Genomic DNA, 288,358 nt, shown 5'->3' on the forward strand with positions numbered 1-288,358 from the left:
AAGTTGCCTTCCATCAATCCATTCTCTTATGAATGAATGTAACCCGGACATTCATTCATAAGAGAATGTCAATATTTGTTCAACCAGAAATGTACTTAAACAGTTTTAAAAATGGCCACCTGTTGTGTTTGAATGTCTTTGTTTACTATTGTAATCCATCTACAAGCACTATTTGGCTTTTCCTCATGCTTGTTTAAAATCATCCTGTATGTAATATACACAGTTGGGTCCATAATTATTGGCATCCTTGATAAAGATATGCAAAAAAAAACTATTCTCTGGGTTCGAGCCCAGGCTCTGTTGCAGCCGGCCGCGACCGGGAGGCTCATGGAGCGACGCACAATTGGCCTAGGTCGTCCGGGTTAAGGAGGGTTTGACCGGCAGGGATATCCTTGTTTCATTGCGCACTAGCGACTCCTGTGGCGGGCCGGGCGCAGTGCATGCTGACCAGGTCGCTAGGTGTACTGTGTTTCCTCCGACACATTGGTGTGGCTGGCTTCCGGGTTGGATGTGCGCTGTGTTAAGAAGCAGTGCGGCTTGGTTGGGTTGTGTTTCAGAGGACGCATGGCTCTCGACCTTCGCCTCTCCCGAGTCCATGCGGGAGTTGTAGCGATGAGACAAGACAGTAACTACTACCAATTGGATACCACGAAATTGGGGAGAAATAGGGGGTAAAACATTTTTTATAAAAAAACATAAAAACTGTATTCTATAAATAATACAAATACTGAGCTATATTGTATGCAAACAAATGGGGTAATTATTGAGACCCCTGTTTTCAATACTCTAGCACCATCCCCTAGCGAGGATACCAATACTGAACCTTTTTCTAAAATGTTCTATGAGATTGGAGATCTTAGACCATTTCTCCATACAGATCTTAGACCATTCCTCCTTGATATCCTTTGTCTGCGCTTATGGACTGCCTTTTTCAATTCAAACCACAGGCTTTCAATGGGGTCCAGAGAATGCCAGGGGCCATTTCAAAATGTAGTTTTTTTTGGTCAATTAACAATTTCTTTGAGGAATTTGATTAGTGCTTGGGATTATTGGATTATTGGCTTGCTGGAAGATCTACTTGCGGCCAAGTGTCAGCCTCCTGGCAGAGGCAACCAGGTTTTGGGCTAAAATGTCCTGGTACTTGCGACATCGCAAATCTCCTATAAGGTGCCCTTGATCAGTGTACAAGAGGTAACCATACCTCTGGTGGATGGAGCCCTCAGACCCTTCAGAGGCTGTAACCACTTGCTATTATAGGCCAATATAATATCTTCCACAATCCAATGTGATAACCATTGACGAGAGAGGGGCCTCCCCTTGCAGAGGGCAGGCGTGTGGCTCCTTATCATGAGGGGAGAGGCTCACCTCATTTGCAACTCGACCTGTCTGTCTCTGACAGATGTGTGCAATTGGTTTTTCAAGCTTCTGATATTCAGGTGAATCCCACATGTGAGATATTGAAAGGAGTAATTGAAAGAGAACCCAGACTCAGCCACAGCGATTCATTATTTTACCCTGTGTGTGTGTAATAAGATTTGAAGCCAATCTAAGAACATGTGCACAGATGCACCCTGTATCACATTCCATCTCCACTGCTATTTTTAACCTGTTTTAGAGCGGGAGCCAGCGCAAACTTGTCAATGTGACTCACACGTCCCCACGAGCCCTCATTACAAAGCCCCTTCGTGGATAAATGACAGTTTTCTCAGAAGGCATTTCATGAATGATAAAACAGAATTATACATATATTGGGATAAAAAAAAAAACAGAAGTTTCTCCGCAGCCCCATACCTCCTCAATATAGGCCAATTATAAGACAATACTGTAGATACACCTGTTCCTGGAGAAATCACACTTCTCACATTGGATGATATAAACACACATGGCTTTGTGTAAATGACTGTTGACTGAGTGAAGAAGAGATTTTATACACAAATTAAATGAATAAGGCAGGAGTTGGTATTGATTGTCAGCAGGGCTGTTGCAACATGTGGGGTGTCGCGATAGCTCTGACTGCCGCCAATTAAATGTGAGCGCTGACTTTTGGCTGAGAGGAGCCTGTTGCCGTGGATACCTCTCTCTATCCTCCCCCCTATCTCTCTCTCTCTCTGAGTGCAGTGTCAATGGTCTTCTTGCAGCTGCTCTTTGTGTCTGAGGGGATGGAGGTACAGTAGGGTGTGGTTGTGGAGGAGGGCCCTGACAGAGAGGATCATGGTAGGTTGTCCTCTAGCACATGTAAAAGGACAGGAGTTTTCTATAAATCCTGGTTGAATATAGTTTGATCTGTGCTCCCATTAGAGCAGGCCAGGAAGTATTTAATCCCAGCAGAATGTTAGAAGTGTTACTGTATTGGAGCTTTTGTTTATTTAGTTATTTAATGCTCAGAAGATAAGGGGCGCCCCTGTGTGACCCTCCAGGCAGCAACTCCAGCTGCCAGCTCTGTTTGCATTGATCTCCCCCCCCCCCTCTTCACTGAGGAGATTTAGGCTCCCTCATTCTCTACCTCATTTTTCCACACAGCCAAAATAAATCCAGTGCCCACGCACAGAATTAGAGAAATGTGCAACGTTCGCTCATCCCTGTGGCACATTTAAACCTACAATCACCAGGGGTTCCTTGGCAAGCTTGTAGTAAAGTGCCCTTTTTTGTAGGATCAGCCTCCTGTTCTTCCCACACACCCCCAGCATGCCCAGACTTGCCTCTTCTCCAGCTCTCCCTCCAGCTTTCAGGGTTATGGCCTGTCTCCTGCTACTGTCCTCAGCTACTGTGGACAACAGTCTCCTGGCCCTCTCCTCTCCATGGCTGGCTAGATGGACAGCATCAGGGCATTGTGAGGAGCTGACAGTCAGGTTCTCTGTGAGTCAGCCAGCTGTATGGAGGAGAGGAGGAGGCAGCAACAGCACTGCCAGGTGCTCAGCAGCAGGCTGGATTAACACTGTTCTGCCTGCCAACAGAGAAGTCAGAAGAATAGATGCATCCTGACATTTAATCAATGAGAGGGATTTTCGTCAAATGTCTTAGGAATGTGAGGCAGTAGGAAGGGGGTGTTTTAGATAGGTGTGATGATACTGTCATCCTTGTCATTCTGATTGGGGATTATTCGGCCTCAGCACACTCTATGATATCTCTCTCATTTTGGGATGGAAATTCTGCATTATGTCTTTGTTTTGTAATCTCACAGGTTACCAAAATTAGAATAGAGTTTATGTTAAGTATATTGTGACAAAGTATTCTTCCTTAACTTGTTGCTTCACTCCGTTTGAGTACATGATCCTCGCCACCATCATCGCCAACTGTATCGTCCTGGCCCTGGAGCAGCACCTGCCTGGAGAGGACAAGACCCCCATGTCTAAGAGACTGGTGAGTAAACCATCTACCAATACACTGTGTCTTAAGTCAGTCATCATCAGTGGGGTTCTCCATCCATGCAGAAGCTTATTTCAAAAACACAATTTCCCTCCCAATTCCTTATTCATGAAATTTGGTATGTAATTGTAATCTGACATTTTCTCCAAAGATGGGAGAGAATTGGATAGTTGCAGCAAAACGAGAACACTCAATCTTGTTGTATGACTTTCGAGTACATTGTTAGCTTGGACATTAGTTGTATTTTATTTTTTATTGTAGTGTTTGTTGTTATTATTTGATTTGTTTTTGTTATTTTATATTATGTGTTGACTAAGATTGGGGATGGGGTGGTGTGCCAGGGGTATGTTTGGGATGGGGTAGGGCTCCAGGGGTATGTTTGGGATGGGGTGGTGTGCCAGGGGTATGTTTGGGATGGGGTAGGGCTCCAGGGGTATGTTTGGGATGGGGTAGGGTGCCAGGGGTATGTTTTGGATGGGGTAGGGCTCCAGAGGTATGTTTGGGATGGGGTAGGGTGCCAGGGGTATGTTTGGGATGGGGTAGGGCTCCAGGGGTATGCTTGGGATGGGGTAGGGCTCCAGGGGTATGTTTGGGATGGGGTAGGGTGCCAGGGGTATGTTTGGGATGGGGTAGGGCTCCAGGGGTATGTTTGGGATGGGGTGGTGTGCCAGGGGTATGTTTGGGATGGGGTAGGGCTCCAGGGGTATGTTTGGGATGGGGTAGGGTGCCAGGGGTATGTTTGGGATGGGGTAGGGCTCCAGAGGTATGTTTGGGATGGGGTAGGGTGCCAGGGGTATGTTTGGGATGGGGTAGGGCTCCAGGGGTATGCTTGGGATGGGGTAGGGCTCCAGGGGTATGTTTGGGATGGGGTAGGGTGCCAGGGGTATGTTTGGGATGGGGTAGGGCTCCAGGGGTATGTTTGGGATGGGGTAGGGCGCCAGGGGTATGCTTGGGATGGGGTAGGGCTCCAGGGGTATGTTTGGGATGGGGTGGGGTGCCAGGGGTATGTTTGGGATGGGGTAGGGCTCCAGAGGTATGTTTGGGATGGGGTAGGGTGCCAGGGGTATGTTTGGGATGGGGTAGGGCTCCAGGGGTATGCTTGGGATGGGGTAGGGTGCCAGGGGTATGTTTGGGATGGGGTAGGGCGCCAGGGGTATGCTTGGGATGGGGTAGGGCTCCAGGGGTATGTTTGGGATGGGGTAGGGTGCCAGGGGTATGTTTGGGATGGGGTAGGGCTCCAGAGGTATGTTTGGGATGGGGTAGGGCTCCAGGGGTATGCTTGGGATGGGGTAGGGCTCCAGGGGTATGTTTGGGATGGGGTAGGGTGCCAGGGGTATGTTTGGGATGGGGTAGGGCTCCAGAGGTATGTTTGGGATGGGGTAGGGTGCCAGGGGTATGTTTGGGATGGGGTAGGGCTCCAGGGGTATGTTTGGGATGGGGTAGGGCTCCAGGGCTATGTTTGGGATGGGGTAGGGTGCCAGGGGTATGTTTGGGATGGGGTAAGGCTCCAGAGGTATGTTTGGGATGGAGTAGGGCGCCAGGGGTATGTTTGGGATGGGGTAGGGCTGCAGGGGTATGTTTGGGATGGGGTAGGGTATATAATATATATATATATATATATATATATATATATATATATATATATATATATATATATACTGCTCAAAAAAATAAAGGGAACACTTAAACAACACAATGTAACTCCAAGTCAATCACACTTCTGTGAAATCAAACTGTCCACTTAGGAAGCAACACTGATTGACAATACATTTCACATGCTGTTGTGCAAATGGAATAGACAACAGGTGGAAATTATAGGCAATTAGCAAGACACCCCCAATAAAGGAGTGGTTCTGCAGGTGGGGACCACAGACAACTTCTCAGTTCCTATGCTTCCTGGCTGATGTTTTGGTCACTTTTGAATGCTGGCGGTGCTTTCACTCTAGTGGTAGCATGAGATGGAGTCTACAACCCACACAAGTGGCTCAGGTAGTGCAGCTCATCCAGGATGGCACATCAATGCGAGCTATGGCAAGAAGGTTTGCTGTGTCTGTCAGCGTAGTGTCCAGAGCATGGAGGCGCTACCAGGAGACAGGCCAGTACATCAGGAGACGTGGAGGAGGCCGTAGGGAGGGCAACAACCCAGCAGCAGGACCGCTACCTCCGCCTTTGTGCAAGGAGGAGCAGGAGGAGCACTGCCAGAGCCCTGCAAAATGACCTCCAGCAGGCCACAAATGTGCATGTGTCTGCTCAAACGGTCAGAAACAGACTCCATGAGGGTGGTATGAGGGCCCAACGTCCACAGGTGGGGGTTGTGCTTACAGCCCAACACCGTGCAGGACGTTTGGCATTTGCCAGAGAACACCAAGATTGGCAAATTCGCCACTGGAGCCCTGTGCTCTTCACAGATGAAAGCAGGTTCACACTGAGCACATGTGACAGACGTGACAGAGTCTGGAGACGCCGTGGAGAACGTTCTGCTGCCTGCAACATCCTCCAGCATGACCGGTTTGGCGGTGGGTCAGTCATGGTGTGGGGTGGCATTTCTTTGGGGGGGCCGCACAGCCCTCCATGTGCTCGCCAGAGGTAGCCTGACTGCCATTAGGTACCGAGATGAGATCCTCAGACCCCTTGTGAGACCATATGCTGGTGCAGTTGGCCCTGGGTTCCTCCTAATGCAAGACAATGCTAGACCTCATGTGGCTGGAGTGTGTCAGCAGTTCCTGCAAGAGGAAGGCATTGATGCTATGGACTGGCCCGCCCGTTCCCCAGACCTGAATCCAATTGAGCACATCTGGGAGATCATGTCTCGCTCCAGGCACGTGGAGGCCACACACACTACTGAGCCTCATTTTGACTTGTTTTAAGGACATTACATCAAAGTTGGATCAGCCTGTAGTGTGGTTTTCCACTTTAATTTTGAGTGTGACTCCAAATCCAGACCTCCATGGGTTGATAAATTGGATTTCCATTGATTATTTTTGTGTGATTTTGTTGTCAGCACATTCAACTATGTAAAGAAAAAAGTATTTAATAAGATTATTTATTTCATTCAGATCTAGGATGTGTTGTTTAAGTGTTCACTTTATTTTTTTGAGCAGTATATATATATATATACACACACAGTTGAAGTCGGAAGTTTATATACACTTTAGCCAAATACATTTAAACTCAGTTTTCACAATTCCTGACATTTAATCCTAGTAAAAGTTCCCTGTCTTAGGTCAGTTAGGATCACCACTTTATTTTAAGAATGTGAAACGTCAGAGTAATATTAGAGAGAATGATTTATTTAAGCTTTTATTTCTTTCATCACATTCCCAGTGGGTCAGAAGTTTACATACACTCAGTTAGTATTTGGTACCATTGCCTTTAAATTGTTTAACTTGGGTCAAACGTTAGCCTTCCACAAGCTTCCCACAATAAGTTGGGTGAATTTTGGCCCATTCCTCCTGACAGAGCTGATGTAACTGAGTCAGGTTTTTAGGCTTCCTTGCTCGCATACGCTTTTTCAGTTCTGCCCACAAATTTTCTATAGGATTGAGGTAAGGGCTTTGTGATGGCCACTCCAACACCTTGACTTTGTTGTCCTTAAGCCATTTTACCACAACTTTGGAAGTATGCTTGGGGTCATTGTCCATTTGGAAGACCCATTTGTGACCAAGCTTTAACTTCCTGACTGATGTCTTGAGATGTTGCTTCAATATATCCACATCATTTTCCCACCTCATGATGTCATCTATTTTGTGAGGTGCACCAGTCCCTCCTGCAGCAAACCACCCCCACAACATGATGCTGCCACCCCATGCTTCACGGTTGGGATGGTGTTATTCGGCTTGCAAGCCTCCCCGTTTTTCCTCCAAACATAACGATGGTCATTATGGCCAAACAGTTCTATTTTTGTTTCATCAGACCAGAGGACATTTCTCCAAAAAGTACGATCTTTGTCACTATGTGCAGTTGCAAACCGTAGTGTGGCTTTTTTATGGTGGTTATGGAGCAGTGGCTTCTTCCTTGCTGAGTAGCCTTTCAGGTTATGTCGATATAGGACTCATTTTACTGTGGATATAGATACTTTTGTACCTGTTTCCTCCAGCATCTTCACAAGGTCCTTTGCTGTTGTTCTGGGATTGGTTTGCACTTTTCGCACCAAAGTGCGTTCATCTCTAGGAGACAGAACACATCTCCTTCCTGAGCGGTATGATGGCTGCGTGGTCCCATGGTGTTTATACTTGCGTACTATTGGTTGTACAGATGAACGCGGTACCTTCAGGCATTTGGAAATTGCTCCCAAGGATGAACCAGACTTGTGGAGGTCTACAATTATTTTCTGAGGTCTTGGCTGATTTATTTTGATTTTCCAATGATGTCAAGCAGACGTTCTGAGTTTGAAGGTAGGCTTTGAAATACATCCACAGGTACACCTCCAATTGACTCAAATTATGTCAATTAGCCTATCAGAAGCTTCTAAAGCCATGACATCATTTTCTGGAATTTTCCAAGCTGTTTGAAGGCACAGTCATCTCGATGTATGTAAACTTCTGACCCACTAGAGTTACGATTCAAGAATTATAAGAGAAATATTCTGTTTGTAAACAATTGTTGGAAAAATGACTTGTGTCATGCACAAAGTAGATGTCTTAACCGACTTGCCAAAACTATAGTTTGTTAACAAGAAATTTGTGGAGTGGTTGAAAAACGAGTTTTAATGACTCCAACCTAAGTGTACGTAAACTTCTGACTTCAACTGTATATATATATATATATATATATATATACTTTTATGTATATGATCATGCTAATTGTACCTCTGTGAGCACATGAGAGTGCTTACCTGCCTGCTGAGAGAAAAATGTAATGAACCCTTTCTTGAGCACGTTTAAGAGTCTGAGAGAAGCCTTTGAAATGGGCAAAACAGAAAGGATTGGAAAATAATTGCTTGTTATGACCTGTAGTATATGGCTTCTTCAGGGGAATATCTCATTATTTTTGTATTTAATTTTCAACAGATTTAAGTGTTTTTCCATGAACCTAAATCGTGATAAATGCCCACACAAATACTGTTACTGCATATGCTTTATTCTTTAACCTTTCATGTTAACATGACCACTTTGTACTGTAATTGTATGATATGTCCATTTTCTATTCACAGGAAAAGACAGAGCCTTACTTCATTGGGATGTTCTGCTTTGAAGCTGGGATTAAAGTGGTGGCATTGGGATTTGTATTCCATAAAGGCTCCTACCTGAGAAACGGCTGGAACGTCATGGATTTCATTGTGGTTCTGAGTGGGTGAGTACAGTCAGTCAGTTGAAACAGTACAGGACTTTTAACTACTACTGCTGAATAACACCCTCCTGTTTTAACACCCTGTTCATGGCTGCTTGCTCAAATAAGACTGGTGTATTGCACTAGCCTAGTTCATTTGATTGATTTTTGAAAGGTTTTATTACAATCAAATCAAATCGTATTGGTCACATACACGTGTTTAGCAGATGTTATCGCGGGTGTAGCGAAATGCTTGTGTTTCTAGTTCTGAAAGTGCAGTAATATCTAACAAGTAATATCTAACAATTTCACAACCCAATACACACAAATCTAAGAATGAACTTCTTGCGGATCAAATCCCTTTAGCGGGATCGATTTGACAACAGCCAGTGAAAGTGCAGGGCGCCAAATTCAAAACAACAAAAATCTCATAATTAACATTCCTCAAACATACAAGTATTATACACCATTTTAAAGATAAGATTCTCGTTAATCCAACCACAGTGTCCGATTTCAAAAAGGCTTCACAGCGAAAGCACACCAAACGATGATGTTAGGTCAGCACCTAGTCACAAAAAAACATACAGCCATTTTCCAGCCGAAGAGAGGAGTCACAAAAACCAGAAATAGAGATAAAATGAATCACTAACCTTTGATGATCTTCATCAGATAGCACTCATAGGACTTCATGTTACACAATACATGTATGTTTTGTTTGATAAAGTTCATATTTATATCCAAAAATCTCAGTTTACATTGGCGTGTTATGTTCAGTAATGTTTTGCCTCCAAAACCCCGGTGATTTTGCAGAGAGCCACATCAATTTACAGAAATACTTATCATAAACTTTGATAAAAATATACAAGTGTTATGCACAGAATTGAAGATACACTTCTCCTTAACTTCTCAAGGGTAAGGGGCAGTATTTTGACGTCCGGTTGAAAGGCGTGCCCAAATTAAACTGCCTGCTACTCAGGCTCAGAAGGTAGATATGCATATTATTAGTAGATTTGGATAGAAAACACTCTGAAGTTTCTAAAACTGTTTGAATGATGTCTCAGGTTTTTGCCTGCCATATGAGTTCTGTTATACTCACCGACATCATTCAAACAGTTTTAGAAACTTCAGAGTGTTTTCTATCCAAATCTACTAATAATATGCATATCCTAGCTTCTGGGCCTGAGTAGCAGGCAGTTTACTCTGGGCACGCTTTTCATCCAGACGTGAAAATACTGCCCCCTAGCCCAAAGAGGTTTTAAGAATATATAAATATATGGACGAGCAAAGTTAGAGCGGCATAGACTAAGATACAGTAGAATAGTATAGAATACAATATATATGAGATGAGTAATGCAAAATATCTAAACATTATTAAAGTGACATTATTAAAGTGACTAGTGTTCCATTTATTAAAGTGGCCAGTGATTTCAAGTCTATGTATATAGGCAGCAGCCTCTAATGTGCTAGTGGTGGCTATTTAACAGTCTGAAAGTCTTGAGAAAAAGTTGTTTTTCAGTCTCTCGGTCCCAGCTTTGATGCACCTGTACTGACCTCGCCTTCTGGATGATAGCGGGGTGAACAGGCATTGGCTCAGGTGGTTGTTGTCCTTGATGATCTTTTTGGCCTTCCTGTGACATCGGGTGCTGTAGGTGTCCTCTATGGCAGGTAGTTTGCCCCCTCTGGAGAGCCCTGCGGTTGCGGGCGGCGCAGTTGCCGTACCATGCAGTGATACAGCCCGACAGGATGCTCTCAATTGTGCATCTGTAAAAGGTTGTGAGGGTTTTAGGTGCCAACATTATTGAATGTTTGTCAATGTTATTGGCATGTTTAATGGACTATTTCACATGTATCAGACTTCATCAGATGGATGGTTATCTATTGTTCATTTCCTGGAAGGAGTTAATTTAATTTCTGAGGCAAATATCATGGCACATCTTCTCAGTTCAGATGCCAAGAACAAAACACTGTCTGTGAAATAATCCAATCTTGCGGATGCACCGCTTTAGGGCTCTTTGTGCCTTTCACTAAAATAACACACAATAATTCAGGTCACCTTTAGGCTTTTACACACAATGGAAAGGAATACATTTTCCACTGTCTTGACTCCTGGAGCAAATGATTGCAGTGGAAAATGGAAAGGTTACTTGCAGATCTAAAAGGGGTGAGCAATTCTCTTGAGAGGCTTTAGGATGAAGACAGTTTATTTTCTTAACAGCACTGCCTGTTACATTTTAGTCATTTAGCAGATGTTCTTATCCAGGTCAATTAGGGTTAAGTGCCTTGCAGAATTTTCACCTAGTCAACTCGGGGATTCGAACCAGCGACCTTTCGGTTACTGGCCCAATGCGCTTAACTGCTAGGCTACTTTCCACCCCTGTTGACAACAGCAGGGCCAACTCTGGTTCAATACACACACATATGCACACAGATTAAATATTAATCCATTCCATAGTGCAAAAGTACAAAGGGTGGCAAGGTTCTTACAGAATTTTACATGATTCTCTGCGTTTCAATATTAATGAGTGCAGGCTTGCAGTGCTGAATAAGGCCCAGCTCTCTGCTGAAAGGAGGAGAGGAAAAGGAGGAGAGGAGAGAGGGATGGGGTGGGGTGGGAGAGGGGTGTCAGACTGTAGCTGTGGAGCTCATTTCTGTGGAGCCAGGCCCTGAAATTGTCTCCTCCCCCACAGTGCCCATCACCCCCAACCTCACCCATCATCTCTGGCTGTGTGTCATGACGTGTGTGTGGATGGTCATGTGTGGAGATGTTAGCCTTGTCAGATAATCCCAGCCAGGTGAGAGGGGGGTGGTCTGGCTGTAGCTACTATTCTTCTGCATTAATCACCACACCACAGCCCAAAGTAGAGATTTAATTAAAACACAGCAAGAAGCAGTGAATTAAAATGGATTGGTTTACACTGTTGACTTTCTCCGTAGACTCCATCTTATCTGGCCTGATTTTCCCCCTAAATGACCTGTCTTATCTAACTTTTGAGATACATGATTACCACTCTATTCAGACATTTGTCTTCTCACACTGTGTATATTGATACATTTTCCTCTTCAGGTTTTACATGACATTATTTTCAGTGATATGTGCCTGGTGAGTGCGTTTCAGTCTCTATCTTTGGCTGGCACTAAGGCAGCGCAAGTGTCAGACGCACGTTAGTTGTCAATTTCGCCATGTAGAAACTGGTGTTCTGCCATTTTCCACCCCTTGCACCAGGTTTGGCAATTTACCTGTCTAACATCAGCTCGCTTGCACTGAGGTGGGAGGGGTGGTAATATTTGAGGTGTGTCTTCAAAAACGAGTGCAAAGTGACGATTTCATGGATCACAAATTGTGAGATTTAAGACCAACGAAAAGCAGGTTTTAGCGGTAACGCAGATGGTAATGACATGGATTTGAGAACGGAAGCGCAACCTATGCAGCCCTTGTATTTAGAAACATAAGAAACTAATCACTGAAGCTTAATTAAAAGAATATGTTTAGGAGCTCCAACAGTGAGCGGACATCCCATTTCTATCATTATTTTAGCCAGCTGTCGTTATTATTTTGGACGTGCGTAAAACCCCCTCCATGTAGGCTACCTGTGTACACATGCCCATCATGAAACGAGTGATGAGTTGATGCCCGGTGGTGACCCTCGTAGTTAGAAACAGTTAAGTTATTTTCCTCTAACAATTTCTTGTTTAATTTGATTAAAAACCAAAACGTATTAAAATTATTCAATGTCCTTTGTTTATGGTGAGAAAATCCATCGCTCGCATGCAATGCAATTTAGGAGCCTTCTATTATTTATGGAGAAGTGTGAATGCGATCTGTAAGGTCCTTCCATGATGTTTATAAAAGATTATATTTGGGAACAGTATAACATAAAGTCGACATTCCCCCTTTATATTGGATCTTACTCCAGCTCCTGTGAAAAGTTTGGATCTGTGTAAAACCTTCCGTAGTCTATGTTGCCTTAATATTCTATGCCCAACGGGGAAAAATGATGGTGCCTTTAACGGTATTTAGATTTAGCCTATTCAAAAAAACAAGTTGTTGTTTTGTTTTTATTAGAATTTGATTCAAATGTTTCACTCTCTTTTTAAGCCTTATCAATAGGCTAGTGAATTGAATCTTGCTTTTTGACAATGTTTGGCATGTCAATGGCTCAGACATGGAAAACAAAATGTAATTTACAGCCCTTATATCAGTGTGAATGCTATGTTTAACAATATACTGTATTCCCATATCGAAGCAATGCAATTGCTTACAGTGTGGGCTCCAAACATGTTCAACATATTGAGCAATGATGGACAGGCCTACATACATGTTGTTATTTTGTTTGTGATAGACTAATTAAAAAACTAGCCTATAACGGATTAACATTCAAATTGGAGTAGATGACAATGCAATACATAATAGACCGTAAATACACAACTTGAAGCATGGAGCACGTTCTGATTGGTCATTGAGGGGTCAAGCCTTGACACCTACAACTTATTTATTAATCAAAACCCAGTCCTTTCACGCCACCGGCAGCTACTGTTTTCATAATTCCCGCTGTGAAAATAGCAAAAATATTTCTGACACAGCCCCGACCTACAATGTACCATTGTGTACGGGTTCTTAAAATTGAGCCCTTAACCCACTGAAGTTGATTGAAACTAATGTATATCAAAATCCATATTTTTAAGCTAGAGATGTCTGTATGGGCTGCGTCTCTATCCACTGCATCTGCCTATGTTGGCCTTCTGCATCTATGGTGGAAAGTGGCATAGCTACAGCGCTGTTTGTCAGACCAGGAGACATCATGAAAACGTCTGTAGCATCCGAACGGTTAGGTCTACAAACTAAGCAGTCCAAATTCAAAATTTTATCAAATCATTTTTCAATATCATTTTTGTTATACCTACAGGGTCCTAAAATTCTAAATCAAATAGATAAATGATCCATGGTATGACCATCTTAAAACAATTCCATATGTTATATTAGTATAACCCCCTATCCCAAAGGCTTAGACTTGTAGAGGTTAATGTCAAGCAATAGCAATGTAAATTGAATATAAAATGAATCATATCGTGTGAGGAAAAAACTGTCTGCTTATGAGATAATTTTGCTAATTCCAAATTGCTTGGCTTACCAGGCATACAGTATGGACTGACATTGGTAGAGGCCCAATGAAGTTGTTTTTATATCAATATCAAATCATTTCAGGGTAACAATTACTGTAAGTATCTTACTGTAATATATTTCCATTCAAATAGGCAAAATAGCTATTTAGCAAAAAACTATTTCTCAAAAAACAATGTTTCTCAAGCAAGAATTTTGCTAGGACTGTCTGGAAGTGGTCTGAGTGGGGAGAGAAACTGAAAACTAGCTGTTATTGGCAGAGCGTTTTGGAACTCCCTTTGTTATTAGTTTGTTAACCAATTTACCTCATGGTGATGTCACCATGGAAAGCTGAAACTCCTGCCCATGCAAACCTGCTGATTACGAGTCCTATGCAGATTGTATTTTCAACCAGCAACTATCAGGAAATATAACTGCTACAATTTTTTTCACACTTTTACAGTGTTAGTTTCATCAGCTATTGTACAATATTGTAACGTCCGTTGAAAGGATGGGACCAAGGTGCAGCGGAGAATGTATTCATCTTGACTTTTAATAGAAAGAATAAACACTTTACAAAATAAACAAAAAACGACTAGCAACAGTTCTGTCAGGTTATCAAGAACTAAACAGGAAAATAACTACCCACAAACCCCAACGGAAAAACAGGCTGCCTAGGTGTGGCTCCCAATCAGAGACAACAATAGACAGCTGTCCCTGATTGAGAACCACACCCGGCCAAAACAAACACATAGAAAAAGGGACATAGAATGCCCACCCAAATTACACCCTGACCAAACCTAAATAGAGACATAAAAAGGCTCTCTCAGGTCAGGGCGTGACAAATATGATATAAAGCACAGCATTTTGACTGCACTTCTTATTTAATGCAATGTTCAGAGGGGTTTTCTATTCCAGTTTAGATGACTGTATTTGGCAGTAATTTCTTACCTCACCTGTCAGTTACTGGCCCTTGCCAAATGATGTCAGCTTCTAGATGTATCAATCTAGCATTTCATATAATTGTATTACTCTTAGTGAACACTTTCCAGCACTGACAGCTAGACAGGTTGACAACTGTATCGTGTTTTCTCCACTTTGAACGTACAGAGAGATTTGAATGATTCATGGACCTGGATGGTAGAAGACATCTGCTTTCTGACTGATAGTAAATCAGAGCACATATCAACTCCCAGTCAAGCATGTGTGACATCAGGTCTGGCAGTCTGTTATCATGAATACAGCATGACCAGTATATTTCACATGAAACAGTCTATAGCATGACGACAGTATGCCCCAATCTCAGTTCATGTACAGCCCCCACTATGGGGGGACTTGATATAGTTTGGAGGTAAATCGCTTGTAGGTTTAATTTCATTCATTTTTAGTATAATTAAGTGAGGTTTAGATGCTTTTTTAAAAATTATTGTTCTGTCCACGGCAACCATAATATAATGCAATGAATCTCCCACTCGCGGTTGCTCTTTCTCACAGACACACAAACTTGCAATTCCGGCAGGGGTTTGCAACCTTATTAAGAAATGTGTGATTATGAGATTTGGTGGTAATAGTGGATGAGTCATCAGTATTCATTAGCTTTTAAAGAACAGACATGTGCAGACAGAGGTCAGAGGGAAAAGGAACTGTTTAAGGCAGGGATCATCAACTAGATTCAGCCACGGACCCAATTTCTTCTTGAATGGATGGTTGGGGGGCCGGAACATAATAAAACAAATATTTTTAGACTGCAAATGAACCGTAAGAAGCCTAAGCATATATAATATTTGACTAAAACATCATCATTTCAAACCTTGATTACATTTGGGAACATTGTCCTGCATAGGGTGCCATCTTGCAGATGGGGCGTTAAAATGGGTGTCCTGACTCTCTGTGGTCATTCAAAATCCCATGGCGCTTATTGTAAGAGTAGGGGTGTTCACCCCGGTGTCATGGCTAAATTCCAAACCTGGCCACATTTCATCATGGCAACCTAATCATCCCCCTCATTCCTAATTGGCATATATCACCTTTCCACCTGATAGCTGATGCGTGGTGAGCGTTTTGGCCCAAAAATGGTCACTGTGCATCACTGAGGTGTGTGCTACACATTTCCCCCTACTATGTAAAGCGGTCACATATGTCTCTCTATTATGCGTGGGAATACTTGGGAACAGATTTCCGAAATTAAAATCACTTGGAGTTGATTTCCTGGTGTTTTTACAGTCTTTTATGTCGAACAATAAAAAGACGATATATAAATAAAAGTACACATACAGTGAGGGAAAAAAGTATTTGATCCCCTGCTGATTTTGTACGTTTGCCCACTGACAAAGAAATGATCAGTCTATAATTTTAATGGTAGGTTTATTTGAACAGTGAGAGACAGAATAACAACAACAATCCAGAAAAACGCATGTCAAAAATGTTATAAATTGATTTGCATTTTAATGAGGGAAATAAGTATTTGACCCCCTCTCAATCAGAAAGATTTCTGGCTCCCAGGTGTCTTTTATACAGGTAACGAGCTGAGATTAGGAGGACACTCTTAAAGGGAGAGCTCCTAATCTCAGTTTGTTACCTGTATAAAAGACACCTGTCCACAGAAGCAATCAATCAATCAGATTCCAAACTCTCCACCATGGCCAAGACCAAAGAGCTCTCCAAGGATGTCAGGGACAAGATTGTAGACCTACACAAGGCTAGAATGGGCTACAAGACCATTGCCAAGCAGCTTGGTGAGAAGGTGACAACAGTTGGTGCAATTATTCGCAAATGGATGAAACACAAAAGAACTGTCAATCTCCCTCGGCCTGGGGCTTCATGCAAGATCTCACCTCGTGGAGTTGCAATGATCATGAGAACGGTGAGGAATCAGCCCAGAACTACACGGGAGAATCTTGTCAATGATCTCAAGGCAGCTGGGACCATAGTCACCAAGAAAACAATTGGTAACACACTACGCCGTGAAGGACTGAAATCCTGCAGCGCCCGCAAGGTCCCCCTGCTCAAGAAAGCACATATACATGCCCGTCTGAAGTTCGCCAATGAACATCTGAATGATTCAGAGGACAACTGGGTGAAAGTGTTGTGGTCAGATGAGACCAAAATGGAGCTCTTTGGCATCAACTGAACTCGCCGTGTTTGGAGGAGGAGGAATGCTGCCTATGACCCCAAGAACACCATCCCTACCGTCAAACATGGAGTTGGAAACATTATGCTTTCGGGGTGTTTTTCTGCTAAGGGGACAGGACAACTTCACCGCATCAAAGGGACGATGGATGGGGCCATGTACCGTCAAATCTTGGGTGAGAACCTCCCTCCCTCAGCCAGGGCATTGAAAATGGGTCGTGGATGGGTATTCCATCATGACAATGACCCAAAACACACGGCCAAGGCAACAAAGGAGTGGCTCAAGAAGAAGCACATTAAGGTCCTGGAGTGGCCTAGCCAGTCTCCAGACCTTAATCCCATAGAAAATCTGTGGAGGGAGCTGAAGGTTCGAGTTACCAAACGCCAGCCTCGAAACCTTAATGACTTGGAGAAGATCTGCAAAGAGGAGTGGGACAAAATCCCTCCTGAGATGTGTGCAAACCTGGTGGCCAACTACAAGAAACGTCTGACCTCTGATTGCCAACAAGGGTTTTGCCACCAAGTACTAAGTCATGTTTTGCAGAGGGGTCAAATACTTATTTCCCTCATTACAATGCAAATAATTCTATAACATTTTTGACATGCGTTTTTCTGGATTTTCTTTGTTGTTATTCTGTCTCTCACTGTTCAAATAAACCTATCATTAAAATTATAGACTGATTATTTCTTTGTCCGTGGGCAAACGTACAAAATCGGCAGGGGATCAAATACTTTTTTCCCTCACTGTATGTCTCTCTATTATGCGTGGGAATAATTGGGAACAGATTTCCAAAATTTAAATCACTAGGAGCTGATTTCCTGGTGTCTTTGCAGTCGTTTTTGTCCAACAATGAAAATTCAGTTGGGGAACCCTGGTTTAAGGGCTCAACAGTATATTTCTCTGCTATTAGGAGTAATGCTGTTCTCTGCTGTAATTGTATTCAACTATACTGTAAGTTAAGTGAAAGAGGAAGGGATTTTGTGTGTGCATGCATGTGTGAGCGATATCTCTGTACTTAAGTGTCTTGTGTGTTTGTGGACGCTTAAGGGGAGGCAAACACAGGAAGTAAGGATTACCAGTACACAATTATTTAAATTATACACTAGATGACTGATAGGGGGCACATTGTTGAAGCCCCCATACCTCCATCTTGGCACTCCCACACCAGTGTAAAAAAAAATGTCTGCATTCGTCTTTTATTATTTATTATTCCTTTTTCTCCCCGATTGGTAGTTACAATCTTATCTTATTGCTGCAACTCCCATTCAGACTCGGGAGAGGCGAAAGTCGTGAGCTGTGCGTCCTCCGAAACACAACTCAGCCAAGCCGCTCTGCTTCTTAACACAGTGTCTGCTTCACCCAGAAACACCAATGTGTCAGAGGAAGCACCATACACCTGGCAACCGTGTCAGCCGCCACAGGAGTCACTAGTGCACAATGGGACAAGAACATCCCTGCCGGCCAAACCCTCCTCTAACCCGGACGACGCTGGGCCAATTATTCTTTTTTCATCTACACACAATACCCCATAATGACAAAGTCAAAATATGTTTTTCGACATGTATTGAAAATGAAATACAGAAATATCTAATTTACAGTATTCACACCCCTGAGTCAATACATGTTAGAATCACTTTTGGCAGTGATTACAGCTGTGTCTTTCTGGGAAATCTCTAAGAGCTTTGCACGCCTGGATTGTACAATATTTTCACATTATTCTTTAAAAAATTATTCAAGCTCTGTCAAGTTGGTTGTTGATCATTGCTAGACAGTCATTTTCAAGTATTGACATAGATTTTCAAGCCGATTTAAGTCAAAACGGTAACTAGGACACTCAGGAACAGTCAATGTCATCTTGGTAAGGAACTCAGTGTATATTTGGCCTTGTGTTTTAGGTTATTGTCCTGCTGAAAGGTACATTTCTCTCCCAGTTTCTGTTGGAAAGCAGACTGAATTTTCCACTAGGATTTTGCCTGTGCTTAGCTCTATTCCGTTTCTTTTTACCCCCCCCAAAAAACTCCCTAGTCCTTGCCGATGACAAGCATACCCATAACATGATGCAGTCACCACCATGCTTGAAAATATGGAGAGTGGTACTCAGTAATGTGTTCTGTTGGATTTGCCCCAAACATAACGCTTTGTATTCCGGACATAAAGTTAACTGTTTTAAAGTCACCATTGGCCTCATGGTGGAATCCCTGAGTGTTTTCCTTCCTCTTCGGCAACTGAGTTAGCAAGGACACCTGTATCTTTGTAGTGACTGGGTGTATTGATACACCATCCAAAGTGTAATTAATAACTTTACCATGCTTTAAAAAAAAGTTGGACTCATATAAGAGGGCTCCTGAGTGGCGCAGCGATCTAAGGCATAACCTGTTCCAGAATAAACAGACAATACCATGTTTGTTTAAAACTCTTGTCGCAGCTTTTGTTCCTCTGTCTTCAGGGAGATTGTGACATGAATGATTTGGACCTGCTTCCCCTCTATCCGGCTATGTATCAGATGGCTTATGACAAACGCTGGGGACTGAGACATGTATATGGTAGAGCTTTCACAAGTGAAGAAATTCAATCCCTGGCTCCAGGCAAGATTTACAGCTGTGTCTGAAAGATGAGGAGAAGAGAGGACAGGACAGGAGAGGATAGGACTGGAGGATGTGACGGAGCGGTGCGGGGGTGTCCACACGGACAGGACAGACAAACAGCTGTCACAGCTAGCAGGCCCATTGTTCGTCCTGGGCTTTATATCCCAGCAGCTGTTTTTATACTCACTTGGCTAAGAGGGACAGGCTCCTAATGGGAGAGTTTCTTATTTTCCCTTCTCACAGCATCAGCAGAGAAACTGGCGCTGACAGAGCCGACTGAGCCATAATGAGGGAAGAGAAGTAAGGCTTTGGAGCCTGTGGTTAGCATCACATTTAGGGAGTGAGCAGGAGGAGTTCACAGGTGAGGGCTGACTGTGCTGTGACTGTGCTGCTGGTCTGGTCACAGCTCCCTGAAGGAGTGACTGTGTTAGTTAAGGCTCACACACATTACACCAAATGTGGATCTAGCATTCATCTGACGATTGTTCAGCACGCTGTGTTTTAGGGACCACAAGCTGTAGATGTCTGACTGCCGACATTTTTCACATATAAAATTGGTGCATAGTCGGTTCGCAAATGACGTTCAGAGGTGATAAGTACTCTCTGAGCCCTTAGATATTCAGTCTGCTCGTTCTCTTCACCAGGCATGTGATTGTGGTGCTGTGCTGATCTGTTCACACGCTATTATTATCTCAGGGCTGATGTTAAGAAGTGTGTTCTGTGACAACATGGCTCTGGAATGGGAACACACAGTACTGCTGCCCAGAGGCACCGCTTTACTGAACATAAGGGAGGATCTGACAAGCCCTGGCACTGTTGGTCTGTGATACAGGGAGATGATGCCAACAGACTCTGAGGTTTCACTTCGTGCTTTGGGACATCCAACTGGACACTTTTTCTGTCATGCACAATTCTCTATATTCTGGGCAATGCGCCTTGGATGCCATAGAGGAAACATATCAGCGACATGACAATAATGTCTCCTTTATGTAGTTTTTGTGTGGACTGTTTTCACTTCATTCATCAACATTATGAATTGCTTTAGAGTAGCCTGTAGAGGGATGTGCTTTATCTCTAATTTAGGATTCATTTAGTGAATGATAATCACATGGTCAAGTACCCACAGTGAGCACATGCTGCTCTGCTTCAAAGAGAGGCTGAGTGGGAGAGACACAGGGAGATATTTTATCTGTCTGATCTGGCCAACAAGAGCTGACTGAAAGGCTTTTGAAATCAGGTGAAAACAGTTGTGATATTTACAGGAGGCATTGTTACTTTGTAAAGGTTTGGTGAATTGACGTTGAAGTGACAGTTTGTTTTATTTGTGGTAAGGTCTGAGGTATGCCTCTTACAAAGACTTAAAATCAAATTAAATTGTATTTGTCACATGCGCCGAACACAACAGGTGTAGACTTTACAGTGAAATGCTTACTTACAAGCCCTTAACCAACAATGCAGTTTTAAGAAAATCCCTAAAAAAGTAAGCGATAAGAATAACAAATAATTAAAGATCAGTAGTAAATTACAATACCGGCGCTATATACAGTGGGTACCGGTACAGAGTCAATGTGCGGGGGGCACCAGTGTCGAGGTAATTGAGGTAATTATGTACATGTAGGTAGAGTTGTTAAAATGGCTATGCATAGATAATAACAGAGAGTAGCAGCAGTGAGGGGGGGGGGGGGGGGCAATGCAAATAGTCTGGAGAGCCATTTTATTAGCTGTTCAGGAGTTTTATGGCTTCGGGGTAGAATCTGTTTAGAAGCCTCGTGGACCTAGACTTTGCGCTCCTGTACTGCTTGCCGTGTGGTAGCGGAGAGAACAGTCTATGACTAGGGTGGCTGGAGACTTCGACAATTTTTAAGACCTTCCTCTGACACCGCCTGGTATAGAGGCCCTGTGATGTATTGGGCCGTACGCACTACCCTCTGTAGTGCCTTGCAGTCGGAGGCCGAGCAATTGCCGTACCAGGCAGTGATGCAACCCGTCAGGATGCTCTCGATGGTGCAGCTGTAAAACCTTTTGAGGATCTGAGGACCTATGTCAAATCTTTTCAGTCTCCTGAGGGGGAATAGGTTTTGTCGTGCCCTCTTCACGACTGTCTTGGTGTGCTTGGACCATGTTAGTTTGTTGGTGATGTGGACACCAAAGAACTTGAAACTCTCAACCTGCTCCACTACAGCCCTGTCGATGAGAATGGGGGCGTGCTCGGTCCTCCTTTTCCTGTAGTCCACAATCATCTCCTTTGTCTTGATCACGTTGAGGGAGAGGTTGTTGTCCTTGCAACCCCCGGTCAGGTGTCTGACCTCCTCCCTATAGGCTGTCTCATTGTTGTCGGTGATCAGGCCTACCACTCTTGTGTCATCAGCAAACTTAATGATGGTGTTGAAGTTGTGCCTGGCCGTGCAGTTATGAGTGAACAGGGAGTACAGGAGGGGACTGAGCACGCACCCCTGACAGTCCCCATGTTGAGGATCAGCGTGGTGGATGTGTTGTTACCTACCCTTTCCACCTGGGGGCGACCCGTCAGGAAGTCCAGGATCCAGTTGCAGAAGGAGGTGTTTAGTCCCAGGGTCCTTAGATTAGTGATGAGCATTGAGGGCACTATGGTGTTGAACACTGAGCTGTAGCCAATGAATAGCATTCTCACATAGGTGTTCCTTTTGTCCAGGTGGGAAAGGGAAGTGTGGAGTGCAATAGAGATTGCATCATCTGTGGATCTGTTGGTGCGGTATGCAAATTGGAGTGGGTCTAGGGTTTCTGGGATAATGGTGTTGATGTGAGCCATGACTAGCCTTTAAAAGCATTTCATGGCTACAGACGTGAGTACTACGGGTCGGTAGTCATTTAGGCAGGGTACCTTAGTGTTTTTTGGCACAGGGACTATGGTGGTCTGCTTGAAACATGTTGGTATTACAGACTCAGACAGGGGAAGGTTGAAAATGTCAGTGAAGACACTTGCCAGTTGGTCAGCGCATGCTCGGAGTACACGTCCTGGTAATCCGGCCTTGTGAATGTTGACCTGTTTAAAGGTATTACTCACATCGGCTGCGGAGAGCGTCATCACAGGGTCGTCCATAACAGCTGATCCTCTCATGCATGTTTCAGTGTTACTTGCCTCGAAGCGAGCATAGGAGTTATTTAGCTCATCTGGAAGGCTCGTGTCACTGGACAGCTCTCGGCTGTGCTTCCCTTTGTAGTCTGTAATAGTTTGCAAGCCCTGCCACATCCGATAAACGTCGGAGCCGGTGTAGTAAGATTCGATCTTAGTCCTGTATTGATGCTTTGCCTGTGTGATGGTTCGTCGGAGGGCATAGCTGGATTACTTATAAACTTCCGGGTTAGAGTCCCACTACTTGAAAACGGCAGCTCTATCCTCAGTGCGAATGTTGCCTGTAATCCATGGCTTCTGGTTGGGGTTTGTACGTACAGTCACTGTGGGGACGACGTCCTCGATGCACCTCTTGATAAAGCCAGTGACTGATGTGGTGTACTCCTCAATGCCATTGGAAGAATCCCGGAACATATTCCAGTCTGTCCTAGCAAAACAGTCCTGTAGTTTAGCATCTGCTTCATCTGACCACTTTTTTATAGACCGAGTCACTGGTGTTCCTGCTTTAATTTTTGCTTGGAAGCAGGAATCAAGAGGATAGAGTTACGGTCAGATTTGCCAAATGGAGGGAGAGCTCTGTACACGTCTCTGTGTGTGGAGTAAAGGTGGTATAGAATATTTTTCCCTCCCGTTGTCAAGGGTGCGTACTGGCGGCAGAGAAGTCAGACGCAGGAGAGCAAAACTGTGTTTCCAACGGCTAAGTTTAATTATCAAAACCCACCGGATACATAACAATAAAATACATGGGTACATAACCCGCCGCACACCAGAACATGACGTGCACAAGCATAGATAACAAACAATTACAGACAAGGACATGGGGGGGGGGGGGGCAGAGGGTTAAATACACAACATGTAATTGATGGAATTGGAACCAGGTGTGATGGAAGACAAAAGTGGATCTGTGATGGCTAGAAGGTCGTTGACGTCGACCGCCGAACGCCGCCCGAACAAGGAGAGGGACTGACTTCGGCGGAAGTCGTGACACCCGTTGCACATTTAACATGCTGAGACATTATTCAAGTTTTGAATTAAGGAGAGAGCATTCACTTCTCTAGGTCAGTTGTGTTCAGTAGAAGGGACAGAAAGGGATGCTTATCTGTACTGCTTCACTACATTACAGCATGGTACAAACAAGCCCCCTTACAGATATTTGACAATGATCTGAATATTAAAGGTCTCTGTTTCTGTCCCCTGCTCCTTGTCACCTTGCATTGTTTCAAAGTGGTAAGGACCTAAATCTGTTTATATCCTCAGACAGAAAGGTGAAGGCAGATTAACCACATACAGTATTTAATTATCCTCCTCTTGCCTTTTCCCAGTCTCTCTGTGGTCTCCTCTAAAGGCTGTAGTGCCCAAAACTACACTGAACAAAAATATAAACATAACATGTAAAGTGTTGGTCCCATGTTTCATGAGCAGAAATAAAATATCACAGACATTTTCCATACACACATAAAGCTTATTTCTCTCAAATGTTGTGCACAAATGTGTTTATATCCCTGTTTGTGAGCATTTCTCTTTTACCAAGATAATCTATCCAGTTGACAGGTGTGGCATATCAAGAAGCTGATTAAACAGCAAGATCATAACAGAGGTGCACCTTGTGCTGATGACAATAAAAGGCCACTCTAAAATGTGCAGTTTTGTCATGCAACACAATGCCACAGATGTCTCAAGTTTTGAGGGAGTGCGCAATTGGCATGCTGACTGCAGGAATGTCCACCAGAGCTGTTGCCAGAGAATTGAATGTTCATTTCTCTACCATAGAGATCAAGAGATGAATATCTTTATTTCCAGTCATGTGAAATCTATTGATAAGGGCTTAATTAATTTATTTTAGTTGACTTATTTCCTTATATGAACTGTACCACAGTAAAATCTTTGAAATTGTTGAATGTTGCATTTATATTTTTTATCAGTGTAGAATAGATATGACCAGTATATTGAATTTTAGCAACCTTTGTTTGCCCATCTGGTCTCAGTGGTCAACATATACTGAGTGTACAAAACATAAAGAACACCTGCTCTTCCCATGACAAATCAAATCAAACTTTATTTGTCACATGCGCCAAATACAACAAGTGTAGACCTTACCATGAAATGCTTACTTACAAGCCCTTAATCAACAGTGCAGTTCAAGAAGAGTTAAGAAAATATTTACCAAATAGACTAAAGTCAAAAATGATAATAAAAGATAACACAATAACAATAACGAGGCTATATACAGGGGGTACCGGTACTGAGTCTGTGTGCGGGGGTACAGGTTAGTTGAGGTAATTTGTACATGTAGGTAGGGGTGAAGTGACTATGCACAGATAATAGTCCCGTGTGGCTCAGTTGGTAGAGCATGGTCTTTGCAATGCCAGGGTTGTGGGTTTGATTCCCACGGGGGACCAGTATGGGGGGGAAAAAAAAGTGTATGAAATGTAATGCATTCACTACTGTAAGTCGCTCTGGATAAGAGCGTCTGCTAAATGACTAAAATGGAAATAGTCCAGTGGTGATTTTATTAATTGTTCAGCAGTCTTATGGCTTGGGCGTAGAAGCTGTTGAGGAGCCTTTTTGTCCTAGACTTGGCGCTCCGGTACCGCTTGCCGTGCTTGTGACTGGAGTCTCTGACAATTTGATGGGCTTTCCTCTGACACCGCCTATGATATAGGTCCTGGATGGCAGGAAGCTTGGCCCCAGTGATGTATTGGGCTATACGCACTACCCTCTTTAGCGCCTTACGGTCAGATGCCGAGCAGTTGCCATACCAGGCGGTGATGCAACCAGTCAGGATGCTCTCGATGGTGCATCTGTAGAAACTTTTTTGGATCTGGGGACCCATACCAAATCTTTTCAGTCTCCTGATGGGGAAAAGGTTTTGTCGTGTCCTCTTCACGACTGTCTTGGTACAGTATGTTTGGATCATGATAGTTTGTTGGTGGTGTGGACCCCAAGGAACTTGAAACTTTCGACCCGCTCCACTGCAGCCCCATCGATGTTAATGGTGGCCTGTTCAGCCCGCCTTTTCCTGTAGTCCACGATCAGCTCCTTTGTCTTGCTCACATTGAGGGAGAGGTTGTTGTCCTGGCACCACACTGCCAGTTCTCTGACCTCCTCCCTATAGGCCGTCTCATCGTTCTCTATGATCAGTCCTACCACTGTTGTGTCATCAGCAAACTTAATAATGGTGTTGGAGTCACTCTTAAAGGGAGTGCTCCTAAACGCAGCTTGTTACCTGTATAAAAGACACCTGTCCACAGAAGCAATCAATCAATCAATCAGATTCCAAACTCTCCACCATGGCCAAGACCAAAGAGCTCTCCAAGGATGTCAGGGACAAGATTGTAGACCTACACAAGGCTGGAATGGGCTACAAGACCATCACCAAGCAGCTTGGTGAGAAGGTGACAACATTTGGTGCGATTATTCGCAAATGGAAGAAACACAAAAGAACTGTCAATATCCCTTGGCCTGGGGCTCCATGCAAGATCTCACCTTGTGGAGTTGCAACGATCATGAGAATGGTGAGGAATCAGCCTCGAACTACGCGGGGGGATCTTGTCAATGATCACACATGGCCAAGGCAACAAAGGAGTGGCTCAAGAAGAAGCACATTCAGGTCCTGGAGTGGCCAGTCTCCAGACCTTAATCCTATAGAAAATCTGTGGAGGGAGCTGAAGGTTCAAGTTGCCAAACGTCAGCCTCGAAACCTTAATGACTTGGAGAAGATCTGCAAAGAGGAGTGGGACAAAATCCCTCCTGAGATGTGTGCAAACCTGGTGGCCAACTACAAGAAATGTCTGACCTCTGTGATTGCCAACAAGGGTTTTGCCACCAAGTACTAAGTCATGTTTTGCAGAGGGGTCAAATACTTATTTCCCTCATTAAAATGCAAATCAATTTATAACATTTTTGACATGCGTTTTTCTGTTTTTTTTGTTGTTATTCTGTCTCTCACTGTTCAAATAAACCTACCATTAAAATGATAGACTGATCATTTCTTTGTCAGTGGGCAAATGTAGAAAATCAGCAGGGGATCAAATACTTTTTTTCCCTCACTGTATGATCCCTTAATGATGTCACTTGTTAAATCCACTTCAATCAGCGTAGATGAAGACAGGTTAAGAAGGATTTGTAAGTCTTGAGACAATTGCGACATGAATGTGTGCCATTCAGAGGGGGAATGGGCAAACAAATTTAAGTTCCTTTGAACAGGGTGTAGTAATAGGTGCCAGGCACACCGGTTTGTGTCAAGACCCGCAACGCTGCTGGTCTTTTTCACGTTCAACAGTTTCCTGTGTGTCTCAAGAATGGTGCACCACCCAAAGGACATCCAGCCAACTTGACACAATGTGGGAAGCATTGGAATCAACATGGGCCAGCATCCCTGTGGAATGCTTAAGACGCCTTGTAGAGTCTATGGCCCAACGAATTCAGACTGTTCTGAGGGCAAAAAGGTGTGTGTTTGGTATTTTCAGTGTGTACTACTTAAAAAATATCCAGCCATGTAGTAAATGGTCCCCTTTTCTGTCCTCTGCTCTTTGTCACCTTGCATTGTTTCAAAGTGGTAATGACCTAAATCAGTTTATATCCTCAGAGATAAAGGTGAAGGCAGATTAACCACATACAGTATTGAATTATCATCCTCTTGCCTTTGCTCAGTCTCTCTGTGGTCTCCTCTAAAAGCTGTAGTGCCCTGAACTAGAATAGATATGACCAGTATATTGAATTTAAGCAACCCATCTGGTCTCAGTGGTCAAAATATACTGAGTGTACAAAACATTAAGGACACCTGCTTTGTTGCCCTGCTAGAGCTGCCCCAGTCAACTGTGCTGTTATTGTGAAGTGGAAACGTCTAAGAGCAATGGCTCAGCCTCTAAGTGGTAGGCCACACAAGCTCACAGAATGGGACCGCCGAGTGCTGAAGCTCGTAACACATAAAAATCGTCTGTCCTCGGTTGCAACTCTTACTACCGAGTTCCAAACTGTCTCTGGAAGCAATGTCAGCACAAGAACTGTTCGTCGGGAGCTTCATGAGATAGGTTTCCATGGCTGAGCAGCCGCACACAAGCCTAAAATCGTCATGCGCACTGCCGAGCGTTGGCTCGAGTGGTGTAAAGCTCGCCGCCATTGGGCTCTGGAGCAGCGGAAATGCGTTTTCTGGAATGATGATTCACGCTTCACCATCTGGCAGTTCGACGGAAGATTCTGGGTTTGGCGGATGACAGGAGAACACTACCTTCTCGAATTCATTGTGCCAACTGTAAAGTTGGGGCTGTTTTTCATGGTTCGGGCTAGGCCTCTTAGTTCCAGGGAAGGGAAATCTTAACCCTACATTCTAGACGATTCTGTACTTCCAACTTTGTGGCAACAGTTTGGGGGATACTTTTTCTTGTTTTTGCATGACAATGCCCCAGTGCACAAAGCGAGGTCCATACAGAAATGGGTTGTCAAGATCGGTGTGTAAGAACTTGACTGTCCTGCATAGAGCCCTGACATTAACCCCATCGAACACCTTTGGGATGAATTGGAACGCAGACTGCGAGCCAGGCCTAATCTCCCGACCTCACTAATGCTCTTGTGGCTGAATGGAAGCAAGTCCGCACAGCAATGTTCCAACATCTAGTGGAAAGCCTTTCCAGAAGATTGGAGGCTGTTATAGCAGCAAAGGGGGGACCAACTCCATATTAATACCCATGATTTTGAGCATCCACATACTTTTGGCAATGTAGTGTAGATTGACCAGGTGAAAGCTATGATCCCTTATTCGTGTCACTTGGTAAATCCACTTTAATCAGTGTAGATGAAGGGGGAGGAGACAGGTTAAAGAAGGATTTTTAAGCCTTGAAACAATTGCGACACGGATTGTGTAAGTGTGTGTTGTGTCTTTGGCATCATACATTTTTATAAAAAATACTCTGTAATTATTATCACGTGATTAAACTAACCACATCTAGACGTTCCGCTAGCGGAACACCTGCTCCAATATCCAATGATAGGCGTGGCGCGAATTACAAATTCCTCAAAAATACAAAAACTTCAATTTTTCAAACATATGACTATTTCACAGCCTTCTAAAGACAAGACTCTCCTTTATCTAACCACACTGTCCGATTTCAAAAAGGCTTTACAGCGAAAGCAAAACATTAGATTATGTCAGCAGAGTACCAAGCCAGAAATAATCAGACACCCATTTTTCAAGCTAGCATATAATGTCACAAAAAACAAAACCACAGCTAAATGCAGCACTAACCTTTGATGATCTTCATCAGATGACAACCCTAGGACATTATGTTATACAATGCATGCATGTTTTGTTCAATCAAGTTCATATTTATATCAAAAACCAGCTTTTTACATTAGCATGTGACGTTCAGAACTAGCATACCTCCCGCAAACATGCGGTGAATTTACTAAATTACTCACGATAAACGTTCACAAAAAACATAACAATTATTTTAAGAATTATAGATACAGAACTCCTCTATGCACTCGATATGTCCGATTTTAAAATAGCTTTTCGGTGAAAGCACATTTTGCAATATTCTCAGTAGATAGCCCAGCCATCACGGCTAGCCATTTAGACACCGACCAAGTTTAGCCCTGATCAAACTCCGATTTACTATTACAAAAGTTTCATTACCTTTGTTGTCTTCGTCAGAATGCACTCCCAGGACTGCTACTTCAATAACAAATGTTGGTTTGGTCCAAAATAATCCATCGTTATATCCGAATAGCGGCGTTTTGTTTGTGCGTTCCAGACACTATCCGAAATGGTAAAGAAGGGTCGCACGCATGGCGCAATTCGTGACAAAAAAATTCTAAATATTCCATTACCGTACTTCGAAGCATGTCAACCGCTGTTTAAAATCAATTTTTATGCCATTTTTCTCGTAGAAAAGCGATAATATTCCGACCGGGAATCTCCTTTTCGGCAAACAGAGGAAAAAATCACAAAGACGGGGGTGGGCAGGTCACGCGCCTAAGCCCACAGTCCCTTGATCGGCCACTTGAGAAAGGCGATAATGTGTTTCAGCCTGGGGCTGGGATGACGACATTCAGGTTTTTCCCGGGCTCTGAGCGCCTATGGACGACGTAGGAAGTGTCACGTTAGAGCAGAGATCCTTAGTAAAAGATAGAGATGGCAAAGAACTTCCAGAAATGGTCAGACAGGCCACTTCCTGTAAAGGAATCTCTCAGGTTTTGACCTGCCATTTGAGTTCTGTTATACTCACAGACACCATTCAAACAGTTTTAGAAACCTTAGGGTGTTTTCTATCCATATATAATAAGTATATGCATATTCTAGTTACTGGGTAGGATTAGTAACCAGATTAAATCGGGTACGTTTTTTATCCAGCCTTGAAAATACTGCCCCCTAGCCATAAGAGGTTAATCATGTAACTGTAATTAGCTAGGAAGTCGGGGCACCAAGGAAAATATTCAGATTACAAAGTTATAATTTTCCTAATATAACTTTCCGATATTTTAATATCTGATCAATTAGTCTTCCAATTAACCTCTATGGGCTAGGTGGGACGCAGGCGTCCCACCCGTGGTGCACTCCATCAACAGCAGGTGCATTTCAAGAGCGGCAAATTTGAATCCAAATAAATGTCAAAATTCAAATTTTTCAAACATACAACTATTTTACACCCTTTGAAAGATAAACATCTCCTTAATCTAACCACGTTTTACGATTTCAAAAAGGTTTTACGGCGAAAGCATAAATTTAGAGTATGTTAGGACAGTACATTTACAAGAGTTGTGTGTAATGTTTTTTCAATTCAAAGACAGGGTCACCAAAACCATAAAACCAGCTAAAATGATGCACTAACCTTTTACAATCTCCATCAGATGACACTCCTAGGACATTATGTTAGACAATGCATGCATTTTTAGTTCTATCAAGTTCATATTTATATCCAAAAACAGCGTTTTACTATGGCATTGATGTTGAGGAAATCGTTTCCCTCCAATAACCGGCAGTCAAGTCAACACCACAAATTAAATAATTAAAATTAGAAAACATTGGTCAAATATTATATTGTCATTTAAAGAATTATAGATTTACATCTCTTGAACGCAATCAACTTGCCAGATTTAAAAATAACCTTACTGGGAAATCACACTTTGCAATAATCTGAGCACTGCGCCCAGAAAAATACGCGTTGCGATACAGACTAGTCGTCATGTTGGGGAGATCTAAAATCGAAAATACTATGTAAATAATCCATTACCTTTGATTCTCTTCATCAGATGTCACTTCCAGGTATCACAGGTCCATAACGAATGTAGTTTTGTTCAAAAAAGCTCATCATTTATGTCCAAAAATCTCCGTCTTGTTAGCACATGATCTAAGCCCGCCGGACTTCACTTCATGAACGAGGGGAAAAAATATATTTACGTTCGTTCAAACATGTCAAACGTTGTATAGCATAAATCATTAGGGCCTTTTTTAACCAGAACATGAATAATATTCAAGGTGGACGAATGCATTCTCTTTTATAACGTATTGGAACGAGGGTACCCAACATGAACTCGCGCGCCAGGTGTCTAATGGGACATCATCGTTCCATGGCTCTTGTTCGGTCAGATCTCCCTCCAGAAGACTCAAAACACTTTGTAAAGGCTGGTGACATCTAGTGGAAGCAATAGCAAGTGCCAAAATATTCCTCAGCCCCTGTGTTTTTCAATGGCATAGGTTTAAAGGTAATACAACACATCAGGTATCCACTTCCTGTCAGAAAATGTCTCAGGGTTTTGCCTGCCAAATGAGTTCTGTTATACTCACAGACACCATTCAAACAGTTTTAGAAACTTTAGAGTGTTTTCTATCCATATATAATAAGTATATGCATATTCTAGTTACTGGGTAGGATTAGTAACCAGATTAAATCGGGTACATTTTTTTTATCCAGCCGTGCAAATACTGCCCCCTAGCCCTAACAGGTTAATGAATTATTCTTTATCTCACATTAGTCTCATTCCAAACGTCGTAAATTGTTGGTTATCTGCACGAACCCAGTCTTTACTATGAGTCATCCATACATCAATTTTCTTAAATCATTTATTTACTAACTAAATAATCACAGAAATGCACACAAACAAACAGTAGATATAGTTCCAAGGAAATGATAGCGGAGTTTCCCTTGTGGGATAAACCGGTATCGCGGCTTGGTGGACAAAAGGGAAGTGGGGGTCAACTGAGATAAAAGACACTACAAAGTGATAATTATAACAATTGAAATGCTAATCCTTTGCACATGAACGCTCAGTCATTTGGGAATAATTGCAATCAATATATACATTTACACTCAGTGTGTCGCCGTGATCTCTGTTGGAAAGTTTGTTTTTGTTGGAGAGTTTGTCCGCCCTGTCTCTCTCTCTGCCGTGGTTAGAATGGATAGTTCAGTAACATTCAGCAATGTGGTTATAGAATAGATGTTTCGGTGGTTGTCGGTCTTTGCGTTCAATGATACCGAATTCCTAGCTGCAGACTAGTAATTAGTATCAAAGATTTGTTCTTATACTGTCGGTTCAATAGTCTCAGAGTTTAACCACGCAATCGTCTGAAACCTTAGCCCTCTCGTGGTTATCGAGGTAAGCTGGTCTCTACTCAAACCTTAGCCCTCTCATAATTGAGAGAAGCATAGTCTATACTCAAACCTTAGCCCTCTCGGTAATCGAGGTAAGCTTGGTCTGCAGTGGAAAAACCCAGGTGGCGGTTTTATTCGGAAACGTAGAAAAGGGCTGTCCCATGATGCCAGGTCATGTCTGTGCTCCTGTGGGCGGGCCAATGACTTTGTGAAACTTTAAACAGAAATACAATTCTCTCACATTAACATCATTACATAGCATCACATCATTTCACAAATAGTTTCATCTTTACTCATTCATTTTATACAATAATTAGATGCAGACCTCATAACTGAGACTCTTGTATAAACAGGGTTATGGTAATGTGGCTGTATTGTCTCTCATGAGTTTCACAAAATTGTACCAAATGGACCAGTTCGTAGCTGGCTACTTCACCGACCATTTATACATTCTCCAGAACATGAATATTGTTCAGCTCTCAAGTTCTGTGAGGTGGAAGAAGTTCCTTTGTTCTCTCTATGAAAACTCACTCTCTCTATACTGTCTGGCCATGAGGAAGAATCTCCTGGAATTTATGACCTGCCTAACAGCAGCCTGGGTGTAGGAGAGAGAGAGGGGGGATGGTGCTTGCTGTACCCAAAGAGGGCAACGTCATGACATGTGCCATTCAGAGAGTGAATGGGCAAGACAAAATATTTAAGTTTCTTTCAACGGGGATGGTAGTCGGTGCCAGGCGCACCAGTTTGTGTCAAGAACTGCAACGCTGCTGGGTTTTTCACGCTCAACAGTTTCCAGTGTGTATCAAGAATGGTCCACCACCCAAAGGATATCCAGCCAACTTGACACAACTGTGGAAAGCATTGGATACAACATGGGCCAGCATCCCTGTGGAACACTTTTGACACCTTGTAGAGTCCATGCCCTGATGAATTGAGGCTGTTCTGAGGGCAAAAGGGGGGTGTGCAACTCAATATTACGAAGGTGTTCTTAATATTAGGAAGGTGTTCTTAATGTTTGGTATACTGAGTGTATACTACTTAAAATATCCAGCCATGTTGTAACTCAGATATTTATGCAAAAAAAATGTTTACATTCAAATGGCTCTCCTGTGAAGTCGTGACTTGTGACATACGCCTAGTTTCCTGAATTGGCAAAGAAATCTGTCAGTTTAAACTGGAGATGTGTTTTTTTGCATTGGATGCGTCTCAATCCACCACATCCGCCGATGTTGCACTTCCGCATCTGCAGTGAAAGGTGGCAGAGCTAGAGCGATGTTTATCAGACCATGAGACATCCTGAAAATTGGTCTTCTCACAAAATCGTCTGCAGCGTCCGAAGTGTCTTGGGACTCGACTGTAGTCGGGAACAGCCGATCTGCCAACTTCTGTCTGTAGCGTCGAACAGTTTGGGCTACACACTAATATGACTCCTGTCGTGACATGACTTTAACATTAATCTGAAGACTGTTATTTATCTAATTACCTAACTATGTTTAATTGTTACCCGATTAAATGAATAATGTAACAATTAACTCCTTAGGATCTGGGGCACCATGAGAGTGGTTCTTAAAGAGTTACCATATCCCAAATTAAACTCTAAAAGGTCTTTACCTATCACATCTATAAACAGTCAACATATTCATTATAAACTGGTATCATATCATCATTCTGAACAGTCGGAACCTCCTTGCATCTGCAAAAACCCGAGCCTTACTTATGATTCAGTACTACACAAATTGGTTTAATTATTTATTTATTAACAAATTAAATGGGAACACAGGATAAACATACACACTTTGCATCGGTTATTGACTGGAGACTTATTAAGCTAAAACAGGTCCCTGGCGGAATGATAACAACATGGCTGCTTGTTAAAGAAGAGATGGAGAGGGAGAGAGAGAGGGACAGAGACAGTTAACATTGGTACATTCAGAAACTACTCTCACTTACAGTAACCATACACTTTGCACACGAATTGCCACCCGCTTTGAGTAAGAAATGATGATTGTATTTACATGAAATGCCTGGGTTAGCTGGGATCTCTCGGGGAACAGGGCAGCCTTGGAAAGGGAGTTTGGAAAGAGGGCCTTTTCGCAGCACGCTTGTAAGGCTCTGATTGTCCGAAATGGTTATGATGAGTCTTCTTATCTTCTCCTTCTCTGTAGTTGTCCGGTATTTTTATTTATTATAATTGTTTTATTTCACCTTTATTTAACCAGGTAGGCCAGTTGAGAACAAGTTCTCATTTACAACTGCGACCTGGCCAAGATAAAGCAAAGCAGTGCGACACAAACAACAACACAACACATGGAATAAACAAACATACAGTCAATAACACAATAGAAAAAATCTATATACAGTGTGTGCAAATGAGGTAAGATTAGGTGTAAAAGGTGACTTGTCATATAGTCATGAACTACAGAGTTGACTTTCATTCCGTTTACTCTTGAAGATGCTTCTTTGAAGATAGGCTAGCCAGCGTATCGATGGTTCCCCAGTGGGGTGATGAGAGTAGCGTAATGCGATGGTTTGAGCAGAGTAACAGAATGGTCCTACTTAAATTTGCTTTCGAAGATACTTTACTTCGGACAGCTATTCAGCGTACCAGTGATTGTCCAGTTGGTGAGTTTAACATCTCTACCTCGTGTTGAGATTCAAAGTTCAAATCACTTTAAACATGCAGCTGCAGCTTCACATCTTTCTGGTCTGATGTGCTTTTTCTTAACCCATCATTTATACAGTTTGCTCAAAAGGGGCAGTTTCGGCAGGCTGGCATGCAAACTTCCTTTAGATTTTATTGGGGGGGCTATCTGTTGTTCCATGTAGTGAATTTGTTATTAGTAGAACCCCCTTCCTCCCCTCCCCCGGCTTAGACAGGGCTTCGACTCTTATGGGTTAAACCAAATATTTTTGCTCTGACCAATTGCATTAGTATAAAATAATAGAATTTCCAATTTTTTTTGAGCATTTAATATAGCGCAGTATTTGTATTATTTATTTTGTACAGTCTGTTTTGCTCATCTTTATCAAGGGTGCCAATAATTTAGGAGATGACTGTATTTTCTCTGTGGGTTATTTCATTTGTATCCAGCTGAAAGGGAAACCAGATGGCTGTACTGTAAATCTTTACTACGGTTTGTTTTCAATTTACCTCTTAATCAGACAAACAAAGACAGATGGTATCTGCCAAGGATAATTAACATCTATAGCATCACACATTATCTCTCTGTCATTTGATTCCCTGTGGTGTTTGTTTGTGGAAAAGCAATTTTACGGTAACTCCCTGTTGTCCCATTTCTTGTATAAATGTGTGCTGTTGTCATTGTTTTGGAGCCACAGTGTTTCACTGGGACAAAAGGTATTTACTGAAATGTACCCGCAGGGAGCATCAAATGGCCCGTTGTGGTGAAATTGCCTTTTCACTTCTGCAGGATGCCTTCTCTAACCCCTTTGAAGTTTATACGGAGCTAAACATTTTTAATTATTGGCTGTAGTATCTGTGACAAGCAACTAAATTGAACAAATTGATATCCAGGGTGTAAAGGAGTACTGTACATAGATGGGCTGTGTTTGGGGGACACTGAGATCAAATGGGCCAAGGCACATGGAGGTGGTACAGGTTCACTGCTGCTACACACACATCATCATGTCCTTTGATAGCTGCCCACTCCTGGACTGTCTGAAAGGACTGGCATCCCTGGGTGTAGATCAAGTTCCCACATGCTGGGTCAGTCAGAGCCTGAGACCCCATGCAATAAAATGTTTTCATTTTGCGGCAGCAGGTAGCCTAGTGGTTAGAGCAGGTAGCCTAGTGGTTAGAGCAGGTAGCCTAGTGGTTAGAGCAGGTAGCCTAGTGGTTAGAGCAGGTAGCCTAGTGGTTAGAGCAGGTAGCCTAGTGGTTAGAGCAGGTAGCCTAGTGGTTAGAGCAGGTAGCCTAGTGGTTAGAGCATTGGGCCAGTAATTGAGAGGTTCCTGGATGGAATCCCTGAGCCGATAAGGTACAAATCTGTCCTTCTGCCCCTGAACAAGGCAGTTAACCCACCTTTCCCCAGTAGACCGTCATTGTAAATAAGAATTTGTTCTTAACTGACTTGCCTAGTTTAATGAAGGTTAAATAAAAAAAAGTGGCATGGTGTTATCCCTGAAGTTGTATTATGCATTAGCTCTGGTCCAGGGGCAGTCTCAAGCAAAGGATCCAGGGGTGAGGCCAGGGCCGTAGTCTTTACCATCAGAGATGATGAAATGAAAGGCCCTTTGAAGTTTGCATGTGGTGGTTACGCACTGGAGGAAGAGTGTGCATTACCCCACCCTGCTGGGTAAGTATGGGTAAGAGTGCAAATGTAGCGTTGTAGGCTACGAAGTGATACGGTAACCTCTAGCGTAAGATGCCTGAGAATACAATTTGTTTCTGAGAAAACATGATTTCATCCTGGCATCCTGGTGTAACATAAACTGTTTTTCACAACAGATGGCTGCCAGAGAGAAAATGCTCATCCAGATAGATTCAGAACTGTTTAAGGTGCTTAGAAACTGTCATGTGTCAATGTTCTCTGACTATAAATACACAGGGTGATATCATTCACGTAACACATTGAATGGTATGTTATTTTGTGTTATAAAAGTTAACCTACATTCTGAGAATAGACAAATCTTTTCCACAAAACGAAGTGATGAATATGAAAGCAAGCGGATTACAAGATGTCTAGATGCACTTCTCCTTTATAAGGTACAAATATTGGTAATGAGCTCCTATGAAATCCCCAGTGAATCAATGCCCAAGGCTTAGCACAGTGTTTGGAAATAATCAGCAAGCTCCAGTTTACTAATATCAAATGGAGGTGCGATCCTTAACACTTTTGCATCTCTGTTGTCTAACTGTCCTTAGGTGTCTGTCACCAGCTGTCCGAATTGGGTGTGTGACAATTAGCTAAGTGTTTGCTCTTTAGCCAAGATGAATAATAGATCTGGTGAATGATTGATAAGACACAGCGTAAAGGGGCAGGGTTGATGAGAGACTATACAGTAGAGTACACATAGGCTGAAGAGCAGTAATTAACACACTATTGAATGTGGCCAACATATACACTGTCCACAGTACAGTAATGTTTAGCAATATTTGTTACTGGTCCATATGTGTTATTAGTGATTGGCTATGTCTTCGAGAGTCTTGGATTCCCCACCACCAAATCTGGTCACCACGATCACACAAAGTCTTGCCATGTGAGTCAGAAATAGGGTATTGTATTTTGGATATTGTCCTACAGTATTGAGGAATGATGTAGAGCTGTTTTTGTGACTAGTGTGGGCAGGGTGTTATCATGAGAACAGCCCAGGGTCAGGTTGACTGACTGACTGAGACAGACAGGGTTGTTGTCTCTGTTTCAGGCTATAAAGGGGCCCAGCAGCATGCTCCACACAGCGCACCATCATGGGCAAACACATAACGGGTGTCTTGTAGAAACAGTGACGGCATAAAGGTAGACCTTAGTTACAGCGATTTATCAAAAGCAAAGACGTCAATGATACAGCTGAACTCTCCATGTCCTCAAGATGAAAGTTGTCAGTTAGATAACTTCCTAACCTAGATTTGGCCTCGAAAAATGACAGCTGTCTATCATTTGACATAATGCTAATGACAGGTGTCAATCATGTCATGATATTGATAGCATTATGACTTATGTATTACAGATGAAGGATCTTCATTTGAGGACCCTGTTGCAGGATAACTTTTCTGAAATGCAGGAATTGTATAACTTGTAGTGTATTTCAGGTTTAAAAGGCTTCCGAAGTTTGTAATTTTCACTTTGAAATAGACTTGATTTTCACTTACAAAAAATGTATCAACCCCTATAAAAATGTAAATTAATTATAATCTCCATAATAATTCATATTTCATGTTGCTGCAGGATTATTTTCCTGCTGTAGCAAACTGGCTCAAATTAAAGGGATACGTCGGGATTTTGGCAATGAGGCCCATCATCTACAATACTTCTCCAGAGTCAGATTAATTTGTGGATACCATCTTTATGTCTCTGTGTCCAGTATGAAGGAAGTTAGAGGTAGTTTCGCGAGCCAATGCTAACTCGCGTTAGTGCAATGACTGAAAGTCTATAGGTATCTGCAGATACCCATAGACTTCCAGTCATTGCACTAACACTAGTTAGCGATTGTGCTAGCTCTAGTTAGCAACTTCCTTCAAACTGCCCTTGGAAAAATACAAATGGTATCCACAAGTTCATCTGACTCTGGGAAAGTAGATGAAGGGCCTCATTGCCAAAATCCCAAAGTATCCCTTTAAGATCCTACATCTGTACTTTTATGTCACTGTCATGTGAAGCATTAGGGTGGTTACTTGTCTATGGATTTACAGTTGTGTCACATCGTCGATACCAGCAGATAATTATCAGACATGGAGAAGTATAGGATCAGTAATGAGTGTGAATTCTGCAGCTGAGTGCCAAAGTGAACAGCTTTTTGTTTTCTGGCATGATGTAGTAAAGTCAGTGACAGTAGATTGTTCCCTGGCATGCAGTGAAACTGACAGTGGATTTGTCCTTACCCAGGCTTTGTGTTGCTGAGGTACTCCCACACTGCTCTGCTTTCTAGCACAAAGAAAGAGCCTCCATTCCTTCTGAAGCCTCCCACAGTGTCCTTACTCCTCACAGGGTTTTAACATGCCGCATTATGCTCCCAGGCTGACAACGTTTTAAAAAGCCAACGCTGTTGCCTCTGAATTTTGTTGTGTAAACTGTATTTGCTGAATGGAATACTGAATTGTAGAAATGTGCACCACCCACATAGATTTGCTCTTTATTTTATAATGCCTTCTGTTGAATGGGACTGGAAGGCTGTAACTATGTCTCATCGAGCTCATGTACCTAGCCTACACGTGCACCTGCCCAGTGGCCACTCTCTCTGTCCACTAATATAGACCAGACTAGAATACAGCTCACCTGGCTGGCTTCTCACAAATCACAAGGGTGTGTGCCTGAGCAGGAAGTCCATCAGCAGACTAAATGGGGATGACATTTTTAGCTCCTAGATCCCCCCGTCTCCATAACAACTAAAGAGCAGCCCAGATTTGGTAATGATTTGGAGAAGGGGAGGAGGCTCTGTCTGTTCTCAGCTCATCCCAGATGGAATAATATCATCTCTGTATGGACGTGCTATTTTAATAGCTCTTTCCAGTCTTAATTAAAATGGCTGACACCCCAGTGTCCTGACATCCTAGATGTGGCTAATCCTCACCAAAATATGGCTGTAGCTCTTCTTTTCAGACTATAATTGGATCTGTGCCATATTCAACATAATCTGTATTATGTCTGTGTGACACAGTTAATAGGAAATGACAAAATTGAGATATAGGCCTAACAATGGTTGAAAAAAGTGATCACTTCTATGTTTTATGAAGTCATATCAACTGCAGCTGCATCATCTGCAACACTGACGTGCTGTCAGATCTGGGCAAAGAGAGGGGAAGGGCAGAAATGAATGAGGTCAAAAGCAGTGAGAGGGGTGACCAGGGGTTGTCTATATCTCCTATTATGGTGTGGAGTGAATCGCACTGGAAGTGTGTAAGAGAGAAAGGGGGTGAGGTGAAAATAGGGGGCGGAGGCTCCGGTCCCCCCCCCCAAGTGTGCACAGCATAGTGCCACTATAACATAGAGGAGAGAAGGAGCGATGAAGGAGGAGAGGAGGGGCCAGGACACACCAGCCTCCTTTATGTCTATTTTACCTGCTGCACTGCATCTCCAATAAGTTGCTTCCTATTAGGAGGCGCATCAAAGAAAGGATAACATTTACATGTTATAATGAGCTGCTTCACATCTGTTCCAGGTACTAGCTGATGTTTACTTAGAGCCTGTGGACTGCACCATTTATCCGGGGGGTAGAGAAAGACATCTAACAGGCAATTTTTTTTTCTGAGCATGCGAGCGGGAAAGTATGCTCATGTGAGAGAGGGAACGCCCACTTACACAGACAGGAACCTTGTCTCTCTCTCTTCCTCGTACAAGCTGCAGTCTTCATTTCCTAAATAGAATTTGTCAGTGCCTTCCTCCTACACAGTGCAGACAGAAATAGGACTTGTTTTGTCCTGCATTCACTGCCTGGTGTACCAGTGAAACCAGGTTGCTTGAACCCTAGAAGCGCCTTCCCCTCCCTGCTGCTCCTGAACCTTTTGAGTGGGTCACATCTGTAATGGCTGGTCTCATTGTACTCCAGTCTGATGAGAAAATATAACTAATGTGGTTAGCTGCACACATGTGACAGATGACTCAGATGATAAGACCCAGAGATGAAGTGCTAGGATAGCTGCCGAGTGTTAACTTTAAACAGAGTAGGAGCAGAATTACACCTATGGACCATTTCACTGAAATATTGATCTGTCAATCATGTTTCTTGAATCTTGACCAATGCTATTTCATTGTTTTTAAGATTCAAGTATTACTCATTCATACATTTTTAAGATATAGAAGCTAATAGCCTAATATCCTTGGCTCCTTAGTGGCGCAGCGGTCTAAGACACTACATCTCAATGAAATAGATGTCACTACAGTCCATGGTTCGAATCCAGGCTGTATCACATCTGGCTGTGATTGGGAGTCCTGTAGGGCGGTGCACAATTTGAGTTTAATTAGAGACAAGAAGACTGTGTAATGATGAAGTGTCATGTTTATCTGGGAAACTGATGTAATGAATACTACAAGTACTTTATCTAGACGCACCAGTGCCAATTCATTACCCCCCCCACCCCCACCCCCACTATGGGATAGGTTCAGTCATGACAGGTCCTGGATCTACACACAGAAATGTATCATGCAATACCTGATCCAGACAAAGATAATGTTTCACATATTACATTCTCTTTGAAATATTAATGGGATATTAACGCTGTATAACTGATTTAATAATCATCTGTGTGTGTGTGTGTGTGTGTGTGTGCGTGCGCGCGCGCGTGCGTGTGCGTGCATGCAGGATTCTGGCCACAGCGGGAGCTCACATGAACATCCCAGTGGACCTGCGGACCCTGAGGGCCGTCCGTGTGCTCAGACCCCTCAAACTGGTCTCTGGAATCCCCAGTGAGTACACCACCAGATCACATGTACTGGATGGATGTCCATGGATCTGCTCTGTCTATATATACAGTATATATTTGGAATTCTGTACAGTATATCTATCTTTACTTGTTCTTCTGGCGATTGCAGTACCTCTGTCCAACCTCAATTTGGAGTCTGTAAAGTTCATCCCTAATGAGTTATTTTGTTGGCAGACCACAACAGAGTCAAACTGAAAACCACTCCTAAAATAAGGAACCGGGCAACAATGTCTTCGTGGAAGTGTTGTATTAGCCAAAGTGAGAGTGCTGACACTATCTGCTCTAAGTGGTTCCCACACTTCCCATCCATAATTGTTTGGAGCTGTGACTCATTGTTGGCACTGACGACACATGACGGTTGTCTCTCTATCTCTCTGTGTGTGACCAGGCCTGCAGATAGTCCTGAAATCCATCATGAAAGCCATGGTGCCGCTGCTCCAGATTGGCCTGTTGCTCTTCTTCGCCATTCTCATGTTTGCCATCATCGGCCTGGAGTTCTACAGCGGGAAGCTCCACAACACCTGTCTGCCCATGCCCAATATCCTAGGTAAGACAGAACATGCGTCCCAAATGGCCACCCTATTCCCTTTGTAGTGCACTACATTTTGACCAGGGAATATATAGGGACCATTTGGAACACTCTCAGACAGAGAGTGGGCTTTAGCGAGATCCCCTTATGTCTACAGTAATCCAGGGCACTCAATGTTCTGCATATCAATTTGGGTTGCTTCTGTAGCAGTTGGTGTCACTTTATATGAGGCTGAATCTGTTGTGTTCCATTTTTTTATACCTTTACTTTGCTTATAGCCTATGCTTGCATAATTAAACACTTAGCTTCATTGAATCTTTTTAAACACCTACATTAATATCGTGCTGAGGTGATCATTAACTCTGTTATATGTAAACATTTCGGGTACATCATCATAAACATTCTTCAAGCTGATCATTTCTCAGCAGGCTTATACTGCGTCTATACAATAAGCAGATTATTATTTTCTGCGAGGCATCCCTCAGCTGTAATGATAGGCCATACAAACGTCCTGTAATGGTTCACTGTTGTACTGAATGCTGGTCCGGCTGGTAATAGCTGGGTCATTCCACCAAATCGGTGCCTTGTTTTGGGAAGTGTAACTTCTGTCATAAACATTCTGTCATAAAGAGCACATGTTCAACTTCATTAAAAAAACTTTTTTCCCCCATCTCAAGAGGGTAAATAAAAAAATGACTTTAGTAATTGCCAATTAAGTGACAGATAAAGTAAGTGTTGACTGTAACAGTGTTGACTGTAACAGGGTTGACGATTTCTTCTTAAATCAGCCAAAAATCCCCTTATGACAGGGGGAATGGAAGCTTGTAGTACGCCACAGGGAGTGGCAATTGAATGCAAGCTTCACAACAAAATATGAAATTGTTAAAACATTTCTAGCCTGTCTGTGGGTAACAGGGTTGACGTGTTCTGCTCGACCCACTACGTTTTCCACCACAAAACACCAGAAAATGGCCAGAAAGAGTAGAACCAGCTCACCTGCTTTAACTCTATGATTTGACTAGTAGATGTTCAATGTTTCTCTAGATTTTTTTTTTTTTAAGGAATAGTCAAGATATTAAAAAGATAATTAAGTTCACATAACAGGGTTGACTTTAAAATGAGGGACATATGTAAATGAATCACTAATCATATGAAATTAATAATAATCTTCAGAAATGACTTTCTCTAAGCAACAAAATAGCTAGGGCTTTACAATGATGGTGGAACTTAAGTGGGTTAAAATCTTCCTAGAAGTGACACAGGGTTGACAGAGGGACATGTCACAATGCTGAATTTTGCACTTTAACAAGCCTTTATTCATATAAAAAAATGGATTTATTGAATTCTCCATGTGATCTATATTAAAGGGCAGTTCAATTAATATAACAGACTTTTAAAATTCAATATTGGTGCACAATTTCTACTTAAAATACACAAAAGGCACTCTTTTCTTGGAACGACCCAACTGTGTTACGCAACAGACCTGAAACACACAATACCATGCTTGGCTGCACCTGTAAGTGTAATCACAGCCACAATGACTGCCTATGTAATTAAACCCCACAATATAGCAGCTCAATACCTAGACTAATTATAAAGTCATATATGTTATTGCCTCGCTGCACGGATCACGTTATAGTTAAGTGGGTTACACAGTTCTATTTACAAAGATCTACATAAAGGGTTAACGCCTGAACGTAATTTGCTATTCAGGTAGTGTGGTCTTATAACAAGCTTACTGTGGGATATGTTCCTTCAGTTTTTCACATGACAGGGATTGAGTTGTCACAGATAGAGAAGATAATGAAATGAACTGTCCTCTCAAATGGGATTTTCGAATAGATTGTCCTCACCTGATGAATACATAAACTCATCTTTTGTTGAGGGTTCAATATCACTCATGGCTTGACTTGGTCACAAAATGTCCTCTGATGTTGACAGACTGTTTCAGTGGATTGCTACATTAAAGAGTTATATAATGCATTCTAGTATTCCTTTACTGCATTTCAAAGATATTAGATTTAATACAATATCTAACTGTATCTCAAAAAGAGTGCCACCAACTAGCGATGGATATAGGTACAATCGGCCTGGGCCTTTGGTTAGAAGGGTGAATGACCAGTAGGTACAATCGGCCTGGGCCCTTGGGTTAGAAGGGTGAATGACCAGTAGGAGACAGATGTACAAAACACACATGTATTACCACACAACAGGCAGACAGACAGACAGACAGACAGACAGACAGACAGACAGACAGACAGACAGACAGACAGACAGACAGACAGACAGACAGACAGACAGACAGACAGACAGACAGACAGACAGACAGACAGACACACACACACACACACACACACACACACACAGGAATATGAAGTGGATTGATGGACGAGGTGAAAGTGCTTGTGTTGTCATCCACACACTAACACATGGTTAGGAAGTCCAGGGTGGAGGATTTGTATTTTGTATTTATTATGGATCCCCATTAACTGTTGCCAAGGCAGCAGCTACTCTTCCTGTGGTCCTGCAAAATGAAGGCAGTTATACAATGTTAAAGATATGACAATACATTCATTACAGAATTCACAACACACTAAGTGTGAGCCCGCAGGCCCATACTCCACTACCACATATCTACAACACACAATCCATGTGTGCGTGTGTGTATAGTGCGTATGTTATCATCAAATCAAATGTATTTATATAGCCCTTCTTACATCAGCTGATATCTCAAAGTGCTGTACAGAAACCCAGCCTAAAACCTCAAACAGCAAGCAATGCAGGTGTAGAAGCACGGTGGCTAGGAAAAACTCCCTAGAAAGGACAAAACCTAGGAAGAAACCTAGAGAGGAACCAGGCTATGAGGGGTGGCCAGTCCACTTCTGGCTGTGCCGGGTGGAGATTATAACAGAACATGGCCAAGATGTTCATAAATGACCAGCATGATCAAATAATAATAATCACAGTAGTTGTCGAGGGTGCAACAGGTCAGCACCTCAGGAGTAAATGTCAGTTGGCTTTTCATAGCCGATCATTGAGAGTATCTCTACCGCTCCTGCTGTCTCTAGAGAGTTGAAAACAGCAGGTCTGGGACAGGTAGCAGGTCCGGTGAACAGGTCAGGGTTCCATAGCCGCAGGCAGAACAGTTGAAACTGGAGCAGCAGCACGGCCAGGTGGACTGGGGAGAGCAAGGAGTCATCATGCCATGTAGTTCTGAGGCATGGTCCTAGGGCTCAGGTCCTCCGAGAGAGAGAGAGAGAGAGAGAAAGAAAGAAAGAAAGAAAGAAAGAAAGAAAGAAAGAAAGAAAGAAAGAAAGAAAGAAAGAAAGAAAGAGAGAGAGAAAGAAAGAGAGAATTAGAGAGAGCATACTTAAATTCACACGGGACACCGGATAAGACAGGAGAAATGCTCCAGATATAACAGACTGACCCTAGCCCCCCGACACATAAACTACTGCAGCATAAATACTGGAAGCTGAGACAGGAGGGGTCAGGAGACACTGTGGCCCCATCCAATGATACCCCCGGACAGGGCCAAACAGGCAGGATATAACCCCACCCACTTTGCCAAAGCACAGCCCCCACACCACTAGAGGGATATCTTCAACCACCAACTTACCATCCTGAGACAAGGCCGAGTATAGCCCACAAAGATCTCCGCCACGGCACAACCCAAGGGGAGGCGCCCACCCAGACAGGAAGACCACGTCAGTGACTCAACCCACTCAAGTGACGCACCCCTCCTAGGAACGGCATGGAAGAGCACCAGTAAGCCAGTGACTCAGCCCCTGTAATAGGGTTAGAGGCAGAGAATCCCAGTGGAGAGAGGGGAACCGGCCAGGCAGAGACAGCAAGGGCGGGTCGTTGCTCCAGTGCCTTTCCGTTCTCCTTCACACTCCTGGGCCAGACTACACTCAATCATAGGACCTACTGAAGAGATGAGTCTTCAATAAAGACTTAAAGGTTGAGACAGAGTCTGCGTCTCTCACATGGGTAGGCAGACCATTCCATAAAAATGGAGCTCTATAGGAGAAAGCCCTGCCTCCAGCTGTTTGCTTAGAAATTCTAGGGACAATTAGGAGGCTTGCGTCTTGTGACCGTAGCGTACGTGTAGGTATGTACGGCAGGATCAAATCGGAAAGATAGGTAGGAGCAAGCCCATGTAATGCTTTGTAGGTTAGCAGTAAAACCTTGAAATCAGTCCTTGCCTTAACAGGAAGCTAGTGTAGGAAGGCTAGCACTGGAGTAATATGATCAAATTTTGGGGTTCTAGTCAGGATTCTAGCAGCAGTATATGTTATCATGTGTGTGTATGCATGTGTCTGTGCCTATGTTTGTGTTGCTTCACAGTCGCGCTGTTCCATAAGGTGTATTTCTATCCGTTTTTAAAATCTGATTCTACCGCTTGCATCAGTTACCTGATGTGGAATAGAGTTCCATGTAGTCATGGCTCTGTGTAGTACTGTGTGCCTCCCATAGTCTGTTCTGGACTTGGGGACTGTGAAGAGACCTCCGGTGGAATGTCTTGTGGGGTATGCATGGGTGTCTGAGCTGTGTGCTAGTTGTTTAAACAGACAGCTCAGTGCTTTCAACATATCAAAACCTCTCACAAATACAAGTAGTGATATTATTAATGTTTGCTCTCTGTGTACATCCAAGGGCCAGCCGTGCTGCCCTGTTCTGAGCCAACTGCAATTTTCCTAAGTCCCTCTTTGTGGCACCTGACCACACGACTGAACAGTAGTCCAGGTGCGACAAAACTAGAGCCTGTAGGACCTGCCTTGTTGATAGAACTGTTAAGAAGGTAGAGCAGCATTTTATTATGGACAGACTTCTCCCCAGCTTAACTACTATCATATCAATATGTTTTGACCATGACAGTTCACAATGCAGGGTTACTCCAAGCAGTTTAGTCATCTCAACTTTCTCAATTTCCACCTGATTTATTACAAGATTTCGTTCAGGTTTTGGGTTAAGTGAAAGAATTGTACCAAATACAATGCTTTTAGTTTTAGAAATATTTAGAACTAACTTATTCCTTGCCACCCATTCTGAAACTAACTGCAGCTCTTTTTTAAGTGTTGCAGTCATTTCAGTTGCTATAGTAGCTGACGTTTATAGTGTTAAGTAATCCGCATACATTAACACTGGCTTTACTAAAATCCAGTGGCATGTCATTAGTAAAGATTGAACAAAGTAAGGGGCCTAGACAACTGCCCTGGGGAATTCCTGTTTCTACCTGGATTATGTTGGAGAGGCTTCCATTAAAGAACACCCTCTGTGTTCTGTTAGACAGGTAACTCTTTATCCACAATATAGCAGGGGGTGTAAAGGCATAACACATAAGTTTTTCCAGCAGCAGATTATGATCGATAATGCCAAAAGCCGCACTGAAGTCTAACAAAACAGCCCCCACAATCTTTTTTGATCATCAATTTCTCTCAGCCAATCATCAGTAATTTGTGTAAGTGCTGTGCATGTTGAATGTCCTTCCCTATAAGCGTGCTGAAAGTCTGTCCAAAACTTTACTAAGGGTTGGTAACAGGCTGATTGGTCGGCTATTTGAGCCAGTAAAGGGGGCTTTACTATTCTTGGGTAGCAGAATGACTTTTGCTTCCCTCCAGACCTGAGGTCACACACTTTCTAGTAGGGTTAAATTGAAGATATGGCAAGTCCATCGCTCAGCACATATCAAAGCTACAGGCTAAGGTTAACCTCTTGGGGCACCCGTGGTGCACTCCATCAACAGCAGGTGCATTTCAAGAGCGGCAAATTTGAATCCAAATAAATGTCAAAATTCAAATTTTTCAAAAATACAACTATGTTACACCATTTGAAAGATAAACATCTCCTTAATCTAACCACGTTTTACGATTTCAAAAAGGTTTTACGGCGAAAGCATAAATTTAGAGTATGTTAGGACAGTACATTTACAAGAGTTGTGTGTAATGTTTTGTCAAGTCAAAGACAGGGTCACCAAAACCATAAAACCAGCTAAAATGATGCACTAACCTTTTACAATCTCCATCAGATGACACTCCTAGGACATTATGTTAGACAATGCATGCATTTTTAGTTCTATCAAGTTCATATTTATATACAAAAACAGCGTTTTACTATGGCATTGATGTTGAGGAAATCGTTTCCCTCCAATAACCGGCAGTCAAGTCAGCGTCAGAAATTAAATAATTAAAATTAGAAAACATTGGTAAAATATTATATTGTCATTTAAAGAATTATAGATTTACATCTCTTGAACGCAATCAACTTGCCAGATTTAAAAATAACCTTACTGGGAAATCACACTTTGCAATAATCTGAGCACTGCGCCCAGAAAAATACGCGTTGCGATACAGACTAGACGTCATGTTGGGGAGATCTAAAATCGAAAATACTATGTAAATAATCCATTACCTTTGATTCTCTTCATCAGATGTCACTTCCAGGTATCACAGGTCCATAACGAATGTAGTTTTGTTCAAAAAAGCTCATCATTTATGTCCAAAAATCTCCGTCTCGTTAGCACATGATGTAAGCCAGCCGGACATCTCGTCATGAACGAGGTGAAAAAATATATTTCCGTTCGTTCAAACATGTCAAACGTTGTATAGCATAAATCATTAGGGCCTTTTTTAACCAGAACATGAATAATATTCAAGGTGGACGAATGCATACTCTTTTATAACGTATTGGAACGAGGGTACCCAACATGAACTAGCGCGCCAGGTGTCTAATGGGACATCACCGTTCCATGGCTCTTGTTCGGTCAGATCTCCCTCCAGAAGACTCAAAACACTTTGTAAAGGCTGGTGACATCTAGTGGAAGCAATAGGAAGTGCCAAAATATTCCTAAACCCCTGTGTTTTTCAATGGGATAGGTTTAAAGTCAATACAACACATCAGGTATCCACTTCCTGTCAGAAAATGTCTCAGGGTTTTGCCTGCCAAATGAGTTCTGTTATACTCACAGACACCATTCAAACAGTTTTGGAAACTTTTGAGTGTTTTCTATCCATATATAATAAGTATATGCATATTCTAGTTACTGGGTAGGATTAGTAACCAGATTAAATCGGGTACATTTTTTTTATCCAGACGTGCAAATGCTGCCCCCTAGACCCAACAGGTTAAATCTTCTATCGTAAGGTTTCTTCTATCGTAATCACTCCTCTTTCACTCCAGCTGCCAAACTAACCCTGATTCAGATGACCATCCTACCCATGCTAGATTATGGAGACGTGATTTATAGATTGACAGGTAAGGGTGCTCTCAAGCGGCTAGATGTTCTTTACCATTCGGCCATCAGATTTGCCACCAATGCTCCTTATAGGACGCATCACTGCACTCTATACTCCTCTGTAAACTGGTCATCTCTGTATACCCGTCACAAGACCCACTGGTTGTTGCTTATTTATAAAACCCTCTTAGGCCTCACTCCCCCCTATCTGAGATATCTACTGCTGCCCTCATCCTCCACATACAACACCCGTTCTGCCAGTCACATTCTGTTAATGGTCCCCAAAACACCCACATCCCTGGATCGCTCCTCTTTTCAGTTCGCTGCAGCTAGCGACTGGAACGAGATGCAACAAACATGTAGTGTTGTGGTGTCTCTCTTGCCGTGATGTGTGTTTTGTCCTACTTTTTATTTTTTATTTTTAATCCCAGCCCCCGTCCCCGCAGGAGGCCTTTTGCCTTTTGGTAGGCCGTCATTGTAAATAAGAATTGGTTCTTAACTGACTTGCCAAGTTAAATAAAGGTTAAATAAAATAAATTAAAAAAATAAAAAATAGGTGTGGCAATATTGTCCGCTATTATCCTCAGTAATTTTCCATCCAGACCCCGGTGGCTTGTCATTGCTGATAGACAACAATACTTTTTTCACCTCTTCCACACTCACTTTACGGAATTCAAAATTACAATTCTTGTCTTTCATAATTTGGTCAGATATACTTGGATGTGTAGTGTCAGCATTTGTTGCTGGCATGCCATGCCTAAGTTTTCTAATCTTGCCAATGAAAAAATCATTAAAGTACTTCGCAAAGCGGTCGGTTTTGTAATGAATGAGCAATCTGATTCAATGAATGAGGGAGCTGAGTTGGCCTTTTTTCCCAAAATTTCATTGATGGCGCTCAAAAGCTTTTTACTATGTGTAATTTTACTTTATGTCATTTATCTTTGTTTCATAGTGTAGTTTCTTCTTTTTATTCAGTTTAGTCACATGATTTCTCAATTTGTGGTGCGTTTTCCAATCGGTTGTGCAGCCAGACTTATTTGCCATTCCTTTTGCCTCATCCCTCTCAATCATAAAATGTTTCAATTCCTCATCAATCCACAGGGATGTAACAGTTGTTAGTCATTTTCTTAATGGGTGCATGCTTATTAGTAACTGGGATAAGCAATTTCATAAATGTGTCAAGTGCAACGTCTGTTTGCTCCTCATTACCCACCACGGACCAACAAATATTCTTTACATCAACAACATAGGAATCACTACAAAACCTATTATATTATCTCTTATACACTATATTAGGCCCTAGATATGGCTACTATATTGTGATCACTACATCCGATGGATCTGGATACTGCTTTCAAGCACATTTCTGCAGCATTAGTAAAGATGTGATCAATACGTGTTGATGATTTCATTCCTGTGCTGTTTGTAACTACCATGGTTGGTTGACTGATAACCTGAACCAGGTTGCAGGTACTGGTTACAGTTTGAAGCTTTTTCTTGAGTGGGTAGCTTGATGAAAGCCAGTCAATATTTAAATCACCCAGAAAATATACCTCTCTGTTTATATCACATACATTATCAAGTATTTCACACATATTATCCAGATACTGACTGATAGCACTTGGTGGTCTATAGCAGCTTCCCACAATAATGGGCTTTAGGTGAGACAGATAAACCTGTACCATATTACTTCAACAGTATTTAACATGATATCCTCGCTAATCTTTACAGGAATGTGGTTCTGAATATAAACAGCAACACCTCCACTACTGGCATTTCTGTCTTTTCTGTAAATGTTATAACCTTGTATTGCTACAGCTGTATCATCAAATGTATTGTCTAAGTGAGTTTCAGAGATAGTCAGAATATGAATGTCATCTGTTACTAGCAAGTTATTCATTTCATGAACCTTGTTTCTTAAGCTACATATGTTAATGTGGGCTATTTTGAGGACTTTTCTGGGATGCCTGCTTGTTTTCATTGCTTTACTGGGAAGCTTAGCAGAAGTAGATATTCTCATGTTATTTATGTTAGTGCAGGGTAAGCTGCCCACAGTGGACTTCCTACTAGGGCACACAGCCTCAGTGCTAACATCATGAATCTGGTGCATACAGTAGACACATGATTGCTGCATACAATAGCTGTAGGATCAGCAGAAGCATTCAGAACGAAATAAATTAGGTTACTTACATTGTGTCTACCAACGCCCCTAGTATAATGTACATTTGCTAAAGCATTATGATGACTCCGTGACACAATGTTAGGGATTAACTGAGCTGGGCTTGGGTCATTGGTCAGGAAATATCCAGTATGAGTGGAGTTATGGTGGTGAGTTCTTGTGATCTGTCTCTCTGCACCTCTGTGTCCAACTAAAGCACATACTATGTTGGGGGTTTGAGATCCCCACCAGGTACAGCCTGTGATTGGCTGACTAAGTCACATGACTCTAGCCAGGGGAGAGTGTTCTGGAATCAAATCAAAAGTTTATTGGTTGCGTAAACAGATTTGCAGATTTTATCGCTGGTGCAGTGAAATGCTTGTGTTTCTAGCTCTAATAGTGCAGCTGTAGTGTAATGTTTCAGATGATGTCATCATAAAGGTTATGTGGGGACCTCACTGTACAAGGGGGCCTTAGTTACCTGACTATTAGCTTTAGAGAGTCAATTTATTATAATCACACATTGCACAAGTCAAATAGCATATTAATAACGTCATCTTTCAGGAAAGGACTTTTACACAGAGAGTTGCTATTGCTGCTCACTTCATTGATTGAGTCATGCATTACACTATAATCATCCTATTGTAGCACTTATTCATGCATCTCCAGTAGATGCGAGTCATTTCTCACAAGTGAGACATTTCTATAAAGTCATCCCATCTCTCATTGGAAAAACACGATTAGTTAGATTGATTTCTGGTTTGCATCCTTTTGTTAAATCTCCAGCCTAGCCTGCGGAGCATTTAATGGACTCTGACTCAATATGGTCATTATGAACCAGTTGAGGAAGTTCATTCTCTCTTGTCCCCCTGTCAGAGAATGAGACGGTGGACAAGTCTGAGTCAGAGTTCCCGTGTGGGGTAAGGAAGTGCCCTGACAAGTACACCTGCCATGACACCTGGATCGGCCCCAACGACGGCATCACCCAGTTTGACAACATCCTGTTTGCTGTGCTCACTGTCTTCCAGTGCATCACCATGGAGGGCTGGACCACCGTGCTCTACAACGTGAGTCACATCTATTTCTCTCTAACCATGGCCTGTCCTCTGACTGGGGAAAATAGGCCTATTATTTGACCTGGTTATGTCATCCTTTGATACAATGGTTTGATTTTGCCTTTGCTTGGTTGAATTGAATAAACCCTTTGCGTCATTGGGGACACAGACATTGTTGTACCTCTCCTTACCCTAGACACCTATTTTTACCAGTCATTACTTAAAACCTCTATGGGCTAGGTGGGACGCAGGCGTCCCACCCGTGGTGCACTCCATCAACAGCAGGTGCATTTCAAGAGCGGCAAATTTGAATCCAAATAAATGTCAAAATTCAAATTTTTCAAACATACAACTATTTTACACCCTTTGAAAGATAAACATCTCCTTAATCTAACCACGTTTTACGATTTCAAAAAGGTTTTACGGCGAAAGCATAAATTTAGAGTATGTTAGGACAGTACATTTACAAGAGTTGTGTGTAATGTTTTGTCAATTCAAAGACAGGGTCACCAAAACCATAAAACCAGCTAAAATGATGCACTAACCTTTTACAATCTCCATCAGATGACACTCCTAGGACATTATGTTAGACAATGCATGCATTTTTAGTTCTATCAAGTTCATATTTATATCCAAAAACAGCGTTTTACTATGGCATTGATGTTGAGGAAATCGTTTCCCTCCAATAACCGGCAGTCAAGTCAACACCACAAATTAAATAATTAAAATTAGAAAACATTGGTCAAATATTATATTGTCATTTAAAGAATTATAGATTTACATCTCTTGAACGCAATCAACTTGCCAGATTTAAAAATAACCTTACTGGGAAATCACACTTTGCAATAATCTGAGCACTGCGCCCAGAAAAATACGCGTTGCGATACAGACTAGTCGTCATGTTGGGGAGATCTAAAATCGAAAATACTATGTAAATAATCCATTACCTTTGATTCTCTTCATCAGATGTCACTTCCAGGTATCACAGGTCCATAACGAATGTAGTTTTGTTCAAAAAAGCTCATCATTTATGTCCAAAAATCTCCGTCTTGTTAGCACATGATCTAAGCCCGCCGGACTTCACTTCATGAACGAGGGGAAAAAATATATTTACGTTCGTTCAAACATGTCAAACGTTGTATAGCATAAATCATTAGGGCCTTTTTTAACCAGAACATGAATAATATTCAAGGTGGACGAATGCATTCTCTTTTATAACGTATTGGAACGAGGGTACCCAACATGAACTCCGCGCCAGGTGTCTAATGGGACATCATCGTTCCATGGCTCTTGTTCGGTCAGATCTCCCTCCAGAAGACTCAAAACACTTTGTAAAGGCTGGTGACATCTAGTGGAAGCAATAGGAAGTGCCAAAATATTCCTCAGCCCCTGTGTTTTTCAATGGCATAGGTTTAAAGGTAATACAACACATCAGGTATCCACTTCCTGTCAGAAAATGTCTCAGGGTTTTGCCTGCCAAATGAGTTCTGTTATACTCACAGACACCATTCAAACAGTTTTAGAAACTTTAGAGTGTTTTCTATCCATATATAATAAGTATATGCATATTCTAGTTACTGGGTAGGATTAGTAACCAGATTAAATCAGGTACATTTTTTTTATCCAGCCGTGCAAATACTGCCCCCTAGCCCTAACAGGTTAAACTGTCTGATATTTGCTGTGGGACGCACTCAAACATCCTTTTACAGCTGCTTCCCTGTTCTGTGTTTATGAACCCAATTGATTACACACTGTACTTGAGGAATCAAATGAATGAAGCATGACATATCGATACACACACACACAGCATATAGAGTAGGAGTGTGTCTGTGCCAAGAGAGTAGGGTAATTAAGTGCAGTGAATGGGCTGCAAAGTGAGATCAGGTCAATTATACTCTTAATCTCCCAGTCACCTGCCTCCACTGCCTCACTACTACCCTCTTCCCACTGACCCTCCTTATTTAATCACACTCAATTACATCCTAAACACATGGACATGATTTGGCTGAGCTGGGATGTTGCTGGCAGACATTTTAAGCTGCTACTATTCTTCGAGTTATCAGTTGCACTCTTTATGCCAGATTGGATGCATTCAGACTGAGAACAATAATCTGTGAATTATCATCAGGACAATAGTGAAATGGTGATAGCATTCAGAAAATAATTTTAAGTGTGTTGGGAGATACAGTACGCTGAGTGTACAAAACATTAGGAACACCTGCTCTTTCCATGACCTAGACTGACCTGGTGAAACCAGTTAAAAGCTATGATCCCTTATTAATGTCATTTGTTAAATCCTCTTCAATCAATATACATGAAGCGGAGGTGACAGGTTAAATTATTATTTGTAAGTCTTGAGACAATTGAGACATGGATTGTGTATGTCTGCCATTCAAAGTGTGAATGGGCAAGACAAAATATTTAACTGCCTTTGAACGTGGTATGGTAGTAGGTGCAAGGCACACTAGTTTGTGTCAAGAACTTTAACGCTGCTGGGTTTTTCACGCTCAACCGTTTCCCGTGTGTATCAAGAATGGTCCACCACCCAAAGGAAACCCTGCCAACTTGACACAACTGTGGGAAGTATTGGATTCAACATGGGCCAGCATCCCTATGGAATGCTTTCATCACCTTGTAGAGTCCATGCCCTGACAAATTGAGGCTGTTCTGAGGGCAAAACGGGTTGCAACTCCATAGTAGCAAGGTGTTCCTAATGTTTTGTACACTCAATGTACATTATATGTCACGCCCTGACCTGAGAGAGACGGTTTATTTCTCTATGTTGTTAGGTCAGGGTGTGGGGTGGGCATTCTATGGTTTATATTTCTATGTTTTGGCCAGGTATGGTTTCCAATCAGAGGCAACTGCCTATCGTTGTCTCTGATTGGGAACCATACTTAGGCAGCCCTTTTCCCTCCTTGAGTTGTGGGATCTTATTTTTGTTTTCTGTTTTACCTGACAGAACTGTGCGCTTTCGTTTCCATTGTTTATTATTTTGTTTTAAGTGTTCTGAGTAAAAATAAATATCAAGATGAACACTTACCACGCTGCACCTTGGTCCCCTCATTGCGACGGTCGTTACATTATACTGAGTGCAAATTATTTTGACTGAATCATCTGGAATTTCTGCTCCATGCAGCGGATGATTTCCGATTAGATTCGTGGAAGCTAGTATGAGACTTTCATTCCATTCTGCTTTTCTCTCTCAGATTATGCAAGCAACATGAAATTACTGAGATGATGTTGTTGACACTACAGAATATTGGGATGATTCTTGCATGTCTGATTGTTGCTTCACAACTTTTGATTTCCAATTCATTACACATTCTCTTGGGAATCTCCCTGATCTGAGGGATAAGAATACTATCCTATATACTGTTACTCTCCCCACCTGCTGCTGCCAGTTGTTCATATTACAGTATACAAAGCATAACACTGCCTCAATATTATACTGTACCTCGATTCATTAAATACAACATGTAAAGGGGCCAGTGGCTAGACTGGGAGGAGCAGTTGTATTAGCGTATCAAGGACCAGGTTAAGAGTTTACTCCTCCTGTTCTCCATACATACATCACATTCTGTTTGAGTGAGATGATGTCACCAAGCATTTTCCTCAGCACATCCCAGTACCAAACTACCAATACTGTACCTGGCTGGTGTTATGTTGCAGAAGGCAGTGTCTATTTCAGGAGGAGCGCAGACATATGGTGTAGTAATTCCCTGATCTGATCATGTGCCTGCCCAACTCAAACAAACTCAATCATGTTACCCTCTACCTCCCTCGGCCAGCTGAATCAATTGTCGTCATTAATGCCTCTTCCCCCACCTCATGCTAATATCACAGTGGAGTAGTTGTCACTGTGAATGTGAAAGGCAGCCTATTGAAACCTCTGATGCTCGTTAATGATGGTGATGCAAAACAATATAATAAAACTTCCAATCCATTCATGCCTAGGGCTATTAGTAACTGGACATCAGCAGGTGCCAATGTATGGTGAATACCTTCATTTAGAAATAAAAAAACACAACTATGTTGATAGTATAAACTAAAACTGTAACATTTTAAACAAGATAGCAAGAGCATTTTGTCAGCTTGTTCCTCATGATTTTCCTTTCAGAGCCAGAATCAATTAGCTGCCAATCCACGACTGTTGAAGTCCCCTGGCCTTGTGTTGGCAAAAGGACTCCGTTGCGGACACAAGGACATCATTTTATCAAAATGCTAATTTGATAATGAAAGTGCCTGGGGGTTTACTACACCGGAGAGCTTGCTTGCCATAGGCTATAGCTAGACAACCTCTGGAAACCACTGATCTCACCAGGGGAATCATGCAGTTACAATCATAGATACCCTGGGATTGAGATTCACAGAAATGTTACCTTAACACATCTTCAGTAAGGTAGTGGAAAATACATTTCATTGATTTTAATTAAAGATGTACTTTTCACTGCTTGACTACCAGTGTAGCACAGTTTATGGTTGGCCTACCCACAGAGCATAGATGCCAGGCCATACTTTCTGCTCGCTGCTTTCATGGTTCTTTATTTCACTTGATGGAAGCAGATTTAGTGCTGCCTTGATTGTATTATGTTGACTTACATTATGGTGAATGGAATTTATTATGGAGTGAAGAAAAACAGTGGAAGGAGAGAATGTGAGTGCTCTGGTTAAAAGGGCCCGCAGACTTTCTCTAATACTGTTTGCTGTTTCATATTCCTTTCTACAGGAACACACACCGTATGCACGTACTGTACACAGACACACACACTCAGTCAAACATACACGTGTACACAGACTCTTACTAATTCAGTAAGTCACTCACAAACAAACCATGCCACCCACTTCATTGCGTTCTGCTAAAACAAATTTGAGTACACATGCTTCTCTTTTCTATTGTTTTCATTGCCTTCTCTGATACAGAATCCAGTTACTGCCGTACCTGATCCACTCTCCCCTCTCATGTTGGCCCAGAGCTAATCAATACTATTTCTCTCTGTCTCTTATTGAACACAGATTAACTTGGTTTTCAGGTTCAGATTTTCCAGTATCTACACTATAGTCCTATATTGTGTTCCCGAAGTTCAGATTCAAATTACATTACGGTTTTTGACGAATCATGGACAAGGGAACATGTCACATGGCGGTAGAGAACAGAATAGGCTCCCTGGCCTCAGTAAGTAATAGAGAGATGTGTGTAACTGTGAGACTGGGGATGTGTGTTTGAACTCTGTTTCCTTCCTGTAGTCAGTCAGCTAGGCTTTGCCTAGCTCATGACTGTGGTACATCCTAATAGCTTGTTAAAAACTACCACTGTCTGAACGCTGCTATCTGACAAAGCCCTGAGCTCCCCAAGGTGTAGCAGCACGTAGACAAGGTGGACCACAGGTCAATGGAACAAAAGTCAGTATGTTTTACGCTGGCTTGAGTCAAGAGCTAGTCATAACCATGTTGACTTGTAAGCAATTGCTTGGGATCTTGGTAAAACCACCTTTAGATCATAATGAATAGAAGGGCAGGTTTCTTGTTTTTCACCACATACATGAATAGCGCCAGTAATTGAGAGAGCTGTTGGAGATGAGGAATGTTGACACCTGCAGCAACACCTCTGTCCTCTGGCACTCAGGGTGTGTGGAGGGTCTCTGTACTGTAGCCCACACTGTTCACATCTCCATAGGTAGCTCTGCACTGCCTCAACACCCGCCACAGGTTCCTTTCCCACGGCGTCCCATTCTTACTAATGGATAAATAATCTCTGACTGTAGGAAGGAACAGAGCCAGAGACATGCATGTCCATATAGGGCTAAATCCTGTCTTGAGAAAGGACTGTATAAATCATGCATTGTTGATGATGTCAAAACTTGATTTACACTCATAAATCTCAGGTGTGGAACAACAATGTGGGGCTCCATTTATTGGGTTGGGACAGTGCCGTCAGAAAGTATTCAAACCCCTTGACTTTTTCCACATTTTGTTGTGTTACAAAGTGGGATTCAAATTGATTTAATTATAATTTTTTGTAAACGATCTACACAAAATACTCTGTAATGTCAAAGTGGAAGAAAAAACTATTTTAAAACGTTTAGGAAAAATTAAACACTAATATATCTTGATTAGATAAGTATTCAACCCTGAGTCAATACATGTTAGAATCACCTTTGGCAGTGATTACTGGGTAAGTATTTCTGGGTAAGTCTCTAAGTGCTTTGCACATTTATTTCTTTATTTCTTTATTCTTCAAGCTCTGTCAAGTTAGTTGTTGATCATTGCTAGACAGCCATTTTCAAGTCTTGCCATATATTTCAAAGCTGATTTAAGTCCAAACTGTAACTAGGTCACTCTGGAACATTCAATTTCGTCTTGGTAAACCACTCCAGTGTATTTTTCAAATCAAATCAAATTTTATTTGACACGTGCCGAATACAACGGGTATTACATTACAGTGAAATGCTTAGTTACAAGCCCTTAATCAACAAGGCAGTTTTAAGAAAATACCTACTAAACAAAAATAAAAATAAATAAAAGTAACAAATAATTAATGAGCAGCATTAAAATAACAATAGCGAGTCTATATACAGGGGTAGCGGTACAGAGTCAATGTGCAGGGGCACCGGTTAGTCGAGGTAATTGAGGTAATATGTACATGTAGGAAGAGTTAAAGTGACTATGCATAGATAATAACAGAGAGTAGCAGCAGCGTGGGAGGGGGGGGGGCAATGCAAATATTCTGGGTAGACATTTGAATAGATGTTCAGGAGTCTAATGGCTTGGGGGTAGAAGCTGTTTAGAAGCCTCTTGGACCTGGACTTGGTACTCCGGTACCGCTTGCCGTGCGGTAGCAGAGAGAACAGTTTATGACTAGGGTGACTGGAGTTTTTGACAATTTTTAGGGCCTCATCGGCAACTTGATGATGGTGTTGGAGTCATGCCTGGCCATGCAGTCATGAGTGAACAGGGAGTACTGGAGGGGACTGAGCACTCACCCCTGAGGGGCCCCATGTTGAGGATCAGCGTGGTGGATATGTTGTCACCTACCCTTACCACCTGGGGCGACCCATCAGGAAGTCCAGGATCCAGTTGCAGAGGGAGGTGTTGAGTCCCAGGATCCTTAGCTTAGTGATGAGCTTTGGGGGCACTATGGTGTTGAACACTGAGCTGTTGTCAATGAATAGCATTCTCACATAGGTGTTCCTTTTGTCCAGGTGTCAAAGGGCAGTGTGGAGTGCAATAGAGATTGTATCATGTGGATATGTTGGGGGCGGTATGCAAATTGGAGTGGGTCTAGGGTTTCTGGGATAATGGTGTTGTGAGCCATGACCAGCCTTTCAAAGCACTTCATGGCTTCAGACGTGAGTGCTACGGGTCGGTAGTCATTTAGGCAGATTACCTTAGTGTTCTTGGGCACAAGAACTATGGTGTACTGCTTGAAACATGTTGGTATTACAGACTCAGACAGGGACAGGTTGAAAATGTCAGTGAAGACACTTGCCAGTTGGTCAGCGCATGCTCGGAGTACACGTCCTGGTAATCTGTCTGGCCCTGCAGTCTTGTGAATGTTGACCTTGTGAATGTTGACCTCACATCGGCTGCGGAGAGCGTGATTACACAGTCGTCCAGAACAGCTGATGCTCTCATACATGTTTCAGTGTTACTTGCCTCGAAGCGAGCATAGAAGTAATTTAGCTCGTCTGGTAGGCTCGTGTCACTGGGCAGCTCTCGGCTCTGCTTCCCTTTGTAGTCTGTAATGGTTTGCAAGCCCTGCCACATCCGACGAGCATCGGAGCTGTGTAGTACGATTCGATCTTAGTCCTGAATTGACCCTTTGCCTGTTTGATGGTTCGTCGGAGGGCATAGCGGGATTACTAATAAGCTTCTGGGTTAGAGTCCTGCTCCTTGAAAGCGGCAGCTCTACCCTTTAGCTAAGCGCGGATGTTGCCTGTAAGCCATGGCTTCTGGTTGGTGTATGTACGTACAGTCACTGTGGGGACGACGTCATCAATGCACTTATTGATGAAGCCAGTGACTGATGTGGTGCCCTCGGAAGAATCCTGGAACATATTCCAGTCTGGGCTAGCAAAACATTCCTGTAATTTAGCATCTGCTTCATCTGACCACTGGTGCTTCCTGCTTTAATTTTTGCATTTTCCTGTTTGCTTATGGCGGTATACAGCTCATTGAGTGTTGTCTTAGTGCAAGCATCGGTCTGTTGTGGTATAAGAATATTTTGAGGATAAATACACAACACAGAGTTTGAGAGTTTGAGAGTTTGAGAGTTTGAGAGGATGAGAGGACGAGAGTACTAATAACTAAATATAGTACTAATGGTCAATAGGGAATTGTAAATCAGAGTTGGGTTTCAGTTCAACATCTGTTTAGAATCTGTGGAATGTCACTCCTGAACTCAGAACTACGTGTGCTATGTTCTGTACATTGAGTCGGGAGCAGAATACTTGTTATTTGGCCATTGGCCAGATGTACTGCAAGGACTTCTGATTGGTCAACCCCAGGCTAGGGTGGGGGGTTATAAATGGCATCCTGTTCCTTTGTTCGGTTGAGAAAAGCTGAGGACAGGGGAGACTAACATCTACAGTTGAAGTTGGAAGTTTACATACATCTTAGCCAAATACATTTAAACTCAGTTTTTCACAATTCCTGACATTTAATCCTAGTAAAAATTCCATGTCTGAGGTCAGTTAGGATCACCACTTTATTTTAAGAATGTGAAATGTCAGAATAATAGTAGAGAATGATCTATTTCAGCTTTTATTTCTTTCATCACATTCCCAGTGCATCATAAGTTTACATACACACAATTAGTATTTGGTAGCATTGCCTTTAAATTGTTTAACTTGGTCTGTGAGAAAGCATTTCAAAGATAAACAAAGAGCCCTGCAGGGGAGTAGAAGAGATAAGAGGCCAGTCAGACATACCTCTATAAATCAACTTGGGGGAATGGGCTTTTACTGCTGAGGCCTTAGAAAACACTGGAAACATTGTACCTCTTGCAAGTTTGTATAGCTGTGTATGCATGGGCTTGGTCTGAGGAGTAGCAGGTAATGACATCACAGGGGGTTGACTACAAGCATGATAAAAGCAACTTGGACTTTTTCTATGGGGCAGAACTCATGTTTGATCTTTGACTTCTGTCTACAGCTGTATTTTGATTAAAATTGTTATGATTTATAAGTGCACATTTTGAGTGTTCCTTATTTGATAATTAAATAAAACGGAGCACAGAAAAACGGAACCAACACAAGCCTCCCCCTTTTTCCTCCAAAAATAACGATGGTCATTATGGCCAAACAGTTATTTTTTGTTTCATCAGACCAGAGGACAGTCCTCCAAAAAGTAAGATCTTTGTCACCATGTGCAGCTGCAAACCATAGTTTGGCTTTTTATGGTGGTTTTGGAGCAGTGTCCTCTTCCTTGCTGAGCATCCTTTCAGGCCATGTCGATATAGGACTCGTTTTACTGTGGATATAGATACTTTTGTACCTGTTTCCTCCAGCGTCTTCACAAGGTCCTTTGCTATTGTTCTGGGATTGATTTGCACTTTTCGCACCAAAGAACACTCATCTCTTGGGTGACAGAACGCGTCTCCTTCCTGAGTAGTATGACGGCTACGTGGTCCCATGGTGTTTATACTTGCGCACTATTGTTTGTACAGATGAATGTGGTACCTTCAGGCGTTTGGAAATTGCTCCCAAAGATGAACCAGACTTGTGGAGGTCTACTATTTTTTTCTGAGGTCTTGGCTGATTTCTTTTGATTTTCCCATGATGTCAAGCAAAGAGGCACTGAGTTTGAAGGTAGGCCTTGAAATACATCCACAGGTACACCTCCAATTGACTCAAATGATGTCAATTAGCCTATCAGAAGCTTCTAAAGCCATGACATCATTTTCAGGAATTTTCCAAGCTGTTTGAAGGCACAGTCAACTTAGTGTATGTAAACCTCTGACCCACTGGAATTGTGATACAGTGAGTAATAAGTGAAATAATCTGTCTGTAAACAATTATTGGAAAAATTGCTTGTGTCATGCCTAACCGTCCTAACCAACTTGCCAAAACGATAGTTTGCTAACAAGAAATTTGTGGAGTGGTTGGAAAAACTTGTTTCAATGACTCCAACCTAAGTGTATGTAAACTTCTGACTTCAACTGTACCTCTCTGTCACGTCCTGACCAGCAGATGGAGCTATTGTATTAGTTTTGGGGTCAGGACGTGGCAGTTTTTGTGTGTGTGAATGTTTGTGTTGGTGATTGGGACTTCCAATTGAAGGCAGGTGTGTTGAGTTGCCTTTGATTGGAAGTCCTATATAGGTGTGTGTGTTTTTCTTTGGGGTTGTTGGCAGTTGTTTTTGCACTGCGTTTGTATAGCCTGTAAAACTGTTGCTGTTGTCATCTTTATTGTTTTGTCAGTGAATACTTTACTCTTTTGAAATTAAAACCATGAGTATCCACATACCCGCTGCGCCCTGGTCTTCTCTCCATGACAACTTCTGTGACAGAGCTACCCACCACCAAAGGACCAAGCAGCGGAGAAGAGGACAGAGGCAAGTGAAGGAGGAAAGTTGGAAGCAGCGCGCTCGGGAGGTGATGGATTCCTGGTCGCTGGAAATACTGGAGGAGAGGATTGACTGGACATGGGAGCAATTGCGGGTGCACTGCGACAACCTGCCTGGGAGGCAGGTAGAGCCCGAGAGGCAACCCCAATAAAAAAATTTGGGGGGGGCACAAGGGCTGTTTGGCGGGGCGAGATGGGAGACCCAGGCCAACTCCCCGTACCCTTTTTGGAAGAAAACACACTGGACAGGTCCCGTGCTTTGGGGTAGGTGCTGTGGTGAGGCCTGGCATTTTCAGGCCGGTAAGCGCAGTACCAGCGCCCCGCATGTGCCAGGGGAGTGTGAGCATCGAGCCTGAAGGGATGATGCCAACCCTGCGCTCAAGACCGCCAGTGCGCCTCTACGGTCCGGTGTTTCCCGCTAAACGCACTAGCATTGAGGTGCGTGTCTCCAGGCTGGCACGTCCAGTACCAGCCCCACGCATCAGGAGTCTAGTGCGTCAGCCCAGCCTCGCCAGTCAACAGTCACCAGAGCTGCCCGCCAGTCAAGAGTCACCAGAGCTGCCCGCCAGTCGTAAGTCACCAGAGCTGCCCGCCAGTCGTAAGTCGCCAGAGCTGCCCGCCAGTCAAGAGTCGCCAGAGCTGCCCGCCAGTCATAAGTCACCAGAGTTGCCCGCCAGTCGTAAGTCGCCAGAGCTGCCCGCCAGTCGTAAGTCGCCAGAGCTGCCCGCCAGTCGTAAGTCGCCAGAGCTGCCCGCCAGTCGTAAGTCTCCAGAGCTGCCCGCCAGTCGTAAGTCGCCAGAGCTGCCCGCCAGTCGTAAGTCGCCAGAGCTGCCCGCCAGTCGTAAGTCGCCAGAGCTGCCCGCCAGTCGTAAGTCGCCAGAGCTGCCCGCCAGTCGTAAGTCGCCAGAGCCGCCCGCCAGTCAGGAGTCGTCAGAGCCGCCCGCCAGTCAGGAGTCGCCAGAGCCGCCCGCCAGTCAGGAGTCGCCAGAGCCGCCCGCCCGGAGATGCCAGAGTGGCCCGTCTGCCCGGAGATGCCAGAGTGGCCCGACTGCCCGGAGCCGCCAGGGTGGCCCGACTGCCCGGAGCCGCCAGGGTGACCCGACTGCCCGGAGCCGCCAGGGTGGCCCGACTGCCCGGGTCTGCCAGAGTGGCCCGACTGCCCGGATCTGCCAGAGGCCCGCCTGTCCTCCGGCCCAGCCCGAATGGCCCGCCTGTCCTCCGGCCCAGCCCGAGTGGCCCGCCTGTCCTCCGGCCCAGCCCGAGTGGCCCTCCTGTCGTCCGGCCCAGCCCGAGTGGCCCTCCTGTCCTCCGGCCCAGCCCGAGTGGCCCTCCTGTCCTCCGGCCCAGCCCGAGTGGCCCTCCTGTCCTCCGGCCCAGCCCGAGTGGCCCTCCTGTCCTCCGGCCCAGCCCGAGTGGCCCTCCTGTCCTCCGGCCCAGCCCGAGTGGTCCGTCTGCCAGGGTCAGCCCGAGTGGCCCGTCTGCCCGGCGCAGCTAGCGGCGCCACCGAAGTGGGCGACGCCGAAGGTGGAGCGAGGTCCACGTCCTGCACCTGAGCCACCTCCAGGATAGGTGGGTTGGGGAGGGAGGGTGTAGCACAGTGCCGTCGTTGACGGCAGCCACCCTCCCTTCCCTCCCTTATTGTTTAGGGGTTATTGTTTAATGGGTTTTTGTTGGGGATTTTTGTTGTTGTTGGTGTTTTCTGTTGGTAGGTGCATTCCGGGGTCTGCACCTTGAGGGGGGGGTACTGTCACGTCCTGACCAGCAGATGGAGCTATTGTATTAGTTTTGGGGTTATGACGTGGCAGTTTTTGTGTGTGTGAATGTTTGTGTTGGTGATTGGGACTTCCAATTGAAGGCAGGTGTGTTGAGTTGCCTTTGATTGGAAGTCCTATATAGGTGTGTGTGTTTTTCTTTGGGGTTGTGGGTAGTTGTTTTTGCACTGCGTTTGTATAGCCTGTAAAACTGTTGCTGTTGTCATCTTTATTGTTTTGTCAGTGAATACTTTACTCTTTTGAAATTAAAACCATGAGTATCCACATACCCGCTGCGCCTTGGTCTTCTCTCCATGACAACTTCTGTGACACTCTCAGCATATCTTGATTTGTCCTTCTCAAATAAACCTATTTTTCTCCCCCTGATTTGCTTTGGAGTTTGTGTAATTAACCTGTTATGGCTAGGGGGCAGTATTTTCACGGCTGGATAAAAAACGTACCCGATTTAATCTGGTTACTACTCCTGCCCAGTAACTAGAATATGCATATAATTATTGGCTTTGGATAGAAAACACTCCAAAGTTTCTAAAACTGTTTGAATGGTGTCTGTGAGTATAACAGAACTCAAATGGCAGGTCAAAACCTGAGAGATTCCTTTACAGGAAGTGGCCTGTCTGACCATTTCTTGAACTTCTTTGCCATCTCATTAAATTACAAAGGATCTCTGCTCTAACGTGACACTTCCTACGTCTTCCATAGGCTCTCAGAGCCCGGGAAAAAACAGAATGTCGTCATCCCAGCCCCAGGCTGAAACACATTATCGCCTTTGTCAAGTGGCCGATCAAGGGACTGTGGGCATAGGCGCGTGCCCTGGCCGCCCCCGTCTTTGTGATTTTTCCTCTGTTTGCCGAAAAGGAGATTCCCGGTCGGAATATTATCGCTTTTTTACGAGATAAATTGCATAAAAATTGATTTTAAACAGCGGTTGACATGCTTCGAAGTACGGTAATGGAATATTTAGAATTTTTTTGTCACGAATTGTGCCATGCGCGTGACCCTGATTTACCATTTCGGATAGTTTCTGGAACGCACGAACAAAACGCCGCTATTCGGATATAATGATGGATTATTTGGCTTCCAGTCGAAGCTCGCATCCGCTACAAGACCATGGTGCTTGCCTACGGAGCTGTGAGGGGAACGGCACCTCCGTACCTTCAGGCTCTGATCAGGCCCTACACCCAAACAAGGGCACTCCGTTCATCCACCTCTGGCTTGCTCGCCTCCCTACCTCTGAGGAAGCACAGTTCCCGCTCAGCCCAGTCAAAACTGTTCGCTGCTCTGGCACCCCAATGGTGGAACAAGCTCCCTCACGACGCCAGGACAGCGGAGTCAATCACCACCTTCCGGAGACACCTGAAACCCCACCTCTTCAAGGAATACCTGGGATAGGATAAAGTAATCCTTCTAACCCCCCCCTTAAAAGATTTAGATGCACTATTGTAAAGTGGTTGTTCCACTGGATATTATAAGGTGAATGCACCAATTTGTAAGTCGCTCTGGATAAGAGCGTCTGCTAAATGACTTAAATGTAAATGTAAATTATTTGGGACCAAACCAACATTTGTTATTGAAGTAGCAGTCCTGGGAGTGCATTCTGACGAAGACAACAAAGGTAATAACATTTTTGTTATAGTAAATCTGATTTTGGTGAAGGCTAAACTTGCCGGGTGTCTAAATAGCTAGCCCGTGATGGCTGGGCTATGTACTTAGAATATTGCAAAATGTGCTTTCACCAAAAAGCTATTTTAAAATCGGACATATCGAGTGCATAGAGGAGTTCTGTATCTATAATTCTTAAAATAATTGTTATGCTTTTTGTGAACGTTTATCGTGAGTAATTTAGTAAATTGTTAGTAAATTCCCCGGAAGTTTGCGGCGGGTATGCTAGTTCTGAACGTCACATGCTAATGTAAAAAGCTGTTTTTTGATATAAATATGAACTTGATTGAACAAAACATGCATGTATTGTATAACATAATGTCCTAGGTGTGTCATCTGATGAAGATCATCAAAGGTTAGTGCTGCATTTAGCTGTCTTCTGGGTTTTTGTGACATTATATGCTAGCTTGAAAAATGGGTGTCTGATTATTTCTGGCTGAGTACTCTGCTGACATAATCTAATGTTTTGCTTTCGCTGTAAAGCCTTTTTGAAATCGGACAGTGTGGTTAGATAAAGGAGAGTCTTGTCTTTAAAATGCTGTGAAATAGTCATATGTTTGAAAAAGTTTTTGTATTTTTGAGGAATTTGTAATTCGCGCCACGCCTATCATTGGATATTGGAGCAGGTGTTCCGCTAGCGGAACGTCTAGATGTAAGAGTAAGAATAACAAAAATTGCTAACAGAGGCATGTAGACAGCTTCAAAAATACAGATGAAAACTCTCTAGGTAGATAGTGTGGTCTACAGCTTATCATGAAATACTCTACCTCATGTGAGAAAAACCTTGAGACTTTATTAGATATCGTGCACCAGTTGTTGTTTACAAATATACATAGACCGATACCCCTTGTCTTACCAGATGCTGCTGTTCTATCCTCCCGATAGGGTGTATAACCCACCAGCTGTATGTTATTAATGTCGTCGTTCAGCCACGACTCGTTGAAACATAAGATTACAGTTTTTAATGTCCTGTTGGTAGGATATACGTGCTTTTAGTTCATCCCATTTCTTTTCCAGCGATTGTACATTGGCTAACAGTACGGATGGCAAAGGCCACTTGTCGCCTGATCCTCACAAGGCACCTCGATCTCCTTCCGTAAAATCACTGTCTCTTTCTCCAGCGAACGATGGGGATGAGGGCCTGTTCGGGTGTCTGGAGTAAATCCCTCTCATCCGACTCATTAAAGAAAAATTCTTTGTCCAATTCAAGGCCATTACATTTGGCCTTGTGTTTTAGGTTATTGTCCTGCTGAAAGGTGAATTTGTCTCCCAGTGTCTGTTGGAAAGCAGACTGAATCAGGTTTTCCTCTAGGATTTGACCTGTGCTTAGCAATATTCCATTTATTTTTATCAGAAAAAACTCCCTAATCCTTGCCGATGACAAGCATACCTATAGCAGGATGCAGCTACCACCATGCTTGAAAATATGAAGAGTGGTACTCAATGATGTGTTGGATTTGCAAAGTACATTTGAAAGTACATTTCTTTGCCACATGTTTTGCAGTTTGACTTTAGTGCCTTATCACAAACAGGATGCATGTTTGGATTATTTGTATTCTGTACAAGCTTCGTTCTTTTCAATCTGTCAATTAGGTTAGTATTGTGAAGTAACTACAATGTTGTTGATCCATCCTCAGTTTTCTCCTATCACAGCTATTGAACTTTGTAACTGTTTAGAAGTCACTATTGGCCTGGTAAAATCCCTGAGTGGTTTCCTTCCTCTGCAGCAACTGAGTTAACAAGGACGCCTGTCTTTGTAGTGACCGGGTGTGTATGATGCACCATCCAAAGTGTAATTAATAACTTCACCATGCTCAAAGGGATATTCAATGTCTTTTTTTTACCCATCTACCAATAGGTGCCCTTCTTTGTGAGGCATTGGAATACCTCCCTGGTCTTTGTGGTAGAATCTGTGTTTGAAATTCATTTCTCGACTGAGGGACCTTAAAGATACAGTGTATTCGGAAAGTATTCAGACCCCTTGACTTTTTCTACATTTTGTTACGTTACAGCCTTTTTCTAAAATGGATTAAATGTATTTATTTCCTCATCAATCTACACACAGTACCCCATAACGACAAAGTGAAAACAAGTTTTTGGACATTTTTGCTAATGAATTAAAAAAAAACAGACATACCTTATTTACGTAACTATTCAGAACCTTTGCATTGAGACTCAAAATTGAGCTCAGCTGCATCCTGTTTCCATTGATCATCCTTGAGCTGTTTCTATAACTTGATTGGTGTCCAGCTGTGGTAAATTCAATTGATTGGACATGATTTGAAAAGGCACACAAGTGTCTATATAAGGTCCCACAGTTGACAGTGCATGTCAGAGCAAAAACCAAGCCATGAGGTTGAAGGAATTGTTCGTAGAACTCCGAGACAGGATTGTGTCGAGTTACAGATCTGGGGAAGGGTACCAAAAAATGTCTGCAGCATTGAAGGTCCCCAAGAACACAGTGGCCTCCATCATTCTTAAATGGAAGAAGTTTGGAACCACTACAACTCTTCCTAGAGCTGGCCGCCCGCCCAAACTGAGCAATTGGGGAAGAAGAGCCTTGGTCTGGGAGGTGACCAAGAACCCAATGGTCACTCTGACAGAGCTCCAGAGTTCCTCTGTGGAGATGGGAGAACCTTCCAGAAGGACAGCAATCTCTGCAGCTCTCCACCAATCAGGCCTTTGTGGTAGAGTGGCCAGACAGAAGCCACTCCTCAGTAAAAGGCAGCCCGCTTAGAGTTTGCCAAAAGGCACCTAAGGGCTTTCAGATCATGAGAAACAAGATTCTCTGGTCTGATGAAACCAAGATTGAACTCTTTGGCCTGAATGCCAAGCGTCACATCTGGAGAAAACCTGGCACAGTCCCTACGGTGAAGCATGGTGGTGGCAGCATCATGCTGTGGGGATGTTTTTAAGTGGCAGGGACTTGGAGACAAGTCAGGATCAAGGGGAAAGATGAATGGAGCAAAGTACAGAGAGATCCTTGATGAAAAACTGCTCCAGAGCGCTCATGACCTCAGACTGGGGCGAAGGTTCACTATCCAACAGGACAACGACCCTAAGCACACAGCCAAGACAACGCAGGAGTGGCTTCGGGACAAGTCTCTGAATGTCCTTGAGTGGCCCAGCCAAAGCCTGGATTTGATCCCGATCGAACATCCTTGGAGAGACCTGAAAATAGCTGTGCAGCAACGCTCCCCATCCAACCTGACAGAGCTTGAGAGGATCTGCAGAGAGGAATGGGAGAAACTCCGCAAATACAGGTGTGCCTAGCTTGTAGCTTCATATCCAAGAAGATGTGAGGCTGTAATCGCTGCCAAATGTGCTTCAACAAAGTACTGAGTAAAGGGTCTGAATACTTGTGTAAATGTGATATTTCAGATTTAAATGTTTTATACATTTGCAAAAATGTATAAATACCTGTTTTTGCTTTGTAATTATAGGGTATTGTGTGTAGATTGATGAAGGACATTTAAAAAAAAAAAAAACATTCTGAATAAGGCTGTAACCAGTGGTGGAAAAAGTACCCAATTTTCATACTTGAGGAAAGTAAAGATACCTTAAAAGAAAATGACTCAAGTAAAAGTGAAAGTCACCCAGTAAAATGCTACTTGAGTAAAAGTCTAAAAGTATTTGGTTTTAAATGTACTTAAATATCAAAAGTAAAAGTAATTTAACATTTATTTTATGAAGAATAACACGAATAACACGACCAGATAACACAATTTTCTTGTTTTTTTTATTTATGGATAGCCAGGGGCATAGTTCAATACTCAGACAAAATTCACAAAAGCATTTGTGTTTAGTGAGTCTACAAGATCACAGGCAGTAGGGATGACCAGGGATGTTCTCTTGATGAGTGTGTAAATTAGACAATTTTCCCATCCTGCTAAGCATTAAAAATGTAACGAGTAACGTAACAAAATGTAGAAAAAGTCAAGGGGTCTGAAACTTTCCGAATGCACTGTAATTGTATGTGTGGAGTAGAGAGATGAGGTAGTCATTTAAAAAATATTTTAAACACTATTATTGATACAGAGTTAATCCATACAACGTATTATGTGACTTGTTAAGCACATGTTTACTCCTTAACTTATTTAGGCTTTGTAACGAGGGTCGTACAAAGGGGACCACGTGTGAAGTGCTCATATTTTACTTTAATGAAACACTAAATCAAAACAACAAAACCGTCAACAGTTCCGTCAGGTTACAAGGAACAAAACAGAAAATAACTACCCACAAAACCCAAAGGAAAAACAGGCTGCCTAAGTATGGCTTCCAATCAGAGACAGCGAAAGACACCTGCCTCTGATTGGAAACCAAACCCAGCCAAAACATAGAAATAGAAATCTAGGAAAACCCACATTTAAACAGAAAACCCAAAACCACCCAAAACAACCACCTGTCACGCCCTGACCACTCTACTATTGTAAATGACCTCTTACAGGGGTCAGGACGTGACAGGCTTGCCATAACAAAGGGGTTGAATACTTATTGACTCAAGACATTTCATATTATAATTTTTAATTCATTTGTAAAAAAAAAAAAAAAAGACATAATTCCACTTTGAAATTATGAGGTATTGCGTGAATGCCAGTGAAAAAACTATACATTGAATCCATTTTAAATTCAGGCTGTAACACAACAAAATCTGGAAAAAGTCAAGGGGTGTGAATACTTTGTACATACAGAAAAATAATACAGTGCGCTTCATTGTCAGCTCTTTGTTTTGTATCTCCACAGACCAACGATGCTTTAGGCCCCACGTGGAACTGCATGTACTTCATCCCTCTGATAATCATTGGCTCCTTCTTCGTGTTGAACCTGGTATTGGGAGTGCTCTCAGGGTGAGTCGACATTACAGCATCACATTGTGCTGGGGTGGCTGACAGCTTTAATACACACTGTCACCGTCTGCACAAGTTAATTAGTTTTATATAAAAGGTTGACTCACAATCTACTCTAATTAACTACATGTAAAGGAGACAAGGGTGGAGTACCCCCCTTCTCTCCCCTGGTGTCTGAATGATGAGGGAGGTCAGGTCAGCGCTGAACAACATGTCTAAGAACCATCATTATCTCCTGTTGATTTTGGCTTGCAGAGAGTTTGCCAAAGAGAGGGAGCGGGTTGAGAACCGCAGGGCGTTCATGAAGCTGCGGAGGCAACAGCAGATTGAGAGGGAACTCAATGGCTACCGGGCCTGGATCAACAAAGCAGGTACTGAAACCACTATCTGTACCACACTATAGATTTAATTCACGTCCTGCTTTTGAAAGGTTACCTCCGAAACACAATCTCCTTGATATTTAAGTTTCTACTGTATGAATCGGACTTCTTTGTTGGGTCTGCTTTGCAGAGGAGGTGATGCTTGCAGAGGATAATAAGAATTCAGGACGGTCTGCTCTTGATGGTAAGACTGGAAAGATGGCCCGATTGGTTATATTGTCTTTACATCACTACATAGTTTACAGTTAATCTGTCTGTACAGGATTTATGGGATTCTGTTTAAACACATGAATATCTGAATACATTCATTATCATCTTCTTGTCCTCTAAGACTGTCAACCACACGTTGTAAACATAACTATAACATAGGCCTACATTGAAATATATAATTTGTAGAAAACATTTCATTTTGTAAGAATTGTTCATTTATTAATATCATATTACCCTATGCACTGTGTGTGATGCCTAGATAACATTGTATTACATAGGTAAGTGCTAGGGAGAAAGAATAGGTGTTGTCAGTCTCCTGAAGTATTAAATGTATCAATTTTGTGTCATTGAGTGTTGGAATGTACAGTACTATCTGTTTGGTTGACTGTGACAGTAATTTACTTTCTGATAAGAATGTAACTATTTTGAGAAGTTTTGTCTCCCAAGACTCTAAACGTGTGTGTTTCCCTGTATGTATATGTCTCTGGGCTTGTACTGTACTGTATGTATACCAAAGACATATTTCGATGCAAATCTTCATACGAACAGCTATTCCTAAAATACCATTGTTGCTTCTGGTGTGGTGCACTTCAAAAACAACTTTACTTAGGACTATTGAGGACTGTGCATGCTGTACCCCCAAAAGCAATCATCTCTGGTACCTCACTATCAATATGGACTTTTAAACCTACCAGACACACACTTACAGTACACAAAGCTATGACCATATCAAGTGAAGCATGATTTTTCGCACCCCCCCAACAAACAAATCGTTTTTATTAAATGTTGATTGACAGCTCCCACGAGGCTGTCTGAATGGAATACAAGCGGTAACCATGGTGAGGAACAACTTCTATTCTACAATTCCTTGCCATCTTTTGTTCCTTTGCAACAACTGAGTCTGACGTGAATGCTAAAATAGACCTAGCTATTGTTCCACAAACCTACTTCCAAATAAACCACGAGACATTCTGACCTCCAAAAATAAAACTTGGCACCAGAAAACAAAAAGTAACTGTAAATGCAGAAGATGCATTAGTCTACTCTAGATTAAGGAGTGCGCCGATGTTGCCTTAGCAACTGAAATGAAATGACCGGATGCAGCCAGTGTGTGTCTCGTGCAAACACTCCTATGAATATTGGTTCAGTGGCTTATTAAAAGGGGGAAAGTCGAGGTAAATATGAATAAATCAATTAGATCCGTACCAAAAGGTGGTGGGGGTGTAGGAGAGGATGGAGGAACAGCTCATCTCACCCTGATAATTCAGTGTATTTTCCCCGTCAGGGACATATAGAATTATATGTGTGCTTCAAAACCGCTCTTTAGTATGATATGGCTAAAATTAGACATTGCACCAGTGATCTCCATATAAACTTACTGTGAATGTGGGCTATAGCCAAGAGAATAGAACCAACAACAACAACAATTAGTTGTAGTTTAGTCGGGTTCGTCGTTCTGCATATCTTATTAACATCATATTGCTGTATGCTCTTACCCATGTTTACTAAAGGCATCTGTTTTGCTCTTGTTTTACAATACCCAAAGCACCAAACACAGTGGCATGTAAATGTGTTTATTATTTTCACCATTTTCTTCTCACCTCGTTAGTAATACCCTCATGATCTTTGTATATCTACTTGTGTGTGTCCTGACGCGTTCTCTGTGCTGGAGTGTCATAAATGTTGAGGTTTGGGTGGGCTTTCTGCGGGCTGACAATGTGAAACCTTTGGCTGCAGTGCTGAAGAGGGCCACACTCAAGAGGAGAGGAGGACTGGACCAGCAGTATAGTGACATCTCTTCTGTGGGTGAGTGTGTGTGTGTGTGGGTGTGTACACAGTAACAGTCAAAAGTTATGACACACCTAGTCATTCAAGGGTTTTTCTTTATTTGTACTATTTTCTACATTGTAGAATAATAGTGAAGACATCAGCACTTTGAAATAACACATATTGAATCATGTAGTAACGAAAAAAGTGTTAAACAAATCAATTTATACTTTATATTTGAGATTCTTCAAAGTAGCCACCCTTTGCCTTGATGACAGCTTTGCACACTCTTGGCATTCTCTCAACCAGCTTCATGAGGTAGTCACCTGGAATGCATTTCAATTAACAGGTGTGCCTTGTTAAAAGTTCATTTGTGGAATTTCTTTCCTTCTTAATGCGTTTGAGTCAATCAGTTGTGTTGTGACAAGGAAGGGGTGGTATACAGAAGATAGCCCTATTTGGTAAAAGACCAAGTCCATATTATGGCAAAAACAGCTAAAATAGGCAAACAGAAATGACAGTCCATCATTACTTTAAGACATGAATGTCAGTCAATCAGGAAAATGTCAAGAACTTTGAAGGTTTCTTCAAGTGCAGTCGCAAAAACCATCAAGCGCTATGATGAACCAACCAGAAGCCATGGATTATAGGCAACATCCGCACTGAGCTAAAGGATAGAGCTGCCGCTTTCAAGGAGTGGGACTCTAACCCGGAAGCTTATAAGAGATTCCGCTATGCCCTCAGACGAACTGTCAAACAGGCAAGGCATCAATACAGGACTAAGATTGAATCCTACTACGCTGGCTCCGACACTCATCGGATGTGACAGGGCTTGCAAACTATTAAGACTATAAAGGGAAGCACAGCCGCGAGCTGCCCAGTGACACGAGCCTACCAGACGAGCTAAATTACTTCTATGCTCGCTTCGAGGCAAGTAACACGGAAACATGCATGAGAGCATCAGCTGTTCCGGACAACTGTGCGATCACGCTCTCCGTAGCCGATGTGAGTAATACCTTTAAACAGGTCAACATTCACAAGGCCGCAGGGCCAGATGGATTACCAGGACGTGTACTCCGAGCATGCGCTGACCAACTGGCAAGTGTCTTCACTGACATTTTCAACCTGTCCCTGACTGAGTCTGTAATACCAACATGTTTCAAGCAGACCACCATAGTCCATGTGCCCAAGAACACTAAGCAACCTGCCTAAATGACTACCGACCCGTAGCACTCATGTCTGTAGCCATGAAGGGCTTTGAAAGGCTGGTCATGACTCACATCAACACCATTATCCCAGAAACCCTAGACCCATTCCAATTTGCATACCGCCCCAACAGATCCACAGATGATGCTATCTCTATTGCACTCAACACTGCCCTTTCCCACCTGGACAATGCTGTTCATTGGCAACAGCTCAGCGTTCAACACCATAGTGCCCTCAAAGCGCATCACTAATCTGAGGACCCTGGGACTAAACATCTCCCTCTGCAACTTGATCCTGGACTTCCTGACAGGCCGCCCCCAGGTGTGAGATGCAGAGTAGGTGAACAGATGATTTCCATATGTGTGGTTCCCACCGTGAAGCATGGAGAAGGAGGTGTGATGGTGTGGGGGTGCTTTGCTGGTGACATTGTCTGTGATTTATTTAGAATTCAAGGCACACTTAACCAGCATAGCTACCACAGAATTCTGCAGCGATACGCCATCCCATCTGGTTTGTGCTTATTGGGGCTATAATTTGTTTTTCAACAGGACAATCGCCCAACACACCTTCAGGCTGTGTAATGGCTATTTGACCAAGAAGGAGAGTGATGGAGTGCTGCATCAGATGACTTGGCCTCCACAATCACCCGACCTTAACCCAATTGAGATGGTTTGGGATGAGTTGGAACCGCAGAGTGAAGGAAAAGCAGCCAACAAGTGCTCAGGATATATGGGAAATCCTTCAAGACTGTTGGAAAAGCATTCCAGATGAAGCTGGTTGAGAGAATGCCAAGAGTGTGCTAATCTGTCAATGAAGCAAAGGGTGGCTATTTTAATCTCAAAGATAAAATATATTTTGATTTGTTTAACACTTTTTTGGTTACTACATGATTCCATATGTGTTATTTCATAGTTTTGATGTACTCACTATTATTCTACAATGTAGCAAATAGTAAAAATACAGAAAAACCCTTGAATGAGTACTGTAGGTGTGTCCAAACTTTTGACTGGTACTGTATGTACATAGCCACTGAAAAGAACAATGGTTTGTAACTGACATCCTGAATGGTTGAACGATCTGCCAGCAGGCACCCCCACCATATTAGACTCATTACAGAGGAGGAGATTGCCATTGGCGTATTGGGAATAAACTGGAAATGGCAGCTCATCATTTCCAGGCGTCATTACGTGTTACAGTCAGTGGCTAAGCTAAATAGATGAGAAGGCCTGGACAAAGTGTTTCTGTTGTGCAGGTGAAAAGTTTCAAAGAGAAAAGATCTAGAAGAAAATGTGCCTTTGTCATTCTACTACTAGGGTGATTTTAGTTATGATCCTGACTGGACTCTCCCCTCTAGGCATCCCGATGACCAGAGTCAGCATCAGGAGTGCTAAGAGAGGACCCAAGGCTTATTTGAAGCGTAAGGAGCGTCTGCTGCGGATCTCTATCCGCCGCATGGTGAAGACACACATCTTCTACTGGACTGTACTGGGCCTGGTGGCCCTCAACACATTCTGTGTTGCCATCGTCCATCACAACCAACCCCACTGGCTGTCTGTGTTCCTCTGTAAGTCACACACACACACACACACACACACACACACACACACACACACACACACACACACACACACACACACACACACACACACACACACACACACACACACACACACACACACACACACACACACACACACAGGTACGTACCATCATCTCCATCCAAAATAAATCATGTCTGGTGACGTTCATCTTTGAGATGTTTGTTTCTTACGATGTTCATGAGGGTTGTTGTTGTTCGTATTTCAGACTATGCAGAGTTCCTCTTTCTGGGTCTGTTTCTCGCTGAAATGTGTTTAAAGATGTACAGCCTGGGACCCAGACTCTACTTCCACTCCGCCTTCAATCGCTTCGACTGCTGGGTGAGTTTTTATTTTTCCCCTTCATCACTAACCAACATGGAGAGACCATGCCAGAGGGAAAGACTGGGACATAGATTGTAACATTGCACCCATTATGAGGGAGTGAGAGGAAATGATTTACTTAAAACATTGGACGGTGACTTAAAGACTTCTTAATTAAATGAACACTGATGGGCATAATTTAGTTAATGAAGTGCAGTTAATGTCTCTGTTTCTGTCACCTCTGGTCATGGCTAGACGGGATACAGCGTATCTCAAAGTGACGTCAAAAGTTGCATGTTTGATTCCCATCTGGATCATTTTTTATTTTAACTAACCCTAACCCTTTTCCTAACCTTAACCTAATTCTTCTGACCTACAGGGTAAATTATCCTAACATGTTATGAAAAAAGTCACTTCTGACACTGTAGACCAACTATATAAAACCGTCACCTCTGCACTCATGCGCAAACAGATATCCTTCATCTTTGTCTCTCTGTTTACTGTATGTTGAAGGCTGCTGTTGGTGTGTTTCCGCTGTCAGTGATGTTGTTACTGGGTCTGTTAACAGGTGATAGTGGGAAGCATCTTTGAGGTGATGTGGGGATTTTTCAGGCCTGGCATGTCCTTTGGCATCAGTGTGCTGCGTGCGCTCCGTCTGCTGAGGATATTCAAGATCACCAAGTTAGTCCAAGGACTCCTCACTACTCCTGCCTATTGCTTTATAACATTATTCCTGCAGCATGCAATGAGGCAACGCATAGCAAGCAGCAGGTTGGCATTTATTGTCTTGAATCTTGCCTTGGAGGCAGCTCTGCAAAAAGGTCAGTTGCTGGCACATGACCGGATGCCTAACCCTAACATTAAATTAAGGGTAATTTTTGTTTTAATTATTCTTTACGATAATAGCCAATTTTAACATTGCAGCTGGCGGAAATCACTCAGTTCTGCCTCCAGTGCAAGATTCATGACAATAAACGTCAACCTGCTAGCAAGCACTGGCACTTAGGTTTCAGTGTTCTAGATTTAGGTTGCTGGGTGTTTCATAGGTGTGATGTTGATAGGGATAAGATATGCAGATATGTCCATTGCAAGGCTGGTGACAAATCAATTGAAACCCTCACAATAACAAAATTGATACATTTTTAATGAACTGATTGTCTCTTATTTTGGCTGAATTCAAATGGAACTAATCCCGCCTCTGGTTGGTTGTGATTGACAGGTACTGGGCGTCGCTGAGGAACCTGGTGGTATCCCTGATGAATTCTATGAAATCAATCATCAGCCTCATTTTCCTCCTCTTCCTCTTCATCCTGGTCTTTGCTCTGCTGGGCATGCAGCTCTTTGGTGGGAGGTACAAGCATTTTGCTACACCCGCAATAACATCTGCTAAATATGTGCATGTGACCTATAAAATGTGATTTGAGGTACTGTACCGTAGAGGCACGGACAAACTACCATTCCATGTCTATCAGGTCTAGTCTAATCACAAACTATGATGGATACTGGCAGTCAATGTAATCAAAGTGAATGTAGTACAATTGATTGTTTGGTTTGTGTCATCATGCCGTCATGCTTCTTGTGATAAATGTAATATTACAGTGTACATTTTCATCCCCTGTTGCACATTTAGAAACACCCTGACAGGACTCAGTCTTGGCCTAGCAGATTCTGTCACACATCTAGTCTTAGTTGTTGTGCCCCACTATGTTCCCACGGGTAAAGGGCCGTTTCTGGGAAACTGTCACTTCAATGAATGCAGTGCATAGAGACGGACATTGCCTGGCCACTGGAATACAGAAAAGAAAACAGACCTTGGAAGAAGTTCCCCTTCTATTACCCAGAAAAGGACAATTCAATAATTGGTTTCTCTGTCTGGGAAGAAATAATCATTTAAAATCTTGGCTCAACTCAACGTCCTCTCGGTCTTCCTCTTTCAATGCAGGTTCATCTTTGAAGACTACACTCCTACAAACTTTGATACTTTTCCTGCAGCCATCATGACTGTATTTCAGGTCTGGCCCAACTCAATTGTTTTGATTTTTGTGTTTTGATTTAGGAAGCGATCCGTACGATTGACAGGAATCAGAGCTTTGCATGTGGAAATCTTACATTGTCATGAACCTACAGATGATCTACATGTATATCCTGTCTGAATGTTGGGGTGTGTGGTATGCCTTATCTAGATCCTGACAGGAGAAGACTGGAATGAGGTGATGTACAATGGGATCCGCTCCCAGGGAGGAGTGAAGTCAGGAATGTGGTCCTCCATATACTTCATTGTACTCACACTCTTTGGTAACTGTATCCTTTCTCAGCCAGAAAATCACTTTCCCTACTGCATATGTGAGATGTCTGATGTGTGGATTCTGTAGATTATTTGATCATTTTAGGTCCTTGACATGACTGTGACCAGACACGCTGTTGAATGTTTTCTTGGCCATCGCTGTGGACAATCTGGCCAATGCCCAGGAACTTACCAAGGTAAAACCTCCTTTCAAGAATGTACTCGTCTTCTCACAATTGAAGATGATAGCTGCTCTCAACAACATCCGTGATTTTTTAAATGATGTTCATTGCAATCTTATATTTAGGATGAAGAGGATGAAGAGGCTGCTTTCAATCAGAAACATGCTCTCCAGAAAGCAAAGGAAGTAGGGGCCATTTCTTCCCTGATGTCATCAGAGTAAGTTCTGTGTGTACCCCTCAGGACTCGAACAGACTGCAAACTAACATTACTAACACTGTGTAGTCTCACCAGGGGCTGCTTCTGCAGCACAGCCAACATTAAAGGACGGGAGGGATTGAGGCTGAGAAAGTTTCACTATGGGCAATTTTCTTACGTAGTGCTATGCCTTGGAATTAGGGTTTTGCAGAAGGACAGGGAAATTTCTCTTGTAATGCACAAGAGCCCCAGGTTTGAACTAGATTCAATTCTAGTTTGGGTTACTGGTACATGATAGTTGATTTAGTTAGTTTGATCTAGGTACAGGCTACTGTAAGTGGAGCTGTATTATGGAGCCCCAGACAGTCGTAGAGACCTTCATAATGACGTTCATATCACCATGGCTACCAGCAGGCTTCCTAGTATCTGCAGGGATGAGCCTATACCATCGTTATAGAGACAGCATTACTGGCATCCAAATTATTATATCATTCCCATGAGAGAAATTTCCTGCAGTACTTAGGCTCCCTCAATTTCACAAGACTGATTTGTTTGTAACCATTATGTTTTTAGAAGAATTACCAAGTATTAGCAAGGGGATGGGTTACATACATACATCTGGACAAGCCATTTGGGTTACAAGAGATGAGTCATTAAGTAATGTTATTTAATCAAAGCTCACAATATTGATTTCCTATATGGATGGTCTGCCCCACAGAGCTTACAGGATTCCCGGTCTGTCTGGTGGAAATGCATGTACATGCACATGGTGTAGCATAGCATGGAGCACACACTATACTACAAGAAGGGGACACACTACACTACAAGATGGGAACACACTATACTACAAGATGGGGACACACTATACTTCAAGATGGGGACACACTATACTACAAGATGGGGACACACTATACTACAAGATGGAGACACACTATGTTACAAGATGGGGACACACTATGTTACAAGATGGAGACACACTATGTTACAAGATGGGGACACACTATACTTCAAGATGGAGACACACCATACTACAAGATGGGGACACACTATGTTACAAGATGGGGACACACTATGTTTCAAGATGGGGACACACTATACTTCAAGATGGAGACACACTATACTACAAGATGGGGACACACTATGTTACAAGATGGAGACACACTATGTTACAAGAGGGGGACACACTATGTTACAAGATCAGGACACACTATGTTACAAGATGGGGACACACTATGTTACAAGAGGGGGACACACTATGTTACAAGATGGGGACACACTATACTACAAGATGGGGACACAATATATTACAAGATAGGGGCACACTATACTACAAGATGGGGACACAATATATTACAAGATGGGGACACAATATATTACAAGATAGGGACACACTATATTACAAGATGGGGACACACTATGTCACAAGATGGGGACACACCATGTTACAAGATGGGGACACACTATGTTACAAGATAGGGACACACTATTTACAGATGGGGACACACTATGTCACAAGATGGGGACACACTATACTACAAGATGGGGACACACTATGTTACAAGAGGGGGACACACTATGTTACAAGATGGGGACACACTATACTACAAGATGGGGACACACTATGTTACAAGAGGGGGACACACTATGTTACAAGATGGGGACACACTATACTACAAGATGGGGACACACTATGTTACAAGATGGGGACACACTATGTTACAAGATGAGGCACACTATGTTATAAGATGGGGGACACACTATGTTATAAGATGGGGACACACTATGCTACAAGATGGGGACACACTATGTTACAAGATGGGGACACACTATGCTACAAGATGGGGACACAATATGTTACAAGATGGGGACACACTATGTTACAAGATGGGGGCACACTATGTTACAAGATGGGGACACACTATACTACAAGATGGGGACACAATATATTACAAGATGGGGACACATTATGCTACAAGATGGGGACACAATATATTACAAGATAGGGACAAACTATGCTACAAGATGGGGACACAATATATTACAAGATTAGGGCACACTATGCTACAAGATGGGGACACAATATATTACAAGATGGGGGACACACTATGTTACAAGATGGGGACACACTATACTACAAGATGGGGACACAATATATTACAAGATATGGACACACTATACTACAAGATGGGGACACACTATGTTACAAGATGGGGACACACTATGCTACAAGATGGGGACACAATATGTTACAAGATTGGGACACACTATGTTACAAGATGGGGACACAATATATTACAAGATAGGGACACACTATACTACAAGATGGGGACACAATATATTACAAGATAGGGACACACTATACTACAAGATGGGGACACAATATATTACAAGATAGGGACACACTATACTACAAGATGGGGACACACTATACTACAAGATGGGGACACAATATATTACAAGATAGGGACACACTATACTACAAGATGGGGACACACTATGTTACAAGATGGGGACACACTATGTTACAAGAGGGGGACACACTATGTTACAAGATGGGGACACACTATACTACAAGATGGGGACACACTATGTTACAAGATGGGGACACACTATGTTACAAGAGGGGGACACACTATGTTACAAGATGGGGACACAATATACTACAAGATGGGGACACAATATGTTACAAGATAGGGACACACTATACTACAAGATGGGGACACAATATATTACAAGATAGGGACACACTATACTACAAGATGGGGACACAATATATTACAAGATAGGGACACAATATACTACAAGATGGGGACACAATATATTACAAGATAGGGACACACTATACTACAAGATGGGGACACACTATACTACAAGATGGGGACACAATATATTACAAGATAGGGACACACTATACTACAAGATGGGGACACACTATGTTACAAGATGGGGACACACTATGTTACAAGATGGGGACACACTATGTTACAAGAGGGGGACACACTATGTTACAAGATGGGGACACACTATACTACAAGATGGGGACACACTATGTTACAAGAGGGGGACACACTATGTTACAAGATGGGGACACACTATACTACAAGATGGGGACACACTATGTTACAAGATGGGGACACACTATGTTACAAGATGGGGACACACTATGTTACAAGATGGGGACACACTATGTTACAAGATGGGGACACACTAGACTACAAGATGGGGACACACTATGTTACAAGATGGGGACACACTATACTACAAGATGGGGACACAATATATTACAAGATAGGGACACACTATATTACAAGATGGGGACACACTATACTACAAGATGGGGACACACTATACCACAAGATGGGGACACACTATGTTACAAGATGGGGGCACACTATGTTACAAGATGGGGACACACTATGTTATAAGATGGGGACACACTATGTTACAAGAGGGGGACACACTATGTTACAAGATGGGGACACACTATACTACAAGATGGGGACACACTATGTTACAAGATGGGGACACACTATGTTACAAGATGGGGACACACTATGTTACAAGATGGGGACACACTATGTTACAAGATGGGGACACACTAGACTACAAGATGGGGACACACTATGTTACAAGATGGGGACACACTATACTACAAGATGGGGACACAATATATTACAAGATAGGGACACACTATGTTACAAGATGGGGACACACTATACTACAAGATGGGGACACACTATACCACCAGATGGGGACACACTATGTTACAAGATGGAGGCACACTATGTTATAAGATGGGGACACACTATGTTACAAGATGGGGACACACTATGTTACAAGATGGGGACACTATGTTACAAGATGGGACACACTATGTTACAAGATGGGGGCACACTATGTTACAAGATGGGGGCACACTATGTTACAAGATGGGGGCACACTATGTTACAAGATGGGGACAATATACTACAAGATGGGGACACACCATGTTACAAGATGGGGACAATATACTACAAGATGGGGACACACTATGTTACAAGATGGGGACACACTATGTTACAAAATGGGGGCACACTATACTACAAGATGGAGACACACTATACTACAAGAGGGGGACACACTATGTTACAAGATGGGGACACACTATGTTACAAGATGGGGGCACACTATACTACAAGATGGAGACACACTATACTACAAGAGGGGGACACACTATGTTGCAAAATGGGGACACACTATGTTACAAGATGGGGGCACACCATGTTACAAGATGGGGACAACATACTTCAAGATGGGGACACACTATGTTACAAGATCAGGACACACTATGTTACAAGATCAGGACACACTATGTTACAAGATGGGGACACACAATACTACGAGATGGTGACACACAATACTACAAGATTGGGACACAGTATGTTACAAGATGGGGACACACAATACTACAAGATGGGGGCACACTATACTACCAGATGGGGACACACTATGTTACAAGATGGGGACACGGTATGTTACAAGATGGGGACACACTATACTACAAGATGGGGACACACTATGTTACAAGATGGGGACACACTATGTTACAAGATGGGGACACACTATGTTACAAGATGGGGACACGGTATGTTACAAGATGGGGACACACTATACTACAAGATGGGGATACACTATGTTACAAGATGGGGACACACTATGTTACAAGATGGGGACACACTATGTTACAAGATGGGGACACACTATGTTACAAGATGGGGACACACTATGTTACAAGATGGGGACACACTATGTTACAAGATGGGGAAACACTATGTTACAAGATGGGGACACACTATGTTACAAGATGGGGACACAATATATTACAAGATAGGGACACACTATACTACAAGATGGGGACACAATATATTACAAGATAGGGACACACTATACTACAAGATGGGGACACAATATATTACAAGATAGGGACACACTATTCTACAAGATGGGGACACACTATACTACAAGATGGGGACAAAATATATTACAAGATAGGGACACACTATACTACAAGATGGGGACACACTATGTTACAAGATGAGGACACACTATGTTACAAGATGGGGACACACTATGTTACAAGAGGGGGACACACAATGTTACAAGATGGGGACACACTATACTACAAGATGGGGACACACTATGTTACAAGATGGGGACACACTATATTACAAGAGGGGGACACACTATGTTACAAGATGGGGACACACTATACTACAAGATGGGGACACAATATATTACAAGATAGGGACACACTATACTACAAGATGGGGACACAATATATTACAAGATAGGGACACACTATACTACAAGATGGGGACACACTATACTAGAAGATGGGGACACAATATATTACAAGATAGGGACACACTATACTACAAGATGGGGACACACTATGTTACAAGATGGGGACACACTATGTTACAAGATGGGGTTACAAGATGGGGACACACTATGTTACAAGAGGGGGACACACTATGTTACAAGATGGGGACACACTATACTACAAGATGGGGACACACTATGTTACAAGAGGGGGACACACTATGTTACAAGATGGGGACACACTATACTACAAGATGGGGACACACTATACCACCAGATGGGGACACACTATGTTACAAGATGGAGGCACACTATGTTATAAGATGGGGACACACTATGTTATAAGATGGGGACACACTATGTTACAAGATGGGGACACACTATGTTACAAGATGGGGACACTATGTTACAAGATGGGGACACACTATGTTACAAGATGGGGGCACACTATGTTACAAGATGGGGGCACACTATGTTACAAGATGGGGGCACACTATGTTACAAGATGGGGACAATATACTACAAGATGGGGACACACCATGTTACAAGATGGGGACAATATACTACAAGATGGGGACACACTATGTTACAAGATGGGGACACACTATGTTACAAGATGGGGGCACACTATACTACAAGATGGAGACACACTATACTACAAGAGGGGGACACACTATGTTACAAGATGGGGACACACTATGTTACAAGATGGGGGCACACTATACTACAAGATGGAGACACACTATACTACAAGAGGGGGACACACTATGTTACAAAATGGGGACACACTATGTTACAAGATGGGGGCACACTATACTACAAGATGGGGACACACCATGTTACAAGATGGGGACAATATACTTCAAGATGGGGACACACTATGTTACAAGATCAGGACACACTATGTTACAAGATCAGGACACACTATGTTACAGGATGGGGACACACAATACTACGAGATGGTGACACACAATACTACAAGATTGGGACACACTATGTTACAAGATGGGGACACACAATACTACAAGATGGGGGCACACTATACTACCAGATGGGGACACACTATGTTACAAGATGGGGACACGGTATGTTACAAGATGGGGACACACTATACTACAAGATGGGGACACACTATGTTACAAGATGGGGACACACTATGTTACAAGATGGGGACACACTATGTTACAAGATGGGGACACACTATGTTACAAGATGGGGACACGGTATGTTACAAGATGGGGAAACACTATACTACAAGATGGGGACACACTATGTTACAAGATGGGGACACACTATGTTACAAGATGGGGACACACTATGTTACAAGATGGGGACACACTATGTTACAAGATGGGGACACACTATGTTACAAGATGGGGACACACTATGTTACAAGATGGGGACACACTATGTTACAAGATGGGGACACACTATACTACAAGATGGGGACACACTATGTTACAAGATGGGGACACACTATACTACAAGATGGGGACACAATATATTACAAGATAGGGACACACTATGTTACAAGATGGGGACACACTATGTTACAAGATGGGGACACACTATACTACAAGATGGGGACACACTATACCACCAGATGGGGACACACTATGTTACAAGATGGAGGCACACTATGTTATAAGATGGGGACACACTATGTTATAAGATGGGGACACTATGTTACAAGATGGGGACACACTATGTTACAAGATGGGGACACTATGTTACAAGATGGGGACACACTATGTTACAAGATGGGGGCACACTATGTTACAAGATGGGGACACACTATACTACAAGATGGGGACACAATATATTACAAGATAGGGACACATTATACTACAAGATGGGGAAACAATATATTACAAGATAGGGACACACTATACTACAAGATGGGGACACAATATATTACAAGATTAGGACACACTATACTACAAGATGGGGACACACTATGTTACAAGATGGGGACACACTATGTTACAAGATGGGGACACACTATACTACAAGATGGGGACACACTATGTTACAAGATGGGGACACACTATGTTACAAGATGGGGACACACTATACTACAAGATGGGGACACACTATACCACCAGATGGGGACACACTATGTTACAAGATGGAGGCACACTATGCTATAAGATGGGGGACACACTATGTTATAAGATGGGGACACACTATGTTACAAGATAGGGACACACTATGTTACAAGATGGGGACACTATGTTACAAGATGGGGACACACTATGTTACAAGATGGGGGCACACTATGTTACAAGATGGGGACACACTATACTACAAGATGGGGACACAATATATTACAAGATAGGGACACATTATACTACAAGATGGGGAAACAATATATTACAAGATAGGGACACACTATACTACAAGATGGGGACACAATATATTACAAGATTAGGACACACTATACTACAAGATGGGGACACAATATATTACAAGATAGGGACACACTATACTACAAGATGGGGACACACTATACTACAAGATGGGGACACAATATATTACAAGATAGGGACACACTATACTACAAGATGGGGACACACTATGATACAAGATGGGGACACACTATGTTACAAGATGGGGACACAATATGTTACAAGATTGGGACACACTATGTTACAAGATGGGGACACAATATATTACAAGATAGGGACACACTATACTACAAGATGGGGACACAATATATTACAAGATAGGGACACACTATACTACAATATGGGGACACAATATATTACAAGATAGGGACACACTATACTACAAGATGGGGACACACTATACTACAAGATGGGGACACAATATATTACAAGATAGGGACACACTATACTACAAGATGGGGACACACTATGTTACAAGATGGGGACACACTATGTTACAAGAGGGGGACACACTATGTTACAAGATGGGGACACACTATACTACAAGATGGGGACAAACTATGTTACAAGATGGGGACACACTATGTTACAAGAGGGGGACACACTATGTTACAAGATGGGGACACACTATACTACAAGATGGGGACACAATATATTACAAGATAGGGACACACTATACTACAAGATGGGGAAACAATATATTACAAGATAGGGACACACTATACTACAAGATGGGGACACAATATATTACACGATAGGGACACAATATACTACAAGATGGGGACACAATATATTACAAGATAGGGACACACTATACTACAAGATGGGGACACACTATACTACAAGATGGGGACACAATATATTACAAGATAGGGACACACTATACTACAAGATGGGGACACACTATGTTACAAGATGGGGACACACTATGTTACAAGATGGGGACACACTATGTTACAAGAGGGGGACACACTATGTTACAAGATGGGGACACACTATACTACAAGATGGGGACACACTATGTTACAAGAGGGGGACACACTATGTTACAAGATGGGGACACACTATACTACAAGATGGGGACACACTATGTTACAAGATGGGGACACACTATGTTACAAGATGGGGACACACTATGTTACAAGATGGGGACACACTATGTTACAAGATGGGGACACACTAGACTACAAGATGGGGACACACTATGTTACAAGATGGGGACACACTATACTACAAGATGGGGACACAATATATTACAAGATAGGGACACACTATATTACAAGATGGGGACACACTATACTACAAGATGGGGACAAACTATACCACCAGATGGGGACACACTATGTTACAAGATGGAGGCACACTATGTTATAAGATGGGGACACACTATGTTATAAGATGGGGACACACTATGTTACAAGAGGGGGACACACTATGGTACAAGATGGGGACACACTATACTACAAGATGGGGACACACTATGTTACAAGATGGGGACACACTATGTTACAAGATGGGGACACACTATGTTACAAGATGGGGACACACTATGTTACAAGATGGGGACACACTAGACTACAAGATGGGGACACACTATGTTACAAGATGGGGACACACTATACTACAAGATGGGGACACAATATATTACAAGATAGGGACACACTATGTTACAAGATGGGGACACACTATACTACAAGATGGGGACAAACTATACCACCAGATGGGGACACACTATGTTACAAGATGGAGGCACACTATGTTATAAGATGGGGACACACTATGTTACAAGATGGGGACACACTATGTTACAAGATGGGGACACTATGTTACAAGATGGGGACACACTATGTTACAAGATGGGGGCACACTATGTTACAAGATGGGGGCACACTATGTTACAAGATGGGGGCACACTATGTTACAAGATGGGGACAATATACTACAAGATGGGGACACACCATGTTACAAGATGGGGACAATATACTACAAGATGGGGACACACTATGTTACAAGATGGGGACACACTATGTTACAAAATGGGGGCACACTATACTACAAGATGGAGACACACTATACTACAAGAGGGCGACACACTATGTTACAAGATGGGGACACACTATGTTACAAGATGGGGGCACACTATACTACAAGATGGAGACACACTATACTACAAGAGGGGGACACACTATGTTGCAAAATGGGGACACACTATGTTACAAGATGGGGGCACACCATGTTACAAGATGGGGACAACATACTTCAAGATGGGGACACACTATGTTACAAGATCAGGACACACTATGTTACAAGATCAGGACACACTATGTTACAGGATGGGGACACACAATACTACGAGATGGTGACACACAATACTACAAGATTGGGACACACTATGTTACAAGATGGGGACACACAATACTACAAGATGGGGGCACACTATACTACCAGATGGGGACACACTATGTTACAAGATGGGGACACGGTATGTTACAAGATGGGGACACACTATACTACAAGATGGGGACACACTATGTTACAAGATGGGGACACACTATGTTACAAGATGGGGACACACTATGTTACAAGATGGGGACACGGTATGTTACAAGATGGGGACACACTATACTACAAGATGGGGACACACTATGTTACAAGATGGGGACACACTATGTTACAAGATGGGGACACACTATGTTACAAGATGGGGACACACTATGTTACAAGATGGGGACACACTATGTTACAAGATGGGGACACACTATGTTACAAGATGGGGACACACTATGTTACAAGATGGGGACACACTATGTTACAAGATGGGGACACAATATATTACAAGATAGGGACACACTATACTACAAGATGGGGACACAATATATTACAAGATAGGGACACACTATACTACAAGATGGGGACACAATATATTACAAGATAGGGACACACTATTCTACAAGATGGGGACAAACTATACTACAAGATGGGGACAAAATATATTACAAGATAGGGACACACTATACTACAAGATGGGGACACACTATGTTACAAGATGGGGACACACTATGTTACAAGATGGGGACACACTATGTTACAAGAGGGGGACACACAATGTTACAAGATGGGGACACACTATACTACAAGATGGGGACACACTATGTTACAAGATGGGGACACACTATGTTACAAGAGGGGGACACACTATGTTACAAGATGGGGACACACTATACTACAAGATGGGGACACAATATATTACAAGATAGGGACACACTATACTACAAGATGGGGACACAATATATTACAAGATAGGGACACACTATACTACAAGATGGGGACACACTATACTACAAGATGGGGACACAATATATTACAAGATAGGGACACACTATACTACAAGATGGGGACACACTATGTTACAAGATGGGGTTACAAGATGGGGACACACTATGTTACAAGAGGGGGACACACTATGTTACAAGATGGGGACACACTATACTACAAGATGGGGACACACTATGTTACAAGAGGGGGACACACTATGTTACAAGATGGGGACACACTATACTACAAGATGGGGACACACTATACCACCAGATGGGGACACACTATGTTACAAGATGGAGGCACACTATGTTACAAGATGGGGACACACTATGTTACAAGATGGGGACACACTATGTTACAAGATGGGGACACACTATGTTACAAGATGGGGACACTATGTTACAAGATGGGGACACACTATGTTACAAGATGGGGGCACACTATGTTACAAGATGGGGGCACACTATGTTACAAGATGGGGGCACACTATGTTACAAGATGGGGACAATATACTACAAGATGGGGACACACCATGTTACAAGATGGGGACAATATACTACAAGATGGGGACACACTATGTTACAAGATGGGGACACACTATGTTACAAGATGGGGGCACACTATACTACAAGATGGAGACACACTATACTACAAGAGGGGGACACACTATGTTACAAGATGGGGACACACTATGTTACAAGATGGGGGCACACTATACTACAAGATGGGGACACACTATACTACAAGAGGGGGACACACTATGTTACAAGATGGGGACACACTATGTTACTAGATGGGGGCACACTATACTACAAGATGGGGACACACCATGTTACAAGATGGGGACAATATACTTCAAGATGGGGACACACTATGTTACAAGATCAGGACACACTATGTTACAAGATCAGGACACACTATGTTACAGGATGGGGACACACAATACTACGAGATGGTGACACACAATACTACAAGATTGGGACACACTATGTTACAAGATGGGGACACACAATACTACAAGATGGGGGCACACTATACTACCAGATGGGGACACACTATGTTACAAGATGGGGACACGGTATGTTACAAGATGGGGACACACTATACTACAAGATGGGGACACACTATGTTACAAGATGGGGACACACTATGTTACAAGATGGGGACACACTATGTTACAAGATGGGGACACACTATGTTACAAGATGGGGACACGGTATGTTACAAGATGGGGAAACACTATACTACAAGATGGGGACACACTATGTTACAAGATGGGGACACACTATGTTACAAGATGGGGACACACTATGTTACAAGATGGGGACACACTATGTTACAAGATGGGGACACACTATGTTACAAGATGGGGACACACTATGTTACAAGATGGGGACACACTATGTTACAAGATGGGGACACACTATACTACAAGATGGGGACACACTATGTTACAAGATGGGGACACACTATACTACAAGATGGGGACACAATATATTACAAGATAGGGACACACTATGTTACAAGATGGGGACACACTATGTTACAAGATGGGGACACACTATACTACAAGATGGGGACACACTATACCACAAGATGGGGACACACTATGTTACAAGATGGAGGCACACTATGTTATAAGATGGGGACACACTATGTTATAAGATGGGGACACTATGTTACAAGATGGGGACACACTATGTTACAAGATGGGGACACTATGTTACAAGATGGGGACACACTATGTTACAAGATGGGGGCACACTATGTTACAAGATGGGGACACACTATACTACAAGATGGGGACACAATATATTACAAGATAGGGACACATTATACTACAAGATGGGGAAACAATATATTACAAGATAGGGACACACTATACTACAAGATGGGGACACAATATATTACAAGATAGGGACACACTATACTACAAGATGGGGACACAATATATTACAAGATAGGGACACACTATACTACAAGATGGGGACACACTATACTACAAGATGGGGACACAATATATTACAAGATAGGGACACACTATACTACAAGATGGGGACACACTATGTTACAAGATGGGGACACACTATGTTACAAGATGGGGACACACTATGTTACAAGATGGGGACACACTATGTTACAAGAGGGGGACACACAATATGTTACAAGATTGGGACACACTATGTTACAAGATGGGGACACAATATATTACAAGATAGGGACACACTATACTACAAGATGGGGACACAATATATTACAAGATAGGGACACACTATACTACAAGATGGGGACACACTATGTTACAAGATGGGGACACACTATGTTACAAGATGGGGACACACCTGGTTACCAGAGGGGGACACACTATGTTACAAGATGGGGACACACTATACTACAAGATGGGGACACACTATGTTACAAGATGGGGACACACTATGTTACAAGAGGGGGACACACTATGTTACAAGATGGGGACACACTATACTACAAGATGGGGACACAATATATTACAAGATAGGGACACACTATACTACAAGATGGGGACACAATATATTACAAGATAGGGACACACTATACTACAAGATGGGGACACAATATATTACACGATAGGGACACAATATACTACAAGATGGGGACACAATATATTACAAGATAGGGACACACTATACTACAAGATGGGGACACACTATACTACAAGATGGGGACACAATATTTTACAAGATAGGGACACACTATACTACAAGATGGGGACACACTATGTTACAAGATGGGGACACACTATGTTACAAGATGGGGACACACTATGTTACAAGAGGGGGACACACTATGTTACAAGATGGGGACACACTATACTACAAGATGGGGACACACTATGTTACAAGATGGGGACACACTATGTTACAAGATGGGGACACACTATGTTACAAGATGGGGACACACTATGTTACAAGATGGGGACACACTAGACTACAAGATGGGGACACACTATGTTACAAGATGGGGACACACTATACTACAAGATGGGGACACAATATATTACAAGATAGGGACACACTATGTTACAAGATGGGGACACACTATACTACAAGATGGGGACACACTATACCACCAGATGGGGACACACTATGTTACAAGATGGAGGCACACTATGTTATAAGATGGGGACACACTATGTTATAAGATGGGGACACACTATGTTACAAGATGGGGACACACTATGTTACAAGATGGGGACACTATGTTACAAGATGGGGGCACACTATGTTACAAGATGGGGGCACACTATGTTACAAGATGGGGGCACACTATGTTACAAGATGGGGGCACACTATGTTACAAGATGGGGACAATATACTACAAGATGGGGACACACCATGTTACAAGATGGGGACAATATACTACAAGATGGGGACACACTATGTTACAAGATGGGGACACACTATGTTACAAGATGGGGGCACACTATACTACAAGATGGAGACACACTATACTACAAGAGGGGGACACACTATGTTACAAGATGGGGACACACTATGTTACAAGATGGGGGCACACTATACTACAAGATGGAGACACACTATACTACAAGAGGGGGACACACTATGTTGCAAAATGGGGACACACTATGTTACAAGATGGGGGCACACTATACTACAAGATGGGGACACACCATGTTACAAGATGGGGACAACATACTTCAAGATGGGGACACACTATGTTACAAGATCAGGACACACTATGTTACAAGATCAGGACACACTATGTTACAGGATGGGGACACACAATACTACGAGATGGTGACACACAATACTACAAGATTGGGACACACTATGTTACAAGATGGGGACACACAATACTACAAGATGGGGGCACACTATACTACCAGATGGGGACACACTATGTTACAAGATGGGGACACGGTATGTTACAAGATGGGGACACACTATACTACAAGATGGGGACACACTATGTTACAAGATGGGGACACACTATGTTACAAGATGGGGACACACTATGTTACAAGATGGGGACACGGTATGTTACAAGATGGGGACACACTATACTACAAGATGGGGACACACTATGTTACAAGATGGGGACACACTATGTTACAAGATGGGGACACACTATGTTACAAGATGGGGACACACTATGTTACAAGATGTGGACACACTATGTTACAAGCTGGGGACACACTATGTTACAAGATGGGGACACACTATGTTACAAGATGGGGACACACTATGTTACAAGATGGGGACACAATATATTACAAGATAGGGACACACTATACTACAAGATGGGGACACAATATATTACAAGATAGGGACACACTATACTACAAGATGGGGACACAATATATTACAAGATAGGGACACACTATACTACAAGATGGGGACACACTATACTACAAGATGGGGACAAAATATATTACAAGATAGGGACACACTATACTACAAGATGGGGACACACTATGTTACAAGATGAGGACACACTATGTTACAAGATGGGGACACACTATGTTACAAGAGGGGGACACACAATGTTACAAGATGGGGACACACTATACTACAAGATGGGGACACACTATGTTACAAGATGGGGACACACTATGTTACAAGAGGGGGACACACTATGTTACAAGATGGGGACACACTATACTACAAGATGGGGACACAATATATTACAAGATAGGGACACACTATACTACAAGATGGGGACACAATATATTACAAGATAGGGACACACTATACTACAAGATGGGGACACAATATATTACAAGATTGGGACACACTATACTACAAGATGGGGACACACTATGTTACAAGATGGGGACACACTATGTTACAAGATGGGGTACAAGATGGGGACACACTATGTTACAAGATGGGGGACACACTATGTTACAAGATGGGGACACACTATACTACAAGATGGGGACACACTATGTTACAAGAGGGGGACACACTATGTTACAAGATGGGGACACACTATACTACAAGATGGGGACACACTATACCACAAGATGGGGACACACTATGTTACAAGATGGAGGCACACTATGTTATAAGATGGGGACACACTATGTTATAAGATGGGGACACACTATGTTACAAGATGGGGACACACTATGTTACAAGATGGGGACACTATGTTACAAGATGGGGACACACTATGTTACAAGATGGGGGCACACTATGTTACAAGATGGGGGCACACTATGTTACAAGATGGGGACAATATACTACAAGATGGGGACACACCATGTTACAAGATGGGGACAATATACTACAAGATGGGGACACACTATGTTACAAGATGGGGACACACTATGTTACAAGATGGGGGCACACTATACTACAAGATGGAGACACACTATACTACAAGAGGGGGACACACTATGTTACAAGATGGGGACACACTATGTTACAAGATGGGGGCACACTATACTACAAGATGGAGACACACTATACTACAAGAGGGGGACACACTATGTTACAAAATGGGGACACACTATGTTACAAGATGGGGGCACACTATACTACAAGATGGGGACACACCATGTTACAAGATGGGGACAATATACTTCAAGATGGGGACACACTATGTTACAAGATCAGGACACACTATGTTACAAGATCAGGACACACTATGTTACAGGATGGGGACACACAATACTACGAGATGGTGACACACAATACTACAAGATTGGGACACACTATGTTACAAGATGGGGACACACAATACTACAAGATGGGGGCACACTATACTACCAGATGGGGACACACTATGTTACAAGATGGGGACACGGTATGTTACAAGATGGGGACACACTATACTACAAGATGGGGACACACTATGTTACAAGATGGGGACACACTATGTTACAAGATGGGGACACACTATGTTACAAGATGGGGACACACTATGTTACAAGATGGGGACACACTATGTTACAAGATGGGGACACACTATGTTACAAGATGGGGAAACACTATGTTACAAGATGGGGACACACTATGTTACAAGATGGGGACACACTATGTTACAAGATGGGGACACGGTATGTTACAAGATGGGGACACACTATGTTACAAGATGGGGACACACTATGTTACAAGATGGGGACACACTATGTTACAAGATGGGGACCCACTATGTTACAAGATGGGGACACACTATGTTACAGGATGAAGGGGCACACTATGTTGCAAGATCAGGACACACTATGTTGCAAGATCAGGACACACTATGTTACAAGATGGGGACACACTATGTTACAAGATGGGGACACACTATGTTGCAAGATGGGGACACGGTATGTTACAAGATGGGGACACACTATACTACCAGATGGGGACACACTATACTACAAGATGGGGACACACTATACTACAAGATCAGGACACACTATGTTACAAGATGGGGACACACTATGTTACAAGATGGAGACACACTATGTTACAAGATGGGGGCACACTATGTTACAAGATGGGGACACACTATACTACAAGATGGGGACACAATATATTACAAGATAGGGACACATTATACTACAAGATGGGGAAACAATATATTACAAGATAGGGACACACTATACTACAAGATGGGGACACAATATATTACAAGATAGGGACACACTATACTACAAGATGGGGACACAATATATTACAAGATAGGGACACACTATACTACAAGATGGGGACACACTATACTACAAGATGGGGACACAATATATTACAAGATAGAGACACACTATACTACAAGATGGGGACACACTATGTTACAAGATGGGGACACACTATGTTACAAGATGGGGACACACTATGTTACAAGAGTGGGACACACTATGTTACAAGATGGGGACACACTATGTTACAAGATGGGGACACAATATATTACAAGATAGGGACACACTATACTACAAGATGGGGACACAATATATTGCAAGATAGGGACACACTATACTACAAGATGGGGACACAATATATTACAAGATAGGGACACACTATACTACAAGATGGGGACACACTATACTACAAGATGGGGCCACAATATATTACAAGATAGGGACACACTATACTACAAGATGGGGACACACTATGTTACAAGATGGGGACACACTATGTTACAAGATGGGGACACACTATGTTACAAGAGGGGGACACACTATGTTACAAGATGGGGACACACTATACTACAAGATGGGGACACACTATGTTACAAGATGGGGACACACTATGTTACAAGAGGGGGACACACTATGTTACAAGATGGGGACACACTATACTACAAGATGGGGACACAATATATTACAAGATAGGGACACACTATACTACAAGATGGGGAAACAATATATTACAAGATAGGGACACACTATACTACAAGATGGGGACACAATATATTACACGATAGGGACACACTATACTACAAGATGGGGACACAATATATTACAAGATAGGGACACACTATACTACAAGATGGGGACACACTATACTACAAGATGGGGACACAATATATTACAAGATAGGGACACACTATACTACAAGATGGGGACACACTATGTTACAAGATGGGGACACACTATGTTACAAGATGGGGACACACTATGTTACAAGAGGGGGACACACTATGTTACAAGATGGGGACACACTATACTACAAGATGGGGACACACTATGTTACAAGATGGGGACACACTATGTTACAAGATGGGGACACACTATACTACAAGATGGGGACACACTATGTTACAAGATGGGGATACACTATGTTACAAGATGGGGACACACTATGTTACAAGCTGGGGACACACTATGTTCCAAGATGGGGACACACTATACTACAAGATGGGGACACACTATGTTACAAGATGGGGACACACTATACTACAAGCTGGGGACACAATATATTACAAGATAGGGACACATTATACTACAAGATGGGGAAACAATATATTACAAGATAGGGACACACTATACTACAAGATGGGGACACAATATATTACAAGATAGAGACACACTATACTACAAGATGGGGACACAATATATTACAAGATAGGGACACACTATACTACAAGATGGGGACACACTATACTACAAGATGGGGACACAATATATTACAAGATAGAGACACACTATACTACAAGATGGGGACACACTATGTTACAAGATGGGGACACACTATGTTACAAGATGGGGACACACTATGTTACAAGAGTGGGACACACTATGTTACAAGATGGGGACACACTATGTTACAAGATGGGGACACAATATATTACAAGATAGGGACACACTATACTACAAGATGGGGACACAATATATTGCAAGATAGGGACACACTATACTACAAGATGGGGACACAATATATTACAAGATAGGGACACACTATACTACAAGATGGGGACACACTATACTACAAGATGGGGCCACAATATATTACAAGATAGGGACACACTAGACTACAAGATGGGGACACACTATGTTACAAGATGGGGACACACTATGTTACAAGATGGGGACACACTATGTTACAAGAGGGGGACACACTATGTTACAAGATGGGGACACACTATACTACAAGATGGGGACACACTATGTTACAAGATGGGGACACACTATGTTACAAGAGGGACACACACTATGTTACAAGATGGGGACACACTATACTACAAGATGGGGAGACAATATATTACAAGATAGGGACACACTATACTACAAGATGGGGAAACAATATATTACAAGATAGGGACACACTATACTACAAGATGGGGACACAATATATTACACGATAGGGACACACTATACTACAAGATGGGGACACAATATATTACAAGATAGGGACACACTATACTACAAGATGGGGACACACTATACTACAAGATGGGGACACAATATATTACAAGATAGGGACACACTATACTACAAGATGGGGACACACTATGTTACAAGATGGGGACACACTATGTTACAAGATGGGGACACACTGTGTTACAAGAGGGGGACACACTATGTTACAAGATGGGGACACACTATACTACAAGATGGGGACACACTATGTTACAAGAGGGGGACACACTATGTTACAAGATGGGGACACACTATACTACAAGATGGGGACACACTATGTTACAAGATGGGGACACACTATGTTACAAGATGGGGAACACACTATGTTACAAGATGGGGACACACTATACTACAAGATGGGGACACAATATATTACAAGATAGGGACACACTATACTACAAGATGGGGAAACAATATATTACAAGATAGGGACACACTATACTACAAGATGGGGACACAATATATTACACGATAGGGACACACTATACTACAAGATGGGGACACAATATATTACAAGATAGGGACACACTATACTACAAGATGGGGACACACTATACTACAAGATGGGGACACAATATATTACAAGATAGGGACACACTATACTACAAGATGGGGACACACTATGTTACAAGATGGGGACACACTATGTTACAAGATGGGGACACACTGTGTTACAAGAGGGGGACACACTATGTTACAAGATGGGGACACACTATACTACAAGATGGGGACACACTATGTTACAAGAGGGGGACACACTATGTTACAAGATGGGGACACACTATACTACAAGATGGGGACACACTATGTTACAAGATGGGGACACACTATGTTACAAGATGGGGACACACTATGTTACAAGATGGGGACACACTATGTTACAAGATGGGGACACACTATACTACAAGATGGGGACACACTATGTTACAAGATGGGGACACACTATACTACAAGATGGGGACACAATATATTACAAGATAGGGACACACTATGTTACAAGATGGGGACACACTATACTACAAGATGGGGACACACTATACCACCAGATGGAGACACACTATGTTACAAGATGGAGGCACACTATGTTATAAGATGGGGACACACTATGTTATAAGATGGGGATACACTATGTTACAAGATGGGGACACACTATGTTACAAGCTGGGGACACACTATGTTCCAAGATGGGGACACACTATGTTACAAGATGGGGACACACTATGTTACAAGATGGGGACACTATGTTACAAGATGGGGACACACTATGTTACAAGATGGGGGCACACTATGTTACAAGATTGGGGCACACTATGTTACAAGATGGGGGCACACTATGTTACAAGATGGGGACAATATACTACAAGATGGGGACACACCATGTTACAAAATGGGGACAATATACTACAAGAGGGGGACACACTATGTTACAAAATGGGGACACACTATGTTACAAGATGGGGGCACACTATACTACAAGATGGGGACACACCATGTTACAAGATGGGGACAATATACTTCAAGATGGGGACACACTATGTTACAAGATCAGGACACACTATGTTACAAGATCAGGACACACTATGTTACAGGATGGGGACACACAATACTACGAGATGGTGACACACAATACTACACGATTGGGACACACTATGTTACAAGATGGGGACACACAATACTACAAGATGGGGGCACACTATACTACCAGATGGGGACACACTATGTTACAAGATGGGGACACGGTATGTTACAAGATGGGGACACACTATACTACAAGATGGGGACACACTATGTTACAAGATGGGGACACACTATGTTACAAGATGGGGACACACTATACTACAAGATGGGGACACACTATACTACAAGATGGGGACACACTATACTACAAGATCAGGACACACTATGTTACAAGATGGGGACACACTATGTTACAAGATGGAGACACACTATGTTACAAGATGGGGGCACACTATACTACAAGATGGGGACACACTATGTTGCAAGATCAGGACACACTATGTTTCAAGATGGGGACACACTATACTACAAGATGGGGACACACCATACTACAAGATGGGGACACACCATACTACAAGATGGGGACACACTATGTTACAAGATGGGGACACACTATGTTACAAGATGGGGACACACTATGTTACAAGATGGGGACACACTATGTTACAAGATGGGGACACACTATGTTACAAGATGGGGACACACTATACTACAAGATGGGGACACACTATGTTAAAAGATGGGGACACACTATGTTACAAGATGGGGACACACTATGTTACAAGATGGGGACACACTATGTTACAAGATGGGGACACACTATACTACAAGATGGGGACACACTATGCTGGCAAGATGGGGACACACTATGTTACAAGATGGTGACACACTATACTACAAGATGGTGACACACTGTTACAAGATGGGGACACACTATGTTACAAGATGGGGACACTATGCTATAAGATGGGGACACACTATGTTACAAAATGGGGACACACTATGTTACAAAATGAGGACACACTATACTACAAGATGGGGACACACTATGCTGGCAAGATGGCGCGAACAGACATGGCAGCTCTGCTTCTAGTTCCATAGAGATATAGTGTGCATGTTGAAAATGAACAGCATATTGCATGGGCATTCAAACCACATGAGCGGAAATATGCATTTTTAAATGTTTCATGGTTAAAAATGTTGGTCTCATGCTGTGCAGCATTTGTTCTCCTTGGCATTACGTTAGTACAGCAGGAGTAGATGTTAGCGGAGCTTTGGTGGATGCTACAAATATAACCAGTTCTATTCATTGCTTTATGCAGAATTAACAAAGTCAATTTTTGTCTAGATTCATCCAGTTTGAAGTGTAGGGATGGATCTGTGATTTTTGCAGGGTCCCTTAATATAAACCATCTGACATATACAGGGTCAGGCACTTGTCGAATCACATTGATGAGATTTAAATACCATAGAGTATCCCGGCGTCTGTGTTTGGAGAAAAGTCTGAACTTTGGTTGCATTGCATCATGTCTGTGTTGTTTGGGGTGAAATGTTGTGACCGTCTATCTTTCTGGGGCTCTTGCACAACTGACTTTCAGAGCATGATGATGTTGACAAAGTGAAAAGGGCTGTAGCTTGTCTGTGACTTCTGGCCTTTGGGGAGCGGAGGGTGCATGGCTCTCTCTGACCAGCATGACCAATAACGATGTGACCCTGGCACAACTTTGGGGACGAGAGCTGCACACATAATGCAAACTGACATGTTTGCTTTGCCTAAACAATCTGTCTTTGCTATGTTTGTGCCAATGAAGGCCATTTCTGTGTTTTATTCCTGTGCCATACTGTATCTCTGAATGTCTTTAACTTGTCATACTTCCTGAATATGTTATATGGTGCACCTGTTGATGTTAATGTTGTTCTCATTGTTCTAATACTGCTACCATCCTGTTTGTCATGTTGCGCTTTGCTTTCCTCGAGGCACACGACAAAACATTTAGGCATCATTCATTTGGTTGAATAATTCATAAGGATTTTACTACCTGGTAATACAGAGAATAATGATTTTGTCTATACAGAAATACAGTAGACGTATAAACTGATACTGGTCCACTCAAATTGACAATGGCCTCTGTAGAGTCTTGCGTTTTGGACTGTGTCTCAGGCTCTGTTTTGTCTCTGCTCACAAAAGCACTAATGTCTTGTTTTCAACCAATCGCTTATTGATAACACGGACCACACAAGAGTACAAGTACAAGTAAGTGTTAACACTGTCTGTTCATTTCAATTTCAAAACAAACTGCCTGATTTTCTTGACTGGGTAAATGCTCTATTCTCATTTTATTCCATTCCTTGTTTTACTTCCAGAATCTTGCAGTATTTGGCTCTGCATTTCATATCAGTTCCACATCTCCCACTTTCATTATACTGTAGTTATTATAACTTCCTAGTTACATTTTGCTTAATTTACCACATAACATCTTCATTGATCCAGTAAATTGTTTTCGCTTATAAATGCTTAATAACAATTCTGGATCTAATTTACCAAGCTTTGAAAATCAGACTAGATTGCCTTTCTCGAATGTGTTCCAACTGCTCACTGGTTTTGTACTAATGTTTTATTTATAAGTGTATGTTTCACAAACATTTGTATACAAGCAAGTATAAGAAATTCAAATGCAATTCTTAAACATTTTGGAATTGGTTTCAAATGAAGAATAGCACTTACAGCATTCAGTGTATATCACTACTATAGACAAGTTCTGTGTTGCTATCTCCCTTACTGCTCATCCTGACAGTGTTGTTGTCTTCTCTCCCAGCAGGAGGAAGAGACCCTACCTGTATAGGAAAAGAGCGATACACAGGAGCCGGCCTGCCTACTCTCTGAAGGAGGTTGAGAGCCTCGCCATGGGGCCCCCATGCCCGCCACTGAATTCCTCTAACTCTTTCATGTCCAGGAGGGAGAGGAGTAGACGGTTGACCATGTCTGTGTGGGAGCAGAGAACCAGCCAACTGCGCAGGCACCGGCATATGTCCAGCCGAGAGATACTCTTCAGCAACCCCAATGAGGAGCAGGAAGCGCCCCCTGGCTGTCCCCACCACCTCAAAGCAACAGGCAGCCTGAAGCTGCCTGTTCCCACAGCTGACCCTAAGGCCTTCACAGCTAAGCCCCCAAAGCCCATGGAGATGCCCCTAGAGGAACCAGCCCTGTCCATGAGTGTCCCTGAGCTCCACTTATCCAGCCCTTTAGCAGAGCCACCCGATCCCACTGACACGCCCCTGCCTGACCCCCCCACGTCCACAGCTGTGTTCATACCGGAGCCTACAGAATCTGAGCCATGCCCAGAGGGCAAGCGTGGCATCCCCAACCACTGCCACCAAGGCCTCAATGGCCGCAGGAGCCCCTGGTTGAATGGGGAGAGAAGGCAGAGAGCGGTGCGTAAGTTCCGCCCTCCTGCTAGTGACACCCTGTCCATTGACATGGAAGGCTTGTGGCTCAGGAGGCCACAGGGCACAGGGCACTGTGAGGCTCAGGCTGGGGCCAGAGGCCTGGACTCACCTCAGGCCTCGGAGGGCAGTAGTCGCTCTGTCAGCATGGAGAGGAAGACCCCAGAGGACCCAGTGGAGGAGGTGAGGAAAGACGGTAACGAGGGAGAAACAAGCCAGCCTTCCAAGACCAGGGAGGCTGAACACAGGTGAGGAAGAGCTCACACTGATGTACAGCTAGTTCTATTAATTCAATACATAGTAGACTGTTTGTATAGTATTCTGTAGACTTTGTTTGTAAAGTGTTAATAGTCAGTATTCTCCTACTTTCAATGTATCAGACTTCATGGTGCCCTAAATACAACAAATCCCCAGTAAATCCAGACTCAGTCTGGATGTTGTTCCTTGTCCCTCTGCTCCTCCACAGACAGAGGGACCATGATCAGAGTGGGGGTCCTGAGCTGCAGAACAGGGAGGAGGGTCTACAGTCAGGTCCACCCACACTGCAGCCATCTCAGGCTGCAGTACTGGCGCTACCAGAGGGCCCCACAGGAGACAGTGAGACCGATAGCAACGCCACCACTCTGAACCAGTCCCCTCTGAGCTCCAGTATCGTCATCGAGGTGACCGATGTCCAGTCGTCACTAGAGCTCACCCCCATCACAGGTAACACCATCAAGGGTGTCCTTATTTTACATTCAGTGTACTCTACTCACATTCAAAATAGTTCTGCTGAGAGGTGTATGAAAGCCTTTATCTCATGCGGGGTTGGAGATAGCCCTGATATCACAGCATGGTACCACAATCAGAGTAGCACACCCACATTATCCACCTCTTCCAGGCAACAGTAAAGACGTGGAGGCATCCAAGCCTGAGAAGGACGAGGAAGAGGTGGCCAGCCCAGTCAATACTGTCACACCTGACAGTATGTTCATCTTCAAACCTGACAACCCGTAAGTCTCCCTCTGCTCTTCTCTGCTCCTCCTATTTCATCATCCTAACGCCATCCTCCCTACCATCATTCTAACACCCTCATCCCTACCGTCATCCTAACAGCATCATCCCTACGCTTATCCTAACACCCTCATCCCTACCGGCATCCTAACACCCTCATCCCTACCGTCATCCTAACACCCTCATCCCTACCGTCATCCTAACACCCTCATCCCTACCGTCATCCTAACACCCTCATCCCTACCGGCATCCTAACACCATCATCCTAACACCATCATCCTAACACCCTCATCCCTAATGTCATCCTAACACCCTCATCCCTACCGTCATCCTAACACCCTCATCCCTACCGTCATCCTAACACCATCATCCCTACCGTCATCCTAACACCCTCATCCCTACGCTTATCCTAACACCCTCATCCCTACCGGCATCCTAACACCCTCATCCCTACCGTCATCCTAACACCCTCATCCCTACCGTCATCCTAACACCCTCATCCCTACCGTCATCCTAACACCCTCATCCCTACCGGCATCCTAACACCATCATCCTAACACCATCATCCTAACACCCTCATCCCTAACGTCATCCTAACACCATCATCCCTACCGTCATCCTAACACCATCATTCCTACCGTCATCCTAACACCATCATCCCTACTGTCATCCTAACACCCTCATCCCTACCGTCATCCTAACACCACACCTAAACCAGGCGTGCGTGCGTCCGCGTGCGCAAATTGACTTTGTCCCGCCACACCAAACGCGATCACGACACGCAGGTTGAAATATCAAAACAAACTCTGAACCATTATATTAATTTGGGGACAGGTCGAAAAGCATTAAACATTTATGGCAATTTAGCTAGCTAGCTTGCAGTTGCTAGCTAATTTCTCCTATTTAGCTAGCTTGCTGTTGCTAGTTAATTTGCCCTAGGATATAAACATTGAGTTGTTATTTTACCTGAAATGCACAAGGTCCTCTACTCCGACAATTTATCCACACATAAAACGGTCAACCGAATCGTTTCTAGTCATCTCTCCTCCTTCCAGGGTTTTTCATCTTTGGACTTTATATGGCGATTGGCATCTAAACTTAGTATTACCACGACCGACCGACCGACCGACCAAAGTTCATCTTTCAATCAACCAATGAGGAGAAGGCACATGGGTATCTGCTTCTATAAACCAATGAGGAGATGGGAGAGGCAGGACTTCTATTTTAGCGCTTGGCAACGCAGATGCTCGTTGGCGCGCGCGAGCAGTGTGGGTGCAATGATTGAATAACGTACCGTATGTGTACATTTATTTTGCAATGCTCGCGCACGCGATGCGAGCGGTGTGGTCAGCATGTAACACCATCATCCCTACCGGCATCCTAACACCCTCATCCCTACCGGCATCCTAACACCCTCATCCCTACCGGCATCCGAACACCCTCATCCCTACCATCAGCCTAACACCATCATCCCTACCATCATCCTAACACCATCATCCCTACCAGCATCTTACAACCATCATCCTCTTAAAACCCTCATCCTCACCATCATCTTAAAACCCTCATCCTCACCATCATCTTAAAACCCTCATCCTCACCATCAAACACAGGCATGATAGAGGTACAGAAACAAAACACCCGTTTCAGTCCTGCTCTGACAGCTGTTTCTCTGTGTCCTCTGTTCCATCTCTAGGATCCGCCGGGCCTGTCACTATGTGGTGAACCTGCGTTACTTTGAGATGTGTATCCTGCTGGTGATCGCTGCCAGCAGTATCGCCCTCGCTGCAGAGGACCCCGTTTCAGCCACCTCCGACTGGAACAAAGTAAGAGCCAGTCTGGTCACTGGGCTTTACCTGGACTCAACAGATGGCTGTTTTCCTCTCTGACCTTGAGCCTCATTGTTCTAACAGTCTTTCTCCACAATGGTGGCTAGGCTATTGTCTTTGACGTGTGATTGCTTTTGTTTGGCTTTGTTTTCCTGTGCTGTACTATCTTCTCACAGCATACCGTGAGTGCAAGCGCACACTCGTGACGAGGATTGTGTCTGCGTCTGTGCTTGACGTTGTCTCTGACGAGTATCGCTGATCTCACAGGGGGACAGCAATATTAGAGTTGTCACTCTCTGCTCACACTGAGGAGCCAGATAGAGGAGGAGTGTTGGGGGGTATAGAATAATCACATCACACTCCCTACTCCCACCTCTGGTTTAGGCTCTTCATACGACTACAAATCAGACAGATAGCACATACAGTGTCAATCGAGTACAATCTGGAATTCTGCAGCATTCCTATTGTCGATGACATTGTTTTGTACTTTGTTACAGAACTTCCTTGAGGTAAAAAACAAATCATTGGGAATATGTGCCTGGGGTCTCATATCAGGCCCCGTCCTAGCTGAGCAGCTGGAAGACTGAAAGAAAGCATTACGTTAATTGCTTTGTGAAGGTCTCCCATGGTGACTTGATGGGGGGGAGGCTTCTCTGGATGTTGCTGATTGATGCAAATCGAGTTGGGAATGAAATGGGCCTGGTGACACGCTAAGAAGCTAATCAAAGCACATATCCATCAGCGGAGAAGGGCTCCACTTGAAAGCATCATCTTACAAAGTCTGAAATAGAAATAGAATTCCCTCCGGTTCAACTTAATCAGTGTGACCATTAAAGAGAGAAGTTGGTTTCCTAAAAGGGAAATATGTCCCCAGTTCAGCGGTGAAGAACAGATGCAACACATTAAACAGAAGCTCTCAGTCTCTCTCTGATCAGTCTCTCTCTGATCAGTCTCTCTCTGATCAGTCTCTCTCTGATCAGTCTCTCTCTGATCAGTGTCTCTCTGATCAGTCTCTCTCTGATCAGTCTCTCTCTGATCAGTCTCTCTCTGATCAGTCTCTCTCTGATCTGTCTCTCTCTGATCTGTCTCTCTCTGATCTGTCTCTCTCTGATCAGTCTCTCTCTGATCAGTCTCTCTCTGATCAGTCTCTCTCTGATCTGTCTCTCTCTGATCAGTCTCTCTCTGATCTGTCTCTCTCTGATCTGTCTCTCTCTGATCAGTCTCTCTCTGATCTGTCTCTCTCTGATCTGTCTCTCTCTGATCAGTCTCTCTCTGATCAGTCTCTCTCTGATCAGTCTCTCTCTGATCTGTCTCTCTCTGATCTGTCTCTCTCTGATCTGTCTCTCTCTGATCTGTCTCTCTCTGATCTGTCTCTCTCTGATCTCCTCTAATGTATGAGCTGATGGCAAGGAATAAAATGTACTTCCTCATCCCCTGGAGTCCAGTTTTGTAATGGATGTGTTAATATATTTGTCTACTTTTTACCCCACAGGTTTTGCGTTACTTTGACTACGTGTTCACAGGTGTCTTTACCTTTGAAATGATAATAAAGGTGAGTTATAGAACAAGAATACAGTATTCTTTAGTCAATCAGCAAGGATCCTGTATTAAAACATTACCAAACGATGTCATATTAACGTGACATAGGTCATACCATACTGTAGCAGAGTCCGTTGGATTGGACAGAAGGTACATGAACATGTTTGGCATAAACTGGTAGTACCAAAACATTTTTATGTCAGATAGACAGAATGTATTGTATTTAGCTAATTAACAGTGAGGCAAATGCAAATGTTTAGCACAGTTCTGTTTTCAAATCATTTAACAAGATGTATTTTTGATAGATGATAGACCAGGGCTTGATTCTTCATGATGGCTCCTATTTCCGGGACCTGTGGAACATTCTAGACTTTATCGTGGTGGTCGGCGCTCTGATGGCCTTCGCCCTCACGTGAGTCATGTGACCTTGCATGGGTTATAACTTCCTGTGTAGTGTACATTACCAGTGTATACTGCCAGTGTAGTATAGCACTGTGTTTCACTCTGTTTTGTGATATACAGTACATGTTTTTTTCTCTCTGTCGTCCTCTGCTCCTGTGGATTGTGTTGCTGTGGGACTGCCAGGAATGTGCTGGGGTAAACACTTTCTTCACTTCCTTTCTTTCTGCTCTCTTCAACAGGATCCTATGTGTCCTCTATAGTTCATTACATAGAGTGCCTTTACAAAGTATTCACGAGGCGGCAGGTAGCCTAGTGGTTAGAGCGCTGGGCCAGTAACTGAAAGGTTGCTAGATCGAATTCCCGAGCTGACAAGGTAAAAATCTGTCTTTCTGCCCCTGAACAAGGCAGTTAACCCACTGTTCCTCGGCTGTCATTGTAAATAAGAATTTGTTCTTAACTGACTTGCCTAGTTAAATAAAGGTTAAATATATATATATTTTTTAAATACCCATTGACAACATTTTTCTCACCCACAATAACCCATAAGATATTTAGCAAATTGATTGAAAATTAAATACAAAAATATCTAATTTACATAAGTATTCACACCCCTTTGCTAGGATACTACAAACTGAGCTCAGATGCATCCAATTTCCTTTGATCATCCTTTAGATGCCACTACAACTTTAGTGGAATCCACCTGTGGCCAAATCAATTGTTTGGACATGATTTAGAAAGAAACACACCTGCTCTTTCCATGACATAGACTGACCAGGTCAAAGCTATTCATATCACTTGTTAAATCCACTAAATCCATACAGCCAAAGCAATGCTTGTGAAATCCACAATCAGTTTAGCTGAAGGGGATGAGACAGGTTAAAGAATGATTTTTAAGCCTTGAGATAATTGAGACATGGATTGTGTATGTGTACCATTCAGAGGGTGAATGGGCAAGACAAAATATTTAAGTGCCTTTGAATGGGGTTTGGTAGTTGGTGATAGGCACACTGGTTTGAGGGTGTCAAGAACTGCAATGCTGCTGGTTTTTCACGCTCAACAGTTTCCTGTGTGCATCAAGAATGGTCCACAACCCAAATGACATCCAGCCAACTTGACACAGCTGTGGGAAGCATTGGAGTCAACATGGGCTAGCATCCCTGTGGAACACTTTTGATAGTCCATGCCCTGATGAATTAAGGCTGTTCTGAGGGCAAAAGAGTGGGCAACTTAATATTAGTAATGTGTTCCTAATGTTTTGTACACTCAGTGTAAGGTCCCACAGTTGACAGTGTATGTCAGAGCAGAAACTATACCATGAAGTCCAAGGAACTGTCCGTAGATCACCGAGATAGAATTGTGATGAGGCATATATCTGGGGAAGGGTTTAAAAAAAATCTAAAGTGTTGAAAGTTTCCATGAGCACCGTGGTCTCCATCATTGGGAAAAGAAACAAATATGGAACAACCCAGACTCTGCCAAGAGCTGGCCGTCAGACCAAATTGAGCAACCGGGCAAAAATGTAACTATTTGGCCTGAATGCAAACCGCATTCAGGCCAAATAGTTGGAGAAAACCAGGCACAGCTCATCACCTGTCTAACACCATCCCTACCGTGAAGCATGGTGGTGTCAGCATCATGCTTTTCAGCAGCAGGAACTGGGAGACTGGTCAGGATAGAGGGAACAATGAATGGAGCCAAATACAGGCAAATCCTTGATGAGAACCTGCTTCAGAGTGCAAATGACCTTAAACTGGGGCAAAGATTTACATTCCAACAGGACATTGACCCAAAGCATACAGCCAAAGCAACGCTGGAATGGCTCCAGAACAATAATGTGAAAGTCATTGAATGGCCCAGACTTGAATCCCATCTAATTTAACAGAGCTTGAGAAAATCTGCAAGGAAGAATGGGAAAAAATCCAGATGTGCAAAGCTGATAGACATACCCAAGACGATTCAATGCTATAATCGCCGCCAAAGATGCTTCTACAAAGTATTGACTCAGGGGTCTGAATACTTTACTTTAATAGCTACTAAATCACATTAGTGCACGTTAGCTCAACCGTCCCGCGCGGGGGACACCGATCCTGTAGAGGTTATGTAAAATTAGATATTTCTGTGTTTCATTTTCAATAAATTAGTAAACATTTCTAAAAACATGTTTTCACTTGGTCATTATGAGGTATTTTGTGTAGATGGGTGAGAAAAATACATTTTGAATTCAGGCTGTAACAAAACAACATGTGTAATAAGTCAAGGGGTATGAATACTTTATGAAGGCACTGGACATGTATCTTTCTAATCAGAAATGTAGAGCACAGTAATACCTCTCCTGTAATAAGTAACATGGTTAGCTCAGTGTTAAAGTGAGTTCAACAGATTCTTCATTCTACGTGTGTCTACTTGTAGAAATAATAAAGGACGGGACATCAAAACCATCAAGTCTCTTCGGGTGCTGCGCGTCCTGAGGCCCCTGAAGACCATCAAGAGACTACCGAAACTCAAGGTAACCCTTTTCTCAGAGATGACTTCCCATGTTAACCGTGCCTGCTCCAGTCAACAGTCTGAGGGATAGACTACATACGAGATATATCAAGGTGTTCAAAGGTGAGGTAATGTGTATGTGTGGTAAGATGGTATCAGGTGAGTGCAGAAGCCACTGTTAAACAGGTGGAGATGACTTTACATCCATTTAGTCACACCTGTTTCCACAAGAGGGTTTCCATGAAGCAGAGAATCAGGTGAGAGAAGATTAGGTGATAAACCTGAGCGTTTGATCATGAAAACATTTAGTGACAAATTGATTTCCCAAACCTCACACATCCAATTTCTGCTGTGGGGAAGAGTGTCTCTGTCAAACCTGGAGGAAATGAGTCAGACTGAAAACTGTGAGTGAACCAGGACGTCAGTCAGTCAGGTGCTACCAGAAAAACTGCAATCAATAGACCTGATTATCCTGGGACTGTAAAGTGAAATAAAGATCTACAGAATAATACAATCCTCTTCCAGTCAGTCATGTCGCAACAACAGTTTGGGATCATTTTGGACAATTGTATGCTATTTATACCACTTGAGTTAGAAGTCAACCTCAACAAATCAGACACTATAGATGTAAGATCTTAATTTGAGCCAGTTTGCTACAGCAGGAAAATAATCCTGCAGCAACAGGAAATGTTAATTATTATGTGGATTACAATGAATTACATTTTTTGTAGTGGTTGATAAATTCTTTGTTAGAGAAAATCAGGTCTGAAATTTCAAAGTGGAAATTACAAACTTCAGAAGCCTTTTCAAATCTCAAATAAACTACGAGTTTTAAATGTCCTCCTGCAACAGGGTGATCAAATTAAGATCCTACATCTGTAACTGGATGAAAACTAAACCCCTACAGTTTTAGCATATCAGTCACTGTCTGACTTTTAAATTGCCCTCCCTCATCCGTCGTCCTCTGTCTGTGTGTAGGCAGTGTTTGACTGTGTGGTGACCTCTCTGAAGAACGTCTTCAACATCCTCATCGTCTACAAGCTCTTCATGTTCATTTTCGCTGTCATCGCTGTGCAGCTGTTCAAGGGGAAGTTCTTCTACTGCACTGACGGATCCAAAGACACAGAGAAGGACTGCCAGTAGGTGTCTGCTGAGCTGCCAGCATAGGGCCTTACAGAACACTAACATAGTTGAAGTGGATGGAGACCTATTGGAGACCTACAGTTTTGTCATGTTTTCTGGTGTTTCTTTGTCCACTGAATGTCCATTGTACACTGTGTGTCTGTCTCGTCCTATCAGGGGCTTCTACATCAACTATGAGAAAGACAAGCAGGAGGTGAAGAGGAGGGAGTGGAGGAGACATGACTTTCACTATGACAATATAGTCTGGGCCCTACTCACTTTGTTCACCGTCTCCACTGGGGAGGGCTGGCCACAGTAAGTCTCACTCTCTCCATACACACTATTCGCTATGTCACAACTGTACATAGGCTAGACTGAAATATACTTCAGAATGTCAGTGTGGGTGGCCAGTGCTGAGCACAGTGTGATCTGTGTGTCTGTGTGTCTGTCCAGGGTCCTGCAGCACTCTGTGGACGTGACAGAGGAGGACAGAGGACCCAGCCAGGGCAACAGGATGGAGATGTCCATCTTCTATGTCATCTACTTTGTGGTCTTCCCCTTCTTCTTCGTCAACATATTTGTGGCTCTCATCATCATCACCTTCCAGGAGCAGGGAGACAAGATGATGGAGGAGTGCAGCTTGGAGAAGAATGAGGTGATGGAGTCACAAACACACACACACACACACACAAACACACACACACACACACACACACACACACACACACACACACACACACACACACACACACACACACACACACACACACACACACACACACACACACACACACACACACACACACACACACACGCACACACTTTACACAGAATCCTCAACCAAACGAAATGTAACAGACATTCCATTTGAAATGTAGAATTTCCAGTGATACCATATAACACACCAGCTCAGTGTAAGTGTTAGTGATATGGTTTGCTGGTGGAATGTAGCAAACACATCAAAATGACGCCGTCTGTGCTTTTAGACTTAACTTGACAGGTGATTACGTAGAGGAGCACACTGGCTCATGGAAAACACCTGGTAAATATACAGAAATAGTGAGAGTTCCCCTCCAGACACAAAGTCTCTCCCACCAGGTATCCCTCAGCCGACACTGACCAGAACGTTCCCAGCAGTCCATATAGCACTGTGTCTACTTCAAGGATAAAATATAAGGACTTTCCCAGAGCTAGCTGCTACATACTGTACTTAATCCCAGGCTATTTCCTGCACAACAAACTGTTCTTCAACTTTCTTTCTTGTGTGTTTTCCCTTACAGAGGGCTTGCATTGACTTTGCCATAAGTGCCAAACCCCTGACCCGCTACATGCCTCAGAACAGACAGACGTTCCAGTACCGCCTCTGGCACTTTGTGGTCTCCCCCTCCTTCGAGTACACCGTGCTGGCCATGATTGCGCTCAACACCATTGTCCTGATGATGAAGGTGTGGATAATGATTGCGTACAAACAGTACATTAATTTACACCTTGTTCATTATCTCTAATGTACAACCTGACCCATATGCTGAACTAATCTCATTTATAAAGCCTAATAGCAGTCCCTGTGGTGCAGAAGGTATTATGGAGCCTGTTGCTGTAGCTCAGGGGTGTCAAACATCTGGCCTGCGGGGGGAGGGGACTATATTTAGCAAATTATCTAGAGGACTAGCTTTTGCGAGATTTTGACGCTGAGGAAATATAACCAATTTTCAGTGCGCCCCTCCGGGCCTTGTTGAAGACCGAATTTGGCCCTCGTGGCAAAATTAATTTGACACCTCTGCTGTAGCTGATTGGGTTGTAAGATGCATGTCCCTCTACTGTGTGCTGGGCTCTAGCTAACGGTCTGGGTTTTTTCCATCCCGTGAGCATTTCATTTATTCAGAGAAAAAGCCTTCGGTCAGACAGAGGGAGAGAGCCATCAGACAGAGCAGAGGATGACTCAGCCTTTATTAAATATTGATCTATATCCACCTGCTAGTATTTAACATGCCCTCATTAACTCTGCCTGTACAACTCAGATGAATTACTCCTTTTAGCCTCAGCTCTGCTCAATGTTTTGCTATTTACATATCAGAGGGAATCTGCCATGAACCTGTGGCTATAGTTCTATAGTTGTATGGTGGTTGAGCAAGATGGTGTGTGTTTGGGTTCATTGTGTCATTTGGGGTTATCTGTGCATCCCAGTAATTTGGAGTGATTCCAATTGTGTTTAATGGTGTCTCTCTCTTCGCTCTCCTATGTGGTGGTAGTATTACTCAGCCCCACCAGTGTACGAGGCTGTGCTGAAACATCTGAACACAGCCTTCACTGTGCTCTTCTCTGTGGAGTGTGTCCTCAAGATCATGGCCTTTGGCTTTCTGGTGAGGAAACAGTTTAAATGTACAGATGTAGGATCTTAATTTGAAAAGTCTCTTGCTGAGACTTTTCCTGCATGGCAGGAAATGCAAACTTGTAGTGTATTTGAATTTTAAAAAGCCTTCTAAAGTTTGTCATTTCAGACTTGATTTTCCCTAACGAAAAATGTATCAACCCCTACAGAAATGCCCATTAATTATAATCCACATAATAATTCACATTTCCTGTTGCTATTTTCCTCTTGTAGCAAACTGGCTCAAATCAAGATCCTACATCTGTACTGCCCATAACATCATGATCTGATACTCTGTGCAATGCTACTAACATCTACTGACTGAAGTATGGATGTTTTCTGCTCTTTTCCAGAACTACTTTCGAGACACTTGGAATATATTTGACTTCATCACGGTTTTGGGCAGCATCACAGAAATAGTGGTAGACCTGCAGGTAAAAAAACATGACTGAATATCAGTCAATGGCTGATTGCGTTGCCATTTCTATACAGTGTACTGTAAATAAACGGTATGCATAGTGCTAGTGTCTCTCTCATCTCCCTTTAGTCAATTGAGACCTTCAACATGGGTTTCCTGAAGCTGTTCCGAGCTGCTCGACTGATCAAGCTGTTGAGGCAGGGCTACACCATCCGCATCCTGCTCTGGACCTTTGTCCAGTCCTTTAAGGTCAGCTCCACTCACATTACAGTACAGCACTGGAAAGAGACACTTAAGACTGAAGCCAGGTGTGTGTGTGTGTGTGTGTGTGTGTGTGTGTATCGTCTGGTACTGTTACTTTATCATGACATAGGGTTTCTCTTTCAGGCTCTCCCCTACGTCTGTCTGCTCATTGCCATGCTCTTCTTCATATATGCAATCATCGGAATGCAGGTAAGGTGTTGCTCACACTCTTGATCTATTCTGCCACTTTCTTGGTTCGTCATTGCATGGTGTGAATGTGTCGGTTCTGCATATAGCACAAGACATACTGTCCATACTGTCTATACACACCATTATATACTGAACAAAAATATAAACGCAACATGCAACAATTTCAACGATTTTACTGAGTTACAGTTCATATAACGAAATCGGTCAATTGAAATAAATTCATTAGGTCCTAATCTATGGATTTTGCATAGGCCCACCCACTTGAGAGCCAGGCCCACCAACTGGGGAGCCAAACCCAGCCAATCAAACTTAATTTTCCCCCACAAAAGGGCTTTATTAAACACAGAAATCCTCAGTTTCATCAGTTGTCCGGGTGGCTGGTCTCAGACAATCCCGCAAGTGAAGAAGCCGGATGTGGAGTTCCTGGGCTGGCGTGGTTACAAGTGGTCTGCGGTTGTGAAGCCGGTTAGACGTACTAACAAATTCTCTAAAACAACTTATGGTAAAGAAATTAACATTCAATTCTCTGGCAAAAGCTCTGGTGGACATTCCTGCAGTCAGCATGCCAATTGTACACTTCCTCAAAACATTAGACATCTGTGGCATTGTGTTTTGTGACAAAACTGTACATTTTAGAGTGGCCTTTTATTGGCCCCAGAGCAAGGTGCACCTGTGTAATGATCATGCTGATCAGATTCTTGATATCCCACACCTGTCAGGTGGATGGATTATCTTGGCAAAGGAGAAATGCTCAGTAACAGGGATGTTAACAAATTTGTGCATATGGAAAAATTCTGGAATCATTTATTTCAGCTCATGAAACATGGGACCAACACTTTACATGTTGCGTTTACATTTTTGTTATGGACTCTGACATGGCTCTTTCCGATATATCTGATATATACCGTAAATTCCGGACTATAAGCCGCAACTTTTTTCCCAGCTTTGAACCTCGCGGCTTAAACAATGACGCGGCTAATATATGGATTTTTCCCGCTTTCAATATTTTTTTCCAAAAAAACACATTCTGTGACGTGCTCAGTTTTTTGGCGACATGAAGCTTTCATTAGACCAATGAAATTGCCGAACGGGTTAAGGTCAAACAACTGTTTTGTTTACTGTTTAGATTAAATCGAGCGCTCTCAAACTTCCCATCATTCTGATTACGGTAGTCATTTTGTCACCCTCATCATGGCAAAGACACAGAGAAATGCATATGATGCAGCTTTCAAGTTGAAGGCGATTGATCTGGCTGTTGGAAAAGGAAATAGAGCTGCTGCACGGGAGCTTGGTCTTAATGAGTCGTTGATAAGACGTTGGAAACAGCAGCGTGAGGAATTGACTCAGTGCAAAAAGACAACTAAAGCTTACTGCTAATTTTAAATTTTTTGTTACAAGCCGTGTTTCGTTAAAGCCTATTTATTTTTGTTACAAGCCGTGTTTCGTTAAAGCCTGTGTAAAGTTCATTTGTTTCAATGTACCGGTAGGCACCTGCGGCTTATAGACATGTGCGGCTTATTTATGTTCAAAATAATAATTTGTAAAAAATTCAGTGGGTGCGGCTTATATTGAGGTGCGCTTAATAGTCCGGAAATTACGGTATTTGGAATTTGTGTATTATTTTGTATTGTTAGGTATTACTGCACTGTTGGCGCTATAAACATAGGCATGGAGTATGTGTACACGACCCATACAATTTGATTTGATTTGAATATTCCTCAAGGTTTTTGGAAACATCAGACTGGATGAGGAGACTCACATCAACCAACACAACAACTTCAAGACCTTCTTTGGTGCTCTGATGTTGCTATTCAGGTACAGTAGGATATCCTGCATGTGTCACACAGTGGCTAACTAAGGCGGCTCAGTCTCTGAACAACACACTGCTGTCTGCCTGCAGGAGTGCCACGGGGGAGTCGTGGCAGGAGATCATGCTGTCATGTTTAGGGGGGCAGAAGTGTGAGCCAGACCCCTTAGCTCTAACGTCAGACCATGAGGAACACTGTGGAACTGAGTTTGCCTACTTCTACTTTGTTTCCTTCATCTTCTTCAGCTCATTTCTGGTAAGAGTCCTACTCTAAGAGTCCTACTGTCCTACTCTATGAGTCCTACTCTAGGAGACCGTCTCTTACCAGAAATGAGAGGAAGAAGTTGAAGGAGACACCTACATGCATACATATTCCCTTTCATACACACCTATTGTAGTACCTTGTCTATGACCTCCTCTAATCACTGTTCAGATGCTGAATCTGTTTGTGGCTGTGATCATGGACAACTTTGAGTACCTCACCCGGGATTCTTCCATCTTGGGGCCTCATCATCTGGATGAGTTTGTTCGTATCTGGGGTGAATACGACCGAGCTGCTTGGTAAGTCAGAGGCCCAACAACACATACTAACACATGTCATTATATGTAGGAAGTATTTACTATTTTAATGTTATTCTAATGTTTCACCCAATTACTTACAAATACCACCATATGGGCTTCAAGTCCAAAACATTTCACAATATGAATAGTATTGCATATTTGCCTAATTGTTGTCCGATGTGTCCTGATGCTCTGCTCTCCAGGTTGTTGTTAGGACAATGGTGGCAATCCAGCTCTAGTAAACTCCAGCAAAGCTGAATCTCTGTGTTTATTGTTAACTACAGAAATATATGTTCTTTCCAGTGGAAGGATTCACTATAAGGAGATGTACACAGTAGTACGCACTATTTCCCCTCCCCTGGGCTTTGGAAAGAACTGCCCCTACACCGTGGCCTGCAAGGTTTGGCTCCCCCACCACTTCCCCACTATCCCTCGATCCCTTAACCCCCTCCTACCTGTTGGGACCCTTCCTCTGCTCCCTTCCATTCCTCTCCAACAATTTTCACTACCCCTCTAAGGCCTGCTTGCACTGCTCTAAGGCCTGCTTGCACTGCCCTGGTTCCGCCCCAGGCCAAAGAATGACTGGGTTATGGCTTCAGGATACAAAGAGACGGCTCCTCCTCTAGCATACAGACAATATCATTATGCACTTCATGCTGTAGATGCAGAGCAATGAACTATTGGAACATTTAGTGTAACAAACAACTACACAAAACCAGTGTGCTGAGTCATGTGACACTCTGTCACTCTGTGGCTGGTTGGATCTGGTACCTCTGATTTAGTTGACTGGTTATAGTAGAATCATGAGAAGTGTTATAGTGGGGCCTACTGTAAGTCCCTTCCTGACAATAGTCAGCAGTAACGTTGCAGGTTTAGGATGCCAGGTAAGTATCTGCCAGATCCACAGAGGACCCTGCTGTCATTCCTTTGGTCTTTGATTTTAGATTTCTTCTTCTCTCTCTTTTCTATGCCAAGTCTCCATAGAAATACCACAACCTGATTTAATCCTTTCTGTGTAATGCCATTGAATAACCCTCTTTCTGATATCTCTTCCTTTTTTCATATTCTTTTCTTCCTCCATTCCTTGGTAATACCTTCCCTGCCCTTCCTCCTCCTCCTCGTCCTCCTTGTCATCTGCCCTGCTCCCTGCCTCCTCCCCAGCGGGCGTATTCATTACACTGACATGTACGAGATGCTGACTGATATGTCGCCACCTCTTGGCCTCGGAAAGAAATGTCCCTCCAAAGTGGCTTATAAGGTAGACCAAAGACAACTAGGCAACGTTTCTACATTTGGTCAATGGAGATGGCAAAGTAAAACCTTTCCCTCTGTGTTATATAGCCAATTCCAAATGAAGTGTGGAAAATGACTGTTGTCTATCGTACCGTAACGTGTCGCTTGTCGAATTGGAAGAGAATCCACGATGGTGTTTTTTGATCGGCAGATAACAATACATAGAGTAAAAATAAATTAGCATTATGCTTTGGCATTGTCTGTTTTGTATTGATTTGCATCTTGGCAGAGAACTAACTGAGTAAGGTTTTGTGTGTTTAAGAGCTGTTTGTGGAATAACTGGTTTTCAGTGTCAGTAAGAATGCTTCGGTTTTGAAACGGGTGCAAAAAGCTAACATGTATTTCATAGAGTCACATTGTACAGTGTCAGAATGTCAAACAATCTTTCTCAATCACTGCTGCTTGATTACTTCCTCTATCTATACGCATGTGCTTTCCTGCCCTTGCCCTCTTTGCCTTTTTTTCCCATTACCATTGTCTTGTCATATGTGTGCATGGACTGTACAATGGAAATGAACCTACCCTCTTTGTGCACGCTGTGTTGTGAGTCTTTTGGCTGTTGTTACAATGTCATTCTTATTAGAGAATTGTGTTATTAAAACATGCATTTATAATCCTTCGATTGTAAGTTTAGCTTGAACAGTGAAAAAAGACCATCAAGTAGATGAGACTTATATGTTACTGTAAGGCATAGACGGTTAACTGAGCTTCTCTTGTTGGCAATATGTTGTCTCCTGGTTAGTGAGTAATATTTCCTGCTTTGCTCCCCCTTCCATGAACACCCTCAGAGGCTGGTGCTGATGAACATGCCCGTGGATGAGGAGATGTCTGTTCACTTCACCTCCACCCTCATGGCCCTGATCCGAACTGCCCTGGAGGTCAAGATAGCCAGAGGTCAGGCTAGCATGTTAAAATAGCTGAGCATGAACAACTCTCTGAACTTGTTGTTCTTCTCAACTTTCTCTACACACTGTTAACCAACTGCCCCCATGTGCACCTGCTGCATGCTTTATCTGCTGTTGTTGTTGTGGTGGTTCCAGGAGGGGAGGACAGGGGGCAGATGGATTCAGACCTACAGAAGGAGATCAGTATCATCTGGCCACACCTTTCTCAGAAGACGCTAGACCTGCTCGTCCCCATCCACAAAGGTGACAGTCAGCATGTATAGTACCTCTGGCATTAGTCAATGTAGTTGGACTATTTGCTATAGTAGTTTTGCTTTCCAAAGAATTCCAAATGAGTGACATTATGCCATTCTTCCAGCCAATCATATGACCATTGGGAAGATCTATGCAGCTATGATGATCATGGACTACTACAAGCAGAACAAAGCCAAGAAGCTCAGGCAACAGCTGGAGGAGCAGGTATACTTACCTCTATGTACAGTATGAAACTATGGCCTCTGTTTGCATACTCTCATACTGGACCTATTTCATCCTCATCCCCTATAGAAACACGCTCCCATGTTCCAGCGTATGGACGCGTCCACTCTGCCTCAGGACATCCTCTGCAGTGCCAAAGCCCTACCCTTTCTGACCCACAGCGCTGGATCTGCCCTGTAAATATGCTTTTTGACTCCTAAAGTCCCAGAGCCTGTGTGTGCGTGTGGGTACAGGTATATTAATAGATGTGTGTGTTCATCCTAGATAGGCATGCCGGGCACCGATGACGTACGCCGTCGATTAAGGCAGCCCCCGCACCTCTCTGATTCAGAGGGGTTGGGTTAAATGCGGAAGACACATTTGGGTTGAATGCATTCAGTTGTGCAACTGACTAGGTATCCCCTATCCCTCTCTGAATGTCTGTCTTCTTATCCATTCCATCAGGACCAGAGGAGGGTTTGTAGCCTTGAGGCCTATCTCCCCCCAGGAGATGTTCATGCAGCCCATGTCCCAGGACCTTGAGGATAAAGAGGAGGACTACCACCACTATCACCACTATCACCACCACCGGCTCCACACTCTGGTAAGGAATAGGTCTCAGGTACTGTAACACCCCCAGAAACACACTCACTCAACGCCCTAATCAAAGCAAATCAAATCAAAGGGATAGTTCACCAAAATTCCAAAATTACACATTGCTAAGGAAATCAATGTATGTATATTGAACAAAAATATAAAACGCAACATGTCAAGTGTTGGTCTCATGTTTCATGAGCTGAAATAAAAGATCAGAGAAATTTTCCATACTCACAAAAAGCTTATTTCTCTGAATTGTTGTGCACAAATGTGTTTACATCCCTGTTACTGAGCATTTCTCCTTTGCCAAGATAATCCATCCACCTGATAGATGTGGCATATCAAGGAGCGGATTAAACAGCATGATCATTACACAGGTGCACCTTGTGCTGGGGACAATAAATGGCCACCCTAAAATGTGCAGTTTTGTCACATAATACAATTGCAAGTTTTGAGGGAGCATGCAATTGGCATGCTAACTGCAGGAATGTCCACCAGAGCTGTTGCCAGAGAATTGAATGTTCATTTCTCTACCATCAGCCGTCTCCAATGTCGTTTTAGAGAATTTGGCAGTACGTCCAACCAGCCTCATAACCGCAGACCACTTGCATGGCGTTGTGTGCGAGCGGTTTGCTGATGTCAACGTGATCTGAGTGCCCCATGGTGGCGGTGGGGTTATGGTATGGGCAGGTATAAGCTACAAGCACAATTGCATTTTATCTATGGCAATTTGAATGCACAAAGATACCGTGACAAGATCCTGAAGCCTATTGTCATGCCATTAATCAGCAGTCATCATCTCATGTTTCACCATGATAATGCACAGCCCCATATCACAAGGATCTGTACACAATTCCTGGAAGCTGAAAATGTCCCAGTTCTTCCATGGCCTGCATACTCACCAGACATGTCACCCGTTGAGCATGTTTGGGATGCTCTGGATCGACATGTACGACAGCGTGTTCCAGTTCCCGCGAATATCAAGCAACTTCGCACAGCCATTGAAGAGGAGTGGGACAACATTCCACAGGCCACAATCAACAGCCTGATCAACTCTATGCGAAGGAGATGTGTCATGCTGCATGAAGCAAATGGTGGTCACACCAGATACTGACTGGTTTTCTGATCCACGCCCCTACCTTTTTTTAAGGTATCTGTGACCAACAGATGCATATGTGTATTCCCAGTCATGTGAAATCCATAGATCAGGGCATAATTCATTTATTTTTATTGACTGATTTCCTTATATGAACTGTTAGTCAGTAAAATCTTTGAAATTGTTGCATGTTGCAGTAATATTTTTGTTCAGTGTACAAGGTATGACAGCAATCTATGCTTTGGTATAGTTTCCCTGGCAGTGGCTCACACTATTTCCAACATTTTTGCATTTGGTGCACAAATCACATTCAAGTCATGGGACTGATTTTTGCATTTTTCGGAATCAATTTGAGATACTTTCAGATGATGTGGACACATGATGTGCGTAGACTGCTTACAAGGTAAGTAAACCAATATTTTATTTTGTAATTTGGGTGAACTATGCCTTTAAAGATAATTCCACATGTACACAGTTTTAAAGCATGTATTAGTATGTTACTCACTTAATGGGGAAATTATTGCGTTTTTAGTATTACACACATGCATTAGTAGTTAGACTTTTGATGGGTAAACCTCCAGTGAGATATTATGGGGTTGGGTTATAGTCTGGTAGGATGTGGTTGTGATCCAGAGAGGGGGGGGGGGGTGAAATTGAGACTGTTTGTCCCAGGAGAGGCAGCTTCTGACTGGACTCGCTCTGACTCATCCAATCCCCTATCCATCACTGTGTCACTGTCCAGTCAATTAGTTGTCGCTGTCCCAGCCCAATCAGTACGCAGTATTCGGACGCTAGTGGGGTGTGATTTGTGTCGAGAGGTTTGATGAATGGTGCCAGTGTATTCTGCTTCATCATCAAACTCTTGTCTGAAACAACATTGTAAATAGCACTGCTGCTGATCCCTACACTCTTATTCGTAGAAAAAAAGGGTTCCAAAAGGGTTCTTTAGCTGTCACCGTAGGAAAACCGTTTTTGGTTCCAGTTAGAACTCCTTTGGGTTCCATGTAGAACCCTCAGTGGAAAGGGTTTGACCTGGAACCAAAAAGGGTTCTTTAAAGGGTTCTCCTATGGGGACAGCCGAATAACAATTTTTCTAAGAGTGTACAGTACGATCAGACTGTCATCATAACTATTAGACCCAGCACAGATTAGCTTCTCATCTGTGAGTCATACACACTTTTAGCCCTTTTTCGCCCCAATTGGTAGTTACTGTCTTGTCCCATCGCTGCAACTCCCGTACAGGCACGGGAGAGGCGAAGGTCGAGAGCCATGCGTCCTCTGAAACACGACCCTGCCAAGCCGCACTGCTTCTTGACACACTGCTCACTTAACCCGGAAGCCAGCCGCACCAATGTGTCGGAGGAAACAATGTACAACTGGCGACTGAAGTCAGCGTTCATGCGCCCGGCCTGTCACAAGGAGTCGCTAGAGCGCGATGGGACAAGGACATCCCAGCCAGCCAAACCCTCCCCTCACCCGGATGACGCTGGGCCAATTGTGTGCCGCCTCATGGGTCTCCCGGTCACGGCCGGCTGTGACACAGCCTGGGATCAAGCTCAGGTCTGTAGCGAAACCTCAAGTACTGCGATGCAGTGCCTAAGACCGCTGCCCAACTCGGGAGGCCCCGTCATACACACTCTCACGTTAAACTCAAAGCCATTCAAACACACACCTACATTTTTATCAATACACACTCTAATGAACTCTACACAATCAAAGCCAGTTCTATCTAGCAGTACTGGATTGTAGTAGCTGATAAAGCTGCCTTGCCCTCTTCTGTGTCATTCCCAACCTCACCATGGCAATGTCTTACCATGCTGTCCACTCCACACGGTGTTGTCCCTTGTTTTAGGCATTATCACTGCGCACCCATTTCTATGAAATGGCATCATCATTTCTTCACCATGCATATTATGCTTACTTTGCAAAATTGTCGTGATTCTGCTGAGCTTTGGCACAATGGGAAGTGTGACACTGACTACATGAAAGTGTGTGCCTTTCTGTAAGTGTGTCAATGGAACAAAGATGGAGACGGCGGCTTGTCTCTAGTGGTTTAGTGTCAGACTCAGCACTCCTCTCATGGTTTTGTGGTTTAACTGTACTGTGCCGGTATTTGGCACCTTTGTCATCATACAGAGCTATATGACATATGGCTCTCCCACACACATCTTCTGTTCTTTGAGCAGCTGTACAGAGTTCTGTTGGAGGATACTGCACATATGTTTTGGTTATGGTTTCTCAGCTCTTCTCAACTCTTTGGTGAAGAGTGAGGCATTTTGGTTTCCTAAGCCTGCATGCATGTGACTGGTTCTTTCCTCCGCTTCATGACTTTCAGTTATTCAAGCGCCAGCTTTAACCCCTTTTTGCGCATGTAGACACCGCCCCCTTCCTCCCCTCAGCCCCTCCTCTCTGCCCCGCCTGGTTGTCAGCCCCTCATTGACAATGGTACTCTAACCCACAGTACTTCTGAGGAATCCAGACAGGCACCACTCACACAGGTTCACAATGAATAGTGAAAAAGGAATACATTACACTGCCAACAGACAGTGCTTTGGCTGTCGTTGTGCTCAGCCAGTGCTTTTACTCTGAGTTAAGAGGGTGTACGGCTATTCGTTATTGATAGCTCCACTCTACAGTATGTCAGTCAGCATACTACATCTGCTTGTGGCGTGTTGGTACAGTAGTCCTCTGCTGGTCCCCTGACGTCATTGCTGCAAACTCTGTCTGTTTTCACACATTAGAACTCTGCTGTGTTTCTCTCCCCTTCCTCTTTCTCTGACTATATAGGTTCCGGAGCGCAAAGAGTTTAACCGCATCCTTTGCCCTACTAACAGGCAGGATGCCACACTCAAGGTGCCCGGGTGGGCAGTCTCTATCCGAGCCTCGTCTATGCCTCAGCTGGCTGTAGACACACAGGTACCTGTTAAAGTTCAGCCCCTCACCTCCCCTCCTCTACCCATGGGGCCTCAGAGAGAACAGGACCCAGGCAGACAGCCTCTGTGGCGGCTTCAGAGGGATTGATGAACACTGGGGCAGTGCAGGGACATAGATACAGCAGTCAGTCAGCCAATCAGCCATGAAGTGGAGGATTGGGTATTACTAGGTTGCTATAGTAGATACATATGATCTCAACTGTTACCTTCAATGGTTGTTGACAGTGTGGGTGGCATATTTTGATGGTTTCTAATCTTTGCGTGGCAAAAATGTCAGTGTGCCAGGTTTCCCAAAACGGTGTCTTTTTAGTTCAAGGTAATATGGCTTGGAAGTGACTTTGGGTCCTTGAAAAGCTCTATGTAAATACCATATATTAAACATGGAATGTGTGTGGTGAATGAGAGAAAGTCTTCTGCGCAGAACTCAGATTAGAACTCCACACACTTCCTCCCCTCCCACATTCTCTCAACCAATTGCACATGCATGTGTGTGTGTACTGTATGTGTGTTTATCTGTGTGTGTAGGTTGGGACAGACAGCAGCACATTGATGAAACGCTCCTTCTCCACTATTGGTGATCAGTGCGTGAATGGGCTGTGGCAGGAGGAGTACTCTCTGGAGAGGGTCAGTTCTGACCGTCTGTATAGACCACGACAGAGGAACATCAGAGGTACCTTATACACAGTTGCAGTTTACATGGCTCCTTTCCTTTTCCGTTTAAAGCAGGAATGTGTTCACTATGCCATTGCTTAGGGTCTATTCACTGGTCCTGTTCCATTTGAACACTGGTGGTTCTCAGTTTTAGAAGCCCCCTGATGAAAGCTGTGTGTTTACTATAATGTATGTGACCCTCTTCATAGCTCCCCTCTCTCTCCCTGCCTCTCAGGCATCAGGTCCAACCTCAGGGAACCAGTGGATCATGAGCGGGGGCGCTCCAAAGAGCGGCGCCACCTGCTGTCTCCCGACGTGTCCCGCTGCAACTCTGAGGAGCGGGGCCAGGACCCGTCACAGGAACGCAAGCAGTCCCGTTCCCCCAGCGAGGGACGCGCACATGTCCACCATAGACAGGTGGGTGTTCTTTTAACGGCCCTGACACTGTTATTATTTCATTCCTGGCTTTAACTGTCAATAACCGCCTCTACTACCATTAAAGCCTGGTTTATGTGTGAGATCTCTTCTCTCTGCAGGGCAACACTTCAGGCAGCCCAGGCCCGTCTAACTCTGAGTCCAGCACCCCCTGTGGCCGTCGACAGCTCCCCCAGACGCCATTGCGGCCACGCCCTCACATCTCCTACTCCCCCCTGATATGCCGAGCCCACCCTTCCCCCCCTGCTGTCAGCGAGGGCAGAGCCCGGACCCAGGAGGCCCCTGGAGAGACGGAGGAGCCCTTGTGGAGGGAGGAAGGGGAGAGGCCAGCCCAGGTGGCAGGAGCAGGATTGGGGGTGGGGGTGGTAGTAGGGGTGAGTGACCCAGGGTTAGGGGTCAGTCACCCACACCCCTCCCCTCACCGGTACATCTCGGAGCCATACCTGCCCCTGCACGAGGAGTTCCACAGCCCAGACTCCTCAGGCCTGGAGGAGACTCTGACCTTCGAGGTGGCCATTGCAACCAGTCTGGGTCGGGCTAACACCATCAGCTCTGCCCCCCAGCTCAGACACAACTGGCAGGTCCCCAACGGACACATCCATAAACGCCTGGGTCAGGCCAGCTCTGTGGCCACCTGCGAGCTCCTGTGTGACACCGACGAGGATGACCGCTGTTAGGGCCGGGACTGGGAGAGGAAGAGGAGGAAGATGGACAGCAAAACTGGGTACCAGAGAGACAGGGGTTCTCAGTCTGAAGTACACTGTCAGGGCGTTACTGAGTGTGCATATGTCTATGTGTGTGTTTGTAGGAGTGCAATATGTTTGCCAAATCAATAAGACAGGGAAGATATGGGGAGTGCACTGCTGGCGTACAGTGCAAAAGTTCACCAGTTGCATTTTGATTGATGTTTGAACAAAGTTGAATAACTGGGGAGAATGTATCCTCACTGCTTAGACCTATGAAAAATAAGTATGTTTTAAGTACAGTATGTAGCTGAAAATAGCATGTGAGACTGAAGTAGCAGGAATGTATTAAAATTGTTCTCTTTTCCTCATGTAAGATAAGAAGAAAGTTCTCAATTGTTAGATCTTTGTGGATCATGATGAAACAGTGATTGGTGTGTAAGGATCCGAAGCAGACATTGGCTGTCACATCAGACAATGCTTTAAAACAACCCAGCTAGCACATTTGGTTGCTTGGAAGTTGTGGCAATGTACGTTTTGGTCCTGGAAGTGAACATTTTGTCTCTTCTGGGAAAGTACATTTTTAGGTTGCAGAGAGGATCTGAGAACATTTTACTATGGTTACCTGAAAGTTTTATTAACGTTCTGAGAACGTAAATTATAGGTAGTTTAACTGTTTTGAACTCCAAGCACAGATAGGACACATGGAAATTCATGAGGCATTAATCATGCAAACACATTTAGTTTTTATTGTGGCACAGCGCCAGTGAGATTCAAACCTATAATCTTCTGTTTTCTATTCATGGAATTAGTCAACTGTGCCACCAGGATGCAGTTAGCATGCCATGTTTTTTTTAACTCATACAAAGCTGTTAATTTTTGTCTATTCAAAAGACCCTATTTCAATGGAAACAAGCACTTATTAAGATCAGGTGTGGCCCATTAGTGGGCGTGGCCAACACACCTGAACACACTTAAGAGTATAGAGAGAGTTTTGTTGACGCTGTGAACAGAATGTACAGTAAAAAGTTTGGACACACCTACTCATTTCTTTATTCTGACTATTTTCTACATTGTAGAATAATAGTGAAGACATCAAAACTATGAAATAACACATATGGAATCATGTAGTAACCAAAAAAGTGTTAAAAAAATCTAAATATATTTTAGATTATTCAAAGTAGCCACCCTTTGCCTTGATAACAGCTTTGCACACTCAACCAGCTTCATGAGGAATGCTTTTCCAACAGTCTTGAAGGTGTTCCCACATATGCTGAGCACTTGTTGGCTCCTTTTCCTTCATCTGCGGTCCAACTCATCCCAAACCTTCTCAATTGATTGAGGTCAGGTGATTGTGGAGGCCAGGACATCTGATGCAGTACTCCATCACTCTCCTTCTTGGTCAAATAGCCCTTGCACAGCCTGGAGGTGTGTTCTGGGTCATTGTCCTGTTGAAAAAAGAAATGATAGTCCCACTAAACACAAACCAGATGGGATGGCGTATCGCTGCAGAATGCTGTGGTAGCCATGCTGGTTAAGTGTGCCTTGAATTCTAAATAAATCACCAACAGTGTCACCAGCAAAGCACCCCCACACATCCTCCTCCATGCTTCACGTTGGGAACCACACATGCGGAGATCATCCGTTCACCTACAGTACTCTGCGTCTCACAAAGACACGGTGGTTGGATGCAAAAATCTGAAATTTGGACTCTTCAGACCAAAGGACAGATTTCCACTGGTCTAATGTCCATTACTCGTGTTTCTTGGCCTAAGCAAGTCTCTTCTTATTATGGGTGTCCTTTAGTAGTGGTTTCTTTGCAGCAATTTGACCATGAAGGCCTGATTCCCACAGTCTCCTCTGACAGTTGATGTTGAGATGTGTCTGTTACTTGAACTATGTGATTTATTTGGGCTGCAATCTGAGGCCGGTAACTCTAATTAACTTCATCATAGCGCTTGACTGACCTTCATGTCTTAACCCTTGTGTTGTCTTAAGGGTCAAAAATGACCCGCCATTATGTTAAACAGCAGAGAAAACCCCATAAATTATATTTTTTCAATTTGAAATTTGATTGAGTGACCCCAACATTAGAAAAAGTGAAACATCGCTTTTTTGCATATTTCCATGAAAGCTGTACATCACCAGGGTGCAAAGATTGTCTTAGGGTCATTTTTGACTTGGCAGATATAAAAGCATTTACACACCAAGACACACACACACACACAAAATTAGAAATTGGGATTGTGTGCTACTGATTGAACTCAGACAAAACTAAAACGTTCTTGTGCATGTGCAGCATCTCCTCTCCACGACCCCACACGACCCAAGTTCACAGACAAAATAAACAACATTTCAGACAAAATAAACAAAATTTCAGACAAAATAAACATTTCTTGAAAGCATTGTTTACTAATGGGGAAATGCAGTCAGAGGCTATAAAGGTGCTGCAGATGACAGTCCCCCCAGTTCTCTCTTTGCTGAAGCCCTGACTACTCGTTTCAGTGCCCAACAGGTCGTAGATCTGATTTTTTCAGATGTCCAGGAGGAACAAGAGAACAATGATTTAGAAGAGGAGGAAGTATCTGAAGAAGAAGATTAGGAAGAATACAACCCAGAGCATGATGCATCATCTTCAGATGAAGAAGAAATCCCCCAAGCTTAAAGAGAGACATTTTTGTCAAAGAACAGCAAAATAACATGGTCCTTGTCACCATATGACAACCAGGCCAGGATACCAGCACAAAATGTCATAAGGATGACCCCAGGGCCCACAAGACATGCAGTTGCCCATGCCCAGGACATCGCCTCAACATTCTACATGTTCATCACACCAGACATCGAACAAATCATCCTGGAGATGACAAATTTGGAGGGTTTCTGTAAATATGGAGACAACTGGAAAAGGATGGATGAGATTGACCTGCGTGCCTACATAGGGCTGCTAATCTTAGCGGGTGTGTATAGGTCCCGAGGCGAGGCTACATGTAGTCTCTGGGATGCAGAGAGTGGAAGGGCAATTTCCCGTGCCACGATGCCACTGAAAGTCTTTCACGCTTTCTCAAGAATGCTACGATTTGATAACCGTGAGACCTGCAAGACGTGTGAGAGACAAACTGAGAGGTCTGGGAGAAGTGGGTGGAGAGTATCTCTACAAACCTGGGCCTGAAGTAACAGTGGATGAGCAACTGGTTCCATTCAGAGGTACATTTTTATTTTCATATCTGTAATGTAAGTGATATTCACTGTTCATTTTATTAAGTATTGCTGTAATATCGTTGATTTATGTGATTGTTTTCTGTGACACTGATACTAATTACTGATCGTAATCTCTTTTCCGGCAGTATATGCCCAACAAGCCAGCTAAGTATGGCATCAAGATATGGGTGGCCTGTGACGCACAATCCAGCTACGCTGGAAGATGCAAGTCTACACAGGGAAGCCGACCAGTGGAGGCCCGGAGAAGAACCAGGAGATGCGGGTTGTGCTTGATGTGACAGATGGACTGAGGGGGCACAATGTCACGTGTGACAATTTCTTCACCTCTTATAAACTCAGCCAGCAGCTCCTGAAGAGGACGATCACCATGGTTGGCACAGTTACAAAGAACAAGCCTGAGCTCCCCTCTGCATTCCTCGCAACATGGGGGAGAGAGGCCTTCTCATCAAAGTTTGCCTCCACCCCCACTGTAGTTTCTTACCTCCCAAAGAGGAACAAGAATGTGGTCCTCCTGAGCACACTGCACAAAATGGCTGAGATCAGTGATTGTGAGGACAGGAAGCCAGCCATCATCCTGGACTACAACCACAACAAAGGAGGCGTGGACAACCTGGACAAGGTGATTGGAACTTACAGCTGCAGGAGGATGACTGCCCGCTGACCCCTGGTCATCTTCCATAACATCATTGATGTGTCCTCATACAATGCCTTTGTGATATGGAACAAGATCAACCCTACCTGGATGCCTGGTAAGTGGAACAAGAGGAGGGTGTTTCTGGAGCAGCTGGGAAAGGCACTTGTAACCCCACACATTCAAAGAAGGGAGCGCCTCCCCCGCACAGAAGCCTCTGCAGCACTTGTGAAAGCTGTTCAGGGGGCTGAATCTTGTTCTGATCCACCTGAGGCTGCAGCTGGGGCAGGCAAGAGGAGGAGATGCCAATTCTGCCCCCCAAAGAAGGAATGTAAAACAAATACTATGTACTGCACATGTGAGAAATACATCTGAAAAGTCCATGCACACACACTTGCACACTGTCCTACATGTGCTAATTAGAGTTGATTGATTTATGTTCTTCACTTTTTTGTCTTGTATCTATTATCTTATTTTATTATTATTTATTGTTGTTGTTTATACACCTTGTGGGTGGGGGCAATGGTTCAAAAAAGAAGATTAGTATTTTATAGTTGAAATCTTCCTTGTACAGTATACAAGAATATATCACTATGTTGCCAAAAAAGTCAAGACTGTTGTTTCCCTTCAATAAAATGCATTCAAACTACTTTCTGCACATTTCTGTTACTTTCTTCGGCTATACAAGTGCTATCTCTTGCAACAACCAAAAAATGCAGTACCTTTAGCAGTAATAATAATAATAATAATAATAAACCTCTACTTTAGTAAAGAAAACAATTATGACAGGTGTGTTGTAATAAAAACGAGTGGGGTCCACTGATTAAATGCAGTCTTTCTGCATTGTGAAGACGGAAACCCCAGATATTTACAAAGTTTGTGATGAATGACAGGTTGTTTCTGCATGCAAAATAGATTTGGGGTTTAAAATTCAATTAAGCTGCTTCATTTAAGGGTTTAGTGAAGGCGGGTCATTTTTGACCCTTAGGACAAAGGGAGTATACAGAATGTTAAGACTACACAAGGGATGTCTTAAAGTAATGATGGACTATCATTTCTCTTTGCTTATTTGAGCTGTTCTTGTCATAATATGGACTTGGTCTTTTACCAAATAGGGCTATCTTCTGTATACCACCTCTACCTTGTCACAACACAACTGATTGGCTCAAATGCATTAAGAAGGAAAGAAATTTCAGAAATTAACTTTTAACAAGGCACACCTGTTAATTGAAATGCATTCCATGTGACTACCTCATGAAGCTGGTTGAGAGAATACCAAGAGTGTGCAAAGCTGTCATCAAGGCATAGGGTGGCTATTTGGAAGAATATAAAATATATTTGTTTAACACTTTTTTGGTTACTACATGATTCCATGTGTGTTATTTCATATTTTTGATGTCTTCACTATTATTCTACAATGTAGAAAATAGTCAAACTAAAGAAAAACCCTTGAATGAGTAGGTGTGTCCAAACTTTTGACTGGTACTGTATATGTTTTTAAATAACATTCTCAGAATGATCTTGGAACTAGTGATGGGGAAACTAAGCTTCCTGAAGCATTGCACATTTCCAGCCAATTGTGTCAAAAATAGGTTAATTACTCGAAGCTTTGATCAACACGTTATACATTAGTGGCACCTGCTGGTCAAAATAATTTAGAACCGCCAAATTATTGTAGATGAAGTCGCACACGCCATAGCGGGTATGCAGGGTAGCGTTTTTGTCTTCTACCAAAACCAATCAGGTGGTTGCTCGAAAAAACTAAGTTTCGGACGTCATTGATCCCGTGCTTCTGATAAAGTGAAACAAGCATTGGCACACTGCTTCAAAGTAAACTGCTTAGCAATTTCGACGCATGCCTCGGAACGTAACATTACTACTTTGAGCATTGCTAATGTTTTCTTGTGGTTTTTATGGAAAGTTTTCTTAATGTTCTGAGAACATTTGGGGCGGCAGGTAGCCTAGTGGTTAGAGCATTGGGCCAGTAACCGAAAGGTTGCTAGATCAAGTCCCCGAGCTGACAAGGCAGTTAACCCACTGTTCCTTCAGTCGTCATTGTAAATAAGAATTTGTTCTTAACTGACTTACCTGGTTAAAAAATAAAAACATTACTTTAAAGAGAACCATGAGGAAACCTTCAGGAAATGGTATGCTGAAAGTAGTGAAATTCCCAAAGAAGAATGTTGTTTCTGAACGTTCTGACAACATTACTTTAAATAGAGCCATGTGGAAATGTCACACTGAAGAAATACAGTGATTGTACAAAACATTAAGGACTTCGTCCTAATATTGAGTTGTACACTCAATCTATATGGCTCTCAGAACTTATGTGCTAGCTGGGTATACTGCACCATTCCCAGAACCTTGTGGGAAGGTTGTACAGTATGCAAAATAACCATAGGACAACCACGCTCTCACCAAGCTCTAAGAAACATATGGTTCTCAGAATGTTATGTTATTTGGCACCCGTTATACAAGGACATGACCTTTCCCTGATAGATATTGTACATTTCCAGAGCTCTGGGGCTTTGAACCATCTAAAGTGAGGTGTACCAGTGTCATTCCATGTCAATGCTCTAGTTCTCATTTTCAGCCTAAACATGGTGGGTATGTCCTTGTGTGACCTTCAGTGTGTCTCTGGACAGAGGACCCACTGCCATGCTGTTGTCTGTCACTGTCACCTCATTGGATTAAGCATGATTACCACATTGAGTACTTGGGAGAGGGCCAGCCTGAACTATAGACCCTCAGTGGACAGCAGCAAGACTGGCCTCTCCTACAGAACTATATGGAAACTACAGACATAGTGTAATGTTCATGTGTTGGATACTGTTGTCATGTCTATAGTCTGGAAAACCAGACCCTGTTAAAGACATGCTCTGGAAACATTGGCTCTACTATGTATTTTTTAAACCTCCCACTCTGGGCTGGATGTGTTAATGTGTAGTTCATACATGCATAATATATGAGCAATTAGCCACGAAATCCCTAGTTTGGAAGTAACTGTTTTTCTGGAAGCTGTGCTGCGCCATTTTTCCTAGATTTTCCCCCACGAGGGCCATCCCCCTAGTAATTTGAGTTCAGCCAATGAGCTTCAGTCCCTCGCCATTTGAGTGACCGCTAACAAGATGCACATCAAGCCCACACAGCAGAGCAAGAGAGAGAGCAAAGACGTGGTGCACATATGAGACAGTACGCAATTTTCGGGGACCACTTTTGGCTCGAAAGCTCTACTTTCAGAACTACTGGCTAAAAAGTAAACACAAATACTGGACAATCTCTTTAAGCTGGAGCATTTGAAAATTATGTGAGACAACTCGGATTTCTACAGAGACTACAAAGTCTACAAAGCCATTTTCCCTGTAAATAGAATCAAGTGTCTTGAGGTTGTTTCCTTTTGTGTAATAATGAATCATATCTGTCATTTGATGCAAATTATTTCAACATGGATATTTTTATGGATGATTCCTAACTATGATTTATTTTTAAGTTAACTGTCATGTCACTCAACACTGACCGAGTCCGTTTTTTCTAACAGGTTTACAGTGCTGTATAAAACTAGATTTGACCCTGATATAGCTCTGTGTTGTAGCAACATTATGATGATGGTGTAGGTGATAAAATGTTCCTGCCTCAGTGCAGTTGACGGATCCATGTCCACTCAGTGGCGTTCTCTCTCATCAGACCCCAACAGAATTATGTTTACGCGTGGTTTTTAAGCCCAGCATTTGAACATTTCCACTTTCCACCATTCCAGCTTTTGAACTGTGATTGTTCCCCAAAAGAGCGCTTATATTATATCACATGTGTTGTAACTTGTTTTGTGGACATATTTCTGAAATGTGAATAGGAAGTATTTGGTCCAATGTTCTACTGGCCTGTATGGGCCCACTGCTCTGTGGAACATGATGAGTTTTATGTTGCTATTGAATTTCTGGTATAGAAAATAAAAAGCTTTCTGGTATATACAGTGCCTAGGGAAAGTCTACACACCCCTTGCACAGTCTTCACATTTTGCTGCCTTTTAATGTAATTTGATATTTTTCCTACAGCTCTACACAACCTACTTCACATTTTCAAAGTAGAAGATAGTAATAGAACGAAGATGTACTCGGTGAAAGCACCTGACTTGCCAAGTTAAATAAAGGTTAAATAAAATAAATACAAAAAAACCTTTGGCAGCTATTACAGCTGTGAAAAATGTTGAAAAATATTCTACCAACTTTGCACAACTCTTATGTCCATTGTTTTTGTCAAAATTACTCAAGCTCATTAAATTTGGTTGGGAATGATTGACGGACAGCAATATTCAAACCTTGTGTCTGATTTTCAGGCAAAAGTAAGGACTGAGACTAGACCACTCAGGAACACTCAACACCTTTTGTAAAGCCATTCTAGCGCGTCTTTGGCATTCATTTTTTTGTAATTGTCTCACAGAAAAATAAAACTCTTTCCCAAGGTTAGGTTTTCAGAAGACTAGGGCGGGTTTTCTTTTAACTTTTTACCTGGGCTTTGCTCCTTTCATATTTATTTTGATACTGACAACTACCCAGTCTCTGCCGATGACAAGCATACCCATAACATGATGCTGTTACCACCACAATTCTTTAAAATACATAGGGTTTCAGTCTGTGTTGTGTTGTATTGGATTTATTCCAAACCTGTATTTTTTTTATTTAGGCCAAAAGTTAATGTCTTTGATGTGTTGTTTTTCAGTATTACTTAGCGGTCTTATTGCAAACAGAATGGATGATTTGGAGTGGATTTCTTTACACAGGCTTCATTCTATTCACTTTGTCATACAGGCCAGTAATGTGGAGTGAATGCAATGTTGTTGATCCCTTTGTATTGTGGTGGCAAGATTATGGTATGAGTATGCTTGTCACAAGCCGGGACTGGGGAGTTTGTTAAGATCAAAATAAATATGAAATGAGCAAAGCCCAGGTACAAAGTTAGAGGGAAACCTGCCTCAGTCTTCTGAAAACCTAACTCTGGGATAGTTTTATTTCTCTGCGGGCGATTACACACATTTTAATGCCAAAGACACACCCGAATAGATTTCCAAGAGGCGTTGAGTGTTGCTGAATGGTCCCGTCTCCGTCCTGACTTAAATCTGCTTAAAAAAAATCTGAGACAAGGTTTGAATATTGCTGTCCATCAACGACTCCCAGACAGATTAACTGAGCTTGGGCAATTCTGTCAAAGATGGATATAATGTTGCCCTAAGAGTTGTGCAAGGTTGGTAGAATCTTATTCAAAATGATTCACATCTATAATGGCTGCCAAACGTGCTTCCACCAAGTATTCATTCTGGGGTGTGAAGACAGACTGAATGAATACGTCCTCAGTTAGTATTTCTTAGTAATTTAGAAAATGTTCTATAAAGTTTAGTTCCAAAACGCTATATCCACACATTTTTCACGTTTTTTTTCATCAGAAGTTATTACTTGTTGGTAACTTCATGTCTGTAAACTATTACTCTTCTCAGATTTTTTTGTTAATGGATTTTGGATGTGTATTAAAATGGGGTTTACTGCAAAACGCTATATATCCATTGTTTAGCTGGAATGAAATGTTTGGATCCTGTATTTGACTGTGTTATGAGGTGTCACCTTGCGATCTTAAGTAAGTCGTTATGGATAAGAGCATCTGCTAAATGACTAAAATGTCAAATGTAAATACGTTACATACAGGTCTCATATTACTGTATTGATAAATGTTTTATATATATATATATATATATATATGCATTCAGGAAGTATTCAGACCCCCTTGACTTTTTCCACATTTTGTTACGTTACAGCCTTATTCTAAAATTGATTAAATCGTTTTTTTTACTCATCAATCTTCACAAAATGCCCTATAATGACAAAGCAAAAACAGGTTTTTAGACACTTTTGCAAATTTATAAAAAATAAAAAAAACGGAAATATCACATTTACATAAGAGCTCAGACCCTATACTCAGTACTTTGTTACAGCACCTTTGGTATCTATTACAGCCTCAATTCTTCTTGGGTATGACGCTACAAGCTTGGCACACCTGTTTTTGGGGAGTTTCTCCCATTCTTCTCTGCAGATCCTCTCAAGCTCTGTCAGGTTGGATGGGGAGTGTTGCTGCACAGCTATTTTCTCCAGAGATGTTCGATCGGGTTCAAGTCTGGGCTCTGGCTGGGCCACTCAAGGACATTCAGAGACTTGCTCCGAAGCCACTTCTGCGTTGTCTTGGCTGTGTGCTTAGGGTCGTTGTCCTGTTGGAAGGTGAACCTTCGCCCCAGTCTGACGTCCTGAGCGCTCTGGAGAAGGTTTTAATCAAAGATCTCTCTGTACTTTGCTCCATTCATCTTACCCTCGACCCTGAATAGTCTCCCAGTCCCTGTCGCTGAAAAACATCCCCACAGCATGATGCTGCCACCACCATGCTTCATCGTAGGGGTGGTGCCAGGTTTCCTCAAGATGTGATGCTTGGCATTCAGGCCAAAGAGTTCAATCTCCAAGCGGGCTGTCATGTGCTTTTACTGATGAGTGGCTTCCACCTGGCCACTCAACCATAAAGGCCTGATTGGTGGAGTGATGCAGAGATGGTTGTCCTTCTGGAAGGTTCTCCCATCTCCACAGAGGAACTCTGGAGCTCTGTCAGAGTGGCCATTGGGTTCTTGGTCACCTCCCTGACCAAGGACCTTCTCTGCCGATTGCTCAATTTGGCTGGGCGGCCAGCTCTTGGAAGAGTCGTGGTGGTTCCAAACTTCTTCCATTTAAGAATGATGGAGGCCACTGTGTTCTTGGGGACCTTCAGTGCTGCAGAAATGTTTTGGTACACTTACTCAGATCTGTGCCTCGACACAATCCTGTCTGGGAGCTCTATGGACAATTCCTTCGACCTCATAGCTTGGTTTTTGCTCTGACATGCACTGTCAACTGTGGGACCTTATATAAACAGGTGTGTGTCTTTCCAAATCATGTCCAATCAATTGAATTTACCAAAGGTGGACTCCAATCAAGTTGTAGAAATATCTCAAGGATGACCAATGCAAACAGGATGCACCTGAGCTCAATTTCGAGTCTCATAGCAAAGGGTCTGAATACTTATGTAAATAAGGTATTTCCATTTTTTCTTTCTAATAAATTTGCAAACATTTCTAAAAACTTGTTTTCGCTTTGTCATTATGGGGTGTTGTGTGTAGATTGATGAGGATTTTCTTTTACTTAATCCATTTTAGAATAAGGCTGTAACGTAACAAAATGTGGGAAAAGGGAAAGGGGTCTGAATACTTTCCGAATGCACTGTATAGGGATGTCACAAATGTATAATTTATTTCTTTATATAAAAAAAGTGTTATTTGACATGTTTGACTCTGTAAAACCTAGCAGTTCTACTTATTTCTCTGACAGTGAGGCGGATATATAGCGTTTTGCAACAAAACATGATTATTTGTCTCTCTGAAATGAAAACATTAAGTTATAGATATCAAACAAATACATGCCTGTCATTGAACAACCCCATGCCCTGATTAGGTGGTGAAAATATACACCAACCTCTATAAGTTCTTTAAACAAAACAAGCTAATTTACCAAAATGTCTGAACATTTATATATAGTGTTTTGGAATGAAACTCTTACATTTTTCTTTCACTTTGAAATGTGGAGGAGGTTGTGTAGATCGATAGGAAAAAAACAAATGTAATCCATTTTTAGGTGTAATTTTAAGGCAGGGAATGTGTAGACTTTCACTAGCGACTGTATGTAGTGTATATATAAACAAATACATGTCTAATTTAATGCACTGTTTATACTGTATTTAATCTAGATGCCTGTCTATGACTTTGAAAAAAATATGTTTGCATATCTGTGTAAAGAACCATTAAAAAATATTAATCCTCTTTAATGAAACGTCAACTAAGCTGTGGTGACAAATCATCTTTTGAAAATCGATTTATGACAGCAAAAACGTTTGCAGGATTAATAAAACGTTTTGACCCTGGCGAAATTAGGACAGAGATGTATTTTTTAGCAGGTGTTTTGGTCTCATCTTTGATGATTCTAATGTTTATTAAACTTATATCATGTATAAATCACAGCTCACTGCTTTAGATGTAGCAGAGATAGTTATGATGATGGGGAGAGCTGTGTCTCCTCTGGCATAGCTACTTGGCTTTGTCTCAGTAGGCTAAAGATAAACCACATGTGGTTTGATATGGGCTTGTGTGTGTACCCACAGAGCTCAGGTGGTGGATATCTCAACATTGTGTGAGAGGAGAATGCTGCCATGACAACACTGATACAGTGAGTCATTGTGACCGTGTCCTCAGATCCTCCTCACTAGCCCTCCCCTAGGACATGATGAACACCAGAAGGGCACCTGGAGGGGTTGGCATGGCTGGGACTCTGTTGCTTCTCTGGGCAGGACTAGGTCTGTTTGGGGCTTGGGGAGAAGGAGCCTCCCAGGATGGGTCCACACATGGGCTGTCCCCTCTCCAAACAGGACTAGAGGAGTATGGGAGAGTCAGGGGAGACCTAACACCAGCCGTGGCCAAAGGTGAGTATGGCACCCCAGGATAAAATTGATCTGGTCATGGCAGCAATATATTGTATGTTTGGTGTATTTACAGTAATTGATATTGAAGGTATTGAGACATTTTTTTTAACTGTTGTAATCCCAGAATTGTGATAATCTGTAACAAATATGAATGTATTTCGCAGAAATGTGTTGTTTTGTGTGATATGTTCCTACTTGGTTACTCTAGCCATGCCAACTTCACCAGAGCCATACATCTCAATATCTCTATCTAAATGGCTCTGGCTTTCGCCACACAGTGTTGTCATAGAACCCTTTAAAATAGGTGGAGAGTTGGTCCATGTCAAACATGGGTGTTTCTTTCATGCTTGGGGAGATTCCACTCAGACATTCCATACTGGCAGCAGGTGAGACTCCAGTCTTTGATCTCACAGAGAGGCAGCCAAGTTCTCTCTTCTCTAGGTAGACACAGCAACCTGTTCCAATTATCAACAGATGGTACCTCACCTTGCTCTCACGTTGGCTGGCCAAACAGATGTGGGAGAAGATGATCACATCCAGTTCATTTTTAAACTCACTGATGAATGCTCATTCTACATCAAAGTCCTGCCATTCTACGTCAACGTTTGTTTCAATTCCATTGATTGAGGTGATGAAATATACACGACTGGCTGCTGAATTCCTAACATTCATTTCAATCAAAGTTGAGCAATGCCAAAGCTATCGTATAACACACTTCAGTCTCACAATCCTCTAACTGATTATTGATCCATGTTTTGTTCCCTTTTCTAGAAGTGTATCTGTTGGACCTCTTGGACATGCTTTACCCAGACCACTACAATGTCTCTACAGCAGCGGCTGATTGGCCTACGAGACCGGACAGTACGCCACCTTGTTCATCCCCACACACACAGCGTTTGGCCTTCAGTAAGTCATACGGATAGACAGCTTGTGGAAATGATAACCAGCAAGCTGATGTAAAGAGAAAATCAAATCATTTTGAGTTTGAAAGCATTGTTGAAATGCCTTATTTTATTGGGTAGTTGGGGAGGTTCTTTCAAGGTTGACATTATGCCTTGGTGCGAAACTTGAACTTGAATGTTGACATGTCGGGCACTAAAGCTGAATGAATATGCCAGCGTTGTGGTAAACTTTGCATTGGCTTATGAAACTGGTCTTCAATGTGTTTAAATGACCAGCATATCACTTACCCTGTCTGAAACACGACAATTACATTTCACTCCACTTTGAATGCAAAATAGCCTTATTTGGCTTGCTAATTTGCATCAGTCCCGATTGCATAGACAAGACTGTCAAGACTGTTTGTGGTTGAAGATGCAGTGTGAGCCTGACGTGTGAGATGTGTGTGTCAGGTTTTCAGATGAGGCTGGGGGGGGGGATCTGGGTGGAGGAAAGGAGTGTGCTGGCGGTGCTGTCAGAGGAAGCAGAGGAGTTGCTACAGCTGAGACTGGGATCTGGACTACTCACCTTCATCAGTACCTGGAGCCGACGCTACTCACTACCAACAGATACACGTGCACATGTACACACACAGTCACGTCCTCATCCTCACCGCCAGGAGCTACGGCTGATGATGTTGAAAGACATGTCATTAGAATGGTTGACGTGACAAATATGTCTCCTTACAATGTTATGAAAATCCATAGAGCGTATCATTTATTTTGCCCTTAAGAAAAAGCTCAATGACTATTTCCACACGTAGACACTGTGGTTCATAGGCACGATGTCCTCTACAGTGGAGTGGCTCTATACCAGTTGCCTACTGATCCACCACATCTCTCTCTGTGTGTCCTCTTCCTCTGGGCAGGTTTCAAGCAGTGGGATGGAGAGTGGCACTGGCTGGCCCTGTCTGTCTCTCTGTCCAGACTGGAGGTGTATGCTGACTGCTGCCTGCCAGACTGTAGACCCTGGAGGTCTCCACCCAGGGTCTCATTCTGCTGGGTGGGGTCATCCAGCCCTACCACAAACCCTTTACCGTAAGCCCACTGCTTTTCTGACCCCTGTGCTACGTTCCTCACATCGGCCCCAGTCTTCCTCCCACCCCGGGGAAAAGAGGGATTCACCAGGGAGGAAGGTCAAGTTTCATGTTTGTATTAGTCGTGACTACACCGTCCAATGAAACACTTACTTGCAGGTTCTTTCTCAACAATGCAACAACAATAAGAAATAAGAAAAGATAAGAAAAAAAATAAAGTAATTGTCTTAGTAGAACAGAATAAACATTTGAGCATAAGTATAATACAGGAAGACAAAATTTATAGTCCAATATTTACACTTGTTTTGGGGAAGAGAGGATTAGGGGGAAAGTGCTTAAATTGTGCAGTATTTACTGTAGGGTGGCTCAATGTGAAGTTCAATGGCACAAAAATAAGTTTGGCTTGATTGGACTAATCAGAGAAAATGACTTGGTGATGTACTGTATGCTTGGTCATATCTTCTGGTGGAGTAATAGTTATATTATCTTTCAAATGAATTAACTTGTTTTATTTGAACTGTTATTGCTCTTGATAATTTAACGGTTTTACGATGCATTCAAAGCGTTATTGGATTTTAACCAGCCAAGGTGTGTGGACACAGTCCAGCCATCTCAGTGGTCATCCTTCATCCTGGCCCACGTCAGTGACAAGGCTTCTATGGATGGCACTGCTTCCTCAGTGATGCGCTGCCTGTATAAAACCTCACGTCTCCCCTCACTCTGTCCTTCCCAGCACATGAACAAAGCAGGACTAACACATACCACACACACCAACAACTAGCACTCCCGTCTGAAAAGAAGGGACCTATGCATGTGGAATATACTGATGTTTACTCGTAAGAAGCTACCTGGTGGATATTGACCTCACCGTCTGGGGCTGCAACTGTGGAACTGTCACCTTTGTGGATTTGTGTGTGGGGGCTAGTGATTTGTCTGTTGTGGTTTAGGGCATTCCAGTCACTGATATGAACTGTGTCTATGGGAGCCTGTCCAGCACTGGCCCTTCTTTAGGGAAGGGTCTGTTCTAGCGCTGCCCTGGGTGCTGGGTGAAGTGTGTGTGTGTGTGAGACAGTCAGAGGGATCAGGCTTCAGGGTCAGCTCTGGTCTGCAGCGATGCAGGGCCATGCCGTAGCTCTGCTGTTACTCAGCTATGTAAGTCCATCTCCTGTACTATCAGCTCTATGGCGTACGATAAGTGATGAGTGCTTTAGAATTACAATGCAAGACTTTAGAAGGATGATTGGATAAGATTGTTGTGTTTTGATTTGTTTTGTTGTGTTGTTGTGTTAGGAAGATTTTTCCTGGTCACATGTAACATAGGATGAAGGCCCAAGATTGTGATTGATGCCAATTAGGATTGTGATTGTTGCCAGTACTAATGACTTCCTAATGCTTTGATCACACCGACAGCATCCTCGCACAAAATAGTACGCAGCATAATCTGGATATGTATGCAACAAAAGTTCAACATTCACCTTCTGCTACCATTTCTGTCAAGCAGTCTATGCATACAGTTTGACACATACGTTCAATAAATCCCATGCATGCACCACACCGAACACACTGCAACTGCCTCTGCAACACAATGCTGCAAGGAAAACGTAGCATTTCATTGGAAATGAATGTGATTCTCGTTTTACCAAAATGCAATGACGCTGTCGGTGTGATCGAAGCGTTAAAACCCTTTTGACTGAGCTACAGTATTTCATTTTTATCAGCCTTCTCACTTCCACAGTTCAGAATTGCTTGGTTCTTTCATGGTTTTCTATGAGGTTGCCCTGTGGCTCAGTTGGTAGAGCATGGTGTTTGCAACGCCAGCATGGTTTGTGCAACGCCAGGGTTGTGGGTTCGATTCACTACTGTAAGTCACTCTGGATAAGAGTGTCTGCTAAATGACTAAAATGTAAATAAATGTAACTGTTGGTACAGTAACCACTTTCCTGTCCCTGCTTCTTCATGTGGTGGGTACACACTGCACAGCCAGTGGCTGAAATATGCCTTTTTTACATGTGCATGCGAGCGGATGGATAGAGAAGACTTTAACAAGACAACGCTCATAAATCGTTAGGTAAAAACTGGCCTCTGCAGTGGAAACCCACTGGAGGGTTTTTTAATGTATTCCCCCCACTACTTAAATGCTATATGATTTAGAGTTCCAATCACTGCTATGTTAAGACTCAGAGAGCGGTTCATCAGTGTGTCTCTGACAAGGACTCTCCTCCAAATCAATGGAACTTGTTTTGTTTTCAGACGTTCCCATTGGAAACCCTGTTTACCTAAATCAAGGCCCTGGTCTAATTATAGATGGTTTATGGTTTGGGAGGGACGACAGTTCTGTTAACTCACCTTTTTAAAGACGTGGTCCTTAATTTGACTATGTTTCATCAGAGGCTGACATACATGAGAAAGGCCTGCACTCTCAGAAAAAAGGGTACAGTTAGGGTGCGGTATTGTTCCCTGGGGTACAAAAATAACAATATACACATAAGGTACCTTTAGAGGTACACATGATTTTACATCCCTGCAAACAGTAATGAGTCGTTAGGACGTCCCCGGTAAACTAAATGTTGGCCTCAAACCGGGATCTAGACAAAAACCTCCAGGGGGCGATGACACAACGTCCCAAGAGCATCCTAAAAAAGGTCCTCGAGGACGTCCCCGAGACCAACCGAGAACTAGACAAAGCCTCCAGGGGACCATGACACAACAACCCAAGAACGTTTGTCTAGTTCCCTGTACGTTCCAAGGACATCACTAAGGACCATGTCTGGACCTTCTCAGGACTTTCATTCGACTAATCCTTAGGACGTTGTGTGATTGTCCCAAGGGAACGTTCTCTGGGGGACCTTTGTCTAGTTCCCTGTAAGTTAAGAACTATACCAAGGTCCCCCAGAAAACGATCCCTTGGGACCATCAGGTGACATTCTTAGAACGTTCTCAGCACGTCAGTGGGATAACAAAAACCTTTAAGTGACCTAATGGGAATATCGTTGAATGTCCTCGGGACTGTTCAAAGGGAATAAATAGCTTTAATTAATATTGTGGCGACCTTAACACAAAACTGGGCTGCTTTGTTTGGAGGTATGGATCTCTTGGTGTAATGGTTAAGGTGCTGGAACAAGGTTTGAGTACCGGTTGAAGCTACCCCTCAAATTCGCCTCTTAAAAGGAACAAACGGCTTTGTTACTGTGGTGGTACTCTAAAAAGGCAAATGCGTACCTTTTCTGAAGGTAAGTTTTTGTACCTGTGAACAGATTTATGGTACAATCTGCAAGGGTACAGCTATGTACCAATAACTAATGGTTCAATGGACGTACCTTTCAGGGTACCACTACAGTGATCCCATTAATAAAGTAAAATGTTGTTCCTTTTTTTCCTAGCGTGTGGGATGGAGCCTGTCTGAGCAAGACAAACGTGTGACTGGTGAAAGATGCCACAGTCACATGGCGAGGCTCCACTTCACAGCTGTCTGACAGTCGGCCTCTTACACAGGATCACAGGGCCCAGTCATTGGGGTCAATGCTACTTGACCCTAGGTGGACCCATAGAATAACACTGTCATTGAATCACATTATCAAACAAAGACCGCCAGTCTGTCAACACTGTCTGAGACCTGTCCTGTTCCTGGTTAGGTCGTTGACCAAAAATGTTCTCACAGCTTCATTTGAATACATGCCACGTTGTGGAGTACACAGTGATTGATGAGGGAGTAAGGTTGTCTGTTATCTGCTCTGATCAAAAGGGACAGATAACAGTACTTTATTCAAAAGAACACATAATTGAATAAGGTAGAATTAATGTATTGATCATATCAAATGTTTTAGGTGGTTATTACATGTAAAGTCCCATGTTTCATGAGCTAAAATAAAAGATCCCAGAAATGTCCCATATGCACAAAAAGCGTATTTATCTCAAATGTTGTGCACACATTTGTTTACATCCCTGTTCGTGAGCATTTCTCCTTTGCCAAGATAATCCATCCACCTGACGGGTGTGGCATATCAAAAAGCTAATCATTACACAGGTGCACCTTGTGCTTGGGACAATAAAAGGCCACTAGAAAATGTGCAGTTTTGTCACACAACACAATGCCACAGATGTCTCAAGTTTTGAGGGAGCGTGTAATTTGCATGCTGACTGCAGGAATGTCCACCAGAGCTGTTGCCAGAGAACCTAATGTTAATTTCTCTACCATAAGCCGCCTCCAACATCGTTTTAGAGAATGTGGCAATATGTCCAACCAGCCTCACAACCACAGACCACGTGTAACCACGCAAGCACAGGACCTCCACATCCAGCTTCTTCACCTGCGGGATCGTCTGAGACTAGCCACCTGGACAGCTGGTGAAACTGTGGGTTTGCACAACCAAAGAATTTCTGTCTCAGGGAAGCTCATCTGCATGCTCCTTGTCCTCACCAGGGTCTTGACCTGACTGCAGTTTGGCGTTGTAACCGACTTCAGTGGGAAAATGCTCACCTTTGACGGCCACTGGCATGCTGGAGGATGAATTGGGGTTTCCACTGTACCGGGCAGATGGCAGACAGCGTTTATGACGCTGTGTGGGCGAGCTGATGTTAACATTGTGAACTGAGTGCCCCATGGTGGAGGTGGAGTTATAGTATGGGCAGGCATAAGCTTCGGACATCAAACACATTTGCATTTTATCGATGGCAATTTGAATGCACAGAGCAACCGTGACGAGATCCTGAGGCCCATTGTCATGCCATTCATCCACCGCCATCACCTAACATTTCAGAATGATAATGCACGGCCCCATCTAACAAGGATCTGCACACGATTCCTGGAAGCTGAAAATGTCCCGGTTCTTCCATGGCCTGCATACTTACCTGACATGGCACCCATTGAGCATGTTTAGGATGCCCTGGATCGATGTGTATGACAGCATGTTTCAGTTCCCGACAATATCCAGCAACTTCGCACAGCCATTGAAGAGGAGTGGGACAACATTCCACAGGCCACAATCAACAGCCTCTGATCAACTCTATGTGAAGGAGATGTGCCGCGCTGCATGAGGCAAATGGTGGTCACACCAGATACTGACTGGTTTTCTGATCCCTATTTTCTTTTTTTAAAGGTATCTGTGACCAACAGATGCATATCTGTATTCCCAGTTATGTGAAATTCCTAGATTAGGGCCTCATTCATTTATTTAAATTGTCTGATTTCCTTATATGAACTGTAACTCAGTAAAACATTTTGGCATGTTGCATTTATAATTTTGCTCAGTGTAATTATGTTTAATGATGCAAATATTATAATTCCCAATTATCTTGGTTCCGGAATGGAGCTGCTGGGATTGCCGTTCTTGCCTGTTATTTTAGTACTTTGAGTGATATTAGTCATACCAGTTGATTTCCCTTATTGAGCAGATACATTTTGAAATGTACTTTTTATTGAGTAGCAAAACATCTGCAATAGCCTCATGGGCCATAGATGTTGTCCCAAACTTCTCATGCACTCCCTCTGTAAAGATGATTTCCCATCTGAGTTGTTTATAGCCAAGCATTTCCCATCCTAATCATTGTTTGTGTCACAAGGGACACCAATAGATCTCTACATTGGGATCAATTGACAATATGAATACATACAGTTTGAAAAAAGGGCATTCAACAATTGTTTTGCCAAAACATGAATGGCAGCTTTCATATTATATGGAAAAAATGTAACACAGGCAAATCTGAGATATAAAGTATTGCTCTAATGCTGATGATTTGAAAGAGGCAGAGCATGTTTTCTTGCTTGATTGATCCATGTCCAGGGCACCATACAGCAGATGACCTTCATAATGGGGGATCCTACAGCAGCCAAACAGCACTGTCAAGACTACAAATCCAGCTGCATCGCTCACTCAGACAAACAGGTATGGTCCACATAGGTCTATAGCAGGTGTAGGACTTAAATTAACATCCAATAAAGCTATATGTGCCTGATAAGAGGAATTTATTTTTTGGGTGATACTAATGCTTGGAATTTTAACTGCACCACAATTCCCTGTCTGTCTGTTCGGTGGCTTCATCGGGTCATGAAAAGAGTCTGCATGAGAGTGCAAGGTTTATGAGAGAATAAAACCTGATTTGTTTTGGACCCAAACTGTTCCTCCACAGCTTGTATGATCTCGCTGGCGTTTTTTATTTAAGGTCGGACTTCTTTTAAGTCCCCTTCAAATTGACGTGTAGTCCAAGCACACTCCTTTCTTTATAGGCACATAACAATCCTGATTAGATTATTCTTTTTAAGACACGTGTCAAACTCATTCCGCGGAGGGCCGAGTGTCTGCGGGTTTTCGCTCCTCCCTTGTACTTGATTGATGAATTAAGGTTGCTGATTAGTAAGGAACTCCCCTCACCTGGTTGTCTAGGTCTTAATTGAAAGGAAAAAACTAAACCCAGCAGAAAGTAGGCCCTCCATGGAATGAGTTTGACACCCCTGTTTTAAAAATAAAAGGAGAATTGCCATCTTACATTGGTTTTTATTTCAATTTCTTTTCCAGGAGAAAGTGGTTGCAGCTGCTGAGAAGGTGATTGATCGAGTTGAGACCAGGGCATCATTCAGAGAAGGGGATTCCTCAGGGTGGGAGTCTCATGGACCCAGGCTGAGAGATCAGACTACAGAGCAGGACACAGCCAAGAGCAGCACTAACCTATCGCTACAGTCATTGCCACCAGTAAGAAGTCATTCAGAGCCGGAGACACAGACAAAGACAGGGATAACACCTGAAACAGACAAGTTAAAGATCCTTCATAAGATAGGAGGGCTGAATGAAACCTCCACACTGCAGAATGATAAAGTAGCAAAGATCACTAGAAATAGTACTATGGGAAAAGATGTAGGGTTTGATAGTGGCATAGTAACAGATTCCCTACTCTCCACTCCTGATAGGCCATCTGAGAGTGACAGATCCAGTGAACTGGCTCCTTCCTCTGAACCCTATTTCTCTGGGAAAATAAAGCAGCCACAGGGTCCAGGAAGCATCCCAAACAAAACAGTATCTTCACAAACCTCTGGACCTGTTCATCAGACACACCAAACCAATACAGCCAGAGATGTCTCTGGGACAAAAGGTGTAGCAGTACCATCTCAGACAGTGGAGACAGCCATTCTCAGTCCCACTGCATGGTCAGAAAACCCCACTGCACCAGTCCTGCTGACCCAGGAGTCAGACAGTGATGGAGAATTAAAAGGCTCGGGGACAAAAGCATCAGTGAGGTTAGATGATTTACAGATTCCACCTGAACCCAAACAGGCCTTTGGGCCTACAAGACCAACAGGGTCTTTAGAACCCACAATTCACCCCAACCTTTTAGAATTGAATAGAATAGAGGAGGCGTATATACTGAGGCAGGTTGTGACTCCGCTGCCTCCAGAGAATAGAACTACCACATGGAGAAAGACTGTCCTAGAGGCTCCTCTGCCTGACAGTGTGGCTACAGGAGCAGAGGTGCCCTTGGAGAAACCTCAGGGAGCAACACCTCAAAATCACACCGATATCACTTCCACATCAACAGGTGGCAAAGATTCAAACAAGAAGCAAAAGGGCAGAAAGAATGTGACAAAGACTTGGACAGATGCTGGACAGGTCATGGAGAAGGGGGATAACGTTTTACCTGAGGTAGCGACATTGCCACTGGAGCCACCCACAGAGGATCTAGACACAGACACTGAAACAGAGTCAGAAGAGATGGACACAGAAACAGAAATGGAAGAAGTTGATGAGGACAATGATAAGGAATCAGAGACAGAGGATACGGGTGTAGGCGACAGAAAGTTGTCACATTACATCACTCAAGTCAATACAAGGCAGTTCAAAAAGAATGGGGGGGGCCGTAAAAACTGATGTTCTAACTGAGCTCATGTCCCCGGAGCCCAGAGGATCAGAGCGGGAACTGCCGCCTACCCCTCTACCTCCTGCCAGTGTGCCAGGTAAAGAAAACAACATGTGCCCTTTGACACTGTACCCTCACTGCATGCAGAGGGAGTGCAACATGTGGCTCTCTCTGGCCCGAGTTTTTTTTCAGAGAAATCACTGAGCAGAGAGGTCAAAGGGTCATCGCAATGGCAGCAGGGGCGTGGCCTCAACCTCTGACACAGGGTCCGTCTCTGAAAGCTCAGAGGATGCTGTATGCGTCCAGGATAAACATCCTGTCCGTTCCTGTCATTTCAGCTAATCCCCAACCAAGACACACACTCAGAGAGCGAGGGACAGCCTATAGACCAGGGCTTCGAGGGCAACGGGTAAAAAATGCTTCTCATACTCACAGAGATGTACAGCATACTAAAGCAAAGCGCCTTGAATATTTTAGCTGACTAAAGCAAAGATTTGTGATTGTTTTATAGCTTGTTTTAAGGGGTATTGGCACACATTTGAGCATTCCTTTGGAGCGCATTTCAGCATATTTTCCTGTATTCCTCCCCAAATATGTTTGAATGAGCAGAGAAACATTTAACATGCACACATATCCTTGAATGGACAAACACCATTAATTGCATATTGTTCAAAAGCATCATCCAAGCAATGAGACTATGGTGTTATGAAGGGATATGTATTTTCAGTCCTCTAGTCTACAGTCAGGCTTCATAGGATGTTGAACCAATACTGCAAGCCAATAGTGTCTGAAGACCTTCATGTGAAATTGAGTTTGTGAGGAGCTTACTGAATTAAGCCTAGGGTGATGGAGGAATGGGGGTCATTTACATCCACTAACAAGCCCTTATATATGGAATTTGGCCCATTATGTGGCATATATAGAGAAATTACCCATAATGAAAGAGGGGGATGCTGTTGATCATTCAATGTGGCCTGTGGGAGTCCTTTGTCCAAAAAATGAAAGCAAGACAAGTGCCTCCTCCACTGGTAGGTTTGTGGAATTGCGTCATCTTAGCACTTCAACACCGGCACATTTAGCAGTGGACATGCCTTCCTTAGCAAATAAGGCTTTAATAGTAATGGAATTACATGGTAACTGAGCAACAAAAGCAGAACAACTGCAGGTGGTTTTCTTTTAAACCTTAATATTTTTCCATTTAAACCCAAATAATAGTTATACTTCAGATATCAAGTCTTGAATGCAACACTAATGGTAATTGATTGTTTCATTTGTTTTCTCAGGGACTTCAGGGTCCGCCTGGTTTGACAGGGCCTGCCGGACCAAAAGGAGATAAAGTATATGTTCACTTGTTTACACAAAATCTTCTGATATATATCTAATATATTTATAGTGACAGATATAAATGATGTTATTGCCCAGTATCATTGGATGCTCAGTTCTCTTTCTATATTCTGCTCTGCAGATTTCTATTGACATGCAAGTGTGCATGCAGATGCTGCCATATTGTGGAAATCCATAAAACACTGAAGTGTATTGTGTCCTGACAGGGTTATGCTGGCGGGATGGGCCGGACTGGACGCACAGGTTATCGAGGCCCCATTGGTCCACCAGGGATTCCCGCCTTTGTAGTGTTCAAGACCTCAGAAGAAGAGTGGGAGGCCTTCAAGGTGCTGTTTTACTGCAGTTCATAGAACAGGACAAAGCCAAAGTCTCTGTCAATTTATGCTTGTTAGGGGTTCACAGGGAAGCTGTGAAACATATTGTTATTCTCTGTATTCTTATTATTATGTTTTTATTTGACATGGTAAAATAACTCAATCATAGATTGGTAACTGTTTTTCTAATTTGGCATCTAGAGGCTATGAGTAATTTAGTAAAAAAGAGTGGCACCGATTGGCCTATAAGGGACGCTGTTATAAACAGTCTCACTTAAACCCTCATATCCATCGCCCCATTTGAACTAAAGATTTGAAACTGTATGTAGGTGTCTTTCCTCATGATGAACAAATTTGCCTCAAGGACCCATAAGGTCCGTCAGGCCAGATTTTTCTCCATTTTGTATATTTCGTAAAACATATGAAAAACGTAATTAATCTCATTAACAAAATAACACCATTCGGTACCACATACCATTCTGTATGTAGGCCCATGGTACATATATTATCATAGTTTGAAAAAAGCTAAGGGATTGGTTAAGAGATGGCTGTTTTTTTTTCATGAACCATAGTACCAAATTATTCCAAATGTGGAATGTAGGCCCAATCAGATGTTATGTGTCCAATTAAACCACTGTAAATCCACTCCACAGTGGCATATCAACTTGTCATCACTATCATGGATGTCCCTAAGGTGAAGATGATTTTGTATCCATACTCATTACATCAGTTTCAGTTTTAAGAAAAAATTGTTTCTGCATTCAAATATGGCCGCACTGTACCTATAGATGCACGTTAGCACATTTGCTAATGCTAAAAATACTTTAAAAATCTTCTCCTCGTGAACCCGACTGACCCCAGATTCGGTATATAGACTCAGTGGCCGACTTTGCTGCATTCGAAGTCAGCCACGCTACACCAGTAGATGGCACCAAATCATACCCGGGCTATAAGAACTGGGGCCATGACATTTCTTATGTACCTTATGTACGGTAAATGTCCTTAGAATCTGTGTCAATATAAAGTCACTGCAACCATAGATGGCTGCACCAGACCAGTTGGTGGCACTATAGATGTCATTGGCACCAGTGGCACCATAGGATACTAGAGCAATAACTAGTGATTAAGTGGAATTTGTCTCATGCAAATGAAGGTTACATTTAAATTATCCAGATGAACAATGTGAAATATCATGATTAGTACATCGGTATAATCACATACCGTAGTGTTGCCCTATTATGTGGTCTGCACATAGTGAAAAGTGGATATTTTATTTGTGAAAATGAGGAACTGGACATCCTGCTGCTTGCGCAGTCAGCATATATATATATTTCTAAATATTTATATATTAACTTAATACATTAAGTAATGACTCTAAGAATCATTAACTTCTACATTCAAAGATAACCAACCTACAGCACAAGACTAAACTTCACTTCCGTCATCCTTGCGGTATTGAGAGATAAACATGGAAAATGCTTTCACTGATTACACATAGGAAGATAGTTCCTTTGTTATCCAACTGATCTTGTGTCCTTCTGTCATCCTGTGAACCCCGTTCATTGCTGCTCGCAGATATCTTTTAGTTGTTGTTCTTTCAGAAAATGTGATTATATTTCAGCATAAAACCGTTGATTATATATACAGACCTTTGATTTCTTTATAATTCTTGAAAATGTTGTGTTTACTGTCCCCTTACACAAAAATAAATTATACAGAAAGCTTGTTGCAACATGGCCGGTAGGTGATCTCATCTCATACTTTATATCAGTCATTTCTAGACCATGTTATTGGAGGATGTGCTCTTTAGGTGGCAGTGTAGTGAATGAACCCTCTGTATACCAAAATAGTTGACATCACAGTTTATTGTAAACACAATGCAGCATATCAAGTGAAATGTATTCCATCATAAGGGAAAGGGGATACCTAGTCAGTTGCACAACTGAATGCATTCAACCGAAATGTGTCTTCTGCATTTAACCCAACCCCTCTGAATCAGAGAGGTGTGGGGTGCTGCCTTCATTGACATCCACTTCATCAGCACCTGAGGAGCAGTTGTTGGTTAAAACCTCTTAGGGCTAGGGGGCAGTATTTACACCGCCGGATAAAAAACGTACCCGATTTAATCTGGTTACTACTCCTACCCAGTAACTAGAATATGCATATACTTATTAGATATGGATAGAAAACACCCTAATGTTTCTAAAACTGTTTGAATGGTGTCTATGAGTATAACAGAACTCATATGGCAGGCAAAAACCTGAGAGATTCCTTTACAGGAAGTGGCCTGTCTGACCATTTATTGGCTTTCTTTGACATCTCTTTCCAAAACAAAGGATCTCTGCGGTAACGTGACACTTCCCACGGCTCCCATAGGCTCTCAGAGCCCGGGAAAAAGCTGAACGTCGTCATTCCAGCCCCAGGCTGAAACACATTATCGCCTTTGTCAAGTGGCCGATCAGGGGACAGTGGGCTTAGGCGCGTGCACTGGTTGCCCCCGTCTTTCTTTTTTTCTCCTCTATTTACCGAAACGCAGATTCCCGGTCGGAATATTATCGCTTTTTTACGAGATAAATTGCATAAACATTTATTTTAAACAGCGGTTGACATGCTTTGAAGTACGATAATGGAATATTTAGAAATTTTTTGTCACGAAATGCGCCATGCTCGTAACCCTGATTTACCATTTCGGATAGTGTCTAGAACGCACGAACAAAACGCCGCTGTTTGGATATAACGATGGATTATTTGGGACCAAACCAACATTTGTTATTGAAGTAGAAGTCCTGGGAGTGCATTCTGATGAAGAACACCAAAGGTAATAACATTTTTGTTATAGTAAATCTGATTTTGGTGAAGGCTAAACTTGCTGGGTGTCTAAATAGCTAGCCCGTGATGGCTGGGCTATGTACTTAGAATATTGCAAAATGTGCTTTCACCAAAAAGCTATTTTAAAATCGGACATATCGAGTGTATAGAGGAGTTCTGTATCTATAATTCTTCAAATAATTGTTATGCTTTTTGTGAACGTTTATCGTGAGTAATATCATCATCACTGATAGACTGATAAACTATTGATTGATCACACTGATGCTTGTTCAATGAAAGTCAGAGATTGTTTTTATTCCAGGGACCACCAGGACCACCAGGAATTACTGGAAAACAAGGAAGAAAATGAGATGGAGGGAAAATAGTAGGTTTAATCTGAATTTCATCAGAATCTACACCAAGGCATAACTTGTTTGCTTGTGGGTTGAAACTTGTCCATATGTGGACACGAGTGGAAACTGAATGATATGCTTACAGTGCCTTCGGAAAGCACTCAGAAACCTTTACTTTTTCCACATTTTGTTAGGTTACAGCTTTATTCTAAAATATATATTTAAAAAAATAATAATTCAGCAATCTACACACAATATACCATAATGACAAAGCGAAAAAACTGTTTTTTAGAAATGTTTGCTAAATGTATTAAAAATAAAAAACTGAAATACCTTATTTACATAAGTATTCAAACCCTTTGCTATGAGACTCAAAATTGAGCTCAGGTGCATCCTGTTTCCATTGATCATCTTTGATGTTTCTAACAACTTGATTGGAGTCCACCTGTGGTCAATTCAATTGATTGGACATGATTTGGAAAGGCACACACCTGTTTATGTAAGGTCCTACAGTTGACAGTGTATGTCAGAGCAAAAATCGAATCAAATCAAAGTTTATTTGTCACGTGCACCGAAAACAGGTGTAGACCTTACAGTGAAATGCTTACTTACAGGCCCTAACCAACAGTGCGATTTTTCAGTAAAAAATAGGTATTAGGTGAACAATAGATAAGTAAAGAAATAAAAACAACAGTAAAAAGATAGTGAAAATGACAGTAGCGAGGCTATATACAGGCACTGGTTAGTCGGGCTAATTGAGGCAATATGTACATGTAGGTATAGTCAAAGTGACTATGCATATATGATCAAAAATTGAGTAGCAGCAGCGTAAAAGAAGGGTTGGTGGGTGGGGGGTGGCGAGACACAATGCAGGTAGCCAATGTGCGGGGGCACCGGTTAGTCTGGTTAATTGAGGTAATATGGACATGAATGTATAGTTAAAGTGACTATGCATAGATGATAAACAGAGAGTAGCAGCAGCGTAAAAGATGGGTTGGGGGGGACACAATGCAAAATGTCCGGGTAGCCATTTGATTACCTGTTCAGGAGTCTTACGGGTTTGGGGGTAAAAGCTGTTGAGAAGCCTTTTGGTCCTAGACTTGGCGCTCCGGTACCGCTTGCCATTCGGTAGCAAATAGAACAGTCTATGACTTGGTCAGGGAGGTGACCAAGAACCCGATGGTCACTCTGACAGCTCTAGATTTCCTTTGTGGAGATGTGAGAACCTTCCAGAAGGACAACCATCTCTGCAGCACTCCACCAATTAGGACCTTTATGGCCAGACAGAAGCCACTCCTCAGTAAAAGGCACATGACAGCCCGCTTGGAATTTGCTGAAAGGCGCATAAAGCACTCTCAGACCATGAGAAAAAAGATTCTCTGGTCTGATGAAACCAAGATTGAACTCTTTGGCCTGAATGCCAAGCGTCATGTCTGGAGGAAACCTGGCACCATCCCTTCGGTGAAGCATGGTGGTGGCAGCATCATGCTGTGGGGATGTTTTTCAGCGGCAGTGACTGGGAGACTAGTCAGGATCGAGAAAAAGAGAGATCCTTGAGGAACAGAGAGGAACAGAGAAATCCTTGATGAGAAACTGCTCCAGAGTGCTCAGGACCTCAGATTGGGGTGAAGGTTCACCTTCCAACAGGACATCAACCCTAAACACACAGCCAAGACAACACAGGAGTGGCTTTGGGACAAGTCTCTGTATGTCTTTGAGTGGACCAGCCAGAGCCCGGATTTGAACCCAATCGAACATCTCTGGAGAAATCTGAAAATAGCTGTGCAGCAACGCTTCCCATCCAACCTGACAGAGCTTGAGAGGATCTGCAGAGAAGAATGGGAGAAACTTTCCAAATACAGGTGTGCCAAGCTTGTAGCGTCATATCCAAGAAGACTCAATGCTGTAATCTTTGCCAATTGTGCTTCAACAAAGTACCGAGTAAAGGGTTTGAATACTTACGTAAATGTTTTTTATTTATTTTTATTGGCAAACATTTCTAAAAACCTATTTATGCTTTGTCATTATGAGGTATTGTGTGTGGATTGATGAAAAAACTATTTAATCCATTTTAAAATAAGGCTGTAATGTAACAAAATGTGGAAAAAGTCAACGGGTCTGAATACTTTCCGAGGGCACTGTATGTGATCACACAAATAAATTACAGATTCATTGCAGTTGACAGTTCCAACTGTGAGAACACAGGATAAGTATCTGTTAAGCCTGCCCATATGCTGAATGTCGCCATTAACAACAATTACTTCAACTCTGAGATCTAAAAGCACCAGAGGAGGGAGGTGAAGGTAACCCACCTGCTGTTTTTATTCTCCCTCCTCCACTATCACAGAATGTCAACTTCCCTAAATAGGATTACAGGATGCTGTTAGATGACACAGGTAACTGCTTCCACTCAGGCCACTCTCATTAGCTTCCATTAGAGATCTGAGCCCAAAGGCTACATGCTGCTTTTACTTTCAGCACTTCTGTTTGTGAAGCAGCAGCCCTATCATGGATATGAGCATTACTAGTGATTGATATAAGTATTAACAGCACCTTTAGAGCTGAAGCTCTTTAATCATCTGAAATGCACCACCACTGAATGTTGCTCTTTTTGCCCTGACACACTGCTACTGCTGTGATAGCCAGTCCTGACAGGCTGCCCCAGACAGACGGTGTCAATGGTGGCGCCACACAGGGCGGCAGACTGGGCAAGCTGTCCACATCTGAGTGCCAGTGAACCCAACTGACACACTGAAGGAACCATTTCCACCACAGTGTTACTTCAGCTATGGCGCAGAAAACTGTTGTTCTGATTTTACACAACACCACTTTTGGGGTTTTGATCATTATCTGCAAGTCTTGTGTAGCCAGATGAGACTCTGTACCCTCGCATTCGCTCTGCATCCTGGCTAGAAGAACCTAGAAGCCTGGCACGCGAGGCTACTTGTTTCCAGCATTGTGGTCAATTGCCACACATTGAAGTCTATACTGACCATTCATGGAATGAACTACTTACTATACAATTGAATTTCAAATTTGGGTGGGTCACTTTCATTTTTTAACTGGCCCTCACATGGCCCTTGGGCTGCATGTTGCCTGCCATTATCATTAGCTATAGGGTTGAGCACACTGAGAGTCTGAGACTGAATTCCCCCATCTCCTTCCGCCCGTGTCTGTATTCCAGGGGGGTCCTGGACCACCAGGGATGCCCGGGCCTCCAGGAAGACCTGGGAATGATGGGATTGATTGCATAGATTCTGATGGCACTCCAGGACCACATGGGGAACAGGTAAGACACATGTACAAAGACTGATGTGTTATACTGTACATCAATAAATGGAGACTGATCCAGTGTCAGTGTAGTTGACTTGACAGAGCTCTCTACTTTTATTAACAGGGTCTGCAGGGTTACAGAGGAGAGAAGGGGAGCAAAGGGGAGCTGGGTGAGTGGGTAAGAATGTTTCGTAGATTATACCTTAGTTTAACCCATACAAACACATTAAATATCAATGGACAGATGACAGAAACTCGTCAAACTCATCTAAGTAAATGTTTTAAGCAGGGCAAAGGTAATACTCTGACTATGAAGGTTTTCATTGCGACTAGAAATTTCAGCAGTGCCAGCTGCATTATGTCGTCATGCTTTCCACTGGTTGGTTGTGCAAGAAATCCATGCAATGACCAATGAAGAAAAGTGATGTAAGCTAGACTTTTCTTTCATACCAGTAAGTTTTACCATCCATTTTTTGTAACAGTAATTATGTGTATTGTTCAGGGTCATGAAGGGGAACCAGGACCCCAGGGAAACAGAGGACGGAAAGGAGACAAGGTGACAGATCATCTTGTTTACATGGAACAAAATGTTCTCACACTTGAGTCTTTTTCATCACTGGTTCCGAAGCTAATTTTTATTCTAACTAATATCGTCTCAGTTTAGTGAGCAACCCGATAACACAATGAGGAATTCATATATAGTGAGTAATAACTACTTTTGGATATTGCCATTTCATCACATTGTACATCAGTTGCTTATAATGGTTTATCATGTTACATTTGAACATGTTGAAGTATGTTGAGTGTTTAAGTGGTTCCTTTCATGCTGTGTGCTCTGTAGGGAATACATGAAGCCAGAGGACAACTGGGCTTCCCAGGAACATCTGGACCTCCTGTGAGTTACACAGCTTTCTTTCTGTGTATTAAAATAGTTGTAACACAGTTTTCACCAACATTTCCCAAAACAGATTTACCAGTCTTCTGAAAAATGTCTGCTCTGTCTTGAAAGAGGCTTTTCTGTTTCTAAGGGAGACTTCGGTGGCATTGGTTTTGTTGGATCACCAGGCCCTCCTGTAAGTGATCCTGCTTCACTTTCATTTTGATCATGCTCTGAAATGAATGTCCCCCAAGCTGCCTATACAACCTATTCATCTCATTTTCAGGGCAAAATGAGACCAAAAGGGCCAAAAGGGGTACCAGGAGTCAATGGACCACCAGTAAGGACACATTTGAGCATGATATTGTAGGTATTGAGCCACGTGTCAACTCCCCTTACTAATCTCTCTGTCTGTCATTAGGGCCAACCAGGTCAGCTAGGCCACTCGGGACCACTCGGCCCTCAGGTGAGAATTCAACTTCTTGAATTGAAAGCTGAATTGACCCCACCCCTTATATTTACATCCAGATATACAATGTATATGTACTTTTCCACAACTAATATTTTTGTGTCTTATTCCAGGGCGAGCCAGGTCCTGATGGGATTGTTGGATTCCCTGGCGTTCATGGACCACAGGTAGGATCATGTAGTTTGTTCTCACTCTCATTGATTTGATCATGCTACATTTAGTCACAAGAGAATATGCACAATACATCTGTGCCAGTGATCATAGGCCATCTGAAAACCATTGTAGAAGATCAAGTCACATTTATTCTCCAGATTTACCTCACAATGAATGAAGAGGATCAATAGGTTTTTGATGTGTCTACAGGGAAAAACAGGTGCAGATGGGCCTGCAGGTCCGAAAGGGATTGCGTAAGTATCAATTAATGCTGAAGAATGTATTTTTAAAAAGCAATTGTGATTCATATTTTAATAAATTGTGCTTGTACTCTACATGAGTCAATATTACCCAATCCTTCATATTTTTAAATAGGGGGACGCAGGTGATGAGGGGGATATTGGAGAACCAGGACTCCCTGGGCTTAATGTAAGCACACACTAAATGTACAAGTAAGATGTGAATACTGATAACAATGTATTTTATTAAACCAATTATACTGTAAAAGTAATTCATAAACTTGGCCTCTGTTTTTCCCCCTCTTATATCAGGGAGCAAATGGCAAACCAGGAAAAACTGGACCCGCAGGTGACCCAGTAATTGAGTTGATATCGAAGTCTTAAGTATAAGTAATCATGTTAACACTTGTCAAACTACACTTAACAGAAATATAAATGCAACATGTAAAGTGTTGGTCCCACGCTTCATTAGCTAAAATAAAAGCTCCCAGAAATGTTCTATACGCACGAAAAGCTTATTTCTCAAAAATGTTGTGCACAAATTTGTTTACATCCCTGTAAGTGAGCATTTCTCTTTTGCCAAGATAATCTATCCAGCTGACAGATGTTGCATATCAAGAAGCTGATTAAACGGCATGATCATTACACAGGTGCACCTTGTGCTGGGGACAATAAAAGACCACTCTAAGATGTGCAGTTTTGTCACACGACACAATGCCATAGATGTCTCAAGTTTTGAGGTGCAATTGGCATGCTGACTGCAGGAATGTCCAGCAGAGCTGTTGCCAGAGAATTTAATGTTAATTTCTCTCATTTGGCAGTACGTCTAACTGGCTTCACAACCGCAGATCACGTGTAACCACAGCAGCCCAGGACCTCCACAACTGGCTTCTTCAACTGTGGTATCGTCTGAGACGAGCCACCCGGACAGCTGATAAAACTGTGGGTTTGCGCAACCGAAGAATTTCTGCACAAACTGTCAGAAACCGTCTCAGGGAAGTCATCTGCTGGTTCGTCGTCCTCACCAGGGTCTTGACCTGACTGCAGTTCGGCGTCCTAACCGACTTCAGTGGGCAAATGCTCACCTTCGATGGCCACTGGCACACTGGAGATGTGTGCTCTTCATGGATGAATCCCGGTTTCAACTGTACCGGGCAGATGGCAGCATGTATGGAGTTGTGTGGGCAAGCGGTTTGCTGATGTCAACGTTGTGAACTGAGTGCCCCATGGTGGCAGTCGTTTTATGGTATGGGCAGGCATGAGCTACGGACAATGAACACAATTGCATTTTATCGATGGCAATTTGAATTTACAGAGATACCATGACGAGATCCTGAGGCCCATTGTCATGCCATTCATCAGCCACCATCACCTCATGTTTCAATATTATAATGCACGGCCGCATGTCGCAAGGATCTGTACACAATTCCTGGAAGCTGAAAATGTCCCAGTTCTTCCATGGCCTGCATACTCACCAGACATGTCACACATTGAGCATATTTGGGATGGTCTGGATCGACGTGTACAACAGCGTGCTCCAGTTCCTGCCAATATCCAGCATCTTCGCACAGCCATTGAAAAGGAGTGGGACAACATTCCACAGGCCACAATCAGCAGCCTGATCATCTCTATGTGAAGGAGATGTGTCGTGTTGCATGAGGCAAATAGTGGTCACATCAGATACTGACTGGTTTTCTGATCCACGCCCCTACCTTTTTTTAAGGTATATTTGACCAACAGATGCATATCTGTATTCCCAGTCATGTGAAATCCATAGATTAGGGCCTAATGAAATGATTTCAATTGACGGATTTACTTATATGAACTGTTAGTCAGTAAAATCTTTGAAATGTTGAAATGTTGCTTTTATAATTTTGTTCAGTGTACACTATAAGGCACTATAAGGACATGTACCTTTGTCTCACAAAGTAACAATTCCATGATACTTCATTAGCCGTTTCATCCTGACACTGAACCTTTACTAACTCTGAAAAAGTTCTGGCTGGGTTTTCTAACTAATTCATATTCCCCTCCATATCAAACCTTCAGTTAACCTGTAACTGTTTGTGTGTCTGTCCATATTTACATTCCTCCTCTAGGGGATCAAAGTATATAAGAGAGGTGACAAGGGTGACACAGGATTTAAAGGGGACAAGGTGAGTGGACATTAGGCACATGGTTAACATTACTACATGTATTAGTTGCTGCATTTTATGTGACCCTACTCTCCTGTCAGACATGACAGTTCTGTTTATTTGCTTGCATCTTTTAGCAATTTACCTCCTTCCATCCCCTCACTGTGTATTCATTTACTTGTCCTCTCTGATGGGCAGGGAGAACCTGGGCCTCCAAGTAAAGGGGGCTTTAAAGGCAGAGGAGGGGCATCAGGGCTGCTGGGTAATGTTGGACCAGTGGGCACCCCTGGATTTCCTGGAACCAGAGTAAGTGGAACCTCTTTGATCTGGTCACACGCAGTACTGTAATGGGATGGGATTAAATATTATTACACCTGTTCAGATCACCATATCCTGATGTAATGGTAATTTATCCGTCTGTTTTAGGGTTATGATGGAATAATTTGGGAGAATGGTAAGCAAGGAAAAGATGGGCCAAAGGTGAGAGCAGTCTGGAAGTGAAGCCAGCATACTTTACCTTGTAGTGATCCAGATTGACTCTTGTATATTCATTATCTGTCTTTGCAGAGTAACAGAGGTCCTACCGGTGGACAAGGTGTTGATGGACCTAGAGGCGATAATGTACTGAAAATTGTTTGCGCTTACTTTTGACATTCATTTGTGTAGTCATTTTGCATATCGTACTTGTTTAGAATTTTTGACTATTTTGGGGGTGGGGGGGGTTTCACAGGGTAGAGATGGCCATGCGGGATTTTCTGGTTTGCCAGGCCCTTTTGTAAGTGGAAATAGTCTGTTTAATTTGATGGATCATTCTTATCTGACTGTGGCTCAATGTGTCTGTCTTGTCCACAGGGAGAGATTGGGAAGTCAGGAAAGAGAGGAGCTGAAGGAGAACCTGGTATTAAGGTTCCTGTGAAACTACTCTTCTTATTCTGTCTATACAGCTTCCTGTCATTGTCTCAGTAGAAAAAATAACTTCAGTCACCATCAATCCTATTTTTGGTGAAGAATTGACCTGATATTACAATTGAGATATCCAGACCTCCAGTTGTTTTCCTGTCAGTATGTTTGAGGTCTTGTATTTTCATCTGACACTTGGATTTGAATCACACAGGGGAGGCCAGGAATTCCAGGAGTCACTGGACTGAAAGGGCTGAAGGTAAAACTTTTACTTCAGGGTGCAGTCTTGCCACACTTGCAAATGCTGATATTATCACTAGAGGGACAGAATTCAAGTGAAAACTAGAGAAAAATGGAATGGAACATGTCTTTCTTCACTTAGGGACTTCAAGGCCACCTTGGGGGTAGGGGACTGGATGGAACACATGGACCCCCGGTAAGATCCCATAGTACTGTGTGTGTCCTGTGCCAGAGATGGTCCTGTGTCTAATATACTCAGAGGTGTCACACACATACTGTATGTGGTTTGACCATGATCCCTGTCCTCTAGGGACCCATCAGAGGAACTGCAGCTGACGGGGAGTCCGGATCTACCGGACTAAGGGTAATATTTTACAGTTCAGATGTTTATTTTGCTGTTATATGCCTTTTCAGGCTCTTTGGCACTCCTAACGCTTATACTTCCCACTGGGCACAGACATCAATTCAACATTCCATGATTCAATGTAATTTCATTGAAATGAAGTGGAAACAACATTGATTCAATTAGTGTGTGCCTAGTGGCTTGTGTTATACAGTGTATTTGGAAAGTATTCAGACCCCTTGACTTTTTTTGTTATGTTACAGGCTTATTCTCAAATGTATTAAATAGTTGTTTTTCCTCATCAATCTACACACAACATCCCATAATTACAAAGCAAAAACATTTTTTGGGGGGAAATATCACATTTACATAAGTATTCAGACCCTTTACTCAGTACTTCGTTGAAGCATCTTTGGCAGTGATTATAGCCTTGAGTCTTCTATGACACTCCAAGTTTGGCACACCTGTATTTGGGGAGTGTATTTGCAGATCCTCTCAAGCTCTGTCAGGTTGGATGAGGAGCGTCGCTGCACAGCTATTTTCGATCGGGTTCAAGTCCGGGCTCTGGCTGGGCCACTCAAGGACATTCAGAGACTTGTCCCAAAGCCACTCCTGCATTGTCTTGGCTGTGTGCTTAGGGTCGTTGTCCTGTTGAAAGGTGAACCATTGCCCCAGTCTGAGGTCCTGAGCGCTCTGGAGCAGGTTTTCATCAATGTACTTTGCTCCGTTCATCTTTCACTCGATCCTGACGAGTCTCCCCGCCATCCGTAGGGATGGTGCCAGGTTTCCTCCAGACGTGATGCTTGGCATTCAGGCCAAAGAGTTCAATCTTGGTTTCATCAGACCAGAGAATCTTTGCTTCTCATGGTCTGAGAGTCCTTTAGGTGCCTTTTGGCAAACTCCAAGTGGGCTCTTATGTGCCTTTTACTGAGGAGAGGCTTTCATCTGGCCACTCTTCTATAAAGGCCTGATTGATGGAGTGCTGCAGAGATGGTTGTCCTTCTGGAAGGTTCTCCCATCTCCACAGAGAAACTCTGGAGCTCTGTCAGAGTGACCATCGGGTTCTTGGGTACCTCCCTGACCAAGGCCCTTCTCCCGCGATTGCTCAGTTTGGCCTGGCGGCTAGCTCTAGGAAGAGTCTTGTTGGTTCCAAACTTCTTCCATTTAAGAATGATGGACGCCACTGTGTTCTTGGGGACCTTCAATGGTGCAGAAATGTTTTGGTACCCTTCCCCAGATCTGTGCCTCGACATAATCCTGTCTCGGAGCTCTACGGACAACTCCTTTGACCTCATGGCTTGGTTTTTGCTCTGACATGACATGCACTGTCAACTGCGGGACGTTTCCAAATTATGTGCAATCAATTGAATTTACCACAGGTGGACTCCAAGGAGGATCAATGAAAAAAGGATGACCTTGAGATCAATTTTGAGTCTCATAGCAAAGGGTCTGAATACTTATGTAACTAAAGTATATGTTTTTTATTTGTAAAACATTTGCAAAAAAATCTGAAAACCTATTTTTGCTTTGTCATTATGGGGCATTGTGTGTAGATTGATGAGAAAAAAAATATTTCATCAATTTTAGAACAAGGCTGTAACAACAAAATCTGGAAAAGGGGAAGGGGTCTGACTACTTTCTGAATGTACTGTACTTAAATCCATATTCAACACTTGCTGATTATTACATGTCTTAGGGAATGGTGGGGAAAACTGGAGAAACAGGGATTCAAGGACCAGTTGGGAAGAATGTGAGTATTTTTCTGTTCTTTACTACACACACTAATATTCAGCAGTTTGTAAAATTATAAAATGGAAGATATTGACTAAGCATGGTGTAATTATTTTTCAACAGGGGGATTCTGGAAGTAGAGGAATCACTGGCAAACCAGGAAAGCCAGGAGTCAAGGTAAGTCCCTGTTACCCCATACAGAATATGCTGTTTCAACACTCTTTACTTTGCAAATAATTTAAGTCTCTGAAATTATGCAAATGTTGTTTAGTACTGTATTTTGCTACCAAACCAAAGCATTGTCATCCGTTTTAATAGCTTTTCGCTTAGCTATGTCTGACTAGGGGATGTTACAAAGCAGTTGTATTTGTCAGTGTTTTAGTGGATTTTGTTTGTCAGTTTGTTTACCATCCTTTACATAGGGTGCCAAAGGCAAAGAGGGTCCTAATCATTCAGAATGCAGTGTACAGTATATAATGGATTTATGTAAATGCAAGCCCCCATTTATGTTACAGGGGAAACCAGGTCCTCCTGGCCGTCCAAGAAATAGGCGACCTGAATCCCTTGGAAAAATAATACGATTTTAAAAAGTTGGTACCCGATTTATTGTAATCTAGACCTGTTTATTTTACTGTAAAACTGAGGAATCATACTCTGCAGTCCACACAAAATATTTCCTCAAAACAATTGCGTAACCTGCACTCCATGTCTCAGTCTTAAGTTATTAGTAAAACCTCCTAAAGTGAGTGTTTTTGGATGGCCGTTTTCCCAGCAAAACTGGACCGTGACCAGAACGCTTGACTCATTCCCTGACCATCACTCAAGCAGCTCCTTCAGCTGGCCTCAGGGCACCAAAGACAGCCCTGCAACCACCTGCAACGAGTTGGGGCTGATTCATCCACACCTGCAGGATGGTGAGTATAGCTCAGCAGGTAGCAGTTAGACTGGCCACTTAGCTGATGTAGGCAACAGATCTAGTGAAGCCAACCTCTCGTCCTTTTTAGAGCCAGAGGGTAATTTGTCCAATGTGTTAGTTTTACAAAGGTGTGATCTTTCCAGGAAACCTTTACGTGGACCCTAACCAGGGCTGCCCATTTGATGCCCTGCAAGTGTTCTGTAACTTCACTGCAGGAAGGATGACCTGTATACCTCCTGTGCTGTCACAAGTAAGTAGCTTGTCCTGAAATCGTACAACTTTGCGTATCTCTTGAGCAGAATATTGAAGGCTAGTAACCAAAAAAGTGATGGAGTGCTGCATCAGATGAATCACCCGATCTCAACCCAATTGAGATGGTTTGGGATGAGTTGGACCGCAGAGTGAAGGAAAAGCAGCCAAAAAGCTGGTTGAGAGAATGCCAGAAGTGTGCAAAGCTGTCATCAAAGCAAAGGGTGGCTACTTTAAAGAATCTCAAATACAAAATATATTTTGATTTAACACTTTTTGGTTACTATATGATATGTATTCTACAATGTAGAAAATGGTAAAATAAAGAAAAACCCTGGAATGAGTAGAGCTGTGTTCGAATACCCATACGAACATACTGTATACTACATAATGAGTATATACTACATACTATTAGTTCATTTTAGTATACTGTAAACGAATAGTATCCTTTAAGTTGAGCGTACTAGCTTTTCACCGGTCTACCGGAAGTTGATGCTGTTGCTATGCAACCTCTTGCTAGCTAGTTAGCATAACAAATTGGTAGTTAGACATTTTACGACTTCGGGTGTGTTCTTAAATTCAATCTGGAGTGCTCGTAAATTCATATTTTGGCAAATTTTGTACGACATCCGGGAAATTTTGGCATACTAACAATATCCATACTATGACCAATAAGCATACAATATACTCAATTCACGTCACAAATAGTACGGTTAGTGTGCGTAGTATTAGTATTTGAACACAGCTTAGGTGTGTCCAAACTTTTGACTGGTACTGTACATCATTTAAACACTTTTTTTTTTTTTCATTTTGAAAAGGCATGTTTTTATTTTTATTTCTATAGATAATAGGAAAATGGGAACCAGAAAAAAAGTATATCAAGCGGTTTAGCAAGCTTGATGGTGGCTGTAAGATGACATAATGCACTGTACATTTAGAATCCATCTACAACTGCATTACTGTAACTGATCCAAATTATTTCTCTCTCTCCTACTGTAGTTTAAGTATGCCGATCTTGATGTGGTTTCTACGGTTACACATCTACTTTGCCGCTCAGCGCCTGACCATCGCCTGTCCTGTTAACTACACTAGCAGAGCAATCAGGAAAAATACAATAAACAGGGTTCTTCACTTTCTGGGAGACTCCGGTGTGGAGATTGGTTCAAACTATATGATAGTGTCGAGGAATGGTTGAAGTAAGACCCAAAGAAAAATGTAGACCATTATACACACTAGGGTTGAATATTTTCCAAATGTTCCATCCTGAGAATAAATCACTTTTCTCCTGGGTAACCTGGTATTTCCAACCAAACTGTAAGTGTCATTCAAAAGCATTATAAAACATATAAAATAGACCTACAGTGCATTTGGAAAATGTGTTCAGACCCCTTGACTTTTTCCACATTTTCTTTCGTTACTTCCTTATTCTAAAATTTATGTTTTTAAATTATCCTCATCAATCTAAACACAATACCCCATAATGTGCAAATGTATAAATAAATAAAAACTGAAATATCACATTTACATAAGTAGTCAGACCCTTTACTCAGTACTTTGTTGAAGCACCTTTGGCAGCGATTACAGCCTCAAATCTTCTTGGGTATGACGCTATAAGCTTGGCACACCTGTATTTGGGAAGTTTCTCCCATTTTCTGCAGATCCTCTCAAGCTCTGTCAGGTTGGATGGGGAGTGTTGCTGCACAGCGATTTTCTCCAGAGATGTTTGGTCGGGTTCAAGTCCAGGCTCTGGTTGGGCCACTCAAGAACATTCAGAGACTTGTCCCGAAGCAACTCGTGCATTGTCATGGCTGTGCGCTTAGCTTCGTTGTCCTGTTGGAAGGTGAACCTTCTCCCCAGTCTGAGGTCCTGAGTGCTCTGGAGCAGGTTTTCATCAAGGATCTCTCTCTGTACTTTGCTCCGTTCATCTTTCCCTCGATCCTGACTAGTCTCGCAGTCCCTGCCGCTGAAAAAAACCCACAACATGATGCTGCCACCACCAAGCTTCACCGTAGGGATGGTGCCAGGTTTCCTCCAGACGACACACTTGGCATCTTGGTTTCATCAGACCAGAGAATCTTGTTTCTCATGGTCTGAGTCCAAAAGTGCCTTTTGTCAAACTCCAAGCAAGCTGTCATGTGCCTTTTACTGATGAATGGCTTCCGTCTGGCCATTCTACCATAAAGGCCTGATTGGTGGAGTGTTGCAGAGATGGTTGTCCCATCTACACAGAGGAACTTTGGAGCTCTGTCAGAGTGATCATCGGGTTCTTGGTCACCTCCCTGACCAAGGCCCTTCTCCCCCGATTGCTCAGTTTGGCTGGGCGGCCAGCTCTAGGAAGAGTCTTGGAGGTTCCAAACGTATTCCATTTAAGAATGATAGCGGCCGCTGTGTTCTTGTGGACCTTCAATGCTGCAGAAATGTTGTAGAAACATCTCAAGGATGATCACTGGAAACAGGATACACTTGAGCTCAATTTCGAGTCTGATAGCAAAGGGTCTGAATACTTATGTAAATAAGGTATTTCTGTTTTTAATATTTTATAAATTTGCACAAAATTCGAAAAACCTGTTTTCGCTTTGTCATTATGGGGTATTGTGTGTAGATTGAGGAAATGTTTTTATTGAATCCATTTTAGAATAAGGCTGTAAGGTAACAAAATGTGGAAAAGGGGATCTGAATACTTTCTGGATGCACTGTACAGGGCTATATATCAATCTAGAAGAGGATTATCTATTTTAGATGCAATTGGAATGGAGTTGATGGAGAAATAAAGACTCCGTGAGAGTGCTCCCACGTGCACTGATTTAAAGCAACAATATTTGAGTGATAGACTGTTTTGAAAACACTGCAGCTGAAATTAAAAAAAACGAAATCTTTACAATTAAAAAACAAGGTGACCCCCGAAAGCCAGATGGAGATGGATAAATTAGACAGGCATTCGGTCTTTATATTAGTGTAGCATAGGCTATGCTGCAGCAAATGTATGCCTTCCTGTCACAAGAAAAAAAGTTACGATGATGAGATAATTGGTCTACATGCATTGTGAACTGCGCTCCATACTGAGATGGACTGTCTTTCCCCACCCTGAGCGTTGATGATTCATCATGCAAAGGCCGTAGAGAACCAGATTTAGACATTTAGCAGTTCCGTTTCACGCCATGCTGTTCATATAAATAATTTATTATAACTTACCGGTTAATTGCAGTTATTTATCCCGGGAAAAGGGAGTGATTTTGGGCGGTAAATCCCGGTAACCGGGTTCCCGCCATTCAACCGTAATACACACCTAGTACATTTGCTGCTTTATGTTAACTACATGACAAGTCATTCTACATAATCATTGTAATTCACCGCCTGGCCAGTTGATGTCAGTCAAGACTTATAAAAAGACTACAAGGCCACAGTACAGTGTGTGAAACCAATGTTGTGTACTGTAATTACAGCCTGGTATTTTCTGCTTGTTCTCCCATGTCTGTCACTCAAGTGGAGGTACGAGTATGGGGGAGCACAGAGATCCATAGAGGGGACTTGGAGCTGTTGCCCCTCAGGGACGTTAGTGTTGAGGGAAGGGGAGACCACTGGGACACAGACCTCAGAGCTGTCCTGGGACATTTGTGCTTTTTGTAGCCTCCGTTTATCCAGAGAGAAGCAGCAAGCACTGCCGTGTTTATGGGTCAAGATCATTTGGCTGCAATTCCTCATCAGGACAAAAGAAAGATATCTCATGTTGTCTGTTTGCTGTAGCGCTTATGTGTAATTGCGATAACAACTAGCTGTACTGTATAATGAAATATGTATTTTGGAGTTATTTGATAAGTGTTATAATGTGTATTTCATAAAGAAAAATATATAGCTGTTGTGTTGTTTATCTCCTGCATATCGATTATTTTGTTTATTATTAATTTTTCTCAGTGATGCACTGTGTGCTTATATATGCTTCATATTTGATTCATGTGGATGTTTTAAGAATGTAATGTACTCATTTTTATTTTGTTAAGCTTTTGTAAATATGTCTTTGCTAATATTTGATCTCTTGTTTTTTATTCTTGCAGACGAATACCTGAAAACTTGATGACCTCGGAAATCTGGGTTGTTTAAACTAGTTGTACATTGATATGTCACTTCAGCTTACTTTACAATCACTTTCTTTATCACACATTTTATGGTTTACAGCTATAATGCAATAAACAGCAGTACACCCTGTTGTCACAAATGGAATGAACCGAAATACAGTTGAAGTCGGAAGTTTACATACACTTAGGTGGGAGTCACTAAAACTCGTTTTTCAACAACTCCACAAAATTCTTGTTAACAAACTACAGTTTTGGCAAGTCGGTTAGAACATCTACTTTGTGCATGACACAAGTAATTTTTCCAACAATTGTTTACAGACAGATTATTTCACTTATAATTCACTGTATCACAATTCCAGTGGGTCAGAAGTTTACATACACTAAGTTGACTGTGCTTTTAAACAGCTTGGAAAATTCCAGAAAATGATGTCATGGCTTTACAAGCTTCTGATAGGGTAATTGACATCATTTGAGTCAATTGGATGTATTTCAAGGCCTACTTTCAAACTCAGTGCCTCTTTGCTTGACATCATGGGAAAATCCCCCCAAAATTGTAGACCGCCACAAGTCTGGTTCATCCTTGGGAGCAATTTCCAAATGCCTGAAGGTACCACGTTCATCTGTACAAACAATAGTGCGCAAGTATAAACACCATGGGACCACGCAGCCGTCATATCGCTCAGGAAGGAGACGCATTCTGTCTCCTAGAGATGAACATACTTTGGTGTGAAAAGTGCAAATCAATCCAGGAACAACAGCAAAGGACCTTGTGAAGATACTGGAGGAAACGGTAGAAAAGTATCTAAATCCACAGTAAAACGAGTCCTGTATCGACATAACCTGAAAGGCCGCTCAGCAAGGAAGAAGCCACTGCTCCAAAACCGCCATAAAAAAGCCAGACTACGGTTTACAACTGCACATGGGGACAAAGATCATACTTTTTGGAGAAATGTCCTCCGGTCTGATGAAAAAAAAATAGAACTTTTTGGCCATAATGACCATCGTTATGTTTAGAGGAAAAAGGAGGCTTGCAAGCCGAAAAACACCATCCCAACCGTGAAGAATGGGGGTGGCAGCATCATGTTGTGGGGGTGCTTGGCTGCAGGAGGGACTGGTGCACTTCACAAAATAGATGGCATCATGAGGCAGGAAAATTATGTGGATATATTGAAGCAACATCTCAAGACATCAGTCAGGAAGTTAAAGCTTGGTCGCAAATGGATCTTCCAAATGAACAATGACCCCAAGCATACTTCCAAAGTTGTGGCAAAATGGCTTAAGGACAACAAAGTCAAGGTATTGGAGTGGCCATCAGAAAGCCCTGACCTCAATCCTATAGAAAATATGTGGGCAGAACTGAAAAAGCGTGTGCGAGCAAGGAGACCTACAAACCTGACTCAGTTACACCAGCTCTGTCAGGAGGAATGTGCCAAAATTCACCCAACTTATTGTGGGAAGCTTGTGGAAGGCTACCTGAAATGTTTGATCCAAGTTAAACAATTAAAAGGCAATGCTACCAAATACTAATTGAGTGTATGTAAACTTCTGACCCACTGGGAATGTGATGAAAGAAATAAAAGCTGAAATAAATCATTCTCTCCACTTTTATTCTGACATTTCACATTCTTAAAATAAAGTGGTGATCCTTCCTGACCTAAGACAGGGAATTTTTACTAGGATTAAATGTCAGGAATTGTGGAAAACTGAGTTTAAATGTATTTGGCTAATGTGTATGTAAACTTCCGACTTCAACTGTAAGTGCAATGAATTATAATATGAATGTTTTTTGTAGGATGATGGAAAACTGTTGTAGCAGGCTACTGTATTTATTACAGAATGTGATTTGCAAGATTAACCCATGGTGGGTAGAATTGTTCCTAACTGCTGTTCATACAGAGCATGTGCAGTAGGTTTATACACGTTCATACATTGAGGACTCATCATTATGTTAAAATGTTTTCTCATCCTCTCCTGCTAGCATGCCTTTAGACCATAGAGCTATGGCTTTAGACCTATCTACGCCAGGGCACTGTTTTGCCTCTAGCCAAAAGCATAAAAGTAAAAGGATGTTAATCCCACACAGAATGTATTTATATCACAGCGAGTAAAACTAATCCAACGCTGGAATTACACAGATCCTCATGGTTTATATTGTCATTAAATTCAAAAATATTTTCCTGAATATAATTTATAATCACCACCACATAGATGGCCTATGGTTGCAATCATATTCCCTCAATGACTCATAATCTACGTCCCTAATGGCACCATATTCCCTGTATAGTGCACTACTTTTGACCAGAGCCCAATTGGCCTGTAACAATGTCAAATACATTTCAGTAGCCTACCACTACAGCACTTGCACATGCATGCAAAATAAAGGTTTTAATAGAGGCCTAATTGTCTTCTCTTCTGCAGCAACAATTTAGCAGTTATTGCCCATGCTTGCACAATACAATTCTAATTGAGATGATTCAACGTAAATAGTGTACAAGGACTGTTGTCAATGTTCTCACCATACTCCAAGCTCTAACCTAACTTTGATGATATTTTGCCTATGAAGGACTGTGTCCATGTGTACTCTGAGGTTTCTTACATGGACAGCTTGTCACAGAATGTAAAATGTAATTTCCCAAGTTGCTGTAACCATGTAGACCAATTGAATTCACCACACTTTAGCGCATGATGCCATTACACTGGTCTGGAGAGGGGAAAAAAATAGGCCTAGTGACTATTCATGATTAATGATTCAATTAGGTTCCAATCCACTCCAGTGCATTCAGAAAGTATTCAGACCCCTCCCCTTTTCCACATGTTGTTAAATTACAGCCTTATTCTGAAATGGATTAAATTAAAATAAAAATCCTCATCAATCTACACACAATACCCCATAATGACAAAGTGAAAACAGGTTTTTAGAAATGTTTGCCGAAAAAACAGAATTATCTTATTTACATAAGTATTCAGTCCCTTTGCTATGAGACTCGAAATTGACCTCAGGTGCATCCTGTTTCCATTGATCATCCTTGAGCTGTTTCTACAACTTGATTGGAGTCCACCTGTGGTAAATTCAATTGATTGGACATGATTTGGAAAGGCACACACCTGTCTTTATAAAGGTCCCACAGTTGACAGTGCATGTCACAGCAAAAACCAAGCCATGAGGTTGAAGGAATTGTAGGATTGTGGCAAGGCAGGGAAGGGTACCAAAACATTTCTGTAGCATTGCAGGCCCCCAAGAACACAGTGGCTTCCATCATTCTTAAATGGTAGAAAATTGGAACGACCAAAACTCTTCCCACAGCTGGCCGCCCAGCCAAACTGAGCAATCGTTGGGAGAAGGGCCTTGGTCAGGGTGGTGCCCAAGAATCCAATGGTCACTCTGACAGAGCTTCAGAGTTCCTCTGTGGAGATGGGAGAACCTTCCAGAAGGAAAACAATCTCTGCAGCATTCCACCAATCAGGCCTTTATGGTAGAGTGGCCAGACGGAAGCCACTCCTCAGTAAAAGGTTCATGACAGCCCGCTTGGAGTTTTCCAAAAGGCACCTAAAGGACTCTCAGACCATGAGAAACAAGATTATCTGGTCTGATGAAACCAAGATGAATTTTTTTCGGCCTGAATGCCAAGCGTCACGTCTGGAGGAAACCTGGCACCATCCCTACGGATGGCGGGGAGACTCGTCAGGATCGAGTGAAATATGAACGGAGCAAAGTACAGAGAGATCCTTGATGAAAACCTGCTCCAGAGCACTCAGGACCTCAGACTGGGACTAAGGTTCACCTTTCAACAGGACAATGACCCTAAGCACACAGCCAAGACAATGCAGGAGTGGCTTTGGGACAAGTCTTTGAATGTCCTTGAGTGGCCCAGCCAGAGCCCGGACTTGAACCCAGCAATGCTCCCCAGCCAACCTGATAGAGCTTGAGAGGATCTGCGGAGAAGAATGGTAAAAACTCCCCAAATACAGGTGTGCCAAGCTTGTAGCGTCATACCCAATAAGACTCGATGCTGTAATCGCTGCCAAAGGTGCTTAAAGTAAGGAGTCTGAATACTTGTGTAAATATGATCTGTTTTTTTTTTATAAACAATGCAAACATTTTTAAAAACCCACTATTTCCCTGTTAACTTCGCAACTTAGTCCTGAAGTCATTTGGGATTCATATTCCTCACCGGCACTGGTAGACTTTGGAACTGAATGAATATGAAAGTCTGACCCATAATTTATTTATTGCTTTGCTTTAATTTATTGCTTTGCTTTAATCACATTTTCTCTATTTATTTTAGGGACAATGGAGGTGGAGCAACACAACAGCAAAAATCTCAAACTGAAGAAGAAAGCAGAGGTCAGATTACTATAAAACAGAATGTGTTGTCAGCAGGTCAAATATGTTCTATTGGTTCTGAGCCAGTGATTAGATGCTGATGTCACATCCTCCTAACAATGTTGTCTGTTCTCACATGTCACCTGTTATTGATTGGGTCCCAATGATTCAACAAAGTTCTCTTTGTTCTGTCACTGTGTGGATCAGGGGCGAAAATCTGATATCAACTTTGGAGGGGACAATTACATTAAATTTTCTCAAGAGCAATTCCTGAGGGGGACACCAAAAGTAGTGCTGTAACACATAGCCTACATTGTAATATGGTAAATGTATATTGAGGAACCAAAGAAATAAGGTGTTTGCCGTACTCCTAACTACCGGTACCCAAAACTACACAACTAATCACAACAGCAATACCATTGCCTTTAACACATCTTAGTTCAGTCACCAGTTTAAGTTGAGAGTGGGGGTATCCATGGCATTTTCCAATTATGGTCCTATTTTACAAGTCAAAAAAATTGAGAACCTTTCATAATGTTGCCAAACAAAGACTCAACAAACCTACCTGAGACTCCCTGTCTCTGCCAGTCTGTCCCTGCATATCTGTCCCCAACTCTGCTGTCTGTGTGCCATCTGTTGCCTGCTCTGCCTAATGACATCATTGTGAAACATTTCCATTAGAATTTCATTTCATTTCTTTCTTATGAACATTTTATCAACTAGTCTTTGAGATATTAGGCTACTAGGGTTCTTACTTTGCGTTTTGGTGTACTGAAAAATACTCTGATGTCCGTCTTATTTTTCTGCCATTTTTCTACCTGGCTGGCTACACACACACACACAGTGTGTAGGTTATTTACAGTAGGAGATGGGCTTCTATCATCTTATCTTCTATCATTCTATTTGGGCTTCGATCTAAAAGGTAGCTAGCAAATGTGAAACGGATTGCAGTGACAAGAGTTGACAGCTGTATGAGTTCACCATTTACACAACATATGCTGCAACCTTTTGTAATTTTAAGTTTGTTTCATATTGGCTGGCTTCCAACAATAGCTGAATTTGCAAAGCTAGCGAGTACCAATTCCGTTTCAGTGGTGTTTGCTATAATCTTTGCTACCCGGGTTAAATAAAATAAATAAATAAAAGTTCCCTTGCGACAATTTAGCTTTTGCAACGAGACCATTAAATATATTTAAGACAATGGTAGAAGAGAGTGTAGTTCTGTTCAGTTTGGACTTCAGTTTATTGCTAACCTTATCACAGGGACTTTGAAGCACTAACATACATCATCTGCATGCTGATCTTGGAATAAATTGACGATAGCAAAGATTCCATCTTTGACGAGGCCACATAAATGGAATAGGTACTAGCTAGCTTAATAGTTAATATTTGCGCGCTAGCTCTGCATATTCAGCTAGTGTGTGTGCGCGATTGACTGAATTAACCTCACGTCAGTTACGTTCGTTGAGTGCCTTTCAGACAGTAGATACGACCCCTCTGTTAGCTTGCCAACTAAGAAACTGCCAGTGGATCAAACCATTGTGAGGCAAAGGGTGGGGGGGTCGCAATCTTTTGAAACTTAAAAACGCGCTATTAAGTGTCTATAATCAGCACAATTGCTTTCATTGTGTATTATTAATATTATTTAAATTACGTAGTTATGTTTCAGTGATATATTGGGGGGGCAAATCATATTTTTCCCAGGATGGGAGGGTCGTGTCCCCCCCGGGATTTCCGCCCCTGGTGTGGATGTGCCTACTATACTCATAAAACAGTGTTGTGTGCCATGGCTCTGCACTGCCAAATCCCTACTGGACTGACTAAATCTCCTTTAAGCCTATATGACCTGTAATCTTGTCATTTTAAACCCTGGCTTTGCCTTGTTTGTTTTCATATCTGGTTATTTGTGCATTATAAAAAGAGCTTATAACTAACAGAGCAAGCCGAAGTGATGTAAAAGGCTGTACTCATCTGCATCTCTCTTCCACGTTGTAGGAGTCAACCTAAGTAATTGAGTGGCCAAATGAAAGTTTCACAGTGAATCGAAGTGCAGACTGAAGAGAAAAATCCACTTAAAACATGTTTTGCTTTATGTATTGTTGAACATTGTAATTGGCTGAACTATGAATCAGCTTATCGCATCATAGTCATGGGTGAAATGAACACATGTCCTATCTGTACTGTACGCAACAAAGCAAAAACTAAAATCCTGAGAGCTCCCTTATTTGCACACAACGTAAAAGAGATTGAGGGCTGTTTGTTTAGTATAAAGGTCACCTGACCTCTACCCTCATCAGCTGTTACTGTGCAAACATAAACTAGACAGAACAATCGCCACAGTCTTTCTGGGCATGAGGTCATCATTTAAAAAAAAAAATGTTAAAGGGTCATCATTGTCTCCAGCTACAAAAATGTTGGTTACCTTAGTATCTGACTTAAAATGTGTCTAATATCATATGGATTTAAATCATGACTTATTTTTAATTCACAACCATCCTTTTCATATCACTGGAGCCTGCTCCTGTCCCTGCTGTCTTCTTCCCTCCTCTGTCTGATAAGGAGAGAAGTAAGCTCAGGTACTGAGCCTCTCACTTCTCCCCCTGCCCCCTTTTGCCTTCCACCCTTCTCCATCCTGATCTGCTCTCTTACTATGTCAGAGATCGACATGACATGTGCCATAGTCCTGTGTGTGTTCAACTCTATCCTGCCAGGATAACTTCAGTCTACACATCCTCACTCACAGCCAGCCTGTCCCATCGGTATGACACTCTTCCTGCATCTTCATTATATTGTGTACTGCAGTGGTTCCAAACTGTGGGGTGCGCGATGGGTCTGTAGGCGGGGTGCCCACCCCCACCCAAAGAAAATTTTGAAATACACTACCGTTCAAAAGTTTGGGGTCACTTAGAAATGTCCTCGTTTTTGAAAGAAAAGCACTTTTTTTTGGTCCATTTAAAATAACAACTTGATCAGAAATACAGTGTAGTCATAGCTGGAAACAGCTGCTTTTCCATGGAATATCTACATAGGTGTACAGAGGCCCATTCTATTAACTATCACTCCTGTGTTCCAAAGCCACGTTGTGTTAGCTAATCCAAGTTTATCATTTTAAAAGGCTAATTGATCATTAGAAAACCCTTTTGCAATTATGTTAGCACAGCTGAAAACTGTTGTTCTGATTAAAGAAGCAATAAAATTGGATGCAGGATGTTGTTCCCCAATGTTGGAAGTAGGGCCTGAGTGAAAACGTTTGGGAACCCCTGGGGTACTGCGTCACTCAGTATGGACAATTATGTTAACTACCTCCATATTGCTAGAGCAATAGTTTAAGGAATGGAAGGAAGGACATCATAAGTCATCTCTGTGCGTTTCCCTCTCTCTAGGAGTTCTCGTTCTCTTCTTAGCCTTCTTTGCCTTCCTGCACTGCTGGTTCAACGCCTTTGCTGGTATGCTACGGTTTGCTGTCGAGATGTTTTACACCTTTCCTCGATCATATTACTCTTTTAGTCCATCATTGACCAGATCTGCAGGACACTAGTGCCAGTGCTCACTACACTGCCTCAATGACACCTAAGCTCTATAGCAGACATGGATGGACAGATATTTGGATACTTTATATAGTTTAGCTGGCCATCTTCTTTACTGTTCTTTTTTATATAGATTTTGCTTCACAGGATTGGTGGAACACCCTTTGACAATTACTACCACACCTGGAACGTGGTGGTTAATGACTGGCTGTATTACTATGTATATTGTGAATTCCTAAGGGTGAGTGTTGTGTTATTGTTGCACTTAGTGTTAATGTTACTGTTTTTACAATATTTAGATAATATCCCTCACATTGTTTTGTAACTCTAACCTTAAACATGCAAGCATTCCTCTACTCCCAGGAGTGGTATGTACAGTGCTACTGCCCCCTTCAGGAGGAAAACATCACTGCACACATTGGAAAATATAAATGTAGCCTTGTAAATGAATTTACTTTATACTTGAGTAGAGGCTCTTATCTAGGGTGACTTAGATGAGCAAGTATGGTTAAGTGCTTTGCTCAAGTGCACATCGACAGATTTTTCACCGAATTAACCTTTCGGTTACTGGGGCAATGCTCTTAACTGCTAGGCTAGCTGGCTCCCTTTTTAGTTTTATCAAAGTTCCCATTCCTTTTAGCTGGGGGAAATTACTCTACTTTTTCATTTCAAATGCACTTTCAAGGCGAATATGGTAAATCGTGAAATGGCAGCTTTGCCTAAAAGTTTACCTCTTATCAAACATGCAGTAATACACTGCTCAAAAAAATAAAGGGAACACTTAAACAACACAATGTAACTCCAAGTCAATCACACTTCTGTGAAATCAAACTGTCCACTTAGGAAGCAACACTGATTGACAATACATTTCACATGCTGTTGTGCAAATGGAATAGACAACAGGTGGAAATTATAGGCAATTAGCAAGACACCCCCAATAAAGGAGTGGTTCTGCAGGTGGGGACCACAGACCACTTCTCAGTTCCTATGCTTCCTGGCTGATGTTTTGGTCACTTTTGAATGCTGGCGGTGCTTTCACTCTAGTGGTAGCATGAGATGGAGTCTACAACCCACACAAGTGGCTCAGGTAGTGCAGCTCATCCAGGATGGCACATCAATGCCAGCTGTGGCAAGAAGGTTTGCTGTGTCTGTCAGCGTAGTGTCCAGAGCATGGAGGCGCTCCCAGGAGACAGGCCAGTACATCAGGAGACGTGGAGGAGGCCGTAGGAGGGCAACAACCCAGCAGCTGGACCGCTACCTCCGCCTTTGTGCACGGAGGAGCTGGAGAAGCACTGCCAGAGCCCTGCAAAATGACCTCCAGCAGGCCCCAAATGTGCATGTGTCTGCTCAAACGGTCAGAAACAGACTCCATGAGGGTGGTATGAGGGCCCGACGTCCACAGGTGGGGGTTGTGCTTACAGCCCAACACCGTGCAGGACGTTTGGCATTTGCCAGAGAACACCAAGATTGCCACATTCGCCACCGGCGCCCTGTGCTCTTCACAGATGAAAGCAGGTTCACACTGAGCACGTGACAGACGTGACAGAGTCTGGAGACGCCGTGGAGAACGTTCTGCTGCCTGCAACATCCTCCAGCATGACCGGTTTGGCGGTGGGTCAGTCATGGTGTGGGGTGGCATTTCTTTGGGGGGTTGCACAGCCCTCCATGTGCTCGCCAGAGGTAGCCTGACTGCCATTAGGTACCGAGATGAGATCTTCAGACCCCTTGTGAGACCATATGCTGGTGCGGTTGGCCCTGGGTTCCTCCTAATGCAAGACAATGCTAGACCTCATGTGGCTGGAGTGTGTCAGCAGTTCCTGCAAGTGGAAGGCATTGATGCTATGGACTGGCCTGCCCGTTCCCCAGACCTGAATCCAATTGAGCACATCTGGGACATCATGTTTCGCTCCATCCACCAACGCCACGTTGCACCACAGACTGTCCAGGAGTTGGCGGATGCTTTAGTCCAGGTCTGGGAGGAGATCCCTCAGGAGACCATCCGTCACCTCATCAGGAGCATGCCCAGGCGTTGTAGGGAGGTCATACAGGCACGTGGAAGCCACACACACTACTGAGCCTCATTTTGACTTGTTTTAAGGACATTACATCAAAGTTGGATCAGCCTGTAGTGTGGTTTTCCACTTTAATTTTTAGTGTGACTCCAAATCCAGACCTCCATGGGTTGATAAATTGGATTTCCATTGATTATTTTTGTGTGATTTTTGTTGTCAGCGCATTCAACTATGTAAAGAAAAAAGTATTTAATAAGATTATTACTTTCATTCAGATCTAGGATGTGTTGTTTAATTGTTCCCTTTATTTTTTTGAGCAGTATATATTTTGCAAATAATCTAGTTAGAGAATGTTTGAATGTTTTTATGTTCAGTTTCTGTATTTTGTGTCTACTGGTCCCCAGGGTGTTTTCAATCATGTTGAGGGATTATTCAACAAAATGAATCTTTGTTTGCAATGTTATTACTGGTAGGACTACTATGAATGTTACTATGAATGTTTTGTCAGGTGTGAAGCCTTATGCACATGATCAGAAATGTACTGCTAATAAAGAAAGCATATTTATTCAAAAGCAATATTGAAAGTGATTCTATACAAATCAGCAATTCATTCTACACCTGAGCTTGAATTGGTGGAACCTGCTATTGCAGCTGGGTGCTCCAATGTTACAATTCTGAATATGACTGATACATTTCAGGCTAAACTTTTGACTGGTAATGTGTGTATATATGTATTCACTTGATTAGTGCCAAAATATATGAAGCTTTGGCAGGTTTAGATTGTGAGGTACTGTTCCAAATAGCTAACGGTACTGCTATGTTTGTACAGTGCATTCGGAAAGTATTCAGACCCCTTGACTTTTTCCACATTTTGTTACGTTACAGCCTTATTCTAAAATTGATTAAATGAATTTGTTTCCTCATCAATATACACACAAAACCCCAAAATGACAGGTGTTTAGAAATGTTGTCCTTTAGGTGCCTTTTGGCAAACTCCAAGCGGGCTGTCACGTGCCTTTTACTGAGGAGTGGCTTCCATCTGGCCACTCTACCATAAAGGCCAGATTGGTGGAATGCTGCAGAGATTGCTGTCCTTCTGGAAGGTTCTCCCATTTCCATAGAGGAACTCTGGAGCGCTGTCAGAGTGACAATCGGGTTGTTGGTCACCACCCTGACCAAGGCCCTTTTCCCTGATTGCTCAGTTTGGCTGGGTGGCCAGCTCTAGGAAGAGTGTTGGTGGTTCCAAACTTCTTCCATTTAAGAATGATGGAGCTGTTGTGTTCTTGGAGACCTTCAATGCTGCAGATATTTTTTGGTACCCTTCCCCAGATCTGTGCCTCACCACAATCCTGTCTCGGAGCTCCATGGACAATTCCTTCGACCTCATGGCTTGGTTTTTGCTTTGACATGCACTGTCAACTGTGGGACCTTATATAGACAGGTGTGTGCCTTTCCAAATCATGTCCAAAAAATATGAAAATTACATGTCCAATCAATTGAATTTACCACAGGTAGACTCCAATCAAGTTGTAGAAACATCTCAAGAATGATCATTGGAAACAGTATGCACCTGAGCTCAATTTAGAGTCTCATAGCAAAGGATCTGAATACTTATGGAAATAAGGTATTTATGTTTTTTATTTTTAATACTTTTGCAAAAATGTAAAAAAAACGGTTTTGCTTTGTCATTATGGGGTATTTTGTGCAGATTGATGACGAAATTGTTTTTATTCAATTAATTTTAGAATAAGGCTGTAACGTAAAAAAAAAAATGAAAAGGTCAAGGTGTACAAATCAGCTGTTTATTTTTCTCTCAGGCATTTAAGATTTTGGAGATTTAAATGTGTAATCTCATCCCGCAGATGGCGCTGAAATGTAAAATGTCAGAATTCCCACACTGACAATACATTGTTAATTGATAATCCCAAATGATCCATAATTTTCCATTTTACTCAGTAGATAAGTAATTATCTAAACGGAACCGCTTACAATTGTGTGTTATCTGAGGAAAATGTACATTGATATTTATCCTATCGAGAGATTTTATTGCAAGGCTACTTCAGCCTGGCTGTGTTTCAATTGGGGGACATTTCTGTGCTGTTTACTACAAATTACTATTTGTTTTACTATTTCAGTGTTTTTTTTTTAATTTATTTGAGACAACAGCTCACTTGCAACCTTTGAGCGTCTCGATGTCTTCTGATCATTTAGAACATTACTTTTTGTTTTACTCCAGAGTGATACTTTTGTTCAGATATCTATATTTTTTTTAACAGAGATTGACATTCCTCTATTTTTCTTGAGATCAATTTATGGAGTTATGGTGTTTAAAACATTTCTGTGAAAATGAGTGTTTTGAGATATGCTTGATGTAATTACCATTACAGTGCATTAGGTATTGTTTGTCAGGTGGTGCCCGCTTCAAAACTAAGCTATGAATCTTTGAGAAAGTCTATTGTTGGTCTTTGTCACAAAATCCTGGGTTAGAATTGTGACTTTTGTATTTCAAAGCACAGTTTTGGTTTTTGATGTAGGCCAACCTTCCATATAGAATATTGTACATTTCACAATGTTAAGACAATTGGAATGGATTTTGGCAAATGCTTCTTGTCACAGTTTTTTGTTAATTTAAACTGTATTCAGTTCAATCACAGTCGTGATCAATGTCCATGAAATCACATCAGTGTACAGAATAGACCGTGCAGGCATGAAGCGTAAACTGTGTCATGTCAGGGGTGATGGCATAAACACAGTATGAATGTTTTCTGTCACTGCAAAAATAAAATGTTTTTTTTTAATGGGATAAATAGCCATAACACAAATAACAGATCAATGTTATGACAATATTTCAATGCTTTATGTTAAACGTTGAACAATATACATGTCGTTTTTCCAGAGGTCTTATGTCACACATACAAGTTATGAACAATGCAATCATGGTGGGTGCCATGGTAATAGTTGGTCCAGGGAATGTCATTCTCCTATAGGGTGGAGGGTCAATGATGTATATAATCATTGGTTGGTCCTCGGGATGTCCGTCATCTAGTGGCTCTGAGGTCCTAGTAACGTTGGGGACTTGTAATGGATCAATGTGATCTGGGGAGTGTGGTGAAATCCTCTTCCTAAATAGTAAACTCTATTCTGCGGTAAAGATGGCGGCTGCAGAAGGGGCGCGCAGTGGCCGGAGCACGGCGAAACAACCCTGAAGGGTCCATATTTCGTAGAAACTCGGACGTGGGGGACTGAACATTCCTGCCTCGAGATCCCACGGACCGTTGGCAGAGAGTTTTCAGTGAGTTTTGCTTTATTGTTTGAGGCAAGGTGGGTGGGTTTCACCGATACTAGCTATCGAGCTAACGTTAGCGAGATAAGCTAGCTTGCTAGCTAGGACGTCGGGTGGAGAAAAGGGTGTCGAGGAAGACTATTCGGAACAGGCCGCTCCACAATTGGGGGATGTGAACCAGGAGTGTGCAGGGTTGGCTAGCTTCGTCCCGGACATCTTTACACCGAACTGCGGGGATGGGACAACAGGTAGGCCGCGTCGGTGAGGGGGCTTCAACAGGACTCCAACCGCCACCACCGCAACAACACCCGGGCAAGGGGAACAGGGGAAGTACAGGGAGGAGACCCCGGGAAGTCAGCAGTACCGGAACGGCACCAGGCAGGGTTGCTGCCGTTAACGTGCCGGACCCAGCAATTAATATATTCACCAAGCATTCAGGTAGGAAAAGACACATAGTATTATAAAATTGTTTATTTTGTCAATTGGTATGTCAAGTAATAACGGTAGCTAGTTAGTCAAACTGATTTATTTAGCGGGTGTTTGCTAGCTAGTTAGCTAACGTGCTAACTAGTTTACTGCTAGTCAAGTCGGTGCCCGACTACGACGTCCGTAGCGGAAATACAAGAACTTGCTATCATCAGTGACAGCTCTAGTTGTACCGTTAGTCAGTTTATGTTTGCTAGTTCTCTTGATTTCTAGGTAAGTGTAGCTCGTCAGTGCTACTACGAACGTGGATTGTGTTTCGTTTTTCTGAGACAACAGAGAGGGATGGGGGGGAAACGTTTCAGGACTGCACAGCTGCAAGGAACAAAAAGGACCGTTCACGTCTATGGCGACCTGGACTCCGAGTCCGAGATGCTTGTTAAACGATGATCTCTGCCACCCGGGATGCAGTGGCAATTCCACTCCCTTAACTCACTATGGCAGCCACAACAATACCACATTTCAGCCTGGAGTGATTTGCAAGTATGGTCTTTTAAAACATAGCCCACTCAACAGAAAATTGTTGTGCAAAGTCACTTTGAATTATGTTTGTGTAACAAACTATAATCCAACATATTCCTTGAGGATAGTGCTTTCATAGATTTTAATTAAGGTACTAAAATACTCACTGTGCTCAACCTTGTGATGTAGTAGTAGTGGCACACTCACATTGGTGTTCTAGGGGGGGTAAATTGGATAGATATACAGTACCAGTCAAAAGTTTGGACATACTCATTCTAGAGTTTATCTTAATTTTTTACTATTTTCTACATTGTAGAATAATAGTGAAGGCATCAAAACGATGAAATAACACATGGAATCATGTAGTATCCAAAAAAGTGTTAAAAAAATAAAATTATATTTTAGATTCTTCAAAGTAGCCACCATTTGCCTTAATGACAGCTTTGCACACTCTTGGCATTCTCTAAACCAGCTTCACCTGGAATGCTTTTCCAACTGTCTTGAAGGAGTTACCACATATGCTGAGCACTTGTTGGCTGCTTTTCCTTCACTCTGCAGTCCAACTCATCCCAAACCATCTCAATTGGGTTGAGGTCGGGTGATTGTGGAGGCCAGGTCATCTGATGCAGCACTCAGTCACTCTCCTTGGTCAAATAGCCCTTACACAGCCTGAAGGTGTGTTGAGTCATTGTCCTGTTGAAAAACAAATGATAATCCCACTAAGCGCAAACCAGATGGGATGGCGCATCGCTTTGCAGCAATTCGACCATGAAGGCCAGATTCACGCAGTCTCCTCTGAACAGTTGATTTTGAGATGTGTCTGTTACTTGAACTCTGAAGTATTTATTTGGGCAGGGGTAACAGGCACACCTGTTAACTGAAATGCATTCCAGGTGACTACCTCATGAAGCTGGTTGAGAGAATGCCAAGAGTGAGCAAAGCTGTCATCAAGGCAAAGGGTGGCTACTTTGAAGATTCTCAAATATAAAATATATTTTGATTTGTGTAATACTTTTTTGGTGACTACATGATTCCATGTGTTATTTCATAGTTTGATTTCTTCACTATTATTCTACAATGTAGAAAATAGTAAAAACAAAACCCTTGAATGAGTAGGTGTCCAAACCTTTGACTGGTACTGTACGTACAGTCATTATGCCACTATCTAGGCCTGCAATGTGTCAATGGCACTCAGGAGTTAGTCAAGGCTATCAGTAAGGATCTTCCTATGTTGAAACTATTATTACATTTAGTCAGCGAAGTCCTGCTTTGAGCTACTGTAGAAGTAATTGCCATTGTGTGTATGTTATCGAGTTCTGTAAGACCATTTAGGGATGCATTGTTACAGAAGTTGAGAATGTTATTCTGTGTCTGACGAAGACACTGTATATCCGTCCACAATTGCAACAACTATCCAGTCTCTACTGCTTCCGTTGAGCTTTGCTTTACCCAAGGGAAGGTCAGTCAGTCTTGCATGGAATCAGATGTGATGGGAATGGCGAGAGTGTAAGGCTCGTCCAGTAGTTGTTTTTTCAGCTCTCTGCACAGGGGCAAAGCGAGACCTGTCACATCTCCACAATGAACCTCTTCAGCTGGAAACGCAAACCTGCAAAGTGCACACTGTCTGTACTTTCAAATGTCCAAGTGTCCTTTTTATAACTGGATACATAGCCAAGTGTTGAAAGGCTATTACCTTGTAAACCCTCACAATATAATGGAAGTATGAAAGCATTTGTCTGTGCGACTCTCTCCTTGACCGAGCAGGAGCAATTCTAATTTAAGCCTAGGCTATATGATGCAGTTCTATCCTAGCAGTGCCGCTGTTGGTTAAAATAAATGTGTTGTGAAACCATTGGGCCATGGGAGTAAAGTCAGCAATGTCTGTCGAACATGGTTTTGTCTATTCATAGGATTTGATCCCTTCACATCTGGCTGAGTTATGTCACCATGGCTGATTCTAAGGAAGTTTATTATTTTGCAACAAAGCCCATTTCCTCCTTTTCTTTAGTCCGTACGATGATTTTCCGGTTCTTCCTGGGTAATTCCACGGTGATGCTTAGACTCCAGATTTTTTTTAAACTTTAAAATGTAAGACAAACTGTCTTTCTGTGCTGTCATTCTGTTAGCAGTCTTTGCATCGCCACTGTTCTTCTAGTAAATTACCACAGAAAATTTTACAAACACATTAAGTACTCCTTGTGCATAGAGTTGTAAAGTTGGTTTAACTTTGCATTAATTCTGCATCATTGTGGAATTGCCCTCCTCCTTTTAGCTGTTTTGGGGTTGTTAGTGTTGAACAGTTAATCCTTTGTATGGTTTGTCAGTTGTAAAAGGCCTAGGCCAATTGTGTCCCCAAATGAAAGTACAATGACATCATGTTGCGTTTGATACCGTGGCTACTTGAGATGGATGCCTCACTCTGTGACCCTTTTGAGGTTTGTGTGTAGTACATGTATTTTTGCCTGAAGGAAGTGATTCACTGTGGGGACGGACACAAGTTCTTCTGAATCAATGGCCTCTGCATCTCCCTTTCCCCCACAGGCAAGTTGACTCAGCTTGTCCCTGTTGGCCCACAATGCCATTTTGGTATTTCTTTATTATTTATTCATTGTCTCCGGCCCTTACAATAAGTTTTTCTGCAGCGTTATGAAAACCAAAGCCTACGTTGCAATTTGAAGCTGGAAGGTAATGGTATCTTTGTGATACGCAATATGAAGCCCAAGAAGGCTTGCATTCCCTCTAACCACATGACTTTAGAGTGCTCACTCAGCGTAATGCTCTTCTGATCAAGTGAACTTTTATGGCGCATGTGTGGAATATGGCCTCTTATTTGGCTTTGATTTGGGCTCTCGCTTGTTTGCAGAATTCACAGAAGTGATTTGGCTATCAAGCCCATAAACCGCTCAGCAGGTTCAGGTCGAGAGCAGGTTTCATATACTTGATTAGGAAATGGGCCACATGTACAGAGCATTTGGGAAGTATTCAGACCTCTTGACTTTTTCCGCATTTTGTTACTTTCCAGCCTTATTCTAAAATGGATTCAGTTGTTTTTTACCCCCTCATCAATCTACACACAATACCGCATAATGACAAAGCGAAAACAGGTTTTTAGAATTTTATTTTCATAAGTATTCAGACCCTTTGCTATGAGACTTGAAATTGATCTCAGGTGCATCCTGTTTCCATTGATCATGCTACAACTTGATTGGAGTCCACCTGTGGTAAATTCAATTGATTGGACATGATTTGGAAAGGCACACACCTGTCTATGTAAGGTCCCACAGTTGTCAGAGCAAAAACCACTACCATGGGGTCGAAGGAATTGCCTGTAGAGCTCTGAGACAGGATTGTGTTGAGGCACAGATCTTGGGAATGGTACCAAAACATTTCTGCAGCATTGAAGATCCCCAAGAACAGTGGCCTCCATCATTCTTAAATGGAGTTTGGAACCACCAAGACTGGCCGCCCAGCCAAACTGAGCAATCGGGGGAGAAGGGCCTTGGTCAGGTAGGTGACCAAGAACCCAATGGTCACTCTGACAGAGCTTCAGAGTTCCTCTGTGGAGATGGGAGAACCTTCCAGAAGGGCAACCATCTCTGCAGCACTCCACCAATCAGGCCTTTATGGTAGAGTGGCCAGACTGAAGCCACTTCTCAGTAAAAAGCACATGACAGCCCGCTTGGAGTTTGCCAAAGGGCACCTAAAGGACTCTCAGACCATGAGAAACAAGATTCTGTGGTCTGATGAAACCAAGATTGAACTCTTTTTGGCCTGAATGCCAAGCGTCACTTCTGGATGAAACCTGGCACCATCCCTACTGTGAAGCATGGTGGTGGCAGCCGCATGCTGTGGGGATGTTTTTCAGCGGCAGGGACCCGGAGACTAGTCAGGATCGAGGGAAGATGAACAGAGCAAAGTACAGAGATCCTTGACGAAAACCTTCTCCAGAGCGCTCAGGACCTCAGACTGGGGGCGAAGGGTCACCTTCCTACAGGACAGCGACCCTAGGCACACAGCCAAGACAATGCAGGAGTGGCTTCGGGACAAGTCTCTGAATGTCCTTGAGTGGCCTAGCCAGAGCCCGGACTTGAACCCGATCGAACATCTCTGGAGAGACCTGAAAATAGCTGTGCAGCGATGCTCCCCATCCAACCTGACAGAGCTTGAGAGGATCTGCAGAGAATGGGAGAAACTCCCCAAATACAGGTGTGCCAAGCTTGCAGCATCATACCCAAGAAGACTCGATGCTGTAATGGCTGCCAGAGGTGCTTCAACAAAGTACTGTGTAAAGGGTCTGAATAGTTGTGTAAATGTTGTATTTTAGTTTTTTTTAATTATACAGTTGCGAATTCCAAAAACCTGTTTTTGCTTTGTCATTACCAGGTATTGTGTGAAGATTGGGTGGAGGGGGGGACAATTTAATCCGTTTGAAAATAAAGCTGTAATGTAACAAAATGTGGCGAAAGCCAAGTGGTCTGAACACTTTGCGAATGCACTGTATTTAACATCTGCCCATGACCCCTGATACATTTAAGCTGATTTGCATTAGGGATCAATTTGGATTAGTCAAATCCACTTTTCTATATCTGCAAAGGCCCCAACAACCAAAATAAGTCACACAGTACTGAAAATAGAGTTTTGGAGGTGGCTGTGAGATTTTAACTAATTTAAACCTGATGTAATAATGTATCTTGTTGACTTTCAGTTTAATGCATTCAGTTGTACAACGAACTAGGTATCCCCCTTTCCCTTTTACCTTTATTTAACTAGGCAAGTCAGCTAAGAATAAATTCTTATTTTCAATGATGGCCAAGGAACAGTGGGTTAACTGCCTTGTTCAGGGGCAGAACGACAGATTTGTACCTTGTCAGCTCGGGGATTCGATCTTGCAACCTTTCGGTTACTAGTCCAACGCTCTAACCACTAGGCTACCTGCCACCCCCTTTATCTGGGTGACTGGGTCCTCTGCCCTACCTTGCATGTCACCCAGAGTTGCATCCTTCAGCCACTAGAAGGAGCTCAGTCTCATAATTTTCAGTCCTATAGATGCAGGGCAGTTGTTAATTTGCATGTTTAAGAGGGTGTGTATGCTTTTCCGTTCAATAAAGCATATTGATTATGGCAGTGGGGTGTGTGTATATATTCTGGGATGGTTGCTTCATGAATTATTCATCCTTCCTCTCTCCATGTGCCTGACTGGTGAAAGCATGAGGCTGGAGACTAAAGGCAGCATTTTAATCCTGGTTATTTTTGACTGCATTAACAATGCCCAGACCCTGTCCTTCCCAGTATGTCTCATTCTGCTCTCATTAAACACAGGATTAAGCAAAGGAAAGGAAGTGATTTGAGTCGACTCATTGCTGCTGTTGCAGATGCTGACGAAACCTCCCACGTGCGCTCTGACACTCACACACCCACCGGTATATCATGTTACTGAGTTTGTTTACACTACAGAATGGCAAGTTATTTACTGTCTCTTCACTCTCTTGTGAAACTTAGTATAGGTTCAGATATAACATGCTGTACAGGGTGGGAAATTAACTTTTTGTTTCATTAGCCACTGTAACAGGTAGATACAAAAATCTACCAGCCACAATATGTTTTTGGCATTATTACACCAGAAATCACAAGTAACTGATGAGTATGCCTTGTAATATTTCTAAAACAAAAAAGGTATTACTAGTAAGAAGTAATTTAGTATATTGCTCAATGCTTTCATTTTTGTCACCGAAGTATTAACCATGTTAAAATAAATAATTTGAAACAAAAGTGGAACATTTCTACAACTTGAACGTCAATAATCAACAATGTTCCTGTCCTGCCACAAAATGCTGAGTAATACGGCTTATTTATTATTATTAGTTCAGGACTCTTAACGCTGACATTTTTTACAAGGAGTACATCAATTATTTAGTAGCACACATACATTTAAGAGCACAATTCAATTATTTGAGTCTTGTAATGATAAGAAATTACAGTAAATTACTAATGTTTTTGGACTGTTCTATGCTCAGTCAAGCATAATTTACCCCCAAATATGAGTCATTAGGTGAAACAAAAATTTTCAGCTGCCCCTTTAAGAGGTGGGCCATTACTGTAGTAATAGAACTCCTTGTCTGTCAGAGATGATCATCTCTGTCTGCGCTACCGGCAGACAGTTGCAGTAAACTCTTAACTAATAATGAAAAACAACCTAGCATGTGAACACAACTATGTAACAAGCCAAGAAACATGAGGACAAAGTTGCACTTTAGTAGCCTTTCTGGTCAACTCAACCAACTTCTACATTTTGGCCTTTGGATAGTTTTTTTTGAGTCGGGGCCGCTGCTTATAACTTACTACAAGTTAAGTATAACAAAAAATAAATGTAATGTGTCAAATTATATCCAGCTCAGGGCTCCAGCTATGCATTTGGTTTGCTAATTTGTTAGCTACGTGGCTAGATGTCAAGATCAAGCTTCTTGGTTACGGCAGAGACATTCAATCCCCTCCTGAATCAAGATCACTTTTGCCTAAATTGTTTTGTGTGTTAAAAAAACGCTTGGACGGTATGAAAATCTGGATACCGCCCAACCTTATCGCCAATGCCAAATCTACCCGCATTTGGTTTTTGGCAAGTATTAATTTCCCACCCTGATGCTATATGAATGTTATGAGGGTACTGTTGGTTTTCCATGGGGGGGGACTGGTCTATTGGACTGCTGTTTTAGTGTTGATTGGGTTTCAGGACTTGGCCTGTGTTGTGGCTGACTGCTCTATCAGTGCTTATCCAGAGATCCAGGCACATGACTTGGACCCTTCTACCTCAGCAACTCTTTCCACCGTCACACTCATCCGCGATGGTTCTCTCTGTGCCCAAAGCTCAGCTCAAATACTTCATCTTCATTCCCTCTCTACTCGTCTGCTTTATCTTTCTCTCTCTCATTCTCTCTCTTTGTATCATCTTAGTGGAGTTGAAATTGAGCACTGCTTTGGCCTGGTGTAATCCTCTCCGTCTTCCCTCTTCTTCCCCTCCGGTTTAATCACACACCAGAGTCAGCATTAATCTGGCACTTCGTGGCGCTGCCAGGGTCATCTCTATGCTCTCTTGTGTTGAGCAGCAGGGGTGAGACCAAGGAGCTCAGCCACAGAGAAGGCCCATTTATCTCTCAATGGACTGGGATCATTTGCCCCATTCAAAGAGAATATTGCGAGTCACAGAGTGGCTAACTCAGATGTTATCAAAAGCCTTTTTCATACTGTGCCTTGTCCTTGTGCTGGGCAGATTGGGTGGCCAAGCCCTGCACATGGAAGCAATGGGAATGTAATCTCAGCAAGCTCTGTGTACCATCACACAGGAACATGAGACCCACTGAAGTCGGTGTAATCCTCTTCAGCCAGGCCTGAATCCTCATGGTCATTCCAGCAGTCGCTCAGTTAAAGGCTGCCTGTCCTCTCTCCTACAGTTGGAGTTATGGGATTCATTCTAGTTAGGCTACGCTACACTAACTGTGGCTAATAGAAGACCAGCGGCTGCTGTACAATTTCCGTAATATCATGCGGTCTATTGAAATTAGATGTTATATTCTCTGCCGCAGGTACCGCTTGTTCCTGTCAGGCTAATCTGTCTGGACTGTGATGCAATATCTGTATACCATTTTTCTTTCTAACTGATGTAATCATCTCTAGGCTTGCATCTCTACACCACACAGAATGCTCTCTCTGGTCTCTCCAGAACAGTGCCATGGTGAAAACCTCACCACACTGTTGTGTCAACCTCATTCAACACTTTTACTTGGAGATAAACCCCTTATCTCAACACAGACATGTTTTTGCAAATGCGTGTAGATAATGAAGTATGGCCAACTGTTGTCTGGGAAGCTCTTAAAGCATATATTAGAGATTTGTATCATGTCTTACTCTTCACATAAGAAAAAGACCCATGATGAATTAGAAATACTAGAACAGAAAATCCACAATTTAGAAAGAAAACACAGTTTAGATATAAAGAAATGCAAACACGCTTCAACAGTTGAACACTGAAGCTTGAATACTACCAATAAACACCCGATCTACAGCGATTGCAACCATGAAATCCAAGCAACAATATATTGAGCAAGGTGAAAGTGTAGGCGCTTGCTTGGCAAAGTAAGAGGAAGAAGAACTTACCCTCCATAGCATTCAAACCCCAGATAGTAGCATAACAATGGAGCATTATGAAATCAACTCAGTCTTTGATACAGTGTTTGATAACATGTTTTTAATCTGAAAACAAAAGTTCAAGGAGGATATAGACAATTTCCTTAAAGGGATACTTCGGGATTTTGGCAATGAGGCCCGTTATCTACTTCCCCAGAGGAAGATGAATTTGTGGATACCATTTTTATGATTCTGTGTCTAGTATGAAGGAAGTTAGAGGGAGTTTCACTGCTAGCGTTAGGCCAATGCCTCGAAGTATATGGGCATCTGCTAGCATACTAGACATAAATAATGGTATCCACAACTTTATCTGACTCTGGGGAAGTAGATAAAGGGCCTCATTGCCAAAATCCTGAAGTATCCCTTTAAGGCCATTTTATAATTAACCAGAGAAAATGAATATGGATGTAAACATTACCCCGGGTGAATTGTTGGAGGCCATCAATCTACAAAATGGGAAACCTCTTTTTTTAATTATGGATTCCTAGTGGAATTTTATAGACACTTTCGTCACAAATTGCTGGCCTATATTATTATTTATGCTCACAACGGCTTTAAAGCAAGATGAACTTCCCCATCCAGTATGGAAGGATCCCCATGATTATGGGTTGATACTGAAAGAAGCTGCTACGCCAAAGAAGTTGATTGCCAAGTTATATAAAGGGTTGATTTGAAACTCTACCTGATGGTTCAGAACCCTGTAAGGAAAAAATGGGGAACGGATCTAAAGGAAGAAATTGAGGAGAAACGTTCAGACCTGCTCCTACAACCTGTATGTTATGCACCCAGAAATGTCACATCTGTTGGTGATTCAAAAAGCACGAAGGAACCCTATTACAGTGCATTCGGAAAGTATTCAGACCCCTTTTTCCACATTTTGTTACATTACAGCCTTATTCTAAAATGGATTCCGTTTTTTTTCCCCTCATCAATCTACACACAATACCCCATAATGACAAAGCAAAGAAACATTTGTATTTATTTAAAATGTGATTTCTTTTTTAAAATTGGTATTCAGACCCTTTACTCAGTACTTTGTTGCACCAGCTTTTGCAGTGATTACAGCCTTAAATCTTCTTGGGTATGATGCTACAAGCTTGGCACACCTGTATTTGGGGAGTTTAATACATTTTTCTCTGTTGATCCTCTCAAGCTCTGTCAGGTTGGATGGGGAGCGTTGCTCTATTTTCAGGTCTCTCCAGAGATGTTGGATCGGGTTCAAGTCCGTGCTCTGGCTGGGCCACTCAAGGACATTCAGAGATGTGTCCCGAAGCAACTTCTGTTTGTCTTGGCTGTGTGCTTAGTGTTGTTGTCCTGTTGGAAGGTGAACCTTTGCCCCAGTCTGACGTCCTGAGCACTCTGGAGCAGGTTTTCATTGAAGATCTCTCTGTACTTTGCTCTGTTCATCTTTGCCTCAATCCTGACTAGTCTCCCAGTCCCTGCCGCTGAAAAACATCCCCACAGCATGACGCTGCCACCACCATGCTTCACCGTAGGGATGGTGCCAGATTTCCTCCAGATGTGACGCTTGGCGTTCAGGTTTCATCTTGGTTTCATCAGACCACAATCTTGTTTCTCATGGTCTGAGACCATAACGTTAGCTGGCTGGATCTCTAGCGGACATTATTCGTTTCCCAGAGCTGTTTGCGTTTCTAGTTAGAGCCTAAGTTAGCTAGCTAACATTGGACCTGGTTGGTTAGCTCCCAGCACTGTGGTCATTGTTGGCACTTTGTAAATTGTTATTTAACTAGCGAACGGTAGTTGGCTGGCTCGTTAGCTAACGTTACGTGATGTGTGTACAACACCCGTTGAATGAATATGGCTGGTGTCAGTAAACATCTCCAAAAAATATAATTTTCTCTCTATTTGATATATGACTTGGCCTATTAAGACACTCAGTTTAATGCATGCTAGGTTTCTCCTGCCACGCTATTTCAGGATCAAACAGTGAAGGAATGAAACGGACTTCTAGGTTAAGTTGATTTTGAATAACCCAAAAACATGGGAGTCCTAAGGTAATAATGAGAGAGCGATAGAAAAAATAAAGCAAGATATAAAAATCGAATGAGAAATTTGAACAAGCCTTACAGATGAGCAAAACATTATAAGACAAAAATTATGCATGCATACGAGGGCCGTAAAAAAATCCCTCACCATTGCGAACCAAACAACCAAAGGCCTGATCTTAATTACGGAAATATCATAAAAGCATTAAGACAAGTTATGAGGAGTATTTTCCAAATTATTCTAATAGTGTTCAATGTCCTTAAGTTGCAGCTTTAAAATGGGAATAATTATGAAAGTCCAAGCCTATGCTATACAGATATTCTAGGCCACAAGAAGTGAAATTGAGCAAACAATACCAAGGTGGAAAAATCAAATGAGTCAGAACAGAACTTGGGCTACAACAGCTGAGCTTATCGACTAAATTATGCATAGTTGGCCTAGGCCTGTTAACATTTTATTCTAGCTATGTACAACCTACCTAAAACGCATATAGTAGCCTAATAAGAAGGGAGGATGAGGCAAAGATGTTATCCAGTTCTGAGGACAGCTGAGTTGCTCTGCATTCCATGATTTACAATCTATCACAAGATGCACAGCCAGCAAGGCTCGCTTTAGCACACAGATAGGCCTTTTACATACACTTACAGTGAGGGGGAAAAAGTATTTGATCCCCTGCTGATTTTGTACGTTTGCCCACTGACAAAGAAAGGATCAGTCTATAATTTTAATGGTAGGTTTATTTGAACTGTGAGAGACAGAATAACGACAAAAATATGTCAAATGTTATAAATTGATTTGCATTTTAATGAGGGAAATAAGTATTTGACCCCCTCTCAATCAGAAAGATTTCTGGCTCCCAGGTGTGTTTTAAACGGGTAACGAGCTGAGATTAGGAGCACACTCTTAAAGTGAGTGCTCCTAACCGCAGCTTGTTACCTGTAAAAAAGACACCTGTCCACAGAAGCAATCAATCAATCAGATTCCAAACTCTCCACCATGGCCAAGACCAAAGAGCTCTCCAAGGATGTCGGGGACAAGATTGTAGACCTACACAAGGCTAGAATGGGCTACAAGACCATCGCCAAGCAGCTTGGTTAGAAGGTGACAACATTTGGTGTGATTATTCGCAAATGGAAGAAACACAAAAGAACTGTCAATATCCCTCGGCCTGGGGCTCCATGCAAGATCTCACCTCGTGGAGTTGCAATGATCATGAGAACGGTGAGGAATCAGCCCAGAACTACACGGGAGGATCTTGTCAATGATCTCAAGGCAGCTGGGACCATAGTGACCAAGAAAACAATTGGTAACACACTACGCCGTGAATGACTGAAATCCTGCAGCGCCCGCAAGGTCCCCCTGCTCAAGAATACATCCCCGTCTGAAGTTCGCCAATGAACATCTGAAGGATTCAGAGGACAACTGGGTGAAAGTGCTGTGGTCAGATGAGACCAAAATGGAGCTCTTTGACATCAACTCAACTCGCCATGTTTGGAGGAGGAGGAATGCTGCCTATGACCCCAAGAACACCATCTCAACCGTCAAACATGGAGGTGTTTGACGGTTTGGGGTTGTTTTTCTGCTAAGGGGACAGGACAACTTCACCGCATCAAAGGGACGATGGACAGGGCCATGTACCGTCAAATCTTGGGTGAGAACCTCCTTCCCTCAGCCAGGGCATTGAAAATGGGTCATGGATGGGTATTCCAGCATGACAATGACCCAAAACACACGGCCAAGGCAACAAAGGAGTGGCTCAAGAAGAAGCACATTAAGGTCCTGGAGTGGCCTAGCCAGTCTCCAGACCTTAATCCCATAGAAAATCTGTGGAGGGAGCTGAAGGTTCAAGTTGCCAAACGTCAGCCTCGAAACCTTAATGACTTGGAGAAGATCTGCAAAGAGGAGTGGGACAAAATCCCTCCTGAGATGTGTGCAAACCTGGTGGCCAACTACAAGAAACGTCTGACCTCTGTGATTGCCAACAAGGGTTTTGCCACCAAGTACTAAGTCATGTTTTGCAGAGGGGTCAAATACTTATTTCCCTCATTAAAATGCAAATCATTTTATAACATTTTGACGTGCGTTTTTCTGGATTTTTTGTTGTAGTTCTGTCTCACTGTTCAAATAAACCTAATATTAAAATTATAGACTGATCATTTCTTTGTAAGTGGGCAAACGTACAAAATCAGCAGGGGATCAAATACTTTTTCCCCCCACTGTAGGTTGGAGTCATTAAAACTCGTTTTTAAACCACTCCACACATTTCATGTTAACAAACTATAGTTTTGGCAAGTCGGTTAGGACATCTACTTTTTGCATAACACAAGTAATTTTTCCAACAATTGTTTAGACAGGTTGTTTCACTTTGAATTCGGTGTATCACAATTCCAGTGGGTCAGAAGTTTACATACATTAAGTTGACTAGGCCTTTAAACAGCTTGGAAAATTCCAGAAAATGATGTCATGGCTTTACAAGCTTCTGATAGGCTAATTGACATCATTTAAGTCAATTGGAGGTGTATATGTGGATGTATTTCAAGGCCTACCTTCAAACTCAGTGCCTCTTTGCTTGACATCATGGGGAAATCAAAATAAATCAGCCAAGACCACAAAAAATGGTAGACCTCCAAGTCTGGTTCATCCTTGGGAGCAATTTCCAAAAGCCTGAAGGTACCACGTGAACTATTGTTTGTACAGATGAACAAGTATCAACACCATGGGACCACGCAGCCGTCATACCTCTCAGGAAGGAGACGTGTTCTATCTCCTAGAGATGAGCGTACTTTGGTGCGAAAAGTGCAAATCAATCCCAGAACAACAGCATAGGACCTTGTGAAGATACCCGAGGAAATGTTGTACCGGTTTTCTATATCCACAGTAAAACGAGTCCTATATTGACATAACCTGAATGGACGCTCAGCAAGGAAGAAGCCACTGCTCTAAAACTGCCATAAAAAAGCCGGACTATGGTTTGCAACTATACATGATGACGAATATTGTACTTTTTGGAGAAATGTCCTCTGGTCTGATGAAACAAAAATAGAACTGTTTGGCCATAATGACCATCGTGATGTTTGTAGGAAAAAGAGGGAGGCTTGCAAGCCGAAGAACACCATCCCAACCGTGAAGCACGGGGGTGGCAGCATCATGTTGTGGGGGTGCTTTGCTGCAGGAGGGACTGGTGCACTTCACAAAATAGATGGCATCATGAGGCAGGAAAATTGTGGATATATTGAAGCAACATCTCAAGACATCAGTCAGGAAGTTAAAGTTTGGTTGCAAATGGGTCTTCCAAATGGACAATGACCCCAAGCATACTTCCAAAGTTGTGGTAAAATGGCTTAAGGACAACAAAGTCAAGGTATTGGAGTGGCCATCAGAAAGCCCTGACCTCAGTCCTATAGACCATTTTTGGGCAGAACTGAAAGTGTGTGCAAGCAAGGAGGCCTACAAACCTGACTCAGTTACACCAGCTCTGTCAGGAGGAATGTGCCAAAATTCACCCACCTTATTGTGGGAAGCTTGTGGAAGGCTATCTGTAACGTTTGACCCAAGTTAAACAATTAAAAGGCAATGCTAGCAAATACTAGTTGAGTGTCTGTAAACTTCTGACCCGCTGGGAATGTGATGAAAGAAATAAAAGCTGAAATTAATCATTTTCTCTACTATTATTCTGACATTTCACATTCTTAAAATAAAGTGGTGATCTAACTGTCTAACTGACCTTAGACAGGGAATTTTTACTAGGATTAAATGTCAGGAATTGGGAAAACTGAGTTTAAATGTATTTGGCTAAGGTGCATGTAAACTTCCGACTTCAACTGTATATCTGTTTCGTGCCACAGCTCCACCAGAGTGAAATAGGTTATTCGATAACATTTTGCTCCATCAAATATATTTAGTCAATGTCTTGATTCCTCTCTTCTCTCCCATAGCTTGTTTTTTTTTGTGTGTGTTGTGGGGTGCTGTGATCCAGGAAAAAACATACTGGGATAGTTTCTCAGGAACAATGATCCTCCCCCTGCAGTAATGCTGTTGAATGTTGGTTATACAGGAAGAAGATCCGAAATATAGGGCCTTTATAAAATCAGATTTTTTTTGGCCTGATTCCATTTAGTTTTTTCCCAAATTCCATTTTCTCTTTTGTTTTTTCCAGATTTCTGTTTTTCAAACAATTTTCAGGTTTTCATTCTCAATCACATACAGCACACAGAAACACCACGCAATTGGATATTCTATATAAGTCCAAAACGATGCTTAAACCACTTTTGACCCAGCACCACACCAGAGTCACCTTATGAAGGTCCTGTTGAGCAGCTGATTTTCTAATGTGGTGTGTTTGTGCAGGGCTGGAGCAAAAGCCTGCACACCCAGTTGCTCTCCTGGACTCTCCTGGAGGATGGTTGGCCACCCTGCAACATTAGTTACAACCAAGTACATTTTATGTCTTCATAAAATAATTCCCTCATTCAATGACCCAGGGATCATATGGCGAAGGTGGGCGAGGTAGGTAACTAAGATGTTTAAGGTTAAAATGTTCAAGGGAGATCTTGACAGCATTGGAGTTGTAACTGACAGTTAATCTGTAAGTCTATGTCGTTGTTTTTTTGTTTGAATTGTTTACGTGTTCGCTATGCGGAGGAAATGATAAGACAGGTTGAACTACGTGGCTAATAACTGTTGTAACGGGGATCATTATCGTAGCAACACATCTTTGGGGGTGAAGGCTTTCCCGCGCGATGTTAGCTAAGTTTTCATGTTACCGGGTGTAGTTCGTAAAGGTTGATATGTGTATGTTAGGATGAAGCGTGAATTCATGCCAGGAATAATAAGTGTGAAGTTTGATTTCCTCCCTTCTGTAATAAGTAGCCAATGAGGTATTTTTTTCCTTTATTCGTGTGTTCAATCTGATACTGTTATAGCTCCGGCTAAACTGTTTATGTATGTAATTACTTCAGAGTTATACCAAGCTAATAAGTCACTCATAAGACAAGAAGGTGTAAGAGTGTGCTTAAACTGTATTTTCATTTACTTTATAGTTCTCACGGAAGGTGATAATTCTGACTAAGCTACAGAATAAAGCCGCCAGTTAAAATCAAGGAACGGTTGTGCTCGTGGTTACTGGAGGGAGTTACAGGAGTGACTTGTCAATTAAGCTAAGAATATTTTTGAACTTTGTCAGAATTAAGTGTTCAGTATTGAATAGAGAAGTCCTAGCCAATTTTAACCGTTTGAGACACTTTTACAATCAGCGTATGCACCATTGGTATCATTGACTGCGCACCCAAAACTGCATGTCAGCAGTTAATATGATGGTTGTGGTTATATGAGTGCCGGTGGAAATTAATTTTGGGACATGACAATGATATTTAATACATGCTAAATAACCAGACAAACTCTATGCTCTTTTGAATCTATACTGAACAAAAATATAAAATCAACATGCAGTCATTTCAAAGATTTTACGGAGTTGCAGTTCATAAAAGGAAATCAATCAATTGAAATAAATAAATTAGGCCCTAATCTATGGATTCCACATGACTGGGAATACAGATATGCATCGGTTGGTCACAGATACCTTTAAAAAAATGTAGGGCCGTGGATCAGAAAACCAGTCAGTATCTGGTGTGACCACCAATGGCTGTGCGAAGATATTTGTGGGACCTGGAACACGCTGTCATACACGTCAATCCAGGGCTTCCCAAACATGCTCAATGGGTGACATGTCTGAGAATGCAGGCCAAGGAAGAACAGGGACATTTTCAGGAATTGTGTACAGATCCTTGCGACATGGGGCAGTGCATTATCATGCTGAAACATGAGGTGATGGCGGTGGATGAATGGCATGACAATGGGCCTCAGGATCTCTCCACGGTATCTGTGCGTTCAAGTTGCCATCAATAAAATGCAGTTGTGTTCATTGCCCGTAGCTTATGCCTGCCCATAACATAACCACAACGCCACCAACGGGCACTCTGTTCACAATGTTGACATCAGCAAAACGCTTACCCACTCAACGTGGTTGTGAGACGTGTTCGACCGGCTGCCAAATTCTCTAAAACGATGTTGGTGGTTTGTGGTAGAGAAATTAACATTACATTTTCTGGCAACGGCTCTGGTGGACATTCCTGCAGTCAGCATGCCAATTGCACGTTCCCTAAAAACTTTGGACATCTGTGGCATTGTGTTGTGACAACTGCACATTTTAGAGTGGCATTTTCTTGTCCCCAGCACAAGGTATTCCTGTGTAATTATCTCTCGCTTTCTCGCTCACTACTTGTCTATTTGGACAACTTAAAATCTAATCTGCTTCTCAGACAAATCTTTATTTGCCCCGGGCAAGCGGACAAGCGTTAAAGTCGAGCCCTGACATCAGCAGACCACTTTTGTGGTATGGGAAAAATAGAAAAAATTGGGATTTTGGGTTGTGGTTATCCTTTAATGCAAGTGCGCACCAGAAAGAGACTTTTGTTTGGTTTGCCATGTTTCTATAGCACTTGTGATTGCAGCGTTTGCACAACAAATGGCCACTGGATTGATGTAAATAATCATATCATTCTGCCAGGTAGGCATGTGCTACTTTGTAGTTAACATTTTAATTGAGAAGGTTTTTGGGAAAGCCTTTTCATCTCCACCAGAAGAAGGTTATCATTAGCATCATCGCTAACGGCTACACAAAGTGTAGACATACGCGCGCACCACACACAGAGGGGCATTCCTGTGCCGTTTCAGAAGGTTGAAGGAAAATACAAATCGCCAATGCATTTTGATCATGGCATATGATAACTTGGGCTAATTAATTCTTTTTCTAATAAGTTCAATACATTTTTTAATATTGTTGAATTCCGTTTTAAATGTCGTCTGAATTTTGCGATTCCATTTTACCGCAACACTGATTTTATTGGGCCCTGAGAATATCACCCCATCCGATTGGGCAAGGCCCTCCCCAACCCTATGCTCTCTGTCTGGCTGTCTTAAGCTGGGCCTCTCCTGAGATCTGCTGGATCTTGTCCTTGTGGTGGATGATGCCAATCACCACCACACCCTTCTGCTGCGTCACACAGCCTAGCACAACGCAACTGTAGACTACTGCCAGGCCCAGACACATACTTCAGTTTCTACAAAGTGAGTGGCCCAATGAGCGTCACACATTACATAATAGGGGTGCTCTTCAAGTTTTTGCATTGAACAAAACAAGAGCAGGCACATGCCAAATGTTTTGACTAACTTCATTTTCCACTCTTCATTGTTTGATTTGGACATAAACAACACTAACTTAACATTGTGCAAGATTTAATTTAGGCAATAATAGTCTTGCGTTTTGATTTTGTTTACCTTGGATCAGACTCAAAACATCAATAGGAACATCAGTCAGTCTCGGTATGGAATAATTTTCAGCCTCACTCAACTATCAGGTGCCTCCAAAATGTTTAAAGGAAAGGTGAGGCATAGCAGAAGGCCTTCCTGTAGTCCAGTGTTTCCAAACTCCAGTCATCTGGTATCCCCAACGGCGCACACTTTTCTGTTGTTGTAGCCCCTGCCAAATTAACCTGATGCAACTCATTCATCAGGTGGGCTTGTCCAGGGCTACAACAAAAATGTGTACTTTTGGGGGTACACAAGGACTGGTGTTGGGTAAACACTGCTCTAGTCCACTACAGAGAATTATGTAGATCACCACTTACTGTGTTGTGCGCAAGCCTGGGAGGATGCACTTACTCCACATTAACCAATTAAAGGGCTGTGGTGGGCAGGCGGAGGGCAAGAGGCCCATTATTAAAATGTCTGATTTACAGGCCATTGCCCAGTCTGTAATTTGTGCATGCTTAGTGGAGCATGGCTAGATGAAAGATGCATGGCGTTTCCCAGCACCCTGGCGTCTCATTATTTGCTCACTGACATTTATGGGACCAGGATGTAGATGGGCAGGGGGGTTGAGGGGTCCTGCCAGTAAGGCCTATTAGCGCCACTAAGGCGCTGACTAGACCGTAAGGGCTTTGGTGCTGTCCTCTTCCATTATGGTTTGCACAACCACTACCACCACTATAGCTACTCAGAGCTCTCTGGATCAAACTTCAGCTGTTCATCCTTATCTGCCTGATTTAGGGAAAGTTGTTAATCAATTATGTCAATCTTAAGTCTGTGTTTCCTGAATGTGTAGGCCAAATGAAATAGTTGGGTGATCAGTGTTTAAGGAAAGTTGCATCATTAGCCAGGGCTCGACATTAACGCTTGTCCGCTTGCCCGGGGCAAGTGTTTTTGTTTTGGGGGACAAATAGATTATACATATAAGTTGTCCGAATGGACAAGTAAAGAAGAAAAACACGCAAAAATCACTGTCAAACAATTACAGTTTAGTCATTTTAGCAGTTTAGCATTTTAGCAGTTAGATTACTCCAATCATAATTGGATCAAAGTGTCCTCCTGGTGCAATGGTTTGCTCCCTGTCCTCCCAATCTCTGCTGAGCGCATCAGAGTATAATTATTGTAGGCCTGCGTTGAAAGGCACGCTCGGTCGCGAGATGCGTTGTTGATGATAATTGCCAGTGAGTTCTCATTTTTGGTCAGTAATGAAAATCCTGAAAAAGCCATGCTGTTTGTATGTGTACGAACTAAATAACCAGCCAAACTACACAATATACACTCTATATACAAAAGTATGTGGACACCCCTTCAAATTAGTGAATTTGGATATTTCAGCCACACCCATTGCTGACAAGTGTATAAAATCGAGCACGCAACCATGCAATCTCCATAGACAAACATTGGCAGTAGAATGGCCTTACTGAAGAGCTCAGTGACTTTCCACGTGGCACCATCATAGGATGCCACCTTTCCAACAAGTCAGTTTGGTACATTTCTGCCCTGCTGGTTGACTGGGGTAGCTCTAAGTGCTGTTATTCTGAAGTGCAAAAGTGTAGTAGCAACAACTCAGCCGCGAAGTGGTAGGACACACAAGCTCACAGAACGTGAGTGCTGAAGTGCATTTAAAAAAATATCTGTCTTGGTTGCAACACTTACTACCGAGTTCCCAACTGCCTCTGGAAGCAACATTGGAACAATAACTTTTAGTCTGGAGCTTTCGTGAAATGGGTTTCCATGGTCGAACAGCCGCACGCGTACAAGCCTAAGTTCACCATGCGCAATGCCAAGCGTCGGCTGGAGTGGTGTAAAGCTCGCCGCTGTTGTACTCTGGAGCAGTGGAAACGCATTCTCTGGAATCACGCTTCACCATCTGGCAGTCCGAATAACGAACCTCTCTCCTGGCATCAGCCAAACCCAGATAACTGCCCGAATACGAAAGGGGGAACTGTAATGTTTGGTGGAGGAGGATTAATGCTCTGGGGCTGTTTTTCATGGTTCAGGCTTGGCCCCTTGTGGCTGAATGGAAGCAAGTATCTACAGCAATGTTCCAACATCCAGTGGAAAGCCATCCCAAAAGAGTGGAGGCTGTTATAGCTGTAAAGGAGGGACCAACTCCATATTAATGTCCATGATTTTGGAAGTAGATGTTCAAAGAGCAGGTGTCCACATACTTTTGGTAATGTGGTATTTTGAATCGGCTATCTCTCAAGTTAATCATTTAGCTATTAGCATGTACGATGTCCTAAAATAACTTTCCACCGGCACTCGTGTATAACCGCAAATGGCCAACACGCCGTAGTTGATATGGGTGTGCAGTTGATGAAACCAATGGAGCATACTCCGGTTGTAAAACCGTCTCTCAAGTGCTCAAAATTGGCTAGAATTCTGGCACTGTAATTCTGACAAAGTAAAAAAATATTCTTAGAATAGCCTAATTGACAAGTAACTCCGATATTACAAAGCTCTCCCCTGAACACTGAATATTTTACCTTTACAAATAAATGAACATCTTAGTTGGCTACCTTGCCACCTTAGCCATTTGGTCCATGGTTTATTTAATGAGGGAATTATTTTGTTAAGAGACAAGTATTTGGTTGTGATTGTAATGTTGTAGGATGGCCAACCCTCCTCCCGGAGAGTCCAGGAGAGCTACTGGGTGTGCAGGGTTTTGCTACAGCCCTGCTCAAACACACAACATTGTAGAAGAAAAAAATCAGCTGCTCAATAGGACCTTGATAAGCTGACTGTGTTTGAGCAGGGTTGGATAAACAGCCTGCACACCCAGTAACTTTCCAGATGGAGGGTTGACAGACCACGTGTTATATTGTAGCCTATCAGTGCAGTATTTTACTTTGTGGAGGGATAAGTGCCTTAGTCAAGGCCACAATGGCAGGAGATCTAATGCATGGGATCAGAGACCAGCAGCCTTCCATTGTCAATACCAGTGATAATAAGGAAGGTTATTTTGCAAAGTGGTTCCTTGCATCATACAACACAATTTTCAGCTACCTTTTCGGCCTATGGTGTAAGACAATTTTGTATTTTTGAGCTTTCAGACAAGTGAAAAATCAGCCTTACTTGGCTGAAAAAGTTCATGTCAATACCTGTTAGAATTGTCTGTCGCTTTGTTCTATACTTTAATGTCGCCCCATGTGTTTTTTTTTGGCAGTGCTGTGGAACAATGTGACTCAACTGTCTGGAAGAATATTATTATTAGCCCCTGCTGTGTTGAAATCAGATTACACTGATGACTTGTCAAGTTAATTCTAAACTCTATTCAGTGACAATAGGCGTTATCGGGACAACATTTTAATTGACATAATATGTACATACACTTTCCAATTTCACATTAGCTACGGGAATGACACGAGCCAAGAGGGTTCAGTTGATGTTCTTGCTTCGCAGCTCAAAAGTACCATAAATGTCATATTAGCCACTATCCAGGAGGCTAAGCATTGCTAACTATATTAGACCTACTACACTCTTAATTATTTCAACAAAACCATATTACACTCTTGAATAACTCAACAATTCACAAGCATGTGCAGACAAAGGGTTTATTTTCACAGCTGCACACTCATTACATTTTAGCTTCAAGACAAAAGCAGAGTTACTGCTAATTAAAGCTAACAACATGTGTTCAAGTAACGTGAGCCATTCAAAAATGAACGATCACCCCTCCAATATGAATATAAAAGTACAGTAGACCTACCTTACAACAAACCATGCTTCTTTTATCAATATCAGGCAAATCATTAGGCTGCATATGGTAAAAGCAAATTGCAACTGAAAATGTGGGTGTAATTCACCAGGGAGTTGAGATGTTGAGCTGTTTTATATGGAAGCCCATTCCCACCACCCCAAAATAGAATGCATATAAAGCATTTTGTTACGTCACAGCCTTATTCTAACATTTTGTCAAAAAAGATACTCATCAATCTACACACAATAATAATGACAAACCCCCAAAAAAGTTATTTATTTTTGGTGAATTTACTTTTGAAAAGAATTACATTTACATAAGTATTCAGATGCTTTACTCAGTACTTTGAGGATGTAATCGTTGCCAAAGGTGCTTAAAGTCTTCTTGGGTATGATGCTACAAGCTTGGCAAACCTGTATTTGGGGCATTTCTCCCATACTTCTCTGCAGATCCTCTCCAGCTCAGGTTGAATGGGGAGCATTGCTGCACAGCTATTTTCAGGTCTCTCCAGAGATGTTAGATCAGGTTCAAGTCCGGGCTCTGGCTGGGCCACTCAAGGACGTTCAGAGACTTGTCCCGAAGCCACTCCTGCGTTGTCTTGGCTGTATGCTTTAGAGTTCGACCGATTTAATCGGAATGGCCGATTTTTTTTTAATTAGGGCCGATTTAAAGTTTTCATAACAATCGGTAATCTGCATTTTTTTGGACACCGATCATGGCCGATTACATTGCACTCCACGAGGAGACTGCGTGGCAGGCTGACCTACCTGTTGTGCAGCAAGGAGCCAAGGTAAGGTGCTAGCAAGCATTTAAAGTATCTTATAAAATACAATCAATCTTTACATAATCACTAGTTAACTACACATGGTTGATGATATTACTAGTTTATCTAGCTTGTCCTGCGTTTCATATAATCGATGCGGTGCCTGTTCATTTATCATTGAATCACAGCCTACTTTGCCAAACGGCTGATTTAACATGCGCATTCGCGAAAAAGCACTGTCATTGCACCAATGTGTACCTAACCATAAACATCAATGCCTTTCTTAAAATCAATACACAATAATTTATTTTTAAACCTGCATATTTAGTTAATATTGCCTGCTAACATGAATTTCTTTTAACTATGGAAATTGACACTTCTCTTGCGTTCTGTGCAACAGAGTCGGGGTACATGCAGCAGTTTGGGCCGTCTGGCTCGTTGCGAACTGTGTGAAGACCAACTTCGCCAAACGGGGGATGACTTAACCTCTCTGGGCTAGGCGGGACGAATTCGTCCCACCTACGTAACAGCCACTTGCAGCCTGTGGCGCGATTTTCAAAACATTAAAAATCCTATTACTTCAATTTCTCAAACATATGACTATTTTACAGCTATTTAAAGACAAGACTCTCGTTAATCTAACCACACTGTCCGATTTCAAAAAGGCTTTACAACGAAAGCAAAACATTAGATTATGTCAGCAGAGTACCAAGCCAGAAATAATCAGACACCCATTTTTCAAGCCAGCATATAATGTCACCAAAACCCAGAAGACAGCTAAATGCAGCACTCACCTTTGATGATCTTCATCAGATGACAACCCTAGGACATTATGTTATACAATACATGCATGTTTTGTTCAATCAAGTTCATATTTATATCAAAAACCAGCTTTTTACATTAGCATGTGACGTTCAGAACTAGCATACCCCCGCAAACTTCCGGGGAATTCGCTAACATTTTACTAAATTACTCACGATAAACGTTCACAAAAAGCATAACAATTATTTTAATAATTATAGATACAGAACTCCTCTATGCACTCGATATGTCCGATTTTAAAATAGCTTTTTGGTGAAAGCACATTTTGCAATATTCTAAGTACATAGCCCAGGCATCACGGGCTCGCTTATTTAGACACCCGGCAAGTTTAGCACTCACCATAATCATATTTACCATTATAAAAGTTTCATTACCTTTTGTTGTCTTCGTCAGAATGCACACCCAGGACTGCTACTTCAATAACAAATGTTGGTTTGGTCCAAAATAATCCATCGTTATATCCGAATAGCGGCGTTTTGTTCGATGCGTTCCAGACACTATCCGAAATGGTAAAGAAGTGTCGCGCGCATGGCGCAATTCGTGACAATAAAATTCTAAATATTCCATTACCGTACTTCGAAGCATGTCAACCGCTGTTTAAAATCAATTTTTACGCCATTTTTCTCGTAGAAAAGCGATAATATTCCGACAGGGAATCTCCTTTTCGGCAAACAGAGGAAAAAATCACAAAGGCGGGGGCGGTCGGGTCACGCGCATAAGCCCAGAGTCCCTTGATCGGCCACTTGAGAAAGGCGATAATGTGTTTCAGCCTGGGGCTGGAATGACGACATTCTGTTTTTTCCCGGGCTCTGAGCGCCTATGGACGACGTGGGAAGTGTCACGTTAGAGCAGAGATCCTTAGTAAAAGATAGAGATGGAAAAGAAGTTCAAGAAATGGTCAGACAGGCCACCTCCTGTAAAGGAATCTCTCAGGTTTTGACCTGCCATTTGAGTTCTGTTATACTCACAGACACCATTCAAACAGTTTTAGAAACTTTAGGGTATTTTCTATCCATATGTAATAAGTATATGCATATTCTAGTTACTGGGTAGGAGTGGTAACCAGATTAAATCGGGTATGTTTTTTTATCCAGCCGTGTCAATACTGCCCCCTAGCCCTAACAGGTTTTAACAAAAGCGCATTTGCGAAAAAAGCACAATTGTTGCACGAATGTACCTAACCATAAACATCAATGCCTTTCTTAAAATCAATACACAGAAGTATATATTTTTTAAACCTGCATATTTAGTTTAAATAAAACCAGGTTAGCAGGCAATATTTAACTAGGGAAATTGTCACTTCTCTGTGCGTTCATTGCACGCAGAGTCAGGGTATATGCAACAGTTTGGGCCGCCTGGCTCCTTGCAAACTAATTTGCCAGAATTTTCCGTAATTATGACATAACATTGAAGGTTGTGCAATGTAACAGCAATATTTAGACTTAGGGATGCCACCCGTTAGATAAAATACAGAACGGTTCCGTATTTCACTGAAAGAATAAATGTTTTGTTTTCGAGGTGATAGTTTCCAGATTCGACCATATTAATGACCTAAGGCTCGTATTTCTGTGTGTTATGTTATAATTAAGTCTATTATTTGATAGAGCAGTCTGACTGAGCGGTGGTAGGCAGCAGCAGGCTCGTAAGCATTCATTCAAACAGCACTTTCGTGCGTTTGCCAGCAGCTCTTCGCTGTGCTTCAAGCATTGAGCTGTTCATGACTTCAAGCCTATCAACTCCCGAGATTAGGCTGGTGTAACCGGTGTGAAATGGCTAGCTAGTTAGCAGGGTGCGCGCTGATAGCGTTTCAATCGGTGACGTCACTCGCTCTGAGACCATGAAGTAGTTGTTCCCCTTGGGTAACGATGCTTCGAGGGTGGCTGTTGTCGACGTGTTCCTGGTTCGAGGTAGGAGCGAGGAGATGGACGGAAGCTATACTGTTACACTGGCAATACTAAAGTGCCTATAAGAACATCCAATAGTCAAAGGTATATGAAATACAAATGGTATGGAGAGAGAGTCCTATAATAACTACAACCTGAAACTTCTAACCTGGGAATATTGAAGACTCATGTTAACCTCTTGACGGTCGCCTAGGATAGGGGGCGCCACAGCGCGTTTTGAAAAAAATTAGTGCCCATTTTAAACGGCCTACTACTCAAACTCAGAAGCTAGGATATGCATATAATTAATACTTGTGTATAGAAAACACCCTAAAGTTTATAAAACTGTTTGAATGGTGTCTGTGAGTATAACAGAACTCATATGGCAGTCAAAACCCCGAGACAGATCGAAACAGGAAGTGGAATTCTGAATTGCGAACTCAACTTCATCACGTTGCCTATTAATCACACCGTGAGCTATGGTTCATTGAGCACTTCCTATTGCTTCCACTAGATGTCCCCAGTCTTTACAAAGTGGTTTGAGTCTCCTACTGTTAAAACTGAATGAATGAGACGCTGTTGAAATTGGTCACATGAGGAGGGCCATCACCATTATGACGCCGGCGGCCCTGGTTACCCTCCCCTTTCGAAACGTTTTGAAAGACAATGCAATCGTCCTCCTTGAATCTTATTGGCTCTCTTGTTGAAAAAGGCCCTGAAGATTTATGTTATACAACGTTTGACATGTTTGAACGAACCTAAATGGAACAAAAATGAATTTTCTCGAAATAGCTGTCCCGCGGCCGACGGAGCATTTGGATCAGCCTTCAGACGCGCTAACAAGAACAAGCTCTTGGAACATAAAGGAGTAATTTTTTCGAACGAAAATACATTTGTTGTGGACCTGGGATTCCTGGAAGTGCTTTCTGATGAAGACAACCAAAGGTAAGGGATTATTGACAATAGTATACAAGACTAGATGTGATATGCGATTGTTCCAAGATGGCGCTGACCTGTAACGTTAGCCTATTTTTCAGAGTATCGCATCCCCTTTCATCGCAAAGTATGATTACCCAGTAAAGTTATTTTTAAATCTGGCATTACAGGTGCTTTCAAGAGATATTCATCTATAAATCTTAGAATGACAATATTACATTTAAAAAAAGTTTTAGAATAGTAATTTAGTAAATTGTAGCGCTGTTTCATTGGATGCATTTGAGGGAAAATAGTTAGTCAACGTTACGCACCGATGTAAAATGCTGTTTTTATATATAAATATGAACTTTATCGAACAAAAGAATGCATGTATTGTGTAACATGATGTCCTAGGTGTGTCATCTGATGAAGATTGTCAAAAGTTAGTGCTGCATTTAGCTGTTTTTTGGTTATTTGTGATGCATGTGGTTGGTCGGAAAATGGCTATGTGGCTACTTTTACGATATACTCCTCTAACATAATCTAATGTTTTGCTTTTGCTGTAAAGCCTTTTTGAAATCGGACAACGTGGTTCGATTCAGGAGAGGTGTATCTATAAAACGATATAATTTGAGAGAAAAAAATTGAAAAAATGTTTTATTAAATTTTGTTATGCTAATGGCGATATGATTTTTCGCTGGATGTCCGTCCCGAGGCCGCACAGGGGTTAAAAGGAACTACCAGCTTTCATATGTTCTCATGTTCTGAGCAAGGAACTTAAACGTTAGCTTTTTTACATGGCACATATAGCACTTTTACTTTCTTGTCCAGCACTTTGTTTTTGCATTATTTAAACCAAATTGAACATGTTTCATTATTTATTTGAGGCTAAATTGATTTTATTAATGTATTATATTAAGTGTTCATTCAGTATTGTTGTAATTGTCATTATTACAACAACAACAACAAAAAATAGTCCGATTTTAATCGGTATCGGCTTTGTTTGGTCCTCCCAATAATCGGTATCGGCGTTGAAAAATCATAATCGGTTGACCTCTAGTATGCTTAGGGTCGTTGACCTGGTGGAAGGTTAACCTTCGTCCCAGTCTGAGGTCCTGAGTGCTCTAGAGCAGGTTTTCATCAAGGATCCCTCTGTACTTTGCTCCGTTCATCTTTATCCTGACTATTCTACCAGTCCCTGCTGCTGAAAAACATCACCGCACGATGCTGCCGCCACCATGCTTCACCGTGACTGGTTTCCTCCAGACGTGACACTTGGCATTCAGGCCAGAGAGTTCAATCTTGGTTTCATCAGACCAGACGGTCTTGTTTCTTAGGGTCTGTAGGTGATCAACTAAGACCATATCTCAACATTTTGACTATGGGGTATTGTGTGTAGATTGATGGAAAACATTTAATTGAATCAATTTTAGAACAAGGCTGTAATGTGGAAAATGTCAAGGGATTGGAATACTTTCCGAATGCACTGTATTGGTTATGTTTCTTCATTTGTAGCATTGTGTGGTGATTTCCATCTATCCCTGTTGCAGAGATGAGCACAGTAGGACCACCGGGAAACGTGTGGCGAGCTGGCATTTTACCCAAAAGCATTGAAAAGAGGGACACAGTACTGTTAAGACTGATTCACCTCATGATGTTTTTGACAGGATTTAGTTTTCATCCTCCCTAGGACCAGGAGTAAAAAAACAAACAAAAAAACATATGACCTGATTAGGAATGATGTGGTCCCATTGTAGCCCATATAAAACAATTTTTTTTCTGCAGTTTAATTTATTACTGTGTCATACCAGGAGTTTTACCTGGTTAGGTTGTGCAGGAAAACCGTTCCCTCCCACTCATTTTTTTGTTTGAACGACTATCTAAACATTTTGACTTACGTAGTTTGACAGACACATCTAGAAATGTACTTGCATATCTAAAAATTTGAGATGGTAGTCCTATTGACTTTTTTTATGAAAAAAAACAATGTGACTGGAATGGGCTTCCGTAGTTTGACTCAGTGCAGGCGGCAGCTTCTGTCACAATTTCAGAATGTAACTGCAATTTCAGGTTGTTAACAGCCTAACTCGATTAAAAACTATTCTCAAATTTAAGGAAAATATCTATCCATTTTAGCTGTTTCAAAAACATTGCTCTACTATTACCATTTATACTGTAGTAGTGTTCAGCTCAATGAGACGAGTGAGTGTCTGAGGTAGCGCTTGAGTCGTGATAGTTTAGGAAGTTTACACAACAGTATGGTCTCGAGAATTGATACCTCTTGAGAACCTCTCGAAAATATCCCTTTGCTATCGTCAATGTGAAAACGGACTAATGCTCACTTTGTCTGGAGAGGTAACAAATTAAGGATGATGGTCCACTTTTCCTAATCGAACAAACCGCTAGAGATGGACTCCCCACACTTGTGATGTGAATGGTGACATTGTGTGTGTCCTCATTAACAACAGATGGCTGCTGCCAACTCTGCCACAGCCTCTTCACTAGACTCCTTCATGGGGATCTCTGTCTGTACCACTGTCCTACAGATTTGAGTTGAAGTGGCAATGTCCACTGCTGTTCAGCTAAAGGTCCGTCAGCCTGTTCTGACCCATTATTCCTCTGGCTTAAGGCCTGTCAGCCTGTTCTGACCCACTGTTCCTCTTGCTAAAGACCTGTCTGTGTGTTCATCCCTCATTCATTTGTCTTGTGGTGTGTTGTGTACCTCTCATCAGTGACATTGTCTCAACTTATTGTTTACATTTCGTCTGGCTCTATCTGAACACTGTCATTATTCCTGAGTTATTTATGGCCGTGATGTTGCTTTGTTTTGCAATGGGGCAATAAAATATTCCCAGGCCAGAGGACGGTCGTGCTGCATAATATTGCATGTGGTTTAGGTGCTGTCAGTCGTGTCTCGTTGTAATAGGCTAATTGTATTACACTGACTGAGGCCTGGTCATGTTTTGTATTAGGTTCGGTAGTGTGACAGGGCACAGTGAAAGGATTCACATGTGGTCCTGTACAGGGATTGGAAGGGTGCAGAGGTAGCTGGTTCAGCTGCCACATGCCTGGACAGACCATACTAACAGCTGCGGGAGCGGCTGGGGCGGGATAGGGTGACCAGGGGAGTCAGTCTTTCTCAATATGCCCATTGAGCTGAAGCAGGGCTGGATGGGCACCACTGTCTCAGCTGTCTGGGGCTGTCATGGCCAATTCCCAGAGTCCCTGCCCCCAGTCCTCAGCCGTTCTACGCACCAAAGGCACGCACCCATACTGGCAATCTGACAGGCACACGATGTACCTCATGCATGACATGCCAACTGGTGTGGATCAATCTGAAGATGTCCACAGCCTCACTGAGGAATAGTCAATAGTTGTAAAATGAGACCTGAGGCTTATGACTTGCCAAACAGTGGTTGTTGTTGGTGATTCATATTCCAGATCAGCTATTTATTTTCTATCATTCTTGTGTTGAATGAGTTTATTATTCAATGATTTGTGATTAAAAGTTTAGATCAATTAATCGTATCCTTAGTTGATATAGAAAATTGAATTAATACATAGACATTTGGCCATTATCTGACTGCAATTATTTAACACTTCATGAGTTGAATTTCAAATGTTCTCCAGCTCTCAGTAGAAAAGAGGATTGAGGCTGACTGTGTAAAAGTATTGCGGCCTGCACTGTGCACTCTGTAGTGTATGATAGAAGTGTGATGTGCTGCAGCAGTGTTGTTCTGACATGAGGCCATCGAGGCCTTGTAGCAGTTGCAGTGCCCTCTTGCCCTTCCTCCACCCCCCCCCCCTCCTCCTCAGTCTGTTCAGCCCCTTCCTGGAGGCTATGAGTGGGTCTCGGCACGTGGCACAGGGGCCCTCTCCCATAGGCCCACTAGAACGGCCATCTGCTGTGGACCTCATGACTGCCCCTACCCCACGCTTTGTTCTGTTCCTAAAGAGACCTCCACCACAACTCACTTCCCCAGTGAGCTCAGCTTTCCTCTGTCTGACACACACAGCAAGCCCCTCTCTGTGGGATTTCACCACGGAGAACCATGATCATGGATTTACTTCCCTGTACCAGCCTTGGAAAGTTTGACTTTTGAAACCCACATCAAAAGCTGAGAGTGGAAGCCTCTGGGTTGAAAAGCAAACCCAGCCCAGCGGGAACCTATTCGTAGTGCTTCAGACACCCTAATTCACTCAGGGTGAATAAATCAAATGTGTGGGGGTTCTCAGTGACTCCCTCACTCACTGCCTCTGTGGAGAAGTTTAGAGAGAGGGAACTGGTCAGACGTCTGTGTTGTACTGGGAACGAAGTGGAAGATGTACTGGGAGCTGTGGCTGAGCCAGTTGACGGCGACCGACCTGCAGCATATGCTGGTGGGGAACAAAGGTGGGAGAACATGACGCCTAGATGGGGCAGGGTCACACCTGACGTCGTGGCCACTTGTCCTCAGGAGATGTCTTGACGGATTTAATATACTGCTTCCATGTGGTGTACTGTGTATGGACAGAGTTTGCTTGCTAAATATTTTGAATGGAGCGCTGCATACTTAGTTTATTGTGTTTTAGAATGGCGCTCTGTGTACTTTAGTTCAGTGTGTTTCCTGTTTTACTCCCTATTTCACACATTCCACTCATTAGGTTGGATTTGGAGATCTGGGCCATTTTTCAACTATTTGGTTCAGATGCATGACTTCATAGTTGTTGAGGCCAAGCTGGAATTCAACTCAGTCTTGCACAGTGTGTACCCTGACTTATCAGACCCTATTGTTTTTTATGTCTGTGTAGAACGTCATGGTTAAAAGGAAGTGTAATAGGAAGTAATGATGCCTTACAGTAAATTATTTACTGGTAACCATTAGCTACTGACCACCACAGACTTCCACTGATGGTTCCAGTCACTTATTGTACATGCATAACGTGGGTGTAGCCAGCTAGTCATTCTTTTGTTTTATAGGCTCCGTGAATGAGTTGTTACTTTTTCATGTATGGAGAAAATGTAATCTTCCGGCAAGTAGATTGCTCTCTCCATGCCCACTCTCAACTTTCTTTTTAAATGCCTCTTTCATCCTCTCCTTCACTGTCTTTATTTCACTCTTGTCCCTCTCTCCCTGGCAGTCGGTAAGCCCCTTTCAGCAGCTGCCCAGACATGTTGTGGAGGTTGTTGGCAGCTGTTGAGGAGCCCTGTGAGCGAGTGAGGCTCAGGCATGTTGTGTGGGTGGAGGCCCGCAGTATCTTTCCGACCACGCCGACAGACAGCCCCTCCCCGCACCTCCTACACTCTTTATATACAGGCAGGGGAAAAAAAGCCAAGTAGAAAGTTCATGTTGGACCTAGTCCTCACATCTCAGATTAGTGTGTGTGGAAAGTGAAGTGAAGTGGACAGGCAGAGTATGTATTTGAGGACCCTTCAACCCAGCAGCAGTTTTGAGGAAGAGTGGGTTAGGCTGACAGGCCGGCCCTATACTGGGGCAAAGGATGTGGACGGGCCTAGACTCTCAGGTAGCTACTCCTTCAACCGGGCTCTTTCTGTCTGTCTGTCTGTCTGTCTGTCTGTCTATTTGGGTAGACTCAGGCTGCCTATTCACTGGACAGTTACTGATATTATGTTGGCACTGGTAAATGGCTATTTCAAATATAATTTGAGCCGATTGTTAAAGGAACAGAAGAACAGACTGTGGCAAAACGTAAGTGGGCGATAGGAAAGGGATGCTGGTTTTGGGGTCTCTAAAAGGCAGACTGCATTTGTTATGTGAATTTGTGTACATATGTATGCGTTTTGTTAGGCATATCTGTGGCTATGTTAAATCATGATTTCCAGAGTTTTTAGGCAGCTTGACCTCTGATCCACTCACCAACCTCTTTCTTTATCCATCTCTCCCTGTCCTCTCTCCCTCTCTCCAGAGGCCCTCCACCGGCCCTTCGGCCTGGACTCGGCAGCATTGACGGAGGCGGTACGCTGGAGCTCCAAGGAGAACCTGCTGGGTGCTGCCGAGAGCGATCCCAACCTCTTTGTTGCACTTTATGACTTTGTTGCCAGTGGCGACAACACGCTGAGCATCACGAAAGGTATGTACTCTGAAAGAGCTTTTTATCAATAGGCTTTCCAAACAGATCATCACAAACCACTCCTTTATCTAAAGATGACTCGCTCCCAGAGATATGGGGCAGTTCTTACTGAAGAGATTTCCTCAAAGTATGGTATCATTGTACCATTGAACTATATTTTAGTTTATAACAATTCCTTTGTTCTACTTTCTCGTTGTATTTAATCCGTGTCCCTGCTGATCATACTGGGTAACAAGCTTAAAATAATATGTGGGTGAGAGCGGGACTTTTTAAATTAACTAATATAAAAGCATTAAAGCGATATCTTAATAAGCCGATGCCTGCCTCCACAAGTCACCCCAAGGCTGCTGCCTAAGATGAGGCTAATGCTTAGACTGTGAGTCACTGAGTGCTCAATGGAGAGGCGGGCAGGCCAGCCCTCCCACACCTGTGTTTGACTCCATTGCACTTTTAATGTGTAATCCTTTCAACTGTAATAATAACAGGTGGATAAACCCAGCAGTGGGTGATCAGAGGGTCTCAGATCAATGCCATGCCTCAGACCAGTAATGCCCGCCACGAGCTGCCTGACATTCACTGTTTCCACCCGGAGGCCAGCTCTCTGGCTGCCCACGGTGTGTCGCAGAGGAAACTGTGTAGTGTGACTGTTTTGGCCGGCCCAATGTTGTTTTTCTGCCTCCGCGGCTATCCAGTGTCAATAGAGCCTGTAGCAATGGCCTTTGTGGCACCAGAGGGTATTGAGTCTGCAGCACGCTCGGCTTAGCCCATGATGTACAGAGGGCGAGCGAGTAGGAGAGAGGGAATAAGTGGAAGAAAGCTTGGCTCAGTCCCATCTCCAGGCCGTGCCATAACATCTCACTGTCATTATCTTCTCATTGGGAGCAGCTTTGAATGGCTGCAGGGAGCTGCCGGCCAGCCAGGGCGTGTTTCAGTTCCACAGCCACACAGCTCCTCTACAGTACTGCAGTCTCTCTGTCTCTCTGCAAGAGGCACTCCCTCCAGTCTCCACTGCTGATCTCATAGGAGGCAGACAACGCAGCAGACCAAGTTGCTACATGCCCTGCCCTTCCTCTTGGCACCGCAGTAAATGATGCATCAACGGGGGCTATTTAAAGCCTATGGAGGAGTCAAAAGCGCCAAACTTCAATCGGTGCCAATGTCCTGAAGTGGCTCTAAATGTTTAAAGATGTCCTTTTACCTGACTCTCTCTCTCCCTGTCCCTCTCTGCCCAGGTGAGAAGCTAAGGGTGCTCGGTTACAACCAGAATGGGGAGTGGAGCGAGGTGCGCTCGAAGAACGGCCAGGGCTGGGTGCCAAGCAACTACATTACGCCCGTCAACAGCCTGGAGAAGCACAGCTGGTACCACGGGCCTGTGTCGCGCAGCGCAGCAGAATACCTGCTCAGCAGCCTCATCAACGGTAGCTTCCTGGTCCGGGAGAGCGAGAGCAGCCCAGGACAGCTGTCAATCTCCCTGCGCTACGAGGGAAGAGTCTACCACTACCGCATCAACACTGCTTCAGATGGCAAGGTAGCTAGGGGTCTGGGACCTACAGAGGGGCTGTCTCGCTTCTCTCTCTGTCCTCTCGTCTTCCATCTCTTCACTTTTGTTGTGAAACTGTTCTGTCCCTGCTAATGTCTCTGCTCTGTCTTTTTTTTGCCGTCTCTGGTTCCTCCCCACGGTGCTGCTGTCTCGGTGTGTACACATGTATAACCCTAACCCTCTGTCTGTCCCAAGGTGTACGTCACGGCAGAGAGCCGCTTCAGCACCCTGGCCGAGCTGGTGCACCACCACTCCACCGTGGCCGACGGCCTGGTCACCACACTCCACTACCCGGCGCCCAAGTGCAACAAGCCCACCGTCTACGGCGTGTCGCCCATCCACGACAAGTGGGAGATGGAGCGCACCGACATCACCATGAAGCACAAACTGGGTGGGGGGCAGTACGGAGAGGTGTACGTGGGAGTCTGGAAGAAATACAACCTCACCGTCGCAGTTAAAACACTGAAGGTTTGTCTCTTCTATAGATTGGTGGTGTGATTTGGATGTCGCCTGTAAGGTCCCTCCATCTAGTGTCTCTATTTTGTGAAATCATCTATGGGATCATGGAATATGAAGGAGGCATGGTATTTAGTGGTAGTTGGTCACCACCTGATGGTGGAATGTTGTATTACACCAAAATTAAACTCAATGGTGGTAATGACTACTGTTGGAGAAATGTTTAATTACAGTTTAACTTGTTTTGTTCACCTTGGTTTCCTGGTACTAAGATATTGAATAAATCCAGTGAATATTGACCTTTCTGCTTGTTTGTCTTCCAGGAGGACACCATGGAGGTGGAGGAGTTCCTGAAAGAGGCAGCAGTCATGAAGGAGGTGAAACATCCCAACCTGGTGCAGCTGCTAGGTCAGTGCTGCTCACAGTACAGCTCCACTTAGTAACAGCACATGGGATTTCTACCAGCTGTTGGGTTTCTAGGCTCCAGAGGCGTAGTTACGTCTAACCTCTGTTGGCTTGCCTCTGTCCAGGTGTGTGTACTTTGGAGCCTCCCTTCTACATCGTGACAGAGTACATGCCTCACGGCAACCTGCTGGACTACCTGAGGGAGTGTGACCGGGAGGAGGTAAACGCTGTGGTGCTGCTCTACATGGCCACGCAGATCTCCTCCGCCATGGAGTACCTGGAGAAGAAGAACTTCATCCACCGGGACCTGGCGGCCAGGAACTGTCTGGTGGGGGAGAACAGCGTGGTGAAGGTGGCTGACTTTGGGCTGAGCAGGCTGATGACTGGCGACACGTACACAGCCCACGCCGGAGCCAAGTTCCCCATTAAGTGGACAGCCCCGGAAAGTCTGGCCTACAACACCTTCTCTATCAAGTCTGATGTGTGGGGTGAGTCAGAACCAGATTTTCAAGCACTCTCCTTTTCACCTTCACATGTACTAAATCAGTCAACATCAGCGTGAGTGTTCGTCTCATCCTATGACGATCTCTTGTCCCTCAGCTTTCGGTGTGCTGCTGTGGGAGATAGCGACGTACGGTATGTCTCCGTACCCAGGGATCGACCTGTCTCAGGTATACGACCTGCTGGAGAAGGGCTACCGCATGGAGCAGCCAGAGGGCTGTCCACCTAAAGTCCATGAGCTGATGAGGGCCTGTGAGTATGGGCACTGCACTGAGTACACACAATGTCCCACCAACACACAGTCCCTCACACTATCATCCATTCACTTATAGCTATGGGTTTGACCTTTTATTTTATTTTGGTTTGATATCAGGCTGGCAATGGAGCCCGTTGGACCGACCTTCGTTTGCCGAGACCCACCAGGCCTTTGAGACAATGTTCCACGATTCCAGCATCTCCGAAGGTACTTGTACGACAGTCACATTACTACCCTTAAGGCTTAAACAAGGCATTTAGCTCTGCTGCCTGACTCCATTCAATCCTGTCAGTTGTGGCACGAGAGAGCATACATTTGTGGATATTAGAGCGGGAATGGCTCTTAATGGTGCGTTAACATATCTGTAGGGCCTTTTCATAGTGGTACAGCATGCCTGGTGCCTCTGGGAGAGATGGAGGATGCTATTTGAGTGAGGAAAGGGCATGCTGAGGTGAGGGGAGTACAGGGAGAATGCAGGGCTTTCAGAGAAGCACTATACACTCTAATCATTGGTTTCTGCAGTTATTCCAGTAAATGCAGTACTACTATTTCTAGCAAGGGAATCAATGTGTATAACGATCTAATGTAAAGGTTCACTTAATTAAGCATTCCTTTCCTCTCCTGTGGCTCTCTTTCTCTCTCTTTCTCTCTCTCTCTTTCTCTTACTCTTTCTCTGCAGAGGTAGCAGAGGAGCTGTGTAAGACTGCCGCCTCTGGCCATGCCCCGTCACCACACCCCTTCAGCCACGACATGCCACTGCTGCCCTCGAAGTCGCGCACTCTCAAGATGCACGCGGAGAACAAGGAGAACATCGAGGGGGGTTTGGATGGCAGGCAGGAGCCCAGCACACACGGCCCCTCAGGTACCCGCCTTGCCCGCCTCCATGCCCGCAGGCTGAGGAGAATGGCTGCTGTGTACCTGGCAGACTGAACATCACTGGATCACCTTACCCATCCCCTAAACGCACCATCTTATCTCAGTGTCATTACACAATCACAACACACCTCCTTTAGCGTCATATATAGAGCTTTCCCTCATAATTTATAAAGAATTACTGTAATGTCACTTATCTAGCCTCATGGATAATATGCAGTGGGGACTGTTGCCATATCCAACCACAACACTTAAAGGTCCAATGCAAATCATTTCTGGGTAAAAATTGTCAAAAGGATACAAAAATAGCTTCTTAGCAAACAGCAATTTCTCAAGCAACAATTTTGTTAGGATTGTCTGGGCGTGGTCTGAATGGGGAGGGGAAAACTAGCTGTTATTGTCAGAGTATAATTCAAAACTCATAGTGTGGAAATTTATATAAAACACAGCTAAATCATGTTTTTGACTGCACTGCATTGCCTTTGGCCAAATACCAGATGCATGGTTTAGATTAAATGCATTCTCAATCCTCCCCCATATATAATTCACTATTGAGGATCTGCATGACATTATAAACCACATTTCCATCATATCTTCTTCCCTGACATGATTAGACAAGGCTGGGTAAAAATACCTGTTTTGTACTCCTCTGTGTTCATGTTTGTCACTCATCTTCATTTATATTAAAATAATGATTGAGGGTATTGAATTCTAATCCTCATGTCTCTCCCTGTTGCATCCTTCACACACAACTCACATATAACACCTACAACTCTAACAATCACCAAGAATGACTGCATATGTACCAATACCTGAATTAAAATTGGCTGACCCACAAGAGTATTTTGTATGGTTTTTGAAATGTTGTCTGTCTTGTTTTATGTGCAATCAAGTGACAATAAAGTGTTTTATTGCATGTTGTGTTCATGTGGAAAAACCTAATGCAATCTATGTTCCCCTCAGTCCTTATACTCTCACTCCTTTCTCACACCATTTAATCCTCCCCATGATACTTCTCCACTACCAGTATGATTGATCAGTGAACACACAATAGCAAACACTGCATAGTTTCAAGTTGTATTACTCGTATGTACGAGATACACATGGTATACACCGTCCAACGAAATGCTTAATTGCAGGTTTCCTTCTCGACAATGCATCCCTAAGATAAGTCTGGGATGAGGAAGCTTGAGTGGTGGTGACAAAAGGGAGGTGACTTCCTGTCATGCTGACTCTGCTGCGTGGCTCTCAACAATTACACATATAGAGCAGCTTCACATCCCAAGTACAAGGTGGCACCACAAAGTTATTGAAACAGGAATGGCTCTGAAGAGAGAGAATATGAGCGTTGTCAAAGCAAATGGCAGCCAGCCTATGAGATTCACCGGTTGGCGCTAATGCAGATTGACGTTGAATAATGGTGTTATTAGTGTTGATAAAAGAGACCACAGCTCTGGTACCTGTTTAATTCCATATCCTCTGTTCTCTGCAGGTCTGGCAGCCACTCTGCTGGCAGGGGATGGCCGGTCAGGCAGCTCTCCTGCTCTGCCTCGGAAACAGAGGGACAAATCCCCCAGCAGCCTCTTGGAGGACTCCCAGGAGACCATGTTCACACGGGACCGCAAGGCTGGCTTCTTCAGCTCCTTCATGAAGAAGAAGTCTCCTTCATCCCAGCTGCAGCAGAGCCTGCCCATGCCGCCTAAGAGGAGCAGCTCGTTTCGAGAGATGGAGACCCAGCCTCACAAGAAGTACGAGCCCACGGCTGGCTTCAGCGCTCCTCCCCTTCCCCAGGCGGACGGCCTGGGCTTCTCACCGTCCCATGGAGAGGGGAACCATGTCCAGTCACGGTGCTGTGGGGCCACTTTTGGACAAAAGTCCTCTGCCAACCACACCTCTGGGGCCCCGCCCTTGCAGGTGGGCAGTAGTAGCAGCAGCTGGGCAGGCCTGGCAGGTTTCTTCACCCCTCGCCTCATCAAAAAGACCTTAGGGCTACGGACTGGCAAGTCCACTGGGACCGAAGAGGGAGGTGGGGGGACCAAACCATTCCCCAGGTCCAACTCCACCTCCTCCATGACTGCAGGGCTGCCTGACCTGGAGAGGATGGCTCTGACTTTACCCAGAAACCGCAGTAAACCTCCTCTAGAGCGCACTGCCTCCACCACCTCGCAGCCTGAGAACGGGGCAGCACACACCTCTGAGACCCTTCTTCGTAAGATGGATGAGGGCACGGCTCAGATCAGGGACCGGCCTAAAGCCAAGTTGCTTCCCCGAGGGGTGGGGGGGTGCTCTGGGGGGGTGAGGGCACCTGGGGTTGGGAGTGAGGCCGATTTGGATTGTCACTCGGGGGCTCTACGGTGTAGGGAGGGTCAGGAGGCAGGAGGACAGGACCGACAGGGATGGACGTCCCCCTCCAAAACAGTGGGATCAGGCCCGTTGGCGGCTCCACACAACCACAAGGTTCCCGTGCTGATCTCGCCTACACTCAAGCATAGCCCAGCCGATGTGCACCTGGTGGGGATGGACTCTCAGGGGAACCGCTTCAAACTGCTATCGGAGCACCAGGCGGACCGGGACCGACCACGACTGGTCAAACCGAAATGTGCTCCCCCTCCCCCTCCAACCCTGCGCCTCATTGGGCACTCCTACAGCGGGGATGGGGAGGAACAGGTCGTAGGGGCTGTGGAGGTCAACGGTGATGGGGTGAAAAGGCCGGGACGAGCAAGGGAAGTGGGAACCGGGAGACCATCAGTGCCACCACCACAAGTGCCTCCACCAACTTCAGCCTCCTCCTTTTCCTCTGCCAACAACACTAACACTACCCCCACTAAGATGGCCAACGGTGCCACAAGCACTGCCTCTTCCACAGCCCCCTCTGGTGGCTCTAAGCCTCTGCGTCGGACTCGACAGCAGGCTGAGAGGGTTCAACCGGAGAAGATCAGTAAGGAGGCTTTGCTGGAGTGTGCTGAGTGCCTGAGAGGTGCCCTCCACAGCAGCCCTGAGCCCTCCTCCAGCAGCCAGGTCTTAGATGCTGGCCACCAGCTGCTAGACTACTGCTCAGGCTACGTGGACTGCATCCCACAGATGCGGAACAAGTTTGCCTTCCGGGAGGCCGTGGGCAAATTAGAGCTGAGTCTGCAGGAGCTGCGGGCATCGTCCTCCTCTGGAATTGGAGGGGCATTCAGTGGCCCAGGAACTAGCCCTGCTCTGGACAACTTACACATCTGCATCAAAGAAATCAGTGATGTGGTTCAGAGGTAGCCATCGGACCCTGTCAAAACATTTTTCTGGTTGTGTTAACATTTTGGGGACAGAGAACAATCTCAGAAGTACCTCAGAAAATCACTAAATTGGATCTCTTATTGTTTACAGTTGAGTCTTTCTTAAAAATGCCAGGGGAGAACACTGTTCTAACCTTTGTACATAAACATTGTTGATACCAAACTAGATATGGTTCAATTTACACCAAGTAACTGTTTTGCCCCAAGTTCAAACTTTTCCATCTGGTTTTAAGGCCTTTCTTTTAATCGAATGTGGAGTGTATCAGCTGTGTATTTAGTCCCAGAGTGTTGGTAAAGAACAATGTCAGTTTGCGTATGTGTCATTGTCGTCACCAGCCATAATTATTCTCCACTTTGTTTCTTGGCTGAGTTACTATCTTTGGTTTATGATCCTGGCAACTATGAGTTCCTGTGACAGGAAGTCACTGTTCAAAACTATTGTCACCTAGAAAATGGAAGAGTGTTCCACTTAATCAGGTCTACCCTTCGGCCATTTGATTTGGTTTGAGTATTTCAGGAAAATGCTCACTTAAAATCGGAATGGAAAATGTATGCATTTTAATATTTATGTCCAAATTCCATTGCACATGTATCTAAATGTTCGGAGCTAATGAGAAGTGAGGAAAGCGCAAGGTAACACATGGGAAGGTGGTTTGGGGCAGTATTCCCTGTGGCCCTTTCCCTCAGTGCCTATAGATTGTTAAATGATTGAAAATCTGCAAACACAGCCACTCTCTGACAAAATACTAATCTCAACGCAAACTGCGGTATGTCTCCAGAAAATGAGTGATTTTATTTGTACATTATTTTCTTTTAACTTTAGAATGTCATTATGTATGAACTTGAAATTAAATTAACTGTTTTTTTTATTAAAAGCACAGACCTATTTTAAAGACGCTATATCCAGGAAAAGGTTCAAGGTCACTTTTGTTTGGATAAGTATTTGACTATGAAAAGAAACATTCGTAGGGAGTTTATTGCAGGACGGAGGCCCCCAACCCGATCTGAACATCTGCAAAACGAATGTCTTTTTTTTTTCTTTGATTATAGAAATATTGGAAAGTACACCTGTCAGAGTTTTGTGATCTTATTCCTTTGAAAAGATAAGGTATTTAATCTGTCAAAGTTCTCTGGTCATTTCAATACCAACATCGGTGTTCTGTTTTCGATGAGCACTTTGGGGCCACAGAAATGAGTGAAGATGACTAATATCCCTTTTAGACGCTTTTTGATCATCTCTACGCAAATATTTCCATTTCATATTGTTGGAAGTAATTTGATCCTGTTTGTTGTATTGTGCACAAATAGCAAGTCTCACCTGTGCCTGCAATCCTTTCTCTATAATAATTTGGCTAATCAAGCAATCAAAACAAAAAAAAGCTTGTTTATAACGGAGTGTCCCTCGACTGAAAATTCCCCTAATGCCCAGTTGAGATGTTGGAACCCTTGGTGTACACTGGATAAAGCCTATGAAGTAGTAGACATTGATTGCTATATTGCATTTCGTCTTAGTATAAACTTTAATAGTACCGTTTATGACACCCAATATTTTTCACAGTTCATTCCATGTCTGTTTTGGGGTACACCACCTATTTAATCCAGCAGATGAGCTTCAGTGTCTCTCTGTTCATTCAAAGGTCGTCTTGACTAATAGGATGTCATGAAACTAATTGTTTCTTTACACTGTGAGGTTCCAAATTAAATAATGAGGTATTTGTTTTTATTTTCTTGCTACTGGATACAGCAGTGTTTTTCCAATTATTCATGGTGCCTTTTGTGAAATATATTGTATGTATAGTGCACTACTAAGTCAAGAAATGGATATACAGCGATGTGTAATTGTAAATATCTTGTGCTTTGGTTTTCAGATGACACATTTTGCCATGAGATTGTGGCCAAGTATAAATATAACTACAACATACATTTATATTACTGGGAGTAAATTTAAGACTCAAACTTGAAAATAAAATGTGCAATTTGTCTCCTATATTATAATAGATGGACTGATGGTCAAATACAGCTTGTTCTTGGTCTGATAGTGGTCCATACTTGTGATCCCACATAATTCTGTCTCTGACAGTTGCACAATGTGTTTTATTTCCAACAAACTACACAAACATGAGTCTCTCTGGTGCACTTCCCCAAAGCTGCTCTGTAGTATTAAGGATCTGAACTATTAAACTCTCTGCATCCTCCACTTGCTGTCTGTGAAATTCTTAATGACTGATTACCAATTTGGCCTTCCATTATTTTGCCTGTCACTCTTGCTTATTTATGCTTCGATCGTCTTTGTTCTGCTTTATTGCCAAACTGCTCTAGTGAGACGAGTATCCCATAGACTTGTGATTGTCTCTAATTTATTGTTGGAGCAAGAGTGTAATGAACAAGACTTGTCACGCTAGGAGAATTAGTTTGCAATGATTGCAATTTTGCTAAAAATGTATTTCATTTTGGTTGATGTGCTCTTCAATTCATTTCTGCCCAGTTTGTCTTTATGATTAAGCTGTATGTCCTTTATTTATTGTTGCTGTATTTATTTTGTAAATAATGTTTTTGATCCTGCAACTTTTCTGTTTGATCTGGACAGTGCTGAAGAAATGTTATGTGCACATCATATACCAAAGGCCACTTCCTCTTCAGTTCTATGAGTGCAATGAGAATGGAATACACTTTATTTTGAAAATGTGAATTTAACAGGGATAAAAATGGCAGAGGTTAACATTAACTTTTTGTTTTTAATTTAAAGCTCACATAGTATATAACTGTGAAGTTCTCCCTAGCAGTGTTACATTTTATGTAAATAATAAAATGTTGAACATTTCTAAGGTCCATTTATCTTTTTGATTTGGTAAAATTCTAAAGATGAATCAAGAGCGCATCCTCAAGTCACCAGCTCAATCCTTGCCTTGTGTTAATCAGATGAAATAAATTGAATTGACCTGTGATGCATTTACTGTAAATGGAATATAATTGATGGGAGGAAAATAATGATATTGATTGAAACACGATGATAGCCCAGGGGCAGTTAGGGGTTGCATAATTTTGTGACGTGATACAAACCTTTCTTAATTTAAGACACATCCTGACCCAGGCATTAGAATACATCACATCTGCTCCTGGAACTGTCATCTGAAATGTTTTAATGCAACCTTAATCCATCCTTTACATTTTTTTTAATTTAATTTAAGCTTTATTTAACTAGGCAAGTCAGTTAAGAACAAATTCTTATTTACAATGACAGCCTACATACCTTTCTAATTTTGCTTTAATAAACAGTGTATTATGTAATCATCTTCGTGGAGGAAGGGTTTCTGTTTTGAGTATTTGAACATGGCCATTTAACTCAAAGGCATACAACGGATGTGTTCTGAACCGGGGTACTACATGCTAAATACTTGCAAACTATGTGAGTATGAACTTTATACTAATATTAAATATTTCAAATATACTACTGTATTTGGTGTAGTTTTTTTTTCATCTCTGTTAGCCCCACCCATTTTGCAAACGTGTTCTTCTGGATTATAAAATAAAATCTGGAAAGATTTTATGGATAATGAACAGATACTGATCAAATTTCCCAGCAACTGTATTATGACATCCTGTTTCTTCAAGCATGCTACCCCATATGCTTAATGCTAGGGGCCCACAAGGCCATGCGCATACTCATTATACAGTACCTTCTAAATAGCATGGGAGCTATGCCATTTTGAACATGTCCAATGTATTTGAAATCATAAGTGCACTGCAACCTGGCATAAAAGTCCTAAAGAAGAGAGAGGCCTATAGTGTCATAACCATGTACACCTATGGAACAACAAATGAGAAAGCAAAAGTATAACTTCAAATGTTTGACAATCTGTCAGCTGTTAAGGATGCTGTCAGATCTTGCCATCCCGTGACGTATTTTTTCTCCATACTGACTCCTCCCCTAGAATCTTGGCCAAGTGTAAAGATGGCGTCCATCATGGAGGGACCGCTGAGCAAATGGACTAACGTCATGAAAGGTTGGCAGTATCGCTGGTTTGTTTTGGACTACAATGCGGGTTTACTGTCATACTACACGGTGCGTATTTTATGGTACTTCATAATGAATAAGCCGATAAGCTCCCGGGTCCGGTAGTATTATTTGCTAAAGCTTGTCAAAACCGAGTAGGGACAGCGGCCTCCCTGTTGGTGCTTTCAAGACAACTGGGAACTCGGGGGGGGAAACGAGGTCAAATCATGACGTCCGTGATCTTCAGGTCGGAACTCTAGAAAGATGCCCGATTTTTCGACTTGGAATTCCGAGTTAGATGACCGTTCAAAACCATTTTTCTCAGTCGGAACTCGTTTTTTCCAGAGGTTCCAGTTGTCTAGAACGCATTGTAGTCGGAGATTTCCGAGTTCCCAGTTGTTTTGAACGCGTGGTGTGTGCCGGGAGTTGGGAATCTCAGCTGTCAGAAAAGGGTGGGGACTTTACTTACGGACATATCCGTTATTGACCAATCCTATCCATGCTGGAGGCGACACTAGCAAATTAAATACTAGCATTTTCTATGCTTCCTGGAATGATGCGACTGTGTTCTTTCCTCGTTGCTCCTCTGCAAAATGTTCTATCTTGGTAGCTCTCTTTTTCGTGTACATGTTTTGCTGTCAGTTAGGCTTCAACGCTGTAGATTTTTTTTCGAGACTTTTAAAGCAACGTAGCAGGAACAATTATAACCTTGTCTCCTTCCTTTGCTGACATGGTTATCTAGCTAACTAACGTTAGTCAGTTCATTGAGTTAACGTTAGCTAGCTAGTCAAGTGAACGCAATGTTTTTCTCCTGCTTAGTCTGCCTGCGTAACAATTATGTATGGTAGACTAAACCGTTTTAGTTTGCTGTCACCAGAGGAAAAGAGTTAATGTTTACAGACATCAAATCACATTTTATTGGTCGCATACACATATTTTACTGATGTTATTGCAGATGCAGTGAAATGCATGTTTTTAGCTCCCAACAGTGCAGTAATACTAAAAAATACAAAACAATACACAAATCCCCCAAAATCAATAAATATCAGAGCAAACAATGTCATATGTTGTACAGTATCAAAGTTTGTACACACCTACTAATTCCAGGGTTTTCTTTATTTTTACTATTTTCTACATTGTAGAATAATAGTGAAGACATCAAAACTATGAAATAACACATGGAATCATGTAGTAACCAAAAAAAAGGGTTAAACAAATCAAAATATATTTGAGATTCTTCAAAGTAGCCACCCTTTGCCTTGATGACAGCTTTGCACACTCTTGGCATTCTCTCAACCAGCTTCATGAGATAGTCACAATTTCAATTAACATGTGCAATTCAATTAACAGGTGTGCCTGGTTAAAAGTTAATTTGTGGAATTTCTTTCCTTCTTAATGCGTTTGAGCCAATCAGTTGTGTTGTGACAAGGTGGGGGGGTGTACAGAAGATAGCCCTATTTTGTAAAAGACCAAGTCCATATTATGGCAAGAACAGGTGAAATGAGCAAAGAGAAATGAGTCCATCATTACTTTAAGACATGAAGGTCAGTCAATCCAGAAAATGTCAAGAACTTTGACATTTTCTTCAAGTGCAGTTGTAAGAACCATCAAGCGCTATGATGAAACTGGCTCTCATGAGGACCGCCACAGGAATGGAAAAGCCAGAGGATACGTTCATTAGAGTTACCACCCTCAGAAATTGCAGGCCAAAAAAATGCTTCAGAGTTGAAGTAACTGACACATCTCAACATCAACTGTTCAGAGGAGACTGCGTGAATCTGGCCTTCATGGTCAAATTGCTGCAAAGAAACCACTACTAAAGGACACCAATAAGAAGAGACTTGCTTGGACCAAGAAACACGGGCAATGGACATTAGACCAGTGGAATTCTGTCCTTTTGGTCTGATGAGTCCAAATTAAAGATTTTTAGTTCCAACTGTCGTGTCTTTGTGAGACGCAGAGTAGGTAAACGAATTATCTCCGTATGTGTGGTTGCCACCGTGAAGCATGGAGGAGGTGTGGGGGTGCTTTGCTGATGACTCTGTCTGTGATTTATTTAGAATTCAAGGCACACTGAACCAGCATGTCTTCCACAGCATTTTGCAGCGATACGCCGTCCCGTCTGGTTTGGGCTTAGTGGGACTATCATTTGTTTTTCAACAGGACAATGACCCAACTCATCTCCAGGGTGTGTAAGGGCCATTCGACCAAGAAGGAGAGTGATGGAGTGCTGCATCAGATGACCTGGCCTCCACAATCACCCGACCTCAAACCAATTGAGATGGTTGGGATGAGTTGGACCGCAGAGTGAAGAAAAAACAGCCAACAAGTGCTCAGGAAATGTGGGAACTCCTTCAAGACTGTTGGAAAAGCATTCCAGGTGAAGCTGGTTGAGAGAATGCCAAGAGTGTGCAAAGCTGTCATCGAGGCAAAGGGTGGCTACTTTGAAGAATCTCAAAGATAAAATATATTTTGATTTGTTTAACACTTTTTTTGGTTATTACATGATTCCATATGTGTTATTTCATAGTTTTGATGTCTTCACTATTATTCTACAATGTAGAAAATAGTAAAAATAAGAAAAACCCTTGAATTAGTAGCTGTGTCCAAACTTTTGACTGGTACAGTATATAGACAGTATATGAATAGAAAAGTGTGTACGGCAGTAGTTGTATAGGAAGTGGGTAAAACGGTATGTAAACATTAATGTGACCAGTGTTCAATGGTTAGCAGTCTCTAAAGTGCAGAGTAGAGTACCGGGTGGTAGTCGGCTAGTAACATTGCCATCCCTCTTGTTGTTTTTTGTAGCTACCTTGTATCATTGGTTGCACCCTTCATAAAGCTACATAGCCCACCAAAGTTGGCGCGATTATTTATTTTTCGTCGTTGACAACGTAAAGCCATTTTGTTCTACCATTTTCAACAGCCTGACCCTGCCACTTTGATAGGTAAACCTAAGGGATGGGACTGGAGAAATGTCGCCACTGTCAAATTAATAGAGGACCCATACCAGAGACGTGTTGGTTGGGAATTGTGGGCAGGTGATTGTTCGCGCTGTGAGTTACCTGCTGATGGTGGGCTCCCGCCTATGTATGTCACGATGGAACGCCAGACTATCGCTCCTCAACGTCTGTAGACTATGATTCATGCTTTAGGCATTATAACTATGTCAAGAATCTTTGGTCATACACACTCAATGGCCAGTTGGTCATGTACGCTTCCCTGTTCACAAAAATGGTTAGCTCCTACAGACAGCGAGTCACATGGCCATGTCTTGCTATATAAAGCAGGCAGACAGGCATCGAGGCATTCAGTTACTGCTCAATTAAACAGTAGAATGAACAAAACGAGTGACCTAAGCGACTTTGAGCGTGGTACCGTCGTTGGTGCCAGGCGCGCCGGTTGCAGTATCTCAGAAACGGCTGGCCTCGTGGGCTTTTCACGCACGACATTGTCTAGGGTTCACCGAGAATGGTGCGACAAACAAAAAGCATCCAGTCGGCAGCAGTCCTGTGGGCGAAAACAGCTTGTTGATGAAAGAAGGAGAATGGCAAGAATCGTGCATGCTAATAGGTGGATCACAAACAGGAAAATAACGGTGCAGTACAATGCACAACTCGTCAGTCCTTGTCACGGTTGGGCTATTGCAGCAGAGGTCCACACCACGTTCCACTCCTATAAGCTAAAAACAAGAAGAAGCGGCTCCAGTGGGCACGCGATCACCAGCATTGGACAATTGAGGAGTGGAAAAATGTTGCCTGTTCCGACGAATCCTGGTTCCTGTTGCATCATGCTGATGGCAGTCAGGATTTGTCGTAAGCAGCATGGCCCCATCCGGCCTTGTGTCAACGGTACAGGCTGTTGGAGTAATGGTGTGGAGAATGTTTTCCTGGGTCGTTAGGTCCCTTGATACTAATTTAAGCAATGTTTCCATGCCCCAAAGAAGAATGCAGGCTGTTCTTTAAGCAAAGGGGGGTCCGACCGAGTACTAGATGGGTGTAGCTAATAAACTGGCCACTGAGTCTGTGTGTGTATGTGTGTATACGACCATTGAACAGAAGGAAAATCATCAAAATAATATGCTCCACTGTGTCACATCAAACTATCTCACAGGTAGCCACAAATATGCCCATTTTACTGTCATTCACAAAGAGGGGAAGGTTTTACGATACAGCTAAATCCAGTATTCCAATCTCATGCAAGTCAAACTACAGGTAACTGCCAAAATAAAGGAAACACCAACATAGTGTCTTGAAGGTTGAGTAAGAATTTTGTCCACAAATGTACCCACATTTCTATTAGGCCTATATGTACATCGTTTATAATTAGTGAATGCCATAATGTAGTTATTTTGTTAAATACTTCTCCCTATTAGTTGAAATAATATTTTTTCATAGCTATATTTAGCTGTTGTGCTAGCTTTTCGGTTGGAACAGATTCTCAAATCATGGGGATTTGTCGCGCGACACAGACGATGCAGGTGTTGCTAGGCAACCCCTTGACTTGCCGGGGCAAGCCTGCGCCCTCGGTGGCAAAAGCCAGTGTGAGAAACGGGCTAACAAATGTTTGTTCTTTGAAGCAAAATAAATACTGCACTCTGACCTACAAAACGTATTTGCTAGATTCTTGATAGTGTTGTTAGACGAAGCAAGGAAAGAGAACTTCAAAACATGATGTAGTTTTAATCGAATTTTCAGCCGTTGTTGGTTAATAATGAATCTGCTAGCTTCTGATATGACTGGGCCACAACATGCCGCCAGAACAGCTTCAATGCGCCTTGGCATAGATTCTACAAATGCCTGAAACTATTGGAGGGATGCGACACCATTCTTCCACCAGAAATTCCATAATTTGGTAATAGACTTCTCTCTGCTACCGCGCGGCAATCGGTACCGATGCACCAAGACTGGAACCAACAGGAATCTGAACAGCTAAATACTGCACTCTGGCCTACAAAACTTATTTGCTAGGTTCTTGATAGTGTTGTTAGACAAAGCAAGGAAAGAGAACTTCAAAACATGATGTAGTTTTAATCGAATTTTCAGCCGTTGGTAAATAATGCCGCATTGACCCATTTTGCACTAACTCTTTTGACTGATCACATACTCTGCTGGTACCCAATGTATATAGCCAAGTTATCGTTATTCATTGTGTTTATTTTTCGTGTTATTTTCTTTTTTTTTTTCTTCTTTTTTTTTCCATTGTTGGGAAGGGCCGTAAGTAACCATTTCACTGTTAGTCTACACCTGTTGTTTATGAAGCATGTGACGTACAATTTGATTCGATTTTTGTTGATGGTGGTGGAAAACGTTGTCTCAGGCGCCGCTCCAGAATCTCCCATAAGTGTAAAATTGGGTTGATCTAGTGACTGAGAGGCACACACACCCTATAAACCCCATATGCTCCTTTGAGACCCCTCTTTCAAAGTCACCGAAATCTCTTCTAGCCATGGTAGACTAAATAATGGGCAACTGGCCATTTTTATAAACTGAAAAGAAATAGAAACGCAACATGCAACAATTTCAAAGACTTTACTGAGTTACAGTAAAATCTATAAAATGCAATTGTGTTTGTTGTCCATAGTCTATGCCTGTCCATACCATAACCCCACTGCCACCATGGGGCACTCTGTTTGCAACATTGACATCAGCAAACCGCTCGCCCGCATAACGGTGGTGAGGCCGGTTGGACGTATTGCCAAGTTCTCAAAAATGACGTTGGAGTCGGCTTATGATAGGGAAATTAACGTTCAATTCTCTGGCAACGGCTCTGGTGGACATTCCTGCAGTCAGCATGCCAATTGCGCGCTCCCTCAACTTGAGACATCTGTGGCATTGTGTTGTGTGACAAAACTGCACATTTTAGTGGTGTTTTATTGTCCACAGCACAAGGTGCACCTGTGTAATGATCGTGCTGCTTAAACAGCTTCTTGATCTGCCACACCTGTCAGGTGGATGGATTGTCTTGGCAAAGAAGAAATGCACACTAACAGGGATGTAAACAAGTGTGTGTGTGCACAGAATTTGAGAGAAATAAGCTTTCTGTGCGTATAGAACATTTCTGGGATCTTTTATTTTAGCTCATGAAACATGGGACCACATTTTACATGTTGCGTTTTATTCAGTGTACATGACCATAAGCATGATGGGATGTTTTAATTTCTTAACTCAGGAACCACAATTGTGTGGAAGCACCTGCTTTCACTATATTTTATCCTTCATAATGAAGTGCTTTCTTTATTTTGGGTGTTAGCTGTATCTGCTGGTACTAAACAAATTCAATGTGACCCTACACTGAACAACAGTAATAGGGGCACTTTTGGTTACAGTGTATCTCATTTATTGCCGGAGTGCCAGTCTTTGCTATCATGTCAGCTCATCATCAATCATTTGTTATACCAAACATTTAGCTTGACAATGAGCAATGGACTTGGCATGAGCACAAACAGATCTGGGACCAGTCTATGTCAAACTGTAGCTATGTCATACTTGCAGATGAGATACCATATTAGAGCACTCACAATTCTGTCTTGCAGGGATTTTTAACAGAGAATCTTAGCTTACTATCTACATGTATGATCTTCCAGGAACTTTTCACTGGTGAACTTGATAATGAATAAACTTAAACTTGGAGTGGAAATGTGTGTGAACGGAGTTTGCGGGGGAAAGAATGTATGCTTGAAACCTATTTTGTTCTTGTTCATTTTCAGTCCAAGGACAAGATGATGCGTGGCTCTAGAAGAGGCTGTGTGCGTCTCCGGGTAAGGAACTGGTTTGGGTTGTTGATCATGCTCATTAGCCTATGTGCTTAGAGGGACAATTTGCACCCGCTGAAGTAGATATTTTCCTATCTAGCCTAATACTGTTCTGTTGTAGTTGTTCTTTGGCTATACAATACAAGGCTTTTTAATATCAGCACTTTCCAGAGGTTTGTGAAAATATTGCCACTAGATGGCAGCATTTGATTTATTACTTATACCTTCAATAGATACTAACAATAGGATTTTTTGTTTCCTAAAATGGATCCTAGCTGGCCCATTGACTTGCCCTTTGTGTTCTTTCTATCCTCAAGGAATTAACTATACATAATTTAGTAGCATAGCGTTCAGAGATCTACTTTGAACTTCAGCTCAAACAGAGGTTTTACTTTTTAAACAAATAGTTTGATATATTTGAATGTCTTTGGGGAAACAACCTGTTTGGTATATTTTTGTATCAAGACTAGATGAAGTAGGATTTGAATTCTTTATTCTAATACTTTTAGAGGTGAGAATTGGGCAAACATACCATCTTGAGATCAGTACCCACAATTGGAAAAACGCATGTGTTTTGAATAGCCCGTTTTAGGGTAAGAGTATAACGTGTGAGTATCGTCATGTGCATAGTTGTCTTTGTTTTGTTTTTTGAACTTAAGTTTTGGCAATAATTTGTGAAGGACAACCCAATGTCAGAATTTGTTTATTTCTGCCAAGAGACAATGTTCACACTTCACATTTTATGCAAAAAAATATCTTTCATAGACATCACACACTCTGCTGCAATCCACAGCTTTGAGAAAACAACAGTTGGCCAGATTCTCAAGCATGCGAAATTGATACCCCTCTTTCTCTTGTTGTTTGGTCAGATGATCGATAACGGAATTATGAAGACAATATTTCTCATGACTTCCATCTGTTTTGTGCTGATTTTTGAAGGTATATGAGCATTCGCATGTTAGTGTTGTCAGGTAAAGCGAACATATCTTACTCTGAGCAGCATTTTCCTAGATTCATATACGTGTACAAAGTCTGACTTTACGTAGAGTTTTGTGTGTTGTAATGTTTGGGGGTTTAGCCAATTTCAACTATTAAAAAGTGTCAAGCATAAAATTATTGGCTTGCAGGCATAGCCTGGTTGGATATGGAATTGTGCTATACATTGACTGATTACTAGCCTAGTTGAGTATATTTCCTCCTTAGTACAAGCTTTATACAGTTGGGACAGTGCAGTGGATTTACTTATGACATGATGGAATTTTCTTCCTTTCCTCAGACACACACAAGGGCTAAACGCACACCACATGTATAAACACCTAGGTTACATTATTTCTAGCCTAATTACACTCATGGCTAGTTGAACGCGCGTTCCTCATTTTGTACCAGTGCCTTTGTCTCTCTGTGTGAATCCAGCAGCCAGGGCATTGTCTTTTAATGAGTCATCACATACTGTAGTGGTTCTCTGTGATAATGGACGCCAACACCTCACCCTCGATACATGGAAAGTCTTAATGCATCTTTGTGGTTGATTATATCAGAAATGTTTTACTTAATGAAAAGATAAGCATATGCCTCCCCCCCCCCCCCCCAAGGTTGGTTTTGACAAGCAAGCAGGTTTGAGATATACTGTTGCTAGGTGCCATGCCACAAACAGTTCTGCAGAGATTTTATTTCCTTCCATGCAGCTGGTCCCCAATGTCTGTCTGTTCGTTACCTGTTCCTGCATCTCTCCCTCCACCCAGACACCCCCTCTTTCCCTCATTCTCCCATGCCTCGGTGGGTTTTTGATAGTGAGCAGGAGAGGGGGATGGTGACGTCTCACTGCCTCCTCTTCCTTTTGGTTTCCCAGGGAGCTGTAATAGGAATCGATGACGAGGACGACAGCACATTCACCATCACTGTGGACCAGAAGACTTTCCATTTTCAAGGTGAGTCTCTTGTTTTTTTTTTCTTCTCCTCCTCCTCCTCCCCTCTCCCTCACCTCCCACTCTGCTGACTCCCATGTCGTTTGGAGTAAATCTGTCAATGCTGCATACGGCCGGCTGCTCGCGTGTAGGCTCTCTTTGTAGCTTGTTTTCTCTCTCTCTCTCATACTCTCTTTCCTGCCTTTTTAAAAGGAGGATTATTATATCGGTGCGTCAACACAAGCAGATACGCACATCTAGGCATTTGAGTGGCTCGTCGTCTCTGTGGAACCTTCCTCTTTCATCAGCAGCATCTGGCAGCTTTGCAAAGTAGAAGTGAAATGGGTAGGGGCTAAAGCAAGATTTGTTCCACATCAAGATTCTTCTCTAATGGAAAGAAGTGAAGGAGGCTCTTTTTTTTAGGAAGATTACTTGCATTTTCTACCGCCTCTGGGAATAAAACGAATACTGCTGAGCTAAAAGCCGAGCTATCTGCACTGCCGCTCCCCACCCTGAACACCGCCACTTCACAGAGACAGGACTGGCCCCTCTCCCAGACACCCCTCACCCCACCCCTTTCCCCCGGACAGCAGCTGCACCGTCCGTCCACCAAGCGGACCTCTCTCCTCCAGGTCTCTAACCTCCTCCACCCCCCCCACCCCCCCCCACAACCCCATCCTCACGACCCCCCCACCCACAGCCACCACTACCGCCACCAGCACGTTATCCATGGTGGGCCCACCTCCACCTCCACCTCCTCCATGCCATCTCCCATTGCTATGTTCCGAAACTGTATGCTGTGGTTCTACAAAAGGAAGGGTAAGGAGATGTATGCATGCTGGCCTCTGTTAGCAGGTCGAAGGGCATGATTCGGTGAAGCAGCGGTAGTAGCCGTTTCCTACGTATTTGTGTTGGTGGTTTTTGTAGCTTACCGTTTTCTTTGATTTACTGTGTTTTCTATAGCGGTTGTTTAACGTGGAAGACGTATCATATGTTCCATTAACTTTTAGAAAATATGTTTTAAAAGCTTGATGGTTTAAAGAAACAGTATTGTGGAAGATTGTTTCTTAGAGGTGCATTGTCAGGTCACCTGTTTATTAAGATTGTCAGCTGAGGTCATAATTCTATGATATTGTTATGTCTGATTCAATTTGAAATTCATATGTCAAGTTGTTTGAGTTCTAATTCCTAATTCTATGGTCATAACTAAGCCAGTTTTCATTTTGTCTTTTGGTCTCCTTGCACTATTATGTGTATCTCCAAATGTCATCTGAGTTCACCCTTTAAAAAATGCAGCCTTGAAAGAAATGGATTCCTAGCTCTGGGGAGTGAAATAAGGATGCTCCTCCAGATGATGCCTCCAAGTTGAAAAGCTATTATATGATTACGTGGAAAAGATGGCAACTTCACGGCCATTTCACAACCCATCTGTCACCTAAGCCTATGGGAATTATTTTCTATCACAAGGACATACTCATTTCCACTTGAAAAGGACACAAATGATATATGCGCTACTTCCCCAGATGTTTCCTGTTGGAGATGAGTTACTCAGGATCCAGCTGATGTTACACATGTTTGTTCTGGTGTGGCGCTGCGGCAGGCAGGCGGGCTGTGTCAGAAGAAGAGGAGGAGGAGGAGGACTGGAGCGGAGCATGGGTGAGGTATGGGGCGGCCACAGATGACGGCTGCAGAGAGAGAGGCTCTGTATTTCTATTTCGAGGATCATCCATAATTCATCAGGCTCTTTTTCTGGCGGAGCATCAGAGCCTTTTAACTCCCACTTTACACAGCACACCTCCCCGTGTGCTAACGAGCTCTTTACCTGGCCCCCATACAGACAAAAATGCTTAGCCTGGGAAACTGCTGAATGCAATGGCCAAGCCCATGACGAGCACGTTGCCTGTTGTAGAGAGGAGGTCTAGTGGTTCTGCCCAGTATTTGGATTATAGCACTGTGTACGCTCAAAGTGATGTATGACCGGGTATTGAGCTTATCTTGGGGGATAGCTGACCTGTATGTGACCTGGGGGGGGGGATGACTCAGGTAAATGTGTGTTAGAAAGGGGCTGTGACTGGAATGGAGCTGTGATGTCTTGTCATCTTACCTGTTCCGCAAGGGGCTCCTACCTCAGCACAGTCTGCTTCAGCACAGTCTGTAGCTAGGAAATAACATATACTCTTTGTTTTCTCCCTAAAAAGAACATGCCGTCATTAGCACACACAGAGACTTACTCCAAACCCCTCTCTCTCCAATCAAGATACTACTTTATGGTGTTTACCAAAAACTGCTGTGCATCATTCCATTCATTCAGCCAAATAGGGGAGGCAGAAGAAGAGGTGAACAATATATGATTCACATCCTTTGGAGGAAGGCAGCAGAGCAGTTTTGATTGGTGTGTCTTAGGAATGTGATAATGCGTAACCAGTGAGGAAATGGAATCATCTGCTTGTTAGGCACTAGCAGTGTGTCTGTCTGACTGCTGTCACCTTGCTGAAGACTCTCCGGTCTCTCCACCGCCCCCCACCTCTTTATCTCTCTGGGCCTGGCTGTCAGTAATAAGCCGTGCTCTGGAAAATGCCCTCTTTGTGCACTAATGGCCCAGGAGTTAATAATAATAAACTATGCTTTCATCCAGAGGAGCCACCTACCTTGAGGGGGAGCATTAGGCCCTAATTGGGTTGTGAGTACGTGCCATATCATGGCCTGTTTGGGCTCTGTGTTGAACGCTGGGGGACTGCACAAGTTTATGACTTGCCTGGGTTTCAAGCCACCATTGTTATTCATGTAAAACAGTCACACCAAGAGTTCATATTATATAAATGAAGAAAATTGGAACCACGAGAGGTGCTGTACAGAACAATTTGTTTTATTGGTCTCCAAGTTCTGTAAGTGTTCAATATCTTCTACTGTTGTTAATTTTCTTTTGCTATCACTTCATCAGCAATGCCTGTAGCCTATATCACGCTCAAGACTGACCCCAGTAATGATGCTTGGTGTTATGACAGACTGTGTATTTCCTCTGCTGGCTAGGAATGGCCATGTTTGTCATGCACAGTAAATATCACACAGGGATGGTAGTGTTTGCTTGCAAGTCACAGATAGGTGTAGAACTGACCAAACAGTGCACCCTCACTGTCACACAAAGAGCTTTAGGTAGAAGGGAGATTCTTCATTAGCTCTTTACATGCCATGCAACCAGGTAGAAAGTAGTGCTCTTTCAATCTAATAATCAAGCAATCATCTTTGTTTTCTATAAAAAAAAAATTGTTGGACACTGATGTGACACCAACATAAATTGTGTGAAATACTCTTTCTTAAAATACAGGATGTTTGTTTTGCGCAATTCTCACGGCAGATTGACCCTATTGCTATTATGGGGTAAACACGCATCTATAGAAAGGTTTCGCTAAGCAAAGTGCTCCTAAATTAAATTAGCACAGACATGGAGGTGAGAGGGTGTTGAGGCAACGGGGTGAGGGCCTGGCATGAGCCCTGGCTGCTTCTAATGTCTTTAAAAGCTTTGGGCTTTCATCCTGAGCTCTTATCCATCAATCATCTGGATACACTGTATTTTACATCTCTATTAAACTTCCCCAGGCCCCCAGTCACCTCCTGTGATGAAATACTGGATTGCCCATTATGATTGTTGTTTTTGTCCTTTTTTAAAATATTCTTCTTATTCCATGCTTTCGCAATGCTGTTTGCTTAAATGCAGTCAGAAAACAAACAATTCCCAAATGTTTATGTTGATAACGTTTCTTTGTTGATGAAATGCAGCAAACATTTATGAAAATGTGTCACTGTTCCCTTTCAGAATTTTGACTGTTTAACTTTAACTTGATAGGCATATTTAGATGGATTAACCCACAGACCCATAACATCTCCCTCAAGCTCCTGTTCATTTCCCACAGCCATCATTCAGAATCATAGGATGACTCAGAAAAATGAATGAAAACATTAGTAGCCTCAACTAGTCTAAAGATGTCCAGTTTTATTGCTTCTTTAATCAGAACAACTGTTTTCAGCTGTGCTAACATAATTGCAAAAGGGTTTTCTAATGATCAATTAGTCTTTTTAAAATTATAAACTTGGATTAGCTAACACAACGTGCCGTTGGAACACAGGAGTGATGGTTGCTGATAATGGGCCTCTGTATGCCTATGTAGATATTCCATAAAAAATCTGCTGTTTCCAGCTACAATGGTCATTTACAATATTAACAATGTCTACACTGTATTTCTATTCAATTTGATGTTATTTTAATAGACAAAAACGTGTGCTTTTCTTTAAAAAAAACAAGGGAATTTCTAAGTGACCCCAAACTTTTGAACCGTAGTGTATACATGTTGTTCAATCATTGCACCCACACTGCTCGCGGGTGTCTGCGTAGCTGGGCGCTAAAATAGAACTTAGAACTTAAAATAGAACGTGCTGCAAGTTCTGCCTCTCAAATCTTCTCATTGGTTTTTAGGAACATATACCCACGTGGGTGATTGAAAAATGAACTGATGTCCATACTCCAGTCAGTTGTAGTAATGCACCGTGAAGTTGGTAGCCAACCGCCATATAAAGTCCAAAGAAGAAAAAGAAGCCTGAAGGAAGGAGGAGAGACGAGAAACGAATCCGGTTTACTGTTTTATCTGTGGATTCATTGTAGGAGTAGAGGACCTTGTGCATTTCAGGTAAAATAACAACCCAATGTTTATATCCCAGAACAAATTAGCTAGCAACAGCAAGCTAGCTATCTAAATTGCTATAACGGTTTAATGCTTTTCGACCTGTCCCCAAATTAATACAATTGGTTCAGTTTGTTTTGATATTTCAACCTGTGTGTCCTGATCTCATCTGGTGTGTGTGTGGGGACAAAATCAACTTGCGCGTGATGGCGCGTGCGGTCTGGTCAGCATGTGAGGCGGCATTGGCCCGCACTCTTATGCCTCATGTCCACCAGCTGCATCAAACTTTTTGCGTTCTGGGGGAAGTCATTCACTGGCAATGGTGCATTGAATGACTTCTGGATGCCGCGCTAGGCTGCGGTGTGTACCGCATGCTTTCAATATTTTCAACTGGTGCGTTGCTTTACCGTGCTGTGGTACAAAGGAAAGAGCACACACAGACTCGAACTGGCTAGGTTTTTCAGAAGAGCAAAATAATCCACTTGTTAAACCTAGTTTTTATTATATTTATTTTATCTTTATTTAACTAGGCAAGTCAGTTAAGAACAAATTCTTATTTCCAATGACGGCCTACCAGGGAACAGTGGGATAACTGCCTTGTTCAGGGGCAGAACGACAGATGTCAGCTCGGGGATTTGATCTAGCAACCTTTCGGTTACTGGCCCAATGCTCTAACCACTAGGCTACCTGCCACCCCCCAACATAGTTTTAACAAGTGGATTATTTTGCTCTTCACTCGCAGTTGCTTAGTAGCCCAGGCCTACTCCTGACCAAAAGCCTGTGACTTCACTGACTTGTCTGATAATAAATCAATCAATGTGATTTTGTTTCACTGAATCTCTGTCTGTGTAGGGTAATTGGTTTCTGTCTGGGCAAATAAGTGGAGGTGGCATAGCTAATCTTCGTTTGCTCATCTATCACCGATCAGAAACGTTAACCATGCAATAATGTAGCCTAAATGAAGTGTAGGACTATTATGTTGCCCCATCGCGTATAGCCAACTCCAAAAGGCCGCAGAAGTTGTGAAATATGAACAACAGACCTGTATTGCAAATAGGATCGGTATAATAATGAAAGTCCACTCAATCTAATGCCTGCTCCCTAACGAAGGGGAGAGAGGGTCAAAAAGAGATTAAACGTGGATGGGCTAGGGCTTTGTTTCAAAATATCACTGTAATCGGGGTAGGTGTATCTTGTCGGTTTTAATGAACAAAATAATGAACTAGTGATTTCATTAATTTGGACCTAACATAAGTGAACTGAAAATATGCCATTCAATTGTTTTGAAGTTATGTTTTATTAGTCTTATGTTTATTAGGACCTGCCTAAACAAATGAATAATGGATTTCTTTTTGATGGTGTATATTCAATGGATTTATTAAAATAGACGCCCAACGACATCTGCGCACCACTACTACCACTCGTCACCAGCAAGGCGTATACAGACAAGAATGTGGTAAAAATGGGTCTGTTTGTAAGTGGGTCATATAAACATTGCCCACTTTTTTTTTTTTTTTTACTAGCAAAAATACTGAGTATAGAGGTTCCATGGACTCTGGGCTCGTAAGTGTAAATATTAGAGGCTTTATTTGCTCTGTTTATTTGCTATGAGGGTGCAGCCGTGCCTGGCAACAGGCTGTGTGTCTCGTCAGGAGACCTGCCTTCCTACTCTCTTGCCCAGCGACGCACCAGAAGGGTTGCAAGAACCCCCTCAGAAACTGCATGGCACAGCACAATGAGCACATAGTTAACTAGTTGGTCAAGATGAGCACAGATGAGGTGCTCTAGTCCTTGTTGTAGCTACTAGGTTATGCACTCCGTTGCTGTTGTAATAATTACCATCTGTACTATGGCTGATCTGGTGTGTTTTGTGCGCTTTCCCTCCCAGCTCGAGATGCAGACGAACGGGAGAAGTGGATCCATGCCTTAGAGGGGACTATTCTCCGCCACACCCTTCAACTGCGGGTAAGTCACTCACTCACTGATCTGTTCAGACTAGCTTCACACTAGTGATACTGGCTGTACTAGTGCCATGCCCCTGAGTTCAGCTCGAGAGGAGAGAGATTTTGCTCAATATATTTACATGGGAATAACTTTGGCTGTTGTGTATAGTTTTTAATTTTTATTCAAAGTGTGCGTGTGTGTTTAACCTTCAAAGAAAGACCATAATGTAGTATTTCTTAAATCTGCTTTTTTGATTACTTAAGACCACAGGAAATGATAGAGGAACTGTTGAGAACATTGAGCAATAGCAGTTCATATTTAACCTTTTGGAGCGTATTTGTGGAGGTCTTTTGGATGCAGGAAGTTAGTATACAGAATGAATATCATGTCTCTGTCAGCCTCATCCAAGCTAGTAGCACTGGGACACTGCTGACAGGCTAAGGCATTCTGGTCCTCATCAGAGAGCGGGTTAAGGAGTCATCTGAGAATAGAAGGAATTTGTCCGCTCTCTTTTTGGTCTCGTCTCCTTCGCTCCTTCTGTGTGGTGTGCACTGCCACTGTGCACCTTCCCATTTACACACACACACACACACACACACACCAAGCACCTGCCACTCACAACAACAAAGATGAGAGGTCAAATCTTCCTCTCTGACAAGCAGTTTTAACTCGCTATTTTTGCGTATGAGGTTTGGTCCAATAGAATCAGTCATGGACACCGAAACACATTGAGACATTATTTTACTGAAATAGAAAAGAAGTTAATGTTGTCTCAACTCCTCAAATTGCACGCAGAGCAGACTACTAAAACAGAGATATCAAGGAACATTGAGTACGTTTACATGTACACTAATAATTCGATGTTAAACTGATTGTCGGTAGGCAGAGTTACTCTGATTATCTTAATCAGCCCAAGGTCGTCATCATCAAAGTAATCAAATGCCGATTTAAAACACCTGGTTTTCTGAACAATCTTTTGAGTTATTAGGACATGTAAACATTTGTTAGCACAAGCAGCGCAAGCTTCCTTCTTTTGCGCGAGTGAAGTGAGTTCGGGAAAATCTTAACCATTTCTAATATGAATACTTTTTCACACATAAACAGTGTATGTCCAAACTCCGAATCAAATAGGTTTCACAAAAATAGCGGTGGTCGCTGTGGTATAACATTTATTTAGATTTTCTGCATTTATCAGTCCTATCAGGTAGCCAGATTTCAGATGTCTCCAAGTAACAGGATTATTAAGGAAATCGGTCTTCTTGCAAAGCATGTAACCGTTTAAATCAAACTATTATATTAATCTGACTATTCGCAGTAATCATATTATTGTGTGCATGTAACTGTACTCATTGATTCTGGAAAATGAATGCTCAGTTTGTCGCATGCGGTATTACGTTACCATGTACAGCGAGCAGCATTTTAGCCAAAGACTTACATTAGCTGTCTAGTCTGTGTTTTAGAAATGTACAGTAAGCATAAAACACCATGTGAGGAATAGGAAACTCGTTCTCATTCTGAGAAATAAGGTAGGCCACTTGATTTCATCATCTGAACAAAGTGGACGGGCCAGCATGCTGTTCAAACAGTTGGAGACGGACAGAAGGGTGTGTTCATAACAATTCAACTGTTCTACCTTGTTAGCAAATAGATCCAAGTTGGCTAAACGTGAAATATAAATATTAGCTGGCTACTCACTAGCACATAGGCCTGTGCGTGAGAGATTGTTTATGAGATCTGTGTTAATTTTCTATAATACCTGCTACAAGAAGTTCGTCATTATTAGTGAATGTGCATTATGCATGGTTGTGGTTAAATTTGTAACAAAAAGGCATTTTTCATAGGCCACCCTGAATTTATTAGATTATTGCTGACTGTTTTAAATGCAGTGTATTTGACCTTTAATTGTACAACAAAGCTTATTTGGAGAAAGGATTTTTAGGCCATATCTCCCAGCCCTAAAGCGTGTCCCTGTGTGGTTAGGTGCACAGGGAGTGTAGTTGGGCTGTTGGCTGGTGATGAGCAAGCCACAAAGAGAGTGCTGTGTATTAGTCGCTCTATGAACTGCCAATTTCCAGCTATTCATTTAGTCTGTGCTTTTTGATTGGCTCATGCATATACTTTCTCTCACCTCCCTTCATTCTACCCTCAAGTTGTTTATTTATGTTCTGTTCCGCTTTCCTTTTCTAACCCACTCCTCCCCTCCCCACCCCCTGTGTAAAAAAAAAATTGATAAAACACTGCTGACTGACTGCGTGTATCTGCCTGCTTGCAGACACTGTGTAAGCATGCAGTCATAGTGACATAATTTGACCTGGAACCAATCAGAGTCCTGCTTACTCTCAGCCAGACATCTGCCCACAGCTTTATCCAATCAGGGCAGCTGTTGTTGCTTGTCACATAGGCTTGTGCTGCCTTTCTTTTTTTTTTTTTGTAAGAACGTCTGTACTTCCTGTAAGAGAGAGAAGGATCCTGGATTAACTTTTCCTGTGTATGCTGCTGCTCAGCTGATGTAGAACATACCAGACAGGTTTGGTGTGGTTTCTGCTGGCAGTCAGGAAGAGTGGAGAGCACAAGAACAGCCGTGTGTTTGAGTAGCGGAGGAGAGGGGCGCTTTAGGGTCAGCTTTGGCCTGTGCAGTCTGACGAGGCATGTCCCTCCGAGCTCGGCGTCCTGTGAGTACCACACTGGGGGGGAAACGTTTGGTTGCTGTGCGATGATGCAGTCCTTAACTGGGGCATGCTGTGTGGAAAGCAAAATGGGTGGGTTTCCAGTGTCTGGTGGGTTTCCAGTAGATGTCGACCGATTATGATTTTTCAACGCCGATACCGATTTATTGGGGGACCAAAACGCCGATACCAACTAATCGGCCGGTTTTTAAATATATATATATTTTTATTTTATTTATTTATTGTAATAATGACAATTACAACAATACTGAATGAACACTTATTTTAACTTAATATAATACATCAATAAAATCAATTTAGCCTCAAATAAATAATGAAATGTTCAATTTGGTTTAAATAATGCAAAAACAAAGTGTTGGAGAAGAAAGTAAAAGTGCAATATGTGCCATGTAAAAAAGCTAACGTTTAAGTTCCTTGCTCAGAACATGAGAACATATGAAAGCTGGTGGTTCCTTTGAACATGAGTTTTCAATATTCCCAGGTAAGATGTTTTAGGTTGTAGTTATTATAGGACTATTTCTCTCTCTACCATTTGTATTTCATATACCTTTGACTATTGGATGTTCTTATAGGCACTTTAGTATTGCCAGTGTAACAGTATAGCTTCCGTCCCTCTCCTCGCTCCTTCCTCGAACCAGGAACACATCGACAACAGCCACCCTCGAAGCAGCGTTACCCATGTGAGCAAGGGGAACAACCACTCCCAAGTCTCAGAGCGAGTGACGTTTGAAACGCTATTAGCGCGCACCCGCTAACTAGCTAGCCATTTTACATGGGTTACACCAGCCTAATCTCGGGGGTTGATAGGCTTGAAGTCATAAACAGCGCAATGCTTGAAGAATTGCGAAGAGCTGCTGGCAAAACGCACAAAGGTGCTGTTTGAATGAATGCTTACGAGCCTGCTGCTGCCTACCATCGCTCAGTCAGACTCCTCTATCAAATATCAAATCATAGACTTAATTATAACATAATAGCACACAGAAATACAAGCCTTTGGTCATTAATATGGTCGAATCCGGAAACGATAATCTCGAAAACGAAACGTTTATTATTTCAGTGAAATACGGAACCGTTCCGTATTTTATCTAATGGGTGGCATCCCTAAGTCTAAATATTCCTGTTACATTGCACAACCTTCAATGTTATGTCATAATTATGTACAATTCTGGCAAATTAATTACGACCTTTAAAGAAAGGCATTGATGTTTATGGTTAGGTACACATTGGTGCAACGACAGTGCTTTTTTCGCAAATGCGCTTGTTAAATCATCACCCATTTGTCGAAGTAGGCTGTGATTCGATGAGAAATTAACAGGCACCACATCGATTATATGCAACGCAGGACACATTAGATAAACAAACTAGTAATATCATCAACCATGTGTAGTTAACTAGTGATTATGTTAAGATTGATAGTTTTTTATAAGATAAGTTTAATGCTAGCTAGCAACTTACCTTGGCTTCTTGCTGCCCTTGCGTAACAGGTAGTCAGCCTGCCATGCAGGCTCCTCGTGGAGTGCAATGTAAGGCAGGTGGTTAGAGCGTTGGACTAGTAACTGGAAGGTTGCAAAGACGAATCCCAGAATCCCCCCTGAACAAGGCAGTTAACCCCCGTTCCTAGGCCGTCATTGAAAATAATAATTTGTTCTTAATCTGACTTGCCTAGTTAAATAAAGGTGTAAAAAAAAAAAAAAAAAAAAAAAAAATTATAATCAGCAAATCGGTGGCCAAAAATACCGATTACCGATTGGTATGAAAACTTGAAATCGGCCCTAATTATTCGGCCATTCCGATTAATCGGTCGACCTCTAGTTTCCAGTGTCTGGTGGGTGTGGGCAGGTATTGTCTGGTTAGAGGAAACTCTTTTAGCCACAGATTTAGTGAACATGGCGAAGCTGCAGTCTCTAGCCTACATGACCGTCCTCTGGGTTTATAAGATGCTCTCCTCAAGCAGAAAGATCCCCTCCATCATGGTAATATGAACTTGTGTAGACATAACAGAAATAATGAGCAAGAGGGATTCTCTTTTTCCCTTGTTTGTTTGTAGTGCCAAAGGCTTTGTCCCTCTATGATTGAGGTCATTGTCATTGATAGTATTTTATTGAACCTAAAATACAACGGACCCACTCAAGTGTTTGATATATTAATAGTGTATGGTACAAGTTCTCTGTGAAATATGGGCTGGGGGGGGGGCTGTTTCCTGTTCTATTTCATGCGTCTTTGGATGCAGGTGTTAAAACAATACAGCTTCTCACAGGTGTGAAATCTTACCCTCACACCAAGCCAGCACTTTGACTGTAGTGAATGTAAACATGAGGATGCAGTTCCCCACAAATGGGTTGATGTCGATTTCAGATTAAGAACCTACTTTTTTTCCTTTTTATTCAGTTGATTTGCTATCTGCCATTATCTTTTCTGCCTCTTCAAATTTCGTTGATGTAGGAAGAATAAGAGAGAGACACCAGAGCTATTCTTAAGTTTAGCAAAATGACCGTTTTTTTGGTTTGTTATTTTTTAGCTCAGGCACCTCTTTGGCCAGCAAACAATAAGCAACTTAGATCTATTTATAGCAAACCACCTTTTATCCTTAAGGAAGTTTAGAAAAAAGGCCTAGACTTTGGTCTCTATAAAGCTAGCTAGGTTTTACAGTTTAAACTTGCGCTGGGGTTGCTGTGTGTTAATGGCTTTTATTCACATCCCTGTACGATACGCTTCAGTAGAGAAGCAGGCATAGTCCAAAGGCCTCTGTCGGACCATAGGACACTCTAGAACCAGAGGAGCACTGAAAAAGGGTATATTATTTACTGAGCAAAGTGGTGATGGATATGTATTAATTGTAATATTGAAAGGTCGAAATGCTGTGGTTAAGAATTAGTTTCAAGGTCTTTTTGAGGAAGTTGCTGTGTATTTCATTTCTGTATTTTGGCCTTGTTGTGTTCCAGGTATAGAAGGGACTGTTGTTGATTTAGGCCTAATGTCATCACTGCCCTACCAAGCAAAAAGGCAGTAACTGCTCATTTGGTCGAAAATTAGTCATTTTTGCTACATTAATTACATGCTTAATCATATGGACAAGTATCCTGCATTTAGTTTTTGGGAGAAAATGGGGGTCATGTTAAAAGTAACTGCATAAAGTTACTGTGAAATCAAGGTAAATAAGGGGCGGCAGGTAGCCTAGTGGTTAGAGCGTTGGGCCAGTAACTGAGCTGACAAGGTAAAAATCTGTCCTTCTGCCCCTGAACAAGGCAGTTACTTACTTACTGACTTTATTTTTTCCCCATGGGGAAATTTTGTTGCAGTGTCATGTACACATTTAAAGTGACATTTAAATACAAAACAAAATTGACAATACAACTTCCATAACAGTTACATACCAGTAAAACATTTATTTTTAATGAAATAAAATAAAAATAATAAAGACTGGCCTTACTGGGCCGATAGGAACATTAGCCCGAGCTATTTAGGAGGGATATCACACCTGGCACAAATGATTGTCTAGTTCTGTTTTTCCTGCTGAGGGGTGCCCTATACCTGCGCCCAGAGGGGAGTATTTCAAAGTCCGGGTACAGGGGGTGGCTTGGGTCTAAAATGATGTTGTGAGCCTTGCGGAGGGCCCTGACCTTAAAGATCTCATCCAGGCCTGTCTGTTTGACTCCAAGTACCTTGCTTGCTGTGGTGATAATCCTTCTCAGCATATTTCTCTGGCTGACAGTGGCATTGCCAAACCAACAAACAATACAAAAAGTTAAAATCCTCTCAATGAAAGATTTGTAAAACAGAGTCAGTATAGTACAGTCAACATTAAAAGATCCCAGCTTTTTGAGAAAGTACAGTCTCTATTGGCTCTTTTTGTAGATCAGGTCTGTACATTTACTCCACTGAAGCTTATTGTCCAAGAGGACACCCAGGTATTTGTATTCCTCTACAATCTCTATATTCTGACCTCTGATAGATGTTGCAGAGGTAGGTGTTGTTCACTTCCTGAAGTCTAACCCACTGTTCCCTGGTAGCCTGTCATTGTAAATAAGAATATGTTCTTAACTGACTTGCCTAGTTAAATAAAATATATATACATACAAACAAACAAACAAACACAGTGGGGGGAAAAAAGTATTTGATCCCCTGCTGATTTTGTACGTTTGCCCACTGACAAAGAAATGATCAGTCTATAATTTTAATGGTAGGTTTATTTGAACAGTGAGAGACAGAATAACAACAACAAAAATCCAGAAAAACGCATGTAAAAAATGTTATAAAATGATTTGCATTTTAATGAGGGAAATAAGTATTTGACCCCTCTGCAAAACATGACTTAGTACTTGGTGGCAAAACCCTTGTTGGCAATCACAGAGGTCAGACATTTCTTGTAGTTGGCCACCGGGTTTGCACACATCTCAGGAGGGATTTTGTCCCACTCCTCTTTGCAGATCCTCTCCAAGTCATTAAGGCTTCGAGGCTGACGTTTGGCAACTCGAACCTTCAGCTCCCTCCACAGATTTTCTATAGGATTAAGGTCTGGAGACTGGCTAGGCCACTGCAGGACCTTAATGTGCTTCTTCTTGAGCCACTCCTTTGTTGCCTTGGCTGTGTGTTTTGGGTCATTGTCATGCTGGAATACCCATCCATGACCCATTTTCAATGCCCTGGCTGAGGGAAGGAGGTTCTCACCCAAGATTTGACGGTACATGGCCCTGTCCATCATCCCTTTGATGCGGTGAAGTTGTCCTGACCCCTTAGCAGAAAAACACCCCCAAAACATGTTTCCGCCTCCATGTTTGACGGTGGAGATGGTGTTCTTGGGGTCATAGGCAGCATTCCTCCTCCAAACACGGCGAGTTGAGTTCATGCCAAAGAGCTCCATTTTGGTCTCATCTGACCACAACACTTTCACCAGTTGTACTCTGAATCATTCAGATGTTCATTGGCAAACTTCAGACGGGCATGTATATGTATTTTTGAGCAGGGGGACCTTGCGGGCGCTGCAGGATTTCAGTCCTTCACGGCGTAGTGTGTTACCAATTGTTTTCTTGGTGACTATGGTCCCAGCTGCCTTGAGATCATTGGCAAGATCCTCCCGTGTAGTTCTGGGCTGATTCCGCACCGTTCTCATGATCATTGCAACTCCACGAGGTGAGATCTTGCATGGAGCCCCAGGCCGAGGGATATTGACAGGTGGAGAGTTTGGTGGAGAGTTTGGAATCTGATTGATTGATTGCTTCTGTGGACAGTTGTCTTTTATACAGGTAACAAGCTGTGGTTAGGAGCACTCCCTTTAAGAGTGTGCTCCTAATCTCAGCTCGTTACCTGTATAAAAGACACCTGGGAGCCAGAAATCTTTCTGATTGAGAAGGGGTCAAATACTTATTTCCCTCATTAAAATGCAAATCAATTTCAATTTTTTTTTACATGTGTTTTTCTGGATATTTTTGTTGTTATTCTGTCTCTCACTGTTCAAATAAACCTACCGTTAAAATTATAGACTGATCATTTCTTTGTCAGTGGGCAAATGTACAAAATCAGCAGGGGATCAAATACTTTCTCCCCCCCCCACTGTATATATATATAAAAATTAAGGAATTTTTCTCAGTTCCACACTATGAGCAGTTACTGCCTTTTTGCTTGGTAGGGCAGATCAGGCAGGCATGGTCCGTCGGGCATCTGGTCACATCTGTTCAGCAAATAAACACTACCACCTAATGGATATTATGCAATGAAATGATCTATGTCAGTCTGGTTAATGATGGGAGCCTAAGGGCTTGGAAGGTGATTGACACTAGGCCAGACTCCCCAACCTCCTCCTGCACATACACATACTCCGAGTCATGTAGATAGTCTAGTGTTTTCTCTAAAACATTTACAACTTAATTCCCTTTGCCATGGGTTTCTTGATGCAATTATGCTGATGCCATAAAATGTGTTCAACTAAGTAGGCAGGCAGGCTGGCAGGCAAAGTATTTTTAAACAATGCTAGTTGAACTATTCATATCACTCCACTTACAGTACAATGCTGGAAGCTTCTCCCAAACTGTTGCTGTTTTTGTGCTGCTACAACCTGCTTTTTCAAAGCCCCACTAGGGAATTTAAGTACTTTTTTTTTTCATCCGCCTACAAGCTTTCAGAGTATAGGCAATGGCAGAGGAAAATTCTTAGTCCAAAATAGGTTACCAGATGGGAGCAGAAAACTGTCATACTGTGCTGTGAAGTTAGACTAAGAATGTTCTACTATTTTTATTATTATTATTTTTTTCTATTTTAGGAGGCAGAGACAGGATTTGTTCCAAGTGTCCAAGACTTCGATAAGAAACTTGCAGAGGCTGATGCATACCTACAAATTCTAATTGATCAGTTAAAGGTGAGGCTTCTCCACATTTGGGTGACTAAGTATGACAGTGACTCTAATAAAACTGCGTCATCGATGAATGTTTTTTAATTCGGCTCCTGATTTGCATGTATCCTCTTCAGCTCAGATTGATTGCATCTCCACTCTCTTCCAGCTCTTCGACGAGAAAATCAAAGATTGCAATGAAGAGTCATGCAGAGTGAGTGACGTTTCTGTTTCATCTCTTGTCAACAGAACGATGCCTGATAATGAATGACTCTCAAAGATAATATTTTAGAACACTTTATTTTAAGGGTCTGTAATAAATCATTTATAAGGCATTTATACATTTTGTGTTCACCATTTATGAATCATTACTCCCACATTAATCAACCATTTACTAATCATTAGTGCAATCTTTTTTTCAGTCCCTAATCTAAATTGTGGGCTATTTATACTTTTATAAATGTTTTGAGTGACCAGTGTAATTTCTCACAAGATGGGCATGCCATTCATGCAGTACCTGGTAAAAGAATAAGCACACAACTGAGGATGTTTAAGAAAATTTATATAAAATACATGTGTGAATAACTAGCTTACTAACATTTACAAATGTGGGAGTAATGAGTTAATAAATGGTGAGCAAACAGGTTGTAAATTCCTTAGCTGTGATTCACTTCCTTATTGAGATCCTGAGTTTGGTTTTTGGTCAGTTTGTAACATTTAAACTCTGTAGCTTATTTAAAATGTTGAGGACAATGGCCTATTATGTAGTGATGAACATAGAACCCAGCTATAGATGGAATGTCATCATTGCTCGTCCAGTCTAATTCCATGGTTGTGGAAGAGTTTGAACAAAACTGTTTCCGTGTTGGTTTCACTGTGCCGATCTTTCTCAATCCATGATTTACCTAACTTTCAGTCATGATTTCCAAGTCTCGTCAGGTGTTGAAACAATGTCTGAAGTGAAACAGCCATTTGTAAATGGTTTCTCCCCTTTCTTAGAAAATTGAACATTTGAAGGAAACCACATGTGTAAGTAAAACCCCATTTTAAATGTCCTTATTTTCAGAATCATCTCCTGTTGGAGGTTGAGTGTGGTGTTTTATTGTCTGTGCTGTTTCTCTTTTCAGAGTATGGTAGAGTCCATCAAGCACTGTATTGTATTGCTGCAGATTGCCAAGGTAAAAAGGGTTCATTCCTTTGACTGTTGGGCAGGGGTAGGCAATATTTTTGGCTCGAGGGCCACATCAGGATTTCAAAAATCAGAGGAAGGCTGCAGAGATTGTTTTCTAACTGATTTGTTCGTCAAAAGCGAGCCAAGAAAAGGTCAGTTGTTTGAAAACGTATAGATCCTTTATAATTTCAACATACTTTCTATCTAGTTTTAGATGTTCAAGAGTGGCCTGGAGTGTTTTTTTATTTTTTATTTAACCCAAATGAAAAATAATCTAAAACCCGCTGGCCAGATCAAACGGGCAACCAACCGGCAAGCCGTATGTTGCCCACCCCTGGTGTTGGGGCTCTCATTGCATTACTGTCATGTCATTGTTGTGAGAACATCACGGTGCACTGCTTGTTTTAGCCATGCCAGTAGTTTTCCACTTGACTACAGCCTGGGTTGTAGTTTATTGTGGGCAGTTTGCTACATTCCATTAGGTTCCATTTTGAGATTTTGGAGAGGTGATCCTCTCACACTCGATCATCCTTGAGCTCATAATGCTTTACTTGTTATGTTGGCATAAACAATGCTCTGACTTTCTAAATGACTTAACTGGTTTCTTGAAACAGAAGCTCTTAATAAGCTCATATCATCATTACATACAAACAATTGAGCCATCCTAAGTAACGTTTTCTTTTCAAAATTTTAAGGATCAAAGTAACGAACAGCAACACGCAAACGGACTGATAGTAAGTTTTGACGTTCTCTGTCCATAAGAAAAATCTAGATCAACCAAACCTCTATTCTTCTTTTCCACTCAATTCACTCTGAACTATAGAAAAGAAGACAAATCAGATATGGAACAATGCATGCCATTTAATAAATGGCTTTATCTGGTATATTGCTCTTTCCTTTGCCACTCCCCTTTTCCAGCTGAATGTCCTTAGCTTTTCTGTTGCTGATAATAGTTGGGTACTTTTCTCTTTACCCCTCATTTTAGACACAACATCATTCTGCTTCTTTTATGACGTGCGTGTTTACGAGTGTGTGAGTGCGCTTATACCCTCCCCCCAACTCGCCATCGATTTCTCCTTACTGTGCATGCCTATTGAACCATCAAGGACTAATAGATGTCAACCCATCAAAGGCTGTTTACTGGCTTTACTCTCTTCCCATAGATGTTTTTAAGTCAGAATCCCATAGGATCAGCCCGCCAGGCTCGTCTTGTGGCTCGTCTTGTGAGAGTAGTCTCTCTGGCCATTAGCGTTACATGTGTAGACCCTCTTCTAACCATGGCTTAAGCACTCTATAGCTCTAACCCTTTCCCTCTACCTGCACTAGAGGCATCCTTCGCTGTTGATTTAATCTCTAGCTAGCGAGGCCACACTGGTTTGATTTGATTTGGTTCCACCACGATGGAGCGGCAACACTTCTGTAATTGGCTATAATTAGGCGTGACTGCCTTACTTTCCAGAAGAAATCCTCTCCCAAATCTCACTCTGACCCCAGATCAAAAGGGCAGAGAGGACTTACTTTAATTCACTGCATGCCTTCATTTTTCTTGGCTAGTTTCATATTTCCACTTTCCTGACTCCTCTAAAGGTCCTTCATTGAAGTGGTACTTCTGTCTGCTCAGTAGAGTAGTGTGACATCTTCCATTCTGCTCGGTGCCCACACTGAGCATCAGACCACTCTCGTCTTCACGCTGTCTGTCATCCCTCAGCATGCTGCTCCCACCACACTGTTGTGTTCTGAAATTGTGGTGGTCTTGATGAATTCTGGCCTCTCTTCTAGTTTTTGCTGTTGACAGAGTCACACAGGGTCAAATGTATCACTGACCCATAAAGCTATGGCAGCAGTGCACTTGGTATAGTGTGTAGAGAGATATCGGCCATAGAGAAATGTAGCTTGAGCATGTGGTTTTCACTTCACAGGATCATTTCAATAGGGGACACGTTATGCCATCACATTCTGTAGTTAACTGGAATGTGTTTTGTCCGATTTTGCAGGGCTGCAACTATGCTGGATAGTATTAGGTTACAGTAAGTGTTGTGCTATAAGTAGGTAGATATTGATTAGGTAGAACTTAATTAACCAATATTTCCCGGAAGCAGAGTGAAAGGTAATTGATCTTTCCAGTCATTAGCAGTGTGTATTTTATTTTGTCATGATAGTCTGCTCTGTGTTGTTGCATTAAGTATTACTACAGATTGCGTTCTGGAGCGATGTGAGTTGCAAATGTAGCTTTTATGTTTTAAGACTGGCACCGTTTTGTCTCGCCCTGTACAGAGCACCATCAACCCAGTGGATGGGATATTTCCGCCTCTGGACGCTTCTTTAGTCAATTTAGCCATGCCAACACAGACCACCCTCCCCACAGGTACAGTATACAGAGAGACACAATCCCATCTACAGTCCTATCAGAAAGATTTGTCCATCAGAATAATAATACCCCTTTTGAGTCCACATACTGATATTGCTGACATGGGGCGTTATTTATTCTTTTTTTTTTTTACAATTTTTTTATTTCATGGACATAGAATAGCCTTGGATTGAATACTTTCAGATTTCTGTACCTGATGAATGTTTATTTCCTGAAACCACCTCTACAGTGCCACCTGGTGTGCTTGAATCTCTGACTCATCATGTCTACTTGGCCATGAACTTTTCCCAATGTAGAGCAATCGAAATTGGACACAAAAATCCGATTCCAAATCTAGACCCCATGTTGGCACAGTCTGGTGACATTATCATTCTCACAGTCATAGGTTTATATTAGTCTGACTGCTTTGCGGTTTTTGTGTGATTTGAAAAGCGATTTCCCACATAGGTCTGTAATGACATTGTATCTGTTGCATCATAAATCAGTGTTGTTCTAAAGCCAGAGCGTTCTCCTTTTTCTCTCGTCGTCTTTCTTTCTTTCTGTAGATGGCTCTCAGATGTGTAAAGGAGAACAGCGGCCCTCCACTCTACCGGTGGGGGCTGTTGTCACGTTGATGGGCAGTCTGCAGACTCCGACCCCCAACAGCACAGGTCAGAGGTCACCTCACTTTAGTGGTCAGGTCATCAACACTGCTAGCAGCGGTACCGGACAAACATTGTGTTATGTACCGAGCACTTGCATTTAGGGACTTGATTATCATGTCATATAACTGCATTGATTTTATGTACATTTGTGAAACTCATCGGAGTACACATACATTGACATTTTCACTGGCATTTTTTCATTTACAAAAATTTTCTAAAATGGGTTATTTTGGAGGGTCTTGCCTGTTTCCAATCCTGCCGATGCTGCCAAATAAATCCTGTGCTGTGCACTAAGGAAGAAGCATGGGAACACACATTGCACTGCAGGGGAGATTATGCAAGGAACAAACTCCTCATGGGAGTGTGGGAACGATGTGAGCAGACAAAGGGTGATCACTGACAAGAAAGACCCGACATGGAGCCTCTGTATTGTTGAGTTTAAAGCAGTTCTAATTGTTTATGTACAAGAGTAAATAAACTCACGTCTCTCTGTCTGTTTATTTCAGGGAGTGGCCCCTCGGACCCCAGCAGCAGCGGTGCCTCTCCCAGTCACATGACCATCCCCTCCCACTCTGTCCCTGACTTCTCCTACTCCAGCAGCGAAGACGAGTTCTACGACGCTGACGAGTTCTACCAGAACAGCACATCTCCCAAGCACCTTCTAGAGTGAGTGTGTATACTGTCTTTATCATAATCCATTCATACCACAGTTACTGGTGTTTACAGGGACCAAGGACGGGGAGGGGAGGGAGGTTGTCCACCTCACCACATACTCGCTCTATACTTCATTATCATATAAGCTGATTGTGTTTTGCTGGAGGTGTGTTTATATCCTGTGCCTTTTATTTATTTCCTGTCAGGTAATAAGTTATTTCTTTTCATCTCTCCCTCCATCCTCTTCTCTGTCAGTTCCTCTCGGCCTCCTGCTGCCTTGCCTCACAGCGATGACGGAACAGTGCTGAAACGTCCAGACACTAACGAGTCCCTCAACTCCTCCATGTCTAACGGCACCACTGATGCAGGTGATTCACACATGAACGCACACAAATTCACACACGCACATTGCCCTACTTATCCACGCACGTGTCTACCCCAAACAAGAAGCTATTTTTATGGAACAACATCACACATTCTGTTCCTGTCCTATTTTGGTGGATGTTTTATTTAGTAACAGAAAAGAGGACATCAGGATGTCCTGTATCAGTGGTGTTTGGCCTACTGTAGGTGTTTTAAACTGCCTACCGTCTGCTCTGGTCAGATCAATTTGACAGCCATGATGACGAGGCAGAGGATCATGGGGAGTCTGTGGAGGAGCACAAGAGTGTAATCATGCACCTGCTGTCCCAGGTGCGGCTGGGCATGGATCTCACCAAGGTAAAAGCTTTCCGTCTGTCCGCCCGTCTCTCGTCGTCTCTCTCTTGCTGACTGCTTTCTTTTCTCTCTCTCAGGTGGTCCTGCCCACATTTATCTTGGAGAGGAGGTCTTTGCTGGAGATGTACGCTGACTTCTTTGCACATCCGGATTTGTTTGTCAGGTACACCACTTCAAACAGTCCCCCAAAATAACAACAACATTGCTTTTCAGAATCCCCCCCATTTCCATTGAGGGCATTCTGCACAGATGTGTTCAGGTGGTGCCACAACTTTTCCATTCAGTGGTGTGACGGCTGATGTTTTCATCCCCAGTATCGCAGATCAGCTGGAGCCCAAAGAGCGCATGGTGCAGGTGGTGAAGTGGTACATGTCAGCCTTCCATGCGGGGAGGAAAAGCTCAGTGGCCAAGAAACCTTACAACCCCATCCTGGGAGAGGTCTTCTTCTGCCACTGGGACCTGCCTTCAGAGAGCGAGGAGCCCACCACAATGGTGAGTGTTGTACCACAGTAAAGACTGACAACTTATATTCATTTGATTTATATGCTGGTTTTTAGTAATACTTTAATTAAGCAATAAGGCATGAGGAGTGGGTGTGGTATATGGCCAATATACCACTGCTAAGGGCTGTTCTTAGGCATGGTGCAGCGGAGTTCCTGGATACAGCCCTTAGCCGTGGTATATTGGCCATATACCACAAGCCCCCGAGGTGCCTTATTGCTATTATAAACTGGTTACCAATGTAATTAGAATAGTACAAATAAATGTTTTATCATACCCGTGGTATACGGTCTGATATACCACGGCTGCCAGCCCAATCAGCATTCAGGGCTCGAACCACCCAGTTTATAATCAATGTTATGTTTTGTGATACTGAGGCAAGTGTTTTTAATTGTTTCATCAAGCCTTTACTAATAAATTAATGTTTACCTCCCGACCCCTCCTCCCACTCCTCAGGAGCCATCGTCAGAGGGTCCGGTGCCATGGTCTTCAGCCAACAGTGTGTCTTTTGTAGCAGAGCAGGTCTCTCATCACCCCCCCCAGTGAGTCGTCCCCCCCCCCTTCAATATTTTACCCAGTTGTCAGAGTACCAGAGCCATACATGTTAACTGTACTGTTGCTTTTCCTCTTCCTTGTAGTTTCTGCATTCTACGCAGAGTGTCTCAGAAAAAAGATTCAGTTCAACGCCCACATTTGGACCAAGTCAAAGTTCTTAGGAATGTCAATTGGAGTGCACAATATTGGCCAGGGTAAGACATTGCTTCAAGCACTTAGGATTTCTGTTAACATCAAATATTTACCAACTACTATACATGGGAACACTTCTTTAGCTCACATAGTCCAAAACATTTCTCCTAATAAGATACAATAAAATACCACACACGTACAAAACGTTTGTGTTTTGTGTATTCTGAAGTGTGTGTGCTTCCCCATCTCTCCTCCAGGATGTGTGTCCTGTCTGGAACATGATGAGCACTACATACTCACCTTTCCCAATGGATATGGCAGGTAGGGTCATGCTTGAAGAGTAATTACAAAAACTGGGTAGTTCGAGCCCTGAATGCTGATTGGCTGACAGCCATGGTATATCAGACCGTATACCACGGGTTTGACAAAACATGTATTTTTACTGCTCTAATTACGTTGGTAACCAGTTTATAATAGCAATAAGGCACCTCGGGCGTTTGTGGTATCCAGGCACTCTGCGTTGCATTGTGAATAAGAACAGCCTTTAGCCGTGGTATATTGCCCACATACCACACCTCCTCGGGCCTTATTTCTTAAATGACACACACTATCACAGTGTCTCAAGTTTGTGGTACTGGAAATAAAATATCCATTTCAATTCACAATAAAACAGAATTACAGCACACACCAATTTACTGTATATCTAAAGTGAGTGTGTATAAATGGGTATAAGTTGCTATCTGGATTCCCTGACCTGACATGTAGTGGGGTGCTCCTTCTCTCTTCAGGTCGATCCTGACTGTCCCATGGGTGGAGTTGGGTGGAGAGTGTAACATCAACTGCTCCAAAACGGGCTACAGTGCCAGCATCGTGTTTCACACTAAGCCCTTCTACGGTGGCAAGAAGCACAGGATCACCGCTGAGATCTTGTAAGGGGATTTTGTTATTTGTAATCATCCACGTAGTGTTAGCCTGTTCTTGCTTTATTAACTGTGCTCACAGCAGTATATATAAAAAAAAATTGGTTGTGATGTTAGTTAGTTAAATATTACAAATGTGTTTGTTTGCAGTCCTCCCAATGACAAGAAATCATTCTGCTCCATTGAAGGAGAGTGGAATGGAGTGATGTACGCTAAGTGGGCATCTGGGGTGAGTTCAGTTAAAAAAAAAAATGGATCTCTGCTGGATATCAATGTGTTAATAGGTGATTCAGGAAAGGATTGTTGTTTTAAGGACATGACTATGTTCCATGTTTTTAATCCCTGACCTCAACATGTTCTCACTGAAGGTTGACCTTGTACATAAAAAAACAATATAGAAAGTGTTACAATTTTAATACACTTTCAACCCAAACTTTTTTTATCTCTTGAATTTGAATCCAGGAAAACTCCTTGTTCATTGACACAAAGAAAATGGGCTGTATCAAGAAGAAGGTGAGGAAGTTGGAGGACCAGCTGGAGTACGAGTCCCGCAGGTGAGAAGTCTCTCTATTCATTTTATTATGGGCAGTAATAAGTGACTGTTTTGTGTTCTGTCCAGTCGCCTTTCTGTGGACTAGGGGGTAGTAGCTCCTGTCATGGCATCCAGTTTAATATGACTATCAATCCAGCCAGGCACAAAATTATCAGATTTAGTAATATATTTATTTAGTTTGGTCCGGAACCTCAAGTCACTGTTTGTGTTTGACCCTCAGCCTTTGGAAGGATGTGACGGTCAGCCTGAAGTCGAGAGACATCGATGCAGCAACGGAAGCCAAGCACAGGCTGGAGGAGAAGCAAAGGGGCGAGGCCAGGGAGAGGAAGGAGAATGAAATGCAGTGGGAAACTAGGGTGAGTGTGCCTGTTCTTATCACACATCTTCAGAGCCCTGAAAGCAATATTAACGGCCAGCCAGTCAATATCAAGGTTAATAGTTCACGGTCATGATGATTGTATTTATTTTGATGGAAAGTATATGACTCATAGGGTGGCTCGCTTGCTTGTAAAAATAGTTGTGTTAATTGCAAATGTGCCTTCAGAATGTATTCACACCCCTTGACTTTCTCCACATTTTGTTGTATTAAAGTGGGATTCAAATGTATATAATTGTAATTTGTCAACGATCTACATAAAATACTCTGTCAAAGTAGAAGAGATTATAATGTCTTGATGTAGTTAAGTATTCAACCCCCTGAGTCAATACATGTTAGAATCACCTTTGGCAGCGATTACAGCTGTGAATCTTTCTGGGAACATTTTTAAGAGCTTCCGCACCTGGATTGTGCAACATTTGCCCATTTTACTCTTTTAAATATTCTTCAAGATCTGTCAAATTGGTTGTTGATCATTGCTATACAACCATTTTCATGTCTTGCAATAGATTTTCAAGTAGATTTTAGTCAAAACTGTAACTTGATCACTCAGGAATATTCACTGTCCTCTTGGTAAGCAACTCCAGTGTAGATTTGGCCTTGTGTTTTAGGTTATTGTCCTGCTGAAAGGTGAATTTATCTCCCAGTGTCTGGTGGAAAGCAGACTGAACCAGGTTTTCCTCTAGGATTCTGCATGTGCTTAACTCCATTCCATTTCTTTTTTACCCTGAAAAGCTCCACAGTCCTTAAAGATTATAAGCATACCCATAACATAATGCAGCCACTATGCTTGAAAATATGGAGAGTGGTACTAATGTGTTGTATTGGATTTGCCCCAAACATAACACAAAAGTTTATTACTTTGCCACATTTTTTTATAGGATTATTTTAATGCGTTTTTGCAAACAGGATGCATGTTTTGGAATATTTTTTTTATTCTATAGAGGCTTCGTTCTTTTCACTCTGTCAATTAGGTTAGTATTGTGGAGTAACTACAATTTTTATTTCACCTTTATTTAACCAGGTAAGCTAGTTGAGAACAAGTTCTCATTTACAGCTGCGACCTGGCCAAGATAAAGCAAAGCAGTGCGACAGAAACAACACAGAGTTACACATGGAATAAACAAGCGTACAGTCAATAACACAATACAAAATTTAAAAAAGTCTATATACAGTGTGTGCAAATGGCATGAGGAGGTATGGCAATAAATAGGCCATAGTAGCAAAGTAATTACAATTTAGCAGATTAACACTGCAGTGATAGATGAGCAGATGATGGTGTGTAAGTAGTGATACTGGTGTGCAAAAGAGCAGCAAAGTAAATAACAATATGGGGATGAGGTAAGTAGATTGGGTGGGCTATTTACAGATGGACTATGTACAGCTGCAGAGATCGGTTAGCTGCTCAGATAGCTGATGTTTAAAATTAGTGAGAGAAATTTAATTCTCCAGCTTCAGCGATTTTTGTCACTGTCAGCAGAGAACTGGAAGGAAAGGCGGCCAAAGGAGGTGTTGTTGATCCATCCTCAGTTTTCTCCTATCACAGCCATTAACCTCTCTTGGGCACCCACGTTTCACACTATTCAACAGCCAGTGAAAAATCAGAGCGCCAAATTCAAAACCACAAAATGTCATAATTCAAAGTTATCAAACATACGACTATTTTACACCATTTTAAAGGTACACGTCTCTTTAATGTAACCACATTGTCCGATTTCAAAAAGGCTTTATGGCGAAAGCATAACGTTAGATTATGTTAGGACAGTTCCAACACAAGAAAAAGCAGACAGACATTTTCCTAGCAAGGACAGGCGTCACAATAACCAGAAAACCAGCTAAAATGATGCACTAACCTTTGACGATCTTCATCAGATGACACTCCTAGGACATCATGTTACACAATACATGCATTTTTTGTTCGATAAAGTTCATATTTATATCCATAAACCCCATTTTTACATTGGCGCTTGATGTTCAGAAAATATTTTGCCTCCAATACTGCCGGTGAATCAGCACAACAATTTACAAAAATACTCACCATAAACGTTGATAAAATATTAAACTGTTATTCAAAGAATTATAGATGAACATCACCTTTATGCAAACGCTGTGACAGATTTCAAAAAAGCTTCACGAGGAAAGCACACTGCAATAATCTGAGTACTGCGCTCAGAAAAATACACTAGGCCATACAGATACCCGCCATTTTGGAGTCATCTAAAATCATAAATAGCATTAGAAATATTCACTTACCTTTGATCTTCATCAGAAGGCACTTCCAGTAATCCCAGGTCCACAATAAATGTTGCTTTGTTCGATAAAGTCCATAATTTATGTCCAAATAGCTCCTTGTTGTTAGCGTGTTCAGTAAGCTACTCCAAGTGTAGGAAGTGCGCGTAAAATGTCACGACGAAAAGTTAAAAAAGTAATATTTACGTTCGTTCAAACATGTCAAACGTTGTAGAGCATCAATCTTTAGGGCCTTTATCACTTAGAACTTCAATAATATTCCAACCGGACGATTCCATTGTCTTGAAAAACATTTTAGAACACAGCTACCTCTCATGTGATTGCGCGCCAATGAACTGATGTCCTTCCCTGGGTCACCAACTGCCCCACCTTCTTGTTCGCTCTCTGTTCATCATAGACGCCTCAAACAACTTTCTAAAGACTGTTGACATCTAGTGGAAGCCTTATGACATCTAGTGGAAGCCTTAGGAAGTGCAAAATGAACCCTAAGTCACTGTGTTCGATAGGCAATGACTTGAAAGGACTACAAGCACCAGAATTCTCACTTCCGGGTTAGATTTTTCTCAGGTTTTTGCCTGCCATATGAGTTCTGTTATACTCACAGACATCATTCAAACAGTTTTAGAAACTTCAGAGTGTTTTCTAGTTCCTGGGCCCGAGTAGTAGGCCGTTTAATTTGGGTACGTTTTTCATCCGGCCGTGAAAATACTGCCCCCTACCCTAGAGAGGTTAAACTAAATCCCTGAGCGGTTTTCTTCCTCTACGGCAACTAAGTTAGGGAGGACGCCTGTATCTTTGTAGTGCCTGTATGTATTGATACACCATCCAAAGTGTAATTGATAACTTCACCATGCTCAAAGGGATATTTAATGTCTGTTTTTTTTACCCATCTACCAATAGGTAGGTGCCCTTCTTTGCGTGGCATTGAAAACCTCCCTGGTCTTTGTGGTTGAATCTGTGTTTGAAATTCACTGCTCGACTGAGGGACCTTACAGATAATTGTATGTGTGGGGTAAAAAAAAAAATCACAATTAAATCCATTTTAAATTCAGGCTGTAACCCAACAAAATGTGGAAACGTCAAGGGGTGTGAGTACTTTCTGAAGGCGCTGTGACTTTTGGATTTTTATAAGCAGTATTGTAGTCCCCACTGATTGTCTCCATGTTTCCTCCCTGTAGTTGTTCCATGAGGATGGGGAGTGCTGGGTCTACGATGAGCCTCTACTGAAAAGAACTGGATCACAGAGGCACTGAGGCCAAAGATGCAGATCTTGGAGTCTTAATAAGAACTCTTTTGCAAACCACTTCTTATCCAAGCCTTGGAATGACTGATGATTGAACATGATCACAGCTTTGCATTTTCAAAGTTAAAATTTAATGAAATCAAGAAGAAACATCTACAACGTAAAAAATAATAACCGTTGTTTTGCCAACCCCACATCCTCCACCTCTCCATCCCCTGAACGACTAAAAAAAGCATGAAAAAACAGTACCAATGCCCTTTGGCTACACAAACAAGTCTGGCAGGAGGATCCCTCGAGGGTCTGTTCTTTTCCTCGAGGGGGCGGGTGTTTTGATCGAACAAACCTCGAAAAACAGCGTTCTGTATCTCAGGGAAGCTGGTGACTGAGGACTGAATGGTGTACTTCCAGGAGTTAGACGGCCTTATGGTGGAATCACAAGGGGGACAACTTGGCTTGCCAACAACTAGCTACAGCTGTTTATATATAGATACTTATGATGAATATATATTCTCTTTTTTTTATTTTATTTCTCTTTCTTTCTGGCAGTAGTAAATATTTGAGGATATGAAACTATATGGCAATACATCAGGAATCATTCCTTTTCCTTTCTACATTCGTGCCCTCTCAAGTTCTTTGACATTCTCTCCCCATGTACTAACTCCATCTAGTGCAGGGGTGTCAAACTCGTTTTGCCCCGGGGGCCGCATTGAAAATGTGTTATTTCCTCACCGTCATTTTGTTTTGAATTTCCGATGCTCCCTGACTTGTCTGGCTTTCATTTTGGTGATTTATTAGCGAGCTGGACACAGTCAAAGAACTGTGAATGTAGGTCCATTTATCATTTCAACACAGTTTAGATTTTATTTTTGTAATTTTAAAGTATATTGAGGTTGTTCCCCCCCAATGCTAACACCTATGGGCCGGATTGGACTACCACGCGGGCCAGATGTTTGACACCCCCGGACTAGTGTATGTTTATCTGCTCAAAATGACCAGAAGAGGGACCCAAGAAGTCTGCATTTGCAAGATAGACAAAGGTGGAGTCGAGGAAGAGGACTTGTCCACCATGTTTATTATTTTCCCTTGTGGCATTTATGAACAAATGTATGTCTTTTGATTTGTTTTTCAGATGATTGGGTAACATGCTAAAATATTCCAAAACATGCATCCTTTTTGCAACAATGCATTAAATGAGAGTAGCGCTTTAATGAGAGTAGGTTTTATTGAGTGCTAAATTTGGTTGAGGGTACAAAATGTAATACCAGGTTAGATTATGTCCAGTGGTGGTGTTAAATATCAGAGAATAATTGTCTTGTTTCTGCCTTGAATCGAAAGGTTCATTCCCCATTCATTGCCACATCATTTTAAACTAAATAAGCAGATGTTTGGATAAGTACCTAAAAGAAAATCTCGATCTTTCACTTGAGCATATGAATGATATGACTGTGGATATTCTTCAGCGAACCCATTATGTGAAATATTGTCAGCTAAAGACAGATCTATTCATTTTCCCCTCAGAAGACGTTTTATCAGTAAGTAAGGCCAGGTAATACAGTACATGAATTGACATTTTGGTTATTGGAAAGGAATTGTGACCAAAACCATTTTGTAGCGATAGAGCACATTCCTGCTGAATACACGCACGCAATGATTGCCTGTGGTGAAAAACTCTACATTTCGGTTAAGTGAACTTGTTAAGGTGGAGTACCATCCTTTTATCTCTAAAGTAGTTAAATACTGTATCTTCTAGTATAATAGTATTTACAGAGGTTACAAACTCAAGCCATTTTTTTTCTTCATGTTATGTCTTTGTAAATTTAATATTGAATCAAGGCCTTGCCATACATTTCAGTATTGCTTCAAAAGAGCAATCGGAACAAAATGTATTTTTTATTTCCTTTGAATCATAACCATTGATTGTATTAGATTTTCATGTTTATTGATGCATAATATTAAATCTCCATGAGTTTATCGCTGTGTTGTTTGACATCCTTCATTGAAAAAGCTTGTGGCTGAAGCAGTATAAGTATACATTATAGTAATGAAACTCAAACTGCATTATTATATCTGATATGATTGAAAGTAAATTATACTCATTTATAGTATTTGAGTATCTATTCAGATTATAAGTGATATGAAATTAGCTGTTCTGCGACTAAAGCCTTGTTCACACTGCAGGCCTTAATGCTCAAATCAGTTTTGTACTACTGACTGTCCAAACAGCAAGTTATAAGTGACCAAATTGGATTGGTGCGTGTTCAGACAGCAGTCATTTGCTGACATAGCTACGCTAGTTACCATAGTAACGACGGGTGTTTGCACAATGGTGTAGGCTGATTGCTGGTGGTGCTCGTGCTTCCTATCACTCAGAAGTTATGTCGCAAGCTGAGGTGATAATGCCTGCCATGGATATTTCCCAGTTGCCTTGAATGTTCAAATCATAGTGTAAGAACACTTTTTTTTAAAGCCTCAATGGATAAGAAGATCCAACTTAATTTTTGTCTAGCCACAACAGTCGACTAGCTAGCTTGGTAGCTGTTTAGCTTTATAGCACATTCACTGATTTGTTTGTAAACAATTAAGCTACCACATGCTATTGTCAAACTGTCAACAGAGTAGCTAGCAAGCAAAAAGATATGCCAAATAATAGTCCAAAAACCACTTGCAGGCAAATAAATCAGATTTGACCATTCAGACACAAGTCACAGGAATCAGATTTGTATCTGACTTCAAACCACCTACGAAGGTGGTTTGAAATGTGGCTTGAAATATCCGATTGCTTTTTGGCTGTTCAGACTGCAGGAAAAAGACCAGATGCTTTCACATCAGTGCAGGTGGATGAAATACGGAGGAATCCACTCTACTATTGAAATGCACCCATGCGTGGAAAAACATGCAGGTGTATCATAGCCACTTTATAGAGCACATTATTTATAGTGCATATTAATAAATATTATTTGCTTGTATCCATCGCAATTTGTGGACGTGGTTTGGTCTTGATCAGATTAAAATGCAGCAGAGCGTGTGTATTTTTTGTCAGAAAATAAATGTTGGCTAAACTTCTCAAGAGTTCTCTGGTTCTGCTTTAATTTACCAAATTTTTACTGGGTTTTACACAAATGTTCTCGTTTTTTTGTGCAACCCATGCATCATTGGTACGACCCAGTAGCCAATGAGAATAGAGAGAAATAGCAACGCCGCCATGGTTCGTTTTTGGATAAACGCCGAAAATAAGGTCTGCTGTAAACACAGGTTTAGGAGATCTTATACGTTTTGTCCTGTAAGATAACTAATGAAAATTAACGTCACTTTTTGTGAATTTTGAAGAATTCATGTAATTTAAAAAAATCCAAAACATTATTTCCCCATTAATTTGTACAATAGCTGAACGAACCACGGGTAACTCGTTTCCGTGTTTTAGGACTACAAGCTGACGAGCTCTCGTGCTAAAACAGATCCCACGTTTTCATTGGTTGAGGCGCATTCCACCACGCTCTACACAAGACAGAGGAAGAGGCGAAGCAAGAGCGATAACTCCCCCCAAAATCAGTCTTAAACAACAGGTGGCGTTTTTAACAGCTCATCCATGCGAGTAGTTTTTGTGTGGAGGTCAATACTGTGTCTAATTTGGTCAACAAAGTAATGCTTATTTGCATCGTGAGGTTTATTTAATCGAATAGACGTTTTGTAACGCTTAGGTTGTTACGAGTGTACTGATTTAAGGACACGTGACATCCCGGAAATGTTGAGAAAAAAAACACTTTATATCGGAGTTGTGCCTGTTATTGCTATCCGGAATCCTTGGGATGTTCCTACCCTAACCGTAACCCTTAAATAACCTGTACCGTAACCATTTTAAACGTCAGTGTGAGTAGGGACGCCCCAAGAATTTCTGAATAGCAAGGACGATTGTGGTTGTTCACCAGTGGCGGTTCTAGACCATTTCAACTGGGGGGACCAAGCTGGGGCCAGTTGTACTTTTAGAGGGGCCAGTTACATTAGACGTTATTGTTGTCATATCGTTTTGCATGTGGTACGATACTGTTGTGTTCCGCCTAAAGCCGTCCCTCTAGAAAATGTGTGGGTTAAATTAGTGTTCCGCGTTGCCACTGTCTAATAACGGATGTAAAAAAAGAACGATAGCAAAAATGTGTTATGTAAAAATGATTTCATACTCCACATTTAGGGGGGCCACAAGGGGGTCTAAAAATGTTGTCACAGGGGCACTGAACCGCTAGTGTTGTTCACACGCTTATCTGCCCTTATCTGCCCTACAATGGTCCCACCTGATCTTGCTTTTTGTTTTCTTTAACAAGATCAGCTTAAAAAAAAACATATATCTGTTTATTTTCTCTTTCATGAGTTACAGACATTTGTTTTACATCATAATTGTGTTGAAAAAATACAATATATTCCACATAGGGTAAAAAATTTTGCTGATTGCCTTCCTTTTTATTTACGGCAATTATTGTCATTGTTAGAGCGGCCAATCTCTGGTCAATATAATGGAACATGTTTTATTTTATTTAACCTTTATTTAACTAGGAAAAGCCCATTGAGCCCAGTCTCTTTTTCAAGGGAGAGCTGGCAAAGAGGACAGCAACAATCAATACATTACAGAATTAAAACATAGAACAATACAATACAACAACATGATCCAGCCTAAAAAAAGCATTTACACTCCCCTGTAACAGAATGTCCCAGTGGCACTAACATATCTAGATGAAGCATGGATTGCAGACTATTCCATGGCTCTGGTGCACAGGACGAGAAGGCAGTCTTGCCTAATACTGTAAATGTCCTGGGGACTTTAAGTAGCAACCACCTAGCAGACCGGGTATGGTAACTGCTGCTGGTGAAGGAGACCAGACTACAGAGGTAAAGAGGGAAAGTTTAACCAAAAGGGCTTCGTAGATGAACACATATAAATGTAGCCCAAAAATGCGAAGATAACCTGCCTAAATGACGTTGGTAGCCATGAAGTGCTTTGAACGGCTGGTCATGGCTCACATCAACACCATCATCCCGGAAACCCTAGAGTAGACCCACTTGGTCCCCTCCTGTACTCCCTGTTCACCCACGTCTTCGTGGCCAAGCACGACTCCAACACCATCATTTAATTTGCTGACGACACAACAGTGGTATGTATGCCTGATCACCGACAACGATGAGACAGCCTATAGGGAGGAGTCTAGGTCCAAAAGGCTCCTTAACAGCTAGGACTGCTGAACAATTTATCAAATGGCCACCCTGACTATTTGTTTTTACACTGCTGCTATTCGCTCTTTATTATCTATGCATAGTCACTTTATCCCTACCTACATGTACAAATTACCTCGACAAACCTGTACCCCTGCACATTGACTCGGTACTGGTACCCCCTGTATATAGCGTAGTTATTATTATGTAATCTTATTGTGTTACTTTTTATAATATTTTTTACATTAGTTTATTTAGCAAATATTTTCTTAATTCTATTTCTTGAACTGCATTGTTGGTTAAGGGCTTGTAAGTAAGCATTTCACTGTAAGCTCTACTACACCTGTTGTACCTGGCGCATGTGACAAAAACTATTTGATTTTATTTCTGCGCATATAAAGTGAGGTCCAACCCAGCATTTGGTACAAGGTGCAATGGTGGGTGTGATTTGGCATTTGTAATAAAGCGCAAAAATGCATGATAAACAGAGTCCAGTCTCTGTAAGAAAGAGGCGGCTGCATACAGCAAGTCACCATAAACAATTACAGAGAGAAAAGTGGCCTGAACAAGCTTATTTCTATCCATAAGCGGGAAGCAAGCCTTATTACGAAAATAAAACCCCAGTTTCAATGTAATATTCCTCACATGATTATCCATATGAACTTTAAAGGTCAACTTGTCATCCAGCTTTTGGAAATTAACGTCTACAATTGACAATTGTAGTATTTTGCTAACCCTAGTCCTTTTCCTAACCTAATTTCCCTTACCTGCTGCGTACATTCCCCTAACCTACTACGAAAAATCAAATCTGATGTTAATTTGACAAAAATTTGATTAATTCTAGCCTTCGACAGTTTGGAAAGCCTGCGCAAATGAACAAAGTGTGGTGGGTGGGTTCAACCCGCCCCCAGCCAACCGTTCCGTGTGCCGCCGCGAGGGGCTTCCAAAAAAAATCGTGTTTGGCCAATCACAGAAGAAGATACTGACTTTTCCCATAAACCAATGCGAATGACATTCCATATAAATTCAGCCTCCACCGTTTGGTCAGTCTCCTTCTCCTCTCCGATCCTGAAGAAAGGTAACATATTTGTCTTGCAGTTTGTAGTCGAAGGTTATGTATTTGAAGCACATGCTTCCAGTCATGTATCAATTTGTTTTTGCCGTCATAGTTGATTAGTTATGTCTGGTAAATGTGTCACTCTTGCGAAAGGACCTCGCTAGATCGTGTTATGCTCGCTAGCCTTAGTTAGCAGGCTTAACTCGACCACGTGTCGCAAACAAGTTTTCTCCTTTTTCACTCTAGCAGAACAATCTTCTAGGACATTGTTACCTTACTCCAGTCCTAGAGTACCCACACCCAACAGCACGCTTTGTTGTAGCTCTGGGGAAAAAAACACCAGATTCAATTAATTGAGGGCCTGATTAGTTGGGGGGGGGTACTCGAGGATCGCGTTAAGAACCAGGAAACATTTAAACTCAAGTGCACGTTTTTATATTAACTACAGTTAAGGATTATCACAAGACTCAATGCAATGGAGTTAATTTTAGAACTGAGTGTAAGTGTCCTTAACTTGCTGTTTGGACAATCAACGAGTACCCCCGGCAAGCTGGGCCTCCCTTTCTTATATGATGAAATAAGTGTTGGTAGGGACATCTGAGTTAAATTGATGAAACGCCAACCATTCTGACTTAAAACATACTTAATTACTTCGTGGCACTATTACTGTCCTAGTTATTCAATCGCGGTTTTATCATAGGACAGTTTTTGCAGATCTGAGCTGTTTGGTTGTTTCGCAGGTATTGCTGAGAAGCAAAGCACAAGTTGGAGGACTCAAAATGAGGTATGCATGATTATCAGTGTTACGCAACATCCACGTGTTAAATCGAAGAATTTGAGCCATGTGCCACTGATGACCCCATTTGCTACTCTTGATCTGTTTGGATGATGAATCTGCAACCACCAATTGCATGTTCTGAGGCACAGCACGTGGTTTGACGTAGCTGTTAAGGTATTTTGAAGTTTAACTTTAAATTTATTCGTTTACAGCTGCGGACAAGTTGTGGCATTGGGTATGTTTCATGTTTCTCATAGCGTTTCAGTGTTTTGAACTGTAAATGATGACTGTTAAAAAAACATTGGGAATCTCTCTGAAAAATAATGAAAGAAATGTTTTTACTGATGCAGTGCAGCTGCTTTCAATGAAGCCAGTCTAGTCTCCTTGGCAAAAAATAATAAATGTTTTACTTATCTGCAGATGGCCTACTCTGTGGGAATGCCAATATTCTGAACTTGATGCCACGGTAAGCTACTACACTTTGCACTCAACCAACATGAGCAATGATGCTTTATCATGTGATACAATGAATTCATAGTTCAGCGGTTGCACCATGAAGAATAAGGAGCGAACAGCAAAGCTGCTATCTGTATCCATTTCAGTAGGTTCACTCACTGCATGAAGTTCATGTGACCTTTCGATTTTTCAGAAGCCAATGGAAATGAGTCATGTGATGAACTTTGACAAAAGGTGGGTTGATTTGTTTAATTAAGGCTGTTAATACTTGATACAATGATGACAGCATAGTTCAGCTGATACTCTATGATGAATACTCAGCATTGTCTTTCGCTCCTATCTGATGTATCCTTAATTTCAAAGCATATAGATCATTTTTTTGCCTATACAACACTGACAGTGTCTTTACAGAGCCTTCTGACCTCATGCTATGATGGGATGCTGGAGTCTCAAGTGTAGCTTGGCTGTTGATCTAGGGTAAGTTACTAAGTTTACATATGAAATGAAGGTCAATGGCATAGTGCAATCTGAAAGGATGACAATGAATCAGGTCTCTGATCTCTTTGAGGACAATTGTTACACACACTGATTAGATTGTGGTTCTTTCATTTTCTGGGTTTGGAAACCTTGAGCATTTTGATAAAAAGTCGTATTTCTATTCAGACCCGGTCGATGCAGAACAAGGATCTGGTGTGGCAAGAAGGATGACTGAAGTGAGTTACACACAACCTCTTTTGACGTTACAACTGTAAAGGATGACTTTGCATTGTCTGCTATGGTTGAGGACATTGTTACACGAAGTTAAAATTGACTCAATTGCATTTTGAGTCGTGGTCATTGTGATAATCCTTCACTTATTTGCAGCTGCAGTGGATACTGGCATGAAGGATTGGAACTAATGTGGAGCTGTCCCTGTCAGGTTGGTATACATAGATTTGGGTAATCTGCTTAACTGGTTTCAGTGATGCTTACAAATGTCTGACCTGAATTTTTATGTGGACATTACCTGAACTGAGGAACCTGGAAGTGTATTGCATTGCCCATGATCGTAATTTGTCTCAATTAACTTAATCTCTCTCTAGGTGGCCAGTGGTTTCACAACTGCCAGTGTAGCTAAGACTTAGGTGAGTTTATGTAATGTGCAGTTGCCCTTATCTCAACCTATGATGAAGAGATTCTGCCAAATGATTTTTCTGATTATACCCTACCGTTCCATTTATATCTGAGGTTGTAAAATGGCATTACTGAGTTTGTGGTTGTGTATGCATTTTGCTTAGTTCTCTTTGCCATTCCTCAGAAATGATGTCGGAGATCAAGAGATGCGATGGGAGATGTCCATGATTTCAGACTACATTTTCATCCTGTGAGATTACTGGTTTCCACTATCAATAAAATTTGAAGTTATCCCTGTCTCGATTATAATTTGTTTACAAACTATTGGTCAATGTCATGGTAGTAGGTAAGATCGTGTTTTATTGGACAGCTTAGTGATTGCATAATTTGAATATGATTTATTACAATCGTTGGACTGCAGATTGAGAGCTAGATCAAATATAGTTTGAAATTAACCGAGTCACTAGGGTTAGACTTAACGCCACAAAAAGACGGAAACGCACATTCAAAATATAGGTGTATTTTCAAGGAGAGTGATAACTGAAAGTTGTGCCAAGGCGCAAACGTCGTAATTCTGTTGCAGGGGTAGCATTTTTGAAATTGCAGCAATAACTTCAGCAGTAGCAAGGTAAGTCAACGTTAGCTAATTTGCTACTTATCATACAGTGGGCGGGCGTATAAAGTAGACAAGGAATTGACTAGCGCATAAAGCACCCACGCTACCGGTGGCTAAACTGCCGTCGATTCCATTTAATTTGAAGGCTTGGTGTTAGGAATGAAGTCTTAGATTTTACTGAGGTAACCATAGCTAACCCATTACTCTGGATACATTCCATGTTACATAGGCGTGAGTAGCTAGCTCATTACATACTGTAGATTTCTCATGGCGATTAGCTTGCTGCTTTTGAAATTGGGCTCCCGAGTGGCGCAGCGGTGCTAGAAGCCTCTGCATAACCTGGTTCGGTTCCAGGCTTTCTCTCAACCGGCCGTGATTGGGAGTCCCATAGCGCGGCGCACAATTGGCCCAGCGTCGTTAGGGGTAGGCCGTCATTGACAAGAATAACTGACTATGCTGGTAATGGACCAAACAGCTAGTTTAGCTAATCACGCAAGGACGTATGTTTGCTAGAACATGGATGAGCAGACTAATAGCCTTTGCATGAATTAATGTACTCTACAGTACTGCATGTGTTCTCAACAGAGCTAGAACCGAAATTATTTGACAACCGTGTTGAACGGAGTCATTCCCAGTCTGACATTGGAATTTTGAGTGACGTGCTGAGTTGAATTTGGCCCATGGGTGGTACTATTTTCCGCCAAAAGTTTAGCCCCCCCCCCCAAAAAAGAAGAATCATAAGATTTAAACACCAGGAAATCGGCTCCCAAGTTATTTTTATTGCCAAAATCTGTTAAAGTATTCCCATACGTAAGAGGTACCTGATCGTATACAAATGAAAGCAAGGTTTGAATGATTATATAAGTCAAACATCTGTTCAGTCTTCTTGCGGTCAATTTGCAGTCTACAAATTATTTGTAATTAAATGTCGCCCCTTTTCTATTTAGATGTTCTCTTCACTAGGATGGTGATACAGGGGGGGAGTCCAGGCAGCCCAACAAATCCGGTGAAACAATTACATTTACGCTGTGCTTTTTGGTTCGTCAACTTCACGTTTAATTTTTCTAAGTAACGCTCGCATTCTACACATGGTGTATTTTTTTGGTTGAGAGGTTAGGCATGCTCGACATGGCCTTCCAGGATGCAATCAAAGGTACTAGATCTACGAACTCTTACTCCTGACACAATGCCAGTTTTTCCTCAGATTAAGGTTTTTTGTCAAGTATGTCCATTTTCTTTTTTTACCATTGCCCTCAGTTGAGATGACTCCACCACCCTAGCGTCCTCGGTGTAGCTCTTCCTTTTGATAAAGGTTGTTGCGTCAGAAGATCCTTTAGCATAGTTATGCTCAGAACCCATGTGGACCAACACCCTCTCGCATGCCTTGCAGTCATGGAGGATTGGCTTTTTCTGCACCTCATGTGCAAGCCATCCGTTTATATCGCTCAGGATCTCATCCTTCAAACAATCACCATCTGCAGCCCCTTCGGCAGTGTTTATCTGTATTGGGTAAATAATATTTGTGAGTAATACAAACACCTCTTTTTTAAAGTTGTTTACCGTTGTAATTGCTGTAGGGCCACTGTCTGAAGCAGTGGGAAGATGCAACTGGCCATGCCCGGTGGAGGATCCTCTGAGTTGGCCCGCATCATTAGGATTTAGCCGGAAGCAAGAGTGGTAGGATAAGTGGTGTCTTTGCCGTGGACAAGTAGGTCGTCATCTCGATCGGTCTGGCAGTTTGTGTTACTTGCACAAATGAGGATGTTCGCAATTGAAGCACTTAAGTGCAACAGAAAACAATTTGGCAGAGGGGGTGAAAAAAAAATACATATGAAACATTAGGATGAACGTTTGAAATACCCTCTGATCTTTCATCTCATTTCCTTTTATGTTGTCATGTGAAGGTGAATGCATGAGATTAAGAGGAAGGCCCAAGAAAACATGGCAGAGAACATTGGAGACTGAGCACCAACAAAAACTAGCACAATGGGTGAGTGATTTAATGTAGAGGGCTGCGGGTCCTGACCGATCATTGCCAAGTACTACATGTATTGGACCGTGGTTGGGTTTGGGACCTCTAATTAAATGTAAGACTCATGATTACCCTACATGAACAAAAATATTACATTACAACTCATAACTTACCTCTAAACTGTCCTGATTAAGTTTGGCTGTGCACAGACATTTTAAAGCATTTTCCTCTGCCTCAGTTGTTATTTTTAGGACACTCTGTAGGGTTAGTTTGAAGACTTGCTGGCATGGTAGAGTAGTTCCTGACCTAAAAATACATTGGTTTATATTTTGGTTGTACCTTAAGGTTGCTGGTACCTTAATTGGGGAGGACTGACTTGTGGTAATGGTTGGATCGAAATAAGTGAAATGGTATCAAATACATCAAACACATAGTTTCCATGTGTTCGATGCCATTCCATTTGTTCCGTTCCAGCCATTATTATGAGCCGTCCTCCCCTCAGCAGCCTCCACTGGTCAAATAGTGTGTGTAGTGGTCAAAATGGGAGTCCAAATAGTCCTGCATTACATGAGTAATATTATCTTGGTTTCTTCAAAGCGTGTCAGTGAGTGGGTCCTAGTCTAGTTTGAGGTGGAAGAAGCATGGCATATTTAATGTATTCGTTTTAAATCAACTTAAATATCCATGTTTCAATCCATTGTATTGCTTCCCGAAGGAAATCCAGCTTGAAGCTGTTCTCTTGTCTGACAGCCCTCCATGGATTTCTATCCCAGCAAGATCTAGAAGGAAAAAGCATGTTGGTCTGATAGTGATTTCTATGTGCAAGGTTTTCAACTGTGTAATACACCCTGTCCTGATTGCATTTACATTTGATTGAACATACCTTGACTTCAGAACGTCAAACAGCTTGTTCATTTTTTTCAGTAACTGGGCTGTGCATTCCACCTCCTTAGGCAGTTAGCCTAGCTGCATCATAGTTTGCATCCCTTAAGTAAAGTATTCATTAGTACTACTTCTTTTAATGCCAACATTTATTAATATTTCTATAGTTATGTGGCGCAGCGGTCACTGCATCTCAGTGCAATAGGTGTCACTACCGTCCCTGGTTTGAATCCAGGCTGTATCACATCCGGCCGTGATTGGAAGTCCCATAGGGCGGCTGGGGTAGGCCGTCATTGTAAATAAGAATTTGTTCATAACTGACATGCCTAGTTATATAATTTTTATATATAAATATTTTTAAAGTGCAGTATTTTCAAGCAATAACAGGTTAGTGTAGTGTCTTGAATGTAAAAAGTGTATGAATTTGTAAATTATTGTAGATATTTATGTTGCTTTACTTCGTTACCTGCAGAGACTATGTGGCTAAACACCTGTGTTGCCAGCTTCACTCGCATGTTTGTGAAGGGTGGCAGATTGGGTTTGTCCGTCAGCTTTGGTGACATCCTGATTGTGTGCCATCTTGTAAAACAACACCAGATGGTCCCAAATTCTTTCATCGTCTCTGATCTGGTGAGTTAAAAGGAATGACAGTCCATTTTTATTCTTAAAGAATTATATTTTATATTTTCCATTTAATAATCTTTGAATCTACCTTTATCCCATGATGCTTGAAGTTGTTCCGCACTGATTTGATCATGTTTTCAACATCAAAGATGATGGGGATTTTGTGGTCTTCAACTGTGATGCAGTGTGCACCGTCAGTGTGGTCCTCAGCATTTAGACTTGCCCCAAGGAGTTTCATAGACTTCATATTACAGGGTGACTGGTCACACACAACATTGATGACCTGTCGCATTTAAAGTAATTACTGTAAATTCCAAATATATAGTAGTGATGAAACTGAAAGTGGACTAATGTGTATAGACATTGTTACTTAGTCGGTCCTATGCTTTTTAGTCTCTTTATTGCCTCAGCCACAATATCAGCAGTCTCTTGGGCTGGCATTGCCGATTTAGCCAGGAAATAGCCAAATGGCTGCGTGGGAGATGTCGACAAGGCAGGGGTAAGTGAATTAAGTGTCTTGAGAGTGGAATTTTAGGAATGTTAAACAGTAGTCCTGTATTGTCTGATAGCTCAGGTTTCCATTTCGATGTTACTCTCCTAATCATAACAACCATTGCCTGGTTGCAACATCTCCCTTGATGGTTAAGCCGTCAATTACGTCCCTTTCGCGATGGTAATCTAGATGTTTTTATTTCATTTCATCAAACATTAGGGACACATTTCTTTCTTTCTGTTCTCATTATTCTGACCAGGAGTAACATCTCGTCGAGGAATTCGGGCTTTAAAATAATAATTAATACCATCTTTTAGATTATTTCTGAAAACATGCAGTCTAACAAATTAATCCTCTTGTAAGAGCAAAATGCAATATTTATTCTTACAGAATAGAAACCAATGGTGCGGATAAGGTAGCGATGGAGGGCACATTTTTTTTCTGCCGAAATCTGTAAGTGGAAGGACGGTGGTGGTACAGCTGTATTACAAGTTGTTTTATCTTCACAGAGAACCTCTGCCCTTTCTTATTTGTCTGTACACTGCACTGTAGTTTGAAGAAGTCCTTTTAGATGTGGAGGTAGCGACTCCATGGCCTCCAACATTGGATCTTGTTTTGTTCTACAAATTATAGAGGATAAATGCATGATGAAATCACCCTAATTGTATAATCAATCCTAATGTTGTACTTGGTTTTGATGGCTTTTAGTCTTGCGGATTTTGACAGCTTATTTTCCAGGAGCCGTATTCTCTTAAAAAACGAAGCATCTGTTTTGATATTTTTGTTTCAATGTGTGTGCAATTATTCACTGTGCGTGTAGTTATTATTATTATACTATAGACCTCTCAATTGGATGATGGCCTCCTCCCGCATGACATCTGTGCTACATGCTGCTTGCTTTGACACCTGAGCTTCCTGTATGCTCATAAGGACGCCTTCTTCTGTCACCTGAGCCTCCTCCTGTATGCTTGTGAGGATGCCTCCTGGTACCTCTGTCACTTAACAGACCACCTCCTGCAGACCACCTGAACTAAATTCAGCATCTGCTGCTTCCTCTGCTGGAGCTGGGTCTACGCTCTCCTTCACTTTCTTGTTCTCGCTGTCTGTCTCACCTAAAACTCCTACATCTGCTTCCCTGTCCTCTCCTTCAAAAATAGGCCATTCAAGACTTTAAACCTGTTGTATTAATGTAAAACAATAATGATGCATCTTTAATCGCTACGTATTTTGTAGTTGGCTTACTTCTATTTCTACAACGCTGTGCATCTGTTGCAGGTTGAGGGGGTGGATTCATGCAATTTATTCTGGTAGGTACTGCCTCGGAGGACAGTGTCTTCTGTGAACCCTGTTGAAAGAGACATTTTTACCAGAAAAGTATTGACTGAAATGTATTTTTATTGACAAAGATAGTAGCTGTACCTTAATCAGAATAAAACTCTTCAAATTGCTCCTCGCACACAGAATAACCCCCTTTCTTCAGGTCCTCGAAAGACTTCTGCAGACTGATGTCCCTACACCTGATGTTTCTCAGCCACATCTTCCACCTGAGTAATTGCAAAAGTGTGTAAGGTTTAATCTCACATTTTATGAATACATTTGTTTTGGGAATGACATGCTTTACTTTACTGACTTTATTGTCCCCATGGGGGCATTTTGTTGCAGTGTCATGTACATGTTTAAATACAAAACAAATTGAAAATACAACTTTCATAACAGTTACATACCAATAAAAAGAGACTAGCCTGCTGGCCTTACTGGGCCGATAGGAACATTAGCCCGAGCTATTTAGGAGGGATATCACACCTGGCACAAATTGTCTAGTTCTGTTTTTCCTGCTGAGGGGTGCCCTATACCTGCGCCCAGAGGGGATTAGTTCAAAGTCCGGGTACAGGGGATGGCTTGGGTCTAAAATGATTTTGTGAGCCTTGCGGAGGACCTAACCTTAAAGATCTCATCCAGGCCTGTCTGTTTGACTCCAAGCACCTTGCTTTAATTTTAGATTTTTTTTAACCAGGTAGGCCAGTTGAGAACTAGTTCTCATTTACGACTGCGACCTGGCCAAGATAAAGCAAAGCAGTGTGACACAAACAACACAGAGTAACACATGGGATAAACAAACGTACAGTCAATAACACAATAGAAAAGTCTATATACAGTGTGTGCAAATGTAAGATTAGGGAGGTAAGGCAATAAATAGGCCATAGTGGCAAAATAATTACAATTTAGCATTAACATTGGGGTGATAGATGTGCAGATGATGAATGTGCAAGTAGAGATACTGGGGTGCAAAAGAGCAAAAATAAGTAACAATATGGTGATGAGGTAGTTGGATGGGTTATTTACAGATGGGCTATGTACAGGTGCAGTGATCTGTGAGCTGCTCTGTCAGCTGGTGCTTAAATTTAGAGAGGGAGATATGAGTATCCAGCTTCAGTGATTTTTGCAATTCATTCCAGTCATTGGCAGCAGAGAACTGGAAGGAAAGGCGGCCAAAGGGGGTGTTGGCTTTGGGGGTGACCAGTGAAATATACCTGCTGGGGCGCGTGCTACGAGTGGGTGCTGCTATGGTGGCCAGTGAGCTGAGATAAGGCGGGGCTTTACCTAGCAACGACTTATAGATGACCTTGAGCCAGTGGGTTTGGCGACAAATATGTAGCGAGGGCCAGCCAACGAGAGCATACAGGTTGCAGTGGTGGGAAGTATACGGGACTTTGGTGACAAAACGGATGGCACTGTGATAGACTGCATCCAATTTGCTGAGTAGAGTGTTGGAGGCTATTTTGTAAATGACATCGCCCAAAGTCAAGTATCGGTAGGATAGTCAGTACTATACTGACAGTCAGTATAGTACAGTCAACATTAAAAGATCCCAGCTTTTTGAGAAATTAGTCTGTTGACTTTTTGTAGATCTGGTTTGTACATTTACTCCACTGAAGCTTATTGTCCAAGAGGACACCCAGATATTTGTATTCCTCTACAATCTCTGTTCTGACCTCTGATAGATGTTGCAGAGGTAGGTGGTGTACACTTCCTGAAGTCTATGCACATCTCTTTGGTCTTGTTGGTATTGAGGACCAAGTGTGATTTGTCACAACACCCTACAAAGTCATGTAGGACCAGAGCTGCTGTCCTCAAATACCTTCCACATAGTACAGTCAAAACAGCCCTGGTGACGAGTGATACTGTTGTCCTTCCAGATCTGGACAGTTTTAACTGGGGGTTTCTCCCTCCAGGAGCTGACAGTAGGTTGGCCTGAGGTAGACAACATTGTGGTCTGATGTCCCCAGGGGAGGTCTGGTGGTGGCAGAGAACACATCTGCTATTGTCCCATAGCACAAATCAAGTCTTATTTTTCCTGGTGTGAAATTTGACATACTGGTGGCATGTGCGCAGGACTTTGTGTAAAGTACAGTTGTTAAAATCCCCTAAAATTGGGATGCATCGGGGAGATGGATTCCAGTTTCTGTGACGGATTATAAATAATCTCTGGTGCCTTTATTATATTATCTTTTGATTGAATGTACACAACAGTAACAAACAATTGGGGGGAACTCACGGAGCAGATAATAGGGTCGCAGTGACACAGAAAGCAGTTCAATGTCGGGGGTACAGAGTCTCTCTTACCAGGATCGATTTATAGCACTGGTCCCTGGCAAGCAGACAGACGCCCCCGCCGTGATGTTTCCCTGTGACGGTCAGATCCGGTCCGCTCTGACCAGAGACGGCCAGCTCCACTTCCCTGTCTGGGACTCTGTCATCTAGCCAAGTCTCAGTAAACGCCAACAAACAGGCCTCCCGGTATTTGTGTTGGAAGTGCAGATTCGCTGACAGCTCATCCGCTTTCCCCCTCAGTGACTGGACATTGATCAGCAAGGTGGTGGGTCAGGGAAGTTGGTTCTTCAATTTTTTTTAATCTGTCTGATTCCCCAGCGTTTTCATTTGGGTTTGTAATCCACTCGCAGACAATCGGGGATTAGATGGGCCATTGTGATATCCATCGCGTTTGTGTTTTAGTTGCATTATAGTACCAACTCCCTACTGTATTGGATTCCGCTGCCAGCAGCATTTTCAGAATTTAGTCCCTTTGTAGCGGGTATGTACACAATCAACAACATCAGTCCAACACCCCACCACTGTAAATCCATCGTTGAAGGATGGTAGATTGTTTGTAAATGAAGTGTTCAAATTAAAAACATAAAAGAATGCCACACCAAACATCACACACACTGCGGGATGCAACAGAGCCACGCCCCCTGGTTTGTTTCCCATTTTATGAAAATATGACGGACTCTTCTCTGGAGCCCTGCAAGAGTAGCTTCTACCCTTTCAAGGAGCAGAAGAGGCCTCAGCAGTTTCTGGGAATCTACATCAGTTGTGTTTTAACCTCTTCTCTGGGACTCCCAGCCATTGTTTGTGTATATACTGTATAGGCCGGTGTTTAGTTTAAAGTTTTTATTGTTGTGTTCTCAATCCTTGTTCTCTTATACCTCTACACACTATACTTAAATAGTCCTTTAGAGGCTCGTGAGTCTGAGGACACCTCCTGTCACCGGAACCTCCTGCAGACCACCTGAACTACATTTGGCATCATCTGCTGGAGTTGAGTCTATGCTCATGGTCTCCTGTTCTCTTTCTCACCTCTACTCTAGTTTCTGCTGGATGTTGGTCTATGCTCATGGTCTCCTGTTCTCTTTCTCACCTCTACTCTAGTTTCTGCTGGAGTTGAGTCTATGCTCATGGTCTCCTGTTCTTTCTCACCTCTACTCTAGTTTCTGCTGGATGTTGGTCTATGCTCATGGTCTCCTTTTCTTTCTCACCTCTAGTTTCTTCTGGATGTTGGTCTATGCTCATGGTCTCCTGTTCTTTCTCACCTCTACTCTAGTTTCTTCTGGATGTTGGTCTATGCTCATGGTCTCCTGTTCTTTCTCACCTCTACTCTAGTTTCTGCTGGATGTTGGTCTATGCTTAAGGTCTCCTGTTTTATAGTTAATTTAGTAGTGTAGTGGTTGTTATAACTTCTGTGGTAATTTATTGTAATTTGTAGATAAGTTTATGGTTCTATCCCTGTTATTCACCCTGATTGTTTTTAATAGTACTCTACAGTTCATTTAAACAGCAGCCATGTTGTTTTTTCTCTCTGTTTGTGTAAGAGGAGTGTGATGTAGACTCCAGAAGTCATAGGAAAGGCAGCCTTTCTTGCTACTCCTATGACCAGTGCCCAAATGAGGCCCTTACATTCTTACTGATCGTGTCCTGCTATACACTACCGGTCAAAAGTTTTAGAACACCTACTCATTCAAGGGTTTTTCTTTATTTTTACTATTTTCTACGCTGTAGAATAATCGTTAAGACATCAAAACTATGAAATAACGCATATGGAATCATGTAGTAACCAAAAAAGTGTTTAACAAATCAAAATATATTTTATATTTGAGATTACTTAAGAGGTACTTAATGGTGTTCTACAGCTCGATATATATTACTTTGCAATGACCCAGTGTCACAAATGATGGCTTCTATTAATTGTGTTACAAACTCTGGGATAGCCTTGGATGTAATATAGCTGGACACATTGGTAAACTAAAGTTAGCTAGCCGTGCTGCCTCATGCTAGTTGTGTTAAACCCAGCTATAGCTTTGTCTCATTACTGGTAGCTAACATGTTTTATCTATCTGTGACCATTGCTTTGGTGATTGATTCGATGGGTAGTCATGGATACAACACACTACTGATTACACAGCCAACGTCAACGACATATCCCTCACCATGCAATAATTGCTCCTTATTATTTATTACATACCTTTCAACGTCTGTTGGAAACTGGGAAAAAGTGTTCCTCGCTTCTGGACAGAATTGCAGCCGAATGCTACACATAGCCTCATCTTTGTATCTTCGTAATAATTGCAGTAGTTAGCTGTGTCTTTGACAACAAACACATGACATTCCAACTCTACAATTTCATAATCAAGCTGGAATTTAGCTTTGCATAATGATTCGTTTTTTATATTGCTTCCCCTCCTAAACAAAATCGCAGAGAACATTTTACAGTAAACAAGGTATTTATTGATGACATGTTTCATTACCGTGAAAAAAGTTGATTCACAGGAGTACTAGTAACGGCAAAACGTTCAAAGACATCGATTTCTAGCTATTTAAGCCAAGTACCTGTTATTTGTTTTACTTTTTGTGATTTGTAAATTAGCTAGCCAGCTAGATATCTTGGGACACTACCGCCAAGAAGAGGATGAAGACCATTTGTGCCTTAACGCATATGCATGACGTTCATTAGGAAAACTATCTAGTGCACTCGTCCTAAACAAAGTAATCTCTATAAACGATTAGGTAAATCAAGTCTACCAAACTTAGTGCACTCTGTTTGTTATGGATTATAGTTTAGGAAACAGAAAACTCCATGGCGATCAAATGCTTCATTGATGAGAACATTAGCAGAATGTCGGCCAAAATCCATCTAGCTCCATCTTCTCCCACTGTCGGCCACGGGGCTTCCTCTCACTACCATATTTGGTAGTGAGAGGGAACGCCAACAGGATGCTTCACATTTATACATCCATTGAAATATATATTTTATTATTCATACATGTATTATTGAATATGCACAGAACGTTATAAACTCGTGGTTGGTTTCACGAGCTGAATTAAAATATGCATGTTTCCATATGCACAAAGCTTTTCTCCTTTGGTGCACATTTGTTTAAATCTCTCTTAGTGAGCATTTCTCCTTGGCCAGAGAATCCATCCAGCTGATGGGTGTGGCATGTCAAAAAGCTGATTTAAACGGCATGATCATTACACGTGCACTTTGTTCTTGGGACAAAAGGCCACTCTAAAATGTGTAGTTTTGTCACAGCACAATGCCACGTGTCTCAAGTTGAGGGAGAGTGCAATTGGCATGCTGACTGCAGGAATGCCCACCGAGCTGTTGTCAGATAAATGTAATGTTAATAACATAAACTGCTTCCAATGTCGTTCTAGAGAATTCGTCAGTACGCCCAATTGGTCTCACCACCGCAGACGACATGTTGGCCAGCGGTTTGCAGATAAGTGCCCCGCGTTGGGGGTAAATCTGACCAACAGGTACATATGTGGTTTCCCAGTCATGTGAAATCAATAGATCAGAACATAATGCATTTATTTCAATTTACTTTCCTAATATTAACTCAGTAAAATCTTTGAAATTGTTGCGTTTATATTTTTGGTTCAGTATAACTTAAATACCCCATGAGCTTCAACTGTCGTACCCCATCAAAAACTCAATATTCTTGGTTTAGTCGTTTGTACATGTAAAAAAATTGCCTCAAATGTTAACACTATAATCTTTTATCATGGATAGTCCATCCTTGCATGGCTCAGTCTATGAATTTAAGTGTTTATATTTTTACAGCCACATCCCTCAATTTAACGGAACGGTTGCGGGGAAATGCTTTGTTTCAATTGCCGACTGGTCATATGTATCTATTGTATTGCCTCAATAACCTGACCCTAATTGAGTTATCAAACGTATGGCAGGGCTGTGAACATGCATAGTATATATTAACACTTGATGGTACTTATACAACATATAGAAACATGCATTAATGTACTGTCTTTGCATTGTACAATTGTTTTGGACTGACTGGAGCGTATATGCAGTGTTGCCAACTCCTCAGTAAGGAAAGTAGCTAGAATTCGCTAAATGACGTCATCACATAATTTGCATAATTGTCCATGTGAATGTAATTGTGATGGACGCTGTGGGAGAGGAATAACGTCGTGGGAGAGACAAAAAGTGAGTAAAAAACACCCTGAACTTTCTTCTGTCGATTCTTGTTTTTTTATGTCACAATTCCAACCCTCCTCCTTTATCCGGGCTTGTGACCGGCAAAAGTGACCCGAAAGAGAGACTCTGGCGGAGTTACTTAGTTTTTTATTTTAGTTTTCTTCGTTTGGTTTTTAACCATATGGTCCACTTTGGAGCCTACAACAAGTCACAGTAAAACATGAACAATCTAAATGGACCAAAAAGAGACAATAGAAAACTGTCAATGTCAATGTGAGAAAATTATGGTAACTAGTCTGGCCCTAATTCAGGTTAATTGGGTTTAAAAAAAATATATAAGCCAGGGCGGGATCAGCCAGCAGCGGCTTCATTTGCAGTCTGGATCCGGAGGGGTGGACATCTCCTGCTCTGACTGGGCCGCCTGTGAGGGCTTTGGGACGGGCACGGCAGCACCCGCTGCTCGTTGGGAAGAGTAAAAACCGATAGGTGCTTTCACGTCAGAGTCTCCAATAACACCAGAAAAAGTCGCAAGATTTGTCACTAGTCGCTTTTTTTTTTTAAATGTGTCGCTAGAGGGGTCTGAATACTCGCTAAATATTGCTTCAGAGTTGGCAACACTGCCTGCATGGCTTTTATCAGGGTGAATCCTCGTGACTCATAATTTGTAAGGATATGACGTCGCAATCTGGAGAGCGTTTCCTGTGTTTTACCATGAATACATTTTCCAGGACTGCCTGCTTGCATCGTAGGCCGGTGGAGAGGTTTGAATAGGTAGAATCGAAGATCGCCGCTTTCAGATAACCGCAAATATACGACATCACTGATGTTCCTCTACCAACTGTTGCCCTTCCTTTGGGCTGTGTCTGCAAATGCAGATTTCTTTCAATTTGACACTATTTCAAATGCATCTACGTATTATTTCAATTATCTTTATTGTAATCTATGGGAAGGGGAGTGTCAACCTAATCAAGATGATACGACTCAGCAAGGTGAGGTATTATTTCCTGAAAGGTGTATTTTCTTTTCATTAGAAATATTAAAATTGGGAGACACTTCTCTCGACAGTCTGGGGTGTAGTTAGGATCAGAAACACCTGCACTGGAGCTTGTAGTTATCACTGTCGACATTTTTGCGTGGTATAAATTCGTTTTTACATAGGTCTATTTCTATTACAATGCAGAGGCAGTGAGCAACAATGATTTAGAAAATGTTGATGAAAAAGCATAATTATTTATGAACCAGCTTTTTCCTTGCACAACTTGTGTTGAGCAGAAATTATAGTGTTCAATTTATTGCAACAGCTATGTGTATAATATATATTAGATATTTACACTGTATTACATTTGTGTGCTCTTTTCAGTACCTACGAGAGACCTGTGGGCAGGATTTCCTCAGGACTACATCCGTTTGCTGTCACAGTGGTATTGCAGCCTGGGACAGTGCTGTGAATCAGGGGATTGCCGGATAATAAATAATATTACAGGTATGAAGTCATATTGAACGGATATTATCATTCATGTATGTTCCACCAGGTATGTCATTTTTGTGTAGTCCTCATTTTGTCTGGGTTTGACATTATTTCCCCCAGGTTTGGCTAGTGATCTACAGCTAAAGCTTCATGGGCAGCACCTTGCTCAATCAGTGGTTTTGAAAGCTGTGCAGGGCTTCATCAGTAACCCTGAATCCAATAAGCCATTGACCCTCTCCTTTCATGGCTGGTCTGGCACCGGCAAGAACTTTGTGGCCCGGATTGTAGCTGACAACATGTACCGGGATGGAGTGAAGAGCGAGTGTGTGCGTCTTTTCATCGCCCCATTCCACTTCCCCCATGCCAGACTGGTGGACACGTACAAGGTGAGCCTAGCTGGCACAGACATGACTCCTCTCTGCCAGGAACATGTGCAGAACTTAACTACTTTATGTTGTCAATATCACTATCTCTATTTGAAAAGGATAATGCCGCAATTGATTCGATGACACAACTTGATCGAGACCAGAATAGGAGTTAAAAATATATAGTTAGTTGAAATTCAGCAAATTATAATAACATGTAGAGGAATTCATGTGCATTTTAATATCTTGAATATATTGCACACCAGATATGGCAGAGAGAGAGATTTTTGTGCTCACCATAGAGCTCTTTTTCCAGGGCCAGCTCAGAGAAGCTATCCGGGACATGGTGCTTCGTTGCCCACAGACACTTTTCATCTTTGATGAGGCTGAGAAACTGCATCCGGGCCTTATAGATGCCATCAAGCCCTATATGGACCATTATGACAATGTGGATGGGGTCAGCTACAGGAGAGCTGTCTTCTTATTCCTCAGGTTAGCCTACACACCCTTCCAATTCTTGCAAGGACTCTTCCACTAACTGTCCAAGTCATGGCTAAATGTCTGAGATTTTCCTCTCACCAAGATGTTTTGTAATATTTCCTTTAGTAATATTGGTGGGACAACCATCAACGATGTGGCCTTGGACTTTTGGCACTCAGGGCAGAACAGAGAGGACATTGGGATGGAGGACTTGGAACACCGGCTTCGTGCTGAAGCTATGGAATCTCAAGGTACCAACAAGTGGCTTTACAATCACTCACACAAATTTTCAGCATATACTGTATGTTATCACAGGCAAGATTGAAGATGCTACACTACACTGTGAACACCCAAACTCAGTTTTCAGACAGATTAGAAGTGGCTTAACATTTTGAATTCTGTAACATTTAAGTGCCACTGCAACATGGTCAATTGTGGATTTACCAATTTGTCTGCTTTCCAGGAGGCTTTGCACAGAGTGAGCTGATGTCAGGCCATCTTATTGACTTCTTTGTGCCCTTCCTACCTCTGGAGTACCGTCATGTCAAGCTCTGTGCCCGTGATGCCTATGCAGCGCGGGGTCTGGAGCCAGACGAGGGAACACTGGACGAAGTGGCAAAGGCCATGCTATATGTACCCAAGGAGGAGAGGCTGTTCTCTGCCCAAGGCTGCAAATCCATACCACAGAGGATCAATTTCTTCCTCCCCTAAACAGACTAATGCAACCCAGAAAACACACAGTATTTTAGCAAAAAGGGAAAAATAATGATCTGATGACATATTGAACATTATTGCAATGTGGTATGCCCACGCCTCACCCTACACTGCCAAGAAGCAAGCATAGGGCATCTGTCTCTTAAGATTATATCTGATAACCAAATAAGATATTTTACTAGTGTTAATTTTAAACTTTGATTTTTTTTCCCTGCTCATTAGACTACTTTTATGCACTTATTTTTTTTGTAAATATTTTTTTATATTTTTTTTTAGGTCAAGCTCAGGTCAACTCTGTAATATTTGCATGTATATATTTATAGTGCATTCGGAAAGTATTCAGACCCCTTGACTTTTTCCACATTTTGTTACAGCCTTATTCTAAAATGGATTAAATTGTCCCCCCCATTAATCTATACACCATAATGACAAAGCAAAATGTTTTTATTCTTATTTTAGCAAAAAATAAACTGAAATGACATTTACATAAGTATTCAGACCCTTTACTCAGTACTTTGTTGAAGCACCTTTGGCAGCGAATACAGCCTTGAGTCTTCTTGGGTATGACGCTACAAGCTTGGCACACCTGTTTTTGGGGAGTTTCTCCCATTTGTTCTCTGCAGATCCTCTCTGTCAGGTTGTTCGACCTGTACGCTCTCGTTGGCTGGCCCTCGCTTCATACTCGTTGCCAAACCCACTGGCCCCAGGTCATCTACAAGACCCTGCTAGGTAAAGTCCCACCTTAACTCAGCTCACTGGTCACCAAAGCAGCACTTACCTGTAGCACGCGCTCCAGCAGCTATATCTCTCTGGTCACCCCCAAAGCCAATTCCTCCTTGGCCGCCTTTCCTTCCAGTTCTCTGCTGCCAATGACTGGAACGAACTGCAAAAATCACTAAAGCTGTTGACTCTTACCTCCCTCACTAGCTTTAAGCACCAGCTGTCAGAGCAGCTCACATATCACTGCACCTGTACATAGCCCATCTATAATTTAGCCCAAACAACTGCCCCTTCCTCTACTGTATTTATTTATTTTGCACCCCATTATTTCTACTTTGCACTTTCTTCCACTGCGAATCCACCATTCCAGTGTTTTACTTGCTATATTGTATTTACTTTGCCACCATGGCCTTTTTTTGCCTTTACCTCC

The 288,358-nt window shown here is 42.5% G+C and overlaps 4 protein-coding genes and 5 non-coding genes across 33 annotated transcripts; all 9 read left to right on the forward strand.

Annotated features, from left to right (window-relative positions):
• The first annotated feature begins 3,259 nt into the window (after window positions 1-3,259).
• Window positions 3,260-128,143, forward strand: LOC106584318 (voltage-dependent R-type calcium channel subunit alpha-1E). Of its 3 annotated transcripts, none has more exons than XM_045706312.1 (46): window positions 3,260-3,360; window positions 8,519-8,658; window positions 41,126-41,229; window positions 41,635-41,793; window positions 52,047-52,237; window positions 70,965-71,068; window positions 71,324-71,439; window positions 71,579-71,632; window positions 73,396-73,464; window positions 75,986-76,195; window positions 76,438-76,550; window positions 77,101-77,213; window positions 77,752-77,883; window positions 78,475-78,544; window positions 78,716-78,833; window positions 78,946-79,013; window positions 79,124-79,215; window positions 103,467-104,342; window positions 104,561-104,799; window positions 104,975-105,086; window positions 106,781-106,910; window positions 108,406-108,465; window positions 108,758-108,864; window positions 109,038-109,049; window positions 111,264-111,360; window positions 112,317-112,477; window positions 112,638-112,775; window positions 112,914-113,115; window positions 113,741-113,905; window positions 114,710-114,820; window positions 115,182-115,262; window positions 115,376-115,495; window positions 115,634-115,699; window positions 117,423-117,514; window positions 117,600-117,762; window positions 117,940-118,067; window positions 118,371-118,467; window positions 120,149-120,254; window positions 120,401-120,508; window positions 120,624-120,724; window positions 120,812-120,918; window positions 121,187-121,325; window positions 125,202-125,330; window positions 125,873-126,017; window positions 126,234-126,415; window positions 126,535-128,143. In XM_045706312.1, the coding sequence occupies exons 1-46, from the start codon at window positions 3,268-3,270 to the stop codon at window positions 127,108-127,110; spliced, it is 6,696 nt and encodes a 2,231-aa protein (XP_045562268.1). In that variant the 5' UTR covers window positions 3,260-3,267; the 3' UTR covers window positions 127,111-128,143. The 3 variants fall into 3 exon arrangements, with proteins under 3 accessions (XP_045562268.1, XP_045562270.1, XP_045562269.1); XM_045706314.1 differs by having other exon boundaries at window positions 103,605-104,342; XM_045706313.1 differs by lacking the exon at window positions 125,202-125,330.
• Window positions 128,144-182,575: 54,432 nt separating this feature from the next.
• Window positions 182,576-225,041, forward strand: LOC106584319 (tyrosine-protein kinase ABL2). 4 transcript variants are annotated; one of them, XM_014169444.2, is made up of 10 exons: window positions 182,576-183,322; window positions 215,373-215,537; window positions 216,770-217,065; window positions 217,273-217,545; window positions 217,857-217,941; window positions 218,064-218,426; window positions 218,539-218,691; window positions 218,813-218,902; window positions 219,375-219,557; window positions 221,061-225,041. In XM_014169444.2, exons 1-10 carry the CDS (start codon window positions 183,121-183,123, stop codon window positions 222,824-222,826), a joined length of 3,576 nt encoding a protein of 1,191 aa, XP_014024919.1. In that variant the 5' UTR covers window positions 182,576-183,120; the 3' UTR covers window positions 222,827-225,041. The 4 variants fall into 4 exon arrangements, with proteins under 4 accessions (XP_014024919.1, XP_045561977.1, XP_014024921.1 ...); XM_014169446.2 differs by lacking the exon at window positions 182,576-183,322 and adding an exon at window positions 213,414-213,858; XM_014169445.2 differs by lacking the exon at window positions 182,576-183,322 and adding an exon at window positions 213,909-214,970.
• Window positions 225,042-226,768: 1,727 nt separating this feature from the next.
• On the forward strand, window positions 226,769-265,185 carry LOC106584321 (oxysterol-binding protein-related protein 9). Of its 2 annotated transcripts, XM_045706022.1 has the most exons (24): window positions 226,769-226,909; window positions 233,550-233,600; window positions 235,444-235,522; window positions 242,063-242,139; window positions 251,062-251,157; window positions 251,300-251,344; window positions 252,130-252,159; window positions 252,258-252,308; window positions 252,997-253,035; window positions 254,576-254,666; window positions 255,215-255,319; window positions 255,820-255,979; window positions 256,223-256,335; window positions 256,572-256,687; window positions 256,762-256,847; window positions 256,999-257,176; window positions 257,642-257,724; window positions 257,822-257,934; window positions 258,130-258,193; window positions 258,661-258,801; window positions 258,943-259,021; window positions 259,255-259,346; window positions 259,566-259,701; window positions 263,150-265,185. In XM_045706022.1, the coding sequence occupies exons 1-24, from the start codon at window positions 226,799-226,801 to the stop codon at window positions 263,222-263,224; spliced, it is 2,211 nt and encodes a 736-aa protein (XP_045561978.1). In that variant the 5' UTR covers window positions 226,769-226,798; the 3' UTR covers window positions 263,225-265,185. The 2 variants fall into 2 exon arrangements, with proteins under 2 accessions (XP_045561978.1, XP_045561979.1); XM_045706023.1 differs by lacking the exon at window positions 252,997-253,035 and having other exon boundaries at window positions 256,999-257,185; window positions 257,657-257,724.
• A 4,135-nt stretch (window positions 265,186-269,320) lies between these two features.
• Window positions 269,321-287,713, forward strand: LOC106584322 (torsin-3A). Of its 19 annotated transcripts, XM_045706060.1 has the most exons (20): window positions 269,322-269,491; window positions 270,211-270,254; window positions 270,461-270,483; window positions 270,669-270,714; window positions 270,898-270,938; window positions 271,116-271,181; window positions 271,368-271,417; window positions 271,569-271,623; window positions 271,787-271,828; window positions 272,002-273,586; window positions 274,011-274,110; window positions 274,338-274,423; window positions 275,760-275,917; window positions 277,680-277,711; window positions 277,885-277,964; window positions 285,542-285,664; window positions 285,770-286,035; window positions 286,331-286,506; window positions 286,621-286,745; window positions 286,958-287,713. In XM_045706060.1, the coding sequence occupies exons 12-20, from the start codon at window positions 274,420-274,422 to the stop codon at window positions 287,203-287,205; spliced, it is 1,212 nt and encodes a 403-aa protein (XP_045562016.1). In that variant the 5' UTR covers window positions 269,322-269,491; window positions 270,211-270,254; window positions 270,461-270,483; window positions 270,669-270,714; window positions 270,898-270,938; window positions 271,116-271,181; window positions 271,368-271,417; window positions 271,569-271,623; window positions 271,787-271,828; window positions 272,002-273,586; window positions 274,011-274,110; window positions 274,338-274,419; the 3' UTR covers window positions 287,206-287,713. The 19 variants fall into 19 exon arrangements, with proteins under 19 accessions (XP_045562017.1, XP_045562015.1, XP_014024935.2 ...); XM_045706061.1 differs by having other exon boundaries at window positions 269,321-269,491; window positions 271,105-271,181; window positions 274,011-274,423; XM_045706059.1 differs by lacking the exon at window positions 274,011-274,110 and having other exon boundaries at window positions 269,321-269,491; window positions 272,002-273,955.
• On the forward strand, window positions 270,030-270,110 carry LOC123729978 (small nucleolar RNA SNORD74). The gene has a single exon (XR_006761672.1). It is a non-coding gene; the product is annotated as a small nucleolar RNA SNORD74 (small nucleolar RNA).
• LOC123729964 (small nucleolar RNA SNORD79) lies at window positions 270,521-270,600 on the forward strand. The gene has a single exon (XR_006761659.1). It is a non-coding gene; the product is annotated as a small nucleolar RNA SNORD79 (small nucleolar RNA).
• Window positions 270,973-271,056, forward strand: LOC123729979 (small nucleolar RNA snR60/Z15/Z230/Z193/J17). The gene has a single exon (XR_006761673.1). It is a non-coding gene; the product is annotated as a small nucleolar RNA snR60/Z15/Z230/Z193/J17 (small nucleolar RNA).
• LOC123729985 (small nucleolar RNA SNORD78) lies at window positions 271,661-271,723 on the forward strand. The gene has a single exon (XR_006761679.1). It is a non-coding gene; the product is annotated as a small nucleolar RNA SNORD78 (small nucleolar RNA).
• Window positions 271,863-271,934, forward strand: LOC123729976 (small nucleolar RNA SNORD47). The gene has a single exon (XR_006761670.1). It is a non-coding gene; the product is annotated as a small nucleolar RNA SNORD47 (small nucleolar RNA).
• Window positions 287,714-288,358: the final 645 nt, after the last annotated feature.

The sequence above is a fragment of the Salmo salar genome, chromosome ssa23, assembly GCF_905237065.1.
Source record: "Salmo salar chromosome ssa23, Ssal_v3.1, whole genome shotgun sequence".
NCBI classification, from domain to species: Eukaryota; Metazoa; Chordata; class Actinopteri; order Salmoniformes; family Salmonidae; genus Salmo; species Salmo salar.

What these genes read in the sequence shown, in the direction of transcription:
- LOC106584318 (XM_045706312.1), top strand. Translation starts at nt 3,268, where the DNA reads ATGATCCTCGCCACCATCATCGCCAACTGTATCGTCCTGGCCCTGGAG. An exon ending in CCCCCATGTCTAAGAGACTG is followed by an intron (nt 3,361 to 8,518) that starts GTGAGTAAACCA and finishes TTCTATTCACAG; the next exon opens with GAAAAGACAGAGCCTTACTT. An exon ending in CACATGTCCACCATAGACAG is followed by an intron (nt 126,416 to 126,534) that starts GTGGGTGTTCTT and finishes TTCTCTCTGCAG; the next exon opens with GGCAACACTTCAGGCAGCCC.
- LOC106584319 (XM_014169444.2), top strand. Translation starts at nt 183,121, where the DNA reads ATGGGACAACAGGTAGGCCGCGTCGGTGAGGGGGCTTCAACAGGACTC. An exon ending in ACACTGCTTCAGATGGCAAG is followed by an intron (nt 217,066 to 217,272) that starts GTAGCTAGGGGT and finishes GTCTGTCCCAAG; the next exon opens with GTGTACGTCACGGCAGAGAG. An exon ending in CAGCACACACGGCCCCTCAG is followed by an intron (nt 219,558 to 221,060) that starts GTACCCGCCTTG and finishes TGTTCTCTGCAG; the next exon opens with GTCTGGCAGCCACTCTGCTG.
- LOC106584321 (XM_045706022.1), top strand. Translation starts at nt 226,799, where the DNA reads ATGGCGTCCATCATGGAGGGACCGCTGAGCAAATGGACTAACGTCATG. An exon ending in TCCGACCCCCAACAGCACAG is followed by an intron (nt 255,320 to 255,819) that starts GTCAGAGGTCAC and finishes TGTTTATTTCAG; the next exon opens with GGAGTGGCCCCTCGGACCCC. An exon ending in CTGGAGTACGAGTCCCGCAG is followed by an intron (nt 259,347 to 259,565) that starts GTGAGAAGTCTC and finishes TTTGACCCTCAG; the next exon opens with CCTTTGGAAGGATGTGACGG.
- LOC106584322 (XM_045706061.1), top strand. An exon ending in GATTCATGCAATTTATTCTG is followed by an intron (nt 277,712 to 277,884) that starts GTAGGTACTGCC and finishes CCCTTTCTTCAG; the next exon opens with GTCCTCGAAAGACTTCTGCA. An exon ending in CCACCTGAGTAATTGCAAAA is followed by an intron (nt 277,965 to 285,541) that starts GTGTGTAAGGTT and finishes TGCTCTTTTCAG; the next exon opens with TACCTACGAGAGACCTGTGG.